Here is a 230,546-nt window from a genome sequence, read left to right on the forward strand (position 1 = left end):
TGTTCAATCTATGCCACAAAGAATTAAGGATGGCAAAAGTTTAGTATAATCTATAATCTACAATGTATACTGTGGTATTAGATTATGGGACAGGAGGTGCAGACATCATTACTGGCAGTAAATATGCATCTGTCAAGTTTGTTTGTAATCCAAGTGTGTTGTACTGCTTAGTGCCTTGATTAGGCCCCAGAGGTCCTCATGTCATTATGGTGGAAATGTTTTGGTTAAACTGCAATAAAAACAACAATACCCAGGAGATTACACAGGTTTTCTAATGAGACATGTTTAAATATTAATACTAGTTGCAAAATGATCTTAATTAGTGTTATGATGAAAGGTAAGCGCCTATTACGTTATACATCACACTTTACTAACATTTGTATACTATAATTTTAAAGGTTGATTATTAAAGGTTGATTATTATAAATATACAAGGGCATTTACAGCCAATTTAATAACATGGAAACATATACAGTTGAAGTAAGAATTATTAGCCCCCCTGTTTATTTTTTTCCCAATTTCTATTTAATGGAGAGAAGATTTTTTCAGTACAATGCTAAACATAATAGTTTTAATAACTAATTTCTAATAACTGATTTAATAATATTTTACTCAATATTTTTCAAGACACTTTTATACAGCCTAATTAGGTTAACTAGGCAGGTAAGTGTAACAAGGCAAGTTATTGTATGATGATTGTTTGTTCTGTAGACTATCAAAAAAAGTATAGCTTAAAGGGGCCAATAACATTGTTCCTAAAATGATTTTTAAAAAATTAAAGACTTTTATTCTAGCTGAAAATAACAAAAATAAGACTTTCTCCAGAAGAAAAATATAATCAAACATACTGTGAAAATGTTCTTGCTCTGTTAAACATCATTTGGGAAATAAAAAAATAAAAAAACAAATTCAAAGGGGGGCTAATAAATCTGACTTCAACTGTATTGATAGTCATTTTCACTATAGATATTAATGCATTATACTATAGATATTAATGCATTATCAATCATTTTAGAGAATTAGGCCATTAAATTCATTTATGTAGTAGTAAACCAAAATGGTTTAGTCATTCAACACAAAACCTATATATTTCTACTATTATTATTGGTTTGAAGACGATATGACAGCCTGATGTCACGAGGAAAAGTAACGATTTTAAGTTTGTAATTTTAGTGGCTAATTCGTACACGTTCAGTCATAGGAAAATGTAAGAATTTTAAAAGGAGTGGTGGCACCAAACTCCATCCCTAAACCCAACTGTCATTGGGAATATGCAAATTGAAATAAACTGTATGAATGAGATTGTACAAATTCATATGAATTAGCCACTACATAAAAAAAAGTTACAAATTTCCGTGAGATAGCATTGGATATGATGAGTCAGACCAGTGCATTTGCATGAGTTTGAAGGAGTCGATATTTTTAAAGAAAATCAAAAAAGCCGACTGCAAGTTCAGCTAACTATATATTTCAGTATACCAACAGTCAAAATTAATTAAATAGCAGTTTTGTGCAACATTTCTCTAGTGTACTGCTGCATATAATATAGTCTATACAAACTTTCATAATAATACAAAAGTGGTTCATAAAATCCTGGCAAAAAAAATCTGTATAATAGTTGACTCAGTTTCAATTGATCTTTATATGTTCTTGTTATACATTCAGTGTACGATACTTACAATTAGTTTTCCATAAATTAAACGCTACTATCCTGAATTCAACCCCTAACCATAGTAAATACATGCAATATAAAGGACTTAAAAGTTAAAAGAATAGTTACATTATAGCAAGGGCACCTTTAAATAAAGTGTGTAGAATGAAATAAAGACTGATAAAAATAAAGAAATGAATTTTCGTCAAAATGTTTAGATGTATAACCAAAAATGTCAATTTTTTTCACGACCAGTTCTGTTGGTGATAGTACTATATAGTAACATTTATTGTGGTGTTTCTTGCTCAAATTTGTTTATCTAAAACAACTCAGGCTCATTCTGAAAACGTATTGCTATATACATTTCTGGAGAGCACCAAATACTTCCCTGGAGCTATGTTTTTTTTTTTTTTTTTTTTTTTTGCAAATCCAACAGAGGCCGCTGTGCATGCTTTTTGAGATTTTTTTTTTTTCGGTCGTGAGTGTCATTACGTCTGCTGTTCTCACATAAATCCACCAGAGGTCGCTGTCGACTGACTGACTGACCAACTGTATAAAGTTTTCAGAAAAAGCTTGTGTTGATTCAAAAGTTAGATTAATGGACTTGAATGTGTGATCTGAAGATAATCTAAATCAGTTCTAATGAAAATTTGACAAAATTTAAAAGTGGAAAATTTTTATGATTTTTAGAATTTTTATGGAGTAAATATATTCTTACACAATTTTATTTGCTTATTTGCATTTTTTAAGTTTTACATTTAAATAAAGAGCTAAGATCTATGTGGTGTGTCTAGTTGTTTACTTTTGTGACAAGTAATTGTGTAATAAGTGGTATAATGTACATCAATGTGGTTGTTTTTGTAGACTCTAGCCTTTCAGTCTTATAGCTACAACAGTTCTCATCTTTATGCCGGGTTGCTAATAAGTCTCTCAGCCTTTATTTGATAAGCCTTCATTAAATTTAATTCTTTATTGTTGGACTTTATTGTGTGAGAATAACCACAATATTATCATTTACATGATATTACTCTTGACAAGGTAGTTCTCAAATTGAGGTGGTGTGGCCAGTGTGGGGTGACAATGACACACACACACACACACACACACACACACACACACACACACACACACACACACACACACACACACACACACAGTTTAGAACAGAGACAACAATGTCTATTCTGGCATCATGCCAAGTATCTTGATGACAAGTTAAACTGTAGTGAAGTCCCACTACATTCAGAATTTAGCTGGCTGAGGCGGCCAGATCTGATTTCGGTTAGAAAGTCAAGAGTAGAGAAGAGATTCTTGATGATGAGCATTTATTTTCTCTCTTGAATATGCAGGTGAGGTATGCATTGAAGATATTGTAAGGAATGTGTGTTCGGTTTGTATAACAAAAACGCATTTGCAGAGCATAACCTATAGCATAAACAATGAATGGCATTCAGCCCGTACTTGTGTGCATCATGTAAATGTGTCAGTGCGGGAAACAATTACTAATCTTAGGTTCTAAGGACAGGCTTTCTGACATGAAATTTTTTTTTTAAATAAGCTTTTAATATCTTATATTTATTTACTTATACTTACCACCATGGTCAGATGATGTTCTGTGTGCAATTTGTTGAAGATCAAAATTGAAATGCTTAACTGTTGGGAAAAACATTTACTTTTTGTATTCTGAACATCAAAGGAATAGGAAGATTGCCTTCCAAGATATTGCAAAAATACACAAAAACTGTAAAGATCTAATATTAGTAATTTATTATGACTTTTTACCTTTAAGTAACACTGATCCAAAAGGTACTAGTTTCCTTCTTAAAAAGGACAATGCCTTTGAAGGATGCTTTAAAGATTATTATCATAAACATGAGTGCAAATTTTGAGACATTTCACCCATGAGGGTTTGAATCGGAGACTCAAAATTTGCTGTGTTTAATAAAGAGACTGTCTGCTGTGTGCCGAATTTCATAACTTTCATGTAATCTAACATACAATAGTTGATTAGGTACCATCCATGGGCCCCTTGGAGGCTTGGAGTTTATAGTCACAGATTAAACTTGGCCTCTAATGACTAAATTAATAAATAGCATTTATTGAGTTAAATGTAAAAATTGAAAGCAGAAAAAAATAATTACCCATCTGATTGATGTACTTTGGATCAGTCACAGAGATAACAGAGCAAATCTAAAACCACACTAAAGCCCTGTTTGCACCTGGTATTAAGATGCATTTTTTTTTTATCTGACCACAAGTGGACAAAAGAAACAGAATTTTAAATGTGTCTCTCTTTTGTCTACTTTTGACCACTTTCAACCACCTCTCTGACAAGGGTGAATCTGTGTCCGACTTTACCTAAAGGTTCTTTATTGCCATTGATAGTTAAATGAAGAACCTTTAAAGTCTGTGAGAATCCAATGATGTGCAAAAAAAAAAAAAAAAAGCTCTGCCACCTACTTAACTCAACATTTCATTTCAGTGCATCAGCATATTAAAAAAAAATAAATAACAACTTTCCGTACACACAGACTACACTATCTGACAAAAGACTTATCACCTATCCAAGTTTTAGGAACAACAAATAATAACTTGACTTCTAGTTGATCATTTGGCATCAGAAGTGACTTATGTAAAAGGCAAAGGGCTAGATTACGCTAATTTTACCAAATTAAAATATGATCAAGGCTTGATTTTTTTAAAATTTAATTAGGACAGTAAAGTTGGATTTTAAGTCTCATCACTTAACAGAAAAAATGTGCAGTATAGAATATAAAGTCAAGCTTCAGTGGAAAAAGAATGAATATTGTGTATGACTCCCATGAGCTTGGACGACTGCATCCACACATCTCTGCATTGACTCCAATAACTAATAAAAGTCATCTGGAATGGCAAAGAAAGCGTTATTGCAGGACACCCAGAATACATCAAGATTATCTGGATTATTATCTGGTTCCAATGAAGTATTTGTGAAGATTCATGGGATGCAGTTTAACATATGATTCATCAGAAAAAATTACCTTCCGCCACTTTTCAAAAAGATTAACCAAGTCAAGTTATCATTTGTTGCTCTTACAACTGGGATCAATGACAAGACTTTTGTCAGGTAGTGTATAAAATTCTTTAAACTTGTATGTTTCACAACAGTTTTTTTAAAGGTCTTTTTGATTGTTCAAATGTTCTTCATGCTCTAAAAAAAAATGTTTTCTTTGAAAAACTTTTCCTTAAATGTTTCTTTGGGAAACCAAAAAAGCTTTCTCATATAAAACCCTTTCTCACGCAAAAAAGTCTATATTTTACATTTTGTATTTTATTCTTTATTGTATAACTAGATTGTATTAAATTGGACCATGCCTCAGAGGTTAACACCAATTCCCAACACAGGCAAATCTAAACTTAGCTCTAGATGTCATCAGCTACACTGGCGTCACTCAGAGTTTATCTCTGTCAAGCTCTATATAAATGTCTGCTATAAAGCATACTCCATCATTTGGCTCATGCAGGTAAAGTTATGATCAGTAAATAACTTAAGAGTCAATAAATGTTACAAATGTTACAAACATTTATGAGTCTGTAAATGTTCCAACATATGCATCATATCTTTCAATGTCAATTCTTTGCATTTGAAACATTGATAATGTACCTAATCATTGTATTCATTGTTCATTCCAAGTATTATTTGTATTTATGTCATTGCGGTTCTTAATGTCAGATGTGTGCAGAATGTCCAGTTATAACAGCAGTGGCGATGAGCAGATGCAGCTGATTCAGGTGGACCCCGTGCGGAGGAACATCTCACTGGCGCTGACACAGGTCATCGTGTGGCCCTTTATCTATCTCATCTTCCTCATGCTCCTCATATTCTCCAAGAAAGAGACTTTTACAACTGAAATGCGCTATATATTGTTCGGACACTCTTTGTTAGTAGACTTAACGTTTCTTCTTTTGACGGATTTTGTGGTGCTTTTGTCATACAACCTTGTTTTATTACCTCTGCAGTTCTGCATCCCTGTTTGCATGTTTATAGAAACAGTGGCAGTAAGTGCACCTCTGACCGTCGGCGCCATGTGTGTGGAGCGTTATGTGGCCATTTGCCTGCCTCTTAGACACCATGCCATCTCCACCTCCAGAAGAGCCTTCATGGTGATTTTAATGATCTGGATCGTGAGCTCCATAAACCCGTTTATTGACATGTTCATTCTCGTCAGCACAGCCTCTCATGAATACTTGACTCAGCTCACACACTGCCACTATGAGATTATGATCCCTGAAAAGATCCGCGTGTTTGCCAGGGGGTTGTTGTACATTGTGGGGCTCGTGGTTATTTTAATAATTGAGATATTTTGCTATGTAATGATTTATCTCGCTGCTCGTGCTGCATCTGGTGACAATAAGAAATCTGCGTCGAAAGGGCAGCGCACTATTTCCCTGCACATACTTCAGCTGTTTTTATGCACTGCAGAGGTGATGTGCCCTTACATTGAGTCTGTGGTCATGCAGTATGATATTCAGTCATATCTGACTGTACGATTTATAAACTTCCTGGCATTCAGCATCACTTCTAGAGCGGTCAGTCCTCTTGTGTATGGATTTAGAGATGAGAAATTTTATACAGCGATGGTTTACTTTATCAGATGCAAAAACAACACAATCTCTTCTGACATTGATAAGCAAACATGAAATACATGTTTTTAAAGGTTAAACTTATGCTAAAACATCTATTGACTTTACTAAATGTAACTGAAAAATGTTATGTAATTTAAAATAAATTAGATCATTTTTATTGAGAGCATCACAAAAGCCTCTTGATGCATATTTTTGAATGACTTGCTTTACTAAGTTGTACTTATTTGTTTGTGCATATTAACTGCATTACTGAAATATGAAGAGTTCAGATGCAAAAACCTCTAAATGCCATCTAAACTTTTTTTCTCAGGCTCTTGTGGGTATAGTCATTTTAATTATATGTCAATAAAAAGGGTATTTTCATTGCCTGTAAAGTGAAATAACTTCACATAAACAGAAGATTGGGAAAAAATTTCAAGATTGGGAAAAAAGTTTTTGCATCTGAACTTTAGATTTTAAAATTGTTAGATACAGTAAGCAGATTAACTTGTATTTAACCATTTATTTATAATTACAGATTTTAATGGCCTAATGATATATTATGTATAATTATTAGATTTTTAGATTGATGTTCATTTCAAATGTTCACACTGGAAAATAAGTCGGATTCACAGATAAGTGTATGCAACATGTAATTACATAAAGTTATCTTTGTCTCTTTTTTTAGCTAAATAGGTATTTAGAATTTTTATTTGACAAAGACATCATTGTTGTTTGCTATTAATAAAATGTGTCTCATAAGTGATATGTTGGTAATAATAGCAAATACAATACAAACAACCAAGTGTCACACTCAAAACATTTCATTTTATATTTATTGAGGATAAACTGGATCATATTTAATAATTTAAACACACTTAATAAAAGAGTGTGTCTGCTGTGTCCTGTTCAGTACTCATTTGTTTTTGTCTTTTTTTAATTTTTTTTACATACTGTACTGTAAATATCATATTGTTTCCTTTAACAACACACATGACCAAATCAACTTGAAATAAACCAAGTACTCCCTTTTTCATCTCATGTAGAATGTATATTTAATGTATATTAAATTTCCATTACTGATAATTATAACATTATATTAATAAAATTACATTTACTAGTGCCACTAAAGCACTTACATTTACTTTGTTACTCAAAGATTTTCAGCATATTTAGGGTTTAAAATCTATTGCTGTGCTTTGAAACAGACATCATCCTCCAGTGTTTGCTTAATTTGAACTGAAACATAAAGACTAAGGCTTAGCTCTTATAACAGCTTATGGCAGCCCCTGAGCCAATAGTAATGCTGAGTATTTCCTTCTAATCTTCTTCATATGACTTTAAATATGTCTATTAGCATTAGATATTAGCAGGTTTAATATGTCTGGTGGCCTGAACTGACATCCACATGACTCATTCAAGAATTTAAGGGACATTTCAAGAATTTTCCAATCATTTGTCTTGAACTGCATTGATATACGGAGAAAAAATTGATAATTACAGTAAACTGAAATGAGTTGACATTTTCCACCATTTTGTGCTTTGGCTAAAGATACTAACCTCAAACCCTGGCATGTCTAAAACAGAATTGTGTATGTTCGTCTGGCATGTTAGTCTTGGATTGAAAGTGCCCTTCCTAAATGATCTGATCCCCCCGCATGTAATTACATCTATGATTAATTTCTGTACTTATTATTACATCTTTAATTACACAGTTGACAATCCCTTACACTTTAACCCACCCTTAAAATCAACCCATACCACCAAACTCGAGCCTAACCCATATCCCACCTCAAGAGCACCAGAAGTGTCCTACAATACATTATAAACATAGCAAATACATTGTATTTATTTTTTGTAAATCAAGTACATAGTAGTTAAAGTCACCTAATATAAAGTAGGACCAATGTTTCATGCAATTGTTTGTATGAATTGGTAAACCCAAACAAAAGGATTAAATATAGACTCAATTATGATAATTGAAGTTTAATGTAATTTGAAGCAAAGACAGTTAGAAATAGCTATAGTGGAGGCCTTTAAGTTCATATTTTCAAGACAGAATGTCCCTAAACACATACAAATTTTGCCTGGACAGTATGGAAAACTTAAAAGAAAGAAAGAAGTAATTTCTAAATTTATCTTCACTTGTATCTCACTGCAGACAATACAACAAACATTATTTAATGTGTTCCTCCTGATTTCTTTTTTTTAATTAAAATGTATTTCCATTTTTGTTCTTGCAACACCATTTAAAAAATTAAACAGTATCATTAAAGCATTTACCAGTTTGGAATGTTGCCGTTCCTTTTCACAACACTTAAAAGAAGTTTAGGCCGGAAGACACCAAGTGACAAAGTGTTTCAGTTATTATTTTTTCCCTTTTTTTTGCAAACAAGTCTTAAAATGTACGCAACAGTACAGGGTTTTCTTCGTTGCATTTTGCATCTAAAGTACCTCTATAATCTTCTTGCAAAGCCGGGACTTTGAATTGTTTGCAGAAAGTTGTTTTGCTTTGTCTTGTTGAAATATGCATGGGCACCCCTAGAAAAAGAGACAACATATTGTGCTTCAAATTCTCTATGTATACTTTTCAGCATTATTGGTGCCATCACAGAAGTGCAAATTACCTGTGCCAAGGGCACTGACACAACCCCATACCATGACAGACACTGGCTTTTGGAGTTGCTGGTAACAGTCTGGATGATCCTTTTCTTTTTTGGTCCAGGACACACAGCATCAATTTCTCCTAAAAAATACCAGAAACACTGATTCATCTGACCACAGTTGTAACGGAGGGTCTGACACAGAGGGATCCATTTGCAGTATATTTACTAAACAGAGTTTAATAACAAACAGCACACAGATGTTAAGCGTGTGCGAACTCACATAAAACACAGTTGTAGTTAGTTGAAGGGCTGGCGGCTGGCAAACACAAGGTGAGTAATCAGACATGGGTCAAAGGCAGGCGGCGAGTATCAAAGTCAGGATGCAGGCTAGAGTTCAGGGCAGGCGGCAGGCAATACAGAGTCGAGAACAGTCCAAAACGGGAAACGCAGGCAATAATCAGGAAACGCTCAATAGTGTTAGCCGGGGCAGAACAAGACATCGCACTGAACTTGAGTGAGAGTGTGGCTTATATAGGTGAGTGTGGGTCGTTAGCGGGATGAGGAACAGGTGTGTGTGCTTATCAGTTTAAGTGGATGATGTAATGTCTAGAAGTCCGGTGATGATGACCTCTGCTGGCCAGAGAGGGGAATGACTGGGACCGAGTCTGTGACAACAGTACACATTGTGGTACTTGACAAAGGTTTGCCAAAGCCCATGTGCTGATATCGCTTATAGATGAATGATGATTTTTGCATTGCCAAATTGACTGTTCCTTAGCTGTAAGTGTCAGTCTCTTCAGCATAAAAGGATGGCGTTTCCTTGCTTCCCCTGTGCTTATATGCGGAGCTAATGTCACATCCTCAGTCTGATCATGCTGTCTGTTCCCCATTTCTGTTTACTTGTAGTGAGCGCACGTGAATGTTTATTTTGATCACTCCCCGTATCTCTTCTCCCTCTCGTTACCCCATTTACCATCTATTAAGATTGATTTTTACTCACCTGCACCCTATTAGTAATTCCTCTCGTGTCCTATTTATTCCCCTCCTTGTGTGTAGTCCAGTGCTAGATTGTTGTTTTGCGAGCGCGCCCACGCTTAGCCATTTGCTTCTGGTCTCGTCTTGTCTCCTGTCGTGGCTCTCCTATCCTCTCCTATGTTGTCTTGTTGTGCTGCTTCATGCCGGAACCATCTCCTTGCACTTTGCCTCTCCTTAACATCCTTTGTTCCCAGGCCGGACTGCTTCAACCTCACGGAGCCCATCGGCTTCAACTGACTGCCGGCTTCCTCTCCCTCGCTCACGCTCCACTTCCGCATTCCCCTTACGGCAACGTACCAGCACGCCCCCTGCCGGGTAACAGCATTATAGACTCTATTGTTTGCATATCTTTTTGGCTCACCTGTCTTTTGCTTTTGCTTTTTTTTGAAGACTGTGAACAGGGTGCCCCCTTTTGGATCTGTTTGGCGACAGGACCAGGTCTCTGTTATCAAGGACTTAACAGCGCCCTCTTCTGGGAGTTTTTCATGCAGTTTTTTTGTTTTTATTTTTCTCTTAATTTTCTCTGCAAGCGCCCAGTTGGATTTTGAATACACACCCGTGAACTTGGGGGGCCGTTTCGCGAACTGAATCGCATAGCTGAGTCTCCACCGCGAAGGGCTGGCCACGCTAACCAAGCAGGCAGAGCTCTCGCTAATGGACTCATCACTACAATTGCTGACGTACCAGCAGTGGGGCAGCGTGGTGTGGGTGTGCTGATCTGGGAAGCCCGGGGGTCCCACGGAAGAGCTGGAGGCGAGAGATTTGTTCTCACTCCGCACCCAAACTCCGGAGGGGAGGCTCAATGGGGGGGAAAAAGGAGACCGTCCTCCAAGCGCTCGTGAGCCACTGGCAAAACGCACCGAACCTGCGAGCTAGAAGCATAGCATCTCAGACTGACAGATTTTAGGCTGTCACATCCAGGGAAGTGGAAAAGTGCTCTTTCATTGATGTTTTCATGGCAGTAAAAAGTGCTGTTGGAAATGGGGCCCCGCCCTCCAGCGGGGAAAGAGCAAGTTCCCTCTTCTCCAGATGACCTGTCACAGGGACGCTTCGTGGTTTGTTACCGGACTTAGCGGTGCTCTGGGCAGGGGGGCTGCCTGCTTTCGAGGTGCTCAACGCGCTCGCTTCACCGGAGGCGTGTGCGGGGGCGGTGCAGCTCCTGTAGGCGGGCGCCTTTGGCGAGGAGCAGCAGATATGGATGGTACGGCGAGCGGAGCGGGCTTACGGTCCCACTGATAGGTGACATTACCCATCGCATCAAACTGCTCTCTCACCGCCTTGAATTCCTGGGTGAATTGGCAGACAGTGTCACCAAACAGGCCAGCTTGGGATATGGGGGAGTCAAGAAAGCGGACTCGTGCAGCTCGACCAGTGCCTGCGCTTGGTAGCGCTGGTAGGTGGCCATCACGTGCGAGGCGGAAGCAGCCTGGCCCGCAGCCTTGTAAGCTCTAGCTCCGAGGGAGGCTGATAGCTTACAGGCTTTGGATGGGAGGCGAGGCGGACCCCGCCAAGAAGAGGCGCCAAAGATTGACCGCAATCACGTGCTCAACCTGAGGAATCGCCACATACCCCCTGGCCGCCCCACCGTCAAGAGTGGTGAGGGCGGAGGGACACGCAGCACCGGCAGAGAAAAGTGCCCTCCAAGACTGCATGAGCCTACTGTGCACCTCCGGGAAGAAGGGGATGAGAGGCTTTGATGGCTTAGCCCTCCGGACCTCTACGTATCACCCATCTAGTCGGTCCGGCCGCCCGGGAAAGCATGGCTAACATGTCTGTTTCAGGATCCATTTTGACAGCGCTCATCTGCCCGAGGGGGGCGAGCGGGTCTGGATTCCCGTAGGACAATGAAAGCCCACCCTCTGATGCAGCAGTGGACGTCTGGTCTCCGGTGTCATCGAACGTAAGGGCTACCATCTGTTTAGACGGACCGCTTCCTCCGCTCGAAGCTTGGATGGAGCACTTGGAGGAGCGGGAGGTCCGCAGGCCCGGAGGCGACAGATTATCTCCCACTGGAATCCGCAGATCTGCCCGAGTGCCCGCTGCCATGCAGGGGACAGCTGGGGTGGATTGCCCTTTTGCAAAAGGTTAGCCGTGATCTTAACTGCGCAACAGTCATGGCATCACAATGACGACATGAACTGCCTGCGAGCAGCGCATTAACATGCTGGACCCCCAGACATGCAACACAGTGCCCATGCCCATCATCCGGGGACAGGAAACCACCGCATCCAGAAACGCACGGTCGGAGCGCCCTCCTGAAAAGGATGTGTTGCACATCTGTGTTGCTCTTTTTGTGAAGTGCAACTTTATAAGCACCGCTCTGGAGGACCGGACCCAAAGAACGCCAGGCATGGGAGAAACCCAGCTCGAAAGTCTGCCGCTTCGTGTACATACTCTGGACAGGGAGAATGCTCTCGTTTGCTCAAAATCACTGGATCACAGCAGGAGGAACCCTCATCGACTCTCTCAGAAGGCTGTAATAGTCTCTAAAGCGAAAAGGATGGCGTTTTCTTGCTTCCCCTGTGCTTATATGCGGAGTTATATGGCAATAAGGCACACGTACACAAGCTTACGCTGCCAATTCATTGGCATTTCATTGGCCCGTTGTATACTCTTTCAGAAGATTGGCTTTCTGAAAGGAAATTCCCATTCGTAGATTAATAAATAAATACACCAAAAGCATTGAAGTTCCCCATCCGAAGGGGAATTTGTCCTTTGTATCTGTGGATTGGAGCAGGCTGTGTGCACTATAGCATTCTGTGTGACACAAACATGAAACCAGAATACATTCACCTCAACAGTAAGTACAGTCTGTTTATCTCCTGTATGTGTTTGTGCTCTATGTACCATTCATCCTCTAGATGATAATTATTGTTTGAACAAGTGGCCAGTTTCAGCTGCAGTTTGAGTGTCTATTTTTAGTGTACAGGGGGAAGGCATTTCAGATTCTAGAGAGCAGTTAATTGGAAAGGATATCTGATGAGAAGCTGAAATAAAAAGTGATGTCATCTAAACCATCAATCTCCACACTGAGGTAAGTGAGAGACAAGTGTTTTCAATGTTTTTATCTTCAAACATGGATTTTAGTATTGTTCTGAAGCACACTTGCACTCTACTATACACCAGAAAAAAAAAAAAAATCTATTTAGTTCTTTCTACCTGATATCAAAACTACAACAAATTGACATCTACACTACCTGGCAAAAGTCTTGTTGCCTATGCAAGTTTCAGGAACAACAAATAATAACTTGTTGATCATTTGGCATCAGATGTGGCTTATATGAAAGGCAAAGGCCTCTAGATTACGCTTATTTTACCAAAATAAAATATGATCATGCCTTGATTTTTAACTATTTAATTAGGAGAGTCAAGTCTGACTTTGCTTAGACAAAAATCTTGTCACTTACAAAAATAATGTACAGTATAAAATATAAAGTCATGGTGTAGTGGAGTAGTGGAAAAAGAACTAATATTGTTTATGACTTTTTTCCCCCTTTTTTATTGTTTTAGCATCAGAAAAAAAGGACACAAAGGCCATTTCACAATACACAAACAGTCAAACAAAACATATTACAATATTATCCAGAAAGCATAAGAGAAAAAATGTTTTATTAAATATAAAAAAATGAATAATTTACAGAGAAATGTGCAGACTCCACGGCTCAACATATTCCAAATCAATCGCACCTATAATGAGTTACAAGTCAGCATTACTGATCTAAAACATCAGGTTCCAGATTTTCCAGGGTTCCAGATTTTAAAAAATGTGTTTACTTTATTTGCCATGCTATATCGCATTTCTTCATACACAAAGATACTCCCTGTGATATATATATATATATATATATATATATATATATATATATATATATATATATATATATAGAATAATGAAGTCTGTGGATAACTTTAAATTGAATCAGTCTGTGTCTTATGTTAATAGAGCAATCATGAGTTTTGGAAACATAATCTTCCCATGACTTATCTGATATCGCTGTATTAAGCTACCTAACAGTCCAGTAATTGATTTTGATCAAACTTTTCTTATAATAATTGTTGTGTCATTATTTTGGTGGTCAAAATGGCATCCGCTTATGGATGTCAAAAAAAGTAAGGTTTTGACATGAAATCAATTTTTTTTACATCATGCTTGATGTCGTTTTGACGTCAAGTGCCTGCTGGGAAATTTGCTGCAGATTGGTCAGCAGCAAATCCAGATGTAAATTTCTCATTTCAGCTCATCCCAGCAGCACTTTACTGGATTGAAATCTGATCACTGTGGAGGCTGTTTGAGAAGTGAACTCATTTGCATGTTCACTCTGTTTATAAAGGGATGGACTTGTCTTGTTGTCCAATGTTGCCCAATATTTGCCATGGAAATACAGTGCATGATGAATCCATGTTTTCATGTTGTTTATGCCAATTTCTGACCTGACCATCTGAATGTTGCTGCAGAAATTGAGTCAACTTGGTCAACCTTTAACCTTATTTTGTCCAGTTTTGGTTAGCCTGTTTGAATTATAGCCTCAGATTGCTGACAGGAGCATCACAACTGTGCTCTTCTGTAGCTCATGTGCTTATATGTTTCTGCAGGCCTTGAATGTATTTAGTGTTTATTTGAGTTAGAGTTGCCTTTCTATCAGCTGAATTAGTCTGGTCATTCTCCTCTGACCTCTGACATCAACGGGGCATTTTCACCCACAGAACTGCCGTTCACAGGATATTTTCTCTTTTGGACTGATGATTGCGCATGACAATTCTAGACGAGCCTTTCCAGCACCAGAAACTACTTCAATTACTTGTCTTGCTCATTCTGATACTTAGTTTAAATTTTAGCAGATTGTCTTGACTATGTTGCTGCCACATGATTGCTTGACTATTAAGCAGGACCAGACAGAGTCTATAGACATTTGTTTAATTTCTGTACAGAATTTTTTTTTAAAGTCTGTGGATTTATGCAGAATATTTTTTGGAGTAAAGTAAAATAAAAAAACTTTTAACTTTTATTTAATGTGTACAATGATAATCAGATCTACTTGTTTGGTAAACAAAGCAATTCTTTAGTAATGATATTACTAAATTATTATGAAAACTAAATAAATATATTTTAAACACAAAAAAAATCTGCTGATTTACACAAAAAAAATCTGAGCACGCACATTCAGTGTGGGTCTGCTAAAAATATATTTTTATTAATGGTTAGTTAAACAGACGTACCAAATAAAGAGGTGCACACTTAACCCAAATAGTTGACTTTACTAGAAAGTTGTGTGGCAGCCCATTGTCTTAAAGGGGTGGACCACTAGGATATCATATTTTAAACTTTAGTTGATGCTTAATGTAGCTGTGTGGACATAAACAACATCTCTGAAAGTAAGACGCTCAAAGTTCAATTCAACGGGAGACCTAGGCTGTTTCTCAATATGCGTTCTTCAGCGGTCTTGCGTCCTCGTGTTCTCGTGCAACGTCATCATCAGCTGTCTAAGTTCAGTTCCAATACTCAAGACCGCAAGTACGGAGGACGCGTGAAACTTCCCGGATGTGATCTTGATATCGAGGACGCACTGATGGAGACTTGAGCACCGAACTCACTTTGGAAGTCTCAGAAGTCATTGCGACTGGAGGTGGAAAGCGCAGCATTTTATTTAGATTTATTAATAAAGTTCAGAGATATCACCTATTTACCTCAGGAGTTTCCCTAAATGAATCGGTGAAAGTAAACATTAACATAAATATCGTAATAAAGGAATAAACACATTAAGGGTTGTTTGTTTGCTGAAATTCGTATTGAAATCTGTTTTATTTATACTGTGCAGAGTATATTTATAATATTTTTATGCAAAGTATATATTTTTAAGAGGAGGAAAACAATACATCGTTGTATGAAGGCTGTAATGTTTAAATAATTTCTATTTAAAACGCGTGAAGGTCACGTGACCATCAGGAAGAGCGCAGCATCCCATTTCTCAAAGGATGCGTTCTCTGCCCTCGCGGTCTCCTGAGTTCGTTCTTCCGAGGACACCTGGCAAGACCGGTCTCCACAAGAACGCAAGTCCGTTCTCTGCGTTTTTGGAATTGAGAAACAGCCCTTGACTTTTACAGAGTTAGCTTAGCAAAGCCTACAGTGAACAAATTTGGGAAAAACAAAAAAATTCATCAGGGTTAATGAGATTATAAAGGCTTCTGGTTACGCGCACTCCCGACATGCATACACCCTGCACAGCAATGGCACATGGCCAGAGACTCTGTAATGTTATAGCAGAGAAAGTTAAAATGTCGTCCAAAGCATTTCCACAGAACTTGTTCTGTTTCTGGTTTTGGGTTTCCAAATGACACAAAACAAAGAGATAAGGGCTTACAGTTTAATTTTAATTATTTTTAGAGATTTATAAAAAAAAATATATAGCTAGCGTTTGACAAAGGACAGCTTCTAGAATTTTTCAGTTCAGTGCTGCATTCAGCTAAAAACTCCAACCAACGAAGCTGTGATTTGTGAGCCATAACCTGTAAGTATTTTAGTTGTTAAAATTGATTAATAACATGCATAGTTTCTAGCGTTAACAGTGTTGTAGCAAGAATGTAAACAACTGAAACAATCTAGCTACAAATTCATATTTATTGATGTTAATTGATGTAAACAGCCACAATCTTTAGCAGCGCCACAGTGCCTCTCTATTCGGATGCCTTCTCTCTATGCAGCTGCTTTTCGTGCGTTCTGCAACAAACATATGTGAACATTTCATATTACTTTCATGTGCTTAATCTGAATATATGTGAAAGTCACTTGTCAGATTTTATTTTAGAGAGCAGGCATGAGGTTCAGCTGTGTGCTCTTCATTTTCTGTCTGATTCAGCTACTACAGCGCAAAAGCGCACGCTTGTAGTAGTGTGACATGAAGCCGATCCGAGAATCACAGCACATTATGTCAGCTGACCAATCAGAGCCTCTTGGGTTGGACCTTTCTGTGGAACTGGAAAATATGACAGTGGTTTTCATGTTAGCTGAGTAACTGTATATAATCAAAGCAAGATATACGAAAAAAGAATGTGATTTTCTACAAATTAAGCATGAGCACATATGGATTTGCATCTTATAAACACAACCAAGCCTTATACAATGTGGACCACCCCTTAAAACCACTTTTTGTTTTTACTAAACAGCCCCAGAAGAATTATCAGAGAACATGTGGAATCTGAGGGTGTCACGGTTGTAGATCTATCTGCTCTTTTTGATGTGTCTGCGTTGTGTGACAGTTCATGTTATGTAGCGATCGTATGTTGCAGTGCTAGCGTGTGTGCTTTGTCTCTGTGTTTGTGTGGGAGTCGCGTGCCTGTCAGTGTTATTATTTTGTGTCATCAGCTGAGCGGTCACATGATCCTCGTCACCTGATCGTTGCCTAGCACCGCTCAGCTGATAATCAGCGCTCCAGGTGCAGCACATTTCTGCTCCTATAAATGTTCAGCGTTCCAGTCTCACGTTGTCAGTTCGTTGTTTGTTCACGGTCTTCTGTGTTCCTGTCAGGCTCTTCTCGTTGGTTTTTAGCTGGTGGTGAGTGTAACATATGCATTTGGATGTGACCTGTGAAGTCACGTGAGTTGACGTCACATGCAGGTGGCGCATGTAAGGAAGTTAGTGTGCAAGTGAATAATAAAGAGCTATGTTTCCTCCAGCATGCGAGTCTATTGTCATCATCACAGAAATACATAAACATCACAATGGCGACGAGGATACTAACGCGATCTCAACCCATGATTTGAAGTTTTGAAGAAATGCTTCCCGTACGTGAGTGAGTAAACACTATCACACAGAAGCTGTAGCCATGCAGTCGATGATGAATCAAACATCCATCCAGCCATTTGACACAGAAACAGACCCCAGTTCGTTAGGAACTCGGTGGAATAAGTGAATACAGCGTTTCGAAAACTTCATTATTGCAATGAATATTACCGGCGACGCTCGGAAGAAAGCGCTACTGCTGCACCTTGCTGGAGAACGCGTGCATGACATATATATACGTTTGCCGCAGATGAAGATGAATACACAGAAACAAAAACGAAACTAAATAACTACTTCTCCCCTAAAAAGAATACACAATTTCTTGTTTATCAGTTCAGAAAAGCTGTTCAGCAACATGGAGAAAAACTTGACACTTATCAAACCAGACTGAGGATGCTTGCAAAAGACTGTGAGTTTGCCGATGTTGACTGTGAAATAAAAGCACAGTTGATACAAAAAAAGCGTCTAGGCTGCGTAGAAAAGCACTCAGAGAACCAGATTTGACTTTGGAGGCTTTATTAGACCATGGGAGAACGCTGGAAATATCTAAAAACTGAAAAACTAAATCACTATGCAAAAGTGTGTCGATCTAACACTACGAAACACCCTCAACAACGAAAATATAATGATCGTCTACAGTACAAACGTAACAGCAATCCACAAACAAGCAAACAAGTTGCTGCAACATGTGTCAGTAATACACAAGATGACTCATCAAGTAGTGAAGATGCATATGTGTTTGTTTTAAACAGCAACACATGCCAACAACAGCCACAGACTGAAATAAAAATAAACGGCACCAGGGTTAGAGCTTTGATCGATTCTGGAGCTGCTGTAAATATTATTAGCAAAGCAGAATTTGACACGCTTGCACCAAAACCACAAATCAGACCAGCAACAATCAAGATTTTCGCATATGGTTCTGATACTGCTCTACCCATCATTGGAGTGTTCCAGTGCGACGTCAAAGCATCACATAGTGCTACAGAAGCTAAGTTTTATGTACTTCAGAAAGATGGACACACTCTTCTAAGCTATGGAACAGCACAAGAGCTTGGATTAATAAACATCAGCAGCTCCGTTAACCATACAAGCACCATTCGTACAGTAGCTGATGAACTAATTGAAAATCATCCAGATCTGTTCAAAGGAATAGGGAAACTGAAAAACTTTCAAGTTAAGTTGCACATTAATCCAGATGTTCAACCTACATGTCAGCCACACAGACGTGTGCCATTCCACATTCGACAGAAAGTGGAAGCTGAACTACAACAACTGACAAACAATGACATCATAGAAATAGTTACAGGTCCAACGCCATGGGTTTCCCCTATTGTGACTCCACCCAAACCAAAAGATCCTGATAAAGTCAGAATTTGTGTTGACATGCGCCAAGCTAATATAGCCATACAACGTGAGCGTCACATAACGCCCACCATTGATGATGTCATACAACAGCTAAACGGTGCAAAAGTGTTCTCAAAACTTGATCTTAGAGCTGGTTACCATCAGCTAGAACTTCATCCAGACAGCCGATACATCACTACATTCACCACTCATCTAGGACTAAGGAGATACAAAAGGCTTAATTTTGGCATATCATCCGCTGCAGAAGTGTTCCAAAATGCCATAGCATAAACGCTACAAGGCATAAAAGGTGTAAAAAACCTCAGCGATGATATCATTGTTTATGGTGCCTCACAGAGAGCACATGATGAAGCGCTCCAAGCTGTTTTTCAGAGACTACAAGACATGGGTCTTACACTAAATCGTGAGAAATGTGAGTTTAACAAAAACAGACTTGAATTTTATGGATTCATTTTCTCTGACAGTGGCATCTCAGCAGACCCCAAAAAAGTTGCAGCCATTCTACAAGCCAGTGAACCCAAGGATCAAGGTGAAATTCGGAGCCTACTAGGGATGGCAAACTACTGTTCACGATTTATACAGGACTTTTCGACAATCTGTGCACCTCTTCGTGATCTAACTAAAAAAGACACACCTTGGCAGTGGGGTGAAATGCATAAGCAAGCTCTACAACAGCTCAAAGATGCTTTAGCCCGTGCCACCACTGTATCATACTTTGACCCCTCAAAAGACACTGAACTTGTTGTAGATGCCAGTCCAGTTGGGCTTGGTGCCATTTTATCACAAACACAAAATGGTCAAAAAAATGTCATTGCATATGCCAGTCGCGCACTCAGCGACACTGAAAAACGATACTCGCAAACTGAACGCGAGGCTCTAGCCATTGTATGGAGCTGCGAGCATTTTCATTTGTACATTTACGGTCATCCTTTTACTTTAGTGACTGACCACAAGCCTTTAGAACTGATATGGAACAACCCAAGATCAAAGCCACCAACCAGAATTGAACGATGGGGCCTCAGACTCCAGCCATACCAATTCAGAATAGAATACAGAAAAGGAATTGACAATCCTGCTGATTTCATGTCCAGACACCCTGTGCCACTTGATGTAGAATGTAACACGAGGGCATCCAAAGTGGCAGAGGAGTATGTCAATTTCATGGCTCTGCAGTCAACACCGAAAGCCATGATGATAGATGAGATAAAAACTGAGACAAAGAAGGATGCCGTGCTCCAGCAGGTTTGCTCCTGCATAAGAAACAACTCATGGCACATAAATACACGAGACCCACTCTTTGCTGACACACTAAGGGCCTACTCACACTATGCCATCCGTACCGTGCCCAGGCCCGTTTCCCGGATCGTTTGAGAAGTGTGAGTGCGCTGAATCGGGCTCAAGCACGGTTCACTTGGCCGGCCCTGGCCCGGTTGGAAGAGGTGTGCCTGAGCGCGGTACACTTGGGCTTTGGCGCGGTACGCTTGTGTGTGAGCGCGAAACGCGCCAAAGCCCGAAACCGAAAGCGAGACGTGACTTTTAAGGGACTGTTTGATATGGATTTATTAATCATTCTTACTGTTCAGTGATCGCAAACTGCCGTAGTTTATTAAAGACGCAAACTCCTCACAGCACGCCAGCTGCGCGCCTTCAGCAGACCTCCTCATTCCTGCAGCTCGAGAGCTTTGATTGTTTATGAGCGCCAAAAGTGGCGGATCTGTTCGGTTAAATATCTGACTGTGTGTCCCCGCATCCCTAAGGACTGTTTGGCGAAATATTTGACTGCATGTCACTGCATAACAAATGACTGAAAGGATATAACTAGAGAAATCTCCACTGTGCTGCTGAGTGAGAGCGTATGGCAAGCCGTTTTAGCATTTAAACCTTGTTCTGACTATCCATAAATATATTTAGAGATATAATTATATATTTTGACAAGTCATTATTATAATTCGACTTGTCAGAATGACAATTAGAGATATCTGCAATTACAATTGTATTAGTACGAAATCAGATTGGAGATATCTGCAAATATATTATGACTAGTCATATTCCTCCATTGACTTCCATTGAAAAATATTTGCAGATATCTCTGTGTTTTGACTCGTCAAAAATCCAATTCAAGATATCTACAACTGTAATTCGACTATTAGTAAATTAATTAGAGATATCTTCAAATATATTTGTAAATATCTCTAAATATTATGAATTAAAGACATCTGTATCACTAGTAAAAACTCAGTTAGAGATATCTCTAATTACAATTGTGACGAGTCAAAACTCATTTAGAGATATCTGCAAATATTTTTCAATGGAAGTCAATGGAGGAATATGACTAGTCATAATATATTTGCAGATATCTCTAATCTGATTTCGTACTAGTACATTTGCAATTGTAGATATCTCTAATTGTTATTCTGACTAGTCGAATTATAATTATGACTAGTCAAAATATAATTAGAGATATCTAATCAGAACAAAGATTTAAATGCTAAAAAGGCTTGCCATAGAGAGCGCTTCTGAACAGCGCAGCAGCGATGACGTAAGCGTGCCGTGGCCCGGTATGGTGTGAGCGCGGGCCGTCGGGGGAGACGGGAGGGGGGACAAGCGTGCTTTGGCCCGGTTCGAGGCAACTGTACCTAGTGTGAGTATGGCCTAAAACAGTACAGAAATGTCAGTTCTGAACTCACTGTGTCTCCGAACGATGATCTCATTCTCAGGGGCTCTAGAATAGTCATACCATCTACTCTAGAGCAAAGAGTCTTAGATCTTGCTCATGAGAGCCATCAAGGGGTTGCTAAAACCAAAAGTCTTCTGAGAGAAAAGATATGGTTTCCCAACATTGATCGGAAAGTTGAAGTCATAACTACAAATTGCATTGCTTGCCAAGCAAATACCCCCATCACGCATGTCGAGCCGCTTCAAATGTCAGAAATGCCAGAAGCACCATGGCATAATCTGAGTGCGGATTTCTATGGGCCATTACCATCTGGCGAATATCTGCTAGTCGTTATAGATGACTACACTCGCTATCCTGTAGTCAAAATTCTCCATTCTACATCAGCAACTACTGTGATACCAGCTATTGATGATGTTTTTTCTATGTTTGGAATTCCCAAAGTGCTTAAAACTGACAATGGCCCTCCCTTCAACAGCAACATGTTCGCACAATTTGCTGTCTACAGTGGGTTTCACCATAGGAAAATAACACCTTTCTGGCCACAAGCTAATGCTACAGCAGAGAGATTTATGCGTACTTTAGGGAAAGCCATTCGAATTGCTCACACTCGAGGTCTCCCTTGGAAACAACAGTTAAATGTTTTCCTTCGTGAGTACAGATCCACACCTCATTGCACAACAGGGACTTTTCCGGCTGAACTGCTCTTTCAAAGGAAGATGCGCACAAAAATTCCCATAGCTACTTCAAGTATCATCAGTGTGGATGATGTTGTCCGCAAAAGAGACAAAAGCGCAAAGGATAAAATGAAAGCTCTTGCAGACACTCGAAAACATGCCACACACATTAACATCAAACCTGGGGACACTGTATTGTGCCGGCAACAGAAACAGAACAAACTAACGACACCATACAGTACAAAGCCACTCACAGTCACCAGAGTCAAAGGCACTATGGTAACTGCAGAACGCCAAGGACACTCTATCACAAGGAACTGCTCTTTCTTTAAAAGACTCAACCAGGAGATGCCTGAGCTTTTGTTTGAGCCAGGACATGGAGATGAAACAGAAGAAAATGTCACACATACAGTCCCTCCAAAATATCCTTTCAGGCACAACCGTAGGCCTCCTGCCTACCTTTCTGATTATGTTTAGGTAAAAAAAAAAAAAAAATTGCATTAAAGTTCTACAATGCACATGAAACAGACTGTTCAGGTTTTTCAAGTATTCATGTCGCATAGGAATTTTAATTGTTGCAGAGTTTTCTATGATTGGCAACAGTTAATACTTAAAATAGTTTGTTGCATAGTTATTATTGCATATTAAAAAGTTTGTAAAAAAAAAAAAAAAAGGAGTGATGTAACATATGCATTTGGATTTGACCTGTGAAGTCACGTGAGTTGACGTCACATGCAGGTGGCGCATGTAAGGAAGTTAGTGTGCAAGTGAATAATAAAGAGCTATGTTTCCTCCAGCATGCGAGTCTATTGTCATCATCACAGAAATACATAAACATCACAGTGAGTGGGCTGGTTGTTTTCCTTGTGCAGCTACTTGATGCTTCCTGTTTACATCTAAGAAAATGTTTGATCCGCTCTGTTGACGTCTGTCATGGACATTTAATCGGCGCTGCCAATCCATCTCCCTTCTTATCATTGACTACATGGATTATCTGCACTCCCAGCCATTTACCTATTTTCCTGTTTTTTGTTATATCTTCATTAAAGACCGGTTTACTTGCATTTGGGTTCCACGTCTTTTATGTGTGATCGTGACAGAACGAACTGACCAACATGGACCCAGCAAGTACCGCGCAGATCCAAGAAGTGTTGCTCAGCAGTGTTGCCAGAATGGAGCAGCAGGACCAGCAGATGAAGATAACCAGCCAGGCCATCCATGCACTCATCAACCAGGTCTCCGAGCTTGCTAATCAAGTCCAGTGCCTCAGCTTGGGTCTCAGCACCGGTTCCACACTGTCTGTTCCTTCCGTCTACCCGCCTGTCTGCCCTGTTTATTGACCTTATTCTAAAATGCGGAAGTGCGCCTGTTTTCGCGATTGTCTTAGAACTTCCGATTCAGTCGCCTATGGGAGAAATGACTAGGAATAATAAACGGCAGAAAATGGCCAAACTACTTGCTCAACAAACAAATGTTTGCATGACTACACAGACCAAGTAGCATAATATATTAAGAAAATATTAAATTGCAACATCAAGCAGCGTAACGAGCAGTTATTAACGTCAAAAAATGAATGGAAGTGATTGTGACCGGAAGTCGCGAGACAAAAAGATTCAAATGGCAGCGCCCACTCGTCAGCTGAGAATAAGGTGAATAAGGAGAGCCCCCGGACTTCTGAACCACGACTTCCTGCACCACAATGTTATGCAGGTGAACCCCATTTATGTAAAGCCTTTTTAGCCAAATGCTCTCTTTATATATCGCTCTAACCCTCATCTTTCCCCACCGAGGAGAGCAAGGTGGCATTTTTAATTAATTTACTGTCTGGCAAGGCGGCATTATGGGGGACCTCGGTCTGGGAGAGGAAACTTATCTGTTGTGAGACTTTTAAAGCCTTTTCAGAGAAACTCAGGGTGGTCTTTAATCTAGCGGCGTCGGGGAGGGAAGCTTCCAGAAGGCTCACGGAGCTCCGTCAGGAGAATCATACTGTGGCTGAGTACTCTATTGATTTCCACACCCTGGCGATCGAGTGCGGTTGGAACAGCGAGGCACAACGGGACATGTTTCTTCACGGACTAGCGGACCACATCAAGGATGAGATTTACGCCTTGGAGCTTCCCAAAACACTGGAGGATCTCATCAGTGTGGCCATTAGATGGGACAGTCGACTGCAGCGCAGAAGCGTTCATGAGGAGCGTCGCTCTCAACGCCTTCCCTCACGGACCTGTTTCCCAGAGGTAACGCCCCCTGCTCCGGATCCTGAGCCTATACAAGTGGGAGGATTTCGCCTCTCATCAGAGGAGAGACGTCGCCGGCGTACAGGGGGGTTATGTATGTACTGTGGTGTTGCAGGTAATTTTGCGGCCGTATGTCCGGTCAAGAGCAGTAAGTCATCCACTGATAAAAGTTTATTGGTGGGTGAGATTATGGGTGAGAATGACTTCTCCATTAACACATCCTTAAGTTGTGTGTTAATTCTAACTTTCATGTCTGCCACGCAATCATTGATTCAGGAGCTGAAGGGAATTTTATTGACTCTAAACTAGTTAATGAACTTAAGATTCCTTTTATTTTTCCCTCTTCACCCATCGCTGTGCATGCACTTAGCGGAGTTTCCCTCTAACCTGTCACGCACATCACAGCTCCCATTAGACTCAACACTTCTGGTAATCATACTGAAACTATTTCTTTCTTTCTCACCAGCACTGTTAATAATCCTGTCATTCTGGGACATCCGTGGTTAGAGTTACACAAGTCCCACATTAATTGGGGTCACAACGCAGTTCTTTCTTGGAGTGAGAGTTGTCATAAGTCTTGTTTATTGTCTGCTTGTTCCACTGTTCCTTGTTCTGTGTTTCAGGAGGAGCAGGTGGATCTGTCAAATGTGCCCCGTGAGTACCATGACCTGAAGAGAGTGTTCAGTAAGTACCGGGCTGCTTCTCTACCTCCTCATCGTCCCTATGACTGTGCTATAGATTTATTGCCAGGTACGTCTCCACCTAAGGGCAAGTTATATTCGCTGTCTGTTTCAGAGAGGAAGGCCATGGAGAAATATATTTCTGATTCTCTAGCAACCAAGATGATCCGCCCGTCTTCTTCACCGGCGGGGGCGGGATTTTTTTTGTGAAAAAGAAGGATGGTTCCCTTCGTCCGTGCATTGACTATCGAGGGCTGAACAGCATCAAGGTTAAGAACACTTACCCTTTGCCGTTGATGTCTTCAGCCTTCGAGCGTCTGCAGGGGGCGAACTTCTTCACAAAATTAGATCTCCGCAATTCTTATCATTTGGTTCGCATAAGACTGGGGGATGATTGGAAAACAGCTTTTAACACCCCTAGAGGGCATTTTGAGTACTGCGTTCTGCCCTTCGGCCTTTCCAACGCTCCGGCTGTTTTCCAGGCACTCGTCAATGACATGTTGAGAGATATGATAGATCACTTTATCTATGTCTACCTGGATGACATCCTGATTTTTTCTCACTCTCTCCAGGAACACATTCAACACGTCAGACGAGTGGTGCAGAGGCTGTTAGAGAATGGGCTTTATGTCAAAGCGGAGAAATGCATTTTTCATGCACAGTCGGTTCAGTTCCTGGGATATATCATGTCAGTTGAGGGGATGTGCATGGATGCAGAGAAGATTCAGGCTGTGGTAAATTGGCCAACCCCAGATTCTCGTAAGGCCTTGCAAAGATTTTTGGGCTTTGCCAATTTTTACCACCGTTTAATTTGCAATTTCAGCCAGGTCGCCGCGCCTCTGACTTCCTTGACCTCCTCCAAGACGCCGTTCAAGTGGTCTAGCGCAGCAGAAGCTGCCTTTTCCAAACTGAAAGGTTGCTTTGTTTCAGCCCCGATCCTTATTGCCCCTGATCCTTCCCTGCAGTTTGTGGTGGAGGTCGATGCATCGGAGGTTGGGGTCGGAGCCATCCTGTCCCAGTGTTCCGCCTCGGGTGGCAAGATCAATTCTTGCCCGTATTTTTCTCATCGATTATCCTCTGCAGAAAGAAATTACGACATTGGTAATCGAGAGTTATTGGCCGTCAAGCTTGCATTGGAGGAGTGGCGTCACTGGTTAGAGGGCTCGGGGGTGCTTTTTATCGTCTGGAACGATCATAAGAATCTTGAGTATATTAACTCCGCTAAAAGATTAAACTCCAGGCAGGCTCGGTGGGCATTATTTTTCAGACTGTTTAATTTTACGACCTCTTACAGACCAGACTCCAAAAACATCAAACCTGACGCATTATCACGTCTTTTCGACCCGTCGGATCGCACGTCATCACCTGATCCTGTGCTTCCCCAGAGGATTGTAGTAGCGAACATTTTTAGGGAGATCGAGTCGAGGGTTCGCACAGCCCTGGATGGGGTAACGCTCCAATCGGATGCCCACCGAGTCGGTTATTCGTGCCGGAGGAATTACGGTCCGACGTTGTCCGGTGGGGTCATTCCTCCAAGGTAGCTTGTCATCCAGGGGTGAGTCGCACATTATTCGTTATCAAACAACGATTCTGGTGGCCAGCTATGGCTCGTGATGTGCGCGATTTTGTATTGGCTTGCTCTGTCTGTGCGGTTTCCAAGTCTTCCAATCGCCCACCTGCCGGGCTCCTTCAACCGCTGTCAGTGCCTTCGAGACCCTGGTCACACATCTCGCTAGATTTTGTTACTGGTCTTCCATCCTCTAACGGTAACATGGTAGTTTTGACCGTAGTGGACAGGTTCTCGAAGGCTGCTCATTTTATCTCTCTGTCCAAATTACCATCAGCCAGAGAGACAGCGGTTGCTGTCATTGATCATGTCTTTCGCATTTATGGCTTCCCGACGGATGTGGTTTCTGACACGGGGCCTCAGTTTGTTTCTAAATTTTGGAGAGAATTCTGCCGTTTATTGGGGGCCACTGTTAGTCTTTCTTCTGGTTTTCATCCCCAGAGTAACGGCCAGACCGAGAGAGCCAATCAGGATCTTGAGCGCACATTGTGATGTTTGGTCTCGCAGAATCCTTCCTCTTGGAGTCAGCAATTTTCGTGGGTGGAGTAAGCACATAATTCATTACCAGTGTCGGCTACGGGCCTTTCTCCATTTCAGTGTAGTCTAGGTTACCAGCCACCAGTTTTTCCCAGTCTGGAATCCGAAGTCGCGGTTCCCTCCGTTCATGCCTTTGTCCAGAGGTGCTGTCACACTTGGAACAGTTCCCCCCCGCCGTGCCTCGTAGATGGGGAAACTGCCTATTCGGTTAAGCGCATTCTGGACTCTAGACGGAGGGGACGAGGATTTCAGTACTTGGTGGACTGGGAAGGTTACGGTCCGGAAAAGAGAAGTTGGGTCCCGTCCGGGGACATACTGGATCATTATCTTATCGATGATTACAATCGCCAGGTAAGCTCATCTGGGGAGAGGGTAATGTCACGGTTGTAGATATATCTGCTCTTTTTGATGTGTCTGCGTTGTGTGACAGTTCTTGTTATGTAGCGATCGTATGTTGCAGTGCTAGCGTGTGTGCTTTTGTCTCTGTGTTTGTGTGGGAGTCGCGTGCCTGTCAGTGTTATTGTTTTGTGTCATCAGCTGAGCGGTCACATGATCCTCGTCACCTCAACGTTGCCTAGCACTGCTCAGCAGATAATCAGCGCTCCAGGTGCAGCGCATTTCTGCTCTAATAAATGTTCAGCGTTCCTGTCTCACATTGTCAGTTTGTTGTTTGTTCACGGTCTTCTGTGTTCCTGTCAGGCTCCCCTCGTTGGTTTTTGCTGGTGATGAGTGGGCTGGTTGTTTTCCTTGTGCAGCTACTCGATGCTTCCTGTTTACATCTAAGAAGATGTTTGATCTGCTCTGTTGATGTCTGTCATGGACATTTAATCGGTGCTGCTGATCCATCTCCCTTCTTATCATTGACTGCACGGATTATCTGCACTCCCAGCCATTTACCTATTTTCCTGTTTTTGTTATATCTTCATTAAAGACTGGTTTACTTGCATTTGGGTTCCACGTCTTTTATGTGTAATCGTGACAGAGGGTTAAAAAAAAAATCTAAATACTGAGACAATTTCCAATAAAGTTGTCAAAATTTTGTTCTTAGAAATGTATACTACAGTAAAGGTTCTACAGAAAAAGTTTGCCAAAAATATTAATTTATTGTGATCTTTACTTAATAGTCTAATGAATTTTGGCATAAAAGAAAAAAATATATAAAATTTTTAAACATTTAATTAATGGATATTGCCAAAAATACACCCATGTAACAAGACTTATTTTGTGGTCCAGGGTCACATTTGACAGATACTTATACAAAGTTATACACACAGTAGATCCTGCATGTGGAATGTCACATGCATGGTAGAGAATGAAAGGCAGAATATGAAAGATAGTGTAGCTAAATGACACACAAAAAAACTAAGAAACAAAATCTTGCCTACTGCCATTCTAGTTGATTGTCCCATTTTAATATTTTTTTATTCTAGCACATAAACTACAATCTAAGTATTGACTTATACCAGATATCAAATATATAAAAAAAAAAAAAACATGATTGTGTCTTAATGCACCACGTCTATCCCCTAAACACAAGCGCATCTAAATTTGGCTCTAGAAGTCATCAGCTATGCAGACCTCGTCCACAGGAGTGTACTGTCAAACTCTATATAAACTCTATGTTCAGTGCGCTTCATCAGTTAATATACTCGATGGTCAAAGTAGAGTCTTACTGTCAGTAAGTAGTGGCTTTGTAGGGAAGGTTGTATGTGATATTTTCTTAAAAACATATGTAAGCTTTAATTATCTAACCTGTATAGCCTACTTTATTATTTGTGGTTTATTTATGTAATAGTCTATTTATTGACAATAGATTTTGGAATACAGAACTTGGATAGCCACAGTAGGCTATGTTGATTGCATATTGTAATTAGCCTGCTGAGGAATGTCAATTATGCCACTTATTAGTTTTTTCCTGTTTCTTTTCTGTCAGATGTGTGCAGAATGTCCACTCATAACAGCAGTGGCGATGAGCAGATGCAGCTGATTCAGGTGGACCCCGTGCGGAGGAACATCTCACTGGCGTTGACGCAGGTCATTGTGTGGCCCTTCATCTATCTCATCTTCCTCATGCTCCTCATATTCTCCAAAAAGGAGACTTTCACAACTGAGACTCGCTATATACTGTTCGGACACTCTTTGTTGGTCGACCTGATATTTATTTGCCTGACAGACCTTGTGGTGCTTTTGTCATACAACCTTGTTTTATTACCTCTGCATTTCTGTATCCCCATCTGCATGCTAATGGAGGCTGTCACAGCATGTGCTCCACTGACCATCATAGCCATGTGTGTGGAGCGTTATGTGGCCATTTGCCTGCCTCTTAGACACCATGCCATCTCCACCTCCAGAAGAGCCTTCATGGTGATTTTAATGATCTGGATCGTGAGCTCCATAAACCCGTTTATTGACATGTTCATTCTCGTCAGCACAGCCTCTCATGAATACTTGACTCAGCTCACACACTGCCACTATGAGATTATGATCCCTGAAAAGATCCGCGTGTTTGCCAGGGGGTTGTTGTACATTGTGGGGCTCGTGGTTATTTTAATAATTGAGATATTTTGCTATGTAATGATTTATCTCGCTGCTCGTGCTGCATCTGGTGACAATAAGAAATCTGCATCGAAAGGGCAGCGCACTATTTCCCTGCACATACTTCAGCTGTTTTTATGCACTGCAGAGGTGATGTGCCCTTACATTGAGTCTGTGGTCATGCAGTATGATATTCAGTCATATCTGACTGTACGATTTATAAACTTCCTGGCATTCAGCATCACTTCTAGAGCGGTCAGTCCTCTTGTGTATGGATTTAGAGATGAGAAATTTTATACAGCGATGGTTTACTTTATCAGATGCAAAAACAACACAATCTCTCAATTACATGAATAACTCAAAAATAAGTAAAAGAAAAATGTGTAACATCTTTACATTCATATGAGATTTTTGTTTAATATTCGATGCGCACTAACATGTAAATTAGCAGGTTTGAGTATTTTGTGGATAACAAGTGTTTTCTGTTTATTTATGGTTGTGAACTGCATTATGGGAGCTTGATCTCTGCTCTGTTGACTTTTGGTGTTGAAAATTTGTCAATTCAGCAAAGTTACTTTTATTGACATTTGTACTTTGAAATACTATTATGTACCCTGTATTTGATCAATTAGTCCTGACAGCATATGTTTTTAGGTCATTACTTATTAAACTAAGTTAATAATGTTCTAACTTAATTTTATAAGTTATGCAAGCAGTTTTAAGTCAGTTTCACATAGTAGAAGTTCAATGGACTCAATGATTCAACTTAAAAAATTAAAGCAACTAGGATTTTTTCAGTGTATAAGAAATAATACAGAGAGAAATAAGTCTGAAAAGAAACAAAAAATGTACAGACATTGAAATATTATATATATAATATTATAATTTTTTTTCAAATTAAGTTAACTTAAAAGTTGTTGAAAGAAGGTCCAAATCAATGTAATTTTAAATAAATGGAGGGAAAAACATGAATCACACAATACAGAATAGCATTTATATTTATATGGTTTTTGCAGTGTGGATGTTTTTCTTGTTTTGTTATACTTAAAAGTAATTAATAAGTGCTCCATTATGATTATCCATAACACTCTATCATATCCAGAGTTTGTATTTGTCCGGTGTCCTGACATTTACGCATCAGGTTATGCTACCACTGTATTTGACACTGTATTTGAATGGTTCTGGGGTTGGAGACTTGTGGTTAGGGATTAGGTAGGTTAGGGTGATATTCCTACAGCTTCATATCAAACTACTCCACATTAAATTTTACACCGGTAGCAAAATCTGATGGGTAGCATATTGCATTATTAAAATGTGCATCCTACTTTTAGAATGGAAGGTAGAACAATCTGACAAGGTATGGACACTAAGTGCTTTGGAAGGTGCCTCTCGCATTCAGTGTATTGTTTAGTAGCGACCTCTCTTGGTCGGATTGAGCATTATTTGTGGAAGAAAGACTTTTCCTTTACATTATATTGACTTAAAAGATGTGTAAAAAAGATTTATTGATGATAAGAATCGCATGACATGAAAGATTATTAAAGATTACACATTGCATTGTCAAATCGAGTTCATTTATGCAGTACTGCTCTGCAAAAATCACCTTAAAGTTTAACACATAAATGTTTGCACAACATAAAATCATCAGTTTAAACATTACAAATCTATTAATGCACCCTAAACATGTAGTATGTAGTTACAGTCAAACAGTCTAATCATTGAACAAGAGCAATTATTTAAATAATATTAAAGAAATGTCGTCAATCAAATGCCATAATGTCTGCTGTGTGGCCTTTGCATTCCACTCAGGCATGATGCAATCATGACTTCAAAACAGCCTTTACTGTGCATGATTTCTCTGTATTCCTGTGACTTGGACCCTGAGCTCTATAAACCCTTTGTTTACATGTACATTCTTATACTGCTGCCTAAGATAAGCACTTGAGGGGATTCATCACTATTGTTGTCTACTTTTTTCTTTTCACAAGTGTTTAAAAGTGCTTTATGTAACACGTTTTTCTCCACCATTAAACATTTACCACAAATGTTCAGTTTTCTGCAACTGTTTTTAAAATAAATAGCAATAATATTGGCCAACAGATTTATGCACAGTTAAGAATTAACAATAAATTATTCAAAAAGTAATAATAAATTGTAATTATTATTATAATTATGACTATGATAGGTTAAAAAAAAGAGACCGTCCTACATGCTTTGGGGATTCCTATATTGAGAATTATGAGTAACACTTTATAATAAGGTTGTAATAGGTTTGTTAGTTCATGTACAGTATTTACTAATAACAATACATTTATTACAGTATTCTTTCATCTTTAAACGGCATCATCTTTGTTAATGTTACTTAACGGAAATAGTTATGCATAGTTAGTCCACGTTAAGTCATTGTGCAACTGTTGACAAGCATGAATTTTTATTTTAATAATGCATTAGTAAATGTTAAAGTATTATCAATAAATACCATACAAGTAATATTCATTCTTATGTTTGTAAATACATTAACTAATGAAAACTTATTGTAAAGTGTGAATAAATTACTGTATAAGATAAGATAGCAAATGTTTTTGTTTGTAGTAGGCCTACTAAACATATTTATAAACTTAAAATATGCATATATATATATATATATATATATATATATATATATATATATATATATATATATATATATATATATATATATATTTTTTTTTTTTTTTTTCCCAATTATAACACCCATAAGTGACTCCTTTTCTGCATTGCAATTTAGGCATGACAACAAGAATTAACTTTACAAATAGTCCAATTGTCTCCCAACAAGCTGATACACAACAGTTGAGAAACTGCTCAAACCAATTCACTGTGCCTTTTCAAAGCTTAAAGATAAGTTATTGGTTGAGGTCGATTGAATTGGGCTATCAAGGCTCCAAAAGCACTGTAAACACAGTAAACACTGCTCCCCATGCTACTGCTCCCCATGTTGTCTTGACAGTTATTTTTGTCGACTAAAGATTTCTTATCAAGTGGGCTTGTTTTTCTGACACACCTCTGAGACGTGCATGCTCACGTATTTGACTGGGTGTCTGGTGTGTTCTCAATACACGCACACTGTGTTATGACAGAGCAGAGGGTCACCATGTGCTTACAGCTAAATAATGTTTACCACAGCCCTTTGTGCTGACGTAGTGTGTACACTTGCGTCAAACCCTATCTTTCCTTGAACTTAAACCAGTAAAATCAAGATTAGGGGTCCGAATAAACGGATCAATATAGCCTGCATGAAGGGGCAGAGTCCCATTAGCAAAGTATAAATACTGGTGGGTAGTGCTGTCAGTTTTAAACATTCAAAAGCTTCACTCAGAAAAAAAACAGGCTTAAGGAATACATATAATATTTCTTTATAGTTTGGATTAAGCTATTAAACAATATGCAGGCTGTTAAAAACTGCGGTTTGTGTGCTAGTGGGAGTTTTCTTAAAGGCCGGACCGACTTCCTGCTCGCCCGGAGAAATATGGCTGTGCTGCGGATGAGCGCCGCATGCGTTCAGCTTCTCAAGTAAGACTGGAAATTAGATATGGATGTTGAGAAGTTGTTTTATATGTAAATATATGCAGTGTCTAATGTGTGTTTCTTATATTAAAGGGATAAGACCAGCGTGCTGTGCAACAGCTCTGTTCATCAGCGACTTCTGCAGCGCCTGCCAAACGTTGCTCGATCCAATGCAGTCCCGTTCAGTGTCGGCACTGGGCTCTGCGCGATGCCTTTTACACAGGTAGTTAACAACCTTAATTTCATAAAGCGTTTTTAAAATATATGTTATAAGTTGTGGACAGTTTGCAAACCGCAGGAACGGACACTCGAGAGCGCGACAGCAACGATAATAACGTTACACGTTTGTTCATCTGAATGAAGATGATTCTGATTCTGACTCGGTTCGCATTTGATTCGATTCTTTTAGTATACTTCAGTTTTCAATCTCAGTGGACCTGTCACGTTGCTTAAGTAAATTCTTAATTTTTCCAGGAAAATAAATCTATAGGACGTTTTAAATAGTTTCCCTGAGGAAGTTTTGCTATGCTAAGTTTATCATTTGTTTTCGTTGTAAAAATGGTTATACATCACATTTCACTCCTCAGATACACATTATTTAGTGTTGTTAGTATATATATATATATATATATATATATATATATATATATATATATATATATATATATATATATATATATAACTGTTAATTTTTATAAGGGTAAGGGTTCCTATGTTTTATACGTATATATTTACAATTTTGCTACAAAATCCACTTTTTAACCTTTAATGCATGATGCATGCATTTTTAATGGAATATGATGTAAATACTGTATTATTTTAGCCCAGCCCATATCATTTTTATTATAATATTTTTTTTCAAATTTGCAAATTAAACACCATAAAGGATAACCTTTTTTGTTGCTGATTTGTATCTTTTAATCTTAAAAAATAAATCCACAACAAACAACATCAACTGAATCAGACTAAGTCCAAACAAAGTGTTGCTTATTAACATTATTTAATTTTATTAACACTTATTGAAGGAATTGGCTCAAGTCATTCAATCAGCAAACCACACCACACTACACTGGCTTTGCTGTATGTTTATGATTCACTATGATTACACTATTTTGACGTTTATAATAAATCTTTTCTTTTTCTTTTTTTCCTTTCTCCAGCAGGTTGAAAATCTCTCGCATGAATCTCTGATTCGTCGAGCATCATGTCTGGTCACTGACAGCGCCAACACGTACCTCTCTCAGACCACTCTAGCCCTGGTGGACGCCCTCACACAGTACGCCAAGGTAACACTTATAAACATTATTAATTGATCATGATGATTAATGAGTGAATTATCAAATTAACTGGCTTTACTAACCGCTTTTCCCCCATAGGCACTACATACACTCATCAGCCTTCAGAAGCGATACATCGCCTCAATAGGGAAACTGAGCCCTGTTGAAGAGGACAGCATTTGGCAGGTCATCATTGGCCAGCGGGTGGAGGTAAGTGCTCTGTTTATTTACTTTTTGTCCAACAAGGTCTGCTAAGTGCTGTTGAACTAATGCAATCAGATTGATCTTGATTAGCTGGACTGATTAACAGACCTTGTTGATTTCGTACTTGTTATCTAAGCTCACTCTCACAGCATTGACATTGTTCGTCTTTCTCTTTCCAGGTTAGTGATCAATTAGAAGAATGTAAACGCTTCGAGTCAAACTGGATGAACGCCATCAACATTTGCGAGTTGTCAGCAGAAGCAGCCTACAATTCAGGTATGTTAATGAATTAATAATAATAAATTATTTATTAAATTATTAATTATTTAATTAATAAACCTATTACTTTTAAAGGAATAGTTCACCCAAAAATAAAATGATTTATTCGTCCTCCATTTATTCTAAACTAGTTTCAGCTTCTTATATTAAACGCAAATGAAGATATATTGATGAATGCTGGAAAAACAAACAACCATTGACTTTGTATTAGTATTTTTTGTTCCTACTCTGGGGGAGGCAGTGGCGCAGTAGGTAGTGCTGTCGCCTCACAGCAAGAAGGTTGCTGGGTTGCTGGTTCGAACCTTAGCTCAGTCGGCGTTTCTGTGTGGAGTTTGCATGTTCTCCCTGCCTTTGCGTGGGTTTCTTCCGGGTGCTCCGGTTTCCCCCACAGTCCAAAGACATTTGGTACAGGTGAATTGGGTAGGCTAAATTCTCCGTAGTGTATGAGTGTGTGTGTGAATGCTGGAAGGGCATCCGCTGCGTAAAAACTGGCTGGATAAGTTTGCGGTTCATTCCGCTGTGGCGACCCCAGATTAAACAAGAAAATTAATGAATGTTCCTACTATTGATGTCAATGGCTACTTTTTTTCAGAATTTATTGAAATGTCTTGTTTTGTGATCAAATAAATTCATAAGTTTGGAACCACTTTAGGATTATTAAATGATGTGGGGTGGATAATGGGTGAATAATTCCCTAAATAAATAAATAAAATGTACATATGAATGTGATATGGTCTATTAATTGATTCAGTGCTAATATTTTTGTACAGGAGCCGAGCATGCATGCACAGCAACAAAGACTAATCTGCAAGTGGCTCAATCTAAAGTGGAAGAGATTAGGAAGATCTCAAAAGAAGCGGAGAAAAAACTGGCGGAAACAAAAGCTGAAGAAATCCAGAGAATGGCCGAGTACGCCTCCAGCATTGACATTCATGATCTGGAAGACGTTCCAGAGGCCTACCTTCGTGAAGACTAGAAAAACAAAATGCACAGACTTTCTTTAGTTTGCTATTTCTGTAGCGAGCAACGAATCAACAATAAGTTTGAATGAATCCAGATTGCACCTTGACTTGAATTAACAATCAGTATAGATTATGAAAATGAACGAGTGTTCACAACATCAAAAAACAAGTAATCTATTTGAAATAACTTGTATTCAGTGATTTAATGCAGCATGTAAGTTGCTTTGGAAATAATATTGATGTATATTTGTATATATGTATATATATTTTTTCATGTCCATTAAATATCACCGGCTGTTGTGATATTGCAGTGTACTTCCACAAAAATGTAATCAATCTTGTTTTATATTTGTAAAAGATCGACTTATTTATTATGCTAATAAATGCAATGTTTATTAAGACGTTTTTACAAAGTTTATTTATTTACTGCGGAAGTGTAAAACATGCTGGAATAGTTGGGGGTTCATTTCGCTGTAGCGACCCTTGACAAATAAGGGACTAAGCTAAAGGAAAACAAATGCATGAATTATGATGCCTGGGCTGTTTGATAAGGAACGGATTTATTCATTCATTTTCTTTTCGGCTTAGTCCCTTTATTAATTTGGGGTTGCCACAGCGGAATGAATCGCCAACTTATCCAGCATGTGTTTTACTCAGCAGATGCCCCTCCATCTGAAATCCATTGCTGGGAAACATCCACACACACTCATTTACACATACACTTCGGACAATTTAGCCTACTAAATTCACCCATACCACATGTCTTTGGACTTTGAACCAGCGACCTTTTTGCTGTGAGGTGAACGTGCTACTCGCTGCACCACCATGCAGCCCGAGCTGATTTATATTTTTATTATTAATATATTTTTAAGTATGTATTTAATATATGATTTTACATAATTGGGGTGTAAAATAATTTTCTTGTGCATTATAAAAGTTTTCATTCGTGCATATTCTTACTTAAAGATTAAATTGCATGATATTTATATACAAAATATTCATAAACTCCATTTAAAGCTACTTAAAGTTGAAAAGCTTCATGTAACAGTTCAGTGTTTTCACCAACAGAGGGCAATGTCATGCCTTCTAAGGAAAAACATTTGGAAGCATGACATGGTTTGGACTAAAATAAGGGCATTTTTTCCCAAAGTACAATGCACACAAACAATTTCTATAGCTAACCCATTGTTAATTGAAACTTGCTTATTTTAGTCTGTTATAACAAGCCTCAGTCACAAATTACAGTACTATTACTGAACTTTTTTTTTGTTTACAACAAAACCAATAACTGATCTGTCTTTTTGCCTATTGTGTACTTTTGTGATACACAGATTAAACATATGAAAGTTGAAAATGTGTAGTTGTTACAAAATATATTTATCAAACTAAATGTAAAATAAAACTAAAGGCAGCAATACTTATTCCATTCCAGCAGATGATCTTCAATGTATTTATTGTTCATTGAGGCTTGATTTGGCCTACTTATGGGTAATTATTTAATTTATTATTATACATTATTTATTATTTATATAGCATATAATACATGGTATATATTATTTAATATATATTTTGTTCAAATTCATCTTTCTTTATCAAACTCCTTTTAGGTGTCAAAAGCAGTTTTCGCCTTGTCGCACACTTTTAAACTTTAACAATGTACAAAACATTTTTAAAAATTATTTATGTGGTAACTATTAATGTGTTAACTATTAATGTATCTTAATGTATCTTAATTAAGCATTAGTGAAATAAGTTAAATATTTTATAGTTATTATTGTGAGACTATCATCAATAATAATTTTTTATACAAAATAGCTGTCGCACAGTATCAGTGTCATTTCCACCACAACACAGTAATGTCACTTTAAAAAGTTTGTGTGAAAGATTGTTTATGTGTTTTCTAAGAAAATGAATAGTGACATCAGAGCACATGTTCAAGATGGAGGGAATTTAAATTTAATCTACAACACATGAAGAAAAATCATGGTAAATATTGCTTAATACAGTAATATGTTTATTCTACATCATTTCCAAACATGCTGTACCTTAAAAATTGTCTTTATAAATCAAGCATAATTAAGGTAATTAAGAGTATTTTGGATACATGAAATGCTAGTTTTAATTCAAAGCTAATTAGTGAAGCTAACTTTAATTTTTAACAATAAACTGTACAGAATTTCATTTCCACCACACTGCCCCCTGTGGTGAAAAAGACAACCTATGGTGGAATAGCATACATTTGATATGGATTGCGAAAGTACTGGGGTTTAATGTGCAGTCATTTAACTTATAATAAGATAGAAAATACAGAAAGTAATTTCCTGATATATGGTAAAAATAAATTTGACAATAAAAGTACTAACAATGACATTAGGCAAGTATTTAATGAAAATAGAGTTATTCCAAGAGGCAAATTTTATTGGAATTCATTATTATGGGAGGTTAATTGGAGAAAAGCATGGCTACTGCCATACAATTTTTGCATTTCAAATAAAGAAAGATAAATTAATTTAAAGATTTTACATATTCACTTGTTTGTTGATTGTGTCAGTGTGCAATTATTTTGGAAAGACTGTTTTTCTGATTATTCTGCTAACAATAATACATTGATAACATTGAATGCAAAATAAATTATTTGTTATCTTAAAAATGCAGATAAACAAAATTAACAATTTTGTTAATTTTATTATTTTAAATGGTAAATTCTTCAACCACAAATGTCGACTTTCAAAACCTCCTTATACAAGGTATTTGTCAACGAAATAATTCTGTTAATGAAGTCTCTCAAAGCTGTAAAAATTTAAAAGCTCTGTCTATTGTAAGCTATTAAGAATCTGTTTTTGACGTCTTGTGAATGTCTTTTTTTAACTTCAATAACCATTGGAATTTTTGTTTGTTGCCTGTTTTGCTGTATTTGTAAATTACTAATGTATAAAAAAAATCATTTAAAAAAGAAAGTGCAGGGGTTGGACAATGAAACTGAAACACTGACCATTTTAGTGTAGGAGGTTTCATGGCTAAATTTGAGCAGCTGGTGACAGACTTCATTGATCGCACATTCCACCAGTGAGGCAGAGTGTAAAGGTTTAATTAGCAGAGTTGTTTTGCTTAAAATATTGCAATGTACACAACATTATGCTAACACATCAGAGTTCAAAAGAGGATAAACTGTTAGTGTACGTCTGGCTGGCACATCTGTACTAAGACAGCAAGTGTTCGTAATGTATGAAGAACCAGGGAATCCAGAGTAATTACAGCAAACCACTACGAAGAAGAACCACATCCAACAGGAGTAACTATGGACGCAATAGGAAGCTGTCTAAAAGATGTCTAAAAGGATGTCCAGGTGCTAACACTGATTGTATCAAACAAATACCAAACAAGTGAAAGAGTTTTTAAAAAAAGCAATGACTTTCTTTGCAAAACTACAAAGAACATCAATTATGCAGAATATATATATATATATATATATATATATATATATATATATATATATATATATATATATATATATATATATATATATATATATATATGTTAAAACGTTTTCAAATGCCATTAGGAACTAGTAGAATTAAGAAAACTTTGTCCTCTCCACCTAAAGTTTTGTGTATATACTGTGCATCATGTTCCAGAAAAGAGTTTCATACATTCAGAAAAGGGCCAATAAACATGATTGATCGGTGTAAATGGCACCACTCAGCTGGGGATTTATCACTCTTGGAAGACATAAATAAAACACAAGGATCATGGAAAGCGTGCCCAGCATGGCTCACTCTTTAATCTGAGTGAACCTGGCGACATCTCCCAGCACCCCATCGAGTCAAAGCCATGCCAATATGTCTAACTTAGTTTTGTTATGTTACAGCCTGGTCATTTCCAGCACGACCAAATGAAGTTAAAGAAACAGTTAGTAGCCTATTGCCCCCTTGAAGATAGGAGTCATTTTGCTTTTTGACTCGGAGTGCAGCCTCGTTTTCTTCATTCACTAAAAGCTCCGTCTTGTCTGACGTACGGGTGTAAAGCGGACCGCATCGCGACTCTCTGCATTGTTGACGATTTATTTTTAGTCCGAAACCGCTGCCGGACTGGAGGTTCCGCCCACACGCGGTCCGGGTCGGCTGCTGCTGCTGTGGATCCTCAAACTCCGAGTTGATTCAGCCAGGACGAGCTGAGTTCTGCAGTCTGAGACCATGGCAGAGGAAGTAAGACACTTCTTTGGGAATACCACGCTTTTCCGTCGGCTTCTACCTCTACTCGGGTTTCTGTTCAGCGCCTGTGATGGTGGGTATACTTTATCTTTTTTTTAGGATGATAACGAGTCGTCTTGTACTGGATTTACCTTGAGGTTAACATGCGAGTTTGTCTGGAAGTTTGCGGGATGGCACGTTTGTGATGGCATTTCTAAGTGCACCGTTAGCTGTTAAAGTTTAAATGAACTTACATGAGCTATCTTATTCGTGTTATTTTTACGCTAAGATGCTCTGGTTTTTGTTGGAACAAAGCATATTAGTAAGTTTATTAAACGTATTTGCATTATATAAAGCCTACCCGTGAAATATGTTTGGAAACATTCACACAGAAAACATTTATTATTATATTTTAAAATAATATTTTACAACATTAACTGTTTTTGTTGTGTTCTTCATGCAACATAAGGCAGAAGTGACAAATGTTTACAAGTGTAGTATGTTTAGTATATTATAATAAAAGGATAGATAGATAGATAGATAGATAGATAGATAGATAGATAGATATAGATTTGATACTTTTCATTTGCGAATACTTCAAAAGAAATATGACTGAAAGTAACATGTACACATGAATAGACTTTTAGTTGATAGCATCATGGCCTTATTAAACTGTTAAAATCATTATTCTTGCAAAAAATGCTAAAAGAAAAGAAGAACATTAAAAAAATAATCTGCCATATACATATCAAAAAATTTTAGTGGATGCAGCCAAAAAATTAAAACAGAATTCATCCAGGCCAGTAGGTGTCAATATAAAGCCCAAAATTAGTAGTGAGTGGTGACTCGGTAATGCAGTGGGTAGCGCTGTTGGTCAGTTGGCTGGGTGGCTGGGTCAGTTGGCATTTCTGTGTAAAGTTTGCATGTTCTTAACATGTTCGTGTGGGTTACCTCCGGGTGCTCCGGTTTCCCCCACATTTAAAGACATAGGTCAATTGAAAAAGCTTAATTGGTCATAATGTATGTGTGGGTGTGAATGCAAGAGTATGTGGGTGTTTCCCCATGCTGAGGTGCAGCTGGAAGGGCATCCGCTATATAATTCATATGCTGGATAAGTTGGTGGTTCATTCCGTTGTTGCGACCCCTGATTAATAAAGTAACTATACTGTAAGAAAATCCTCGAATGAATGAAAATGCAACCAAACCAGATGTCAGTATAAAGCCCAAAATAGTCGTAGCCTGTAATTTAGTAATAAACATAAACTAAAACTTACTTAGTACACTTTTGAGGTGATCACTTGCTCATAGTTAAATCACACCTTAGACCATTAAAGTTTTCCTCATAGTCACACTTTTGTGTCGTAATGCCACTTTCTGTAGAACTTAATTATTAGACCATAAATATGATATTTGCTAAAATCCACAAATCGGGGAGATGCTCATGCACTCCTCTGAAACTTAAAATGATTGTCCATACGGTCTCTGATTTTACGGCAAGGTGTAAAGTTTAGTTTATAGTTCTGCATCAAGTGATTGGCGTGACCCATGGCGCATGCCTTGCGTGTAGCTGTGTATTTACTTCTGCATGCTGTTTGTGTTGCTCTGCAATAGCACTTCCGAAACGCTAGCTGGCAGAAGGCTTTTGTGTTCCTCTGTGTCGAGTTTCTTTGCCAGTGTTTTGTTTTTTCTGAACACTACCTAAAGGCTCGTACACACCTGGGGCCTGTTTCAGTAAGGAGGTTCAAACAACTCAGAGTTTAAACTTGAACTCTGAGTTGATTTACAGAGAGATTAAAAACTCTGAGTTTTCGGTTTCAGAACAGCTGATCTGAGTTGGGTCAATCAACTTCGAGTAGACCAACTCAGAGTTAAGCGCACACACCGTGACTTTAAAAAGGCATTATCAGTGGAGCGCAGACATTACGAGTGACTATGGCAACATCTTATAAAAGAGATCACCATTTCTTTCTCCAGCTGAACTTGATGTTCTCATGCAAAGTTATAGCAAATATGAGCGTATATATTTGAAAAGAAGCAAACATCAGTGAAGAAGAGACAGTTAGCGTGGGAAAACAGCTGCTCAAGTTAATGCCTAATTTCAATTTTTAAGTATTTAAATATTTAAGTATAATAAAATAAGTAATGTAATTTGTGACATTTATATATTTTTTTCTAAACTTTTTTTTTTATACATTTATTAGTTTTAAATGATGTAACACTGCACTTGTGTGTCTGCCTTTTTTATTGATCAAGTGATATAGGTTAATATAACATTTAGAAGGTAAGCAGTACTAAAAATAATTTTTAGAAAGAATAATAATCCCATTAATCTAGTTACAGTGCATATCGAAGGTGAATTTAATTTAATTATTTATAAAAAAAAGGATAAGCCATTCTCGTACAGTTCTTCTGTGTGTGACTAAAATGTAGGCAATAGCTGTGTTTCCATCCAAATATATTACATAAATGTATGTGCAAAACTGGAATATTGCATAAAAGATGGGAATAAAATTCCATCCAACGAGTCAAAGAGAAAAAAATCGTCACTTCCTGATTAAACTGGCACCAAATATCAACAGTAAAAACAGAATTTACTGTGGTAGAAGAAGCTGCGTCAATTAATTCTTTATTTAGCCTAATTAATGTACTTGCGCCTCGATGTCAGAAGACAATGCTGAAACACAATGAACACGTGGGGGCGTCTGAAGCCATGAGACGCGGAGACTCTTGACACGCACCAGACGTTCGGAGGTAATTAATAATATACACTAATACTGAAATAGTTAAGGCATTTTACAATGACTAAAACAATATTTAAGACGTGTTACAGTGTGCTCATCCTGCTGGTTTGTTCATTTACACACATTTTCATTATCATATGATCATGATCTTTTTTTAATGTACATGCTGTAATTTGTTCAGTAAAAGTGTTTCCATCGTAGTTTATGCGCACATTTTCTATCGAATAAAAGTTTATCCTACTCAATTATGTGCATGTTTTTTATGCATATTTTCAACAGTTATGTGCATCATGACGTTTCTATCAATTGTTTTTATGCACGTATCCAAAATAAGCATAAAAATAGGTGGGTGGAAACGTAAGGCTAAGGCGAGAAATACGCTTCATCTTTAAAAAAGGGGAGGAGACAGACAGAAACTCTGAGTTTAAAGAAAAAAACCTGCTTCTGACCAGGTTAGATTCACAGAGTAAGTTACCATAGTAACTGACTCTGAGTTAAAGTTACCTTTCTTTCAGAAACAGGCTTGACTTACCCTGCTTTCTCGAGTTTAACAAACCTGCCATTTTGAAACGGAAAACCCAGAGTTTCTCTCATTTCAGGGTTAAAATACTCTGAGTTTTCAGTTAACCTCCTTTCTAAAACAGGCCCCTGGATGCTTTTCATTTGTGTTTATGTTCAGCATTTTTTTTTTTTTTTTACAGTTTTGCGCTTGAATGCCTCCAAGTGCAGTTTACTGCAACTTCAGCAGCTCTGTGCATGTGAACAAAAGTGCCAATCTGATTGGTGGAGAAGGAAAAAAACAAGCAAAAGACGTTTCTTTAAAAATTGTGATTTTATGCTTGCCGTTTTGCGCGTTGGTGGGCACAATCACATTGGTGTCCTTTATTTAGTCACGAGGTGTTAAACAGCGAAGGAAAATGCAAGCAAAAAAGGTCCCGTTGTGAACGGCCCTTTAATGTAGATGTAGCTTGAACTCACTCATTTTGAGATGGGAACCAGCAGACGTGCAACAACCTTAGTCAAAAGGTAAACACAAAACAAAAGTCTCCATCTGGAGCTCCTTCACAGGACTCGACACTTGGAAACATTTGCTTCAACTGGTTCACGCGGCAATGGTCAGCGTTGGCAACAGCCAGAGTGAGGGCTGTGCGCTTGACACAAAAGTATAAATCAGCCTTAAGGCTATGGGGCTGTTACCAAAATTACACATATAGCTATAAAGTGCAGGCGTGAAGCTAAAAAATCAGTACCCATCATACAATATACAATTTCTAGGAAATTGTGCTTAGGCGTCTATGACAATTAATGTAAATTTGGACATTATTTGTGTACCATATTTCATTTTTTATGCACTGTCCTATGCCAATCTTTTGTATAAATAGTTTAAGTCGGCTGCTTCAAGCACACGGTGAACACCAAAAATAATATTAATAAAAAATCACTTTACTTACTAGTATAATGTACTTTTTCAACTGAAGTGCTGAATATTAAACGCTAGGGCTGGGCAATTAATCGAAAAGTAATCATAATGGACATTCATAACCTAAAATCAATTAAAAAAATTCCAGGTCGATTTATTTAGTTACTTTCCCTACTGCATGTGGAGTCATGTCACCCCACTCTGTTAAGACTGTCTTTTGCGTTGAGCGCACACTTATGGTGCGGCACAACCTTTGCGCGGTTGCGTACCTGCAGGCTTTGTGATTGGTCAGTTTGATATCAGTGATAAGCGTGGGTGGCGCTGATTAGTTTTGTTGTTCAGCATTAATTTTCAGTAAATAATGATCTCGTGTGTGTTTCCTTAAGTTATTTTAAGATCAAGTAATGCACCCTTCATTCGAAAATCTCTCACTGGAAGGTAGTATGTGAACATATTTACTGTACAAAACTTGTCACTAAACTATTAAGGCAAAAAATTTAAATACATAAATAAAATAATTGTTCATTATTCGTAATCAAGTTAAAATGTTTAATTAATCAAGATTTAGGTTTTAGGCCAAATCGCCCAGCCCTATTAAACTCTTCAGTCTACGTAGGGTAGTTAAGACTTTAATGCTACAACAAATTAATTTAACAACCATACATTTTATAGGTCATTTGGGATACAGCGTGTAAGTTATGTTGAGTGATGAACCCGAAAGGAATGATTGTAAAGTGTTTGTGTAAATGAACAAGTGAAAGGGCCGGTTTGTTTGGGAAGGGGGTGGAGGGTGTACTTCAGTGCCGGAGAGGAAGAGGACTGAAGCCGCAGAGTCTGAAAGTATTGAAAGCTCTTTGCCAGCAGCACCTTCCACTTTTGTTGCCTTAAATATTAGGTTAAAATAGGAGAAAGTTCTCCGCCTTCTGCAACACTGCAAAAGGAAGTGGTATGTTAAACGCAATAACTATAATCATGTAGTTTGTATAGCAATGGGAAGGGTGGAGAAATGGATGCAGCAAGCAACTTTAAGCATAAATAAAGCTTTTTGCAAATGGTAGGGTTAGGTCATGGGTCACGGTGCTTCACGTTTGACAGAGCTGCTGTTTAATGTTGGCTTTCTGCAGGTCAGACAGGAGAAGTGCTGACTAAAGTCATGAGGAACGTAACTGGATGTAGCCATAAACACACTGTGCGGAGACTTTAACCAGACTAGGTGGCAGACTAAATGGCTGGATTAAAATGATTTATAATTATTTATGCATGACGCGTGTTGTGTTGATAATTTCAAGGGATTCTGAACATGTTTGTGTGGGTACTGATAGAGCAGTTTATAGGCTGGATGATTTTTGGACATATTTGGTTCAGTTTTAAAATAAAGGTTTATAATAGTAATTATAATTATAAGCAATTTCAGCGTTATGGATGTGACATTTGTAGTAAAAACTCAAAACATAATGTCTATGCTAACATTATATTGAAACATCTGTTTATATTTTCCAAAACAACTGACCACAGAGTTAAGGGACCAGGGGCCTGTTTCAGAAAGGAGGTTAACTGAAAACTCAGAGTATTTTAACCCTGAAATGAGAGAAACTCTGGGTTTTCCGTTTCAAAATGGCAGGTTTGTTAAACTCGAGAAAGCAGGGTAAGTCAAGCCTGTTTCTGAAAGAAAGGTAACTTTAACTCAGAGTCAGTTACTGTGGTAACTTACTCTGTGAATCTAACCTGGTCAGAAGCAGGTTTTATTCTCTAAACTCAGAGTTTCTGTCTGTCTCCTCCCCTTTTTTAAAGATGAAGCGGCATTTCTCGCCTTAGCCTTACATTTCCACACACCTATTTTTATGCTCATTTTGGATACGTGCATAAAAACGATTGATAGAAATGTCATGATGCACATAACTTTTTAAAATATGCATTAAAAAAACGCGCATAACTGAGTAGGATAAACTTTTATTCGATAGAAAATGTGCGCATAAACTACGATGGAAACACTTTTACTGAACAAATTACAGTATGTACATTAAAAAAAAGATCATGATCATATGATAATGAAAATGTGTGTAAATGGACAAACCAGCAAGCTGAGCACACTGTAACATGTCTTAAATATTGTTTTAGTCATTCTAAAATGCCTTAACTGTTTCAGTATTAGTGTATATTATTATTACCTCCGAACGTCTGGTGCGTGTCAAGAGTCTCTGCGTCTCATGGCTTCAGACGCCCCCACGTGTTCATTGTGTTTCAGCATTGTCTTCTGACATCGAGGCGCAAGTACATTAATTAGGCTAAATAAAGAATTAATTGACGCAGCTTCTTCTACCACAGTAAATTCTGTTTTTACTGTTGATATTTGGTGCCAGTTTAATCAGGAAGTGACGATTTTTTTCTCTTTGACTCGTTGGATGGAATTTTATTCGCATCTTTTATGCAATATGCCAGTTTTGCACATAAATTTATGTAATATATTTGGATGGAAACATAGCTATTGCCTACATTTTAGTCACACACAGAAGAACTGTACTAGAATGGCTTATCCTTTTTTAATAAATAATTAAATTAAATTCACCTTCGACATGCACTGTAACTAGATTAATGGGATTATTATTCTTTCTAAAAATTATTTTTAGTACTGCTTACCTTCTAAAAGTTATATTAACCTCTATCACTTGATCAATAAAAAAGGCAGACACACAAGTGCACTGTTAAATCATTTAAAACTAATGTATAAAAAAGTTTAGAAAAAAAATATAAACGTCACAAATTACATTACTTATTTTATTATACTTAAATATTTAAATACTTAAAAAGTGAAATTAGGCATTAACTTGAGCAGCTGTTTTCCCACGCTAACTGTCTCTTCTTCACTGATGGTTGTTTCTTTTCAAATATATACACACTCATATTTGCTATAACTTTGCATGAGAACATCAAGTTCAGCTGGAGAAAGAAATGGTGATCTCTTTTATAAGATATTCCCATAGTCACTCGTAATGTCTACGCTCCATTGATAATGCCTTTTTAAAGTCACGGTGTGCGCGCTTAACTCTGAGTTGGTCTACTCGAAGTTGATTGACCCAACTCAGATCAGCTGTTCTGAAACCGAAAACTCTGAGTTTTTAATCTCTCGGTAAATCAACTCAGAGTTCAAGTTTAAACTCTGAGTTGTTTGAACCTCCTTACTGAAACAGGCCCCAGAAAAATATCAATCTGTAAACATGTTTTGTACTTTCAATGAAGAAAATAAACATGCGTTATGGATGTGACCAAAATAGTATGCAAGTTTGCAGTATACAACAAACTTTGTAGAAATTCTTTGAATTAAACTGCACAACCCAAAAGAAACAATGCTAATCAAAAGGATAAAATATGTCACTTTATAGAACAAAAATAATTTATTTTATTTTTTTGGCATTTTCGCATTTATGAGGAAAAAGTGTTGTTCTGGATGTGACATCTCTCTGTTATGGATGTGACCGATGTGATATTTGCACTTGTGTGACTTAAATAAATATAATAAAATATAATTGTTTAAAAACATTGACAGAGACATTTTGAGTATTTCTAAAGTACTGTAAAATACAAGGCATATCTTACCAATCTTTAATCATTAATTACCATATCTTGGCAAAACCTTTTTTTTTTTTATGGCCAGGTTGACATTTGCATGTAATTGCTCTTATATATTTAAAATTTGAAAAATGCATATTTAAAAGGTGTAAATCATTGGAATTTTAATTTCTAAAATAATATTACATTTATTAGTACTATTATTATCATTATTATTATTATTCATTCTTTTTCCTACAGTTTAGTCCCTTTATTCATCAGGGGTCACCACAGCGGAATAAACCGCCAACTTATTCAGCATATGTTTTAGACAGTGGATGCCCTTGCAGCTGCAACCCAGCACTGGGAATCATCCATACACACTCATTCACACACATACACTACGGACAATTTAGTTTATTCAATTCACCTATAGCGCATGTATGTGGACTGTGAGGGAAACTGGAGCACTCGGAGGAAGCTTGTGCGAACACGAGGAGAACTTGCAAACTCCTCACTGAAATGCCAGCTGACCCAGCCAGGACTCAAACTAGTGACCTTCTTGCTGTGATGCGACAATGCTAACCACTGATCCACTGTGTCACCCCTATTATTTATTATTATTATTATTATCAAAATTTACAATGTTTATTTTACACATTTATCTAAAATCTGACCTATTATGCCCTTACAAACATCTATATGCATATGCGTCTATGTGAAAAGAAGTGTTTCAGAAGAAGGCACTCTAGGGAGACGTTCATTTGTGCATCCTTAGGGGCCGATCACACCGAATATGTTTTCATGTTCCAAAAGCGCAATGCTCTTTGTATGTCACTCAACAACAACTGAGTCAGCTGCATATTGTGCAAGTGTTGCGTTTGATGATGTTATAATTTTAATATTTAATAAAATTTTGATATTCAAGATTTGTAAAGTAGTGCAGCTCTGGATAACTTGAAACAGTGACCACTAGTCTCTCCTCCATCTTTAAAAGTTGTTCGTAGTCGTCTTGACAACACAAGCGCTGCTACCACCAAAAAACTGAGTTATATCCACATACACATGCTGTGCCCCATATGGTCTAAAACCTGACAGGTGGGCAAATCTAAGCTTGTTTTTAATTAAAAAAAATATGAATATGCATATAATAAATAATGCTACTAAAAATAATAACACTGTACAAAAGCAAACTGCCATTAATAAACTGAAAAAGCCCCCGAGATGAAGAAGACATGGAGGCAGTGGTTTTTATATTTATGTTGAAAATAATAATTTTTGTAACAGTTTAATCCTTTAATTCTTTTTCATTTGTAAAAATATTTGCGTATTGCTGTGTGTATTAAGCAATGTTTAAATGAGGCGCACAACTACTGTGCTCTGCGCTGGACTTTAGACCTCCTCTCAGCTGGTCTATTAAACAGTCTATTTTAGTTCCTCAAAATAGCAACGCGCCAGCAATGGGCCCTAACACACCAAACTATAGTACATTTGAATTCATGCACAATATTGCAAAAAAATAAATAAATAAATACAACCCGACTAAATGTAAACATTTTATGTACTTTTTGTTTTTCTTGATTTTTAAAAAATATTTTTTTTATAACATAAATTTGAGTTTTGGACTGTTATTGTAAACTATTTTGTTAGATTAGCACCAGATTTGGCTTCATTCATTCATTCATTCATTTTCTTTTCGGCTTTGTGCCTTTATTAATGAGGGGTTGCCGCAGCGTAGTGAACCACCAACTTATCCAGCATATTTATTACATATGCTGGATGAAGCGGATCCCCTTCCAGCTGCAACTTATCACTGGGAAACATCCAAACGTCCATACTCATTCACATTCATACACTATGGACAATTTAGCTTACCCAATTCACCTTTAGCGCATGTCTTTTGGACTTTTGGGGGAAACCGGAGCACCCAGAGGAAACCCACGTGAACACAGGGAGAACATGAAAACTCCACAGAGAAACGTCAACTGACCCAGCTGAGACTCGAACCAGCGACCCTCTTGCTGTAAAGGGATCATGCTACCCACTGCACCACTGTGACACCCTAGATTTGGCTTCAGTACTGATTAATGTATATGCACAAATATAATACTGTATAGCTATAAAAAATAAGAATTTAAATGAGAGATTTGTGAGGGTTTTTTCCCAGAGATGGGTTGCAACCGGAAGGGCATCCGCTGCATAAAACATATGCTGAATAAGTTTCATTCTGCTGTGGCGACCCCAGGTGAATCAAGGGATTAAGCCAAAAAGAAAATGAATGAATGAATGACTGATTTGTGAGGAGTGTACTTATGTATGCTGAGCACTGTATGTTCTGTATATATAATACCTAGTCCATCTACCTCTATATCAATTCAGATTTTAATAACCATTTATTTTAAATAATTATAATAAATAAATAATATTGTATGTTTAACCTAAGTATACAAACAAATTAAATAAAAATAATGCCAGATTTTATTATTATTTAATATTTAAATAATATTGTTCTATTGTCATTTCAAAAGGCATTCTTTCAATAACCCCCTCACAAATCTCTTTTAAATTATTATTTGTTTCTATAGAAAGCTTTACAATGTTATATTTGTGCATACATTAGTTTAGTTTAGTCAGTACTGAAGCCAAATCTGGAGCTAATCTAACAATTTAACTTACGATTACAGTTTAAAAATTAGTAGCTCAAATTTGTATGTTACGGAAAATTATAAATACAATTTTAAAAAACAAAACAAAAACAAAATCAAGAAAAAAAAAAAAAATTTGTTGAAATGTAATGTGTAATCTGTTTTTTAATATTTAGCTTGAATTTAGATGTATTCTCTTTCTATTCCTAAAGATGTTTGGTGACTCATAAAATATTATTTTAATAAATATATGATTAATAAATCCGTTTTGTTCAAATGGACCAAAATGGTGTGCACTCATTTATGCTGAGCACTGTAAATATAATTTGTATAGTAATAATATTATAATGTAAATTAAACAAGTATAGTATTTAAGTATAATAAACTTAAAATAATAATCGTTATATGATTATTAAGATTATTTCATTTTATCATTTAAAATACATCAATAATAAATATACAGTTGAAGTCAGAAATATTAAGCACCCATCCCCCCAACACTTTTAAGTCATTTTTAATAACTAATTCAGTTTATTTTTTACCATGAATACAGTAAATAATTCTGGGCTAATAATTCTGACCTCAGCTGTAAGTAATTGAATATAATTTGCCATTATCAATTTGTATTAATCATATATCTGCATTGCAGTCTGAGTTATATGAGTCCTTTTAGCCGCATAATGTCTTTTCATGCATATATCATAAATCTGACGTGCATGTAATTTGAAGAGAGAATGAGATTTGAGGCTTCGCCAAATCAGCAGTTGACCTCATGTGTTTTTCTGTATTGTGCAAAGTGATTGCACAGGGTCATTTCAAGTATACATTTAGCAGACAGGCCGTTCTCTTGCGGTCGCTATCGGCAGATGACATGCAGGCTAATCCAGGGTCATCTAAGGACAGAAGACACAAATATACACATGCATGGGTGTCTATGATAGCCTCGCTGCTGTACATCGACTCAGATCTATGTTATAGAAATTCAGTCAGCAAGTGTCATTCCGTCCGCCCGGGCAAATTAGACCAAGGTGAAAGCAATGCAGGCTCAGCTCCTTCATCACGCAGGTAATGCATCACCAAAATATAGGTTAGCCTGTGGTGGTGGTTCATTGCTGCGTGCTAAATGGACAAGCCAGAGCATGATTTAGGCTAATTGTCTTTTGTTGGCTTTAACTTAAAAAGCCCCATTAGGCTATTCAAAGGTTCCTAATTTTGCCTTGGAGCTTTCCTACAATTGGTTTACACCCATGCAAGGTCAAAAAACACTTTCATTTTCTCCTTATATACACTGCAGTGTCAGCTCTTTTCTTATAGTGTGTGAAATTGTTGGTTTAAGAGTCCGGTTTTTAAAGTACAAACCCTGCCTTTGATTTGATTGGTCAAATGATTGAATTAGCCTGTTTTGATTAGTCTACCACTTGCAGCTTGTCAGAAAAGCCAGAAAATGCTCTTTACCTTATAGAGCCCATATTTTGCATCATAAAAGGTCATATTTCGGTTTTGGGGGTCTCCAATAACAGGCTGATCACACATTATTGAATACATATTTTGCAAACTACAGAAAATAAGGCAACCATTTTAATTACACTTACATGTTATGATCGGTAGGAAGAAGAAACAGGTCCATAACTCTATGAGTTACTGACAATGTCCCTGTCAAAGTCTGACAAAGTCTCAAACATAATAGCCTCTGCTGCTCTTTCCTTTAATAGCAAACGGCCGGAGACAAAAGCCCTTTTCATAAATACAGACCTTGCCAGAAAATTACCGGCAATTTTCTGGAAATGTCTGTATGTATGAACAGGCCATTTTAAAAATACTGTTAAATTCATTCCAGCAATTTTCCGTAAAGAGAAGTTTCGGTAATTTGCTGGAATGCTGCACTGTGTGAATGCAGAAGGAAGATAGCTGGAAAGAGCACGTTCTCGTCTAGAACGCGCTGATGTGAGACGTCTACTTTAGCCAATTAGAACACTCACATGTGTGGTGTTTATGAAAATAAAAGCCTTTGAATATTTTCCAGACACAACCTGCTAGATGTTGGTCAGATAACGATAATGTTTCTTCTAAAGGCTGATTTATACTTCTGCGTCAAACGCACACGTATGCTACGGCGTTGATGCATAGCCCTTCGTGGTGGCCGTTACGCCGGTCACTTGACGCAGAAGTATAAAGCAGGCTTTAATGCTAACTGTGTAAATAATTATTGATAAAATTCTTATAATAAACCGCTGTTTGTTTACCTTAAAGCTGCTTCAGTTGCTTGTCGCGTGTGCATGTGAAACACATATTATGAACATCTCGACTTCTGAAAGTGTTCCTTCATAAGTTTTCATCGCAGTTGTTCACAATACTTATCCATCCACAGAATTTGTAAGGTAGTCAAGCTTTAAAACATGTATCTGCTGTGCGCATCTGCCTTTGGATGTCTTACAAGCAGCTGCATAAAATAATATAGCTTTACATAAAGGTGAAACCGTCAGAGCCCGTTTATAGGTAACTTCTGGTTAGTGCATCAGAATTCACCTGTATTTTGGAATGGATGTGTGAATGGTCTTTTCCGGAAAAATTCTGGAACGTCCGTGCCTGTGAGAGAACCTTTTTTATAAATTTACCGATAAAGTTGTTCCAGAAATTTTCTGGATATTTACCAGTTTCATCTGTGAAAGGGGCTAATATCCCACGTTGCAGCATCTCTTATTGTATCAAAAATCAGAAAAAGGACAGAAACAAACACAGCACTAGGTTGGCTATTGGTGGTATTGTTGTGAAAATTAACTTCAACCCCTCATTCCCCACTGTGGAATCTCCATCTGTCAGAGATCGTCATTTTCGTGTCATGATCAGTCCTGTGATTCCCCATGCTCCGCTAGTGTCTGAAGGGAAAGGCGCGTTCACGTTTTACTGGAACTGGCACTTCATATTTGGTGATGTACTGTATCGACGTCTATGCGTTCAAGCAAAAGATCTGAACCCAACATGATTCATTTATTCGACTCAAGAATCAATAGTATTAAACACAGTGCACATTCAGATTTAAACCTCAGCTTGATGTTTACATTCTCTTAGTGCTTAGTGCTGTAATTTTTGTATAATTATCTACAAAATTTATATTTATATATATATATATATATATATATATATATATATATATATATATATATATATATATATATATATATATATATATACATATATATATATATATATATATATATATATATATATATATATATATATATATATATATATATATATATTGCTCTGATTTTTACGCAGTTTTATGCAGTTATATTGCAAAACATTTTTTTTCTGTTTACATGTTTTGATTTGTGACTGAACTTGTTTCAGGAAAGTACAGTGAATAACATTATTGTTGAATGTCTGATAATAAAAATGTCAGATATTAAACATACTCTAAATTTGAATTTTGAATTTGTTTTAATGATTTAACAGAGACATGCACAAAAAATACATTAACCTCGAAAAGAAAAAATGCGTTGTTCCAGGTTTTAGCAAGATTGCTATTTTCCAGCTGCAGTCCCTGGACAGGTAAATCTTAAAACACTCAAACAGAAGAAAGAATAATAATAAAATAAAATTGCTAATTTAAAACATACAGATTCAATCACATACAGACTAAACTGTATATAAACACCCGGTGTGTACAAATTTGATTTGACAAAACACCCCCCTTGGTCAGGCGTGAAAACATCTTGTAGTTTGTGCATGAGAGTTATTCTGTTGCTAGCGTATTCCATAGACTTGTGACTATTAGAAAAAGATGGTTGGCCAAAAGAGGTTTTACGTCTAGGGACAATACACTCTTCTCTTACTATGGAGCATGTCATTTGAGATATTTTATCTTATGCAAGAGGTAAACATTTTCTTAACAAAGGAGCAGCAACATTATGAATAATTAAAAAAAACTAAACAAATGTTAGAATATTTACCCATATTATCAAAAATGTTTTTTTTTTAATATTACAGTCAAGGTTTTTTATCATGGATTTTTAGTGCTCTCTTGTATAATGACTCCAGGGGTGTTAGAGACATGCCTAGTTCACTGTATGTAATTTATTAATTATTATTTATTAATGGATCGGTCTGAAGCCCACTATAATCCAATTCTGTCAATTTATACAGGGCTACACAACTGTTTCTACCAATACACACTCAGGTATCGGTTCAGTACTCTGAACTCAGGTATCAGTCAATATCAAGAAGGAAAAAAGGGTATCTGAAAATCTCTATTCACAAAGCATAATGGTGTTTTTGTAAATTTGTTTTATGGATATTATAATGGGCAGTTACACAAAAACAACAGAAACCATTTAAATATGCCAAATGTTCTAATCAATTTGGCCACCGCTTCACATACTGCACACTACCGAATAGGTAATATCCGAAAAAGCATAATAAGGGCACTTTAAGTTTTTCTGCTTTGCATAGAGAATAGAAATGACCAATGTTTGTCAATAGTGATCCAGAAAGCCGGCTTTACTTTCACAGGCCAATTTATTTATCATGTGCAGCGCATCATCCAGCACGTCTTTGTGCTTCATTTTAATCTCACTTAGCCTACTACTGCAGGCTGAAATCTGACAATTACATTAAAACATTCTTTTGAAGGAGGTCCATCAGGAAATGACTATTAGGCTTTACCATGAGCTGAAGCAGCATGGAGGAGCTCAGAGAAGCGCTTTACTTCAGTCCTGGAGGATGTGATAATCAGAGGCTCTGTAACTGGGCTGCTCTCCATTAAACAATGTAATGCTGTAACCTTCAGCCCTGGGAAAAGTGCTGTTCCTTGTTATGAGGGTATTTGCTTTGTTGAAAGATCCAAAATGGATGATCACCAGCATATGTTGTGTTTGGATGCTGGTCTTTGTGTCTGGTTTCTTGACTAGCTCACATCCGTTGGTCAACCAACTGAAATTATAGAATTTGCTGTTATTATTTTGGTCTTTGACCTCATCTTCTACTCATTTTCCAGATCTACACTGTAAATATTGTGAGATATTTCCAAGAGCGTAGATTAGCTCTTGACATTGGTGGGGACATACATCCCCAGAGCTCATGCATTGAACAGCAGAAATTCTGTTTTGCGCTTTTAAAAACATGAATAAAGGACTTAATGATAGAAAATAAACGCTTCATAATACAAATAACAATCCTGCCCCATAATGCAAAAGTCAAGTTACATGATTTTACTGCAGTCAGGCTTTGAGGAGGTAAGAATTTGAGAAATTTAGAGAGGTGTGTGATGCAATTTAACAGTTTTATCTCGATTATTGTTTTTCATAATTATGGAGTCCAAAATCAAAACCGAATTTTGCTTAATTGCACAGCCTTGGTTAATAGCATTATGCTGAACTCGTAGCAAACTTGACTTTGTGCGTGTGTAGGTTACGAAGGGTTGATGGAGCATTATTTTATCTTGAAGTCAATAATATTATTAGTAGGGACATTTCAGTAATTGGTGGATATTGGTGGGGACACATCCCCTCAGTCCATGCCAATTCTACGCCCTTGGATATTTAACCTAAAATGTTGTTCAATCAATATGTATAATCCCTAATGTTTTTTTTCAGTTAGTTTCAATACATTTTTAACCACATGGTTGGAGTAGTTTAATGTAGGCACCAAGTGGCAACCTCCCGCTCTCTCTCGGGTAGCCAATACGGAAGTAACTAAAACTGCAATTCATTGACGCGCCTTGGGGGGCTGGCTCCAGGAAATCCAGTTGATTTCTGACAGCATTGGTAAATTGGTCATTTTTTTACAGCTGATAAAAACATTTTTACAGCCTGGTACAAAAGCTGGCTTTGGTACATAAAGCTATGATTACTCTTCATGACAACTGTAAGGGGGTGATTTTATTTTTTTTTATAACTCATCCCATTAGTTTTTATTAAGTTTTATTAAGTCTGCATAATTAAGGGCATTGAGTGACAGTTAGGTCTCGCTGCTTGCTGTCTTGTCACTTCAGCTGTTTCCGGCTAATTAGCCGCTGAGCTTGGCACATACATCAAATTTTTGTTTTGGTTAATGTTTCTTTACACAGTCAATTGCCTTTTATTTCCTACAATTATCAGATGATATGGCATGCTGTGTGCACTTAATTGTGCTCACAAACTGTTCAAGTTGCCTCCATTTGCCAGGTGAGTGAAGTTATACTTATGTACCATCTCTATAAATGTATTTGTTTTATTTAAGATCATTTATCATTTATAATGTTTTTTTAGACCTGTAAAGCACTCTAGAATCTGACAGATTGATTAGCTGTGGACTGTACAACAGTCATCTGAAGCGTTGTCGTACAGTGTTATGCCTGGATTTCATAAATGGTCTTGCATATACTAACACAGACTATATCTGAAGTGTTTGGAATTAATTTACGTTTTCCTCCTGTTGAAAAACGTCATAGGAACAATGCTTAGTGACTCAATGTATTAAAGCAGTGTTTTTAAAAGTTGAAACACTTTTATTGATGATGTAAACAACCAAGCACATGTGGTCAGAACACAAATGAGGCGATGGTAATGAAGTATTAAACGTTCTCTCAAAGTAAAATCTGTCTAAGCAAAATGCTTGCTGGTATTTGTAGCTCTGCTCACTCTCCGCCTCTTTGCCCATGTTTGGCATCCCTCGGTGGGTGCGATGATGTGCGAACAAAATGGCGACGGTTGGTCGCACCTACTTGTAGCTTCTCTTGCAGTGTTCAGAAACCTATGGGTGACGTCATAGATACTAGGTCCATATCTTTTATAGTCTATGGTTGGCACCACGGTTGCCATTGTGTTCACATGCTCAACAGAAATGACTGTGATTGACCGTGAAAGTCATCAATTCACCCAACACACCGCTGTTTAATGAATGTAACCACAGATACAAGGGACACTGGACACTGGTTTCTAGTCATTTCCATAAAAAATGTTTTTTTTTTTTTTTTTTTTTTTGTAATAGCACTCTTCAATATGCAACATAAAAAGAAGAGTTATATGTTTTGGCAAATCATTTTTTATTTTTAATGTATGAATTAATAATAAATATAATTTTTGGTGTAATTTTGTTTTTTAAATATATTTTTAGAATAATATTTTTATTTCTTAAGTCTCTGTGAAATCAAAATGTACAATATTTATTTTGCTAGAGCACATTGTGATTCCTTAGATGAACAAATAATCTGTGCAAGTTTATCCACTGTAAAAAAGAAATTAAGTAATCTTTAGTCAAAGTCTGTTCAATTGATTTCACGTTTGGAGTAGCGTTCATTGTTGACATCAGTTTGAAGCTTCAGCAACAATATGTTTAACCACGCCCATTATACCGCTAGTTTGCTATGTGTTAGTTTACATCTAATCAGTTAATTTTCCACTACAACACATGCATTGACCAAATTCTGAAGATCTCGGATGCCTTCCCTCATTCCTTTATGTGACCGGTCCTGAACGTCCTCTAGTTTCCTCACAGAACCAAATCCATCTGTTCTCCCGGCAATGACAGAGAGCCTCCTCTGTCTGGGCACTGGAACAAAGAGAGCATTTTATGTGCAATGATCTTCCATGCTGTCTTTGTAATTGTTAGTCGCTGTGGAAGTTTTTAACGAGGTGTACCGTGCAGAAGCACAGCGCATGTGCTGTAATGTTGATGTACTCTCTTTAGCTGCTGATCTATGAGACTGTAATTACTGGGACGTGGAGACTGTGGGGTCCTTATGGTCCCGCAGCTACAGGAAGCTGCTTTTTGCTATGTTATATTTCTATTGTGATTTTATTATAAACACACGATACCCCATGAGAGCACCAGTGTAGGCTTTTGCATGACAGGGCAGTTTGTATTGTACACTGTTAACAATTTCCTGCTGAATCTACAGTAACCTACTGGCAGCAATTTGGCAGTTTCTTGCTGTAAGTAGATTACAGCAAAAATACTGTATTTACAAGTACAGCACCATTTAACTTACTGTATATGCATTTACAGTATTGTATGTATATGTTTACTGTAAAATAGTTTCACAATGTAACTTTAAAATACAGTAAGATACTGCATAACTACCCTACAGTAAAGTACAGTTCATATTACAGTGAAATCCTGTGCAATTTATAAAAGTCGTTTACAGCTTGTAATGATTACTCGGCAGCCTTATACAGATTTCCTGTTGAACTGTGTTGACTTTTTGAAAGGAACATTATTTGGTGGGTAAACCATTCAAGACTTAAGTCAGGAATTATGAGTCCTGTATTTACTGATCAGATTAGTCCCAGAAACTCAACAATGCTTGCTTGATGCATGAGAGCAAATTGTCACAATCACCAGTGATCTAATCCTGGCATATCGCTGGTAGACACGCAGATCTACAGGACTACAAATTATATCCATTAAGTGCATTATATGGACTACAGATCCAGTCATGCACCTCTCCCACGCTACTGTTCACGGCTGGGAGCCGGTCATGAACTGATTACTGTAAATGGACTTTAAAAATCGCACACACACTTTATTGCTAAGTCTTGGAAACTGCACTGTGAACATTAATATGCGTTTCCATTGCCTTGTCTTGCTATGCATGACCCTCGATTTGTTTTATCGTTTATTCCTATCCACTGTCTGTCTTTGACCATCCACCTATTTATGACCACGACTCTGGATTTGCCTGTCTGTTTGCCCTTGTGTTGACCATTGCTTGCTTGACCATTCCTGAAATAAAACCTGCATTTAGATCCGCACTCTATTGTCCAGCGTCACATTATATTACACCAGTAAAGTTCACCGTTTTAGGGCGAATAGAACTTGAATGGAGGGAAGGAGAGATTTGATTTGATGTTTCAAGATGAACAAAAGTCTTACAAGTTTGTAATGACATGAGGACAAATAAATTAGCATTTTAATTAAGTAATTTTAATACAACATTCTTTTTTTTACCTATCGACCTACACACGCATTCATGAGGATATATATGATAAAATTTGCTGTATGATTCATGTCTATGATTGTTTGCCTATTGGACCCAATGATTGTTTGTTGATGGTCAGAGTTATAATAAGCATTATTAAAGAGATTATTAAAGTGTGTTTTACTCAGGGAAGCAGGGTGGCTTAGTGGTTAGCACTGTCTCCTCACAGCAAGAAGGTCGCTGGTTCTAGTCCTGTCTGGGCCAGTTGACATTTCAGTGTGGGTTTCCTCCGGGTGCTCCAATTTCCCCCACAGTCCAAAGATGTGCGCTATAGGTGAATTGGATGAATTAAGGCCCCGTTTACACAAGTGCGTTTTAGTTTTAAAACGGCGTTTTAGAATGAAAACGATCCGCGTCCACACTCACGTTTTACCCAGCGTTTCTAAACTGCTCTCCGTCCACACCAAAACGCTGAAAATGCACATCACGTGGCCACACACACACTCTCGGGCAAGCGCTGCAGCCTATCTACCCAGATGAGAGCTGTGCTAGTCGGACTTCTCATCAAGCATCTCCCGCTGGATCTAATCTCACTATATTTATTAAACGGGATATTTCATTCATCTTGTTGTCTTTATCTAACGACATATTCCCTGACTTTGGTCATTGGAATCTATTACTTGTTCTCAGGTAACGTGTTTTGGCTGAGCGCAAAGATAAGTTAATAATTAATGTAACCACGTAGCCTATTCTGTATATTGACTGATCGCTTGCCTTTATTTCCTATAATGTATAAACTTATTGTATGTTATACTTTTATAATGGCCATTATTGATTATTAAAACTGATATTCAGCAAAAGAAAGGGTGTGTTTTGTATTTTCACTGAAATTGAAAGGAGGCAGTTGTTATCGGCTCCGTTTTGTTATAAATATCCACACAGTGAAGATGACGCTCATGCAGCTCGACACCTCAACATTTCTGCTGTCTAAGTTGCTAATATTAAAATGAAAATAGGCAGTTCCTTAAATCATGTTTACATTTTATTGTTGAGAAAGTGAAACAACGTAGCCAGGGTGTAGTGAATGAAGTTATAAAGTACACTTCCCTTTAAAGGTTTACCCGTGTCCTCGGTATAGTCTGTTGTCCATATCAAACTGAGAAGAAGAGACTGCAGCCTTGATCAAACTTGCGAAGTCTGAACTTACAAGAAGAGAATGCAGGACTGAACTGTGTGTGTAGGCTAGTTAATAATTAGGAAAAGCCCCAATCAGAGAGGCGAATGTCTGCAGCCCCGCCTCCGTTTTCAGATGTCTCCGTTTTCCATCATCCACACTGAGACGGAGCAGCAGCGTTTCAGAATGAAAACGGCCTCTCCAGCGTTTTCAAAGTGCTCCGTTTTCGGCGCTCGAGAACTCCGGCGTAGTGTGGACGGTTGGCGTAACCGTAGCAAAACTTATGCGTTTTCAAACTAAAACGCATTAGTGTAAACGGGGCCTAAGTTGACCTGTAGTGTATGAGTGTTTGAATGTGATAATGTATGGGTGTCTCTCAGTAATGGGTTGTGGCTGGAAGGGCATCCGCGGTGTAAAACATATACCAAAGTAGTTGACAGTTCATTCCACTGGGGTGACCCCTGATACAGTAAATAAGGGACTAAGCCAGAGGGAAAATGAATGAATGAATGTATTTTCTAAATGAATAGATGGTAAACAATCATTAGATCATTGATCTCCAGTTCTGTTAAATATACAAAATACTACATAATATCTCCATTTCATTGGAGTGTTTTGTTTTTGAAGCTTCATCATCTATATTATACATAACTTAAGCAATTGTTTGTTTATGTAAAGTGACACTACAATGCCATTAAACCTTTCCCACCTGTGCTAATGTTTCATTTTGACTTTATACTATAGCTAATGTTAGAGATGTTATTAAATTGAAGGAATTTGACACCCAAACAAACCTAAGGACAAAAAGCCCAAGGTGGGTGGTATTGGTTATCAATACTGATTAGTGTTTTAGTGTGCTCTTTTGTGGGCAGGGTGAAGAAGAAAAGGGGAGTGTGCCGAGAAAGTAAACTAGGCCTATTGTGTTTCGTGTTGACCGAACTGCTCTCTAATTCAGTCTTGTTTGTGTGTCCTTCCCTTTGTGACATTTGGAGTGTCCTGTGTCTTTGTTGGCAACATTTCAACCCCCTGAAAGCCTTGAGGAACAACATCTCATCTTTAGATTTTGGCACCTCTTTGCAGTGCATGTTTTAAAGGACAAAATTAGAGTGGAATGTTTTTCATTTCCCAAATTTCAAGGTCACTGCCTGGTCCTGTTTGACATAATTCTAACATGAGTAAAAGAGACATTTTTTATTTCATGAATTACATACAGTTAGGAGTGTATCGGTTCACAAATTTCATGGTTCAATTTAGTATATCTTTAAAACAGGAAAAAGAAAAAAAAATGCCCTTTTTTTAGTTTATTAAATTCAATTAATTTAAGTTGATCTTTATTTGTTTAGTGCTTTTTACAATGCAGATCATGTCAAAGCAGCTATATATAGACCAAGAAAAAAAAAAGAAAAAGATAGAAGTCAAAGAAATTAAAGGTAAAAGATAGAGGTATTTAAAAATGTCAACATGTAAAACATCCCAGCAATTTAGGTAGGCAGGAGAGTAGTGTAGTTATTTAGTAAAACTAATATCATGAAGCATTTGTCTGTTCCCCTTACTTAATTACTTAGTAAGCATATTTTTTCAGCATTTCAGCATTTTTTTGAATGACGAGGTGCTGAGCGTTTGTTTCACTGCTTAGCATTTTTTAAAATTTTTCAGACAGTTGGAGAATGAGTCAAACCAAAGTAGAGGTCTGCATGGGACAGATTTTTTAGTCACGCTCCAGCTTTGTTCACACACTGCCCGCTTAGAATAATTTTTTTACCGTCACGATCGTTCCGACTAAATTTAGATTTGGTTTTGAGAATCTCACGTTTAAATTGGGTACTACTAAAAGAGAGAGGTAACAGATAAAACTGTATGTTGTGCAAAGATAGAGGTCTGCAGGACCTCTTAACCAAGGGTAAAACTTTGAGGTATTATCATGATACCTCATGAAAAAGACTCCCATACATCAGACTTGCCTGATGTGGGTTTCCTAACAGTAAACTGACGGTTTTCTACTGCAAGCTGAAGGAAAGCACACCTTTTCTTTACTCTGCCATATTGGTAAAGCCTGCTCTGAACCATGATGTAGATAATGCATTCACAGACTGTGCGAAAAAAAGCACATGCAGAAAGCACTGGTCATGTGTTCAGCATGTGTAACAGTCCTGAGCACTGGCTGTACCAATGCTCAATAAGAATGCGGAAATCCCACATATGCTGTTGCAAAAATAATGTCGGCACTCTGGAACACTATATTGTTAGACTACCTGCTTCCGTTCAAATTACACCAGAGTTACTGACCCTAACTGAGAAGTTCCTTTTAGGCAAGTCATGTCACCCAGCGGCCTTCTTTGAAACGTCTTTTGGGCAGTATGCTTGGGCATTCTGTTTGAACGGGGAAACATAATATTCTCCAAAACTGCGATTAAATTTTAGATTTGGAATCATAAATAAAATTAAACAACTGTCTCTTTAGTTCAATTCTAAATGCTCAAAACACACAAAAGAAAATGTCACTTTTTGTCTGAGCCACTCCCCCGGAAAATTGTCAGTTTATAACAATTGATTATTGGCTTTTGTTCTAGAAGGTGGGGCTTCATTCATCATATTGACCATTCTGACCATACACTTTATTGACCATATTGACCCATAGAAATATACACTAGATATCGCATAGGGACTCTGAGCATGTGTCAATAGCGCTGCCATATTTGTACAGGGCTCCCAGGACAATCGTCATTCAACTGCACTAGCCAAGACAGTGTTACTACATGAAAATGCTTGACTTTAGCACTGTCTACGGGTGTGGTAACGAGCAAACAAAGAAAGTGGCAAAGCACTGAGGCAGAACATTACATAGGTAAGGTTTTTTTTTTTTGCGTTTTTGTATGTTATGAACTTTTGTGCTACACAGGTAAAGTTATTGATGATAATACAGTCACTTACTGCATTCACCATAAGGCAAAGTAGCACCAACTCATACTAAATACTCAGCTTATGCTAGTTATGTTAAATAAAATCAGCAAACAATGCAAAAGAAATATGACAACGGGACGCTGCGCTACCAAAAACTTGTATTATTGATGGCTAGTGTGTGTTTCAGGACACCAATTAGATTAAATCTAACAAGGTGGGTAGATAGTAAATTTCCATACACACAAACACAAGCTTTTTGTCAAGAATGCCTGTGTGATCACTTATCCATCAATGTAGAATAGTGATGTAAAATATAATTTTCGTAATTTATAAAAAGAATTCTGCATACTGACCTCCGGGAAAACTCCCGATCATAGATATATGTGTAATTCTCCGGCTCTAGATGGCCACAGTCCTCCACTGCAGCTTGGTCCCGCATTCATTTCAAAGGAGCGCTAGCCTGTACTAAAATGGCGGCTTTATTGAAACATTCCTTCCAATAGACAACAACAGGGTAGGCGACATCTAATGTATCTATGATATTGACCATACACTTTTCCCCATCCAAAGCTATACGAGTGACATGTCTTGTGTATTCTGTAGTCTTTGGTTAAATGCAGCAGCAGAAACTTGAGTGTTTTTGTAAGAGTGCTGGTGTTTTCAGCTGAGCAAAAAAAAATAAAATAAAAAAATAAAAAAAGCATGTTTTATGTTCTAGTAATCTCATTAATGTTACTAGCCTAAATGTCACCACAGTATGTCCTTTGGGCTGTCTTGTTGAGCAAAGTGGCTCAGAGAACATTTTATTTTACACACACTTTATTCATAAATTCAAGACACTTCTCCTTTGCTTTACATTTGATGCATTTGAGCTCAAACACTGTCTCTGGAAGAGCTGTGATAAATGTTTCGGCTGTAATTGTCAAAAATGCACATTCACTAGACCTTTAACAGTCACACACGTCCATCAAGTGTGCACAATGGAATGGATAAACATATCTGCTAGGTACAATGTCTTAAATTATTTAAGCCACTCACAAAGTCAAATGCATGAAAAGAATGGATAATGTAGAGAATCTTGAGGATCAGCAGACTTGATCACAAGTTAGATCTGAACAGAGTCAAGATCTGTTTTATCAAACAATGTGCAGAAGATGAGAGAATTTAGACTGAAAGAGTTGCAGAAACCAAACCTTCATCAGCAGGAGTAATCAAAAGCCCAGACAAACCTTTGAGGAGCATTTTGTGTGGACAGAGAACTGTTCCAAAGTTCACTTTAGTGATTAAAGCAAGTTTAATCTACTTGGATCTGATGGTAAACAGTATGTTCATCTTCAGATTGTAGAAAGACTAAACTCGAAGTGTGTGCAGAAGTCAGTAAAGCTGGAGAAGTGCCATGGTATTGTGGTGTTTTGAGTAGCAGTAGTTGAATCCTTTAAAAAAGTAATTATGATTCCCTTATAAAGTAATTTTACTGACTGTTTCCGTTGGATTTTAGTTAAAGTACCTTGGTTTGGTTGGTTATTTAGAGAAAAATACAATAATGCTAAGAAATTATTTACTCTTGATCTCCATTGTAATAGAGCATTTCTTGAAGTGTTTTTTTTTTGCATGCATCATTGTGTGTGTTGATCCATAGAGTGCACTCAGATTATCACACTACTTTTGTTTGAATAGCCCTATCAATTGAGCACTGCTTCCTGTTAGTGTATGCTTGAACACTGAGACTCATAAGGGAAAGAAAACAGTTCTCAGTGATTTTGGGAAGGAAGTCAAAAGCCCAGCCCTTCAGTCCTTGTGTGTTCAGATAGCATGCTGCTCTGTGAAGCTTCATTAACGGCTCACATTCCATACCTTAGTCACCTTGTTTGGAAATGTACATTTTAATCAGGCTTTAAATGTAGCACATTTAAAATGAGATTTCAACTTACATTTTAAATTAGGAGCTGTTTCTGAACAACATTGTTTTTTTAAGGAAATTGTCGACTCGAAAGAGAATAGCACCTCTTGAGAAACAGGAAAAGGAAGTCTTGTGGGTCCGGAAGGTGCTAAATTAGAAGTGGAAAACTGCACCTAAGTTAATTTTTGCTTGCTCTGTTAATTTTACTCAGTCACCTAGAGGTAAAACAAAGTGTGCATTTAACTTGGTGTCAGTAAGATTGTTTCCTTAAAGGAATGATGTGTTAAACTGGACAAAAGTGAAGCTAAAATTAAAAAAAAAAAAACACTTTTGGAAAGAAATTACAAAATATTTCCTTTTTTTATTCAAATCTCAACACAGGCTCATTCTAAAAACGTAGCTCTATATACATTTCTGGAGATTGTGAATTATGTAGACAGAAGTACGTATGGCTGCATTTCATCTTTAAAATGAACGCTACCGGGTGGCATGACACCATTCCTTTTTGTGCTTGCCAGCTGACTTCTTACCTCTGAATGGACGGCTTTCCCACTGTTACTAGTTTGTCTAGTTAGCTCGCCTTGTATGTTAGCGGACTTGAGATGCAGAGAGGAGTTGACTACGACGACGGGGTTCGAGTCTGAAGAATGGTTCCAAAAAGAAGAAAAAGACAAAGACACAAGCCAAAAAAAAAGTAAATAACAGGGTGAGAATGTGGTAAAATCTAAAAAAAACGTGGTAAAAATCAGGTGAGGGCTTTTCTTTTTCTGGATTGCTTTTGAAAACTTTTTTTTTTTTTTTTTAATTAGAATATGCAAAAATCATACAAATACAAGAAAACATCAACAGATAACAAATACAAAGCAACAAAACAAAAACAAAACAAAAACATCAACAATATAGTCAGGTACTGGTATGTGCGTGAGTGTGTGCGTGTGAGTGTGTGTATGCATGTAAAGGTAACTTGGTGGACAGGTCAGAGTACATACATTAGGAACAATAACATTCAATAAATGAAGCAAGTGTCACAGATATAGATAAAACATATAGAAAGAAACCAGTCAGAGGTAGGGAGTAACAACAATGCTTATTAATGTATGATAGTAAATATGAGAGTAAAAAGAGAGAAAGGACAACAGTAATAACTGACAACAATAATAATAAATCACAAGTGCTACACCAACTACTACTACAGTAAGTTACTTATATTACAACTACTACTGCTTCTACTACAGCTACAACCACGACTACTACTACTAAAGTGTCTACTAATACTGATACTACTACAACGACTACCACTACTGATAGTACTATAGCTACAACTAATACAACAATATCTACTGCGACTACTACTACTACTACTACTACTACTACTACTACTACAATCACTTCTACTACATCTACATCAACAACATCTACTACTGATATTACTACACCAACAACGACTACTACTACTACTGTAACAACCACACCATTACTACTTCTGCTACTACTATACCAACGACATCTACTACTACATGAACTACAACTTCTATAATCTCCGTAACAATTACTCAATAACAATCGATACTATTACAATGACTACTACTTCAACTACTACTACTACTACTACTACTACTACTACTACTACAACTACTACCGTTACAACTACAACAACTGCAACCTTACTGATGATAATGGTATTAATACTTATAATAATGATAATGAAAAGATAACAGGACAAGTCAGAACAGTAATAATAAAAATGATAACAAAAAATAAAAGTAATACCATTTATGACAAAGATGTCGAGGAAAAGGGGAGGATGGGAAATCAGGGAGAGGACAAGTAATAATAATAATAATAATAATAATAATAATAATAATAATAATAATAATAATAATAATAATAATAATAACAACAACAATAATAATAATAATAAATAATAATAATAGTAGTAAGTAGTAGCTTTTGAAAACTGTTGATGGGGATTAAGGAAGTGGGTGGACTGTGGATTGGTGCTTTTGAAAACACTATTGGTTGGGTTTAGGGAAGGAGGAGGGTGGGTCTTTCCATTTGTCAGTCAGCCAGTCAATCAGTCAGTCAACAGTCAGTACTGCCAGGCATGAATGGCACTCAGGAGAGAAATGTGAGATCTAAAAAGGAGTACACAGCGGCCTCTGATGGATTTGCGATAACAAAAACTGCAAAAAAAAAAGTAGCTCATGGCATGTAGTTAGTGATCTTCGGAAATGTATATAAAGGTACATTTTCCGAATGAGCATGGGTTGTCAAATCAGCTGTCTAAAAATTATGTTAGCTTACTTAGGATGTAATAAATATTATTGTTTCGGGGTTTTTTGCACCATTTTAATTAGTGGATCACAAATCTCACAGATTAGACCATTTTTAAGATTAGAAAAAAAGGGAGGAAACAAATGGCAATTGCTTTCCATTTATACAAAAATATTACTACAAAAAACATTGGTTTTAACAAACAGAACTTAGAACCTGTAATTTTAATAAAATGTAAAAATCAAGAGAAAGCAGCTTAGAAAAAGGAAAATATTCAATAGAAATGAGCTTTGCTACTGTTGCTGATAATGCTAAATATAGAAATTCAACATCTTGTACAACAAATCATATTTATTTTCAATTATTGATTCAACAGTTCACACATAAAACTTTGTTTCATTATAGGTTGATCATTTTTGAAATCCTATTCGGTGAAATCATTTTGATGGTTTGTTGCCTGCTGTTAGTTACACAATGTAATTGCTACAACATTCACTAGCATCAAGTTTCATCAAACAGTGTTTTTAATCTTTAACATAAACATCAGTGTTTATATCTAACTATAAACTGTTCTCCCAGTATTTCTGTTATTTTTTTTGTTTGTAACAAAATGAAAAAATGTAAAAAGTGAATCTCTCGATCAAATGCAGCGCTTTGAAGGATTAATAAACATTTGCAAATCATTATCATTCATGTTGCATGTGTTTGAGATGAGATCATGATCTTTTAATGTTTAATTGTGCCACTTTGAGCTGTCTATAATAATTAAAATTAGAGGTGCGAGTGATCATTCAGTGCAATTATGGAATTCATGGACCTGATTGGCTGATAAAAATCTTCATTATTGTAAAGTTTTGCTTACAAAATATGTAAAAATGTCTATTGAAAAGATTGCCATACATTGACATTTAGATTTATACATCATCTGAAAGCAGAAAAAATAAATAATCATTTGAATATCTGGGATTCGAGGGTTCAAAAACATCTAGTTCTTGAAAATATCAATAATTAAAAATCGAATTATATTTTTAGTATGTACACTGTAAAACATGCTGGGTTCCATACAATTGATTTGTGTTGGATCAACATGAAGGAATTACGTTACCTCATATGTTTTCACAAATTTAAGTGGATTGAACACAAAACAATTAAGTTGTCACAAAAAAAACTCAAGAATTGCATTGTTTCAGCTCATGTTTAAAAAAGTAGTTTGAACAAACAGCTAAAGTGATTCTTTTGAGTGTAGGGAGTGGACATTGAACACGATCTTTACTTAATATTCTAATATACTTTTTGGCATAAAAGAACAATTTTGACTCATGCAATATATTTTTGACTAATTCTATAAATATACCAGTGCAACTATAGACTAGATTTACAAATAATTTCATTTTGCCACAATTAATAAAAATAATCTTAGTAGTTTCTAATACTTTAACTTACTGTCTCAGCTACAACTATTTCAGTAGAAAAGTGAAAGCTGAATGGGACACTTGTCTGTGCACATATACACACAGAAGCATGTTTCTCCATATGCATAAATTGAAAGTGACACTTGCTAACTAAATGGAGTCACCGGCACACTACATAGAAGCAGTCTTTTGGTCCAGTGGAGCAGAGCAGGGGCCCTTTTTCTAACCTCTGTTACCCAGCTCTTAAATTACTCACTGTTCATTCACACAGAAGGATGAATAACACAAGCACGGAGGAATTTTCCGCTGCTAATAAGCAGTTCAGCCTTGCATTGTTTGCCTTTGACCCCCTCTGATAATGTTAATGACATCTGGAAAGCATTCTTTGTTTTTTTTGTTTTTAAATGTCAAGAAGTCAAGATGACAAGTGGTTTGCTTGTGCTGATTGTGGACAAATGAGTTTCAGTAAAGAGACTTTAGTGTGAAAGTGAGGGGATGCTTTCACAAGGCAAGGCAAGTTTATTTATATAGCACATTTCATACACAGTGGCAATTCAAAGTGCTTTACATAAACAAGAATAAAAGAAACAAGTAAAATAAAAATAAAAACAAATAATAAAAATGCGTAAAAACAAAACAAAACATAAAAACAGGTAAAATGTGATATAAAAGAATGAAGAAGAAGAGAAAAACATGATAGAGCAATCTGTTGGATGCAGCACAGTGCTCATTCAGTAAAGGCACAGCTAAACAGATGTGTTTTCAGTCTTGATTTGAATGTGCCTAATGTTGGAGCACATCTGATCATTTCTGGAAGCTGATTCCAGCAGCGGGGGGCATAGTGGCTAAAAGCCGATTCACCCTGCTTTGACTGAACTCTTGGAACTTCTAGTTTATATGATCCTAATGATCTGAGTGATCTGTTAGGTTTGTATTCAGTGAGCATATCTGTAATGTATTTAGGTCCTAGGCCATTTAGTGATTTGTAGACCAGTAATAATACTTTAAAATCTATTCTGAATGTAACTGGCAGCCAGTGTAAAGACCTGAGGACAGGTGTGATGTGCTCTGATTTCCTGCTTCTGGTTAGAATTCTGGCTGCAGCGTTCTGGATGAGCTGCAACTGTCTGACTGTCTTTTTAGGAAGATCAGTGAGGAGTCCATTTCAGTAATCCACCCTGCTGCTGATAAAAGCATGAACAAGTTTTTCTAAATCTTCACTAGAAACAAAGCATCTGATTCTTGCTATGTTTTTGAGATGATAGTATGCTGATTTACTGACTGCTTTGACATGACTGTTGAACTTTGACATGACTGTTCACAACATTTTTATGGGTTGGAGGGGTTTTAGTCACATGTCATGTAAAGGGATAGTTCATCCAATAATGAACATTTTCTAAGCTGAGCTCTAAGCTTCAATGAATTTCTTTTTTCTATTGAACACAAAACAAGATATTCTGAAGAATGTTGGAACAAAGTACACTGAAATAAATATTCATTGTATTTACATTTTTTTAAGGTAAGTGGTTGCAAATAATGTATATGGGCTGAAATTAAACAAACAGATTAAGTTAAACATTACTATATTGAATTTGTTTATATAAATAGTTTGCTTTCACTTATCTTTATTCATTCATTTTCTTGTCGGCTTAATCGCTTTATTAATCTGGGGTCACCACAGTGGAATGAACTGCCAACTTATCCAGAACGTTTTTTACACAGCGGATGCCCTTCCTGCCTCAACCGATCTCTGGGAAACATCCACAAACACACAATACACTACAAACAATTTAGCCTACCCAATTCACCTGTACTACATGTCTTTGGACTCTGGGGGAAACCGGAGCACCCGGAGGAAACCCACGCGAACACAGGGAGAACATGCAAACTCCACACAGAAACACCAACTGAGCCGAGAATCGAAACACCAAGCAACCCAGCGACCCTCTTGCTGTGAGGCAACAGCACTACCTACTGTGCCACTGCTTCGCCCCTTTCACTTATCTTAAAAATATTAAGTAAATCCAATGAATGTTTTTTCAGTGTAGCGATTGACATCAATAGTAGGAACAAAAAATATGGAAATCAATAGCTGTTTAACTTGAAAATTCTTTGGAATATCTTGTTTTGTGTTCAACAGAAGAAAGAAACTCTAACAGTTTTAAAAGCAGTGAAGGATGATTAAATCATTTTTGGTTTGAGCTATCCCTTAAGTTTGAGAGGGTCAGTTATTAGGGAACCTGCTAAATGCATTTTTACACATACTTCAAAACAAAATCATGGTTGTGATATGACAATTTCTAATTACAATTTGTTGAAATCAAGCCAAGATGAGCTTCATTTGGAGATTTGGAGTCTAAATTTAAAAGTGTCCAGAGAAGGAGCAGATCTCACATGATAAGAGGAGAACCTTCCTACTGTGGGCAAGAGAGCTTAATGGGTTTCATTAGTTCAACAGCACTTGTGCTGCAGATCCTCACAATGCAAACACAAAACTCATGACAACAGAAACAAATTAATAAAATGTGCTGCATGTTCTCACAGCGCAAACAAATTTAGAAAATGTACGGAACACAGGGGTGACTCAAAAACGTGACACACCCAGCTACAAAATACAAAAAGACAAGGGAATCGGGATGTTGACATAAACAAAAAAAAAACACACCTTTCTTTACTGAGCAATTGTCATCCATCACGTTTTTTGAAACATTTCCGTTGTGTTCTGTCATTTTTGCAAGTGTTGTGAGAAAATGCAGCACGTTTTTGTAAATTGTTTGCACTGTCAGAAAATGCAGCGCGTGTTTGTTAATTTATTTGCATTGTGTGAAAATACAGCACGTTTTTTTAATGTGTATGCGTGTGAAGATTTGCAGCAAATGTTTTTGTAATTGCTTGTAATTTCCTAAAATGCAGCAATTTAAACTCTCTCAACCACTGTACATTCCAGAGTTTGGGATCAACCACAGATAAAGCCTATTTACCTGTTTTAAAATGACACTTTGGTACAGTTAAAAGCAGGTGACCACTTTCGAAAGCTACTTTATTGTATAAATTGAAATTATGCAAAGTTCTGTTATGAAACTCCATGTGCGAGTAGGCTGATACTGTAGGTCATGCCTACATCATCAAATATATGGCAATGTGGGCAATGAGGTTGTTCCTTAACATTTTACTGTTTTTCTCAGTCGCTTTGGTGCATTTCTCACTACACTATTTACATTTGCACAACAGTTAATGCATTTTTCAAAACAATTAGTGCAAACTGCAAAACCTAGTTGATAGCCTGAAAAACCGCATCACATGCTCAAAATGGATAGTTCATTCCTCAAAAGCAAGTGTTCATGTCAATCAAACTGTCAGTATCGTCAAAATGAAAAGTCCTGACACCATTGTTTATGAACAAGATATTCAAATGGCTTAGTCATTTTTTCATTATGACAGTTTACTCTGTTTTCAATGCAAAAAAAGTTAGATTTTGGTGACACTTCCTAAAAATGCCCAAGACAACACTATAGACTATTTGCACAGCCGTTTGAAAACTACAGTAAAGTGAGACATCACTGCATTGAGTGAGTTGTCTGAGTACAAGACACTAAATATGTATGTTTCACAATTTTACTGCATTTGCTCTTTGCAATCCTAATTTACTCAGCATTGTGCAAAAGAATAAATACACCCTTATTTACAACAAACATAAACTCCCTTTAGGTAGAGCTGTGCACAACTGTACACAATATTGCAGTACATATTGGAACTAAGCCTACAACATACACAGGTCTGTAAATCATTCATCAAATTGTTAAATTTTAAAGACATTTTCAGGAAAATAAAGATTTAATTTTATTTTATAAAATTTGTTTGACAGATTTTGTCAACTAGTTCACCATTTTTGTATGTAATGACTCAAGTAATGAAATGAGGACTATTAGTTTTATATAGGATGACTGAGAAATGCATTAACTGTTGTGCAAATGTAAATAGTGTAATGAGAAATGCACCAAAGTGACTGAGAAAAACTGTAAATACCTCAGTGTTGTTTTATGCTAGGAATATGCACCGCAGGTTTTTTAGACCCTCCTCAATCCCAGCTCCACCTGTGTTTAGATCTGCAAAAAGGGTTTCATGTATGTTATGTTTGCAGCAGCAGTATGTTATATTCTCAGATTGCATGTATATGAATATACTGATCAAATCATAATCAAAAGCAGCAGCAGCATAGCAGATCCATGCCACCAAGACAAAGCCCATCAACATATACATAATTAGTACCATACTAATTACTGAGTTGTCATGACGACACTAAACATGGCAAGTGTAATGGGGTCATTTTGTTCAGTAATTGCATTTCCATCTCCCATTATTGACATTAAGGAGCCAATCACACCAAACATGCTTTTTGCGTTAAAGGGCGCATCTTTTGAATGGTTTACTAAGGGTCGCAAGTGTTTTGCTACTTACTTATGCGCCCTGCATGCCTTGTGTTTTAACTGCCTGCTGCCTGTGCCATTCACCTGTTCTCTCATAAATCCACCAGAGGACGTTGTCGACTGACTATCTACTAACTAAATGACTGACTTACCAATCGACTGACCCACCCTCCCGCTTCCCTAATCCCAACCAATAGTGTTTTAAAAAGCACAGATTGACCCACCGACCCACTTTCCTAAACCCGGCCACAGTGTTTAAACTACAATCCAGAAAATGAAATGCCCTCACCTGATTTTTACATGTTTCCTGATTTTACCACATTCTCACCCTGTTGTTTACTTGTTTCTTTAATTTTTTAGCTTTTGTTTTTGTCTTACCTACTTTCTGAAACAGTTTTTTACCGCACTCGAACCCTGTTGTCAATAAAGTCAGTAATGTGCGCCTTTTGTTCATGGAACGTAAAATCGCGTTAGGTGTGATTGGCCCCTAACTATGTTTTGCACACTTCCAAAACCACCTCATGTGACCATAACATATTTGTTGTGAAAAACAAATAATTCACAATTCACAAAGACACAGCTTAATAGTTAAAATCTAAGTGAAAATTATTATAAGTTAAGAAAATTTAAAGAAAGGAAAATTTCTTTGTTGTGAGTAAGCTCAAAAAATGACTTTTGCTGCTTGTTTAAACTACTTATTAAAAATAAACTGAAACAACACAATTCTTAAGGTTTTTAGGGACAACTTAATTGTTTTGTTTGATTTACTTAAAATTTAACTTAATTGATTTGTCTCAGGACAACCTAAAGGAATTTTGTGAAGCATTTTAGTGTAGATTGGTGCCTTGAGTTTAACTTTACACTGTTAACGATTTTGTAAATTACAGCTTTTAACTAATATGCACTGAATTTTAATGTAGGGCATTTATGCAGTATGTTACTGTATTTTAAAGTTACATTGTGAAAATAACAATACTGTAAAAACAAACAGAGCAAAGTAAATGGTCATGTAACTGTAACATCTATATTTTTGCTGTAATTAATTCGCAGTACTTCACTGGTGAACTGCTGCCAGTAAGTTACTGTAGATTCTACATAAAATTGTTAACAGTGAAGCATATTTACCATCACAACAAAGTAATAGAGAAGTAATAAATACAACTTTATTAACCAAAAGATCATAATCAATCTACAACTAAAGGAATACCACTAAAGATCAAGGAACAAAGTGCAAGTGGTTAAAAGTCTCTATGGCAGAGTGATGTATTTTGGCAGAAGTGCTGTTTGTTCCAGTGCTTGGTACTGGGATCTTCTTGTAACTCTTTAAGAGGTGTCTGGCAGTTGTCTCAACAGTCTTATCTGATGATGTTGTACATTTGTTTGTTTTAGCCCACCATGGTCCAAATGAAATATGGCAAACCCTTCTCCAGCAGTGCAGTCAGGGTCAGCCCCCCTTATAAAACAGAAACACCCCAGAATTTGCTTGTGCACCACACACCTTACCTCTAACATTATTGATTCCTTTTTTGCTTTAAGCGCTGGTCTTTTATCATACTTGATGGATAGAAAAAATACTGGCAATAGAGAGTTAGAGGAAGCGTTGGTCTCAGGAAGAAGGAAATGCTTAGGAGTCTGTCCTAAGAAGGTGTGTTTGTGTTTTATTTGAATGATTTGGGAGGCTTTCCTGGCACCCTGAGAATCACTTTATTGTTTCCAAGCAAGTAAAGCTGTCTGCTGTCTGTTTTATGAGTAATAACATTCTGATTATTACTGTATAACAATGGTCAAATGGAAGCCGAAGGAAAACAAATAAATAAATAGTCAAATGGCCTAGAAATATTGATTTGTTTAATTTTGAAAGCTCAACTTGGTTTATTAATCGCAATTGTTGAGTTGCCTAGATAAAATTGTGAAAAAAAAAGTCTTTAAGTCTTCTAGCCTGATGTACTTTTTATTGGTTCAAAATAATGGTCATTTATTTATTTTAAGATACAATTCTTGATATTAATAAACAATGTTTGTTTGTTTGTTTGTTTGTTTGTGGGTGGGTTTCTGTATGTGCTTATTCTGATCTTTCAGTCTATTATTTTACAATAAGATTGTTCAATTTACATACTGTACTTTAAAAAATGATGGTACTCAATTTTTTGGTGAATATTTATCAGTAAAGTTTGCCGTATACTACACTCAAAAACATTGTTTGCTGTTTCTTCAATCTACGTACTTTAAGCTGAAACAACACAATTCTTTAAGGGTTTTGTGGGGCAACTTAATTGTTTTCTGTTCAGTCCACTTAAATATTTAATGTTAACTTAATTCCTTCATATTGTCCCAACACAAATTGATTGTGTGAAAGCCAGCATTGTGTACAGTGTACACTCAAAAATGGATTTTAGATGCTTGTTCAAACTACTTATTTAAAATGAGACAACTTAATTTCTTTTTGTTTAGTCCACTTAAATTTGTTTATTATATTTAACTTAATCAATTTGTGTTGGGACAACATGAATGAATTGTGTAGAGCTATGCATTTTTTACAGTGTGTATTTTAAAGTCAATGTTAACACTTTGAAATCTATTAGATATATTTAGAAAAAATATAGAATTTAAATTACTTTCCTTTATTTTGCATTATTTTCTAATGTATTTATATCAATTCGACATATTCACATTGTCCATATTTAAGCAAATTTTTTTTATCATTGAAATTAGGGCTGGACGAAATGACAAAAATGTCCCATCACGATATAAAGTAATTTTTATATCTGTAACAGTATAGAATTTCTGTACATTTCTGTAAATTTCTCACGTTATTTAGAACTCCAGGACAAATTAAAAATGTTAAAAAAAAAAAAAAAAAAAAAAAAAAAAAATATATATATATATATATATATATATATATATATATATATATATTTTTTTTTTATATATATATATATATATATATTTTTTTTTTATATATATATATATATATATAAATATAAAAAAAAAAAAAAAAAAAAATATATATATATAAATATATATAAATATATATATATATATATATATATATATATATATATATATATATATATATATATATATATATATATATATATATATATATATATAAAGTAGATGGTAATAAAATATACAACACCTTTTTTTCAAAAACTAATGATTACAGATCCAACATAAAAAAATATAGCTAAATAAAGTGCAGAATGTAAACATTGTACTTTTGGTATTTTGTCACAATGCTGTCGTTAACCTTTCTGTCTGTATCCCGTAATAACAGCACTTAATATTGCGCTCAAATAAATGATGAAAAAGTATTACCATAAACAATGTTTTTTTTTTGACTGCACAAAATAAACAACCCAGCATAATCTGAAATGATACGCTTAATAAAAATCTAATGACAAAAAAAGTTAAGACAACAAATATTTTTATGTTCCTTTAATTTACTTTAAGTTAATCAGGTTTCAACTCAATTTTTTTCAAGTTAGACAAACTTTAACAAAAAATTTTTAGTCAGTTTGATTGATGCAAGTTGAGATAATTACAAAAGTTCATTTGATTTAGCAAAAAAAAAAATTAAGGCAGTAATATTTTTTTCACATAAATACTTTCAGACTAAGACAATAATGAACTGCAGGGTCAGTAGACTAAACATATTCTTATTTAACAATGTCAACATTTTGTTTTTGAGCAAAGCCACTTTCAGGAATGCCCTTCAGTCATTCTGTTAGTCGGTGGTTTTTACTCTCTCAGAGATTGATTCTTTGGATATAACGATTTCTTTGGGGGATTTAACCCTCAAAGACATTTAAATGTTTATGATTTACTCTTGGAACCCATTATAATCGCCCTTAATGCATTCAACATTTGTACAAGCTTTGAGAGTATGATTTTTGGTAATGTCCAGCAGTCGGGTCTTTTAGAGGTCATGAACTCTGAAAACTGGCCCTCTTTTAATGGTTTATGAGGAGTCAGGCTCTAACACAATATTTTCTCCCTCCAAACTTAATGAGCATTGCATATGGTTAGTGAACAGCTCTGCTAATTAGCATTAGCATGTCAAGTGCAGCTGTTGCAGGTCACGTCTCTTTAGTCTCTGACATTCATTAGCAGATTGACCAAAGTTGAAGCACACTATCCTCTCACTCAAGCTCGCACCTCATGAAGACTTAAACTGTGTGTGTTTGTGTGTTTGTGTGTGTGTGTGTGTGTGTGTGTGTGTGTGTGTGTGTGTGTGTGTGTGTGTGTGTGTGTTTGTCTTCTAGATAATCTGTGTTTAGCAGCTTTAGCAACAGTCACAGAATCAGAGCTGTTTGACCACTACTGCTTCTTTGGGGTGTTTTTGTCTTGCACATTAGTGGTCAGACTTAATTTTTTATTTTGTTGGTTCTTGTCACATCAGCATTTTCCCCCTTCTGTTTGGATAATGAGAGGGAATAAAGTGCTGAGATTTAAGGGGGTAGTTTTAAAAAATATATAAATGCACAAAACCTGTAACAGTAATGCTTTAATGTTATTTATACTGCTGAAATGTTTAGATTTGAAATTAGCTTTTATTTATGTGTTCTTTTATCTTCTGCAATTAGTTGCATAATTTAGTTTTAATTTAATACAATTTAATAATATATACACTTTAATATTAATAATAATAATAATAATAATATATTTATAATAATAATAATAATAATATATATATATATATATATATATATATATATATATATATATATATATATATATATATATATATATATATATATATATATATATATATATATATATATATATATATATATATATATTCCGGTTCATTCCACTGTGGCAACCCAGGATTAATAAAGGGACCAAGCCGACAAGAAAATGAATGAATGCATAAATATATATATACATATATATCCAGTTGAAGTCAGAATTATTAGCCCCTCTTTGAATTTTTTGAATAAAAGCAGTTTTTAAAAAAACATTTTAAGGTCAAAATTATTAGCTACTTTAAGCTATATATATTTTTTGATAGTCTACAGAACAAACCATCGTTATACAATAACTTGCCTAATTACCCTAACCTGCCAAGTTAACCCAATTAACCTAGTTAAGCCTTTAAATGTAACTTTTAGATGTATAGAAGTGTCTTGAAAAATATCTAGTAAAATAGTATTTACTGTCATCATGGCAAAGATAAAATAAATCAGTTATTAGAAATGAGTTATTAAAACTATTATGTTTAGAAATGTGTTGAATGTCACATTTGTCCATTACACAGAAATTGGGAAATAGGGAAAAAAATAAACAGCGGGGGCTAATAATTCTGACTTCAACTACATATACTATATTTATATATATTACATGAGTTGCAATGCGATATAGCAATATATCAGCACAGGTGGGAGCCGTGTGTTGGCACGAGGCCATAGGCCAAGTATATATATATATATATATATATATATATATATATAAATATACTTCTCTCCGTCCGTATACATATAAATAAGAAAATCAAACACAGAGAGTCTAAAAACCCCTTTTTATTAGGAACTACTTTCTTCCGCCATTCATTCACATCTGCAGCCGATGTCAAAACAGCAGAAGCCGTTACTAATTCACCAACGTCACTTAGAGCTAGAGTTTGAATGATTCTCTGTCTAAAGTGATGACAGCTGATTTTTTTCACTTTAAAATTCTAAGGCTGAACGTGACATGAAATGCCATCCATCTACAGAGATATCTTTTTACAGTGTTACAGTCTACAGTATTTCTCTGTTGCAATCAAGATATCACAATAATTAACCCTGGAAAAACCAGACTGCCATTGTGTTTGCGATAAGGAAAAACGCTAAACCTGTGCGGACTTTGCTTATTTCAATCTGCCAACACAACACACATTCCTGATATGCGAGAAAATCGGTATAAATACAGGATGTATAACGGTTTCTAACATTCTTCAAAATATATTTTTGTTTGTTTAAAGAAGAAAAAGAAGAAGAAGTTTTGAACAACTTGAGGGAGAGTAAATGGGGGGGGGGGGTTATCCCTTTAAATGTGTTTAATTTAAGATAATTTTTATTTATATTTTGAATCTGATTTATTGTTTTATTTTTAAGAATTTTGTTGTCCACTTTGATAAATCTATTATTTCAATCTAATAATAATTTAATAATTTATAGGGATACACACTACCTGACAAAAATCTTGTCGATGATTCCAGTTGTAAGAGCAACAAATAATAACTTGACTACTTGTTAATCATTTGGAAAAGTGGCAAAAGGTAGATTTTTCAGATGAATCATCTGTTGAACTGCATCCCAAGCATCACAAATACTGCATAATAATGGACCCAAGATTCTCACAGAAATCAGTCAAGTTTAGTGAAGGAAAAGTCATGATTTGGGGTTAAATTTCAGTATGGGGGTGTGCGAGAGATCTGCAGAGTGGATGGCAACATCAACAGCCTGAGGTATCAAGACATTTGTGCTGCCCATTACATTACAAACCACAAGAGAAGGCAATTCCTTCAGCATGAGAGTGCTCCATCTTTAACTTCAGCCTCCACATTAAAGTTCCTGAAAGCAATAAAGGTCAAGGGGCTCCAGGATTGGCCAGCCCAGTCACCAGACATGAACATTATTAGGCATTTCTATGGTAAGATGGAGGAGGCATTGAAGATGAATCCAAAGAATCTAGATGAACTCTGTAAGTCATGCAAGATAGGTTTCTTTGCCATTCCAGATGACTTTATTAATGTTAAGTTGTATTCTAGAAGCCTTTGCCTTTCATATACGTCACTTCTGATACCAAATGATTAACTAGAAGTAAGTTTATTATTTGTTGTATATTTATATGAGTGTTTGTATACTTTCTCACAGACAATAAGTCATACAGGTTTGAAAAGAAAAAACGAATGTCAAACTTTTAATTTTGTCACTGAACTATTATAAGAGGTCATTTCAAGCAAAACTTCTCATCAAATCTCTCCTTTGGCTCAGGTTGATTTCTCATAAAGCTCCTTATACCTTTTATAGTGCACTTCTGCTGACGTTCTTCACCTCTCCACTGCCATTATGACGCTAACAAAGCATTCATTTAAAATCCTCTTGCCGGTCTTGTCCTGCCACATCCCTCTAGTCTTTAAAAACAACTCTAATCCCAGAATGAGATGTTTGCGTGCAAGAGAGGAGTTTGGCCTGATATGTTTCCTGCATTTTTGGGGGGTGCAGAGCAGAATTAGAAAGCAAAAGATGCAACAGCCGGTTTTCCCCTCCCAGTGACCTGACAGAAAGACCAGGGGCTCTGGGACAAGAACCCCACACCGAAATCAAGTTAAGATGTTTCACAAGCCGGGTTGAGGTCAGGTTCAGTTCTCGGTTCACGCTGGGGCATTTGGCGCGAGAGACGAGGACTGGAATGCATAGTAGAGGCTCGAATATATGGTTGGACCCCTCGAACAGCTTGTAGCAGTTAGTGATGTCAGGAGAGAGAAAAACAAACACGGGCCAGCGCTTCAAAGACCAGCATATCCCTTTCATTAATTCATTTCTGATTTGTTTCCCCTCATTTCCTTCATGTTCTCACTCATCCTCGCCTTTCCGTTGGGTGACCTTTCAATTTGTTCCTCTTTGCCTTCGCCAGTTGCTCTTTTTTTCTGTCATGCAGTCACACTATACCTCTCATTTCCTATTTTAAGTCTTTAAAATCTCATAGAGGGCCTGCATTTATGTTTTATGTACTGGTAGGCCAGGTCTGGATTGATGTAAGGATTAAACTCCTCAGATTATGATGGTGTCTTTGAGCTATGTTTGTGTGTTTGTAAGAGGATGATGGTAATTGTAGTCATTAAATTGTAATACTTCCTTTCAATAACTTCAATTTAAGATCAAAGGCTGTTTTCATTATTTCTGTCATTTTACATGTTTACAACAAATGCAATGAAGGGAAATCTGTCTGGCCTGAAATCAGGTATCTGAGGCTGAGGCCATCTGTTCATCTCTACTGAGCGAGTAGGACTCATATAGCTGTACTGTTGCTGAACCCAAGTCTGCGCTTAAAGACCTTCTTATGAAGGAATATTCAAAATTAAAGTGATAGTTCACTGCTATTTCCCAGTACTGGGTTGCGGCTGGAAGGGCATCCGCTGTGTAAAACATATGGCGGAATAGTTGCCCGTTCATGTGGTCCCTTATAAATAAGGGACTAAGCCGAAGCAAAATGAATGAATGATTGAATTCTGTCGCCATTTACTTATTTTGCATTAGTTACAAACTTGTTTGAGTGTTTTTGTATTTTGTTAAGTAAAAAAAGAACGTATTTAGAGAAATGTTGGAAAACCAGTTGCAAATTGATTTACATAGTATTCATGTAATTTTTATTTTTTATTTTTTTAAACTATTAAAAGCAATAATCACCTGGAAATAATTTAAGTTTATGCTTCAGTTTAGAAGATTAAGCGAAAAAAAAAAAGATTTAAAATTGTGATCTAATCAAACAAATAAAGTGTTTTTTTAACCAATACACATGGGGATATCAATGCAATATAACTTAGTGTCATGAACTCTCCTTTATTCCTCGTGCTTTAGAATTGTTGCATAGATAACATCTAATTTAAAGCATTTAATGCTTTGCTTGTGTTTGTTTATCATGTTAAAAACATTAGTATTTTTATTAGTCAAATATTGTTTTGAGTGATACATTTCAGGCAAATGTCCTGCAACACTTTCCTGTCAAATTTGAAATAAACAAAATTGAACAAAACATATAGTCATTTAAAACTATGGTAGGTGTACGTTAATAACAGTGAGACTTGGTTTTGGGTCGGGGTAGGTATAGATGTTAATAACATAATCTTATGGATAATTTAATAATTAATACAAATAATACCCTTTTCTAGCCACAACTGCTCATGCATACGCATCCACTATGTATTGGACCCAACCTGATCTCACAAGGAAACTTATCTATTTTACGTTTTATCAGTTTAGTCACTAATTCGTATGAATTCATACATTTTCAGTAATACGAAAATGTACGTTTTTGGTGCCAAACCCCACCCCTAAACCCAATTGTCATTGGGGGATGAGCAAATCGTATTAAATTGTATGAATGAGATCGTACGAATTCATACGAGTTAACCACTAAATCAAAATGTTAGGAATTGCCATGAGATTGTGTTGATTGGACATGATTCAGTATGTCATTGTGTTAAAGGCAGTGAGGACACACTCATGACAATGGTTGCCTGTTTCTAAAACATTTCAACATCTGAAACCACTAGAGGGTCAGTAAACGGTAATTTTTTTAGGTAAACTATCTCTTAAATGGCTGTTTCATTGCAATTGACCTAGCCAGATCTCAAGAGGAAATGTAACTATTTTACGCTTTGCCAGTTTAGTGACTAATTCTGACAAATTTGAGTTCAGTCGTACAAAAATGTAGAATTTTTAAAAGAAGTCATGTCGTGAATGGGCGTTATCAGTGGTTATCAGCTGATAGGTATGGGTCAGTAAGGGCCTATCCACATGGTCAATTACCAATACTAATAGAGTGGACTCCAGATCCAGATCTGTTTTTTTACAATAGTGTGACGATTGAGTTTAGGGTTGAGGTAGGGGTAGATGTTAATAAAATACAGTTAATGGGAAACTTAATATATAATATAAATGATTCTTGTTAACTTTCGACCGCAGCCATATGTGATCTATAGCTAATTAACCATGTGGATGGATAATAACAGCCTTCTGAGCCTACTGGTAGGCGCAGAAAGCCTCTTCTGGCCCATATCTATCAGCTGATAACCACTCATATGGAGTGATAACACTTGAATTTGCTCACCAAACCCACCCCTAAACCCAACTGTCATTGGGAATAAGCAAATTGTACTAAATAGTATGAAAGAGATTGTACGAATTCATATGAATTAGCCTCTAAATCAAGAAGTTATAAATTGCCGTGAGATTGCATTGTTTGACCACATGACTGTCAACACTACAAAATCAATCAGGTCAAATTTAGTCTAACTACCTCTTTAGTCTACTAACTAGTCTTTAGTTGCCTACCACTGAAAATATACAAAAGTGGACAGGCTATAAACATTTTACACCTGTATTTAGCATTAGCCACTTGAGATTGGACTAGCAAAAAAACTAATCTTGATACCAGCTGTGAACGGTGCCTGAGATTCTAGACGGATCGAGACGGATCACTTGCTATTTGCAAATGTCCAAACTGTGTAGCATACCACGCATTTCATCACGGTGGTGCGTGGAGGGTTTTGGACTTGTTTTCACAGGCGACCGCGGGCTGATATTTTTGTCAGTGTGTGTTGGTTATCCTCCCTGTCGAGCAAGGTTGGATGTGTTTGTGGATGTATGTGTGTGTGCGTGACGGGGTGGCGAGGTCAGCGGTGGACAGGTGACAGCTGCTCCTAAAGCTCACACTGCAGAGAAGTGGAGACAGCACAGACGGTGTGTCGTCCTGCCCTAAACACAACAAACACGCACAAGGCAACCGTAAACATCCACCACAAACAACAGCACAATTTATGATCTCTATCAGCCAGTGATAAGCAGGTTAAGTTTATCAGACAATTTGTGTCTATAACACACTTTGTAATCTTAAAGCTGATAACCTGGATACTTTTAGGTGTAAAAGGGAAGCTCATGATCTGTGTAGTGTACTGTTGTTAGAATTGAAACCTGGGGCCTCATGTACGAAGACTTGCGTGGAAATCTTACTAAAACATTGCGTACGCACAAAGCTGTAAATGTGCGTACGCAGAAAAAATTTCAGATGTATGAAACACTGCGTACGCCGAATCCCACGCATATTCTTTTGTACATCCGAATGAACGTGAAACTGAGTGCAGCAAGCACGAGCACAAAACCCCTCCCTGCCTCCTCCCCCGTATGAATATGCTAATGACTATGCTAATGGCAAAACCCAACGAAAAAGCAATGGCAAAAGCAAGCAAAAAGAGAAACTTTGAACAGAATGTGAATTGGAGGTGCTGCTTTCGGAGGTAGACCGGAGAAAAGCGGTGTTATTTGCAAGTTTGTTCTCCGGAATTAACAACAAAAGAAAAAAATAGAGTGGGAGAGTTTAGCTGATGCGGTCAACACAGTTGGGTCTGAACATCGCACTGAGTGCATAAAAAAAAAAAAAAGAAATAGTGTGGTTTATATCTGTAAAATGTTGCAGGACGCTCAACAGTCTCAGTGGCGCTCCTCGTAAGACGTATGTGATCGTGAATTGATACGTTCGAGCATGAACTCGGCTCGAATCCAGCGTCTGATGAACTGTTTCTTGTTTTTTCCCCCGCTACATATCAGATTTTGCCAACTATTTATCACGAGAAAGACAAGTAGGAATCATCAATAAGTTCATATCAATAAGCATCATATTTTATTTGCACATTTATTGAATGGAAATGTTTCTGATTCACGCATGCAAATTCATCTTCAGATAGTGTCTTTATAGCAATGTGCGTGCGGTAGATTGCTCAGATTACATTGGGAAAACAGGCGACTGCTGCAAATTGTGCTTTAATGTTTAGCTGGTCAAATGTATGGTATGGAAACCTTATCTGCTGAACCCGCCTCATACAGCTGCCATTGCAAGGCTCAGACACTTTGTAGAGAGGAATTTAACACAACTGCCTCTAGGAGTCGCCAATGGAAATAAAACAGACACGCACGAAAAATGTGCGTACGCCTGCCAGAAAGCTGCCGTGAAGCTGCGCACATTCCCACGTTCAGTTCATTGTTAGTAAATCCAAACGTGAACGATTCTGAGCGTGAAACCTGGCGTACGCAAAGTTTTTGTGCGTACGCAGCGTTGATACATGAGGCCCCTGGTTGGAGTTATGTAGCATGGCCCTTGGTGTTTTAACCTCATATTGTGTTAGGGAGAGACAATTTAAAATTTGACATACAGCTGTAGTCAGAATTATTAGCCCCCCTTTGATTTCTTTCTTTCTTTTTAAAAATATTTTCCAAATGATGTTTAACAGAGCAAGGGAATTTTTATTGTATGTCTGATAATATTTTTTCAGTCTTATTTGTTTTATTTTGGCTAGCTTAAAAGCAGTTTTTAATTTATTAAGAACATTTTAAGGTCAAAATTATTAGCCTCTTTAAGCTATATATTTTTTTCGATAGTCTACAGAACAAACCATCATTATACAATAACTTGCCTAATTACCCTAACCTGCCTAGTTAACCTAATTAACCCAGTTAAGCCTTTAAATGTCACTTTAAGCTGTAAAGAAGTGTCTTAAAAATATCTAGTCAAATATTATTTATTGTCATCATGGCAAAGATAAAATAAATCAGTTATTAGAGATGAGTTATTACTGGAAGCACATGTATTAACACATATCACACCTTTAAATACTGTTTATTTTACCAGGACATTAGAACAATAAATGTAAAGCTATATAGAAGCCAGCAGAGCAAGAACAAACACTGTCATGTATTTCTTCCATTTTTATTAATGACCACTTGCACTATTTGCCATAGAGTGACGATTTTGCTCTCTTTAAAATAAGAAATGGAAACATAGCTTCATTTGTGAACTACTTATTCAATACCCAAGATAAATTTGCATCTTAGGATGGAAACATAGCTATTGAAATGGGGACCAAGAGTTAGAATTACGTTGTTTTGCTTCCTGAGAACTCCAAATCCCCTTGCGCTCACCTGCGTTTTGATGTGGCAGCTCGACATCAAACATCAGACCACATCTGAAGTTCACCTGATCTTAAGTTTTGTTGACAGTTGAGCACAGTTTTAAGCTCCGTTCATCATAACTGCTCATTATAACTCTGGGTTAAACAGCTCCTTAATGAACAGCCTCAGAGTAAGGAGAAACTCACTTTGTCAGTTCACGAATATTACATAATATGTAGAAAGCGTTTGACCCTTAAATAGCTAGAAACATTGTTTTTCTGATTTCTGATGATTGAACATTATAGTTTTCTATGTTATAGTGGTGGCAGATATAGCTCTACAGACAATACTTTAGTGGATTGAAAACATTTGAGCTCAAAGATCTCTTGTAATTATGTCAAAATTTTAACTTTGTATTAAAAAGTTAACATCATAAGAGTATTCAGAGTATGCTTAAAGGGATAGTTCACCCACAATTGACAAATGTACTCACTCTTTACCCTCAAGTGATTGTGGTTATTGGTTGAGTTTATTTTCTCTGTTAAACACAAAATAAGATATTTTGAAGAATGCTCAAAACCAGCAACCACTGAGATCCATAGTATGGAATTCAATGGCTGCTGGTTTCCAACACTTTCAAAATATCTTCTTTATGACAAGAGCAGGGGGAGTACACAGTGACAGAATTGTCTGTTTTGGTTGAACATACCCTTAAATGTAAGTTTTTTTTCAGAAATTAAAACCTATTTAAGGATTAGATTAGAGTTTTAATTATTTTAATATAGTTAAAGCTAGGGCTGGGCGATTTGGCAAAAAAAAAAAAAAATCCTGTTTTTTTTTTTATAAAGTTTGACCGATTCACAATTTCGATTTCGATTTTTGTTTTATTGTGTAACTATTCAACTTACAACATTACAACAACATGACTGAAGTAACATTCTCTTTATAAGTAACTTGGAAAAACATCTGGTTAAGGAACATTGTATTTTTGATGGCCATGCCATGCATAAATTGGTCAACAAGGTGTAAATAAATGGAAAACAAATTCACAAGTTAAATAGCGTTGCAGAAGATTTTAATAAAAAATATTTGTGTAAATATTGCAGTTGCAGTTGTATCTTTTTTCCTAAAAAGATACAGTGAAAGGACTGAACTTGGAAACTGTAAAACCTAATTTAACCCAATGTGTGAAGTTGTGGACGAATAAGAGGGGGCAAATACAAGCACCAGATGTGTGTCTAATATAAAATAATATATTTAATCTATTTTTCTTGTTTCCCCCTTTTACATACCGATCATTTCATTGCGCTTTGCACCACTCTCTGTATTATGCTGCCTGATCTGTCTGGTTTTCAACTAGGTCCGCTGAATGACGTCAAGGGGGCGGGTACTTTCATTTTCATTGCTACAGGCCCTTATCCCTGCTCGTGTTCAAACCAAAATATCAGTGCGTTTCGAACTAAGATCGGCTCAGTTTTTTACATGGCACGTTTTTACATCCTTCATACATGTTGAGATTGAGCTTATCAACTTGATGAGGGAATGTCTTGATAATCCACACAGACGCGACTTAGACTAATGCAACAAGTAAAATCCTACATGACTTTAACAGACAGCAGGTCACACACCAGAAGCACCGTGACACGGCGCGGACATGACAGTTTAAACTATCACACACCAGACGCGCACATTCGCATGATATTTAACATGAAACTAATCAGATGGCGCTCTGTGGCTGAAATATGAACTACGTCCTAAATCGTGGCTGGGTGGCGTCGGTGTGTGTATAAAAACCTGTTTAGAATTCTAAAATCTATGTCGCGTCGCTGAGAGGTGCTTCTGGTGTGCTACCTGCTTCATACAGCGTGAACCAAAGTGCATTCGTGCCATTGTAATGTATTAAATTTATTTTATTTTTTTACATTGCTATTTCTGAAATAAAATAAAATTAAATCGTCGTCAAAAAGTAAATTCGAATTAATCCGAAAATACAGCCGATTGGTTAAATTGGATTCAGTTGCACCTAATCACAAAAATATTACAAAAATAGTTACTGATACTGACAATACTGGGCAAAGAACTATATAAACACTGGACAAGGCATATAAGCACAAAAGAATAGGTAACTAAACTAGGCACACGTGAACGAAATCAGCTGAATCATTGAGTAACCACAGAAGCAAACTATTGCCGCGGTCACATTAGAGTTTGAGAATAAAAAATTTGATCGTACAGTGCTGCGGAAACTTGCTTGCACAAGCTTGTGTTTCCGGTCTGTTGCATTGTGACCGCGGCTTATAAAGGATAATAAAGGATATAGGAATTATAATAGGCAAATCTAGGAAGTACAAACTAAAAGTTCAAAGAATGCAAACACAATTATCTTTGGACCCTTACTTTGTGCATCTTTATTATCTTGCGTATGAATCTAACTGAAAGTTGAATAGTTCACTTAAAGTTAAATTTTAATATTATTAATGTTTGGTGTGCTTTAAACTCACCATCTCTAAAAGTAATCCTCTTACAATAATACTTTGTGCAATTATTTAGGCTGTGCAATATGGCGATCAATATTAATTTTGTTCGAAAATTATGTTTTGCTGTTTGTTTAAACTACTTATTTAAAATGAGCTAACACAAGAAAATTTTTAAATTAGAACTTAACTGTTTCATGTTTAATCCATGTAAATTTGTAAAAAAATAAATAAATAAAAAAAACTAATGATTCAACTTAATTTCTTCATGTTGTCACAACAAGTCGATTGTGTGCAACCCAGCACTTTTTAATCATGTGTATTCGACGAAAGTAGTTAGACGAAAGTCACAAAGTCAACATGTGTTTAAATGCCAGCTGTGCAAAAAATCATACACATAAGGGAGAATATCTTGTAGTAGAGGCGTAACTTGAAGTTATGGAGGCCCACATATCAAAACTATGTTGTCTGCAAGACGGTGCTGTACCAATCAGTTATTAATGTCTATACCTACTTCACACCTAAACCCAACCATCATCATTATTAATGTCTACACCTTCCTCAAACCTAAACCCAACCATCATGGTTAATAACGTTCACACCTACTCCACACATAAACCCAACCATCACAGTTATTAACGTCTACACCTTCCCCAAACCTAAACCCAACCATCACAGTTATTAACATCTACACCATCCCCAAACCTAAACCCAACCATCACAGTTATTAACATCTACACCTTCTTCAAACCTAAACCTAACCATCACAGTCATTAAAGTCTACACTTTCCCCAAACCTAAACCCAACCATCACAGTTATTAACGTCTATACCCACCACAACCCTTAACCCAACCATCATCCTTAGTAATGTCTACACCTTCCCCAAACCTAAACCCAACCAATACAGTAATTAGCGTCTACACCTTCCCCAAACCTAAACCTAACCATCACAGTTATTAACGTCTACACCTTCCCTAACCCTTAGCCCAACCATCAGTTATTAACGTCTACATCTTCCCCAAACTTTAGCCCAACCATCAGTTATTAACGTCCCACCTTCCCCAACCCTTAACCCAATCATCAGTTATTAACTTCTACACCTTCCCCAACCCTTAAGGCTGATTTATACTTCTGCGTCAAACACCGGTGTATGCTACGGCGCTGACGCATAGCCCTTCGCCGTGGCCGTCGCCGTCACTGACGTGCACCTCTCAAAAAATGTAACTACACGTCGCAACAACGCGTAACGTAAGCTCTGTGATTGGTCGGCTTGGTAGCGCTGACGAGTCGGGGCGGGACCGAGAGCCGCGTGAATGGCGCGAACCCAATGTAGCGATTGTTTACAAGTGTGGAGTCCCGTGCAGGAGCTCCAGATGGAAAGTTTTGTTTTGTGTTTTCCTCATTCTTAAAGTTGCTGCACGTCCGCCGGTTGCTGCCTCAAAATGAGCGAGTTTGAGCCACTTGTACATCCCGGAAGTGTTCAGGAAAAGAAAAAAAAGCAGCTAAGAAACTCGACACAGAGGAACATTTACACCTCACTGCCAACTAGTGTTTCGGAAGTGTTAATAGACAGCGCGCAGAAGTATAAATGCACAGCCACGCACGTTGCATGCGCCGTGGGTTATGCCGGTTACTTGACACAGAAGTATAAATCAGGCTTTAGCCCAACCATCAGTTATTAACGTCTACACCTTCCCCAACCCTTAACCCAACCATCAGTTATTAATGTCCACACCTTCCCCAACCCTAAACCCAAACATCACAGTTATTATCATCTATACCAGGGCTATTCCATTGGTGGCCCGCGGGCCAAACCCAGCCCCCGAGGCAGTTTGTTCCAGCCCTTATCAAAATTAAATTTAGTTTAGTCAGAAAACGGCCGCTATGAAGTGATGTGCATCTATTTAATACAGCATGAGCTGCAGAGGCTGCGCAAAGCTTGAGTTACCATAAGCGAGTGGTGCGGACAGTCGAAAACATTTGGATATGTTTTGTAGAAAATGCCTTTTTAATAGGCACTGTAATCATTAATAGGGATGCAACAATTGCTGATTTCACAGTTAACTGCACTTTAATTCGTCAAAGTTAATTAATCATAAAGGCTTTTCTAATCTGCATTTCTGTTGCACGGAAAAGATTTGACAAGTTGCCAACTGTGCGCTAGTTTAAAGTTCCAAGTATGTACACCGAGGCTAATACACACTGGATTAACTATAGCAGCGACCGTTCCCATATCACTTCTTTTCCGCTTGAAAGTTTGTTATTTTTAATGTAAGAATGACAATATGCGCGCACAAGCAAAGCAACGCGCTTGCCTCTTTCCGGGCGCACGCAAACATCTGACGGTGAGAGTTGTGTGTGGCTTTCAGTGCAATGTAAACAAAAGATATGTTAGACGAATTATTATTAAAATGGTTATGTACGCATGAACCCAGATGATAACAACAGTTAATCTAAATAGCTACCACCACAACAATCACAGTTATGAACGTCTATACATTCTCCAACCTTAACAGTTAGGGTTAGGGTTATTAACGTAAAGCCACTAGTAGCGGAGGCTTTCATACTTGACATGCTCGCCATTGTACTATCATTTGCAACCACTGGGGCGATACCAATTAGGCTAACTGTCATGACAAAACAGGCAAAGAAGTCAGCGAGTGGAGTTGCTAAATTAATGAATATATTAATATATCAAATGAATTGGTTGTAGATAAATTTGAAGAAAACTCATGAAAACATTCTCTGGTAAGTATTTCCGCCATCTTGCCAACAACATCTCATTGTGACATCTCACATGGTTCAATGGGAACTTGATAACTGCAAGTTACGCCTCTAACTTTCTACAAATTATGCCCCCTTCATGTTACACCCCTCTTTTGCAATCCACAGATAGATACACTTGACTTTTTCACCATTATACACATGTCGACTTTGTTGCTTTTGTCTAACTTGGATGTCTATAAAAATAGAAAGTGTCTTTGTTAAATCTCTCTCCATTTTATCCAAACCTGTGTGAACACAAAAAAATATATTTTACAGAACACTTTAAACTGGATAATTAAAGTCACAGTGGTCCAATCCAAAACATCCTTGCATCTCATTGGCATTAATTTCTAATTAATTTTCATTAATAAGCAAATGAAGACTACTCATTTGTGGGTAAACATATCCTTTGACGGATGACTCTCACAGGTGAACTGCTCCACCCAACAATCAGTTTTGCTGATTGACATTAATGACTTTTTAACGATCTCGGTGTGAATTGAAATGGGGGATCCTCTGCTCTCAGCAAATTTGGGATTCAAGCAGTCAGCCAGACTGCAGTGTATTTCTTTTTCAAAGACACACACACACACACCCTCCCTCCCTCTCTCCCTCTCTCTGTCGTGCATATGTGTGTGTGTGTGTGTGTGGTGGTATTCCTGCAATTACAGGGTGGGCAGGGAATGAGGCCGAGGGAGAGCCTGCACCCATACAGGCAAGATATAATAGCAGAGCTTTACCACCAGTATGCAGCTGCCAAGGTTTCAAAATATCAGCCACTATTTAGTCCCTCCATAGACCCACTTTTTTATGATATGGTCTCATATATGTTGTCTGTGTATTTTAAATAGCATGGCTTTTACCTTGTGCATGTTTTGATGGTATGAATAGTTGTTAGCGCAGACATTTGTAAACGCAGCTTGAACGGACGGTTTTTTAAAGTGAGGAAAGCTTAGTGTCTCGATTAACGGTTTTTCCATACGAAATGCGGAAATTTGTGGGGTTTAATGACTGAGGAGATTTTTATTTTCACTGCTCTGTGTTTCTCTTGGAATATGTTTTTTTTTTTTTTTTTTTTTTTTTGCACAGCTCTCATTCTGTAGCCTGTAATTTATTCAATGTTTTCCAGTGATCTTCATGGAAACGTGTTCTTTTGTTTTGTTTTCAGAGCACTATGATTTCTTGCACTAGGCTGAGATGATTTTGCTGGTATTCACTAACTAAATTTGACTTTTAAATATAAAGCCAGATCAGTCTCAAAAATAATAAATTTACAAAATATAATTCAAATATCCACAACACAGTTCACATTTACAAAATCCAATTCATAAGTTCAAAACATGATTGTTAAATACACAAATCCAATTCGCAAATGCATGACTCTTTTAATTATTTTCTTTCCAGTTTAGTACTGATTAGTTCAAGAGTTCATACTTAGATATTGCTTGACAACTGTAAGCAGGTTTGGCATGCTGTCCCGGGAGAGAACCCTGAGCTCGGAGATAGTTTAACCCAGGGCTCCCGCCAGGTCCATAGAGCATGTGAGCACATTGACCCAGAGACTGTTTAGATGCATGTCACTGATGAGAAGGTGATGGATGTTTACTGTATGATGACCAAAATGGCCTTAAACACCCAGCAGCCACAAGACGTCAACATTACGTCAGATTGAAGTTGTACCCCAATTTCGTGGGATCATTGCATTTTGTTTAGAAATGAAAATCGTGTTGACGTCGGAACTCAACATCAAGCAGACGTCAGTGTTCAATGTCCAACTTAAAATCAACCAAATATCAACATCTAATGATGTTACAGCTTGATGTTGTGTGGACGCTACCACTATGACGTCTATTAGATTTTGGTGTCATACCTGACTAATAAATGTCAGTATTTGACATCAGTATGATGTTGGTTTAAGATGTTGGCACGACGTTGGATTTTAGTCACTTTCTAACACAACCTAAAATTAACCACATATCAACATCATTTGACTTCGTTATTGGACATCAAAATAATGTTGGCCTTAGACGATGGCTGGATTTTGAATTTTGGTCAACTGACATCACAATCTAAATCGAACCTAATATTAACTTCTTATGACGTCTTATTACATTTACACACATCCACAAATGACATGTAAATACTTTAATTATCTGTTGTAATATTTACAACAGATAATTTTACTTTACTTGCTCTACATTTTTATGCAAGTAATGGTACTTTTACTTGAGCATGATTTTTCAGTACTTTCCACCATAGCCTAAAGCGCATGTTGGGACTGTTGGGAAACCGGAGCACCCAGAGGAAACCCACACGAACATAGGGAGAATATGCAAACTCCTCACAGAAATGGGACTCAAATCATTGACCTTCATTTCATTCAATCATTTTTCCTGCTTACAATGGACACTATAAGAATCTGACAGCATTTTCTATGTTTCGAAATATATTAACATTGATATTAATAAACGTTCCATCAGCAGCAAATTGTGTATTACAGTGATTCCTGAAGGATTATGTAAAGACTTGATTCTCATGATGCTGAAAATACAGCTCTGAATCATGGGATTTCCTTTTAAAATACCTTGATTAAAAAACTGTTATTTTAGAAGGTTAACTCTTCCACTATAGAAGAGAACTGCCAGATCATCAAATTTTGTTTAGATGTATCAGCAAATAACACCATTGTTCTCAAACGAATAAACATGCAAAGGGCACAGACGCCGTTTAAAGAGGCCTATTAAACAGTAAGAAAATCTCCCAAATTGGCTGTTGGTGTTTTTCATCTTGTTCCAGCGGCATTTACTTGACAAGGTGCTCAGACGGGTGAAAGGAGAGGACAGTGGGACGTCCCGCGGTGTGACGCAGGGGTCTGTATGGGGCTCATTATGAATGTGTGGCACAGATGAAGAGGAAGGCCTCCCGCATGAACCATAATAAAGGCTGGGGAAAACACGAGTCCTCATTATCTGCCTTACTGGATCTCCCACTACTGCACTTCTGTTAGGAGCTTTCAGTGGTGCTCCTGGTAGAGGTGATGATGTCAGCAAGATCAGACAGGTGGAAATGGTTTAGTGCAGAGAGTCTTGTTTGAGAGGTTGCACTTGAATGTTTTGTATTATTTATGTAGCCAATTGATATAATTTTTGACTGTTGAGTGTTGATATACTACTAGTCTTTGCATTGGTTTTGCATGTTGTGTTCTTATGCTTGTAGGTGGCAAGTAAGCCATTGACCTTTTAGGAGCAATTCAGTTTATTTAGTCAAACACTGATTCATTCACAAATGAAGCACCAGTACTATGTTTTTTCCTTGGCATTATTTGTAGTTGTATTTTCATTGGCAGAGCAAAACATCAGACAAATTTAATGCTGAAATCAAAAGTTACACGGGTTTTGCATGCAAAAGTTAAGTAAGTCCTCATGCTAGCTTACAAAAATATTCATGTTGAGCATTTTACCCTTTTAAATTGTGTCTTCTTTGCATAAAAAACTAAAATGGTGGCACTTTTTTAGTTCATATTGGAAACAAAAGTAAAATGCTGGAACAGAAAAAATATCTGAGGTGAACTAATGTTCTTGGCTGGGCTTGGTTAAAGATAGATGCTATATTAAAGCCATAGTATAGTAAAAAATATATATTGTGCAAGTCAATGGCTGTCTTTTCTCAGCATTATTTAGTGTATCTTCCTTTGTGTTTGGAAACAGATGTGGAGGATGAGTAATTTATGGCAGAATGTTCATTTCGTGGTGAACATCTCTTCTCCTTTTAAATATATGTTCAAAATGTTAACCTAAGGATTATTAATAAACACAAATCCAGCCAGTGTTATAATCTCTATAAATTTGGACTGTCAAATTTGGGTCATATACAAAAAAAGAGTCAAATTTAAATATTTTATTTATTTATTTATTTATTATTTTTGTATTTATTATTTAATCAATTAGATTTTTGTATTATTATATGTATTATTTTTTATTTGCATTTATTTATTAATTTACTAACTAAAGTTGACTTTTGAGATGTAACCGTGGCTCAGTTGTTAGCACTGTCACCTCAAAGCAAGAAAATCTGTGGTTCGAGTCCCGGCTGGGTGTTTCTGTGTGGAGTTTGCATGTTTTCCTCGGGTTTCCTCTGTGTGCTCCGGTTTCCCTTACAGTCCAAAGAAATGCACTATAGGTGAATTGAATAAACTAAATTGTCCGTAGTGTATGTGTGTGAAGTGTGTATGGATGTTTCCCAGTACTGGGTTGCAGCTGGAAGGGCACCCTTAATTAATTCTGTTTTTCTTTTTCTGTTTTTCTGACATTTATTTTCACTGTGATCTTCATTGGCTTTCATTGCATGAACATTTTTATCGAGTGTAATATACGGTAAAATAAAAGCAGCCGTGGTTGCCAGAACTTAAAGTATACACTGTAAAATATAAAGTTACAATGTAACACACTGTCGATGCGGTGGCGCGGTAGGTATTGCTGTCATCTCACAACAAGGTCGCTGGTTAGAATCTCGAATGGGTCAGTTGGTGTTTCTGTGTGGAGTTTGCATGTTCTCCCTGCGTTCGCGTGGGTTTCCTCTGGGTGCTCCGGTTTCCCCCACAGTCCAAAGACTTGTGGTACAGGTGAATTGGGTAAGCTAAATTGACTGTAGTGTATGAGTGTGAATAAGTGTGTATGGATGTTTCCCAGAGATGGGTTGCGGCTGGAATGGCATCCGCTACATAAAACATATTCTGGATAAGTTGACGGCTTATTCTGCTGTTGCGACCCCAGATTAATAAAGGTATTTTATTTTACAGTCACAAACTGCTGTTTACAGTACATTGCTGTTACATAAAACAGATATATTGTAAAAATGTTTACAGTAATTTACTTTAAAAATAGCAGGTGTAAGTGTAAATTCCTTTACAGTAAACTCCTGTGTGATGTTTATGTATTGCTTAAACTGCAACCTGCACTGTTAAAAAACTATTTTCAAATGTCTGCATTTCCAGAACCCCACAAATTTTTTATTTATTTATTTATTTATTTTTTGTTAATGAACACCCAAAAAGTGTACAAAATTCAGTTTTTACGTTCCTATTCAAGAAGGTATTCTCTTTGCAAACAGTCAGCTTGATTTTAATGCATTTTTTAAAACTAAAAGCAACATATGGACAGCGGTGCATGTGTGATTCTGTTATGTAGCATGAGGATAAACGTTCTTTTTTAGTCCATAAATGATTCCAGACAAGTCTAAAAACAGCATGTATGCACTAAAGTTCAGCTGTAAAAAGACTGAGTCTTAATGCATCCTATAATTATCATTTGCAGGAACCACACATTTTGATCTTAAGCTTGTCTGATCTGAGATATGAGTTCTGTATATGAATTGTTGTATGGATGTGTATCTGTGCAGGTGTGTGGTCAAACCAGGTGGTGGTTCCGGCACAGGTCACTTCAGTTCTGGGGAAGAACGTGACTCTTAGCTGCCGGATGGAGATGAGCTCGAACCTCAGTCTGACCCAGAGCTCCTGGGAGCGTCACTTGCCCTCCGGCATCATCACTCTGGCCGTCTTCAACCCTGTGTATGGGACATCTGTTGCTGATGAGTACAGCAGACGGGTGCACTTCCTCAAGCCCTCGGTACACGATGTGTCCATTGTCCTGCAGGGAGTGGGCTTTGCCGACATTGGGATGTACACCTGTAAAATGGTCACATTTGAACTCGGAAACATGCAGGCCTCCACAAATGTTGACGTTATGGGTGAGTACAGGATTGTGATGTAACAGTCGGTGCACAAATGAACTGAAATGTCTGTCTGTTTGTCTGTCCATTCATCTATTCATCCATCTGTATAAGATATGATTGTGATGTAACAGTCGATGCTTTATTGAACTGAATTGTCTATCTATCTATCTATCTATCTATCTATCTATCTATCTATCTATCTATCTATCTATCTATCTATCTATCTATCTATCTATCTATCTATCTATCTATCTATCTATCTATCTATCTATCTATCTATCTATCTATCTATCTGTCTGTCTGTCTGTCTGTCTGTCTGTCTGTCTGTCTGTCTGTCTGTCTGTCTGTCTGTCTGTCTGTCTGTCTGTCTGTCTGTCTGTCTGTCGGTCTGTATGTCTATCTGTCTGTCTGTCTGTCTATATATCTGTCTATCTTTAAGTCTTTCCGTTCGTCTGTCCATCTAGGCTGGAAGATGTGCGATAAAATCATTTAACTCTTTGGGGTCTAAGGGGATTTTGGAGCCTTTGGATGTGCCCTGACATTTGTGCTTATTTATTCTACTTTTAACCCTTGGCTAATTGATTAAATTCAGCACAAACTGGGATATAAGGTGTTTTAGGGAAATAACAGTCACTGAAACTAAGTCAAAAATGCCTATTAAATATTTCTGATTAAGACCTTTGAAAAATCTATCTTGTTGCCTAGACAGTATTCATCTATACTATGCATTTATGTACTCATTCATTTTTCGCAGTTTTCTAACCTTTTCTAAAAACTGCATTTATTCGTTTATTCATTTATTAGGGCTGTAACGATACACCAAACCCACGATTCGGTTCGTATCACGATTTTTGACCCACGATTCGATTCGTATCACGATTTTTTATTTTATTTTTTTCGTGTGGGGTGGGGAAAAAAAAGATTTTTAAAACTATTTTTAATTAAATAACATTTGAAAAATCTTTATAAACTAAACATCAAAGAGCAATATTAACTATGCAAATTATTAACAATATAAATAGCCATATATAAAATAAATAAATAGCCAAAGCTATATCACTTCTGTTTTCTTTGTAACAAGATACTGTTGAAAAACCAAACTAAACTCCATTGTTTAGATGGTTCAAGCATGTTGAAAATTATTTTTCAATCAAGTTCTCTTGCCAAGAAAAAGTAAATTAAATAGCTAGGGATGCTCATTTCGTTAATTTTGCTAACCGACAACCGCCGCTCATTAATCGGTTATTAACGGTTAACTGGTCAGATTACTATTAATTTTATATTAAACAAATTGACGTGACTATTTTGTGTATGACACATTAAATATTGCATTTTAAAATACTGATTTATTTTATATATTAATAGCGGAACAGAACAACAGAGCATCTTCACGCACCTGCAGTGTTTAGCACAGAAGAGCAGAATAATCTAAATAAAATGAATAAAATAAATAGGACTGCCCTAAATTATTTTCACTTAAATAATTAATTTATATTACAAAACGAAAATACTGACTGATTCTTTTTAATAACCGGCATAGGCTTTTTTTTCCAATCATATGTTTATTTCTTCCGTCAAATAAAAATCGCAGACTTCCTCAAATTGCTTGCTCCACGGAAAATATGCATTTATTTAATGCCCCGCTGTTATTATTATAATCACAAAACCTTTTACATTTTAATAAAAAATCCTTATTTTAAAGATTATGTCCTGATAAAGCCTATGGTTTCCTCTCTCTCCCTCGCGGTTCAAGTGCGCGCGCTGCCTGATGAAAAGACAACAACACGCGCGCATATGTAGACTTTTTGTAAACAGTTTGTTTAAATATGATATTGCATTAATCTGCGTACATGCTTTAAGCTGTAAAATAAAAAGTAAAGCCTATTTGTTGCGTTTATTACGCAGATCCAGGTCAACATAAGCGCTGGTTTAGTATCAACAGGTCTGTATCAAACAGCAATATTCTTCTTCCATTTTGCTTCTTTAGCAAATGTGTCAGTAGGCACGGGTTATACGTTATCATCCCGCAAATTAAGTATGCCTTGCAGTTAAACAAGTGGCCGAAAACGAGGCGCACCTTACTGCCTTTATGTTGACAAGGAAAAAAGAAGAGGCGCGGTCCTCTTATGAAACGACTGAATCAGCAGGGTATCGATTGTGCATAAGTGTTGCTGTCTGTGTTGTTACAATTGTAATATTTAATACTATTGTGATATTCAAGATTTGTATATTCATACAGCTCTGGATAACTTAAAACAACGATTAGACCTTCAGAGCGGTGTTAATGCGTCCTGAAGTAAAGCGAAACGGCTATAAACTCCAGCAAGATAGAGTGATTATATGCAGAGCCATATACCTTTATCTCTAAATAAAGTAGGCTATAACTATAGAAACTGTGTTTATTTTAACTGAAAGCTTCGTCGTGTTTTCTGACCTCACGCACCTGTCAGTCAGCACTCCCAAAGGTTCAAACAGAAAGCGCACAGCACGGTTACAGAAAAGTTTGCGCTGTTACCTGACATCTGGTGAACGCCCATCCCTCTCTGCGCAGCCACATTAACAGTGTGAGCAAATCATCGTATATGCGCTGAAAATCCGGCCGCTTTGACAGCATTGGCAATGTTTCTGGCGTTGTCGGTTGTCAAGCGGGGTTAAGTTGGTTTTGTTTTTGATATTCTTGACACATTCAGACGGCCCCTTACTAAGAGCTCCGTGCGAGCTCTCCCGGCTAAATATTGCGAGGGCTTAAACGGAGCAGTGCTTGTAATGTCGAACGAAAAAAAGTGTTAATTAGCTCAACTTTTGCAGGCACACGTGACGTTATTGGAAAGGTATCACGGGGTGGGTGTGTCGCGATTCTTCCTTATTACACCGCGACACAGGATCGTAGATCTGAGTGTCGCGATTTCGATTTTATATCGTGTATCGTTACAGCCCTATCATTTATGTATATTTTTCATTTATAATTTAGTAATTTTTTGCTAATTTGATAAAAAAAATAATCTTTTATTTATAATTTTGCTAATTTTTGCAAATTTGTTAAAAAAATTTTAATCTTTTTTTTTCCCCTGAAAATGTCTTCTTAATTGAACAACTTTATGAATGATTTACAGACCTGTGTATGTTGTAGGTTCAGTTCCAATATGCACTGCAATATTGTTTACTGTTGTGCACAGTTCTACCCCAAGGGAGTTTGTTTGTTGTAAATAAGGGTGTATTTATACTTTTGCACAATGCTGTGAATAAATAGGAATTGCAAAAAGCATCTGCAGTAAAACATGTGAAACATACTGTACATAGTCAGTGTCCTGTACTCAAATACCTCTCTAAATGCAGTGATGTCCTGAATAGTACTTGAGCATTTTCAGGAAGTGTGACCAAAATCTGATTTTTTGCATTGAAAAAAACTACAGAGTAAACTGTCAAAATGAAAACATGACAAAGCCATTTGACTATCTTATTCATAAACAATGGTGTCAGGACTTTTCATCTTGATGGCAATGACACTTTCATTGACATCAATACTTGCTTTTGAGGAATGAGCTCTCCATTTTGAGCATGTGACACACTTTTGCAGGCTATCAACTAGGTTTTGCAGTTTGTACTAATTGTTTTTAGAAATGCATTAACTGTTGTGCAAATGTAAATAATGTTGTGAGAAATGCACCAAAGTGATTGAGAAAAACTGTAACTGTGGGCGGCACTGTGGCTCAGTGGTTCACGCAGTTGCCTCACAGCAAGAAGGTTGCTGGTTTGAGTCCCGGCTGGGTCGGGTGCTCCGGTTTCCCCCACAATCCAAAGACATGTGCTCTTGGTGAATTGAATACGCTAAATTGTCCGTACTGTAATATCTATGGATGTTTCCCAGTGCTGGGTGCAGCTGGTAGGGCATCCACTGCATAAAACATATGCTGGATAAGTTGGCGGTTCATTCTGCTGTGGAGACTGCTGATAAATAAAGGGACAAAGCTGAAGAAAAATGAATTAATGCATTTAAATTTATATCTTTCTGTCTTTTTTATCTATTTATCCTTCTCTGTCTTTCTAGCTTCCTGTTTACTTCTTTGTTTATTAACTTTTTAATACTGTAACTAGCTATATTAATGCATTACATATTTTTAAATCCATTACATATAGTATTATTGCATGTGTTTTTGCATTTATTTACGCAAGACGGATAGAAAAGATTTAATAACATTCCAAAAATGTTCTGTTGACAACAAGACTGGAATTATAGGGAAGTCACGATTTAGAAACTTGTGTTGGAAAGGCTTATTTTAGTGCATTGTAATTATAGAAAGGGATGGAAACACCCTTCTTACAGCCCCTTTTTTTCTGCTGGAGACAAATGAAGAGTTGTCAAATGCTTTAGAAAAAAAACAGAAATGACAAAAATATCTGTCACACACTGGCATGATAGTACATTCCTTCTGCTATTTTTTTTTTTTTTGCGGGGCGCCAATTTCCCCCCTTGTTTGTTTCCTGTGTTTTTTCACGGCCATAATCTTACTAGTAATCTTTTTTTCTTATTACAATTGATTTAAATGTTAAAGTACAAGCACTATTTCTCAGAAAATAAGTGAGAAAGTTGCTAAACCCCCTAAAACTATAAAAGTCAGTGGCCTTGTCAGCTGCTTTAAATTTAAGAGTTGTTTTTTTTTTCACACAAACTCAAAGCCGCAATCCCTATTCTTGTAAATTGAACAGTGATGAATCATTGCAGAAATTTTCTATGGCCGTGTGAATTTTTACAATAAAATACATCAGATGCGGCATGCAAGCTAGGCGGTATAATTTGTACACACAGTTCATTCTCTTCCTTTTTAAATGTAATTACTTTGCTCTCACTTGAAGTCTATTATGAATACAGAAATTGTTTGAGGAACAGCGGTTTTGGCGACAGCCAAACTCAGAGCAGAGCAAACTCAAGACTCAGAGCAGATCTGTGTTTTAAATGACAGAAAATATGATGTGAAATGTGTTTGGCAGTTTCAATTAGATTGAAACGCTTTAAAATGCAATTAAATTAGATGAAAATTATACTTTTTTAACCTAATGATTGGATTTAACCTTTTTTGGCCCAATGTTGGGCTAAACAACCAGTGTTTTGTGAAAAAGAGATATTTTAAAGAATGTTGGAAACTAATCATTTCCGCCAATAATTTCCATAGTATTTATTCAAACTATGCAGATAAGTAATATTCCCTTTAAAGAGGGTATTTAATGTTATTTTAGAAGGTCACCATTTAGTTTTTTGTGGTGAACTTGAATAGGTTATTAATTAATTCATTTATTCATTTTCTTTCCGGCTTAGTCCCTTTATTAATATGGAGTTGCCTCAGCGGAATGATCCACCAAATTATCCAGCATATGTTTTATGCAGCGGATGCCCTTCCAGTTGGGAAATATCCATACACACTCAATTACACTCATATACTACAGACAATTTAGTTTACCCAATCCACCTATACCACATGTCTTTGGACTTTGGAAACCGGAGCACCCGAAGGAAACCCACTTGAACACAGGGAGAACATGCAAACACCACAAAGAAATGTCAGCTGACCCAGCCAAGACTTGAATCAATGACATTCTTGCTGTGAGGTGACAGTGCTAACCTCTGAGCAACTGTGTCGTCCTAGATTAATAATAATAACGTTAAAAATATATATCTTTCGTTTTTGCAGTACCTCTGTTCTCAGTCTGTATGAAATGCTCTGATTGATTTCCCTTTCTGAAAAGCCCAGAGTGCTCTAATTGGCCAGCTGGTCCAGTGCTTTCTATTTGTTCAATATTATGCTGTGGTTTGACCAGTGGTAATCGTCATTAAGTGAATGATTATCAAAATATTGATCAGCAGTTGGGTGGGGTATTGTTACGCAGACTAAATTTATATATAAAAGTTGTGCTGTAGCTGTTTCTTACATTTCTCATTTTCACTTTGAGCATGCAATCAAAAGCACTACAATTTGGTAACACTTTATTTTGATGGTCTATTTGAGTATTAGTAGACTGTCTGCTTAATATCTGTTGAAACTGCTTCTTCAACAGACATTTAATAGACTATAAAAAAACCCTAACCCTTACAGGCTTATAATCTAATGAGAATTAGTTGGCATATAGATGAATTATAACTTAAATTCGTCAAACGGACCATCAAAATAAAGTGATACCAAAAAAATTTTATTTATTTTGAAATAATGCATTTGTAAATGATTACTGACATCAGTCCTTTTTATATTTAAACCTAACAAATGATCATAGCAATATGACAATGCTTATTTCCCCAGACTTATCCCGAACATGTAATTCATTTTACAGACTCTCTAATTTTTAGGTTTTAGTATGAGCTGTTCACATGACGGCATTAAAATATGAACATTTTGCCTCTTTAAACTGTAACAGTAAAAAACTTTTTTGTGAGGTTACTTTAAATAACTGCTACTCTTATGATCAAAAAAATTTTAACACAAAAGTATTAACCATTGTTAACAGTTTTCAACACTAATACATTAATTATTACTAAGTGTAATGATTGGAGTGGTGACAACAAGGGTCAGATCCAAATAGCTTTATTTAGAATAGTCAGGAAGGCAAGGTTCAAACAGGGACAGACTGTAGCATGCAGATACTCCAAAAGAGTTGTAACAGGCGAAAGGTCAAGGCAGGAAGCAAAAATAACATAAACAGCAAAACAAACAAACCAGGTTCAAAAACAGGGCTAGGAACAACAGGGAAAGTGCTTTGAAAAAATAACAACAGATGACAAGCCCTGTCCACATGAACAGGGGTATATTCAAAACCGCACTTTTTTCCACATGCTTTGGCTGTTTGTCCACATGAAAATGCAGTGTCAGGTGACTGAAACTGCAACTTTCTGAAAATTCTGGCCAGGGTGAAGATTTTCCAAAACTTGGTTCAGTGGGATCGTGTTGATGCTGAAACCAGAGTTTTAGTCTCATGATGTAAGCATGCATGCTGTTTTCTCCTCTATGATTGGCCAACACAGCTGGGTTCACTCGAAACACGGAAGACGTGAATGAGGCAAATTCTGCACATTCGCGGCAAATGAATTACGTATTCTGAATTGTTCAGCCGCAGGACGACAATACACTTATGTACTCATTTTTGCATAGACTAGAATGCAATATACTTGCAAAATATACTTAATTCCCTGTTTGATGTAAACTCATTAAAAAAAAGAGTTATTATCACCATCTGGGTGTTCGGCATGCTCAAAACATGCATCACAGTTTGCTTTGCGTTTTCATGTGGACGAAGATATTTAAAAAACAAGTGGGGAAAACTCAGCCAGGACTTGTTTGTATGTGTGTGCATGTGCGTGTGTGTGTGTGTGTGTGTGTGTGTGTGTGTGTGTGTGTGGTGTATATATATATATATATATATATATATATATATATATATATATAGTACAAGTAATCAGCCTTCGCAAGTTTCTGCCATGTGTGTGTAATCAAGGGGTGATCTGGAACTGGTGTGTGAGTGCAGTGCATGATAGGATATGTTGTTCAGTACAATGGCAGATGTATAGTTTGGGTGAATGACAGGAAGTTCTCCAGCGATCTGTAAGAGCTAGATTGCAGGTGATCATAAAACAAAGTTACACTGGTTCACATATTTTGTGATTCTTGAGTTTTTTTTTATTTATTTATTTATTTATTTATTTATTTATTTATTTATTTATTTATTTTTGCTTTTGAATTGCATTATGACACCTTGATTTCTTCTCCAACAACATTTGATGTTAAAAAAATGACTTTTAATGACATTTTTAATAGTTTGAAAATGATATATTATATATGATATATTACCTTTATTGGGTGTAATTACAGTACAAAAACATGTTAATATACTGCCAGTACTTGTACTGTTTACAGATTATTTCTATTCTTCTTTTTCCTATACAATATATGAGTTCAAACTACTAAAATGTGAATAAAAGTCACTTGATGAACTGCACAGTTGAATTTTCAAAATCAAAATTTGACAGAGTAGAGATTAAGGTCCCGTAATGCAATTCACAACCATAAATAAACATAAAACAACCCAGTATATCATGAATAACACAACAGATATTTCCTTTTATAGTGTATGCTATATAGTTTGTACCAGCAAATGACTCTGCTTTCATTTTAACTCCATTTTAAGGACAAAAGCGATTTAAGGAATGAAGCAGTAATGTATTAGGTCTAAGTGTGTGTGGGCGACTGTGACCCAGACCCAAATCCTGCCCAGTCTGATGCTAAATCAATACCATGACCCTCTCCAGGGCATTCGCCCACCCGCAACATGCCCATGCCGGCAGATTAGCTGCCTCTCGTTTTGCACTCTTATCAGGAGGCTGGAGTGTGAATGAGTTGCCAAGAAGCTCCAGCGAGCGCTGAGTCAGCAGATCTGCAGCGGGATGCAGATGGCATACGGAGGGTTCGGATGAATGCAGAGTGGGACTCTGGTCTTAGCTTTCGAAAGTCAGCGCTCGGTGATGCGCTGTGGTTCCCCTGCGTTCAGGTGCCGCAGGGCTATTTTTAGCATTAGAGGTCCCGTGGGGTTATTTCAATTTCTGGTTTACAGGACGGGGCGTGTAAACGGAGTCGAACAGGTGTGTGGAGCAGACGGCCTCGCGTGGAGGATTAAGTTTGAGTTCCTGGCGCACATGGCAAAACTGTTTCTTCAGAGCGCAGCTGCTGCGACTCTCTAGAGAGAGGCATGGAGAAACGAAAGAGGGGAAAGGACATATGAAAGTACCATTGATAGGTCGGATTATGGTTGCATAAGGCCACATGTGGTTTCAATCTTAGATCTCTGTATTAAATTGCAGTATAATCTGCAGATTTCACATTGAGGATATGATCAATTTTGACTTTAACAGATTCAAAGAAATTAACACTTTAATTCAGCCAGGATGTATTAAATTGATTGAAGGCCACTTTATTATTTTAATAATGTTTTCCTGTTCATTGAAAACCCTGTAAAGATGTACTGTATCATGGTTTCTACAAAGACAGCCGTGTTAAACACAGGTAGTAATAATAAAATGTAGTTGAAGTAATTGTAGTAGTAGTAGTAGTAACAGTAGAAGTAAAGGTAAAAGTAATAAATAATAATAGCAGAAAAAGAAATAATAGCAGCAGAAGTAGTAGTAGTGTGATAGTATGGTAATAATAGTGTCAGTAGAAGTCATACCTGTAGAGAATTGTAGTATAAGTTTTAGTAGCAGTGATAGTTGTAGAAGTCATAGAAGTAGTTGTAGAAGTCATAGAAGTAGTATTTTTAGAGACAGAAGTTATAGTAGTAATACAGGTTGAAGCTTTAGTAATGCAGTAGTAGTATTAATACTTGTAGTAGTGGTAGTGGTAGAAGTAGAAGTCATTATAAAACTAGTGTTGGAATATTTAGCTGGGTGTTAAAAATTCCATGCATGTTAAAAAGGTCAGGAGAGGGGGGTTTCAATGCTAAATATTAATAATTTATTATATACAAATAAATAATTTGATAAACAGAGCTCTGGGTCACGTTACACCAATGCAATACAAGAATTACATTTGGGAGGAAACTCTTGGAAACTCTGCATTTCCCTGACTCCAGTATTTATACACAACTGATATTGAAAGGTGCGAGTTTTGGTGGAATTCGTCACTTGTCAATCATTCTGCAGTCCTCCAGCAGCTGCACCCAAACATACTTCCTCTTTTTCTCTTTTTCCGCACACCACTGAACAGTTAAATGCACCTGCTTTGAGGCCTCAATCGACCCCATCATATTTTTCATGTATGGTAAACATTATGATATGACTTTAGGCACATTTTACTTCTTTGCTGCACAGGAAGCCCCAAACATATTTTCTGACGTGCTGCATCATTCTAGTCAGCTGTATCTACTTCTGCAAAACTGCTAATTAGTAATATTAAGCATGTCACACTTTGAGGAGAAGTTCTGGTTAATTTATCACTTAGCTATACAAATGTTTAATGAAAAGTAAAAGAAACAAAAGTAACAAAAACTAGATTCCTTTTTTCACAATACTAGCAATTGTAGAGATAGAAGTTGCAGTGGTAGAAGGAGAGGTAAAAGCTTTAGTAGGATTAGTAGCAGTAGTACAAGCAGAAGTAGAAGTTGTAGAATAAATAGCAGCAGATGTAGTAGTTTTGACAATAGTATTAGAATGACAGAGTAGTACTGAAGTTGGATGGTAATATTAGCAGAAGAGGTAGAAGTTGTAGTATTAATAATGGTAGTAGAAGTTGTTGTATAGCAATAATAGTTGTACAAGTCATAGTAGAAGTAGCAATTGTAGATAAAGAAGTTGTAATAGTTATACAGGTAGAAGGAATGTAGTAGTAGTTTGACTAGTAAAGGTAGAAGAATTAGTAAAGTTAATTGTAGTAGCAATGCTGACGGTGGTGGTATTAGTGGTAGTAATAGTAGAAGATATTTGTAGAGGTAGAGTTGTAGTCTTACTAGTAGAAGTAGTAGTAGTAGTTATAACAGTGGAATAGTAATTGTAGAGATGAGTTAAGAGATAAGAAGCTGTTATATCTCTGATGTAACCTAAGTTGTAGAGAAAAGAAGCTGTAGTAGTAGTAGTAGTTGTTGTAGTGGTAGTATTAATACTTGTAGTAGTAGTAGTAGTAGTAGTAGTAGTAGTGATATTAGAAGTCATGGTATAAATAGTGGGGATGGAAGTTGTTGTAATATTAGTAAAGTTAGAAGCTTTATTAATGGTAGTAGTAGTGGTGGTGGACGTAATAGTACTAGTACTATAGTTGTAATAGTAGTGGTAGAATTGGAAATTGTAGCAGTTGTAGAAATAGGTGTTAAAATAAAAAGACAGGTAGAAGCTTGAATGTAGAATGTAGTAATACTACTAGTAGTAGTAGTAGCAGTTCAGTGGTAGTAGTAGTTGAAGAAGAAGCTTTCTTATTAGTAGTAGTAGTATAAGTCATAGTAGAAGTAGAATTATAAACATAGAAGTTGCAGTAGTAGTATAAGATGTAGAAGCATTAGTAACAGTAGTAGTAGTAAAAGAGGTAGAAGCTATAGAAATAGTAGTAGTAGTAGTAGAATTCCTAGAAGAAAGAGTAATTGCAAAGAAAAAAAGTTTTTAGTAGTTGTAGTAGAGTTAAAAGCTAAAGTAACAGTTGTAGCAGAGGTAGAGGATGTAATAATACTAGTAATAGTATTAGTAGTATTAGTAGTGGAAGTCATTTTAATTGTTTTAGTAGTAGTAGTAGTAGTATTACAAGTATAGCAAAAGATTGGGTAGTAGTAGTTGTAGTAAGTTATTGTAGTGCTAGTAGCAAAGTAGTACTAGTAATTTTAACAGTCAGAGTTGTACTAGTAGAGCGAAGTATAGTAGCAAAATCTTCTAATCATTCTAATTGTTGTAGTATCTGACACTCATTAAAATCATATTATATATTAAAATTTACATTTACATTTACATTTAGTCATTTAGCAGACGCTTGATATACAACATACAGTTGAAGTCAGAATTATTTTCGCCCCGTTTAATTTTTTCCCCAATTTCTGTTCTATTCTGGGAAGATAGTTTCAGCACATTTCTAAGCATAATAGTTTTAAAAACTTATTTCTAATAACTGATTTATTTTATCTTTTCCATGATGACAGTAAAAAATATTTTACTAGATATTTTTCAAGACACTTCTATACAGCTTAAAGTGACATTAAAAGGCTTAACTAGGTTAATAAGGTGAACTAGGCAGGTTAGGGTAATTAGGCAAGTCATTCTATAACGATGGTTTGTTCTGTAGAATATCGAATAAAAAAATAGCTCAAAGGGGCTAATAATTTTGTCCCAAAAATGTTTTTTTTTTTTAAACGTATAACTGCTTTTATTCTAGCCGAAATAAAACAAATAAGACTTTCTCCAGAACAAAAAATATTATTAGACATACTGTGAAAATTTCATTGCTCTGTTAAAAATAATTTGGCAAATATTTAAAAAAGAAAATAAAAATCAAAAGGGGGCTAATTATTCTGACTTCAACTGTATGTTATTTATTTTAGAATATGACGAGCACATGAGAGTCCAGCATTCTGGATGTCAACAAGACCAGTATTGTGGGCCACCATGATAACGTCAAGTAAATATACTCACAAAAATACTGTAAACTGTTCTGTAAAGAAAATGTATTATAAAAAGTCTTGACAACAGATGTTTTATGTTAATTTAACTTTAATGAGATAATCAGGTCTAAACTTTTTTTTTTTTTTTTTGATCTGTGCAAATGTCGGTGTTGCTTGTACTGTGAATGTAACCCTTGATGTGTGTGAGTTGATGCTGTTTCACAAACAAAAGCAACAGCTGAAATCTAGTCAGTGGTTTGTGCCTAGGTCGGCTGAATAAACAACAACAGCAAAACATCTCAGAATAATTAATTTATCTGTAATGGAGCTGTGACTTTCCTCTTGTTCTCTTCATTTGTATGGACTCTCTATGATATTAAGACACTAATATGGCACTTTTCTGTGTAGACGGTCACTCAGACGCACTCAGGAAGGTTGTTGTATTCCTGCCTCAGCACTCAGCAATTTGACATCATCCATTTTTAATGGAAATTTGTTGGGTCGCGGTGATCAATCAATTCTGAGAGTACAGTACAGCTTCCACTCTTTACATTGCTTATTTATTCATCTTGTTGCATATCATCCTGTAGGTTCAATATCAATAACTCATTTCATAGAGTTCTTCCAGACTCTTCCAAATTCATTTATTTTTCGGGGGGCACATTTTGTATAATCTTGTTGTCAAGGATTGTGGTAATTGTCAATACAAGTGAATTACTCATTATTTATTTTATCATGCAAGAGTTTGGGGGTTGCTTTTTTTTTTAAAATGCATAATATATTTTTTATTTAATCAAAAATACACTACAGACAGCGACTCTTTATTCCGATTAAACAGCTGTTTTTTATTTTAATACATTTTAAAATGTGATTTATTTTTGTCTTAATCTAAATGATAAACTTTCACACTGCGCTTGAACTCTGCAGTGACTCCACAAATCTCATGTGTTCTGAATGTGCTGTAGGTTAACTATAATCCAAACTCAACATTGTGCATGCTGCGATGTGACTATTGCAGATGACCAAATTGCAATATCGATGCTGAAACATTTTGTAGGCCTAATTTTAACTATAGAACATATTGAACCTTGTTTCGCATTGTATATTATAGTAAAACGCTGATTTCATTAGATTTTTTATTTTTTTTATGTAACTCTCGCATTTTAAATTAATTCATTTATATATATATTTTTTAGAAATATTTTTATTTAATTAAAAAATACTCTTCAAATAGTGAACTGTTATTACTATTAAACAAATCTGTTTTTATTAATGTATTTTTATACTTGTGATTCATTTTTAAATTGTGATATTTTTAGGAAAATGTTATCCTACCCAAATATTTAAATGCATTTTAGCTGTATTTAATAGGTTTGGTTTTGAGTAAAATGTAATAATTAGCTATTCTTAGATAACATTTCTTTCAAATTTTGAAATAAAAATATTGCCATTTATAGCAATAACAAATGTTTTGTTGTGATTGAAAAGCAAAGATATAACTGTTCTGAAACTTTGGAATTTGGAATTGGGAAGTTTGAATTTTGGAATTTTTGTGTGAAGTTTGCTTGCTCTCCCTGCACTCGCTGCAATTTCGCTATACGAAAGTGTAGTGACAAATAAAGGCTTGATTGATTTGCATGGGTTTCCTCCGCTGTGGCGATCCCTGATTAATAAAGGGACTAAGATGAAAAGAAAATAAATGATTTTATTTTAGTTTATTTTTATTTTATTTTATTTTATTATTTATTTACTTTTTATATTTTATTTTATTTTATGTATAACACTAAGTGTCGAAATGAAAATGTTTACTCTGAAAAAAAATGTCATCAATAGTTTACATTATAACAAAATTTATCTATATAAATCTTAAACCCAGAAAAACTACCAAAAGTTTTTTTTAATTCACAAATTCCTTCACTAATTCAAGCCACAATAAATAATTAAACAAAAAGCAAATCTAAAAAGCATCTTATTAAAGGATCCTATTCAATTTAAGGTCACATATTTTAAATTACATTTCTTGCAATTAATAAACTATTAACTGTAACGTTTGCCTTAATAAACTCCTTATTTTCTGCTTAGTAAAATAGATTTTATAATGTAGCAGTTGAGTTTAGATATTGAATAGGATTAGAGATGTAGAATAAATTCATGCAGAATTTGTGCTTTAAAAGTACTAATAAACAGCCATTATCCTAAAAATAGGCAAGTAATAAGCCACTGAATAATAATAATAATGAGAACTGATACCTAAACTAAACTGTTATCAATTTTGTTTCTTTCTCTTTTTTTTCTTTCTCTCTCTTTAGTGGAGCCAAAGGTCTATGTGTCTCCGGGCTCCTTGTCTCTGACGGCGGATGATGGTGAAACTCTGGTGGCGACATGTACAGCTGAACGGGGCCGTCCCGCGGCCGAGGTGTTTTGGGAATCAGATCTGCCGGGTCAAACAGCAGTCGTCACACAGTCAGAGCCAGAGGGGACCACAACTACTCTAGTGCACTACGTCTTGGCCCCTACACGAGCCTCGCATGGCCGCTCCCTCAGCTGTGTTGTTCGTCACCCGGCCCTTTCCAGAGATTTCCGAATACCCTACCGGCTCAATGTGTTTTGTGAGTGTGCATTCATCAGTATTAACTAGGCCTGCACCATGTCTGATATATACATATCATTTATATATATTTGCTGTATACTGTACAGTTGAAGACAAAATTATTAGCCCTGCTTCTTTTTTCTTTTTTAAACATTCCCAATATGATATTTAACAGAGCAAGGAATTTTTCGCTGTATTTCCTCTAATATTTTTTCTTCTGGAGAAAGTCTTATTAGTAAAATATAATGCAATGAAATCAGTCATTAGAAATGTGTTATTAAAACTATTATGCTTAGAAATGTGTAAAAAAAAATTATTATTTCTGTTAAACAGAAATTGTGGAAAAAATAAACAGGAGGGCTAACAATTCTGACTTCAACTGTATATTGTGATATGCAGGGATTACTTAATTCTGATAGCTAATTCTGATGTGGAGCCCCCTTATAAATAAGGGACTAAGCCAAAAAAATCAATGAAATTTAAAAATAACCTCATCATATATCTCCCTTTTAAAATATACATAAGACTGTTAAGAGATGATATCAATTTTACTGACCACCAATGGATCAAAAACACAATAAAATGATACAGTACTATGTTCCAACTCATTAATTGCATTAGATGGTTTTTACAGTGATTTTTTTTTTACAGTTCATTTGGAGATCTTCTTCAAGACAGGACTTTTTATCAAGACAGGGAAATTTATATTAAAGTCAAAGAAAAACTAAGTTTTATGAATATCTATTCAAGTACAGCAGATGCGAATGAGGTGGCAGAGAAGCTTACTTAAACTTGCTCTGGGAAACGCTGTTGCTGTCAATCATTGTTTACTTCACTAAGTTTAATGGTGAAAGGATTGATCAAATAAGCCTGTTGATGGAAGGTTTGTGAAGAAATGTCATGCTCTCTCGTAAAAGTATTTTGCAGTATTTTCAAAATACAAAATACTATATTTTATTTTGATACATTTGTGGTTGCTGTATTTTGTAGTTTATTTTGAAACACATAAATATAAGGTATTTTGTGTTTTATTTTACAATAAAGTCATATTAAAATAAAATAAAATACAAAAATTTAATACATTTTTAAAATACATTTCACCAGATGACTTGAATTGCTCTAAGTAAATATATGAGCTATATCACATAAGTAACAGTGTGATATGGCCATATATCAGCACTGGTGGGAGGCGTGCGTTGGCACGAGGCCGCAGGACAAAATTCTACTCGCAATACCCCATAATGACAATGTGAAAAATTATTTTTTTGAAATTGTTGCAAATATATTACAAATAAAAATCCTGGAAAATCTGATGTATATAAGTATTCACAGCCTTTGCTCAATACTTTGTTGATGCACTTTTGGCAGCAACTACAGCCTAAAGTCTTTTTGAATATGATGCCACAAGCTTGGCACACCTGTCTTTGGGAATTTTTGCCCATTCCTCTTTGCAGTACCTCTCAGGCTCATCAGATTGGATAAGAAGCGACGGTGTACAGCCATTTTCAAATCTCTACAGAGATGTTCAATAGGATTTAGGTCTGGGCTGTGGCTGGGCCACTCAAGGACATTCGAGTTGTTGTGAAGCCACTTCATTGATATTTTCGCCCCAGTCTGAGGTCAAGAGCACTCTGAAGCAGGTTTTCATTCAAGATGTCTGTACATTGCTGCATTCCTCTTTCCCTCTATCCTGACTAGTCTTCAAGTTCCTGCTCCTTAAAAACATCCCCACAGCATGATGTTGCCACCACTATGCTTCAGTGTACACTACACTACACTGTTAACCCTTACTGTAGATTATGCAGTAAATAACTGTAAAATAGCCAGTGTTTAGCTGTAATGAAAGGAAACAGTATTTTACTGTAAAAGGAGCAGGATTTGTATGAAATTCTTTAGTGCAAAGAATAAATCACAGTAGTTTACTCTATCTACCCATTACAGATATTTACTGTCATAATAAATGGTAAATTACTGATCAACCATTACTGCCCCATCTACTCTGATGCTTTATGTTGCTATTTATATTTATTATATAATTTTATATATTTCTATATATTTACTGTTCAGTTTTGATATGTGAATGGTCAGTATTGAGGGGAGAGTGGGACATTGCATTGATATTAAGCTGAATTTTACTGCAGCCATGTGTTTTCTTTGGTTTCTTTTATATTTTAACATTGAGTATCAGGAGTCAACCAATGCCACAGAGATTATTAAAAGCTTAGCATAAGATATGGATGAAATGCATTTAAAGGCAAAAATATTCACACAGAGCAAAGAAATTGTCATAATAATTCTTATAACTTTGTTTACGTTTCTATAATTAGTCTAATTTGCCTAATTTAACCTATAGTTCAGCTTTTAAATTGCACTTTCAACTGAATATTAGTATTTTGCTAAATGACTAGTAAAAATGTGTTATTTAAAAAAAAAATCTTAAACAGCACGTACATACATGTTTGCAGAGACTCAATGAATTTGTTTGGAAAACTTCAATTAAAGTAAGTAAAAGTGGCATTAACAGTATAGTATAAAGGCTTTTCTAAATAAATGTATAAATCATGTCATTTTTGTGTTTTTTTATTATTACTACAGATTTGGAACGACATGAGGATTAGATTATTTATTATCATTTTTTTTCTATGGATGAAGTTTGCATATTTTAATTGTTTTTATTAAACAATATGTGCATAATTGTGATAAATATAGGCAGTTGCTTTGAAAATATGCTATGCTCCAGGGGTGTCAAACTACTAGAGGGCCGCAGCCCAGCAAAATTATGTTCCAGCCCTGCTTCAACACACTACCTTTAGATTTAGTTTGATCAGGTGTGCTTAATTAGGGTTAAAGCTTAACTGCACTCTTACCCTGTAGATTATGCAGTAAAGAACTGCAAAATAGTCAGTGTTTTGCTGTAATGAAAGGAAACAGTATTTTACTGTAAAAGGAGTAGAGTTTGTATAACATTTTGTAATGCAAAGGATAAATTACAGTAATTTACTTTATGTACTGTGACAATAAATGGCAAATTACTGTTCAACCATTACTGTCCCATTTACTCTGATGCAGAGACGTGCATTTTAAAGGCAGAAGACAATGATTTAGGCCTCACCACACTCCCACAGGCTGTCTTATTCTAAACACAAAGGTATTAGAAAAAGTTTTCAGAAAATGCTGGCTCTTTAAGGGAGTCAGGTGTTTGATTTGTTTACTGCTGAGTGTGCTCTATTCTCTGTCTATCAATTCAGATGTAGAGTCTGATGTTTTAGGCTTTAAATAAGAATCTACAATAAGTAAGTAAAATGTGTTAAAATGTTTTTGAGGGTTTCTAAAATAAGGCTATGTTTTAAGTTATATTGTTGTTATCTGTGAACTGTGAACTGTGTACTTGAAAGCTACATTGTTAGCTAGTTAGCCTCTCCTCGCTTTTGAGTATATTTATTTATTGGATATTGCATATTGCAATAATGTACAGATGCTAAAAGTTTATGCACATAAAAACCAATAAATTCCATCACCTCAGTAAGGTAACATGTGTACAGAAATCATCACAGGGAATCACAAAAAATATGATACAAATAACTATCCACACACAAAAGCTCCACTATCAGGTCCCAGGTTGTGAGTTTGTTGCTAAGTACTTTTCAGAGCTGTGTTTTCTCCTATGAATTTATATTAGAAACAATAGAAAAGTTTGTGGTCATGAGATTTTAAAGTAGATAATAATTATAACAATAAAAGATTGGATCCTTTGGATTTTCGGTGTTGCCGACTTTGTTTTTGTTTTTTATAATTATTTTACACTTTTTAGTGAGAATTGACAGTATCTGCCTGTGTTTGACAAACATGTTTCTACATATATATATATATATATATATATATATATATATATATATATATATATATATATATATATATATATATATATATATATATATAGAGAGAGAGAGAGAGAGAGAGAGAGAGAGAGAGAGAGAGAGAGTATGTGTGTGTTCTTTTCATATGCTTATTTTTTAATAATTTGAAACTTAAAAAAATATAAAAATAAAAAATAAAATAAATATTTTGTGTTTTTTGCTTTTTTTTTTTTTGCATGGTCAGCATTGAGGAGAAACACATTTTACTGCAGCACTTTCTGTTTGTGTGTGTGTGTGTGTGTGTGTGTGTGTGTGTGTGTGTGTGTGTGTGTGTGTGTGTGTGTGTGTGTGTGTGTGTGTGTGTGTGTGTGTGTGTGTGTGTGTGTGTGTGTGTGTGCGTGCATTTTTTTATTTGATATGTGATTGTGATAAATGTTGGCAGTTGCTTTAAAAATATGCTATATACCATGGGGGTCAAACTCCAAGTTCCTGGAGAACTGCAGCTCAGCAGAGTTTAGTTCACACCCTGCTTCAACATTACCTGTAGATTTCTAACAAGCCTTAATTAGTTTGATCAGGTGTGTTCAATTAGAGTTACAGCTTAAAGTCCCAGTCACACTGCACTTTTCTCCCTCTAGACTTCCATTCATACGCATGTGAATGCTGCAGACCTGTAATGCTAGCTCATGCGAAAAATTTCACTGTTCGCAGCATTGGAAAGTTCAAACTTGGAGATCTCTGACCTGCGAAATCACATCATGTGATTGCTTGAGATGAATCAAAGATCAAAACATGACCTGTCTGAACAAAAATTTAAACTATGGACCAGTCGCTTGCTTTTTTAATCTCTAATTATTTTGTTTAATCCCACTTCTTTTCGCAGTGCCGTATGACAGAATTTTGCATGCTCAAACGTTAGTGTGACCGCAGCCTTACTGTGCAGACCTTTAATATGTAAGACAATATTTATATCTGCTGATTTCTTAATTTTGTTATACATTTTCTGTTGTATATTTGTTTGCTGCCAAAACAATAAAATACATTTGTCTAAATTTTTATGCCTTCTATTTTTAATAACAGGTAAGAATACTAATTAAATTTAGTAAGACTATGACATACTATTAATGTGTATGCAGTATAATGCTGTGAGTTGTAACACTACAGCACAGTAATTAACTGTACACAGTTTCCAGTTAGTTACCACTACTGCTCTATTACAGTAATTAACTGGCAACACTGTTGCCAGCTACTCACTGTAATGGTTCGGTTACAGTAAATAACTGGCAACACTGTTGCCAGCCACTCACTGTAATGGTTCAGTTACAGTAATTAAATGGCAGCACTGTTGCCAGTTACTTACTGTAACCAAACTTTTACAGTGAGTAACTGGCAACAGTGTTGCCAGTTTTCTACTGTAAAAACGCCCGGTAAGGTGTAACAGTGTACAATAATTAGCCTGGTGATGAGCGGTACCTGGTTTTCTACAAACGTAACGCCAGGCATTCACTCCAAGTTCAATTTTAGTCTCATCAGACAAGAGAATTTTGTTTCTTATGGTCTGAGGGTCCTTCAGATGCCTTTTGGCAAATTCCAGGCTGGGAGTGTCTTCCGTCTGGCCACTCTACCATACAGGCCGGATTGGTGGATTGCTGCACATATGATTGTCCTTCTGTAAGGTTCTCCTCTCTCTACAAAAGAACGCTAGAGTTTAGAGTGACCATTGGGTTATTGATCACCCTGCCCTTCTCCCCCGATCACTCAGTTTAGATGGCCGGCCGGCTCTAGAAAGAGTCCTGGTGGTTCCAAACATCTTCCACTTATGAATGATGGAGGTCACTGTGCTCATTGGAACTTTCAGAGCAGCAGAAATGTTTTTGTAATTTTCCCCAGCCTTGTGCCTTGAGACAATCCTGTCTCTGAGGTGCTTTGACATGCACTGTCAACCCTGGGACCTTATACTGTATAGACAGGTGTATGTCTGTTCAAATCATGCCCAATCAACTAAATTTACACTCAGGTGAACAATCACAGGTGAACTCTGCTTAAAATAAGCTGTTGAAACATCTCAAGAATGATCAGTGAAAACTGAATGTACCTAAGCTCAATTTGAAGCTTCACAGCAAAGGCTGTGTATACTTATGTATACTTATACTTATATATACCATGTGATTTTTCAGGTTTTCTGTTTTTAATCAATTGGCAACATTTTTTATTTTTGCATTGTCTTTATGGGGTATTGTGTGTAGATTTTGAAGGAAATGAATGAATTTAATGAAAAATGAATTTAATCCATTTTGGAATAAGGCTGTAACATTTAAAAAAATGTGGAAAAAGTGTAGTGCTATGAATACTTTCCGGATGCACTGTATATTCCCTCCAGTGCAGTAATATTCAAAATGTCTGTTAAAAGAAATTTGTTAAATGTAACAAAAAGTTGTCTTTTAATTATGGATGGATGAACTGTGAAGAGAATAGTGCAACACAGGCTCATTGTGGATACGTACCCCTGTCTACATTTCTGGCAGGTATGAATTATGTCGCCAGAGGTATGTCTGGCTGCATTTCGTCTTTAAAATTAACGCTATGGGGCAATATGATGTCGCCGACAGCTTTTGTTCCTTTTCACGCTACCGCCCACTACTTACCTCCATGTGGATGACTTTTCTGGTGGTTTTCCAGTGGCTTACCATGTACATCAGTGAACTTCGAACGCAGAGGGAAGTTGAAAGTGGCGGCAGGGTTCGAGTCTGTCAAAGAACTTTTCCAGAAACCAGGTAAAACCAGTTGGTCAGTCTGAGTCAGTCAACAGCAAGCTGGACTGGTCGGCTGAAGTATATATTGCGCCCTCTGTTGGATTTATGTGAGAAGAGGGTGTCCGAGAGAAATTTCATGTCATCAAAAAGCGTACACAGCAGCCTCTGGTGGATTGCAAAACAAAAACTGCAAGCAGATTCCAGTTCCAAACATAGACCTGGGTACACATCCGTTTTGAGCCTGGGTTGCAACATTGACACCTCACTGAGCCCAGTTTGTTAAAACACTTCACTGATGATTCACAATTTCATCCCATAATTCTCAAAAAGCATCGTGAGATCTAGGAAAAAAGATAGATACCGACAATATGTCAATTTAGGAGTAATTTTAACGTGATGTGCTTTTCTTGACATCTTGAGCCATCTGTTTGAAAGCTGTGCTGCTTAACGAAGTCTCTTTATGAAATATTGAGCACACCGAGGGCAGCAACAGGAGCGGAAATACAAATGGGAGAGTTCAAGCCGACAAAGGGAGGCTTTGGTACTCAATAAATCAAAGATTAAGTGTGTAAAATTGAGAAAAGTAATTTTGAGCGGGTAAAAATACTAAATAATAATGGTTTTGTCATAGCCCGTGCAGCCGTCCATGCAAACTTTTCAATAACCAGTATATCTGTCATGAGTTCCAGTAAGAAAATATCTAAACGCCTTAAAAACAAAATGTACTCACTTGAAGGAAAGTTTTAAAATAATGTTACATCAAATTTGTGACATATTTTCTTAAAGGTATATTTAAAAAGAAAAGTTTACACTTAAAAAAAGCTAAACTACTGTTTCATTCATTCTTTCAAATTAGATTTTTGTATTGGATTAAGTGAAAAATTCTGGTTTCAGCTTTTATTAACCTGTTTTATTCAATTGGGAAACAAATTGTTGGTATCCTTAAGGTGCTCTGGTTTCCCCCACAGTACAAAGACATGCAGTATAGGTAAATTTGATGAGCTAAATTGGCCATAGTGTATAAGTGTGTGTGTGTGACAATGCTATAATGTATGGGTGTTTTTCAGTACTGGATTGCTGCTGAAGGGCATCCACTGCATAAAACAAATGCTGGAATAGTTGGCGCTTTATTCCGCTGTGGCGACAAGGAAAATTAATGAATGGGTGAATGAATGTATTCAATTTGCCTTAAAGGAAAATAAATCAACCCCATTGGAAAAATGAAAGCCATTCTTTTTTCTCAAAGTATTTTTACTAGCACCTTTCATGTTATGCGACTATTTATGAAATATTTTTTATTTATATTCAGTGTATTTATGTTTATATTTTATGTATTTATAATGTAAATTTGATGACCTTTTGCATTACATTGATAGCCATACTAAAAGCACCAGCAGTTTACCTCAATAGAAATAGCATTTTTCCTAAAATCATTATTGTAGTTGAACCAAACAAATTAATTAATTAATATTGAGCAGTCTACTAATACTCAAATGGACCATCAAAATAAAGTGTTACCATTTATAGTTTTTAAAAATAAAATAAAAAAATATTTAATTTAAAAATATTTTACTTTTGATTACATTTTTTTTTTCTTCTTTGGGCAGAATAAATATTTTGATTAATATTACATTAAAATGTTGTAAAAAAATAAATAAATGAAATGTTGAAAAATACTATGGATCTCAGTGGTTACTGGGATCCAGCTTTCTTCAAAACATCTTCTTTTGTGTTTTTTAAAGCTAGAAAGAATCTCAAACAGGTTTTACACTGTAAAATGTTTCACAATGGTTAAACTTACAAACTCAAGTTTACCAGCTGCTATGAAAATGTCAACTCAACTTAGAGATTCATTGTTTCAACTTAAGATGTTGAGTTTCACAATATATTTTACTAAAACTCAACATCTTAAAATGAAACAAAGAATCTCTCTTAGTTGAGTTGACTCACATTTTCAAGGTGAGTCAACTCAAGCTGGTGAAGTTGAGTTTGTAAGTTTTACTAAGTAAAAAGGTTTTACAGCAAAACAATTGGAGGAGGAGTACTTTTTTGTCACTTTAATGTAACCCTCAATAATGGGCAGTTGTGATTTGCATTGTTGAGTAAGAGAGCAGAACATTCTCCATGCTGATACTAGTTTGATCGCGTTGTTGTTTGCATATCAACTGCTGGGGTTAAATCTCAAGGCTCTCCGTTTCAGTCCTGAGTCTGCTCTCCATTTCACACAGCCGTTTATTTTCTCAGCCCCATAAGCTTCAGTATCCTGAGGTTTGTGTGTAATTGAATTAGCCAATCAGATCTCATTCTCACACTCTCTTTAGAGTGTGAGAATGGTGTCATGCTCAGATTGAATGTCTCATTTAATTGATTTCACTTTTAATTGCTCAGAAAAAGAGATTGACATTAAACTGATAGTTTTCCAAGAAAGTTAAACATTTTACAACATACAGTAAACACACCCATAAAAAGATATTACATATATATATATATATATATATATATATATATATATATATATATATATATATATATATATATATATATATATATATATATATATATAGTTCTTTGTTTGGATCTTTGTTCTTTGTTTGGATATTTGCAGATATTTAAGAAACATGCTAAGTAATCATTCTTGTTTATCTGAAAGACAATGCTGAAGTCAGATATTCTGCTTGAAAATGTGCATTAGGCTTGATAGACAGGCGCACACACACTCCTGTTGGTCTTCAATTTGGCAACCTGCACTTGCATGTGTTTTGATCCAGGAATGCATCACCTTGTTCGACCATTAAAACTTACATACTGCACCTTTAGTTTGTTAGCTCCAATCTTGATTAATCTACATTGAAAAGCCACTGAATGGAGAAAGTAGAGAATTGGGGCTGGGTTGATAACATCAGTTATGTGACCTTACTTTTTGATTATTATGACGCAGTTGTTAAATCCAAAGTTGCATTTTGAAATGCACACTGACACAGTGTTGGGTAAAGTTACTTTTATAAGTAACATATTACAATCGTGAGTATCTTTTTTAAAAACGTAAAGGTTACTTAGTTACTTTTCAAGGAAAATAATGTGAATGTATGTGTTTTTTAAATGTAAGATAGGCTTAAGATTGTAATATATTACTTTTAAGTCATTTACACAACACTTTAAACTCAATGCACTTAATACAAAACTATGTTTAGTTAGGGCTGGGCGATAATTCGATATTGATAATTATCACGATATAAAATTTTTCGATAAAACGATAATGACAGTTCGATAATTGCTCGATAATATTTACACACTATGCGTAACATTACGCAAGCATTTTACAGCCTGCCCTTCCGACTGATGCATGCCATACAAGTTTACAGCCATACAGTGTTAGTTGCACTGAAAGAAGTAAGAAAGAAATAAGGTAAAAAAGGTCAGTCACAGACATTGTGACAAAGACTTGTGTCATCAAAAGCAGGCAACACCAAGAACCTGTTTTACCATGTAAAACAAGACCACCCTTATAAAGATGCTAAGAAATTACAGACATAAACAAGTGTTGGCAAACCAGCGCAGCTACCCAGCAGAGTCTCATGTCATCATTTTCGAAAGCCGCGCCTTATACAAGAAAAAAAAACCCGAAAAGACAGACGAAAGATATGACAGAACACAATCTCAATCACATCTCAATGAACACTTGATGCTTGCAGTAAACTACAGCCTGCATCATTTAACGGTATTTGTTAAGACAATAATAAGATCTTTTGATGTTAAGCTTGTTTCCTTTTTAATATTAAAATATTTGTTTTGAAATCTGTAATACCACTATTGTATCTCATCGACGGTAAAAGAACCAGCCTTTATATATTTAAAGCACATAATCACAGAGGAGAAATCAGATGCTCAAGACATAATCCTTAAAATAATGACATATTAAAAATGCAGCAAATATATGACAGACGTTTACAACAGCAACAGCTTTTTTTCCACTGAGCGAAACATCATCCACCCGCAGTTGTTTAAGGCTGACACGAACTAAATAAATATAAACATATTTCCTTGAAAATGTATCTTTTTGTAACAAATTTCGTTTTGTATAATGTGTAACTTAATTTTGAAGTATATTTTGTTGGTCAGTTATCTACAGCATAAACAAAAGGAACGAATAACATCTGAGGTGAAGCACTTTAACACAAGCCCGCTATAAGCTTTAGTGCCAAAACAATCCATCAAACTATTTTCACGGTTTTATTTTAAATCATTAACTAAGCGCGGTCTGAGCAGCATGAACTGGACGTGGTCTTTTCGCAGCACTGATAGATTTCTTGGGTTACCTCGGAATAATAAACTTGGATGGAGCTCAGAAGCTCGCTGTGTAAATGAAGAGGCTCACCGTCTGGCTCCCCGCATGTTTTCGTTGTGATGCGCGATTTGTAAATTGAGAGCCTGCATAGACCTATACGTGCTAGTCTGTCAGACAAACTTGGTCAAAACACGCGCGGATATATCGGAGATATGCACATAACAAGGTGTTATGCGACCCGCAATATGTGATGTGACAGCAAAAGTAAGGTAAACTGCACACACTTGATTATGTAATGCGTGGATGCGTCTCAGCGCAAAGCATAACTAAACCTTTACATCTCCATGCTTAATGAGTCATCGATAAGGTCTATCAATTAAAGCGTTATCGACAATCAATAGATCAAGTAATCATTAGCATCCCTAAATAAAATACATTAAAGTATATTTCACCCTAAATTCACCATACTCACCATTAAAAGGAGAGTTCATCCAAAACCGAAAATTCTGTGAAACTCACGTTGTTCCAAATCGTTTTTTTTTTTTTTTTTCTGATGTTGAACAATAATATCCAATAACTTGTTGGTAATGTCTTTGGTTGTTGAAAACTTGAACAAGTAAATGCTGAATTAAGATTGTTCTTTTGTTTAATATTTTATTATTTATATTGTCAGACAGCTAAAACATTTCACTAAATTTGTTAAATCAGCTGCACAAAGCCATTGGCATGCTGAAAATCTTATATAACTGATAGATATAAAGATTTTACATTTATCGTGATAAATATCGATATCGACTCATATGAAAAAAATATTGTGATCATTTTTTTGCCATATCGCCCTTCTCTATGTTTAGTGTTCTCCCAAATGAAACACAAACGTTTCTTCTAGTAACCATAAATTCAAACCATTTCCAAATCAAAGTTTAACAGTTGGCAAATTAGTACCAAACTAACAAATAGTACCAGTGTACCTTCCAGGAGTGACACATAGCCCTCGCCGTGGCCGTCCCTGATGTGCACCTTGGTAGTGCTGATAAATGTGTGGGCGGGACTGAGAGCTGTGCTAACCCATTGGAGAGAGTGTTTGTATATATATATACAAGTGGGTAACACTTTATAATAAGGTTCATTAGTTAATGCATTTACTAACATGAACTAATCATGAACAACACATGTACAGCATTTATTAATCATAATTTAACATTTACTGATGCATTATTAACATCCAAGTCCATGCTTGTTAACATTAGTTAATGCACCATGAATTAACATTAACTAACATGAACATATATATATATATATATATATATATATATATATATATATATATATATATATATATAGTATAAATGCACAGCCCTTGGTCACGCTGATCACTCCATGCAGAAGTATAAACCAAGCTTAACATGTCTGGGTGGTATGCTTCTTTGGGGCTTCTCCACACCAGATGTGGGAAAGACAGTGAAGGTGGACTCATCTGAGAACAATACATTTTGTTTCACATTGTCCAAAGGCCAAGATTTTTGCTGCTGGCACCATTGAAAGTGACATTTGGCATTGGCATGAGTGGCCAAAGCTTTGGCTATACAAACCCAACAGTACAAAGTGGTGTAGAAAAATGGATAATTACGTGAAATTTGATGCACTTTAATATTTTCTTTTTATGTGCGACCTCCACTGAACACTTTTTGTAGTAGGCTTGCCATCCAGTTAACACAATTACTTTATGAAACATATATGAAACAAAGTCTCAGCTTTCTATTCTGACAGCTTTATTGAACAGTGAGTGTCATTTTGATGCTCTGAAATGTGGCATGCCTTACTGCTGTGGTAGCCTCTGTTCAAACAGCACATGAACAACATATATTTCCTTGTGAACACTAGTTATAGCTCGAAATAAAAATGAATGGAGATCATGCTGTAGGTGTCCAACAGTAAAAATACTGGAATGTATCATTTCCCTTGTAATCCAGGCATTGTTTAAGCCAAAAAGACATCAGTAAAACAGCTTGTAAACTCCTGCAACATTAGATTGACCTCAGAATGTTATTCAATGTCCACAGCTTGACATTTTAGACATCTTTAGAGAGAAATATTAAACATTACATCTTTAGAGAGAAATATTTTGTTGAATACTTACATTTTACATATCCATTATATGTTTGCTTAAGTTTTTAGTGTTGTCTCATTTGTTGTAGGTTTGGATGAATCTATCAAAAATGTATATAGAGCTGTGACAAATTGTTGCTTTTTGGTTTTATTGCTTTTATTTCTACTTGGATAAATGAAAAAATGTAATCAAAATTATTATGCTTTGTGATTTACAGTATTAACCAAAAAACGCATGGATTTGTGAAGTACACTATGCATTAAACCCTACAAAATATCCTCTGTTGTGTTCACTGGAAGAAAGAAAATGGGTTTTACTTTTGCTCTGCACTATATAATTTTATAGCAAGGTGATGCTCATGTTCAGGCTTTTAATTTCATGCAACAATGACTTGAATTATTTTACAGTTGTTCCAGATGTTATGGTGATAGGCGGGAAGAATGTGTGGTACGTTGGACAAAAAGACGTCCAGCTGGACTGTAAAGCCAATGCAAACCCACCAGCCCTGTTTTACCTTTGGACCAGGTCTGTTTACACTAACATTTGCTATCTTTATTAGACATGTCAGTTCAATGGTATGATCACTTTAGATACACAGATAGACACACACATGTGTTAGTACTGGTGGTTTACAAGGACTCTCAATATAGGCATAATGTATTTTATTCTGTAAAAACATGCTTATTATATGGTCCTACCCATAAACCTAACCCTCACAAGAAACCTTTGGATAATTGTGAATGTCAAAAGACTGTGTTCAGTATGATTTTTAAGCATTTTGAACTACAAGGACAAGTCCTCATAAAACACATCAGTGTTGTAATACCTATGTCACACCTATGTCATTATAGAAATTTCTGTTCTTGTAAACCACCAAAAATGCACACACACACATTCACAAACATGTTGGTAGTTTAAGAGGACTCTTTATAGGTGTAATGTATCTTATTGAAAAAAAGCTTAATATATTAGAGATAGTGTATATCCAGGTGGTTGTTATGGCAAAATAAAGATAAACAGGCTTTTCTGCAGCTTGATGTGAAGTGCTTTGCTGTGTTCACACCAGACGCAGCACGCGCAAATAAATCATGCTATTCGCGTGTAAATAGTTGCGTGAACATTTTGAGTTCATTTGTTTCAGTCGCGCATCAAATTCACTTCACAATAGATGCAGATTCTTCTGTTTGCCCGTAGCAGCTTCCCTGCTAAATGACTAACATGGATTTTATTGAGAGAATAGCCAATGATTTATGTGCTTTAGGAAGGCTGAAAAACAGCGTAGATTCGTTCGGCGCTGTGTCTGAGTCTACTAGATCCTGATTTAAGAGGTGCACCCAGCTCTCTGAGTTCATAAACTCCTCTAGAAACTGAACCTGGATGCTGGAAGCTTTTAGAGTTGCTTCTAACTGAGCCAAGCTCAGTTTGATGAGCTATTGTCCTGTCACTAAGAAAATTTCTCCTTGGGACACCAACAACAGGCACTTTGTCATAATCCTGCAAGTTCATGAGCAAGAGCAAGTTCATGATTGGTTAACATCCGCGTGAATGTCCACTGAAGGTCAGATTTTCCAAATCAAGCGACTTTGGCATTAAGCTGCCTTTCCACTGCACACGACAAACAACAAGTGACAGATAGTTTTTCTCGTTATTTCTGAATCAGAAAAAAGTCTTTATTAAAAAAAAATTTTATTCGTAAATGAGTAATAACAAAATATATATTTTTATATTGTCTCCACATTCTCTCAAAGTTTTTGTGGTCTATGATTTTCTAGTATTCATTCATTCAACCATGGTAAACGCACAGAGAATAAAGGCTCTTGCTTTTGCACTGCTGTATTTCGGACACTGTGAGAACAGTTTCTCTTCCATGGTGCACGACAAAATTAAAAATTCTGTGCGACTGTCACAAAAGGGTGTATTCTGACAATCTTGTCCAAATGTCCTGGGCAGTTGAAAGGTGGCTTTAAACGTGTCAAACGTGCAAAATGCTCATCTTACAACGCAGGATATCTATTTGCATCTTAGCATTGATTTAATGTGTAAATCACTCACGCTGGATGCTTCATTCGCCTCTGGTGTGAACGCACCATTACCGTACGTTCACACCGAAAGCGGCGAGAGCGTCAAAGTAGCCGGAAGTCATTCATTTTCAATGAGAGCCGGCGGCGATAGGCGACGATAAGCGGCGAGGAGCAGTGCGGCGCGTCTTCGCCGGCGTGAGCGTCGAGGAGAGTTGAAATGAAGTCAACTTTATGGTAATGAGCTATGACGCGTTTCGGCGGCAAGCAATCAGAATGAAGACGTCCACCGCTTGATAGCAGTTCAGGGAACACAGACCTGTGAACTTTGGTTCCGACCACAGTTGTTCCCAAGGGTTTGATTATTGCGGTCGCCGGATTTCCAATTATTTACAATGTTTTCCTACAGGAACATACATTAAATAAGTTACTGGCGAGTTACTGATGTTCATTAATGTTATATAAATTTATCTTTAAAAAGCGGGAATCTCACGCGATGTGACAGTACAAAACAGTACTGCTGCTTCAGGATATTTCAGACATATGGACACATATTGGATAAATAGAGCAAAGCCACACCACACGCAACTTGATCTTCGATTGTTATATGAATTTGATAAAAAGTGCGCAACATTTTCACGCTAAAAACATGCCTTATGCAGGAATGTAACTGATATGCTGCAACGGCTCCTTTAAATATGAGATCAATGTAGCGAGTTTTGACGCTCTCGCCGCCGGAGCTGAAGGCAGACAGCGTTGTCGCCAGGGCGGCCAGAGCGACCTTGGACGCTCTCGCCGCTTTCGGTGTGAACGTACGGTTATACTGCAAAAACAAGCATCTGGATTTACTTTATGCTGCTTATTACTCAGCTACTTGCCTCAAAACATAAATAATTGGACAGAAAACATTTGTTCTGAGCTAGAATTGTTTATTAATTCTTTAAAGCTAACATAAGCAAAAATGGCTGAATGGAGCATACACTAACATATGTATTATTCAGTCACACGATGGCGACAACCTCGGAAGGCTGTTGTATGTGGCTTAAGGTCTTTATTCTGAAAAAAAAAAAAAAACACTTGGATGTTTTCTGTCCAGCTTTTTATATTGCCACCCTTTCCACAAATAGACTCGTAGTAGACACAAAACATCGTTCAAAGCTGTAATCGTTCACTAATCTGTCCATTATTCAGTGACAAAATGGCACCAAACTAAACATAGTAAAAGACAGAAGAGAATATAAATAGATGTAAACATATTCACTGGTAGTCAAAATGATTTGAAATACCCAAATGTATGTTATACATTTGTTATTCAGCAGTTGTTATCCCAGAACCTATGTTATTCAGCAGTTGTTATCTCAGAATAACATACTTGTTGTGACTGACTAATCAGAATCAAGTATTCCAGACAGGGGTGTAATTAATGGCCTTACCCTAAACCCAACCCTGACAGGAAACCTGTAGCAAATTTTGAACATGAAAACACTTTTGAATTATGAGGACACAAGACATGTCCTCAAAAAACATTTTTTATTACTAAAATTGTAATACCTAGTTCATACCAAAGTAATTATACAAACTGGTGTCCTCTTAAGCCACACACACACACACACACACACACACACACACACACACACACACACACACACACACACACACACACACACACAATCAGACAGACAAAGATACAGAGTTCAAGATGTGGTTAGGGCCTTGCTGTATGAGATGAATTCAAGCTTTGTTTAGGGTGGCTTTCTCCTGAAAAACTGGCTCTAAACTGATAATCCTGTCTTTTGTCACCCTTTAGGCTGGACGCACTAATGCCTGCAGGTGTAAACATGCATAATGGCAGTCTAGTGTTTACTCGTCCTTTAGAGGCGACCGACTCTGGACAATACAGGTGTGAAGTTCAGAACGATGTTGGCCAGAACTTTCATGACGTGCCCTTCTTGGTACTAGGTGAGAAGTTTCTTGTAACCTTTTATGTCCACACATACCACTGATGATGTTTAGTCCAGTGTGTTTAGTCCAGGTTAGTGGGGGGTTTAGGTTTGATAGATTATGTTCTGACACCCTGTTGAAATACACACATTCATAGTTACTCAAGTGAGGCACTGAGGCATGAACAAGATGCCAAGTTAGATTCTAAGCTGGATAAAAATGACAAGCTTTAGAAATAGTTTTTTTTTTTTTTTTTTTTTTTTTTTGCTTTATAATGAACTCAGATTTACTATATTGAATTATTGAATGGTCAGATATTTGAAATCAGGCATTTAGCATTTTCAGGTTTCATACTGACCAAAGTCAATGTTTTTTTTAACCCTTTAACTTGCATTGTATGTTACTAATTTCCTTTTTTATAATAACCTATAGAAAACGGTTAAAGGGCAGTTATGGTGCTAAAGGGGTAAGTTAATGGGTTGCCTAAAAAAACAAACACTCAAGGTATTTTCAAGTTTTATTCTAGTACATAAAACATGTCAGTAATACCTTGTGTCATTTTTAAGGAGGTCATGAAATGATTAATGGAAAATTTCCTTGATCTTTGATCTTTAGACACATAAAAGGTCATTCATTCATTCATCTTCTTGTCAGCTTAGTCCCTTTGTTAATTCGGGGTCGCCACAGCGGAATGAACCGCCAACTTATCCAGCAAGTTTTTACAACCCATCTCTGGGAAACATCCACACACACATTCACACACACACTCATACACTACGGACAATTTAGCCTACCCAATTCACCTGTACCGCATGTCTTTGGACTGTGGGGGAAATCGGAGCACCCGGAGGAAGCCCACGCGAAGGCAGGGAGAACATGCAAACTCCACTCAGAAACGCCAACTGAGCCGATGTTCGAACCAGCGACCCAGCGACCTTCTTGCTGTGAGGCGACAGCACTACCTACTGCACCACTGCCTCGCCTATCTTTAACTTGAGATTTATATTTAACTTATTTTAAAATTACAATTTATTTTCGCTTGATTTAGTATTGAATATTTAATATTTTTCAGCTCTAATAAGTAAAAAACAAAACCCTATGTTAAGTTATATAAACTGTCAAATAAGCATGCCTTCTTTTGCTTTTTATGTGAGCTCTTTATTCGGTTATGGTGTAGTTTGTTTCTTCTATGTGATAGACGGCTGTCTAAAATGTGGAGCAGGTTATTCTCTGAATGCAAATTACATGTGAAATAAAGACATTATGCTGTGTTTTCTGGAAAGAGCCAAAGAACAGATACGATCTAACAGGCAGAATACTTGTGTTTTTGCTAAATTGCAGTTTCAGGTTATGTTTTGTTATTGTTAATGTTCTCCCACACATACTTCGAATTGTCCCACATTTAGTTTAAGTGACGGTCATGCTAGAAATCTTGTGCACTGGCAAAAAAAAGCATCCCTGAAAGGATTAAGGATTATTATGTGCAATATTGTGTGTTAGGGTTATTATTTGAGAATTGACTTTGACTAAGCAGCGATTTCAAGGAAGATATGCTAAATCTGACAGGGGTGTCATTTTTTGATGATAAAACCCACAATTTACAAACAAGGCACAATTCAACACAGAAACTAAATAACAGACTATATTGGATCTGATAGTACTGTCATAGCGTGTCTTTTATTACATGTTAACTATTACTTTTTCATTTATTAGAGATAATTTGATATTTACGCATTTTAACCTCAATTACAGTAGTGTTGTTAACCAATCATATCAGTGGGTGTTTACATCTTATTTATAGTTTGCCACACCTATTCAAACTGTTCAGATAAGGAGAGTATAAAATCAGGACAGAACATTTAAATTAAGATGGAAGTCATCCGGTTTTTATTAGAAGTCTTAATAACATAAGTGGACCTCACACAACACTACAAAATAAAACAAAACAGTTCATGACCCCTTTACACAAACTGTATTAACTCAAAATTTTCAACTTGAAGATGTTAAATTTAGATTAAAAAGACTTGGCTGAAGCATAATGGTGATAACGACAAGTCATGATTATGGTGTAGTTTTTATTTTATTTATTTATTTTTTTTGCATTTACGTTTTTTATTGCTTCTGATGAATGTGTTTAGGCTATGAAAATACACTCACTGGCCACTTTATCAAGTACACCTGTCCAACATCTCGTTAATGCACGTTTCTAATCAGGCAATTTCATGGCAGCAACTCAATGCATTTAGTCCAGTAGACATGGACAAGACGATCTGCTGCAGTTCAAATCGTGTATCAGAATGGAGAAGTAAGGTGAATTAAAAGACTTTAAATGTGGCATGGTTGTTGGTACCAATTGGGCTGGTCTGAGTATTTCATAAACTGCTGATGATTAAGGGTTAGGGTTAGAGTTCGGGTTAGGGTTAGGTCTGAAAAAGAGAAAATATCTAGTGAGTGGCAGTTCTGTGGGCGCAAATGCCTTGTTGATGCAAGAGGTCAGAGGAGAATGGCCAGACTGGTTGCAGCTGATAGAAAGGCAACACTCAAATAACCACTCGTTACAACCAAATAATGCAGAAGAGCATCTCTGAACGCACAACAAGTCCAACCTTGAGGCGGATGGTCTACAGCAGCAGATGACCACACTGGGTGCCACTCCTGTCAGCTAAGAACGGAAAACTGAGGCTACAGTTCGCACAGGCTCACCAAAAATTGTACAATAGAATATTGGAAAAACTTTGCCTGGTCTGATGGGTCTTTCTGCTGCGACATTCAGATGGTAAGATCAGAATTTGGCGTCAGCAACATGAAAGCTTGGATCCATTTTGCCTTGCATCAATGGTTCAAGCTGGTGTTAATGGTGTAATGGTGTGGGGTAAATTCTCCTGGCACACTTTGGGCCCATTAGTACCAATTGAGCATTGTGCCTACCTGAGTATTGTTGCTGACCATGTCCATCCCTTTATGACCACAGTGTACCCATCTTCTGATGGCTGAGTGCGAATCAACTCAGGCTGGTTTCTTGAACATGACAAAGAGTTTAACTGTACTTAAATGGCCTCCACAATCACAGGAACTCAATCCAATAGAGTACCTTTGGGATGTGGTGGAACTGGAGATTAACATCATGGATGTGCAGTCGATAAATCTGCAGCAACTGCATGATATTATTATGTCAATATGGACCAAAATATCTGAGGAATAATTCCAGTACCTTGTTGAATCTATGCCTCAAAGGATTGAGGCAGTTCTGAAGGCAAAAGTAGATCCAACTTGGTACTAGTAAGGTGTGCCTAATAAAGTGGCCAGTGAGTGTATGTTAGAATACTATATTTATTTGTCAAGGTTATTAATAAACAAAATATATAAGAATCAACAATTTTGTTGGTTACAGATTTTACTCTATTGTTATTATGACTAATATCATATGAATATGATTTTACTCTATTGTTATTAACAGTATGGGGTTTTGTGGAGTGAACAAGAATAATGCTGATTTTCTTCTTTTTTTTTGTGATACATTTTTAGATTACAAAACCTGTTGTCCATTCAGGTTAAATCTTGAACAGCCTGGAAAAACCTGACAAACCTCGCAGGATGTTTTGACATTGTTTTGTTGTTACAAACTGTATTGAGAGTATTTCCTGTTACTAAATATGTCAATTCCTGAATGTCTTGTTGAAAATACCATTAACAGAAGCTTTTTTCTAAAAGTTAAACTTGCCAAATGCTCCATAATTGACCTGTGAGGTTTATACAGTGACGTAAATATAGTTGGATCAAACTTGTAGTAGTTTAAATTCAATCAAGTCTCTGCCACTGTGTGATTTTTACCACATATCTGGCTTTCCTCAGGGAGGAAAACAAGGATATTGCAGCAGTTTTTGGATTTTATTGGCACGCAAACAGCAAAGGACAAAAAAAAATCAAGAGCTGGCTTCTTGGTCTATAGAAAAGTTTAAAGTGACTTTCTTAAAATGAAAGTCCTATTTCAGTAAATGGATGCACCAAATAGTTCCACATTTATTCTAACAAAAAGAGCAATAGTTTTAACATCTTGTCTTTTGTCCCATGAGAAGATCTTCTCCTTTCTTACAGAGTCTTCACAAACCTCCGCATTTATATAATTGTGCCCTTTGGTGCCTAAAGCTGCTGTAACATCAGCAAGATTCTGTTTTCCTCTTTGTCATATCAGTCCTGTCCTTTTATCTTGAGAGAAACACCTTTACTCCAAACAGTACTTTTCCTTTGCTCCCACAGAATCTGCTTTGGAAAAACCTTCCTGAAAGTTTGCGGATAGGTTTTGGGATGCACAAAATACTGTTAAATAAATATTATCTTTTTTTTTTTTATTATTCCTATTTGTATTTTTTTGCCAATATTCATTTTGTTTTGGGTTTTACAAAGCCTAATAATCTATTAATACATTAGATATAATCTTTAAAGAACATTCTGTTTATTTGGAAAATATTGTTTACAACTCCACTAGAGTTAAAACATTAACATAATCGTTTTCAATAAAATGGAGCATTTTAACATCCAAAAATCCATGTTAATGTAATTCATTATTAATTTCCAACATTTGTAGTATAGTTTATGTAGTTATAGAAAAGTCTGGCAATTCTAGTGTTAAAAATGGAGGCCATTTTGAGTACAGTGAACCCATTTTCATGTTCAAGAAAGTAGTCTGAGATGATTTGCACTTATTGACATAGCACATCATTCTGCTGGAAGTAGCCATCAGAAGATGGGTACACTGTGGTCATAAAGGGGTTGACATGGTCAGCAACAATACTCAAGTAGGCTGTGGTGTTGACATACTGTAATGCTCAAGTGGTACTTATGGGCCCAAAGTGTGCCAAGGAAATATCCCTCACACCATTACACCACCACCAGAAGCCTGAACCGTTGATAGGAGGCAGGATGGATTCATGCTTTAATGTTGTTGATGCCAAATTTTGACCCTACCATCCAAATGTTGCAGCTGAAATCAAGACTCATCAGACCAGGCAACATTTAACATTTTTCCATTCTTCTATAGTGCATTTTTGGTGAGCCTGTGTGAACTGAAGTCTCAGTTTCCTGTTCTTAGTTGACAGGAGTAACACCTTGTGTGGTCTCCTGCTGCTGTAGCCGATCCGCCTCAAGGTTGGACATGTTGTGCATTCAGAGATGCTCTTCTGCATACATCAGCTGTAACGAGTGGTTAGTTGAGTTACTGTTGCCTTTCTATCAGCTGGAACCAGTCCGGCCATTCTCCTCTGACATCAATAAGGCACTGGATATTTTCTCTTTTTCTGACCATTCTCTGTAAACCCTAGATATGGTTGTGCAGGACAATTCCCAGTTGATCAGCTATTTCTGAAATACTCATACCAGCCCGTCTGGCACCAATAACTATGCCACGTTCAAAGTCACCTAAATCACATTTTTTCCCCATTCTGATGCTCGGTTTGAACTGAAGCAGATCATCTTGACCATGCAGACATCCCTACTTTAGAAAAGTAATTTCCGGGTGGAACATAAATGATTTGCGGGAGGTTGCGGGAGTTGTGGTAGGGTGTATGCACGATGTATAAATGCGCGATTTCCGGAAGATTATCATTCGTTTGCAGGCAGCTGGGAGTCTCTACGCATATGGAGGACTTGGGATGTTTGGACCATGTCTACATGCCTGAATCTATTGTTTTAAAGATACCTTTTTACACCTTTTAAAGGCCTTAAAGTGCTTAGACCCTGTTGATTGTTAATGCAGCTACATTTATTCATGTGTTTTTTTTAATAAATAAACCTATTTAAAAAAATGTTATGTTCATTTTTCCTCTCAGAGTTTTACAAAGAATTTCTACACCAATCTATAATATTGGTCAATCACCACCAGACAGTCATCTCTAATCCTCTATTTCTTTGTCTCTGTTTTAATATTTCCCTCACAGATCCTCCACCCACCACTGCAGCCCCGACCACCACCACCACCTTCTCCAAGTCCCTCCACCCCGACACCAGTTTGACTATCACGGCTCCAATCAACCAGCGGGCCCACTTTAGCTCCCCGACTCGTTCCTCTCCGCGGGACGCCGATCTGTCAACTCTCGTAGGTGGCATTGTCGGTGGGATCCTCATCCTGGTGCTGCTGTTGGCTCTAGCTGGGGCTTTCTACATGCGCCGTCGTCGGACATTCAGAGGGGACTATTATACAAAACAATACATAGGCCCATCGGACATGCAGAAGGAGTCACAACTGGATGTTCTTGAGCCGCACGAGCTTCAGGATGTTTACGGAGACGATTCGGGCAACGGCAGCCAGGATTTGAAGCCCAAGCCTGAAGGAGACATCATTTACCCTGACTATCCCAACGACCACAAAGACACGGAGGGTTGGGGCGACAATCTCAGCCTTCAGAGGGAAGCCAGTTATTATTCTGACCACCACAACCATCATAATGTGAACCCCAGTGGGCCGCCGCTGCACAACGGCTCCCCCTACCTGCGGGACGAGTGCTTCGATAATGCCACAGACAATGATTACGTGTCGCACATCGACGGGTCCGTGATCTCGCGCAGGGAATGGTATGTTTGAGAAGGACTTTTATTAAACAGCCGAACAGTAATTTAAGTAAAGCGGAGAAAGTGTTATTTAAATTGGGTGGACAGGCGAGATGTGTATGTTGTATGAGTGGTGAGTAGTGCAGTCAAACAATTAATCGCGATGTTTTTCACTTGGTGCGTTGATCGGTTAGATTGATAAAACAGGAAGTACTGATCCACAATCATACAGTATGTTAAATATTTTTGTTTTGATGTTTTTTTTTACATTCGTCAGTAAAGTGATAAATGTTTCAGCGCAGTCTTTAAAGCCTAAATGTTTATTCCTGACCAATGTTAAATAAAACTTCAAGAACTTCAAGAATATTCGCACTTTAGTGCTTTAGATTACTAATTCCTGTATATATAAATAAATAATATACGTTGGATATAAATGTAAATATTTTTGTTGATGCGATTTATGTATATGTGTGTGTTTATATACATAATCAATATATACAATTGGCACACATGTATTAAATAAATATTAAAAATTGTTTTGATTAATGCAATTAATCCCGATTAATCGTTTGACAGCACTAGTTGTATGTATTTTATGTATTCTCAGAGCTCCGTTTACGTTTTATGCCTAGCAAAATGGCTGTAATTTGCTGCAGATCTGTTCTTGGGGATGTAAAGGGAGAGGTTTACATGGTTTATGATCACAGGGTGGATTTACACAAAGAAAACAAGTCTGCTAAAATTAAGCTGCACTGTGTGCGTAACCCGTAGCAGTTACCACACCACTTATGACTGTTAGCTTTCGAACCAGGTGCAGCACAGTCTTGCTTTTTTCCTCTCTCACTGCTTTTTTATTATTAAGTATATATATATATATATATATATATATATATATATATATATATATATATATATATATATATATATATATATATATATATATATATATATATATATATATATATATATATATATATGACAACTCCAGGCTAGGAGCAAAACATGCTGTAGTTTAACATGAAAAGTCACAAAAACTGAGTTTGAAAGTATTGATTTTTTTCTCATCAGTATTTTGGTCTCGTTTTCTAGAAGAAGAAAAAAATTTTAACAATATATTATGTTCACTCAATGTAATCAAATCAATGCCATACATATCTTTGAAATAGAGTTAAAAAGCTAAATTTGCATAAGATTGCATAAATAATATTTATAAATGTACATTTACAGTTTAAAGGAAGTTTTATTATTGAGCAAAAAATTGAGCAGTTATTATTATACTTAGTAGTATAAATAAATCAGTATTGCAAAAAGAATACTGCATGAAGAATATTTAAAAGTGTACTAATTTGGTGTCTGCTGTATACATGTTCAGGTACTGGTATTAATAGCATAAAATAAGACAAATAAATATAATTTACTCTTTATAATGAGATTTTTACTACTCTGATAATGTTTTGTTTACAATATAAAAAGCGATTAGTTAAGAGTAAACCCTTTGCTTTTAAAGCAATTAGTTGACTTTACTTAAAAAAGTGAGTAAACCTATAGCTTTTAAAGCGATTAGTTCTTTACATAAAAAGTGAGTTAACATGTTGCTTTTAAAATGATTAGTTGACTTTACTTAAAAAGTGAGTTAACTTGTTGGTTTAAAAGTGATTAGTTGACTTTACCTAAATATTGAATAAACCAGTTGCCTTTTAAAGCGATTAGTTGACCTTACTTAAGAAAAGTGAGTAAACCTATTGCTTTTAAACAGATTAGTTGACTTTACTTAATGTTGCATTTAAAGAGATTGGTTGACTTTACTTTTAAAACAATGAGTAAACCCATTGCTTTTTTAAACCGTAAGGTTGACTTTACTTAAAAGGGTGAGTTAAATCATTGCTTTTAAAACGATTAGTTAACTTTAAAAAGCGAGTAAACCTGTTGCTTTTAAGGCGGTTAGTTCAATTTACTTAAAAAAGTGAGTTGACATGTTGCTTTTAAAGAGATTGGTTGACTTTACTTTAAAAAGTGAGTAAACGCGTTGCTTTTAAAAAGATTAGTTGACTTTACTTTAAAAATTGAGTTAACTCGTTAGTCGTAAAGGGATTAGTTTGATTTACAAATTGAGTAAACCAGTTGCTTTAAAAGCGATTAGTTGACTGTTCTTTAAAAGGTGGATTAAACCAATTGCTTTTGAAGCAGTTAGTTGACTTTACTTAAAAAGTGAGTAAACCAGTTGCTTTTTAAAGCGATTAGTTGACTACTTAAAGTGAGTTAACTCATTAGTTAAAAACGATTAGTTTACTTTACTTTAAAAAAGTGAGTAAATTACCATTGCCTTAAAATTAAGTAAATTAAACATAATATATTATATTTATATAAAATAAACCTTAAAACAAATCATGGACATTTTCCTTTAACCAAAGACTTGTATGTACACAAAACTGCATTCAGTTTTTCTTCAGAAAAAAAGTACTATTGTTCTCGTCTTAAGCATATTTTTTAAAAAACGTTTAAGGAAACACACTTATTTCAAGAGACATCGTGCAAATTTTACTTCTAATTTAAAGCATTTTTAACAAATTAACATATATTTTTAACTAGAAAAAAGACACAAATACTGATCAGACAGCTGATTTGCAGGGAATGACTGCTACACATGTGGTTTAATTTTGCTCTCTATTTTGCTGTATTTGATGAGACGGCAGTGTCTTTATCGTGAATGGATCAGTAGCAGGTCTGATGTGGTCTGACGGTGGGCTGAAGTTCACCACCACACATCAAAACCACCACGCTTTTACCAAAGCCTTGTGGCCTTCACCAATTTTACTGCACTCCTTTTAATTTCCTCTTTTTCTGCTCTCCTTTTCTCCACCCTTGCTCCTCACTTACACTCCATACACTTACGCTTTCCCGGAATGCCGTGTCTGGCGCATGGGCTTCACCTCAAACACACTGCTTTGTAATTAATATTACTGCCGAGCATCTGTTTTCCTCCACGAGTCACCACGGTTTGCACGCCTGCTGAAAAAGATACAGCAGTTGCTAATGCTTGCTAATTCATTGTTCATAAATCAGCGGCAGTGTTTCTGCAGCTGCACTACAGTCTGCTTTGAGTTTGCAAGAGCGCAGGCTTATTTTGTTCTGCAGATTAAGCTGCTTTTCCATTTTTTATTTATTTATTTTTATTATTAATGAGGGAGATATTTGGGTGGATAATTATCAGGAAGAGACTGTTTACTGTGGTTGAAAAAATGAAATTTCATAGAAGTTTTACTGTTTAAATCCCAGTGTTTTTTTTTTCTTCTAAAAAATATTGTTTTGTTTTGTTTTGATTCTATTCTATTTTATTTTATTCTATTCTATTTTTATTTTATTTATTTATTTTTTATTTATTTTGTTTTATTTTATTTGTTTTATTCAATTTTTTTTTCATTTCTTATTCTATTCTATCCTTTTTATTTTATTTTATTTTTAGTGTTTACCATTTAAAGCCCAGTACTTCATTATTTGAATAAAAATAGTCTTGTTTTATTCAGAAAGTACATTTAGAAATGTACTTTAGAATGTATGAAGAAATGGACATTTTTTATTATTGTCATTATTTTATGACAGACTATACTTCACTACACTTTAAGATATTTTAAAAGACACTTGAAGAGTTTACCATTAATTTCAAGTATTAAAGTATCAAGTAAAAATGTTATTATTAATTTGTGAAGATACAGAAATGGAAAAAGTGAAAAATAGCTAAAAATAAGCATAACCCCAAAATTGTCATTTATTTTTATTGCCTTAGTTTGTAATTTAGTTTAGAACGACCTTTCAGAAAACTCATATTTTTATTTTATTTTATTTTTAGAGTTTACCATTTCAAGCCCAGTTTTTCATAATTTTTTTATGAACTTTTTCTTTGTTTTATCCAGAAAATACATTTTTGAAAAATGTAAATTTACCATTATTTTTTACTATTGTCATTACTTTATGACCCACTGTCCTTAATTATATTTTAGGGTACTTTGAAAGACATTTGAAGTGTTTACTATTAATCCCAAGTATTTTAATTGCATAAAAATGCAAAATATTTGTTTTATTAATTGAAGTTACAGAAATGAAAAAAAAGTCAAAAAAGCATAACCCCAAAATGTTTTTTTTTGTTTTGTTTGTTTTTTTTTGCCTTTGTTTCTAATTTAATTCGGAATGAAGTTTCAGCATACTTGTCATGATCACCAGCAATTTAATGCTTGCAGATCGCTGGAGCACTACGATTCTGTCACTTTATGAACTACATATCCCGTCATGCACCTCACACACACCTGTTCCAGTTTTCAGAGGATTACACACACACAGCTAGAAGCTGTTCAAGGACTCATTACACAGACTATATAGACTGCTCACTTTTCCTCACTGGTTGTTGAGGCTTCTGTAACATGTGAGTCAGGGTACAATGGAGTTGAGAACTCAATGTTATGTAGGCAATGGTCAAAACAAACATTATCATGAGGAAAATCCAAAATTGTCTTCGTGGTCTCAGGCAACAAGATTAATACAAGTGGCAAAACAACCTAAAGAGAAACAAGGCAAGGCTAGACAATAGAATGCTTTGTAATGCTACATGATAACAAGACTTAGCACTGTGTGTGTGCGAGTGTGGTGTTTAAATAGTCCAGGATATCAGCCCATGATGAGTTTCCAGCTGTGTGTACCTAATCAGGGGTGATCTGGAACTGGTGCATGAGTGAGGTGCCTGATGAGAAATGTAGTGCTGTTCTGTGGCAGAATTGTAGTTCGGGTGTTGGGTGAAAGTGAATGTTTCCAATGATCTACAAGAGCTAGATTGCAGGTGATTATGACAATACTCATAAATTATTAACTTTTTTTTATGTTTAACACAAAATTTGTACCTTTAGTTTAGTAAATATATATACAATGTGTACAAGTCATACATACTTTCATAACAAAAAAATGGTAAAATTGTATTTATTTTAGGAGTTTAAGAGTATCCCAGTGTTTTCATTTATTTGTGTTTCTAATTTCATCCACACATACTCGCACACACCCGCAGACATATATTTTATTTTATTATATTTTATTTTTAAATTTCAGAGATCTGTCTCCTCTATTCATTTTCAGTGTTAACAATATGTCATAAAGGTATATAAAATTAGTCAAACGTGCAAATGTTTGGTTATAAGTTCAATACTAGCTTACTTTATGTTAATAAATGTATATATTTCCAAGCATAGTGCCTTTGGCTGCACATGAAAGCATTAGATATTTATTCAAACACACTTTTTCTCTTCTGTTTTCTCAAAGCGTTACTGTTTTTTCTGTATTTGTTAGCTTGTCTTGTTTAAAAACTCACTGGAGATTCACAACAGTGGCACTTGAACGTGTTACGATGGCCAGTCGCAGTAAATATTATTATTTTTTGTACATATTCTGGCTGGAAATATTTGTCTATGGGGAAAAAAACAAACCTATTTTTATACAGTTTGAGGCCAGAACATTGACCAGAGGATGTTCACGCTTGTAGTTAACATGTGCTTATCTTCATTTTGATATTTAGTTCTCAGGAGTTTGAACCGCTGTTTTGTACATATATTGAGATCTTCAAAGGATTGACGACTTGTAAATGATTTTGAAAACGAGGGAGAGATTTGCTTTGTTTTTTGATGCCTACTGTTTATAATTAAAAACGTTCTTAAAAATGTCAGTGTTTTGCGATTTTGATGTCATTTGTGTACAATTGTGTGTTTGTTCGCCGTTTTGCTCATTTTCGATGAGAATGTTGTTGTTGCTGTTTGAAGGAATAATTCATGAAGCACAAAACTGTCTGTAGTATTTAAGTAATAACATCTCCAAGCCATTTTTACTTCTGCAAAATACAAAAAGGGTTGTTTAGCAAAATGACCAAGCTTTTTCACACAATGACAGGAAATATACTGTACAACACTAAGAAATTAACTAATGATAGTTTATAGTATTAAACCAAAGCAATCTAAACATTATGTGAGGATTTCATTAATTAATTCATTCTTTTTCCTTAGGCTTAGGTCCCTATTTATCAGGCGTCACCATAGCAGAATGAACCACCAACTATTCCAGCATATCTTTTGCACAGCGGATGCCCTTCCAGCTGCAACCCACTACTGGAAAACATCCATTCACACTCATTCACACACATATACTTTGGCCAATTTAAAATATTCAATTCACCTACACTGTAAAAAAAAAAGTTGAGTAAACTTAAAATAATTAGGCAACCTATCACACATAGCTTTTTGAGTTAACTCAACAAACAGGGTTTGAAGACCAGTGAACTCAAAATATTTTGTTGAATTCTTTAGTTCTCTGGACAAAAAGTATCATGTTCACCCAACAAGATATTTTTGTTTGCTGAACAAAAAATATCATGTTCAACCAACAGGATATTTTTGTTTGCTGAACAAAAAATATCATGTTCATTCAACAAGACATTTTTGTTTGCTGAACAAAAAATATCATGTTAACCCAACAAGACATTTTTGTTTGCTGAACAAAAAATATCATGTTCAACCAACAGGATATTTTTGTTTGCTGAACAAAAAATATCATGTTCAACCAACAGGATATTTTTGTTTGCTGAACAAAAAATGTCATGTTCACCCAACAAGATATTTTTGTTTGCTGAACAAAAATTTTCACGTTTATTCAACAAGATCTTTTGTTTACTGAACAAAAATGATTATGTTTACCCAACAAGATTTTTTTAGTTTACTGAACAAAATAAAACAAACTGATTCATTATGCATTTACTATTAATTTTTAGGATTCAAATTAAATACACAAGAATAGTCAATTCACTTTTTTTTATTTTTAACTGTGTTCAAATCACAATCCAAAACATTTGCATACAAAATCAGCATTTGACATTAGCCGTGTTCAGCATTGGGCTAGTTTGTACACAACTAGTACTGAATGTTTCCAGATTTGAAAAGATTGTACACTGCCTCAACATAAAATAACTGGCAACCTTACTAAAACCAAGCTATTAGTGTGTCTAAACACTCAAACCAGGTGAATATACAATCATCTAATCAGAGTAAACCCTAAAAGCCACTCCATTCATACAGTCTTTAAAGTGTACTGCACTTTTGTCAACAAAGTACATAAAGTCCAAAAACAGACCTCAAAACATTGAAACAGTGGCACATTAGGAAGTGGTCACGGGTGAGTTGCCGTTACTGTGTGGAGTTTGAATGTTCTCCCTGCGTTCACGTGGGTTTCCTTTGGGTTCTCCGGTTTCCCCCACAGTCCAAAGACGTGTGGCACAGGTGAATTGGGTAGGCTAAAATTGTCCGTAGTGTATGTGTGAATGAGTGTGTATGGATGTTTTCCAGAGATGGGTTGCAGCCGGAAGGGCATACGCTGCGTAAAACAAGTTCATTGCGCTGTGGCGACCCCAGATTAATAAAGGGACTAAGCCGAAAAGAAAATGAATGAATGAATGAACTGAACTCTCGCAGATCATGTGCCACCAACCTCCATAAAACATGCTGAATCACTTAAAAAGTATATTTGAGTTCTTTTGGGTGTTCCATATTCAGTCTATACAAGAGGCTGAACAAGTAAGCGAAGGCTGCAGGCAGATGTGTGATATCCTGAAGTACTATGGCCTCCTCCAAGATTTTAGCGAGGTTCATCACATATTGCAGGGATGCAGAAGTGCCATTATCATCTTCCACCACAGTGAAGATTCCAATCCTTTAATCTCTGGTGCTGTGGTCTTCAGGGTCCGTGTCCTTATAGGAGATTAAGTAATGGGAAAATTAATTGATGTGTAATATTAATTACTACTTATTAATGTTATTACTATTATGCAAAGAAAATAAAAACATGTAATACTTTCGTACATACAAACAGTAACACTTTGAATAGTCTATAATATATAATAATTGAACAATATATTGACAACTTTTTAATATTTAGCAATTTTTTAAACTTTTTTTTTACATAAAATTGCAAAGATTTACTTTTATTTGATACAGTTTCAATTGTGAAAGTTGTTTATTGTCCTGTTTAGAATATAACTGAGCCTTTAATTGTCATTCATAAGGGATTTATAAAGCATAAATAGTCCTCACTTTAGATTAGGTCACAACTGGATGAAGTTAAGCTCATAAAGCATATACTAACATACAAAGTAACTATTATTACATACCTTAATATTAGGATATTTAAATGTTAATTTGAATAGTTTATTAATCGTGTACTTAAGCATTCTAAATGATCTTAAAAACACCAAGTATTCTTAAATAACTGGTTTGTAAATAATGCAATACTTAAATTAGTAATACAAATGAATCATTAAAGTTAAAAAAAATACAATCATTGAGCACTTCATGTAGAGTTATGCTTAACAGAAAATAAATTAACTATTCGCTAATACTAAATAAATTATTTATAGCGTGCAGCTATTAAAAGTGTTACCAAGCAGACTAATAAATGTAGAATAGGGTATGAAAATGGGTAACTTACCAGACATATCTTGAGAAAGCAAGCAGAATTTTTACGAAGAAAAATTGGCAATCCCTCAAGAGCTGCTCTTTCTCGATCGGTGACAATATCAGTGACCTAAAGGAAAGTCATTTACAAAGGGTGTTTTACAATCTTATTGTTTTGTAAGTAAAAATGTACTTAGTACATTTAAATGAGCATAGTATTTTATTCATGCTGTTGAAAAAACACATGGCTTTATTTTTAAAAAAGAATTTTGTGGTTTCCATACAATGGAATTTGATAATGGTTGTGTTGGCAAATTTAGAAAAATGTTTAGTTTCATGTGACAATTACTTTGAGTTAAAAACTACAGCTATTATTTTCTATTTTCCTCTTTGAATGTATTCATTTGAAATGGTCACTCAAAACAAGTGAAACATCTGTTATTTATCTTACTTCCATCTCACAATCAAAACACAACTTGACACAATTAAAATTAATGCAAAAGGGCTGGACAATTAAATTGTTGCAATTACGTTTTATTAGACTGTATTACCTGAGCATGAAATTCTTGACAGGACAAAATATGTTGCACATGTTAAAAACATCAGACGGGTGTATAAGAAAAAAAAAATCTTAATGAGTACCTGCTCATCCATCTTGTTTAAAGTTGTATCCATCTCTGGACCCATTGAATCCCTTCTTTTCTGTAGAGTTTCAGGAGAGGTGCTGTATATTTATCAAGTCACTCGATTAACTGTCTCAGGAGATCTACATTACAGATCTGAGAAAACTCTGTGCAGATCTACAATATACAAAAAAAAACATACATATTAATTTTTACACATAATATATATATATATATATATATATATATATATATATATATATATATATATATATATATATGTAAATGTAAATATTTAAATGTTCAAATGCTGAATACAGATGTATTTTGAATTACCTATAATAATAATGTTGTTTGTTATTTTTAGCATTATCATTACTACCTTGAATGAAACCAAAGCAATTGCAATATAGTGACTTACCTCTTCCTTAAAGTCCAGGTTATCTCTCTCTAATTTCTTCCTGGCTAAATCTCAACAACTTCTTTTGGGCAAAGAGAAAAGGTTTCTTGCATCTGCTGGTGAATGACCGTCAAATTTCACTGATGATAACAAGTCTCACCTCCTCAAGGAAATCTTGCATTGAATTATGTCATTGTCAATATTTCAGTCCTTTTGAGCAAAAAGAAAGAAAAATATATATTTAGCCCTTTATATTTTTTATGTAAATAAAAGCTAGCTGACTGTTAAAGCAAGTTGGTCTCAATATGATAGACATTTAGTCGAGCTAACAAATCAAGCAATGAATTACATGAAAATCACACGATTTTCACACAAATTACACAGTTAAACACGTCACCGTTTGTTCCACTGGCTCTGGTTCGAAGGGAAAAAAGGTTATGATGTGCGCAATGCTGACAGCAATCTAGATAAACAGGACATAATGTTATATTTGACTTGGATACCTGACCTGGTATGTTATATGATACTCATTGTATTAATCGTGAGTTATTAAAGCAAATGACTCGATTGAAATCGCTATTTGTTTCAAATACATTCACTCTAAACTTTTATTGATGTAAATAGCCAAAACCAAGTGCACGAAACAAGTAACTCACGGCTAAATTATAACAAATAGTTCCGTATTAGGATACACGCGCACATCAAAGCCAACATATCAAATAATATAACGTTAGATGACAACAAAAAAAGACATACATACCTATGATTTAGCAGAAACGTCGTTGGCCTGCTCTTAACTAGGGATGGCTGACGTGAAACTGATGTTTTGACACAGTGTCGAGATCCCGAAGCGCAAGTGTTTCGAATCACTGCACCGAAGCATGATCCGAAGCACCCAAGTCACGTGACTAAAGTGTTTCGAAACACCTAGTCGCGTGACTAAAGCGATTCAAAGCATCGATCAGCTTAGAAACGTTTCGAGACCTGGTGAATCCTAATTTGACTGCCAAGGTCTCCAAATTATCTCTGTCTCAAATGGCTTAGAGCACTGTGGGTTTGCTTATTGATTATATGCTTAGCATGATGTTTTGGGTTCGAATCCCGACTTCGAAATCATGGTTTTATGTATTTTAATCATGTTTCTGTTTTGTGTAGCCTAAATAGGATACAGCTACAGTTACGCCATCAATTTAGCATCATTTTTGTAACACTGTAAAACAATAATAAATATTTTTACAGTATGGTTGGGTTTAGGGTTTGGGTAGACATTAATAAAATACAATAAATGGGAAATTTAATGAATAATATAAATAATTCTTGATAACTTCAGGCCACCGTTTTTGATCTAGCAACAACCCTGTTTTAAGACAAAAACAAGACATATTTATTCACAAATTGTTTATTCGGATATCAGACCAATGTTGAAACAAAACGATACAAGAGCAAAGCATTACCAACTGGTATTAAAGCATTTTAAAACAACTGCTACTGACTGGCTTCGAAACCTACTACTCCTGCATGGATGTCTGACATCTTAACCACTGTACTGTACACTGTTACTTGAAGGATTCCACTTTCACAACGTGGGGTTTAATCCCTCAATTTGTTCAATCGTTCTTTGCTGAAGCTGTTTCAGTGCAATATATATAAAAAATGACCACTAAATGTCACTGTAGAGTGAGGTTTCGAAACGTTTCGAAGCTTCGACACATTTGCTTCGACTGTTTCAGTGTTTCACGAAGCCTCGCTTTGCCCACCACTACTCTTAACCGCTCTATCACGGTCTCTCACATCATTAATACACTGGTAAAATAGATCGGGCAGTCAGATGGGTAGCACATCGCACAAAAACATGTATACAATTATATACAATCGATTATGAAAACGATTGACACGTAGCTCCGCAGAAAGAAAGATGGTTCGTTTTGTCGCGCGCACGTGACAGGTACCCCCTGCAGTGAGCTATGGAAGTAAATTGCGCATGCGCCAGAAGCTTATAAGGCGCATGCGCCAACAAGAAGGGCACGCATCAACGCAAAACTAAGAATTTTGTATTAGTTCAACGAAATATTTTAAGTTTTTCACATTGAAGCACCATATTTGTTGAACAAACTAACTATTATTTGTCAGCATTTCAAATGAAAATATTTAAATTCAGTTAACTTATTAATCTTTGTTCAGAGGACTTTTTGAAAGTTGGCGTTTTTACAGTGTATAGCACATGTTTTTAGACTGTGGGGGAAACCAAGAGCACCCAGAAGAAACCTACGCAAACATGTGGAGAACATGCAAACTGGTCCAGCCGGGACTCGAATTATGACCTTCTTGCTGTGAGGTGACAGTGCTAACTATTGAGCCACCGTGCCACTCAATATGAGGAATTAATAATATTATACAAAAACAAAATGCAGTTTTAACCAAATACAGCTTATTTTAATTAGTTAATTTTTTATTTACTTATTTATACATTAACAGATGCACTGTTTCTTATCTTTATACTAAAATGCAACTGATTTAAAAAAAACTATGTGGATTGTTGATTAATGTAAAAAGTTGTAGACAAAATTTACAGTTAATAGTTTGGTTTTAGATTCTTCATTCGTTTTAATAAATGTATGTATTTTACCATACTAAGAAAAACTGATAATTATTATTTCATTATACTAAAACTAGTTCAGATTTCTCCTCTGCATTCCTGAAAATCAAGAAATCAGTTTTAATTAATTTTTTCTTTAAAATTTCCCCATTTAAACTTTTTTTAGGTTTTCAAATTTTCAAAGTTTTAACAAATGTTAAACAACAAAATGTTGTTTAACAAATGTTGTTACAACAAAAATGTAAAAAGTAAAATACAAAAAAGAAAGATAATAAAATTAAATAAATAACAAATTAAAAATGTAAGAACTCCATTGTATTATTTATTTATTTATGTTATTTGTTTTGCAAAGACATGCTATTCCTATTGAAATTAACATAAAGAAAAGTTGTGTAATTATTTATATTATATTTAAACATTTTTAAAAATTTGTTTAATGATTTAAGAAATGTGAGGAATTTTTAATTGGGCGACATGGTGGCACAGTGGGTAGCGATGTTTCCTCACAGCAAGAAGGTTGCTGGTTTGAGCACCCGCTGGGTAAGTTGGTATTTCTGTGTCGAGCTTGCATGTTCTTCCCGTGTTGGCCCACAAGTCCAAAGAGGTGAAGTGGGTAAGCTAAATTGTTTGTAGTGTATGCGTTGATGTCCTGGTCCTCCAGGATGATGGTTGTGCTTTGGGTTTACAACCCACCTCGTAAAATTTAGATAACAACCATGAACTAAATATCAACTTCAATATAAAATGGCCCTGAGAGTAAGTAAGGAACCTCACTGTATTAGTTTTTCTGAAATACATTAATTTGTTCTTTCATTTTCTTTTCAACTTAGTCCCTTTATTACAGTTTTTCTCCATTGGTTTGGCTCATTTTTGAAACAGAAATTACTTGGCACTTGGCAACTGTTCACAACAGAATTGAATTTCTCATTCATTTCATCAAATTGCAAATGTCTAAGTACATCTTTGCAATTGATTAAGTACAGGTAGCCGACATTTAGTACAATCTCCAGGTGAATCAATCTTGTTTATCTAAACTGAAAAAAAGAAATAGGATTTTAGGGTAAGAGTAGCCTCCAAGGTTTGAGATCACACATTGCACTCATACTGCCAAGGAAATGGTAACTCCTTTTTTATTGTAATAATCAACCACACACAAAGCAACTTTCATACATCAGAGCAAAAAGAAACTGTATACAGCATTATAAACTGTAATATAAACACACAAACAAAAAACTATAGTGCTAGTGCCTTTTCTTCCCTCATTGCATCGCAAGGGAGAATATAGGCTACGATGTGGACGAGAATCTGGATGTGGATGGTCAGGAGGGTGAGGACGGCGGGCAGTGAAAAAATGTTATGAAACTCCAGCTTTATTTATAGCACTATAGTTTTTTGTTTGTGTGTTTATATTACAGTTTATAATGCTGTATACAGTTTCTTTTTGCTCTGATGTATGAACGTTACTTTGTGTGTGGTTGATTATTACAATAAAATAGGAGTTACCATTTCCTTGGCAGTATGAGTGCAATGTGTGATCTCAAACCTTGGAGGCTACTCTTACCCTAAAATCCTATTTCTTTTTTTCAGTTTTATACAGAATTGTATTCTGTTAGTTAGACAAAAACAGTACAGAACCTATTGTCAATGAAGGACTGGGCTAAGACTGTAAGTTGGATATGAGGGATATTTTAGTGGTCCTTTGCATAGTGACAAAACATCTAAACATTTTGACTTGCAGTGCTTACACAATGCCAAAGGGATGAAGCATTTTGGGGGCACTGACTGTTTAAATGAGAAGGAAATTTAGTTTTGACACGAGTGAGCTGTTTTGGGAAAGGTGTGAACTGTTGCAGGTGAACCATGGTGTTGTGCCGAACCATCCACATTAGTTTGGCAAAAGTACCAAGAGTGTTGAGAATGTCCAGTCTGTTTCAAGAAGTGAGCCAAAGCAATCGAGAAGGATATTTGCCATTTTTGTGGCACTGAGATTCAATATGAGAAAGGAATTTAGTTTAGATGCATGAGTGAAGTGTTTTTGGAGAGATATGAGCTTTTGCAAGTGAGCTATAGTGTTGTGCTAAACTGTAACACTGTTTTGCCAAATGATCTTAGAATTTTGAGAATGTAATTTTTTTTCAACAAAAGAGTCAAACCAATGGAGAAAAACTGCAATCTGGGGTCGCCACAGTGGAATGAACCCGCAACTTATCCAGCACATTTTTTTTTTGAAGCAGATGCCTTTCCAGCAGCAACCCATCACTGGGAAACCCATACACTTCCATTCGCACACATACACTGCGGACAATTTAGCTTACCCAATTCACATGTACCGCATGTCTTTGGACTGTTGGGGAAACCGGAGAACCCGGAGGAAACCCACGCACACAGGGGGGAGAACATGCAAACTCCACAAAGAAATGCCAACTGACCCAGCTGAGGCTCAAACCAGTGACCTTCTTGCTGTGACGCAACAGCACTACCTACTGCACCACCGCGCTGCCCTTCTGAAATATGTGTTAATTATATTGCAGTTATAACAAAGATGACCAATTGTGTAATGATTTATTTTAAACTTAAAATTGTTGAGAAAATTGTCAAGAAAAACAGTCAATTTTATAAAAAACTGTATATGTGTGAGTACGGAAAGTATTCAGACCCCCTTCATTTTTCACTCTTTGTTATATTGCAGCCATTGGCTAAAATCATTTAAGTCTTTCTCCTCAATAATGTACACACAGCACCTTGCATATTCACAGAAAAACACACAATTTATTAAAAAGAAAAACTGAAATATCACATGGTCCTAAGAATGCAGACCCTTTTCTGTTACACTTATTTAACTCATGCACTGCCTATTTCCTCTGATCATACTAGAGATGTTTCTACACCTTCACCCCAGTCTAGCTGTGTTTGGTTATACTGATTGAATTTGATTAGGTAAGCCACATACCTGTCCATATAAGACCTTACAGCTCACAATGCATGTCAGAGCAAATGAGAATCATGAGATCAAAGGAACAGCCTGTGGAGCTCAAAGACAGAACTGTGGCAAGGCACAGATCTGGCCAAGGTTACAGAAACATTTCTGTACACTTAAGGTTCTTAAGAGGATATTGGCCTCCATAATCATTTAGGAAAACATTTAGGATGACCAGAACCCTTCCTAGAGCTGGCCATCTGGCCAAACTGAGCTATTCAGGAAGAAGAGCCTTTTGAAAGGAAAAGAAGAGCCCAAAGATCACTGTGACTGAGCTTCAGAGATCCAGTCGGGAGATGAGAGCCAGGTATAGAAAGTCAACCATCACTGCAGCCCTCCACCAGTCAGGGCTTTATGGCAGAGTGGCTCAACGGAAGCCTCTCCTCAGTGGAGTTTTCTAAAAATCCCCTGAAGCACTCCCAAGATGGTGAGAAATAAGATTCTCTGCTTTGATGAGACCAAGATAGAAATTTTTTGGCCTTAAATCTAAGTGGTGGAGAGAACCAGACACTGCTCATCACCTGTCCAATACAGTCCCAGCAGTGAAGCATGGTGCTGGCAGCATCTGTGGAAGTGTTTTTCAGCTGCAGGGATAGGACGACTGGTTTCAATCGAGGAAAAGATCACTGCGGCCAAGTACAGGGATATCCTTGATGAAAACCCCCAGAGTAATCAGGACCTCAGACTAGGCCAAATGACCCTAAGCATACAGCTAAAATAATAAAGGTATATTTTGAATTTCCTTTAAAAAATCATATCAAATATATATATATGAGAGAGAGAGAGAGAGCACTAAACTTCATTTCTTCAATTAGATTCAAAATGTGAAAGCCAAACAGGTTTTAAATGTTATGAAATAAAAAAAAATGATGACAGAACTTTCACTTCAGACAAAGTTTCCCTTTGAATGTTCGAAAACCATCAATAACCAGATTAAGCGCGGGAGTCGGTGAGGTCTAATCAGTCACGAACACCAGCAGTGCGCTTTTTTAATCATCGATTTGTACCGTTTGTGTCAGCAGAATGTGATGTACCCCTGAAAGCACTAAAGATACTTACTTTTCAGGAATACTAACATTAAAAAAAGTCTTTTCGTCAGTGCACAGTATTTAATTTGACCTGACTAGATTTAAAGCCACAGTTCACCTGAAAAAATGACAATTCTACCTGTTTTGCCCTACATTTTTTAGAAAATCTTATTTTAACTGTGTGATTTCACTGTTTAGAATTTGCAAAAAATGATTTTCTAAAATTATATAAAGGAGCAAGTCCGAGTATTTTTTTAACGTTGTTACATGACGTTATCACATGATCTAATAACTAGATCCGCATGCATGTGCACGCATGTGAGTAACCTAAGCAGTACCACCACTTCCTATACGAAGAGTATGCAGGCTGCGTGGGGCCTGTACTCCAGAGGGGGGCGCCATCTTGGTTGCTAAAAAAATATATATTAACATTTATTTAATAATATTTTCGTAAAATGAGTTTAAATATAAGATATATTGATAATATGTTGTTAAATACACACACACACACACACAAAAAAAAAAATTATGACGACCGCAAAAACAAACATGTGACGAATTTTTTTTCTGTGCACGCCCTTTTCCCATGTTGCTGATAATTACACAATTACAACAACACTTTACACTTCTGTTTATACACCAGCTACTGTACAAACATGCACTGCACAATTATTTCACTGTATGTATTATTTATTATTATATAGTTATTACATTATACAATGACATATTATATAATTCTTTGCAGTTGTTTATTGTTTTGTCTATTTCTATACATTTCTTATTGTTATTGTTATTATTGCTTGTTTCACTGCAATGACAATAAAGTCTTTATATCAGTAGATTGGAATGTTTTTAATAGGCCGGTTTTTCATTTTTGTACATTATAATATGAAATAACAAAACTGACTCATTCTGTGATTTCTGAAAGATCAATAATATGAAATAAGTCAAATTACTGCAAGCTACAGGCCCTAAACCATTTTTATTGCTTCAATTCATTAATGATGATTTTGTTCTGAATGTTAAAAGCTTTTGTTTAAAACACACTAGTTTTAATACACTTTTTAATTCGTAAAAAACCACAAATGTTTTTGATTTATACTCACAGCAAGGGTCAGTGTTTGTCAACATAGATTATAGTGCAAGTTCAATCCACATTTTGGTTGTAGTTAAGACACAATATGTACAGTGCTTGACTAGCCCCTTGTCTTAATGGTATATCATGGGTTTTTCTTTAAATGACCAATTTCTTCTGCATTATACATGCAGGATTAATGCTGAAATTTGGCACAAAAGATGTTAAGGTGGCCTGATCCATACTGCACTGAGGACCATCCATCTCTACATGTACAGAAATGGTTTATTCATTACCTTTTGTAAATGTTTGAAATTGGAAATGCTTCTGCAGAAGACATGTCCATGTTTATTTTGATGTAATCTATTATTTTATGATGTAAATATTTGAATAAGTATAATTTTAATTGTTTATATGCAGATTTATGTGTATAAATAAATAAATACATGTTTAAATACATATGCTTGTTTGTTTTTGTTCCTCTGTGGAGGCACCACAGTAAACTTTTGCATAGGACACCCTTTGGCCAGCAGCGGCCCTGAACCTAAGTGACATGAATTTACACAGCAAGATCATTTTAAATTCATTTTCTTTGATAAAGCTTCAAACTTAACATGCTTGAGACCTCTATGACCTCATATCCGACTGCAGGTCTGCTCATTCCCCAAGTCCTGCTGTGAGAGAAGACTCCGCACCTGTGATTATCGGCTACTGACCCGACGCCTCACCCTCCATTAGGTGCCACTCAGCAGCCTTTCCATCACCGGCGGGGAAATGAGAGGTAATCGATCACATCAGCGCAGCCCTGATAAATCACGCTGTCTATTCTTCTCTGTATTGAACAGGCACACAAAAAACACGACACAACCCACACACAGCGTCAGCTCGGCCTCTGCTGCTGCTGCTGCTGATTGATCCTGCAATCCGATCCTGCTCAGACCCGCAGTTACTTCACTTTTACTCCAGTTTCCTTTTTTGTAGTGTTATCCAAAGGGACCTTTAGGAATAATATTATTTTAAGTTCAACACAGTTCACACACTCAAAAATGAAAATTCTGTCATCATTTAATCACCCTTCAGTTTTTCCTAACTTGTTTGTATTTCTTTCTTTTGTCGAATACAAAAGAAGATATTTCGAAGAATGTTGAAAATTGATAGCCTCTGACAGTCCACAGTTAAGGACAGTTTCCTTTAGGAGGAAAAATACTTCACTCTAATTTTTGGCTGCGTGGGGGTCCCTTATAATAAATCAATCATAAAATGTGCTCCCCCCTAGCCCTCCCACCAGATTTTGGTTTGTTGCCTCAGGGCAACAACGTTCAGTTAGGACATTGAAACACCTTGGTTTTCAGTATATTATTATATGTGAAATAGGTACAAACAAGCCATAAATACATTAGAAAAGTCTTAATTTAACATAATATCAACAAGTAATTTTTCATCAATAATTTTTCACCAATAATAATAATTTTTCATCAATAATGGTGTATGTTTATGTGGGGTACCGATAGAATACTTATTTAACAATGTTTATTATTTACTGTGGAACCTCAGAAAGCAGTTGTTGGTGGATGTGAAGCAAAGCTGGGTGCCACATTTTTGTCACTTGGCTTTAGGTCAGAGGTGTCCAAATTTAGTGGGCCGGTGTCCTGCAGAGTTTAGCTCTAACCACACCTGAACCAGCTTCTCAAGCTCTAACTAGTATACTGGGGTTAGAAATGTATTGCAGGTTGGCAACTAAATTTTGCTGGACTAGCACTCCAGGACAGAGTTTGGGCACCCTCCTTTCGATGAATCTCCCTTTCTGTGTATCCATGACCATCAAGTGGGCTAAATCTAGATGTACATCAAGCTCAATTCCTGGAGGGCCTGCCAGAGTTGACCCTGTTTCAACACACTTACCTGTAGGATTCAAACAAGGCTGAAGAACTCAATTCGTTTAATCAGGTTTGTTTATTCAGGTTTAATGATAAACAGTGTAGAACTGTGGCTCTTTGCAAGTTTAATTTGCATCTTTGAATGGAAACATCGCAAATGTGACTCTTCAAACTCGCTGTCAGAGAGAGTGAGCCTAACTACTCAATCTTGTTCTTTACCTGCATAAAATGTTTCAACATTCATTTCCTGTGAGTAATAGTATGCAGTAAAGAAAAAAATATACAGTATGGTAATAATTATACATTTCCATCCATAGGAAGTTATTGATTTAACAGAAGTGGTCTAACTGCACAATGTTGCCCTGAGACAACACATCAAAAACTATCATTTTATTATAAAATAATAACAAAAAGTTTTTTCTTAATCAAGCATGCTTCTTCACATATCCATGCACATTACACATGTTTTAAAATAAAGATATTTAAATTTAAACATTAAAAAGTTAAATCTATCTTACATTCTGTTAGCAGTGTACTCAAGCAGGCTATGGTCCCAAAATGGCTCTTTTGCCCCCAGAGGACATGTCAAATCCACAACCACCTCAAATTTCACTGGTCACCAACTTATTATTAGACTTTATTTTGTGATTATTGTATTTAAAAAAAACGATTGTAGGCCAAAAGCCTGTCCAACACCATGTCATGGGGGTTAAATGTTTTTTATTTTATGATACCTTCAAACTTGACATCTAATTTGCCGTTGTTTCATTAAGAGTCAGAAAAGTCAGAAAATATAGATATTTATTTATTTATTAGATAAGACTTTCTCCAGAAGAAAAAATTATCATCAGACATACTGTGAAAAAAAGAAACAAAAAAGGTTTCTAAAAATAAAGGGGGGCTGATAATTCTGACTGCAAATATATATATATTAATTTATATATTTACTAATATCTGTTGAATAGTACTAGAAGCATATCAGTATGTTTAGAATCTTTTTGAAGATTAGGAGTGAAGACCATTATTTTACAGCCCTGTTTTCCTGTAAATATGATGTACTCATATGTTTGAATATATTGTCACAAGTTGGCCGATATATTCAGGCACTGCGTAATATTATTGCACCAAGAAAATAGCAACACTTTAATTTCTATCAGTCTTAGTACATAATGGAAGAGTAAAGATTTAAATGCGGAAAATTATGCAAAGCCTTCTGTAATTTTTGATTGAGCTGCTAATGGTCTAATATGATTCAATGAATTATGCTAAGCTAAAAGTCAACTCTAAAATGCCTATTTTATTTTTTAATCTGAAATGTTCCTTTACAATCTCAGAACAAGGATGAAGGCATTTTCAGTCTTGTGGAGGACCAACTTTTGGAGAAATGGTTGAAAATGATAACGTTGATGCAGAATGTTTTTCCAACAAAAATGTTCAGATATTTTCATATTAGTAAAGGTGTAGCATTATTTATGCAACGTGTTACTGTCAAATGTAATGACACGATTTGAAACTTGCCTACAATACAAAATTGTGCAGTGGCAATTTTGCCCCTATAAAGGCACAGTTCACCCAAAAATTTAAATTCTGTCATCATTTATTACTCCTCCTACTGATATAAATCTGTTTAAGTTCCTTACACTGAACACAAAAGAAGATATAAATATTACATTTTTTTCCTGCTATGGATGTCAGTATCTACCACTTCCCCACATTCTTAAAAATATCTTCTTTTTTGTTTAACAGAAATCATAAATGTTTGGAATCACCTAAGGGTGAGTAAATGGCGATTCATTATTTTGAGTGAACAATCTGTTTAAATATTCATGCAGTTTTGTTAACATTGGTGGGATTTGTGTGTCCGTCCCGTCTGTGTGATGAACTGGAGCAGGCCCTCAGTGGCCCTCATGTCCCGCTGCTGTCCTGCTGTCAGCACTCAAGTGTGCTCAGTGTCTGCTCTACAGCCCCTCTGCTTTTGTGCTGTCGTGTTGTTTCACCGCAGTGGCCTCAATCTCATCCATCACTGCTTTCAGCAACAACGTTTGTCCAGTTTAAGTATAAATATCTCTCTGCTGGTGGCCTCAGGTTTCCTTCTCGCTACTTCTCTCATTTCAGCCATCATTCAGAAGCATCACCTCCTCTACATGTTTCACACTTAACAAGTGACAGGGCAGTAAATCTCTTTCTTGTCCAAATGTGATCTAATCTGAGCAGGAACAGATTTGACAAAAAGAATACATGCTACATTGTACGTTGTATTTATCAGCAGTTAGTTTTTTTATTTTGATATTTACATTTAAGGATGCCCTAGTTTGTTTTATGACAGCTAAATAAAAAAAAAAAACTAGTTAATGGTTCATTTTAATTGCATGTTTGGTGTTTTGACCTTTTAGTTTTACTTAATTCCCAGTAAACTATAATAATAATAATAATAATAATAATAATAATAATAATAATAATAATAATAATATGATAAGTCATGACAACATACATTTTAAAATGAATATTTGTATCCATTTCTCAGTAATGAACAATATAATGTGCATTTGAACAAAACAGGTGTATTAAACAGATATTTTATTAAATAGTTACAGAGCATCTTTAGAAATGGAAAGATAATACATTTAAATGCAAAATATTACTATATATATATATATATATATATATATATATATATATATATATATATATATATATATATGTGTGTGTGTGTGTGTGTATATTGTTTCTCTTGATATTATTTTTTTCTATTTTTGACAATTTTATTTAATATTTTTTCCTAACATATACATTTGGCCTGACTAATGTAATGTATATGCACAAATATAATATTGTATAGTTTCCTACAGAAAATATTCATTTAAATGAGAGATTTGTGGGATGTGTACTCATATACTGTATGCTGAGCACTGGATATGTTTATGCATGCTTTAATACATCTTCAACTTATTTTTTATAGTACAAATTGAAAAAAAAACTTGTTAATGGTTCACTTTAATTGGTGTTTTCACTTTTTTTTTAACTTATTTTCCTCTAAAACGGTAATAAGGATATTATGATCAATCATGTCATGACTACAGAAGTAAGCGGATAATCACGATTAATCACATGCAAAATTGCATACAAAAAGGTTTTTTTTACCTAATATAGCGCTATCGCCTCACAACATGAAGCTTGCTGGTTGGAGTCCCGGCAGTTGGCATTTGCACGTTGTTCCTTGGTTCCTGTGGGTTTTCTCCATGTGCATCGGTTTCCCCCACAGTTCAAAGACATGTGCTATAGGTGAATTGAATAAACTAAATTGGTCATAGTGTATGTTCATGAATGAGTGTGTATGGATGTTTCCCAGTGCTGGGTTGCAGTTGGAAGGGTATCCGCTGTCTAACACATATGCTGGATAAGTTGGAGGTTCATTCCGCTGTGGCGACCCTTGATATACACAACTATTTTAAACAATATCATACACATGTACACATACAGGGTACACACAAATGTTTTTGTAAATATAAACTTTTATTTTGGATGTGATTAATCAGGATTAATAGTTTGACAGCACTGAAAATAAAATGATAATTGCATAAAAAAATTATTTACAAATATGTGAGTGACATAAACTTTAGTTGTACCTTTATTTTATGAGTAGTAATCTAGAAAAAGCCATTCTTTTTTCTTCATCTTAAAACTAATATGTAAAGTTTTAATGTCTCAATCCCCAGATCTCAACGGTTGAGTCACACCAGTAAATACAGAATGTGTCTGTTTTTCAGCATGTGTGTGTGTGTGTGTGTGTGCTCCTGTAAGCGCACACTGAAGTGTCGTTCAGATTTTCTCAGGTCAGAAACTGGGACTCCCACTGGGTTCCTGTAGCCTGGATTTAAAGGTTATAGAGCAGGTTAGACTTATTCTTGTTGTTCCTAGAAAAAAAAAACGAGCACAAGATCACACTATTGTTAGCTAATGAACACAATCCAGCATCGCGGAGCTCACATCAAAGGCCAACACTGACAAAGCAGAACACACAAATTGTCTGAGATCATGGATTTGGAAATAATGAAATGCTTCAGAGGCTGAGAGAGTGGCTCACAGTTCAAACACAAAGTGGGGTCCTGCGGAGAAAAAAATACCTTCAGTGATTTTGGCTGGAAAATTCTCCCCCGACATGTGAAGTCAGTAATATCTCTATCCACCATTTTCCACACATACTGTCTTTCAAATTATGAATGGCACTTTTGGTTTGGGAAACTTCCATAAAAGTACTGAAACAAACCACTTATAAGAATATAATAATATATATATACAATATATACTGACATACTGACATAAAGCTCATCATTCTGAACAATTTTATGTGCTCTGATTGGTCAGCCATCCAACGCACTGTGATTGGTAAAATACCTCAAGGGTGTGAGAGAACTGCCACACACTTATTGCCTTAGTTGTTTGAGACTGAATCTGATCCAGAAAATACAGATGACTGAGGAGATTGATCAACTTTGATCGCTTGAGCAGAACGTAACAGATTGGTATAAGGTTTTATTTTTTTACAAACAGTATAGTTTTGCTTTGGGGGGCTGCACGATGGCACAGGGGGTAGAAAAATCGCCTCACAGCAAGAAGGTCGCTGTTTCGAGCCTTGGCTGGATCAGTTGGCATTTCTGTGTGGAGTTTACATGTTCTCCCCGTGTTGGCGTGGGTTTCCTCCGAGTGCTTCGGTTTCCCCCACAAGTTCAAAGAGGTGGTAAACTAGTTCAAGGTATAGGTGAAATAGGTAAGCTAAATTGTCCGTATTGTTTGTGTGTGAATGAGTGTGTAGGGATGTTTCCCAGTGATGGGTTGCAGCTGGAAGGGCATCCCCTGCATGAAACATATGCTGTATAAGTTGGCAGTTTATTCCGCTGTGGCAACCCTGGATTATTAAAGGGACTAAGGTGAAAAGAAAATGAATGAATGATAGTTTTGCTTTGGTGACAAAACACAAAGACTGAGTCCGAAATTGCCTACTACTCTAGCTACTACATTTGAGTTTGAATTTACTACATGACTATTAGAAAAGTACGTTCTATACAGTATACATTTGAGCAGAATGAATGGAACTGGTCAGTTGCATCGCTTTGCTCACATTCATGAATTCTCTCCCTTGGTATAATGGGATAGCGTAGCATCCTTCAGATGTGCACCTCAGAATCTCGTCCTAAGTAGTAGGTCATCTGCGTATTTCTCACATGCTGTTTTTTGAATACATACTACTCGGCCTAAATGCTGTTTTTAGCGTGCTATATATTATTGAAGTATGTGATTTCAGGTACAGCCATAGTGTCTCCACAACATGACAGGGCCAGAAACAATACTAAAGGGAGAATAAAATTACTACGGTGGCTGAGAGAGCTCAAACGCGCTGCAAGTTAAGAAAACACATGGAACAAGAAAAACACTATCGAGTTAAGAAAACATCTTCATTGGTTTGACAATCATACTTGTCAAGCATCCCGTTTTCCCGGGATTCTACCATATTTTACTGTTCTATCCCACTATCATCCCCAAAAATGTATTTTCCTGTATTTTTAGTCTTTCCCTGAAGGGTGGCAATAAACATTAAAAGGTCAATGCTCCCTATACACAACCCATACCGCCAAACCACCAGGGGACACCCTTTGCTTTTAAATAAGTCTGTTCTGTGCTTTAATTTTTTTAGACTTGAAAACACTTTGAAATAATTATGAAAATGGCAGGATTGTCTTCCTTTTCATTACAGGCACCGTCGCCCCTCCTATGCAATTCTCAAAACAGCCATATAGCGGTATGTGACTGTCCATATTGATAAATAAACGCTGTTTCCCAAACTAATTCTGTACAAGCAATTTGAAGTGTAGCGAAAGTCTGGGTTTTGGGTGCGTATTTTAACAGACATATAACACAAAATTAACAATAACAACATCTAAAGATGTCAATCTTGGTGTTTTTTTTTTTTTTTGTTGTTTTTTTTTTTTTTTTTTGAAACACAACAAATTTTGTCCTAAATGAGCATAAACAGTTAGGAAAGTAAGCGAAAGCTTTCATTATAACGTTCGATTTGTGCAATTTTAAAGTGACACCTCTGTTATTTAATGTAATCAAATGAAAAATCTAAATACATGAGAGATTCATTCATTGCTCTTTAATCAGAATGTATAAGTTATACAGTAAAGAAAAGATTAATGAGAATTAATAACTTGATTCTATTTCTTCATAATAGCTATTCATTTTAATAAGCTGAGCTGTTTGCTACTGTAATTTATTTGCTGCTAATGTACAAGTGACAGGGCAGCAATTATTTTTTATTTTGTAAATAATAATGATAAACATATGACTGACCATTTAATTGTTTATTTACAACGAAAACGCTTGAGAAGAACGTATTTAGTAATTTGGGGAGCATCCCTTATTATGGTGGGCATATCCCTAATTTTCACATCCCAATATTGACAGGTATGTTGACAACACGTCATGCAAATTCCTATAGCACATGCAAAAAGAGAAAATAACTGCAAATCATGCAGACTACAACAGAAATTGGACAACAAAAGGTGACTGTGTGTTTCAATATCATGGTTGTATTTTTGTATGTTTTTAGCCGTAATAATCTGATGAATTGCACAAATTTAACATTAAATGAAATAAGAAATAATAGGAACTAAAAATACACAAACAACAAGGAACCATACACTCAGGCAATGCTATCTCAAGGCAATCCATAACTTTTTTATTTAGTGGCTAACTTGTATGAATTTGTATAATTTGCTTATCCCCAATGACAGTTGGGTTTAGAAGTGGGCTTTGGTGCCATGTCTCCTTTTAAAAATTTTACATTTTCTTATGACTAAACTCGAATTTGTATTAGAAATTTGGACAAATTAACCACTAAAGCAACAAAGCATAAAATGGTTACATTTCCTTCTTGAGATCATGCTGGATCAGGACATTAAAATAAGCAAGGAAGCAGGGGGGGTTGTCACATCTTTGGGAAATGAGACATTTTTGTTATATATAGCCTGTTATTATTATTACTATTACTATTATTATTATTATATAGACTATTTAGTCTACTTGTTTTTATATTTGAGTGTATTTTTGGGAATGTATGTACGCATGTTGTCAAATTAATGAAGCTGTGTTTTTATGTTTTTCTATCCGCATGTGTTTTCTTTATGTGCAGCATGTTTGCTCTAGTTAGTTCAGTGATGATTCAGTTCAGTTCAATATGAATGTCATTATTGAAAGATTTGGCGACCAAATGTTACCGATGTAACAAGAAGAAACCAGGTTCAGTCAAGATACCAGTTGTCCTTTAGCCAAAGAAAGGAAGAAGCAGAAGTAGAAGCAGACGACAGGTTTGTCAGTGACCTAAATGATGAGTGTCCTTCATGTCAGAGGTGCAGGGCTTTTTTTATTATTATTTTTTAGGGGTTTTCATCTTTATTGTGATAGGACAGTAGAGAATTGACAGGAAAGCATGGGGAGCAGAGAGAGGGGAAGGAGCGGTATAGGACCGCAAGGCAGAATCGAACTCGGGTCGCCGCAAGCACTGGAGTAAATGTGTCAACTCACTAACCACTACACCACTGGCACCGACGCAGAGGTGCAAGTCTTAATCATCCTGGAGAGGCTGTGTTTGGGATCTGTGCTGAGGACTTGTCTAATTAATGATGTGGACTGACCATTAAACTAAACAGCGTCGCACTCTACTCAAGTCTTGGGTCAGTGCTTTATGCTTAATTGTGTGAGTGGCTCTAGAGCAGGGGTGGCCAACCTTCCTGCAGATTTCAGTTGCTACCCATGTCAGACACACCTGAACCAATCAATTAGGACCTGAACACCTCATGAAAATTGCAGGCAGGTGTGTTTGATATGGGTTGCAACTGAAATCTGCAGGAAGGTGGCTCTCCAGGAACAGGGTTGGCCACCCCTGCTCTAGAGCTTCAGTAAATGCTTTTTGTGAATCAGCAGAGAAACGCCGTCTCCACAGAATGCTGCAGTTTGTGAAAGAGGACGAATCATTGAGCAGGACAGGATAAGCCAATATTTACCCTATCACTCCCACCACTGCTTGTTGTTTAGAGTTTCTTCTCTGCCAGAGAAACAGAAGCCATTGCAACTTTGTAAGCTGGAAAAAAACTGACAAATAACAGTAAGAAAACAGCATCTGTGTTTACCTCACTATATTGTGCTAAATATAGTCGCTAATACTGTATACACACATTTCCTTCCACCTATTTTTATGCATGTTTTGGAATATTGTGTAAAAAAAATGCTTAATGGAAATGTCAAAATGGGCATACATTTAAAAAATGTGCATAAGATAGCATATGCACATACAGTAACTGAGTAGAAACTTTTTTTATTTGCCAATTTGATTGACTTGAAAATGACCTATGACTTGACTTGACGTGACTTGAAATAAGAAGTGAAAACTTGACTGAGGCCCCGTTTACACTAGTGCGTTTTAGTTTTAAAACGGCGTTGTAGAATGAAAACGATCCGCGTCCACACTCGCGTTTTACCCAGCGTTTCTGAACAGCTCTCCGTCCACACCAAAACGCTGAAAACGCACATCACGTGACCACACACACACTCTCGGGCAAGCGCTCCAGCATTTCTACCCAGATGAGAGCTCTGCTTGTCGGACTTCTCATCAAGCATCTCCCGCTGGATCTAATCTCGCTATATTTGCTAAACGTGATATTTCATTCATGTTGTTGTCTTTATCTAACGACATAGGCCAATTCCCTGACTTTGGTCATTGGAATCTATTAAGTTACTTGTTCACGGGTAACATGTTTTGGTTAAGCGCAAAGATAAGTTAATGATTAATCCAGGTACATTGACTGATCGCTTGCCTTTATTTCCTACAATGTATAAACTTATTGTATGTTATACTTTTATAATTATCGATTATTAAAACTGATATTCAGCAAAAGAGAGGGTGCGTTTCGTATTTTTTCGTTTTCAGATGTCTCCGTCTTTCCCCATCCACACTGAGACGGAGCAGCAGCGTTTCAGAATGAAAACGGCCTCTCCAGCGTTTTCGAAACGCTCCGTTTTCGGCGCTCGAGAACTCCGGCGTAGTGTGGACGGATGGCGTAACCGTAGCAAAACTTATGCGTTTTCAAACTAAAACGCACTAGTGTAAACGGGGCCTGAGTCTGACAAAAATTTACTTGACTTGCTTGAGCATTGAAGGTTATCACTTGAGACTTGCTTGTGACTTGCACATGTGTGACTTAAGCTGCGGTCACACTGGGCTTTTCCTCCCATAGACTTCCATTCATATGCACACGAATGCGTCAGACCGGAAACGCAGGGTCATGTGTCAAGTTTCGCGGGTTGCTGCGGTGCAAAGTTCAAGCTTGGTGAACTCTGACCTGCGAAATTGCATCACTTGACTTCGTGAGACCAATCGAGGATCAAAACATGACCTCTCTGGTCAGAAATTTAAAACATGGAGCAATCGCTCGCTTTTCTAAATGTCTAATAAGCTTGTTTAATTTCGCCCCTTTTCGCAAGCGCCGCACGACAGAATATCACAAGCTAAAACTGTAATGTGACTGCAGCTTTACTCCCACCTCTGCCAATCAGACACATCTGGGCTAGCTAATCAAGCTCTTGCTAGGCATTTTAGAAACATCCTTGCAAGTGTGTTGGGGCAAGTTGGAGCTAAAATCTGGAGGACGCCGGCCCTCCAGGACAGAGTTTGAAAACCCCTGGACTAAGCTGAAGGAAAAAGAGTTCATCAGAAGAAAGAAACTCCTAAATCTTTGGAACCACTCCAGGGTGAGTAAACAATGACAGAGCTTTCATTTTCAAATGAACTGTCTCTTTTAAATAGTACTGTCAGGGTGTATAACTGATGAAGAATTGGCATGGGTGAGACTCAGCATGTTTGAAGGAACATTGTTAATTGTTAATTAAACAATTAAGTTCTTAATTGCTTTTTTAAATGAGGCATTTTATACACAGAAACTCTAGGCAATGAGAGCCTGTTTGTTTTTTTTGAGCCCCAGTGAGAATGAGAACAAAGACAATGAATGGCTGACGCTTCATCACATCACTCAATCCCGGAGGTGTTTCAAAGGGTAAAGGCAAAACGTGAGAAGTGTGTTTTAGTTCCTGCAGAATCATGAGAAACCTCAGATGACTCGCAAACGTATCACTTCCAGGCACCTAAAAATACAGCTGAGTAGTTTGTGGTTTTGCTAATGAGAGCGTGTGTGATTTAAAACTTCTCCCATGACCTGGGCTCTAATTGGGAGGGTGGCATGAAAAGCCTAGTGAACAGTTTGGGTGGGCAACTGTTTCACTTAGACTGACAGTGAGACGACCAGTGCTCAAGCAGATATAATCCGACATGAATTAGTATATCACCCCAGTTCATGAAGTTCTGGGACTTCTGACTTCTTCAAATGTCCCTTGCAGTGCCATGAAAATAGCCAATAGCATTTTGTTTATATCACAGCTCTGTCAAAGTCATTGACCTAATGTGGATCAGGAATGCTGAGTATGCCTGAGGATTTCTCTGCTTATAGTCCATGTGAATAAAAAATTTGCTATGTTTATTTTGCTAGTGCACACAAGCCCCTTTTAAAGAGTAATACCGGAAATACCCATAAAATTTCATTACGACTTTACCGGTAAATTTAAAAAAGCGATGTTCACGCATTCCGTAATTTTTCTGAAAAAGACCATTTATACATCCATTCCAAAATACTGGCAAATTCTGACATCATTAACCAGAAATGACCTCTAAACAGCGGCACGAGTAGGGGCACGAGTAGGCTACAGAATAGACCAAAACAGTCATTATTTCATTAAAAATATATAATATATTTTTAAAAAGTTTTATATAAAATATAAAATATAACGGGATTTTACTGACATGAAAAGTGACCAATCACAGTTGACCTTGTCTAGTTTTTTATACTTCCTGCCTTTTCGATGATCTACACACGTTTGGCTCTCTTCTCTTCGACTGCAAGTATATTCTACTCTGACCTGTCACTCTTCTGAAGCCTGGTTCACTACAGTCTGAATGTTGGTGCTAGAATGCAGGTATTGCGCAATTATTCATTTCTGCAAATGTCGCGAGTGCTTTATTTTAACTCGAGAGTGCAGTCATGTACGTTAATCGCTAAAACTGGACATGCAAGCTCTTGAATAGGCTTTTTCAATTGAACTGCAAGTCCTCTCATCATCTCATCATCGCGTGTGTGTGCTCAGACTATATACAATCGTTATCTCTTAGAAGTAGAAATTATTTATCTTTGCTCCTTGACAAAACTATCAAGTCAAAAGCTATCAAGTATTTAGAATTATATCGATGCATGACCGGTGACAATGCTATTGGACTTATTTGGCTGTATTAGCCTAGAACTTTTAGCAAAGGTGGAACTTTTTTCATTTCTTTACAACAAACAGTTATGCTAGAAATGTTTCGGAGGTATTTATGTGATTTATACATTTTTGTAAAATTATTTCAGTTTAAGATCAAGTGTAAAAAAAAATATTGTATAGACAACGAGCAAATAAGAAAAAGTTTAAAATATGTAAAAAAAAAATTATCTTTTCCTCATATACTTTAATTAAACATTTCAAAGCTTGAAAGTATTGTTTAAAAATGGAAAAAGTGTCTCTATGGCCTTAAAATTATGTGTTAGTTTTGTCAGTGCTATTGAAAATGATTCATTGTCATGAAAGGAAAAATCGACCATACTTTGTTAGTGCAAATTCCTATATGTAGCCATGTGATTTAAGTAATTAAACCATTTAAATAATTTTATACTTAAAAAAGATCATAATGAAATAATCAATGAAAATCAGATTTTTTTTTCAAAAGTAATTAACTAGTAATCTGAATAGTTTTTAAGGAATTTGTAAAGTGTTAGTATTATTTACTAAAAGTTGTATTATTTTAGCAGTGTAATTGTATTATAACTTGAGTTCAAATATTCTTTTCACTTTCCATTTGTGAGAGAACATCAACAAATAAAATAAAAAATAATTCACAAACACATTTAGTGCAGGTGTATTATATTATTTCTATGCAATTAATTAATTATTATATTATTATTATTATTATTATTATTATTATTATTAATGGTTTTTATGCGTATAAATCGATAGATAGTATAAATAGATAGATTTTTATAATATGCTGAGACATTTTTGGTGTTCAATACATTGCGTGTCAGTCTTATTTTATTATATTCTTCTCTCTATAGTATAGTATCTCTATAGACATCTCTATAGTATTAACACCCGAAAAGCATTATTACAATAAAACATTTGTTACCCTTCATGAGGGAACTCCTGCATGTGTCTGCATAAACAGACTTTGGGAGTGCTTTAGACGACCAATCACTTCTGAAGATATGAAAACGGGCCAATGAAATGCCAATTGAATTGGCGGAGCTTAGCTCCACAGCTGAAACTGATGAGCCAATTAGAGCTATATCAGTCGGCTGTGTGAGTTAGCTAGTCAAAATTGTTGCTTCAGACCCGATCTGAAACTGAAGAACCCTTCTGCTGAGCTGACTTCCAACGTTGAAGAAAGCATTTACTTCACCTGTGCGGGAGAAGACGTCATAACGGCGGTTGAGCTGGGTTTCCCGTTCCCTTGGTGTTTCGCTGGTGATCTAAAAGAGCAGTTTACTAAAAGCGCAGAATTCCCTAAGAGAGCACAAGGTCGTACAGCGTGTCTTTTTAAAGATGTCGTTTTGACCATGCATTTCTGGATGCGGTGGTTTCCTCACCCTGGATGACTGGCATGAGTGTTGTGTCACATGCTTGGGGATCCAACATGTTTATTCGGTGCTCACGAACAGTTCTTGCCCGCATTGCGATGACTTGACTGTTGCGCAGCTGAGGTTGCGGCAAGCTCTTTTATTAGGGCAAGTCACCCCTGATGCTCCCCGCCAAGCGGTTAGCACTCGGGCAGGCCTGAGGGTTACAGTGGGGGCTATTCCGTCGCCTTCGGGCCTGCGGACCCCTCGCTTCTCGTCAGTGCGCTCTGTCTCTGCTTCGAGTGCAAGCGCTGGTTCATCCTCCGGGTTGGCCGCATTTTCATTAGATGACACCAGGGACGTGATGTCCATTGCCGCATCGGAGGGCGGGTTGACATGCTCTGATGAAGATCCGGACCCCATGCCACCCTCTGGGGTTGTCAGTGAGGTTTCGGACCTGAAGTCGGACATGTTATTCCGGGCTGCTTTGGCCGAGGGACTAGAGATGGCTTGTCCCCCAGAAACGCGGCTGGACCGCTTAGACAGGTGCTTTCTGAGGGCAAATGCTAAGCCTTTTAGACCCCCCCGTCCCCTTCTTCCTGGAGGTACACAGCGAGCTCCCGCAGGCACGAAGGGCACCTTTTTCTGCCCGGTCCTCATGCGCTCCCTCAATGGTGGAGCGGCCAGGGGATATGCGGCGAATCCCTGAGTGGAGCGTGCTATCGTGGTCAATCTTTGTCCGTGGGGCCGCACCACTCGAAGAGATTCACCCAAACTTCCTTCCAAAGCGTGCAGGTTATCTGAGTCTCTCATGGCCAGAGCCTACACTGCTGCAGGGCAGGCCGCCTCCGCTCTGCACACTATGACCACCTATCAACTCTACCAAGCCGAGAAGCTGGCCGAGATGTAGGAGGGCGGTTCTCCCCTGGGCTTGCTGCACGAGCTCTACACGGCAACCAATTATGCTTTCATGACCACCAAATCGGCTGCTCGTGCCCTGGGGAAGACGATGGCCACATTAGTGGGTCCAGGAACGCCGCCTTTGGCTGAGCTTGGCCGATATGAGTGAAGTTAACAAAGCTCGCTTTCTTAACGCTCCCATATCCCAAGCTGGCTTGTTCGGCAACACCCTTGGGGAGTTGGGGAGCTGCCTCTCCGCTAGCACGTCAGCGATCGCTCCGATGGTGCCATTAGCATGCTCTCTGCTGGCCTGGTTAGTGCTGCTCAGTGCGTCACGGTGGCTCATGCGGACAGTCAGACTCGGCTATGCGATAAAGTTCGCTATTCGCCCCCCCCAAGTTCACGTGTGTCCTTTTCACAAGGGTTATCCCAGAGAGTGCCCCTGTCTTGTGAGAGGAGATTGCTGTCCTCCTGGTGAAGGATGCAATTGAGCAGGTCCCTCCAGCGGAGATGAGGTCCGGGTTTTACTGATGTGAGCAAAAAGAGCTGGGGGTTAAGGCCAATCCTAGATCTGCGCAGACTGATCTGTCATTTACATAAAAAGCCTTTCAGAATGCTCACCCAGAAACACTTGCTTCAGAGCGTCCGTCCACAGGATTGGTTTGCAGCCATAGACCTGACCATATTTTCTATTTTTAGAATATTTTTAGAATAATCAGATCTATTTTTCCATGCCACCAGTTTGAGTTCGAAAAACGAGCGTGGCAATACAAAAAACTCCCCTTCAGGCTCTCTCTGTCTCCGTGGATTTTCACCAAGCTCGTGGAGGGTGCTCTAGCGCTACTGCGGTTCGCGGGGATCCACATACTCAACTATCTCGACGACTGGCTCATTCTAGCCTCGTTTCGCAATTGGCTGATTATGCACAGAGACAAAGTGCTTTTTTTATTAGCTGTTTTATTCCCTGACCGAGGCCCCCCTCGGCACGGATGCACTGGCTCATAGATGGCCATCGGCCATGCACAAGTATGCGTTTCCCCCAGTGAGCCTAATTGCGCAAACTTTGTGCAAAGTCAGGGAGGACGAGGAGAAGAACTTGTTCGTTGCGCCCCTCTGGCACAACGGGACCTGGGTGTCGGAGCTCACACTCCTCGCGGCGGCACCTCCTTGGCGAAGACTTAGGTGACTTACCGCCCGCGGTACTTAACACCATCACTCAGGCTAGAGCACCCTCTATAAAGCATGCCTACGCCCTGAAGTGGAGTCTGTTCTCTGAGTGATGCGCTTCTCGCCGAGAAGACCCCCAAACTTGCCAGATTAGCATTGTGTTATCCTTCCTTCAGGATAAGCTGGAGTTTAGGCTGTCACCCTCCACAATGAAGGTTTACTTTGCTGCCATCTCCACTCATCATGACGCGGTGGATGGCAAAACGCTTGGGAAGCATGATCTATTCATCCGATTCCTCAGAGGCGCTGTGGCTTGGCAGACTACACATAAGGAGCATGACGGGCTTTGGCTGCTGTGGCGCTTTCCATACAGTCTCCCAAAGTCTGTTTATACAGACACTCATAGGAGTTCCCTTATGAAGGCGAACGTCCTGGTTACGTATGTAACCCACGTACGTAACCAGGACGGTTTTCAGTTGTTATTTTCTGCCACTGTAACACAGAAAGGCCTTTTTCCCGCCCTTAAGTTTCACACAAAACTAGACAAGGTTAACTGATTGGTCACTTTTCATGTTAGTCAAATCCCGATTTATTTTATATCAACTTTTTAAAAATATATTATATATTTTTGATAAAATAAAAACTGTTTAGGTCTATTTTAGCAGTGAGAATAGATCCAATGTATCTGAACAAAGATCACAAATTTGCACTTTTTTTCAGTTTTTCCTTATCCTGTAGCCTACTCGCGGAATTTGTTTTGGCTATAGAAGCTTCCAGTGTACATAAAGTGAAAAAAACAACACAAAACAAATATAAAAAATACAATAAACATTAAACAGAGTTGCAGTTAGTCAAGAAATCTGGATGTTGAGTTGTACAGATTTGTTCTAAATATACAGGTTATAAGATGCTATGGACAAATGCAAAAGGAGAAAGTATTGCATTTTATATTTATATAAGGTGCTGTGTACAAGTGCGTTTGAGAAAGTATTGCACATATTTATTGCACAGTTGGGGGATATTTAACTGTTCATAAGGTAGATGGCCTGAGGAAAGAAACTTTTTCTGTGTCTGGCTGTTTTTGTGCTTGGTGCTCTGAAGCGGCGACCATGCGGTAATAGTTCGAACAGGTAGTGTGCTGGATGCGAGGCTTCTAGGGTGATTTTGCGAGCCCTTTTACTCACTCTGGAAAAGTACAGTTTTTGAATTGTAGGAAGGGTAGTGCCAGTGATTTGTTCTGTAGTCTGGACTATTCGCTGTAGTCTACGGAGGTCAGTTTCGGCAGCTGAGCCGAACCAGATAGTGATTGAATTGCAGAGGATGGATTGGATGACAGCGGAGTAGAACTGCACAAGCAGCTCCTGTTGCAGGTTTAAGTTCCTCAGCTGACGAAGGAAGTACAGTCTCTGCTAAGCTTTCTTCACAAAAGTGTCCATGTGAATGTCCCACTTCAGATCCTGAGAGATGGTGGTGCCCAGGAACCTGAATTACTCTACTGCAGCCACAGTGCGGTTCATGATGGTGAGTGGGGGGAGTGCAGAGGGGTTTCTCCAAAAGTCCACTATCATCTCCACTGTTTTTGAGCATGTTCAGCTCCAGGTTGTTGCACCATAATGCCAGCCGCTCCACCTCTTGTCTGTATGCAGACTCATTATGTTACGGATGAGGCCGATAACAGTAGTGTCATCTGCAAACTTAATGAGTTTGATGAAGGGGTCTTTTGTGGTGCAGTCATTGGTGTACATGGAGAAGAGCAGTGGGGAGAGAACACATCCCTGGGGTGCATCATTGCTGATGGTGCAGCTGTCGAATGTGATTTTGCCCATTCTGACTAGCTGTTGTCTATCTGTCAGAGAGCTGGTGATCCATTTACAAACAGAGCTAGGAACAGAGAGCTGGGTCAGTTTGTACTCAGACAGTGATGGGACTATGGTTTTAAAGGCAGAACTAAAGTCCACAAACAGAATCCTTGCGTAGTTCCCTGGTTTGTCCAGATGTTGTAGGGTATAATGCAGTCCCATGTTGACTGCATCATCCACAGACCGGTTTGCTCTATAGGCAAACTGTAGGGGTCCAGCAGGGGTCCAGTGATGTCCTTCAGATATGCTAGCACCACTCTTTCGAATGACTTCATGGCTACAGATGTTAAGGCAACAGGTCTGTGGTCATTGAGTTCTGTGATCTTTGGCTTCTTCTGGATTGGGATGATGGTGGAGCGATTAAAGCAGAATGGAACTTAGTGCTGTTCCAATGATCTGTTGAAGATCTGTGAGAAAATAGGAGCTAGCTGGTCAGTGCAGGTTCTCAGACAGGCTGGTGAAACACTGTCACTGGGGGGAGGGGATTGGGGGATGGCTGGAGGTGTTGATGGCTGTGTAGGGAGATGGTCTGGGTTGTGTTGATGTGGTGTTTATGGCTGTGTAGGGAGATGGTCCAGGCTTTGTATATGTGATGTTGATGGCTGTGTAGGGAGATGGTCCAGACGGGTGTGAGGTGTCTGGTCAGAGGTGTCAAATCTACCGTAGAATATATTCAGCTCGTTTGCAAGATGCTTATTGCTGTCAGTACTGGGGGACGGTGTCTTGTAATTAGTGAAACCTTTTAAACCTCTCCACACTGATGCAGGGTTGTTAGCTGAAGACTGGTTTTGCAGCTTTTTGGCATGTTTTTTTTTTTTTTTTTTTTTTTTTTGCCACACCAATCTCTTTTGTCAATGTGTCCCTGGCCTGATTGTACAAGGTCCTGTCACCACTCCTGTAGGCATCCTCTTTGGCCTGACAAAGCTATCTGAGTTTTGGTGTGAACCATGGTTTATCATTGTTAAATGATAAGTAGGTCCTGGTAGGGATGCATAACTCCTCACAGAAACTGATGTATGTTATTACAGTTTATGTATCTGAGCTCGTCCAGGTCTGTGGCTGCAGCTTCAAAAACACTCCAGCCATTGCATTCAAAACAGGCTGTAGGACCTGCTCTGTGTCGTTGGTCCATCTCTTAACAGTCCTTAATACTGGTTTAGTAGTTTTAAGTTTTTGCCTGTAAATTGGTATAAGATGAACCAGGCAGTTGTCAGAGAGTCCTAGAGCTGCTCTGCATGAGCGATATGCATCCTTTATTGTGGTGTAGCAATGGTCTAAAATGTTATTGTCTCTGGTTTTGCATGTAATGTGCTGTTTGAATTTAGGCAGCTCATGTGTGAGTTTTGCCAAGTATGATAAAACCAAGTATAATAAAAACAGAGTCCGGGTGTTGTTGTTCTGTCTCTGTGATCAGATCAGCCAGCTGTTGCAGCGCAGTACTCACGTGTGCTTGCAGTGGAATTTAATCACAGACGAGAATGAACAAAGAAAACTCTCTTGGTGAATAAAATGGCTTACAGTTAATGAAAAGTACTTCCACATCAGGATAGTACATCTTCTTTAACACAGTTACAATTCTACACTACCTTCTGTTGATGTAAAAGCATGTCCCACTGCCGCGCATTTTGCCCGTTGGCTATGCATCGCGACCTGCTCTGTACAGCTGAAAGTCCGGTAGATGTAATGCGCTGTCCGGAATGGCTTCGTTTAGCCAGGTTTACGTGAAACACAGCGCAGCAGAGTTGTTAAAGTTCTTGTTTTTGCATGTTAGCAGAAGTAGTTTGTCCATTTTGTTAGGAAGAGAGCGAAGATTCGCCAGATGGATGCTGGGCAGCACCGTTCTGAAGCCTCACTGTCTCAGCCTGACGAGCGTGCCGGCTCGCTTCCGCATCTTGTAGCATTTCCACAGTGCAGCTGCTCCGCCAACTACAATGTTCCACAAACCGCCAGAGAAATCAAAATCCGGTTCTTAATTAGTTGGTATGCACTGCCAAATGTTCAGGAGCTCGTCCCTGGTGTAACTGATTGTGTTTGATAAACATAAAACAGGACAGACTAACGAAAACAGTGCAAACACTGGAGAGCTCCACACCGAGGTGGCCATCCGCAGCACCATCTTGATGAGGTCTCAAATGATGTGTGCAAATGTTTGGAGTGTATCATGTGTATTTGTTTAGGGTCTATCTATGTTGAGAGTGTATCATGTGTGCTGTTGGTTATTGCCCAATTTAGAATGCCAGTTCTACTTTAAATGTTGCTGACCACTTCAGCACTCTGGTTAAGGAGTAGGAGTCAGGAGATAATTTCCATCTTCTATTTATGAGTTTATGAAGTATACGTAAATAAAAAAATATCAAACACGAAAATATGTATGTACTGACACAATAAATATCCCATAACAAACAACACAGTATTTGCAGCTCTCTTAAAGTGCAGTCTAATGTATAGACTAATGTATGCTCAATGTAAACAATATAATTAGACATAAATGACTAAAGCTACATTATATAAAGGGCATGTGACAGCATAAGGCATAACAAATATAAAATATAGTAAACTGAATCATAATAAAACAAACGAGATCTCAACGATGACATCGGGATTAGCCGCGATGCTGATGGTGGCAGCACTTTCACTTTTGGTTTACACGAAAACGAATACTCCCGCTCGAGGGTCATTAACAACATCACGCACTTAATATCAAGCATACAAGGGTAATTACAAACATCATATGAAAGAACAAACTTACTTGGCAATAACTTTACCCCACACCTCACAATATCTCACGGATGGCAATAGCGTCTCACTCAGATGAGTCAGCATATACAACTTCTCATATATGGACTCAAATACGCATCTTCCGGAAGTTACATCCTACATTCATAATATAAGCCCTTTACAGAACACTTAGTAAATCGTGTTACAGCCATAGTATAAAGAATTCAGAACAGCCAGCCCCACATTTGAACAGCGAATGTGCAAGTCAAGAGAATTCTTTAAGAGTCTTTACTGTCATCTTGAAAGGCTGGCAACTGAATGAGCAGATCTTATGTTTGCAGATCTTACACAACCATCATCACTGATAACAGTCTATGTTACTTTGCCAATGAGCCACTGAGCCCTGGGCAATTGTGGGTCAACAATCAAAACCACTGAACCCACTTTCAGATTGTCGGATGAAGTTTGCCACTTTTGGCGGGTTTGTAGTGTGGCCAAGTAATTCCTTGCAAACTGAGTCCAGAACTGATCCACAAGATTTTGACAATGGCGCCATCTGCACCGTCCCATTTCCCCTGAGGCATAAGTCACTTGTGGTAGTGACACATCCCGCCGCCCCATGAGGAGAAGGTTTGTTGTAATAGGATCTGGATCTGCAATATCCGTGGAGGCATATCCAAGCGGTTTTGAGTTCAAAATGCCCTCTACCTCTACTAATACGGTAGTGAGGACATCTTCTGAAACAGACTGGCCACCAACTGCTGCCCGTAGAGCAGTCTTTATGGAACGAACCTCTCGTTCCCAAGTGCCACCTAAATGCAGTGCATGAGGAGGGTTGAACTTAAATGTGATCTGATGGTCAGCTAGCTGCTCTTGTAATGGGGATTCCATGACAGCAAAGGCTTCTCTTAGCTCTCGATCAGCCCCATGGAAGTTTGTGCCACAATCTGACCTAAGCTCCTTTGGTCTGCCACGTCTGGCTATGAATCGTTGCGAAGCAAGCAAGAAGGCGTCCACATCCATGGAGTTAAGGAGCTCAATGTGAACCGCTCTTGTTGTGAGACAATTAAAAGTGGCTCCCTAACGTTTCTCTACTCGTCTGCCTATTTTTACATGATATGGACCAAAACAGTCTACTCCAGTAGAGTAGAATGGTGGGCAGAGAATCCTGGGCCGCTCTGGTGGTAGGTCTGCCATTTTTGGTACTTTAGGCTGAGCTCTCCATCGTTGGCATGATGAACATTTAAGCTGGTGATGTTAAAACAGCTTGCCGCCCTCTCAAGATCCAATAGTGTCTCCGAAGTTCAGCGTACACTCTTTCTGTACCTGGGTGGAGCAGGCGCTCATCAAACTCTTCGATGAGAAGCTTTGTGGTTGGATGCTGTGGGTCTAATCCTATAGGGTGAATTTCCTCAGCATTTAGGCTTTCCAGCCTTCGTAATCATCCTCCGACTCTGATTACCTCCATGACCGCATCCCACTCTGGAGCAAGACATCTTAATCGGCTGTGATTTGGTACAGGTTTGTGCATTTTCAGGGCTGCGGTCTCCTCAAGAAAGCTTTGAGCCTGACACCCTTTTAGTAATTCCAATTCTGCTGCGCGATGGTCCATGAGTTGAGCATCTGCTTGACTACCTGTCGCCTTTTCATTGGCCTGTCGAGTCGCTTCCACTAACTCTTTCCATATATGGAAATGAGTGGCATCGGGGAAAGTATGATTTGGTACCACAGTCATCAGACAACAGATGGTGGTACCCTTTAAATCAGGTAATCCTTCTGACCTTGATGGTTCAGGTCTTTTTGGCCAGTGCTCAGGAGCCAGGTTTAGGAATGAGGGTCCCTGACTCCAGCGCCCAGGAATAGTAAAACTTAGGAGTGGTTTACCCCTGGTGATATCATCTGCTGGGTTTTGCTGTGTGTCCACATAGTGCCAAGTACTATGCTCAGTCACACCCTGGATTTCTGAGACCCGTGTTCCAACAAAAACTTTAAATCGACATAAATCGGACTGGAGCCACTCTAGCACAGTTGTAGAATCGGTCCATAAAACTATCTGCTGGATTTTAAGGGTGATCTCCTCTTTCAAGAGCTTTGCCAGCTGTGCACCTGCTAGTGCAGCACATAACTCCAGTCGAGGTATAGATTGTTGCCTCTTAGGAGCAATTCTCAATCTGGCCATGACAAAGGTTGAATAAATAACATCTGTATACTCTACCAAGTAAGCCACAGCCCCATAAGCCTGTTCAGATGCATCACAGAACACATGTAGTTCGTACTGTTGTTGTGCATCGTGGGGAATAGATGAGTAGCAACGAGGTATGGCTATATCGCTGAGATGTTTTAACTCGTTCTCCCATGTGTCCCAGGACTTGCTGAGATCTTGTGGTAAATTTGGGTCATCCCAATCTCATTTTTAAACCACAACTGTTGAATGAGCACCTTGGCTCATGTGGTAAAAGGCACAATGAAGCCCAGTGGATCATACTGTGTGGCTAGTATTTGATACGCTGTTCTCTTTGTCAGGGTAGCATGTTCTATTGGACGATAGTGGTATCCCAGTGTATCAGCAGCACAGTTCCACCTAAGGCCCAGAGTTGGTTCCATTGGATCAGTTCTATTTTGTGCAAGCCACTGTTCTGCAGCTGAAGATCTTGCCTCAGTGGGTAGATGTGAGATTACTGTGGGCTGGTTGCTAGCCCATTGTCCAAGGTCAAAGCCACCTGTAGCTGGTAGGCTGCGCAGTTGATCAACGGACACCCTGGCTTCCGATGTGGTGGGAAAGCTTGCTAGATAATTGTCCACATAGAAGCTTTGCTGGATTGTTTGTAAAGCACTTGGGTAGCTCTCTTGATTATTGTGAGCATGCTGCTGCACAGCAAAAATGGCACAACATGGGCTACTGGTTGTACCAAATGGCAAAACTTGCCATTCATATACATCTGGACAGTTCTCATATTGCAGATCTCGCCAAATGAAGCGGAGAGGAGGTCTGTCCTCAGGTAACAATCGAACGTGATGGAACATTCCCCGGATATCTGCACTTACAGCCACATTGTATTGATGAAATCTTAAAAGAACGCTCAATAATGATGGACTAAGTGCAGGCCCTGGGAGAAGTTGATTGTTCAGAAACTGGCCTTGAGACCTGAATGAGCAATTGAAGACCAGTCTGGGTTTATCATTGTGACACACCAGGTGGTGGGGTATGTACCAGGCCTCCTTAGACTGGCTGATTTCTTGTGGATAAATTTTAGTGACATAGCCTGCTTTAATGAGCTTCTCAATCTCACGAGAGTAGATGGTTGCTTTCTCAGGGTCTCTCTGGAGTTTCCTCTCAATACTTCTCAAAGTAGGCATGACAGATCGAGTCGTACTCGATAGTGTAGGAGCACCAGGTTTGCCCAAGAGAGGGGTGGCATACCGCTGGACACCCTCCACATTAATTTTCTGTGTTTTGCACTCGAGAAGTTTGATTGCTTCTTGGTCTTCCCTGGATCGAACCAATTCAATTCAATTCAGCTTTATTTGTATAGCGCTTTTACAATGTAGATTGTGTCAAAGCAGCTTCACATAAATGGTCATAGTAACTGGAACAGTGTGGTTCATGTTTTAGTGTTTAAGTTCAGTTCAGTTCAGTTTAGCTCAGTTCAGCGTAATTTAATCATTACTGAGAGTTCAAACACTAAAGAGCAAATTCATCGATGCGTAGCTCTACCAATCCTGAACCATGCGAGGCAGTGGCGACAGCGGAGAGGGAAAAAAAACTGCACCTGATGGGAGTGAAGAAAAAAAACCTTGAGGGAACCAGACTCAGTTGGGCACGACCATTTTAGTTTCTCCGCTGGCCAAAAGTCTTGTGCAGAGCTTCATTCGCCGTGGTTTAGGCTGGAAGATGGCCTCAGCGAAGACTCGTCTGTCCCTGGAGCGTCGCTGGAATCAGACTCATGTTCTCCACTCCCCACGACCATCAGCGCAGCAGCAGCTCAGGATATGGCCTGGTCCCGGATATGGAATCCTTGGGATCATCACGTCGCTGGTCTTGGATCCAATCAGTGACTCGGCATAATCTGAGGACCTCGGGATGAGTATCCCCAGGTGAAAATAGAGAATAAAGAGAATAATTAGCGTAGCTGCTGTTCATAGTGTATATAAGCAAGATGCAGAAGCCTGTGTGGAACCCGCTAGGTGATGCATTGAGTGTATGCTTTACTAAACAGATAGGTCTTTAATCTAGTTTTGAACTGGGAGAGTGTGTCTGAGCCTCGGACGTTATCAGGAAGGCTATTCCAGAGTGTAGGAGCCATGAAAGAGAAGGCTCGACCTCCTTTACTTGATTTTGCTATTCTAGGTACTACCAGAAGCCCTGAGTTTTAAGATCTTAAAGAGCGAGTTGGTTTGAAGCGAGACAGAAGGTTGGTTAGATAAACAGGAGCTAGATTATTTAGAGCTTTATAGGTGAGAAGTAATATTTTAAATTCAATACGAAACTTAACAGGCAGCCAGTGTAAGGAGGATAAAATTGGGGTTATATGATCATATTTTCTAGACCTGGTCAGAACTCTGGCTGCTGCATTTTGTACTAATTGAAATTTGTTAATAGAGGATGCTGGGCAGCCAGCAAATAGAGCATTACAGTAATCCAGTCTCGAAGTCATAAAAGCATGGACTAGCTTTTCTGCATCTGAGATGGATAGCATATTTCGTAATTTAGTGATATTTCTCAGATGAAAGAAGGCAGTTTTTGTGAAATGGGATATATGGTTTTTAAAAGTTAGATTGCTGTCTAATATGACACCCAGATCTTTCATAGTAGAGCTAAAACTAACTTTGTATCCCTCTAATTGTAAATTGAGTTGCGAGATCTGCTGTGTGCAAGATTTAGGCCCAATAAGTAATAATTCTGTTTTGTCGGAGTTTAAGAGAAGAAAATTGTTGGTCATCCAGTCTTTGATGTCTTTGATACACTCAGTTAGTTTAGAAAGTTCAGACGTCTCGTCAGGTTTAGTTGAAATATATAATTGAGTATCATCTGCATAGCAGTGAAAGCTGATCTCATGTCTTCTAATAATGTCTCCCAGAGGTAGCATGTAAATTGTAAACAATAAAGGGCCTAAAACTGATCCTTGAGGCACCCCATACTTTACTGGGCTGACTTGTGAAGGCTGTCCATTAATATTCACAAACTGGTAGCGGTCAGTTAAATATGACTTAAACCATTGTAGAGCCTGTCCCTGGACACCTGTAGACTTTAAGCGATTTATGAGGATATTGTGGTCAATGGTATCAAATGCCGCACTAAGATTGAGTAAAACTAATAGCGAGACGCACCCTCGGTCAGCAGCTAAGAGTAAATCATTGGTTATTTTCACTAAGGCGGTTTCTGTACTGTGGTGAGCCCTGAAAGCTGACTGAAACACTTCAAAAATATTGTTCGTCTGCAGAAAAGAGCATAATTGAGTGGAAACAACTTTTTCTAGTATTTTAGACATAAATGGAAGATTTGAAATAGGTCTATAGTTAGCTAAGTTGTTGGTGTCTAGTTGCGGTTTCTTAATAATAGGCTTAATAACAGCTAGCTTGTAAGAGTTTGGAACATGGCCTATAGATAAAGAAGAGTTGATAATGTTAAGAAGAGGTTCTCCTATAGCAGGTAGCAGCTCTTTCAGTAATTTTGTTGGAATTGAGTCCAGCATACACGTAGCTGGTTTAGAGCTATTTATAATTTTTACTAACTCTTCGTGTTCTATGATTTTGAAGCAGTGTAGGTTATTATTATGATTCAATGAAATATTTACAAGATTTGGAGTATAAGCCGGTGCAGAAAGTTTGGTATCTCCTATTTTCTGTCTAAAGCCTTCTATTTTATTACTGAAAAAATTCATGAAGTCATTACTACTAATTTGCGGTGGAGTAGTTTGTTCCAAGGATGACCGATTATTTGCTAATTTAGAGATGGTGTTAAATAAAAATCTAGGATTGTTATGATTATTTTCTATCAGTTTGCGCAGGTGCTCGGTCCTGGCAGATTTTAGAGCCCTCCTATAGCTGGACGTACTGTCTTTGTACGCAATTCTAAAGACCTCTAAATTAGTTTTTTTCCATTTACGTTCCAGGGCACAGGTTGCTGTTTTGAGCGCACGAGTATGACTATTATACCATGGTATAGTTTTAATCTCTCTAGTCTTTTTTAATTTGATGGGTGCCACAGTATTTAGTGTGCTAGTAAAGATGGCATCCATACTGCTGGTTACTACATCAAGATCATTTGAGTTTGCGGGTGCATTACGAAATAGAGAGAGATCAGGTAAGTTATTTATAAATTCATCTTTAGTTGACGGAACAATAGTTCTACTAGGGCGGAGTATTGGAGCGGGTTTGCTGATTTCAGGTAAACACAGCTTATATAGTAAGAGGTAGTGATCTGTAATATCATCACTTTGTGGTATAATGTCTACGTCAATAACCTCGATTCCATAAGACAGAATTAGATCTAATGTATGCTTTAAGCGATGGGTTGGACCCACAACGTTTTGCTTTATCCCAAGTGAGTGTATTAAATCCATAAACGCGAGCCCTAATGTATCATCAGCGTCGTCTATGTGGATGTTAAAGTCACCTACAATTAGCATTTTATCAGTTTTGACTAGTAAGTCAGAAATAAAATCAGAAAATTCTTTTAGAAATTTGACATAGGGTCCTGGGGGTCTATATATGGTGATTAAAGCGAGAGATAACATAGGTTTTTGCATAGTATCTGGAAGCTGAACATTAAGCGATAATATTTCAAAGGAGTTAAACATAAGTCCGTTTCTCTGTTTAATATTAAGGAAATCACTAAAGATTGATGCAACTCCACCACCACGACCAGTTTGACGAGCCTCATGTTTATATAAGAATCCTGGAGGAGTTGCTTCATTTAAGCTAATATAGTCATTTTGTTTCAGCCAGGTTTCAGTGAGACAGAGTGCATTAAGATTGTTTTCTGTTATTATTACATTAATGATAAGTGCTTTAGGTGCAAGTGACCTGATGTTTAGGAGACCAAGTTTTACGAAATTTGTATTTTCACTTTCAACAGGTTTTTCTTCTTTGATTCTTACTAGATTTTTTCTGGAGCACACAGTACGTTTATTTCTTAATCTAATAATACGAGGAACAGACACAGTCTCTATAGGATTTGCCAGATATGCATTACTGATGTTTAAGTGGGGTGAACAAGAGTCTAGGTGGCTATAATGTGAATTTTGTGAATTTTTACCTGCTAGTCAGATGGTGCGAAGTAATCTGGAGATGTTGTCCGACAGGAGTTCAGCTCCGGCTCGACTGGGGTGCAGGCCGTCAGGACGGAAGACTGAAGGACGCTCCCAGAAAAGATTCCAGTTATTAGCAAAGAGCAATTTCTGTTCTTTACACCATGTTATTAGCCATTCATTCAGAGCTAAAAGTCTACTGAACCTTTCATTTCCTCGGCGGTAGGTAGAAAGCGGCCCAGAAACGATGATCTGCGTGGCGGGCGAGGTGCGTCGAACCGTCTCGATCAGGCTCCTGAAGTTCTTCTTCAGGATCTCCGACTGCCGGAGCCCCGGAACCACCAGTTTCTCATTTCGATAAGGCAAGATGTCCAGTTGCCATACCTTTTCAACACTGCGATAAAGCAAGTCATTGGGGCAGGAGGCCGAAAAAGTAAAAAGACACTGCTGTACTGAATTGTGGATTGGTGTGCTCTTCTCTGCTCCTTGTAATACCCATCCGAGGGCTGTGTGTATTGCAACTAGGCCACCTTTGATTCCTCGGTGGACTGGCTTATCGGCTGTGATAAGATGGACATGATCTGATCCGATCAGTACTAGTGGACGTACGTTGTGGAAGGACTGTAGAGGAAGCCCTCTAAGGTGAACATACAGCTTTTGAAGTCTCTGTACTGGATAAGATTGCTCAACTAGATCCAAATCAGAAGCTGTGAAGGCATCAAGTATCTGGAAATGTCTATTGGGTTCGCCTTTTGGGGAAATTTCCAGATTAATCTTGGATCCAGCTCACATTGTGCATAAAGTCAGTACTTCAGGTTCACCTTTCAACTAAAGCATCTGTGCAGCCATTGGTAAGACAATGGTTCGTTGCGCTCCATCGTCTAGTATAGCATAGGTTTCTACTGATTTGAACTTGCCATGTAGCAACACTGGAACCACTTTAAGAAGCACTCACACTGGCAGGGGTGAGGTAAATACGACTCCCTGGCGTACCTGATGTGTTTGGTTGATCATCAGGTACGATACGATGGAGCACCTGTAGATGTATTCTACCACAGTCACTGCATGGCTTTTTGAGGTTGCACATCTCTGGTGCATGAAATCGTGCACATTTCCAGCATCGCCTTCCATCTGAAATCCACTTATGGAGCTCTGCGACTGACTGCTCTTTGATATTGTCGCAGCGTGTAATGTAATGTTCTTTACCATTTGCAGAACAGACATTGTACCTTAAGTGGCTTGCTTTGTTTGTTCTCTTTAGGATGGGTAGGGGGAGCAGTCTCATTTGGGGCTGCACCCTGATAAAGTACTAAACTTGTCCCCTTTGTTCTGGCTTGAGTTTTCTCCTTTCCAATACCCGAAGGCCTTTCATGTTGGTAGCGTTGCATTAGTCGATTAGACAGCCGCTGCTGCTGTGCTTTGACTTGTAGCCACCCAGCAGTCCTGCAGATTATAAGGGTTCAAACTTAAGGCATTAGGTTTTCCCTGCTGTTGAAGGAACTCAATGAAGCCATCTTGAAGGTATTTTGGTAGCTTGCTAAGCAAGCGGTCCACATGCGAGCAACAGTTAAGCTCCATCCCTCTGGGTCCTAGTGACAGCAGCATACTGACCAAAAGATAAAGTCTCAAGGCGAAACTCTTAAAGCTATTACCATCATTGGGCTTTACATCTGGTGATGTAAGAATGGCTGCTATTTCACTTTAAGCCAGTTGATGGGGCTGACCATACTGTAATTGAAGTGCTTGCATAGCTGCTGAATAGGGATATGGATGATGCCTACATGACTGCCCTATCATCTGAGCTTCAGGAAGTTTAAGATGCTCCAATAGTACATGGTATTTGTACTTTTCTGTTAGTTCAGGGTAAGGTTCAAGCAGATTGTCCAATGCTAGCTTCATATTAGGAAAATCTTGTTCACTGTCGTTTGTGAAGTCTGGAATTTTTGGTTTTGGGGGGCTGTATAAGGCGCGTTGAGTTACACTACCGTTGGGTGGTGCTGCTGCCTGAGCTGTGACCAACTGTGGTGCGACTGCGGCCGTGCTCACTGAAGGCATTGGGCCTGAGAACATGTTTGGGGAAGTAATGTTGATGACATCATTGCTTGATACAGAGGGGCAAGATTGTGTGAATCGGGTGCATTCACCATATAGCTGTGACTGTAGCGGATGGGGGACAGGAGATGCCATGCCAGATGAGAGAGAGGAACAGAATAAATCTGTAGTTTGTGGATGACTCTGGTTGACTGATTCATAAGCAGCATTATGGCTCCCCACCGTTGGTCTAGAAACCATAGCTATCTGATGTGACTTTTCCTCTGGTCCCATTGATAAGCCTGCAGCAACTTGGTGCTCTGATTGTGGTACTGTGTCCCATGAGGGTAATGGTGGAGGACTTGATGGACTAGAAGGTGCAGGAGAAGACTTTACTGGTTCATTGTTCTTATTTCCCTGTTCTTCCTTTATGAAAGACGTAATGTGCTCCATCATCTCCTCTCAGCACTGTTTCTGTTTCTTGAGTTGCTCTAATTTTCTGAGAAGACTGCATTTCAGCATGTGCATATGTATGGAGTGTATCATGTGTGCATATGTATACAGTGTATGGTGTGTATATGTATAGAGTGTGTCATGTGTGTATATGTATAGGGTATGGAGTTTTTCATGTCTGTATATGTATTGAGTGCTTCATGTGTGTACAGTATATGCACAGGGTGTATCTATGTATAAAGAGTAATACGTGTGCATATGTATGTAGTGCATCATGTGTGTATATGTATAGAGTGTATCATGTGTGCATATGTATGGAGTGTAACGTGTACATGTATAGGGTATAGAGTGTATCATGTGAGCATATGTTTCATGTCTGTATATGTATTGAGTGCTTCATGTGTGTATTTGTATAGTTTGTTATGTGTGCATAAGTATGGTTTCATGTGTTTTTATGTAATGGGTGTATCTATGAATAGAGTGTACCATCTGTGTATATTTATAGAGTGTATCATGTGTGTATATGTATGGATTGTTTCATGTGTGTATATGTATAGAGTGTATCATGTGTGCATATGTATGGTGTGTATATGGATGGAGTGTATCATGTGTGTATATGTATGTTATGTATCATGTGTGCATATGTATGGAGTGTATCATGTGTGTATATGTATGGAGTGTATCTTGTGTGTACATGTATGGAGTGTATCTTGTGTGTATGTGTATGGAGTGTATCATGTGTGTATATGTACAGGGTATAGAGTGTATCATGTGAGCACATGCATGAAATCTTTTATGTGTGTGTATATGTATTGAGTGCTTCATGTGTGTATTTGTATAGGGTGTGTCATGCGTGCATATGTATGGAGTGTATCATGTGTGTATATGTATGGAGTGTTTCATGTGTGCATATGTGTGGAGTGTTTCATGTGTGTATATGTATGGAGTGATTCATGTGTGTATATGTATTGAGTGCTTCATGTGTGTATTTGTATGAGGTGTGTCATGTGTGCATAAGTATGGACTGTTTCATATGTTTTTATGTATAGGTCGTATCTATGTACAGAATGTACCATCTGTGTATATGTATAGAATGTATCATGTGTGCATATGTATGGAGTGTATCGTGTGTGTGTGTGTGTGTGTGTGTGTATATATATATATATATATAGAGAGAGAGAGAGAGAGAGAGAGAGAGAGACAGTGTGTCTTGTGAGTTTTAATTGTTCCAGGATCAATAAGGGTGGAGATTGTAATATAATGTTTCATCCAATCAGATGTGCGTGCGTGTTGTAGCTGGTCACGTGACGTGATATCGCACATTTAAGGCGCCAGTTTTTTTTTTTTTTTTATCCCGTTTTGGCAGCATCATTGCCGTCTGCGAAGGTAAGTTAATTTCCTCAATATTTGCATGTAAGACTATTCATTACTTAATTTAGGATATTGATTGTAATTTTATAATGTATCTCTTTGGTAAAATCTTTAAATAAGGCATAAATCATTTGATATTCGTTGACATTCGAATTGACATTCGTTATTGAGGTCGTTATAAGCACCGTCAGACCGGGGGAGACGCTTTTTTCCTGTGATCTATTAATATAAATAATAATACTTATAATGACTATAATAGGCTAAAATAATGCTGAAATATTATTGTAAGGAATGATGGCACAGGGCCAAATTTTTTTTTTAAATATTTTAAAAAAACTGTTAATATTATTATTATTATTCATATTATTATTGTTTTATTATTTAAATATAATAATAATAATAATAATTATTATTATTATTATTATTTGAAAATTCTGCTTATTATTATTATTATTATTATTATTATTATTATTATTATTATTTATTATTATTATTATTATTATTATTATTATTATTACTTTTATAGTAAATAATAAATGATGGCTCTGGGCTAATAAGATATTTCGTTATTATTATTAGCCTATTATTTTCATTACTATTTGTACATTATTATTATTTATGTTGTTGTTATTATTATTATTGTTAGCCCGATGTTATCATTATTATTTATATATTAATAATATTACTATTTTTATTATAACTTATTCATTAATATTATTGTAAATGTTGTTGTTGGAATGAATAATGGTCCAGGGCTAACACAAAATATTTTATTAATATTATAAGCCTGTTGTTGTTATTATTATTTAAATATTCTTGTCATTCTTCTTAGAATTTTCTTCTTATTATTATTATTTTTAGCCTGATATTATCATTATTATTTATATATTATTATTATTATTATTTTATTATTATTATTATTAATATTATAGTATATAATAAGTGATGGCCCTGGGCTAACACAAGATATGTCATTACTATTATAAGCCTATTTGTCATAATTATTATTTATATATCATTATCAATGTATATAATAAAGGATGTCCCTGGGCTAAGACAAATATGTTTATTGTACCTGTTTATTATCATTTTAATTAGACTAACATTAATATTTTATATTATTGTTTTTAGATTTATTATTATACTATTATTAAAATCATTTTATTATATGAAACATTTCAGTATTATTTTAGCCTATTATAATCATTATAATTATATTATTGTTTATAATAATAGATCACAGGAAAAAAAGTGTCTCTCTCCTCCGGTCTGACGTTGCTAATAACGACCTCAATAACGAGGGTTTCAAACGATTTATGACTTATTTGAAGATTTTACCAAAGAGATACATTATAAAATTACAACCAATATCCTATATTGAGTAATGAATAGTCTTACATGCAAATATTGAGGAAATTAACTTACCTTTACAGATTGCGATAATGTCGTTTAAATGGGATTTCTGAAACTGGCGCCTAAATTTGTGCTACCGTGTCACATGACCAACTACCGCCCACACGCACATCTGATTGGATGAAACATTTTATGGATTGTTTGAAACATTGTAGCTTAAGCTCCACCCTTGTTGACCCTGGAACACTTAGAACTCTGCAGTATTAGGACGTGCTGCCCCTCTTACCATTAGTTTGCTAGAAGGAAAATATGTTCAAAAAGAAAGCCCCGCCCCCTACTCACTATTCTGTTTCAGTTGGAAGTACATCAACGTACTGAAATAAAAGTCTCATAAAGAACAAAAAAAGCATCGTTCAAATGGATTCAATATGTTTTTGTGGTTCATGAAGACCAAAACAATCAACTTTGTGCTGTCATATCTCTGAATTAGAGTGGACTGTGTCTGTGTTCATGCTTTGCAAGTTTGTATGACATTAACCTGAAACCCGATTCAGAGATGGGTGGTAATGAATTACATTTACTTCATTATATTTACTTGAGTAAAATTATTGGGTAACGTGTACTTTTTAAGTACATTTATATATGTGTACATTTACTCTTACTCAAGTAAACTAATAGAGAAAAATCATTACTCTTACTTCGCTACATTTTGCGGCGTTCCTCCATTACTGTCAAATGATAATAAGTATGATCCATATGTTTTGTTTGCAAATTTCACGAGGCGCCGCATTGGAGAGGTTGTGTCGCAAGAGGTTGCTGTAGAGACGCGTCTCCCGCTTTCGGTTAAGGCGTGCGCACCTGTGTTGGAATGATGGCTGATGCCTAGGAAGACGTGCAAGTTGTACTGCGTCATGCTATGGCCATCTGAGAAGGACAGTCATGTTGTCTGTGCAGTAGCCTATAAGTTTATCGGACGAGGTCACCCAGCCTCAAGTTCAGTCTGTTTTCACTCCAAGATGTCAACAACAACAATAGTCTGATAATGCAATGCACGCTGTACATTGAACTGACATCACAACATATAACATGGATTCCAGCTCCAACCTGAAAAAAGTAGTGGTAAGTGTCCAAATTATCCTAATTTGAACCTTATTAATGGTAACTATGCAGGCCTCTAGCCAGGGGAGGTTCGGGTGGTTCGAAAAACCCTCCCTTCAATGACAAAGGTTCCATACATGAGCTCATTTGCCTTATTTTGACTGCTATGCCATTACAAATACTGAAATTAATCCATTGAAAAATACGGAACCCCAGAAGGGACGTTGTGGAGGAGAAAAAAAATTGGCTGAAAAAAAAATGGTTGAAAGAAAAAAATGGGTGGGAGGAAAATATATATTATTCTAAGTTTTTGCGTTCTCTCGCAAAGTGTTGCGTTCCTTCGCAAATATGTTTTGCATTCCCTTTGCAAAGATGTTTTGTTCTTTTGCAAAATTGTTTCTCCACAAACACTTCGTGTTCACTTCACTCACGTAAACCCTCTCGTTTTTGCCGAAATTCTCCCGTATTTTACCATTTTATCCCACTTTCTTTACATTAATACTGTGCGTCGATCGTCGCCTTTCATATGCAACATCTGAACCAGTGAATGCATGTATAAGTGCTGACTGACAGACGCGCTCCGTACAATAAACTGATCCCAGATTAGCTTCTGTACACCCTTTGTGTTCGCTCAGCAGCTCCGTGACGCCTGCCGCAGATGGCTGGTGCAGGATGGCCGAACTACAGCCCAGCTGATGGATGCCGTGGTGCTGGAGCAGTTCATCGCCCGCCTCCACTACCGAACATCGCAGTGGGTCCATTGCCACCGGCCGAACAATCTTGAGACGGCCATCCAGCTGGTGGCGAGGTCCAGAGTCAGCGAGATAACCTCTCTCTCTTCTCCCCCTCTTTCTCTGTCTCTCTCTCCTGTCCTGTTCCCAGGCCCAGAGTGCGGAGACCGCCCACACCAGCACCCAGACAGCAGTGCACAAAGGCGGATCCGCAGCCGGTCTCGCTGAAGGGGCGCGCCTATCAGAACGGAGGGGTGGAGTTTCGACCCCTGGCTGCTTCTAAAACAGCGTCAGGTCTCTCTCCGGTTCAATCGGTTGGTCCTGCTGGCCCCGGGGGTATAGTGGGAAGGTCTAGGCCGATTCATTGGCGCCGCGGGCGCGAGGATAGCGCACTAAAAAGTTGCTCTGCAAAGGAGGTGAGTGTATTGATCCGCGTCCCCGCCGCGCCAGTCATCGCCCCCGGTCACGACGGGCTATACCAGATACCTGTGAGTATGAAAGGGGGTACATATCAAGCTTTGGTGGATTCGGGGTGTAACCAGACCTCCATCCACCAAGTGGCAAGGGCCGTTTGTGTTCACATGACAAGTCAGTGATCTTGATTACGAGGTGGTTTGTTCGGACAGGGCTGACTCGCGTCAGATTTATCACGTTAATCTGCTTAAGCAGTTGAGGGAGCCGGAGGACGTGGTGCTGGCTACTGGGCACTCATCTCTCAGCGAGCCAGCTCCTTGACATCCGGCACCTCCAACGTGAGTACTCTGACGTGTTTTCGCCCCTGCCCGGTCGTACTAACCTGATCCAGCACCATATTGAGACCGAACCGGGCGTGGTCGTTAGGACCCGGCCGTATCGCCTACCTGAACACAAGAAAAAAGTGATTCAGAAAGAATTGAGTAATATGTTGAAAATAGGAGTAGTAGAAGAATCCCACAGCGACTGGGCCAGCCCGATTGTCTTGGTACCTAAGACGGACGGCTCGGTCCGGTTCTGTGAGGATTATCTCAAGGTGAATGCTGTGTCGAAATTCGATGCTTATCCAATGCCGCGTATTGAGTTGCTCGACCGGTTGGGTGCTGCTCGATATTACACGACATTGGATTTAACGAAGGGCTATTGGCAGATCCCCTTATCTCCAATATCCCGCAAAAAAACAGCCTTCACTACGCCATTTGGATTACACCAATTTGTGACGCTTCCGTTCGGGCTGTTCGGGGCACCGGCGATATTTCAGCGCCTGATGGACAAAATACTCGGCCCTCACACAGCATATGCCGCTGCTTATCTAGATGATATCATCATTTACAGTAATGACTGGCAGCGGCATATGCAACATCTGAGGGCAGTATTGTCGGCGCTGAGACGGCCTACGGAAGTGCTCAATTCGGCGAGTGGAGGTAAGGTATCTGGGCTTAAACTTAGGTCACGGGCATGTGCAGCCCCAAATTGATAAGACTCCAGCTATTGCAACCTGTCCGAGACCTAAGACCAAAAAGGAGGTGAGACAGTTTTTGGGGCTGTCAGGATATTATAGGCGTTTTGTCCCTAATATTTCGGCCCTTGTCAGCTCATTGACCGATCTCACTAAAAAGGAGGGACCGGATACCGTCCAATGGTCGGAGCAGTGCCAACAGGCCTTCTCAAAGGTAAAATCTATACTTTGCGGGGGGCCGCTATTGCACGCTCCTGACTTTGCTCTCCCCTTTGTTTTACAAACGGACGCATCCGATTGGGGACTGGGGGCGGTTCTCTCGCAGGAGGTGGCGGGAGTGAAACGGCCGGTGCTGTACATTAGCCGAAAACTCAGCAAGAGTGAGGCTAAGTACAGCACCATAGAGAAGGAGTGCCTGGCAATCAGGTGGGTCGTTCTCACTCTCCACTATTACCTCCTGGGTAGGGAATTCGTCCTCTGTTCAGATCACACTCCTCTCCAGTGGCTTCACCACATGAAGGATACCAATGCGTGGATCACCCGTTGGTATCTAGCTTTATAGCCTTTTAAGTTCAAGGTGATCCACAGGCCGGGTGCACAAATGGCTGTAGCCGATTTCCTCTCGAGGGCGGGGGGGGGGGGTGTTGTGGCGCAGGCCGGACGGCTCCCCGGCCTGAGGCGGGCAGTGGGGGTATGTGGAGAGGTAAGCGTGATCGAACACCCAATAAGGGGGGAGAGCATGCCAGGAGCCCGGCGGCTAATCAGCAGGTCAATCAGAAATGATAAATAACACCTGCCTTTCTAGTGATTGGGCCGGAGAGACTCCCTTCTTAAGGAGAACGGGAGGAGCAGTCGGGAGAGAGGAGAGAACACACACTCACTGCTACATGTGTGGTGGCATTTAAAAATTAATAAAACCATTTGCTTACCTGAATCTACGACCCTGTCTTCTTCTTCCCTCAACAACAACGAACTATATTACAATTACATTTTAATATTTAGTAAATATTCTGTAAGATAAATCTCGCCAGCATTTTTGGTTGAAAGTGGTTATAAGGTCTGTAAATGTGTGGAAAAAGTATTAAAGGTGTTGAATTACTTTCTTTTATTCCTGTATACTATGTTTCAGAATATGAGCAGCCATCACAGAAGTACAAAGGGCAGCATCAAATCCAGATTCTAGGAAGGTGGTCACCTGATGCCTTCAAGACATACGTCCTAGCCACTGGCCCCCCAAAGAAGCCCAGAAGGCTCTCGTCAGCCATCATCCCACATCCACTCAAGGGTGAGGGCATGACCCAGCCACCTTACTTTCTTCTTTTTCTTCCTTCTAGCCTGAGTAACACTCAGTTTTCTCCCCAGCCACGTAGGTAATTGGAGTTTCATCCAAGCCCCCCGTCACCCCGCCACCCCGGCCGTTACCGCAGGAGTCATCACAGCCCCCTCCAATTTCCCGACTCCTGCCGGACCCCGCACCCCCTAAGGCTCTGACTTCCGCAGAAGTGTTACCCCGAGCTTTGACTCCCACAGATATTTATAATAGCGCTGTCACTCCCCGCTCCATCGCCTCACGGAGTGTTCCTCGAGCACCTAACTTATCCCGTTACCCTCTAACAGGAGTCTTCACTGTCCAAATCCCCTTTCCCAGACTCCTGCTAGAGTAGGCCAGCTTGCCCTGTTCCCTGTTCTATATATATATATATATATATATATATATATATATATATATATATATATATATATATATATATATATATATTTATGGACTTTAGTTTATAGATATATATTTATATAGAGCGCTGTCACTCCCTGCTCTATCTCCAGTCGGAGTGTTCCTCGAGCATCGACTCCAGCAGGAGTCTCGCCAAACTTGCCACTCACCCTCTAGCACTAAAAATAGTGCTTAAAATGTCACTACAATACAGTATTTAAATCTCATAAATTGTAAATGGTGTGAATAACCACAAAAGGTCCACATTTTAAGAAAAAGAACCACCCCTTGTACCAGGGTGGCTAGGGGTGTGCAATGGGATTATCCCAGTACATGTTAGTCATTCACGCTGTTAATCATTAAAAATATAACATTAAACATTTACAAAAAAAAAAAAATATATATATATATATATATGAAATTAGCCCCCTGTATATTTTCCCTAATATCTGTTAAACAGAAAGATATTTCAACACATTTCTAAACACAACAATTTTAATAACTCATTATATATTATAACAATATATATATATATATATATATATATATATATATATATATATATATATATATATGTATATATATATATATATATATATATATATATATATATATATATATATATATATATATATATATATATATATATAATCTAAAATAACTAGTAACTATTTACTTGAGTAATTTTTTTATCAAGTACTTTTTACTCTGACTCGAGTAACATTTAAGATTGTTACTTTTTACTTTAACTTGAGTAAGAAATTTTGCAAGTACTTGTACTTTTACTTGAGTATAGATTTTGGATACTCTACCCTCTGACCAGATTTCATTCACCCTTATGGTGTGGGTTGTGAGTTTGACAAGTACAATGCTATACTGGATTTATGTTGATCCTGGAACATCAGTCTTCTAAAAATGTAATCCATATCTAATCCTTAGCCCTAAATTGAATACTAATCGTAAATTATTCCCAAATCAAGGAGGATTAAAAGTTGGATAATAATGATGTAGAAGCACAAAACCCTAACTCTAGGCTAAACTTAACATAAAACTGTAAAGCTATCCCTTAAATCTGATTGGATTGGTGTTCCAGGGTTGACATAGGTGTTAATTCAGAACCATGTCCTACTTAATCAAATTGCACTAACCTTATTGTATGGGGCTAGACCTTTCAGACTGTAGAGAGGATTTGATTGGACAGAAGATTAGATGAGAAGCTGAAGTGCACAGTTAGGTCAAAAGCAAAACACATTGAATCGAGATTGAGAAACTGAACGTTTTTAATATATCTTATAAAATGTCAAATTTGTCTTTTTTAGAGCTTAAATAATCTTAAGGAGCTATTCAGAATGTATCTTTGTGTCTAACAATGAGGAGTACTCAGGAATGGTTTAAAAAAAGCTACACTGCATAGAGCATGAGGGTATCCAACAGAAACTTGTAATGCTTGTCCCATCCCTCAGTTTTTCTGATTTGTCCACTACTATAGAAGAACTAACAGAGATGAGTAGTAATTCTTTTAATTCATCATGGCATCTTAAAAATGTGGTGCTCATGTGCCAGCCAGGTTACAAAAGTTTGTCACGCGTGTGAAATTTACATTGAAAAACAATGTGAATGTGTGTGTGGATGTTTCCCAGAGATGGGTTGCGGCTGGAAGGGCATCCGCTGCGTAAAAACTTGCTGGATAAGTTGGCGGTTCATTCCGCTGTGGCGACCCTGGATTAATAAAGGGATTAAGCCGACAAGAAAATAAATGAATGAATGAAGTAGCACATTGAAATGGAAATACACATTCTGTGTGAATGAGCCCTTACACACACAAAACTTTGGTTTCAGCGAAACTGACTTATTTATTTATTGATTTTTATTCAAGCCAAAGTCTATTGATTGTAACACCATGTATAGCCATCTGTTGCTCTTGTAATGTTTGTCTTGCCAGCAAGGCACTTTGTGGAAGAGTTTGCTAGTGTCTTGTGGCATTTTGATGTGTTTGTCCCATCTGTTGAGCTGCTAACAGGTGGACAGCAAATCACACAAAGACCACAAAAGAAGGTTTTACACAACACTGTCTCAGAATGAGCATTATGAGGTTTCATAGACTTTACATGTGTGGGTGTGTGCGTGTGTGTATTAATAGTATGCACACATATGGTAACTCAACACTGACTCTGTCATTAAAACATCTGTCAAAATCTGCTGGATTTCAGTGTCTCAATGCTTCTGATGTTGTTGCCATATTTATACTCAGAGAAATTGTACATTTTACACTATTTGGAAGGTTTCTACAAATGTAACTGTCATCAATTTAAAAAGGATAAAAAGAATAACAACATTAATAATAATTTAAAAATAAATGAATGAATAAATAAATAAATAAATAATGTGAGTGTCACGGTGGCACAGTGGGTAGCACAATTGTCTCACAGCTAGAAGGTCGCTGACTAAGCCGAAATAAAATGAATGAAAAACAATAATAATAATAATTTTAATATAATAATCAACAAAAAAAATCTAAAATGTATAACAAATATTATTGTTATTATTAATTACTTGTTTATATATATATATATATATATATATATATATATATATATATATATATATATATATATATATATATATATATATATATGGGTGATTCTAGAATTGCGGGTACTCTTTGCATCTCCTAGATAAACCTATTATCTGTATTCTGATAAAACTGATATCATTTTGAATTATAGAGTCTTTGGTTGAAATCAGAATTATTAGTCCTTCATTTTCAGGTCAAAATTATTAGGTTTTAAGCTATATATTGTTACCATAGTCTACAAAAGAAACCATCTTTATACAATAACTTGCCTAATTATCCTTACCTGCCTAGTTAACCGAATTAACATAGTTAAGCCTTTAAATGTCACTTTAAGCAGTATAGTATTGTTTTGAGAAATAACTAGTAAAATATTTACTGTAATCATGGCAAAGAAGGTTCAAAAACCCCTTACGAGTTCATCGACATCAAGGACTATGATGTCGCCCAGTATGGCACAGCCGGGGCCCCACCCTGGAGCCAGCCCTGGGGTTGGGGTTTGTATGCGAGTGCCTAGTGGCCTGGAACCCGGCCAGGCTTATCCCAAAGGAGCGACGTGGGACCATCCTCCCGCAGGCCCACCACCTGCAGGGGGAGCCGTAAGGGGCCAGTGCATTGTGGAACGGGTGGTGGTCGAAGGTTAGGACAACCCGATCGTCAGGCACAGAAACTGGCTCTTGGGACATGGAATGTCACCTCACTGGAAGGAAAGGAGCCCGAGCTTGTGCAGGAGGTGGAACGGTATCAACTAGAGATAGTTGGGCTCACCTCCACGCACAGCTGGCACTCTGGAACTCAACTTTTTGAGAACTTTTTGGAGTTTTCCCCGATGAACGAGAGGGTCGCCTCCCTGCGCCTTCGGGTCGGGGATAGGTCTCTCACTGTGGTATGTGCCTATGGGCCAAACACCAGTGCAGAGTACCCGGCCTTTTTGGAGTCCTTGAGAGGGGTGCTGGAAAATACCCAGACTGAGGACTCCATTGTTCTGCTGGGGGACTTCCAAGCCCACGTGGGTAATGACTGTGATACCTGGAGAGATGAGTTTGGGAGAATAGGCCTCCCTGATCTGAGCCCGAGTGGTGTTTTGTTATGGGACTTGTGCTAATCACAGTTTGTCCAAAACAAAAACCATGTTCAAGCATAAGGGTGTCCATCAGTGCACATGGCACCAGGACACCCTAGGGCGGAGGTCAATGATCAACTTTGTGGTTGTTTCATCTGATCTCCGACCGTATGTCTTGGACCCTCGGGTAAAGAGAGGGGCAGAGCTGTCAACTGATCACCACCTGGTAGTGAGTTGGATCCGCTGGCAGGGGAGGGAAGCTGGAAAGACCTGGTAGGCCCAAATGTATTGTGAGGGTCCTCTGGGAACGTCTTGCTGAAACCTCAAGTCAGAGGGATTTTCAACTCTCACCTCCGGAAGAGCTTTGACCAGATCCCGAGAAAGGCTGGAAAGATGGAGACTGAGTAATCCTTGTTCTTCAACTCCATTGTTAACGCGGCCATGAGGAGCTGTGGCCATAAGGTCTGTGGTGCCTGTCGGGGCGGCAATCCATGAACCCTATGGTGGACACCGGAAGTAAGGGATGACGTCAAGCTGAAGAAGGAGTCCTACAGGGCTTGGTTGGCTTGCAGGACTCCCGAGACAGCTGATAGGTATTGACAGGCCAAGCATGCTGCATTCCAGACAGTTACGGAAGAGGGTTGGGAAGAGTTCGGGGAGACCATGGAGGAAGACTATCGGTCGGCCCCAAAAGAGATTTAGGCAAACTGTCCGGCGCCTCAGGAGGGGAAAGCAGCTCCACATCGATGCTGTTTACACCGGAAATGGGGAGCTGTTGATCTCGACAGGGGATGTGGTTGCGCGGTGGAAGGAATACTTTGAAGATCTCAACGCCACCAATATGTCTTTCATTGAGGAAGCAGAGACTGAGGACGCAGGGGTGGACTTACCCATCACCCAAGCTGAGGTCAATGAGGTAGTTTGCAAGCTCCGTGGTGGCAAAACAGTGGGGTTGGATGAGATTCACCCTGTGTATCTTAGGTCTCTGGATGTTGTGGGGCTGTCGTGGCTGACACGTCTTTACAACATCACATGGAGGTCGGGTGTGCTCCAACTATAGTGCTCCAACTCCTCAGCCTCCCGGGAAAAGTCTATGCCAGGGAACTGGAGAGGAGGGTCGGGCCACTGGTTGAACCTAGGATCCAGGAGGAACAATAGGGGTTTTCGTCTAGGCCGTGGTACACTGGACCAGCTCTATACCCTCACTAGGGTGCTCAAGGGTTCATGAGAGTATGCCCAACAAGTACACATGTGTTTTGTGGACTTGGAGAAGGCATTCAATCATGTCCCTCATGGCATTCTGTGGAGGGTGCTTGGGGAGTATGGGGTCAGAGGCGATCTGTTAAGGGCCATCTCGTCCCTGTATGAACAGAGTAGGAGTATGGTACCCTTTGCCGACAATAAATCAGACTTGTTTTCAGTGCATGTTGGACTCCAACAGGGCTGCCCCTTGTCACCAATTCTATTCCTAATTTTTATGGACAGAATTTCAAGGCACAGCCTTGGGCTGGAATGGATCTGGTTCAGGGACCACAAGATTTAATCTCTGTTATTCGCAGACAATGTTTTTCTGTTGGCTTCATCGAACATGGACCTTCAGCACGCACTGGGGTGGTTTGCTGCCGAGTGTGACGCAGCTGGGATGAGAATCAGCACCTCCAACTCAGACGCCATGGTGCTCCACTGAAAAAAGGTGGTTTGCCATCTTGAAGGAAAGTCTTTACCCCAGGTGGAGGAGTTTAAGTATCTTGAGGTTTTGTTCACGAGTGAGGGAAGGATGAAACGTGAGATTGACAGGCGGATTGGTGCAGCGGCAGCAGTAATGCAGTTGATGTACCGGTCCGTTGTGGTCTAGAAGTAGCTGAGCCGAAAGGCAAAGCTCTCGATTTACTTGTCATTCTACGTTCCTACTCTCACCTATGGTCATAAGCTTTGGGTCATGACTAAAAGGACAAGATCTCGGATACAAGCAGCCGAAATGAGTTTCCTTCGAAGGGTGGCAGGGTGCACTCTTATGGATAGGGTGAGGAGCTCGGAGTAGAGCCGCTGCTTCTCCACATCGAGAGAAGTCAGCTGAAGTGGCTCGGGCATCTGTTTCAGATGCCTCCTGGATGCCTACCTAGGGAGGTGTTCCAGGCATGTCCCACCGCCACCGGGAGGAGGCCTTGGAGAAGACCCAAGACACACTCAAGGGACTGTCTCTCGGCTGGCCTGGGAATGCCTTCTGATCTCCCCGGAGGAGCTGGTGGAAGTGTCTGGGGAGAGGAAAGTCTGGGGTTCTCTCCTAAGACTGCTGCTCCGTAAAAGCGGCAGAAAATGAATGAATGAATGAATGAATGAATGGAAAAGATAAAATAAATCAGTTATTAAAAATGAGTAATTAAAACTATCATGTTTAAAATGTGTTAAAAAAATCTTCTCTCCATTAAACAGAAATTGGGGGAAAAATAAACAGGGGGGCTAATAATTTAGGGGGGGCTATTAATTCTGATTTCAACTGTATCTCTAAAAAAAATTTTTGTGAGAAAAATGTTAACTGTCTTGAAAATATTCACTTTAAGGGCCCAATCATACACCCGGGCACATATTTTGAGGAACTATAATAGACTGCACAATAGACCAGATCAAAGCTGGTTTATTGTCCAGCGCAGAGCGCGTTAAGCCTGGTTTATCCTTCTGCTGCAAGTGATCTGCGTGACCCACGTTGCATGCAACGCGCGTAGCTGTGCATTTATACTTCTGCGCGCTGTCTCTGTTGTTCTGCATTAACACTTCCTAAACACTAGTTGGCAGAGAGGTGTTAATGTTCCTCTGTGTCGAGTTTCTTTGCTGGTGTTTTGTTTTTTCTGAACCCTTCCTTAATTTTCAAGTGGCTCAAACACGCTCAATTTGAGACATGAACCGGCGGACAAGCATCAACTTTAACCATTAGGTAAACACAAAACAAAACTTTCCATCAGGAGCTCCTTCACGGGACTCCACACCTGTAAACAATCACTCTATTGTGCTAGCTCGGCTCTCGGTCCTGCCCAGACTCGTCAGTGCTACCAAACCGACCAATCACAGAGCTTGTGCTACGTGTTGTTGCGACATGTAGTTACATTTTTTTGACGGCCACAGCGTAGGGCTATGCATCAACACATATGCTGCACCGTAGCATTCGCGTGCGCTTGACGCAAAGGTATAAATCAGCCTTTAGTTGTGCGCCTCACTTACACATTGCTTAATACACATAGGGTGTACAGCAATATGCAAATTTCTTTATAAATGAAAAATAATTAAAGGATTAAAATATTACAAAAATTAGTATTTTCAAGCCTACATAAATATAAAAACCATACTTTCATGTCTTCATCTCTAAACTTTTTCAGTTTATTCATAACAATTTGCCTTTGTGTAATATTATTATTAGCAGTATTATTTATTAAATGCATATTTATATTTGTTTTATTAAAAACAAGCTTAGATTTATCAGCATGTGTATTTGGATATAACTTTTGAGCACACCGGTATTATTGTTCAATTATTTGTTAGCTGGAAATTAGAACTGAATTTAGAAATAGTTTTGAAACAAATCTTTGCACTTAACAAACAAAATTAATTATGTATAGGTTAATGGATATCTGTGAGTACAACACGTTTCCTTTTCCAATAGAGTGAAAGCGAAAGTAAACAATGAGGAGGCTCAGTTTAACGGTTTTCTCTCTAGTGAAGCATTCAGTTTTTCCACAAAGTAATGTAAATAGCAAATGTGCTATGGTGCGGTGCAACTGGCTCTTAAAGGGAATGGGAGATAAGACTCTGATTGGTTTATTATCAAAACACACCTATAACTTAGCTCAACCCTGTAAGACCATGTGCCGGGGAGCAAAGAGGATTTTTCCATCCTTAAAATAGCAAAAGTGGATTCTGGTGATTCATCAAGATTCTTTGGATTCATCTTCAATGCTACTCCTTCATCTTACCCCAGGCATGCTCAATAATGTTCGGGTCTGGTGAAAGGCCTGGCCAATCCTGAAGCACCTTGACCTTCTTTGCTTTCAGGAACTTTGATGTGGAAGCTGAAGGAACTCTATCCTGCTGAAAAATTTGCCCTCTTCTGTGGTTTGTAATGTAATGGGCAGCACAAATGTCTTGATACCTCAGGCTCACTGTAAAAAAAATCTTATGTGCTATTTACTTTAAAATTGTGGTAACACTATTGCACATAATATTTTTAAGTAGTTTGAAAACTTTATTGTTTTTAACAAAAAACACTTGAATGAATCATGTGAAAATTACAACAATTTTCGAGTGTTAAATGAGGATTTTAATATTATTAGTGGAATGTGCTTTTATAATTGAAGCAAATCCACCACAATTTACTCATATTTATTTTTTAGCAAAAACCACTTAAAGGAATCATGTGAAAATTACTAGATTTTTTTGAGTGATAGATGATGATTTTAATATTATTAGTGGAATATGCTTTTATAATTTAAGCAATTTAAAAAATAATAATAATTTAAGCAAAAGCCACCTTTTACTCATATTAATTTATAAAAATGACCCTCTCATAAAATGTATTATATATTATTTATAATGAAATACATACACAATGCATTTTTGCCAAATATAATTTTATTACATGTTCCACTGATAACAAAATCGTACATACAATTTGTTTAACAAATCTATTTAAAATTTACAGCAATGTTAAGCTCTGGAAAAAAAGTCCTTTATCCATCTCATGAAAAAAAAAAAGTTCTGTCAACTATCTTTTGTAGGAATAGTCACATTTTAAACAAACTCTGACAGAATTGCACAACATATAAAACCAGTATAAAAGCTGGATCTCAAAATAATAGCAAGACAATCAGTCAATGGAGTGAAAATTCCCCCAAAAGTTTGTAACAGTGACATTGTGTCAGAAACTTATTATTAGTTTGTTTTTGGGTGATTTTAATTTGGGGAACCAGTTCAGCAATTCTAGATTTTCCAAGCCAGCCATGACTCAATCCTCCTCCATGGTTGGTGTCCTCATGGTTGGTCATTCCTCTGGCAGACAGCAATTCTCTGTGCATTCCCACACTGTAAAATAAACATCAAGTTTATTATTATGAAATTATGTAATTGTACATTTCAAATGTTTAAGGTTTACTGAAACACATTAAGTAAATACATTAAACCATTTCTTAGTCTCTCTGTTGAAAGACTTTTTTTTCTGCTGTGCATCGAGTAAAGACTCGCTTAACATTATTGATGTTCTCAATCCTGCTACATACTATATGAAACACGAATTTGCAGACTCTTTGAACAACGAGCAAATAACTGCACGTCAGTCAAGCCAGAGTTCTTGTTTTGTAATTTAATGCCGGCTATACCACCCAAAGGACGGTTATGGTGTGTTGAGATGTCGGCCGTCACCGGAGAAAGTCTAATCTTTCATTACTTTATTGGGGTTGTGTTTGAAAGCTTTAGTGGCACTGTAGCTGTCCAAGGTACTGTTGTTTGAGTTAAATTATAGCCTATATATGCACCAATAAACAGGTCAAATTAATAAATAAATAAAATAAATATGGATTCTTAAATGTCGGTATAGTTTTTACTTAAAAATAATAATAATAAAATGTTTTATAAAAATAAAATGAGCAATTTTCACATTTTTTTACGATTCAGGTAAATATAATTTGGACATTTATTGGGGCATGTAACATGTTTCTGTTTTTTTTTTTTGTTTGTTTTTTTGTTCTCGGTGATCTTTAATACATACTGGGTAGCTACGCAAAATATTTTCTAAAATGTCAAGCAGGATTTTGTCTATAGCTTTAATTATGAAGACAATAAAATATTAAAACTAACAAAAATAAAATAATAAAAATGCTAAGATAAAAAGAGCACAATTTTGCTAAATTATAAAAAATAAAAAAAGTTTGTTTTTATTTTACTTGATGCATTTATTATTTAATGTTTGAATACTGAAATAACAGCCATCGGAAAGGGGCGGGGCAGTGCTGGATTTGTGCGTACCTTGGAATGAAATCCTGCAGGCGCCCCTGTGAGGAGACATTGCTGATTTACACTATAACACAAGTATATTTATACAGGGAATAGTGCATTCAACAATCTAGGGTTTGTGTTATTTTATTTATTTATTTATTTATTTATTTTATTTTTATTTTTTTTGTAAAAATGCAAAAATATAAAAGACCGTTTTCTGAAAACTATAACTATCTGTCTAAGACACTTACATTGCACTCCTGGATGAGCTCTTCCTCATTTTCATACAAATACACCAGCAACAGAATGACAATATCTCTCATCTCCTCCCTGATTTAATGTGAGCTCTGATGCAACAAAAGTGTAGAAATTAGTAATATTGCCTAATAATAATAATACACAAATAACATGATAAAAAAAATACCTGGCTGTATGGCACACATAGACTGCTCCTCTTTTGTGGGAAAATACTGTAAAATTTTTCTTCAAGAATCTGAAAAAAAAACAAGTAAACAAATATATACAGCATTATATATAGTATTTATATACAGCATTATATATAAACACAGTTAATTACATTACATCATCAATGCTGTAAAAGGAACCTTATGAAAACACTAGCTGTGCATAAACCCCATTGAATAGCTATATAGCTAACATACTAGCTTAGGCTAACCAACAAGTTCACTGTTGTTTGTCCACCCCGCTTAAATGTTGCTTAATCAAACTAGGCTCCTGAACAAGCTTAAACAGCATGTGTCTTTCCTGAAAGAGCTTATTTAAGACAATAAAAATGATAAACTGTTACCTCTTAGCACGCTCACTGTTAATCTGCTACTTGAAAAAGTCGTCTGATAACTGCTATTGTTGAGATTTAAATGCAAACATCTCAATCAAATCCACATTTGTCAATTTTCTTAAAATATAGGTGAAATTATCTTTCCTCAACTTCATTAGCTTAATTGGTTTCTCAAATTAAGCCTAATAATTGCACTGGTTTCCTTAAAAAATAAGTTTAATTTATCTCTTGATTTTATTAGCAAAATCTTCTCAATATTTTATAATAAATCCAGAATATCATTTTTAAAAAGAAAATATGACCATTATTTTTAATGACCACATCAATTTTTTTTATAAAATATACAAGTCTCAAGATTAATTTTTTGATGTTGCCATCCACTCAGTAGATATCTCGCACACCCCCATACTAAATCAAACACCAAACAATGATTTTCCCTTCACTAAACCTGACTGATTTCTTCAAGAATCTTGAGTCCATGCGAGTTCCAGTAGGTCTTCTTCAGTATTTATGATGATTGGGACATAGTTCAACGGATGATTTATCTGAAAAATCTACCTTCTGACACTTTTGTAAATGATCAACTAGAAGTCAAGTTATTATTTGTTGCTCTTTCAACTGAGATCGCTGACAAGACTTTTGTCAGACAGCGTTTACTGTATTTGGTGTATGTTATTCCAGTTTAAGGAGAATGAAAGGAAAGTGCTTGGCCAGCAATTCTGCAATGAGTCATATTTTTATTACATCACAATTCAAGTAAATTTGCTCCGCCCCATCATCTCCTCTACAATAAGCATCATAACAGCTGTTCAGTAAAATGTTCTTGCCGCAGTCATTTGCTTTGATTAATTGCTGCTCCTTCTTAGTTCTTTTAATGAAAGCTAGTGGAGACTAGTAATTAAGGCATCCCGGATCTAAACCAGTTTCGCTATATTTTTAAAAGCGGTTCACCACAAAATACATTTCTACAATGGCGGGGAGGAGGATGAGGTTAAAGAGTCTAATAAATCGCTTATGATTGAATGTGAAGGGAACAGGCAGCTTTTTAAAAGCCATTAAAGGCAAGCAGCTTGAAGCCCTAATTACAGGGCCTTAACATGAGGCTGTCCTGCATTCATGCTGTGACGGTCAGAAGTTTGCCTCTGTTTTGGCCTGCTGTGCCAGAGGAAGCAAAATAGACTCTCCCTGTCAGAGCGCGGAAAAGAGCTGAAGCACATTGCTAAGATTTTCAGACGCATTGCCAAGAAACCTAATGAGAAGGTCAAAAGAGAGGAACAAAAATGGTAAGAATGCAAATTCAAACTTCAGCGTTTAACAGCACTTGACTTTATCCATGGTTACACCCCAAAGAGCCATTAAAACATGTAATAAATAAGTCTAAATTAACCCAGAATGCTCTATTATGCTGGTGTGCCAACTAAAATTCCAGAGGAAGAAAGATGAACTGCAGAGGAGACTGAAGAGAAAAGATCAGAGCATTACTCTACCAGATGAAAAAGCAGCTAAGGAAGTATTCACGTAACACCCCTTAACCTTGGCCTGCTTTGTTTTTTTCAATGCATTTTCTTCTTTGGTCCTCTGTTTCAGTTTTCTAATCAATACCACATTGAGGGGAAACTAATGTCAAACTGTTGATGTAATGTTATCAGTTGCCAAATTGTGCATAAAGTAAAAGGTTTATTGAAATTCTGTATAAAGCATAATCCATTAAACCAAGCAAAGACAAATATATATAAAAATGTTTTTGTCTTGTTCATGTCTTTTTGTATGACAAAGGATAAGGTGACTAAATTCTGTATGGCAAAATGCAGATGCAATTTAATCTTGCTGTCAAAATAGTCTCAGGATTCAATTTGCCTAATGGCCAATGCAAGCAGTACTTTGTTTGATGCTCTTTTCATTTGTAGACCGATATTAAATTCACCCTGTAAATGCTAAAATACTGAATTTTAATCAGTGTGCAGAAAAAAGAAAAAAACAAATGTATGCTAGCCAAATACATGAAGATTTTGTACATAATCATTGGAAAGACACTAAAAAAAACAGGCTACGTAAACAGTGAACAGACAAAAATTAATAAAAATAAAAAAATAAAATCAAAAGTAGGCTATTGTTCAGAAACATGCAGACTATGTATTATAAGTGGATCGACAGACAAAACAAAAAACAAAATGTAGGCTACTGGCTGAATATATCTACACTGCCTGTAAACAATTAGTAGACAAATGGAAACAAGAAACGCAAAAAACTAAAAAAAAATAAAAAATACAAAAATGGGCTACTAACTCAACGTAGACAAGTAACACAAAATCAACAAATAAAAAAACTCAGCCTTAGCCAAACAAATATAGGTTATTGAATAAATATAGGCGCTGTTGCCATGGTTTCCTTCAGGTGTTCAGGTTTCCCCCACAAATCAAAAGACGTGCTATAGGTGAATTAGGTAAGCAAAATAGATCTATCAAATCTATCAAAATAGATAGTTCATTCCTCAAAAGCAAGTATTGATGTCAATCAAAGTGTCATTGTCATCAAGATAAAAAGTCCTGACATCATTGTTTATGAACAAGATAGTCAAATGGCTTCGTCATGTTTTCATTATGACAGTTTACTCTGGGCATTTTTTCAATGCAAAAAAATTCTGATTTTGTTGACACTTCCTGAAAATGCTCAAGACAGCACTATGTACCATTTGCACAGCCATTTGAAAACTACAGCAAAAATTAGACATCACTGCATTTAGTGAGGTATCTGAGTACAAGACACTGAATATGTCTGTTTCACATTTTTACTGCATTTGCTCGTTGCAATTCTAATTTATTCACAGCATTGGGCAAAAGTATAAATACATTCTTATTTTTCAACAAACATAAACTCCCTTTGGGTAGAGTTGTGCACAACTGTAGACAATATTGCAGTACATATTGGAACTAAGCCTATGACATACACAGATCTGTAAATTATTCATGAAATTGTTCAATTTTTAAGACAATTGCAGGAAAACAAAGATTAATTTTTTTTATATATAAAATTAGCTTGAAAGATTTTGACAACTAGTTCAACAGTTTTGTATGTAATGAATCAAGTAATGAAATGAGGACCATTAGTTTTATATGGAATGACTATTCAGCATTCACAAGTTTAAGCAAATAATAATGTTAAGCAGCAGAGAGTTGTATTAAAGCAATTGATGCATGTCCAAAAACATTTGCAATTTGTTGTAAGAAATGAGAAACTGCTACTATGATGTGCACAAATGACTAATTGTTTTGAGAATGCATTAACTGTTGTGCAAATGTAAATAGTGTTGTGAGAAATGCATCAAAGCCATTTAGAAAAACTAATAAAGAGACTAGCCGAAAAAAATGAATGAATGTAGACAAGTAAAAAAAAAAAAAAAAAAAAAAAACTAAGCCAAAGCAAAAACAATATAAATAACGAAAGAAAACTACTGACTGAAAAATGTTAAACTAAATTTAACTAAAAACAAATAAGCTAAAGCAAAGTAAAACAAAACAAGCAATAAAACAAAGCAAAACAAATGTATACTAAACGTATTATATGTAGAACAAAACAAAACAAGACAAAACAAAGAACAAAACATAGCAAACCAAGTGAGGGCTACTGAAAAAAATGTAGATGAGTAAAACAAACAACAACAAAAAAAAAACTGCAAAGCAAAACAAAACACAAAACCTTAAAAAAATACTTTAAAAACAAACCAAAAGTAAAACAAAACAAGCAAAAAACAAAGCTAGACAAATGTATACTAAACTTAATAAATGTAGACAAAAATAAAATAAAACAAAAGCCAAAGAAAAGCAAAACAAAGAACAAAAACTAAAAAACTAAGCCAAAACAAAATAAAAAGTAACAAAATAACAAATTACTAAAAAATCTAGACAAGTAAAGCTAAACATAACTAAACAAGCCAAAGCAAAGGAAACAAACCAAGAAATAAAACAAATCAAAATAAATGTAAAATAAACTTAATAAATGTAGAAAAAAAATAACAAAGCAAAACATTCATTCATTTTTTTTTTCAGCTGGTCCCTTTATTAACCAGGGGTCGCCACACCAGAATGAACCGCCAACTTCATTTACTTATTCTCTTTTCGGCTTAGTCCCTTTATTAACCAGGAGTCAACACACAAGAATAAATTGCCAACTTATCCAGCAAAATTTTTATGCAGAGTATGCCTGTCCAACTGCAACCAAAAACTGGGAAACACCGATATATATGGCCAATTTAGCTTACCCATTTCACCTGTAACGCATGTCTTTGGACTGTGGGGGAAACAAGAGGGGAAACAAGGGGGAAACACCCATACATACGGTCAATTTAGCTTACCCATTTCACCTATAATGCATGTCTTTGGACTGTGGGGGAAACAAGAGTACCCGGAGGAAACCCAAAGCAAAACACAAGCCAAAATGAAACACAAGCCAAATCAAAATGAAACACGAGCCAAAACCAAAAGAAACGCAAGCCCAAAACGAAACACAAGTCAAAATGAAACACAAGCCAAAACAAAACGCAAGCCAAAACATAGCACAAACCAAAACAAAGAATAAAACATAGCAAGACAAAACAAACAAGTAATAAAACTAAACAAAACAAACAAGCAATAAAACAAAACAAAGAACAAAACATAGCAAAACAAAACAATAAACAAGTGATAAGATAAAAAATAAACAATTAATCAAACAAAACAAAAAACAAAACCTAGCAAAACAAAACAAACAAGCAATAAAACAAAACAAAAAACAAAACAAGTAATGAAACAAAGCAAAACACATAAAAAATGTGAACAAAGCATAAATAAAAAACTAGCTCAAAACAAAACAATTAACAAAACATAGCAAACTAAATCAAGTCTAGTGAATAAATGTAAAACAAGGAATAGCAAAACACAAGTCAAAAGCAAAACAAAAAACTTAAAAAAAACGACTTAAAATCAAAGCAAAGAAAAACAAAACAAGCAGTAAAACAAAGGCTACTGAATAAATATTGAGCTTTATGTTCTTTCGTGAAACATGTTTTCAACTTCAAACAACCAAGTAATGAAATAACCTGTGAGACTTTAAAGTTATATCTGTAGCCCCACTGACTGTAAATCACTGAGAAATGTAGTACTTTCAATTAGCTTGGTCTCGCCAGTGGCACCTCTGGTGTGCGAGTAACAAAAGGCCTTCTGACAGCTCTGGGCGTCCCATGTTGCTGGACCGTCCCATCCTGTTATTAAATTCACCACTGGCAGCGATACCTGGAGAGCTCGTGCATTTCTGTCACTCCGTCATTGGGGAATAAGGGCCCTGAAGCCGTGACAATGCAATTTCATTTCTATGCTTTTGTAATGCCAGAATGCAATAAAACCGTCTGGCCTAGAGTCTGGCTCCAGTCTGACTGTTTTACTGACCCAAAATTCTAGCCCTGAAAACTATTAGCAGTGAAATGTCAAGCCCTAAAGTGGAGAAAAATGGCATTGTTCCCCTGGGTTTAGTTGTTACACACCATTAAAGCAGCTGAGTTGATAACTAACCCAGAGGTAAACCTCACACGATTGATGACTAACTGGTTGAGCTACCTGATAAATCAAGGATCTGTTTATTTTGTTTGGCATGCATGTCTGTCTGTGTGAGGGTATTAAATGACTCTTATCTGTTAAAAATTTATAGAGTAATTTTGGTTTCTTGCATTTGGTAGAAGAAGCTGATATTTGAGTAAATAGAGGAGGCAAAATGTTCCACTGAGGTTTACATTTTGGTGGTTTTGCATGATTTGTTGGAAGCTGCAATTTCAAATATATGCCCTTATGTTTTCTTTTCCAGAGATTATCTATCTATCTATCTATCTATCTATCTATCTATCTATCTATCTATCTATCTATCTATCTATCTATCTATCTATCTATCTATCTATCTATCTATCTTTACTTTGACTAGGCCACTCCACAGTCTCCAAATTAGTTTTTCTTCATGCATTCAGAATCGAATTTGCTGGGGTGCTTCAGATCGTTGTTCTGTTACAGAACCCAAGTTGGCTTCAGCTTGAGGTCATTAACACTGCAGAATTAATGGTTCCATTTATCACAGGAAGTCCAGGTCCAGTTCCTGAAGCAGCAAAACAGCCCCAGACCATAGCAGCTGTGAGGATGTACATTTTCCTACTTATTACACAGCTGCTTGCACCAAACTATTGTTCAGTCACAAGATGACGCAAAACAGTCACTAATTGGCAAGATGATTTGAAGTACCAAAGTGAGCCTGTATTATTAGTTTCAGGGTTTGTTATCTGGGTAATTTGTTATCTAAATGATGCATGCACTTGCTTATTCATAACTATTTGCATTTTAAATACCATTTATTTATTATTTTGTCTCTATATGCATTTCAATAATTATTTATTGGCAAAGAACGCTGAGTTGGCAGCGTAAACTTGCGCATGTGTGGCTTATTGCAATTAACTCTGCTTATAAGCACAGGGAAAGCAAGGAACGCTATCCTTTTAAGCTGAAGAGACTGAGACTTACAGTTAAGGAACAATCATTATGGCAATGCTATATAGCATTTCCGTTCCCCTCCTCAGGGAACGAGGGTTACTTTAGTAACCAGAGCGTTCCCCTTCAGATGGGGAACTTCAATGCTATAAGTGGATTTTAATCCACGAATGGGGAAATGTCTGAAATACGCCATAATGACTGCACCTTACCTTCGCCTCCGATGAGAGGATAGCCAGGCATAGCGTGAGCGATCCTGCATCAAAGAGAGGCGCGGTCTTCCAACGTGATCGCTGGCCCTTACTTATTCCACTTCAAAGAAGCGGATTTAGATATATTTTTTGGGAGTTGCAAGCATCTAGATAATTCTAGGAAATACGACAGTACGTTGGGAAAGCGTGCAGTTCTGATAGGGAGGAAGCTGCGGGGGCCACCTGCTACCCAATGGGGAGATATGATGGCAAAATATATGGACTAGCCCTAAGAAGGGGGAGTACGCATATAATAAGATGGTTGGCGGAGAGGGAAGACACGGGTTCCGCCCGTGAGGGGGGGCTGCACCGTGGCTGAATAAGCATATGGGATCGCCTAGTGGGGATCACGCATAGCGGGCACCTATACCCAAAACGCGGGCTGACCAGTGGGCAGACCTACGATGTAACGGGTCAGCGAGTCGTTCCTCCGCTGAGTCAGTGCTGGGGGCCTCGGAGGAATCTGCAGGGCTTACCTAACGGGGAACTTTACTGACAGATGAAAAAGCGCATGTATCTCCGTGTTAGGGAGAATGGTGCAGCAAGCGTGTTTCAACACCTTAACTGAGTTGTTTCCTCAATCACCAAGGGTTACCTAATACCCTTGAGGAAACCAGCTCCACTCGCAGATTGTAAAACCTTGCAAATGTATTAGGTGTCACCCAGCCCGCAGCTTCACAGATGTCTGTTAGAGAGGCACCGCGTGCGCGCGCCCAAGAGAATGCGATGCTTCGAGTGGAGTGTGCCCGCACTCTCGGGGGACATGGCACACCCTGGCTCTGATAAGCTAGGGAGATGACATCCACTATCCAGTGGGCCAACCTCTGTCTCGATACGGCACTTCCCTGCTGCTGACCGCCATATCAAACGAAGAGCTGCTCAGATGAACTAAAGCTCTGAGTGCGGTCCAGATAAATACGCAAAGCGCGAACTGGACAAAGTAAGAAAAGGGCTGGGTCTGCCTCCTCCGGGAGCAGCACTTGCAGGCTCACTACCTGGTCTTTAACGGTGTGGTAGGAACCTTGGGCACATATCCCGGGCCAGCACAAATTACAGACACGAGTCACTGAGCGAAAAATACCTCCAGGTCCCCGACACTCTTAATCGATATCAACGCTACCAGCAGAGCTGGCTTCAGGGACAGAAATCTTAAAGATACTGAGTCGAGGATCGAAGGGACCTGACGCAGGCTCGTGAGAACGAGGGTGAGATCCCAAGAGCGCATGAGAGGTGGACGGGGTGGATTTAATTGCCTAGCGCCTCTTAGGAACCGGATGACAAGGTTATGCTTTCCCATGCTGCTGCCAGCCACCGTGTCATGAGAGCGGAGATGACAGCCACGTAACCTTGAGTGTGGAGGGCGACAGCCTGCTCTCCAGCTTCTCTTGGAGTAAAGAAAGCACAACGCTGATCTGGCAAATTTTAGGGGTCTTCTCTGCGAGAGACACACCATTCAGTGAATAGACTCCACTTCAGAGCATAGGCGTGCTCAAGAAGGGGGCTCTAGCCTGAGTGACGGCATTAACCACCGCAATCGGTAGGTTACTTAAGTCTTCCTCGCGTCTAAGGACCACACGTGGAGGTTCCAAAGATCGGGGCGAGAGTGCCAGATGGTGCCCTGTCCCTGAAAGAGTAGGTCCTTACTCACAGAGATCTGCCAGGGGAGGGCCGTCGCGAGTAGGGAGAGCTCTGACATCCAGGTCCGGTTGGGCCAGAGGGGCGCAACCAGCAAAACCTGTTCCTTGTCTTCCCTGACCTTGCACAGTAACTGCGCGAGCAGGCTCACTGGGGGAAACGCATATTTGCGCATGCCCCGAGGCCAGCTGTGGGCCAGTGCATCCGTGCCGAGAGAGCCCTCGGTCAGGGAAAAGAACAACTGGCAATGAGCGTTCTCGGGGAAGCAAACAGATTGATCTGGGCTTCCTCGAATCAGGCCAATATCAGCTAAACTGACTCGTGGTGGAGTCTCCATTCTCCGGGACGTAAAGGCTGCCGTGAGAGCGCATCGGCTGCACTGTTGAGCTTGCCTGGAATGAGAATGGTGTGCATCGATTTCAGCCGCGGATGACTCCAAAGGAGCAGAGACATGTGGCGAGAGCAAATACCCCCCATGCGGTTGATATACGCCACCGCAGCCGTCCTGACCAGCATGTGCTGCGAAAAAAAACCGGTGGAGTACGAAGAACACTGCCAACAGCTCCAGGCGATTGATATGCCAATGCAACAGGGTTCCTTTCCACTGGCCCGCAGCTGCATGCCCGCAGCACACAGCCCCCCAGCCCGTGCTGGAAGCATCCGTTGAAACAACAACATGACTGGACGTCTGTCCTAGAGGCACTCCGGCCTGTAGGAATGAGGAGTCGTTCCAAGGGCTGAGGGTGCGGCGACACATCGCAGTAACAGTGACTCGGTGTTTGCCCGCGTGCCATGCGCGTCTGGGGACTCGATCGTAAAGCCAGTGCTGACGAACGCACTGGAGGATGCGCTTCTGCGTGTGCAGTCTGAACGGCAGCTTGTGCAGACAGTGGTTCAAAATGCGCAGATCTAAGATTGGCCGTGACCCATTGCTCTTTTTGGGCACGATGAAGTACGGGCTGTAAAACCCGCTCTCCATCTCGGCTGGAGGGACCGGCTCAATTGCATCCCTCGCCAGGAGGACAGCAATCTCCTCTCGCAAGACAGGGGTGGACAAGGGGCTGACCCTGGTGAAATACACACCCGTCAACTTGGGGGGCCGTTTCGCGAACTAAATTGTTTAGCCGAGTCTGATTGTGAGCCACCGCGAAGGGCTGGCCCGCGCTAAACAGGCAGACAGAGCTCTCGCTAATAGACTCATTGCTACAATCACTGACATACCAACAGTGGGGCAGCGCGGAGTGGGTATGCTGATCCGGGAAGCGCGAGGATCCCGCGGAAGAGCTGGAGGTGAGAGATTTCCTCTCATTCCGCACCAAAACTCCGGAGGGGAGGCTCGAGGGGTGGGAGAAAGGAGATTGTCCTCCCAGCGCTCGTGAGCTACTGGTGAAATGCACCGAACCTGCGAGCTAGAAGCATAGCGTCCCAGACTGGAAGATTTCGGGCTGTCACATCCGGAGAAGTAGAGTAGTGCTCTTTCATTGATGTTTCATGGCAGTGAAAAGTGCCGTTGGAAATGGAGCCCGCCCCTCCAGCGGGGAAAGAGCGAGTTCCCTCTTCTCCAGATGACTTGTCCCAGGGACGCTTCGCTTTTCATTTATTAGACTTAGTGGCGCACTGGGCAGGGGGGTCTGCCTGCTTTCGAGGTGCTCGACGCGCTTGCTTCACCGGAGGCATGTGCGGGGACGGGGCAGCTCTCGTAGGCGGGCACCTTTGGCGAGGAGCAGCAGAAATGGATGATTAGATGGGCAGAGCGGGCTTACAGTCCCACCAATAGGTGACATTAACCATTATCACCTCAGACTGCTCTCTCACCTCCTTGAATTCCTGTTTGAATTTACAGACGGTGTCGCCGAACAGGCCAGCTTGGGATATGGGGGAGTCAAGAAAGTGGACTTTGTTGACTTTGCGCATATCAGCCAAGCTTAGCCAGAGGTGGCGCTTCTGGAGCACTGATGTGGACATCGTCCTCCCCAACGCACACGCAGCGGACTTAGTGGTCCGAAGAGCATAGTCGGTTGCGGTGCGAAGCTCATGTAACAAGCCTGGGTTGGACCCACCCTCGTGCTGCTCGACCAGCGCCTGCACTTGGTAGCGCTGGTAGGTGGCCATCGCGTGCAAGGCGGAAGCAGTCTGGCCTGCAGCCTTGTAAGCTCTGGCTCCAAGGGAGGCAGATAACTTACAGGCTTTGAACGGGAAACAAGGCGGACCCCGCCAAGAAGAGGCGCCACGTGGACAAAGATTGACCGCAATCGCGCGCTCGACCTGAGGAATCGCCACAAACCCCTTGGTCGCTCCACCATTAAGAGTAGTGAGGGCAGAGGGACACGCAGCACGGGCAGAAAAAGGTGCCCTCCAAGACTGCGTGAGCCTACTGTGCACCTCCGGGAAGAAAGGGACGAGAGGCTTCGAAGGCTTAGCCCTCTGGTCCTCTACGTAGCACCAATCTAGTCGGTCCGGCCGCGGAGCTGGGGGATAAACCATCTCCAACCCCATGGCCGAAGCAGCCCGGGAAAGCACGGCTAACATGTCCATTTCAGGATCCGTTTTGACAGCGATCACAGGGCTACCATCTAGTTAGACGAATCGCTTCCTCCGCTCGAAGCTTGGATGGAGCACTTGGAGAAGCAGGAGGTCCGCGGGCCCGGAGGCGACGGATTATCTCCCACTGGAACCCTCAGATCTGCCCGAGTGCCCGCTGCAGTGCAGGGGACAGCTGGGGTGGTTCGCCCTTTTGCAAGGGCTAGCCGCGATCTTAACTGCGCAACAGTCATGGCATTGCAATGACCACATAAACTGCCCGTGAGCACCGCATTAACATGCTGGACCCCCAGACATGTAACGCAGTGCTCGTGCCCATCATCCGGGGACAGGAAACCACAGCATCCAGAAACGCACGGTCGGAGCGCCAACCTGAATAGGATGTGCTGCACCACTGTGTTGCTCTTTTTGTGAAATTTGCAACTTTATACGCACCGCTCTGGAGGACCGGACCCAAAGAACGCCAGGCAAGAGAGAAACCCAGCTCAACCGTCTGCCACTGCGTGTACACACTCTGGACCAGGGGAATGCTCTCGTTCGCTCGAAATCGCTGGATATCAGCAGGAGGAACCCTCAATGACTCTCTCAGAAGGCTGTAACAGTCTCTGAAGCGAAAAGGATAGCGTTCCTTGCTTTCCCTGTGCTTATATGCGAAGTTAATTGCAATAAGCCACACGTGCGCAAGCTTACGCTGCCAACTCATTTGGCATTTCATTGGCCCGTTATATACTCTTGGACAATTGGCTTTCTGAAACAAAATCCCCATACAAGGATTAAAATCCACTAATAGCATTGAAGTTCCCCATCCGTGGGGAACTGTATATATTCAGTGATATTTAAAGCTTGGACATAAGTTTCTTTATTCTTAGCATATTTTTTTGTTTTTGTAATTTAGAAAATAATAAAATATTTTTTGTTTGTTTGTTTATTCTTCAGTTATTTATTACAGTTTTTTCCGTTTTTTTTTTTTTTTTTTTTTGCCACAAACTCCAGAACTCAATTTTCGAAACTCTAGACACAAAATTCACATAGCCAAAACTGTACTTTTTTGCAAACTCTTAACTATTTTTTTCAAATGGTTGGATACAATACACACAAGTCAAAGATACTTTTCAATATAATACAATTAAACATCAAATTGATCCCATTTCAAAATGAAACTCAAACATTATATTTGAAATAAATGCATATTCATTTACTTAACATGATGTTACTGTCAACTGATACGAGCTTTTAAAGTGAAAAATAACTATTGCATTACTCTTGATGCATGGAAACTGATGTACAATATTACATGTTTAGATAATGAAAGTTTCAGGGTAGATTAAATGATATAAGTTATCACAGCAGATGACTCAACTAGAATACATTATCTACAGATTTCATCTTTATTCATTCTTATTCCATATTTATGGTTTCTTTGTTCTATGTACCACTTTTACAGACAATGTTTTCATATTTAACATTACTGTACTGTATGTAAGAAAGCCCAGTCACAGCAGACATATATAAAATATGTCATATACTGTACATGTCAAAATATTGCAATTTTTTTTCAACTAAGTAATAGAATTACAAACATGTAATTATGTAAATTTATGTAAAATATTATCTATTGTTATATATTTTACCTCTACTACTGTAATATATTATCTATAATTTGTATAGGTGTCCATATGGCTGTGACACACACACACACACTCATACACACACATTTACATATATGATGTGGTTGAAATAAATATAAACAATGATTTTTGCACAGTGATTTTGACAAATTATTGACTATTATGACATTTTATATACAGTATGTGGAATCCAATTGTAAGTTGCATTTTGTTGCCATGTCTCATGCCATATATCAGCTTTTTTATATGGGTACGTGCAGTGAGAAAAAGATCACAGTAAACCTACATTATGATGGAATGACTAAAACTAGTTCGGTGGATCCACTATCTGTACTGTTCCCTTTACTCTTTTGTATAAACCATAATAAAACCTGTAACAACAATATTTAATGATTGTTAAAGATTGTTTTTTAAAACGATGTACATCTTGTGTGCTGGTGACCTAAAGTTGTGTTCCTGTAGTATCTGTATGATTAAGGGATTATGTAAACTAATGATCCTGCAAATGCAAGACTTCCTTAAAGAAATGAACGCAGCATGCAGAGATTTGAACACTTGAGAGCATGCATTTAAAGTAGTGACTGGTTAGAGTTTTGTGTTTAGAGTTTTACTAACAGGGTTCAGAAAAATGTGGCTAAACAAGTGAAAAAAAATTAATGTAAAATTAAAATAATTAAATATGTATTAATTAAAATATTTACATTTTTGTTTAATCATTATCTTTTTTGTCATTATACATTTATTAAACTTTTGTTTTATTTAATAGTTTATTTTTTAGATGCATAAATTTATAAAAACTATTCAAGAGTCACTTGTGTCTTTACTCAGGGATGATTAAGCAAACACCCAATTTATTTGTTTAGTCAGAATGTCCTTGTGGAGATAAATATATTCACTGGCCATATCAGCCCGACTGATGCGTAACATTTGCTTTTAATAATTAAATTTGTGGGAGTGTGCCGTAAAGAGATGCATTGACAGAATTATAGCAGGCTTTTGCATGAATTGCTGGCCAGGAAGGTCATTCAGAAAGTTTGTAGTAAGAATACATATTAACTGATTTACTGCCCATTGATCAGAACTTTGGCAACTACACTGTGACTAAATAAATTCAGAAATAAACTAAAGAAATGTAGGATCTAAACATTGATGCATATGTCAACAGAGATGTGACTATTTATTTGTTAAATAGTTTGTAGTTTATTAAAATAATTGATTAATTCATATTTTTACCATGCAGTCTTATGACCAATATCTAAAATGTAATTATTGACTTTAACCGTAATGTATTTTTTGAAGTAAATAATCAGATCAGGCATTTGCTTTTGTTTGTTTTATTTGTTTATTGATGTTTTTTTTTTTAGTTAATCATATTGTACATGATACTGCCATATAATATAATAATATATACATATTTGTAACCTAAAATTTTCAGTATTAATCAATATTATGGTATAATGATATTATACATTTTAGGTTAGGTTCCATAAATAGGCTACATGTATGTGTAATTTTAAAATCATTGAAAGATTATTTAACTAGAATATACAGTTGTCACCGACTCGGTCCCAGTCATTCCCCTCGCTGGCCAGCAGAGGCCGCCATCCCCGAATTTCTAAGCATTACATCATCCACCTAGACTGATCTTGCACACCTGTTTCCCAATCTAGTTAATGACCCACGTACCCTTTATAAGCCGCACTCAAACACTCAGTCAGTGCGAAGTCTTGTTCAGCCCCGGCCAGCATATCTGAGCGTTATATCCTGCCTGATCTCCTGTGTACTACTCCAGCCCGTTTCTGACTCTGCTTTGCCTTCTGCCTGCCCACGACCCAAGCTTGATATACGGACTCTGATACTCGCTGCCTGCCCTCGACCCACGCCTGATACACGGACTCTGAATCACGCCGCCTGCCTTTGACCCATGCCTGGTAAATCTATCTGTGTCTATCTGCCGCCAGCCTTAAGACCATTACTACTACTGTTGATGTGTGTTTGCACCTTGTGCATATTGTGTGTTTGAGTAAGAGTGTGATTTAATAAATACTGCATAATGGATAATGGAATAATCAGAAGTATACAAATAGATATGAACATAATTATGAACATATATGTGTAAAGTGGATATGTACCATTCAAGATTAATTAGTGCAATGTAGTGCAGTAAATATGTGCAATTTTAACTGTGCAAATAATAAATAATAAATGCAGTGTTTATGGGAAGTGTAAGTTATGAGGAGGGTGTGGGGTGTGTGTGTGCGTGCGTGCGTGGGGGGGGGGGTAGAGGAAGATTAAGTGGGGAATAAAAACATTTCTATAAACATTGAACAATATAGAAATTTTATATAAATTTCTATAAACATAGAAATGATTTTAGATAAATGTAGAAATAAATATGCATTTAGATTTAAAACATATTTTTTTATTTAGTATACTTAAAATCCATTCAAATATGTATTAAATTAACTAAAATATGTTTCGTTATTTAAATAAATAGTTATGTTAATAGTTATTAAATAAATATGCACTACATGCGTATATTTACATCTTGAATTTTGTGTAACTGTTTGATAGTTTTATTATTGATATTAAAATATTAATATTATATAGTTTTATTATATAATATAGTTATAATAATAATATAATAATAATAATAATATTATTATTATTATTAGTTTATATAAATTATTAAAATGTAATTTATACGCTGTTTATATTAAGCAATACAAATTATCACATTTAATTATAATAAATAAACATTTACATAATAATTTGCATAAAAAAATTTGTATGCATTAGTTTTTATTTAGTTTATAACATTTATTTTCTATTCATGTTGTGATTTAAGTTTATTATTTATATATATATATATATAATTTTTTTTTTTTTTTTCATGCAGACAAGTGCCTGGTTTATGTCTTGAACTCAATTTCGCATTTAGAGTTAATTGCACGACTAATTACTTGCAATTAACAACAGCCTATTAGGAAAATTGATCTGGCCATCGGTAACTATTACAGAAAATTTACTACAGCTGTTGTTTATAAACATCAAGTGTGAGGTGTTTCAGACTGATACTCCTGACCACATGCTTTTCTCCAGTCAGCAAGAGCAGACAGAGAATAAACGGTGTCTTTAGTCTCTGTTGTCTCTCATTATTGGGGAAAACAAATCCCCTCAATGTCTGTGGGTTTCAGCTCAATATAATCAACAGCTCATTTATTAGAGTGTGTCATATTTACATCTATTTAGCTCTGAGCAAAACCACGTTGTTGATTTTTGTGATTGTCCCTGTTAATCGAGCATTAACACATTATCAGCTTGTTAAGTCTTGGTGGATCAGTGATGTATGGAATCAGGCCCTTGCAGAGATCTTCAAAGGGGCATGAGCAGGATAAAGTTTTTGTCGTGACTGCCAGTGACCACCTGAGGGCGCTGTAGTTCAACAGACACTGAGTATGAACTACAGCGCCCAAACACTACATTTACATACATTCTTTCGCGCACACACCCGGTCTGTCATCTACACTGATTTGCAATCACAGCTATCTCTGTTTCCCCGTTGATTACCTGGACTATATATTCAACCATTCCACCTCTGTTTGTTAGTTGGTTGTTGTCGTTCCTGTTGGTATGTTTCCTGATTCCAGTTTATATCATGTTCTTGTGCTAAAGTCTAGTTCTAGTTTAGTCTGTTTGAGTTCCAAGTTTGTTTGTTTATTCCTAGTTTGTTTGTTTGTTTATTTTGTTACTTTGTATTTTTGTCACTGTTGCTGCACTTTCACATTAAAAGATTTGCACTTGGATTCTTCACCCGTTTTTGTTCCTGTTTTGATCACCCTAGGTCGCTAGGGCACTGCAGATCACTTTGGAAGGGCACTTTCTATTAGAGACTAAAAAGGGCATGTGCACTGCACAGGTTGAGCCCTATGTGTGCATGAGCCTGTATGTAATACTGTTTCTGGGTCCAAGCCGCTACCCATTTTAATTGGGAAAACATTCATTTCAAGAGTTCACACTTAGCTGATGATTAATTAAAAAGCTTGTTTGGCATGTCCCGCAAGAGAACTATGAGCTCATAAGATCCTCGAGCTCGGGGCTCCCTCCCGTTATAGACTCACGTATAACACTGTGTGCGAACATAAGTCACTGGTGTATTACGATTGGACTTCTGTGGTTGTGTATAATGTTTTTAAATAGTTGGGTAATAATCTCTTCAGAAGTTCTTTACAGTTTGTTTCAGTCACTTTGGTGCATTTCTCACTACACTATTTACATTTGCACAACAGTTAATGCATTTCTCAATTCAAATGGTACAAACTGCAAAACCTAGTTGATAACCTGCAAAAGTGTGTCACATGCTCAAAACGGAGAGCTCATTCCTCAAAAGCAAGTATTAATGTCAATGAAATTGTCATTGTCATCAAGATGAAAAGTCCTGACACCATTGTTTATGAACAAGATGGTCAAATGGCTTTGTCATGTTTTCATTATGACAGTTTACTCTGTATATTTTTTTCCAATGCAAAAAAAAGTCAGATTTTGGTGACACTTCCTGAAAATGCTCAAGACAGCAATATATACTATTTTCACAGTAAAAACTACAGTAAAGTTAGACATCACTGCATTTAGTGAGGTATCTGAGTACAAAACACTGAATATGTCTTTCACATTTTTACTGCATTTGCTCGGTGCAATTTTAATTTATTCACAGCATTGTGCAAAAAATATAAATAAACCCTTATTTACAACAAACATAAACTTTCTTTGGGTAGAGCTGTGCACAACTGTAGACAATTGCAGAACATATTGGAACTGAACCTAAAACATACATAAGTCTGTAAATCATTCATGAAATTGTTCAATTTTTAAGACATTTTCAGGAAAATAAAGATTTTTTTTATATAAATTAGCTTGACAGATTTTGACAACTAGTTCAATATTTTTGTATGTAATGAGGACCATTAGTTTTATATGGAATGACTATTCAGCAACTACAAGTTTAGTTAATTTTGACTGACATGACATAAGCAACTGACAATGTTATAAAGCAGAGAGTTGTATAAAAGCAATTGATATATGTCCAAAAGCATCTGCAATCTGTTGGAAGGAATGAGAAACTGCTATTATGATGTGCACAAAAGACTAATTGTTTTGAGAAATGCATTTACTGTTGGGCAAATGTGAATAGTGTTGTGAGAAATGCACCAATGCCACTGAGAAAAACTGTAAATGACTATCAGATGTTGCAGAGCTTATTATTATTATTACTATTTTTATTTTATTAGTTAATCAATTAATATATTTTTTTATTTATTTGTTATCATTATTTTTAAATACATAAACTGCCAACATCAGACCCTGAACTTAAAACAATGTCACCACTTAGTGTGAATGTTAATTTTAATGTGATTAAATCACAAGCATATCTGGTCCAGTTCATTCACAAAGTCAGAGTCCTTTCTTAAAGGGGTTGTCCACTACGATATCATACTTTAAACTTTAGTTGATGTGTAATGTAGCTGTGTGAACATAAACAACATCTCTGAATGTAAAAGCTCAAAGTTCAATGCAAAGGTATACCTTGGTTTTTACAGAGTTAGCTTAGCAAAGCCTACAATGAACGAATTTTGGGGACTACAAAAAATACTTCCGGCCCTTGTGAGATTACAATGGTTTGTTTACCACGCACACACACTGCGCAGCTAATGGAGGCCATGGCCAGAGGCGCTGTAACGTTATTGCAGAGATAAAGCTAAAATGCATCCCAACACTGCTGTTTCCACAGAGCTTCGTCTGTTTCTTTATTTGGGCTTCCAAAGGATATGACACAAAGAAAGAAGTGCTTACAGTTCAATATTAATTATGTTCCGAAGAATTACAAAATAAATAGCAAGCTTGATTTGACAAAACAGCTCCAGAATCTTTTCCAGGGGTCCGTTCTTCGTACGTGGATTACTCCGTTAGCTGGATTTGGATATTGACGATTTGACACGATCCAGGATCGTTTCGTTCTTCAAAGCTGATCCGAGAGTTGTTGTCATAGCAACAGTTCTGCTAGGTCAAACCTGATTGGGAGCAGGTTCAATTTATATAAACAGGATTTGATCGGCTCAGTTCAAGCAAAGATATACAGAGTGTTCCGAATTCTGATTTTCTTACAGTAGTAGTTATATACACTTGGGAAAAGAGTAAATATTTTTTAAACTATATATATATATATATATATATATATATATATATATATATATATATATATATATATATATATATATATATATATATATATATATTATAATTATTAATAAAATAAATAAAGTTATATATATTAATAAAACTTATGCAATCTGCACTCTCGAAATGAAAGTACAAAGACTGCCACCTGGTGCTGCACAGAGAAAACTTATTGATATGAACTTTTTAGATCGCTTTAGTACAAATTGTGTATAATAAACATGCACAATATGTGACTTTTTTTTTTAAAGCAATAATACATTTATGCAGTCATAAACATGTTTTGATAGTTATTATGCCAGTGATTTGATGCTTCACAATAGTTGCAGACGCCTTTACCAATATGAAAATGCTTTTGTAAACAACCAGTTATACTTTACACCGATTAAAAAAACGGCTACTATAATAAAGAAAATCTTTTCTAAATGTAGAACTAAATACATTGCATATGCATTGAAATAGATGATGAGTACACTTGACACATGAAAGTGTAAAGCCTGCAGCTCACAACAAATGTAGAAAGTTATTGCGTGTCATATTTAACAAGCCGTTTACTGCTAATTTGATGTAATTTTGCTCACATGGATAATTGAATATTAATCAGATGATGTCATTACGCTGCTGTGCCGTCAGTCAATCGTTGCATTGCTGATCATGATTTCGATGATCGATAGATCTGTCCTTCACAACACACGCAGCGATCTCAGATCAGTTTATCCAGACATTCTAATCTGATTCGCGAACTTGTTTGAAGAACCAAATTAGCGAGAGATCAGTTATCAAGATTAAAAGATCCAGGATTTGCCAAATCATCTTAGATCATTTAAGCGAGGTACGAAGAACGGACCCCAGTTCAGTGCTGGATTCGGTAAAAGTCACCTCAAAGCAGAAGCTGTGAACTACAACCTTTGTGTTTTTATTTGTTAAAATTGATCATGACATGTACAGTGTCTAGTGTTAACGGTATGCTGTAGCAACGATGTACCTAAACAACAGGAAATGCTTTTTTGCACCACAAATGATTTCGCAACAAATTCATGTTTATCAGTCAAACTGCTATAAGCACCCACCCACACACACATTTCACCAGCACGTTCGTGTTTCTCTATGTGTCTCTCTATTGATTCTCTCAGCTTTTCCATGCGTTTTCTCAGATAATGAACTCGCAAAAGATATGTGGATGATTCATATTACTTACACCTGCATATTCCGGATATATGTGAAAGACGTTGCGTAAGTGTTGAGTTAAAAAAATACAGGATAGCTCACCTAACTTGTGTAGGAGCAGAAAAATAAAACAAAACTCACACAGGTTTCATCCCACATCTTGTGATTTATTCTTCTGTCATGATATATTACAGAAAATAACTTAATTCGACCATCAGAGAAAAGGAAAGTCCCGCGCATATGTGCTTGTTACAGAAAGTTTACACATTTTGACACACACACACACACACACACACACACACGCCAATCTCTCCTAAAGGAGCCGTGCCCCATTTTCACTCGTTTCAGACACGTCAGATTTTATTTTAGAGCAGGCAGGAGGTTGACTGACTGTTTACACAGCAGAAAAGCGCGTGCTTGTACAGGCATGACGCGGAGCCGATCCGCGAATCGCAGCACACAAGGGTGGGCCTTTCAGAGGAACTAGGAAATATATCAGTCGTTTTCATGTTAGCTGAGTAGCTGTGTATAGTCAAAGTGAGATTTATAAAAAAAAATAACATGACTTCCTTGAAGTGAAACATGAGCAAACATTGCTTTGCATCTTATAAACACAACCAAGCCTTAAAATTACATTCTGGACCACCCCTTTTACCTGTCCAGAGAGAGGGCGGGACCATCTCAAGTTTTCTTAGAGCTTATTGGATGTTGACACTTCTCTTTTCAGCTATGGGCTCAAATGAGAATGTCAATCAAAAGTGCAAGAGGACCAAAATTGTTGACCAAAATCACTAGTACAATGACTGCAGACGCCACTGAACACACTCCAGCGAGTAAGTTTCTCATGCACACAGAACCGGGCCGCTGAGGTAAAGTCTTATGTGGGAAGGGCTGGTGTTGAATTGGGTATCACCCTGGATCAACCATGATATGCCATGACTGAATTGTAACGTAAACGTGCAAGCCTCATTCAAAACGATGTGCGCTACGTCGCCATTCGGTGCATTGAGTTGCTTAGCAGCATATACAAAACAATGTAACTTAAAGATCGTTTAACGTGAAGTAGAGCTGCACAATTAATCGAAAAAAGATTACGATCTCGATTCGACCCCCTAGACGTTCTTAATCCAGCATTTCTACGATTCTGCCAATCAAATTTTCAAGTTCAGGAGAGAACCAAAGGCGGCTTCACTAGTCTTTTCATTGTTTCACACACGTTGCTCAGTGACATGTACATCTCCAAATGTTGATAAAAGAGACACATTCTGTATTTATAAGGTATATTTCACCTAAAATTATCATTTTTATCTTCATATAATGCTGTATTCGCGGCCGGGAAATCACACGTGCCGTGAGCTGCTGACTGTGCGGGCGCGCGCCCTACCTAATGAAAGACATGCGTGCGTGTACTTTTAGTGAACAGAACCTGCATTTGCTGTGAGTAACAGGTAATAAAGTTATAAATAAAATTTAGTTTGTGGCACAGAGTGATCGTTCTAGAGCCGCGCGCGAAGTATGAACAGCACTGTGCAGTGAAATTGAAACCGAAAGCGCACACATCATTTAAATAATCATATCGCATTTTAGAGTTATGACTGCAAGCATTTAATAAGTTTTTTCTTTCATAGCGAACACAGACTTGTGCATGAAAATAAATGTTTACAGTGTCAGTATAACTACTCTAGCCTATATAATGTTGATTTTTGCCAGTGAATTAAATGGTCTAAAAATGTTGTCAATAACAAACTGCAAGCATATATCTCAAACATAATTCAACATCAGAATTAATATAAGTAGAATAGAATTATTTATAAAAACCATTAGACCTACACATAATATTAATGTTGTTTTACCATATGTTGGAGAAAAAACAATTTTATATTAAGCTTTATTTTACATCTACAGAATTGTGAGAAAATCGTGATCTTTATTTTAAGCAAAAAAATTGATTCTCATTTTAGCCGGAATCGTGCAGCTCTAACATGAAGTAAATAAACCTGTAGAGATGTTTCGTTGTTAATAGCGTCAGCGTGTGCTACCGTCGCAATAGCTTTCCAACGTAATACACCACAACTTAGTGTGAAGAGCATGTTAAAATCTTAAAGGGACTTTGCTAGCAAGCAGTGTTGTGATCTCGTGGGCTTTGCACGCTGGCTCTGGACGCCTGCTGGATAAAATAGCTCTAACGGAGTAGATCCTGCTGGATAGAATAGCTGAAACATACTGTTTATATTATAGATTTTTAACGCAGTCCGATATAATTTTTTGGACTGATATTGGACCTATTTCCAATATGAATATCGGATCAGGACATCCCTATTTTGGACTGGCGACATTACAACACGCCGTAACCATCCTTCTGGTTGTCTCGCCAGCATTAAATTAACAAGCTGTCTGAGCTTTGAAATAAAAATTGCAATTATTTTGTTGTTGTTAAAAGAGTCTGCAAGTTCTTGTTCCATGGATATAGTGATGTTGTTGTGGACATCGATGATGTTAAGCATGTCTTAATTCGTTTTATTTGATGCGCAGCAGGAAAAAAAGTCTTTCAGCAGTGCATGTAGTCGTTGGTAAAGTTCTCACCCGGATCAGAGCGAGTTTTGTGCTACTAAATACAGCGCTGTGTGCAAACTTACATTTAGTCAGGTGAATTAAAGGTCTCATTGCCTAGGATTTCAATTAAATAAATTAAAGTCTAGCCATGGATAAAACAATAGGCTTTATTATTTTAAGATTTTAGATGATGGGAAAGTAATTATATCATACATGGTTAATTTTATTCACGTCAATGAAATAATAACTTTAAAAAATAAAGTATCTTCGTAAGAATGTGATAAGTTATTCACTTCTTTGCCAGAGACCGCTCTATGGTTATAAAACCCTTTTTAAACTGTGTGGTTTAGACTAAATTTTTATAATAAATGTACTGTAGTTCATTTGTGGATCTCTGACTAGCGCACTTTAGGTTGGACATTGGACATTGACGGCGGCCTGACGTTGGGTTCCGACTAGGGCTGCACGATTTTGGCTAAAATGTGATTAACGATTTCTTTTGCTTAGAATCGAGATCACGATTTTCTCATGATTCTGTAAATGTAAAATAATGGTTAATATGATTAGCCTATTGTTATGGTTAATTCTCAAACATATGGTAAAACAACACTAATAGTATTAGGCCTATGGTCATTGAAATGATGTGCGCACAGGTTTCACTTTCACTTCCGAGTGCCACTCATGGCTGCTGTCACTGTGGTAAAACACGCATGCAAATCAAACCTCCCGCACGGCCCTCAAACGATTGCTCTGTGCAGCAAACTGAACGTTATTTACAACTCCATTACCTGTTATTCACAGCCTATGCAGGTTGTGTTCACTAAAGTAGGCATCTTGCCTGCATGCACGCATTCTCAGAAGTACACAAACAGCACGCGTTCAGATCACGTGTAATTTTGCGGCCGCTAATATATCATTACATGAAGACAGAAAAGACATTTTGGGGAGAATTATACCTTATTAATACAGTATTTGACACTTTAAACACCGTTTGAAGGTGTCAGTGTTTGTGTGAAGACTTGTTTCTCTCCTGACCTTAAAAATATAATTGGCTGAATCGTAGAAAAGCTGAATTAAGATTGTGTGTAGGGTTGAATCGAGATCGTAATCTTTTTTCGATTAATCGTGCAGCCCTAGTTCTGACGTCAATCCGATATTCGATTTTCGAACAAAACCCAACGTCCCCATGACTTGTGGTACAACGTCTATATCCTGTGCAGATGTCTGATTCCCTTTCTGTCTGTTGTACCATCTACTATAGTATCTGCCTGGATTTCGGTTGTCTAATTTCCTTTAAAAAGTACATTTCATTTTTATTCAAGTTATTGAATTTTAACAAATCATTTATTTATTGAAAACTAAGTAAGTTACACGTAATACTGACACTGAGGAGGAGAAACTGTTGAATATAGTCATTATTTTTTGTTTTATGTGTGCACAATAGTAATTGTGTCGTCTGAAAATATTTCAATTAAACACTTGGAAGACACTTGGACTGTTTTAAGGATGTTTTTTGATATACTTTTATGGACTTTAAACTTCTCAGGACCATTGCAATGGAGGAGGACAGACTTGTGTTCTGGGGTCCGTTCTTCATACCTGCTTACATGATCTAATGGCTCGTTTCCACTGAGTTGTACAGTATGGTACGGGTCAGCTTTATCAGGCTTGCGTTTCCACTACCAAGGGTACCCTTTTGGTGGGTGTGGTGTCCGACAGAGAGTTTCAGTCGACTTCATTCTCGCTCGAACAAATGTCAACAGTAAAGCTGTACAGGTCATTCATAAATCATATAAGAAGCACTTCTCACAAAACAGATGCTTTATACACATTAATACTTGTTTATAAATGTTTATTACTAACCTTTCTATGAACATGATTTGATTAACTGCAGATTAATGATGCGAAATAGCCTAATGTAACATCTGCAATTATTTAAAATTAATATATAAATGCAACATATATGAACACATACAGCCCCTTACAGTCTCTGATATGTTACCAATTACAGAAAAACTACACACTGCATACGTTTAGTCCTTATTTATATTCATAAACATCACACAACAGAGCCCATAATCAGTGCAAACCTCTCATCTGTGTCTGTAATCTTTACCAGCACATGTAAACTCTGTTCGAGAGTAATTATATCATTCCAAGTTCATAGTGGTCCAGAAGGCGATGATAAGCATGGAAGTTTGTTCATGATTCAGGTTGCTGAAACAATTTGCTTCTGAGTTTTGTCTGGCTTTTCCTTTGTTCACGCTTCACTCTCGCGTTTGTCCTTTTCTTTCTGAATATGTCACTCTCCCGTTTGTCAGTTTCCGACAGGATCTGGTTTCAAGAGCACATCAATAATCAAGTGCACGCTATTATCATGAGCTCAAGAAGTTTGTTATTTCAGAAATAGATGCACACACAAGAAAGCGAAACTGCTCGCGCTTCAGACTGGCTTGTAAAAAACTAAGGGGCACAGGGTAAATCTGCTCTTCTTTTTGGCTTTGTGGCTGTTCATCAAGATGACGACAAGGTTTGTTTGAGCCCGGGTCGACCATGGCTTGATATTATATGTATTTACGTTGTAATCTTGGCTCAGTCGGCTGTGTATATTAAACATGGTGGCTCTTTTGTTTTCATTCTGGCTTGTAGCGTGAGCGAATTACATTTCTCTGTAAACCAATAGTGTTCAGCTGCGCATCCACATCCACTCTGGTGTTTAGCATTTCTGAGCAGCCCTCCTTCCACACTACTGCTGAAAACGCACATCACCTGACCACACACACACACACACACACACACACACACACACACACACACACACACACACACACAGGCACACACACACTGTCATGCACTTGAGACAGGGGGTCCAGGCAGTCAGTTAAAAATCATTAATTAGTTATAAATTAATTAATTATTCATAATTAATTCACCGCCGCCTATGACGACCATCACAATGTTTCATATTAGACATTGTATGATGCCAAATTGGTCTAAATCACCCATATATATATATATATATATATATATATATATATATATATATATATATATATATATATATATATATATATATATATATATATATATATATATATATATATATTAGGGGTGCCAAAATTAATTGTTTCTTCGATGCACCACGATGCAGACACGGACAATAAGGTATCGGTTCAGTAATAATCATAACTGGTTATTATGTACTGACGTCATTTATCTCCTGTGCGCTCTGTCGCGAGGGAGGTGAGCGCGAGTATTTACAACTCGGGGCCGGCCCGTGGCATAGGCACCAAAGGCAAATGCTTAGGGTGCTGTATATGCAGGGGGGCTCCAGAAATAAGTGCGGTTCAGTAAGTTTTGTTTTCAAAATTCCTGACACACATTCAGTTATAGACGGCAATAACTCAAAAACCTCTTATCCGCAAAAGATCTAAAGTGTGTTTCCTACAAAAAGACAAAGCTTGTTATGTTTCACAGCTGTCTTTTTATTTTTTTCGCTTGATATTACGACCACTGCTCCGTTTAAGCCCTCGCAATATTTGTTTAGCCGGGAGAGCTGGCGCTGAAAGGAGCTCTCAGCAAGGGACCGTCGGAAAAGTGTTTATTTTTTTCGTTTTTCTGCTCCGCTCAGCGCGAGCTCTCCCTGTTGCGAGGGCTTAAGTGCGTGCGTGCGTGTGTGCGTGCGTGTGTGTGTTTGTTTCTTTGGTGCTGTCTATGTTTGTGTATGTGTTTGAATGAGAGACAGTGTGGTGCTGTGTCTCTGTGTGTTTATACAGACAGCTTGTTATAGCCTCCCCCCAAAATATAACACTGTATTGGAAAGCATCGTCAATGCACCGTGATGCACCAAGATATCGAATTGAACCGAATCGAAGGCATGATAAACGTAACCGAACCATGAGACCAGTATAGGTTCACACCTCTAATATATATATATATATATATATATATATATATATATACCAAAACTGTTGCTATGACACAAACTCTCATATGATGAGTTTTGAAGAACGATCACCCAACCAAAACCTAGCTAACTGAGTAATCCACATACGAAGACCGGACCCCTGGGGCCAGATTTTAAAAAGGTTAAATCCGGATAAAATTCATCTGGATTTAGTAATCCGGTTTTTGCGATCCGTGATCACTAAATCTGGATAACCAGTGCTCAAACAGGATATGAAATCACAATATAGAACTTTAGATATGTAAAGAGCAACAAATAGTGTTTTTGGTCAATTTTGACAGCTGTTTAGGGAATTATTTTATGAGGCCAAACTCTTTCTACTTTTCTGTAGGTCTATACTGAAAGGCTGAATAAGTTAAAGCCTACCTAATCACTATAGCGTGAAGGATGAACAAATACAATTAAAACCTTATGAATGAATAGGATATCTTGCAAGTAACCGCATGATCCAAATATAGTATTATTTGATACATTTTTAAAGTTTTCATTGCATTTCGGCCTTTAAATCCACGCTGAATCCACCCTTCTGATGGGTTCAGTTTAATCCAGATTTTTTGGATGAAAGTGATCCAAATCCTACTAAAAAGTTCTGAAAAACCCAAACTAAAGGTTTCATTCATTCATTTTCTTGTCGGCTTAGTCCCTTTATTAATCCGGGGTCGCCACAGCGGAATGAACTGCCTACTTATCCAGCAAGTTTTTACGCAGCGGATGCCCTTCCAGCCGCAACCCATCTCTGGGAAACTAAAGGTTTGATCTAGATCAAAATCAAGATTGGATTAAGTGATCAAATTTGATTATAATCCATTTTTTTCTTTTGAAAAACCCATTTTCAAGATTTGATCCAATCCCTTATCCAAAATCCTAGTGGATTACTTTCGAAAAGCTGGGCCCTAAAGATTAACGAAGGTCTCGGTTGATTGAAACAACACAAGGGTGAGTAGGCCTATTTAATAACACCATTAAATTTTTTGGGGTAACTAACCCTTTATGACAAACACAGTGCGCTAACAAAATAAATGTAAATTTAGAATTTTAAATTTATGTTGTACAGTTTGTCTTTAGACATTAAAAAGGTCAGGTTTTTCATATGTCTCCTTTAAGGATCATGCGGTGATTGTGTGCGATTCACATTTGATTTGCGATAACATCAACGCAGTCTCTTCATTCAGCTGTTTGAAACTGTCACCAGCTCAATTGGGGAGCTAATATAAAGTGTGCATTTAAAACATTCATGCACAGAGAAGGGCACTGACAGTAAAGTCTGACTGTAAGGTCATTAAAGGCCGATCAATAATGCAAATGAACAGACAGTTGCAACAGTATGTGTGACAGGCCATTTTAAATGAGCTCTGCTTTCAACCTATTAGAAGGGGGCAGAGACAGATCCCTCCGGAACACAGCTTTTTAGACATTATTTCTGTTTATTTGTGTATCTATTTGTTGTTTGGATTGTAAGGGTACGAGATAGAAAGCATTAATGTGCTTTTTTATTCTGCTGATTACTTCTAATGCATGCGTTTAATGCTATTACAAATGCTAAGTGAGTAAATGTAAACGCACCTTGCACCGATTTAATGCGGTTTTTAAACTCTCCATTATGGACATCTGTGTCACTTTGAGTTTTTACCTTAAGTCTATGCAGGTTGTTGCTAGATCAGATAAGGATGCCGCCGGAAGTTAATGATTATTATTTATTAAATTTCCCATTTACTGTGTTTTATTAACGTCTGCCCCTACCCCAACCCTAAACTCAAACGTCAAAGTAATGTAAAAACAGTAGTTGTACCGATTATTATTTATGTTATTTATTAAATTGCTCAATAAATTGTATTTTATTGAGGCTTACAACCATCCCAACCCTAAAAACAAACTATCACAGTACTATAAAAATACAAATTATTGGTATACAGCATTACAAAAATTATGCTATGTTGATGTGCATATCCACATCATGTTCATTCATTCATTTTCTTGTCGGCTTAGTCTCTTTATTAATCTGGGGCCACCATAGTGGAATGAACCGCTGACTTATCCAGCACATTTTTACGCAGCGGATGCCCTTCCAGCCACAACCCATCTCATCCACAATCCACAAACACTCATACACAACAGACAATATAGCCTACCCAATTCACCTGTACTGCATTTAGTCTTTAAACTCTGGGGAAAACTGGAGCACCCGGAGGAAACCCATGCAAACGCAGGG

The 230,546-nt window shown here is 37.3% G+C and overlaps 4 protein-coding genes, 2 long non-coding RNA genes and 1 pseudogene across 9 annotated transcripts; 4 read left to right on the forward strand and 3 right to left on the reverse strand.

Annotated features, from left to right (window-relative positions):
* The first annotated feature begins 5,374 nt into the window (after positions 1-5,374).
* Positions 5,375-6,331, forward strand: or94a1 (odorant receptor, family 94, subfamily A, member 1). Its single transcript, NM_001110317.2, has one exon. The coding sequence runs from the start codon at positions 5,375-5,377 to the stop codon at positions 6,329-6,331; it is 957 nt and encodes a 318-aa protein (NP_001103787.2).
* Positions 6,332-7,204: 873 nt separating this feature from the next.
* LOC141377801 (uncharacterized) lies at positions 7,205-10,153 on the reverse strand. The gene is made up of 3 exons (XR_015509229.1): positions 9,863-10,153; positions 8,884-9,002; positions 7,205-8,797 (listed from the first exon to the last, which is right to left on the reverse strand). It is a non-coding gene; the product is annotated as an uncharacterized LOC141377801 (long non-coding RNA).
* A 19,154-nt stretch (positions 10,154-29,307) lies between these two features.
* si:ch211-24o8.2 lies at positions 29,308-31,985 on the forward strand. Its single transcript, XM_087283870.1, has one exon. It carries the CDS (start codon positions 29,359-29,361, stop codon positions 30,304-30,306), a length of 948 nt encoding a protein of 315 aa, XP_087139996.1. The 5' UTR covers positions 29,308-29,358; the 3' UTR covers positions 30,307-31,985.
* Positions 31,986-33,307: 1,322 nt separating this feature from the next.
* diabloa (diablo, IAP-binding mitochondrial protein a) lies at positions 33,308-36,616 on the forward strand. The gene is given in 6 exon segments (NM_200346.1): positions 33,308-33,501; positions 33,589-33,718; positions 34,656-34,781; positions 34,872-34,982; positions 35,156-35,252; positions 36,026-36,616. Coding segments are annotated over 6 exon segments (798 nt in total). The 5' UTR covers positions 33,308-33,373; the 3' UTR covers positions 36,232-36,616.
* A 3,783-nt stretch (positions 36,617-40,399) lies between these two features.
* On the forward strand, positions 40,400-153,197 carry nectin3a (nectin cell adhesion molecule 3a). 3 transcript variants are annotated; one of them, XM_087283834.1, is made up of 8 exons: positions 40,400-40,501; positions 97,038-97,385; positions 111,788-112,087; positions 125,481-125,598; positions 128,899-129,050; positions 134,966-135,599; positions 141,611-141,786; positions 147,288-147,908. In XM_087283834.1, the coding sequence occupies exons 1-8, from the start codon at positions 40,411-40,413 to the stop codon at positions 147,401-147,403; spliced, it is 1,935 nt and encodes a 644-aa protein (XP_087139960.1). In that variant the 5' UTR covers positions 40,400-40,410; the 3' UTR covers positions 147,404-147,908. The 3 variants fall into 3 exon arrangements, with proteins under 3 accessions (XP_087139960.1, XP_087139961.1, XP_087139962.1); XM_087283835.1 differs by lacking the exons at positions 141,611-141,786; positions 147,288-147,908 and adding an exon at positions 152,940-153,197; XM_087283836.1 differs by lacking the exons at positions 141,611-141,786; positions 147,288-147,908 and having other exon boundaries at positions 134,966-136,452.
* LOC147833625 (uncharacterized) lies at positions 139,706-147,908 on the reverse strand. The gene is made up of 2 exons (XR_015509228.1): positions 147,279-147,908; positions 139,706-141,779 (listed from the first exon to the last, which is right to left on the reverse strand). It is a non-coding gene; the product is annotated as an uncharacterized LOC147833625 (long non-coding RNA).
* On the reverse strand, positions 142,397-144,843 carry LOC137487729 (uncharacterized; annotated as a pseudogene). Its single transcript, XR_015508863.1, has 3 exons — positions 144,689-144,843; positions 144,081-144,176; positions 142,397-143,344 (listed from the first exon to the last, which is right to left on the reverse strand). The product of XR_015508863.1 is annotated as an uncharacterized LOC137487729, transcript variant X1 (transcript).
* Positions 153,198-230,546: the final 77,349 nt, after the last annotated feature.

This window comes from Danio rerio, chromosome 15 (assembly GCF_052040795.2).
Source record: "Danio rerio strain M-AB ecotype USA chromosome 15, GRCz13ab, whole genome shotgun sequence".
NCBI lineage: Eukaryota > Metazoa > Chordata > Actinopteri > Cypriniformes > Danionidae > Danio > Danio rerio.

Coding starts and splice junctions, on each gene's coding strand:
- or94a1 (NM_001110317.2), top strand. CDS start 5,375: ATGTCCAGTTATAACAGCAGTGGCGATGAGCAGATGCAGCTGATTCAG.
- si:ch211-24o8.2 (XM_087283870.1), top strand. CDS start 29,359: ATGTCCACTCATAACAGCAGTGGCGATGAGCAGATGCAGCTGATTCAG.
- nectin3a (XM_087283834.1), top strand. CDS start 40,411: ATGGCAGAGGAAGTAAGACACTTCTTTGGGAATACCACGCTTTTCCGT. Junction 135,600..141,610: donor GTGATCTCGCGCAGGGAATG/GTATGTTTGAGA, acceptor CTTTTTCCTTAG/GCTTAGGTCCCTATTTATCA. Junction 141,787..147,287: donor ATATTCAATTCACCTACACT/GTAAAAAAAAAA, acceptor TACAGTGTATAG/CACATGTTTTTAGACTGTGG.